The 288,358-nt window shown below is 38.2% G+C and overlaps 1 protein-coding gene across 1 annotated transcript; it reads left to right on the top strand.

The window, feature by feature from the left end:
* The first annotated feature begins 69,604 nt into the window (after positions 1–69,604).
* On the top strand, positions 69,605–265,965 carry Brinp1 (BMP/retinoic acid inducible neural specific 1). Its single transcript, XM_051163228.1, has 8 exons — positions 69,605–70,017; positions 123,024–123,291; positions 185,696–185,886; positions 196,514–196,683; positions 199,451–199,556; positions 224,615–224,851; positions 230,386–230,608; positions 264,766–265,965. The coding sequence occupies exons 2-8, from the start codon at positions 123,074–123,076 to the stop codon at positions 265,901–265,903; spliced, it is 2,283 nt and encodes a 760-aa protein (XP_051019185.1). The 5' UTR covers positions 69,605–70,017; positions 123,024–123,073; the 3' UTR covers positions 265,904–265,965.
* Positions 265,966–288,358: the final 22,393 nt, after the last annotated feature.

Below are 288,358 nucleotides of genomic sequence, written 5' to 3'. Positions count from 1 at the left end.
GATAGTTTGATTTCTTCCTTTCTAATTTGTATCTGCTTGATAGCTTTTAGTTGTCTTATTGCTCTTGCTAGAATGTCAACTACTATATTGAATAGATACAAAGAGAGTGGACAGCCTTGTCTTGTCCCTAATTTTATTGGAATTGCTTTAAATGTCTTTTCATTTTATTTGATGTTGACTATTAACTTGCTATATATTGGCTTTATTATGTTTAGGTATGGTCCTTGTATCTCTGTTCTCTCCCAGACTTTTATCAGGAAAAGGCATTGAATTTTGTCATAGACTTTTCAACATCTAATGAGATAATCATGTAAGTTTTTTTTCTTTCAGTTTCTTTATATATGGTGGATTACTTTGATGGATTTTTGCATGTTGAAACATCCCTGCATCCTTAGGATGAAGCCTATTAGCAGCAGCTCAAAACTGATGCTGAGACCCACAGCCAAACATTGGATGGGGAACATGGAATCTTGTGGAAGAGTTGGGGGAATGATAGAGGTACCTGAAGGAGACTAAAACTCCACAAGAAGACCAACAGTGTCAACTCACCTAGGCCCATGAGGGCTCAGAGAGACTGAATCATCAACCTAAATGTGTGCATGGACTGAACCCTTCTACTTATGGAGCTTATGGACAGCTCAGTCTTCATGTGGGTGCCTTAGCAACTGAATAGGGGTTGTCCCGATCATGAACTCTGTTGCCTACTCTTGAATCCCTTTCCCCTAGCTGAAAAGTCCTTCCTTGCCCCAGTAGAAGAGACTTAACTTAGTCCTGATAAGGGTTGGGGGTCGGGGGTGGAGGAAGCTGGGGGCTCTCTTCTCTGAGAAGAAGGGGAGGGAGTATGGAGGAATAGAGTGGGAGGGTGGGAAGGGGATGAGAAGAAGGAAGGGCCTGTGATTGGGTTGTAAAATGAATCAATAAATGACATAAAACAAAACTAATAAATTGAAGCTCCAACATAGTCAATCAAACTGTCCTTGGTCACATAGCTCCAGAATGGTGGATGTTTTTAAAGCTTATCTAGTTGTTTTAAGTAGATAATTTTACTACCATAGATAAATATTGGAAAGAACAGCAGATTTGGAGAGAAAATAGTTAGGAAAAAGATCTGCCATTTATTTTTCCATTCTGTGCATAGCTTTTTCAAGCCTCCTTTTTTGATGTGTTCTTTACAAATGTCTCATTTCTTTGTCTTATTGTTTATAAAAGTTCAAGAACTAAATAGTCTTCTTTTGAAGATATTTAATGGTTTCTATTTGTCAAGGGTGAAAAACCATAGAGCAACAATTCTTATGTGTGAAAAGACCTCCCATCTATAAGATTTTACCCATATGCATTCATTAGACTGAATAGTAACTCTCTTCCAAGCACAAATCATGGTAGGTGTTCTAAAATACTTACCCTGCTGAGAACTGCTTTAATGAACAAATGTACAAATCTGGAAAGAACAGGCTTCTTTCCTCTACATCAATTAGCATTTTATTAAATGTGATGAATCCCATTTGCTGCAAAACTACAGTTCTTAAATGACTTTCCTTTGGATATAGTGTTGTACTCTCACATTCAGAAGCAGAACATAAAATTGGGTGCACTGTCATTACCACAACCTCAGCCATTATGTTTATGATGATGAATATGAGATTATTATTATTTTATTATATTCAGCAAATGAATTTTCTTTCTTTCCCTAGAGTTTGCATGAGCATTTCTCATTTGTTTTTTAACATTCTGTTGTGTTTTGACACTTTTCTGAAGAATTGGGTTAAGAGTAAAAAGGGGATGTGAAAGAGGACATCCCAAGGCTACTGATCTTGAACATACTCAGGCTTGATGGTAGTTGACTGGCCCCAGGCTACAGTACAGCCACAGTTTTGTCTCTCTCTTCTCTGCACTCAAGGCCACCATTGATTAGACAGACTGCTTTACAGCTGTAACCTTGGATAGGCAGTTGGAGAAATTGATTGCACTCAATTTCAAGCAGACTGAAACACATCTAATAGTCTCCCAGTCCTATGAATGAGTGCCTTAATTTTCTCTCTTAATTACTCCAATAAGTAGTCCATCTGCATATCCAGCCAAAGAAAGAATGAGAGAGAGAGAGAGAGAGAGAGAGAGAGAGAGAGAGAGAGAGAGAGAGAGAAAAGAAGAAGAAGAAGAAGAAGAAGAAGAAGGAGGAGGAGGAGGAGGAGGAGGAGGAGGAGGAGGAGAGGGAGAGGCTTTCCCCAGCACTAGATATTTTTTAATGTGTGCTGTGAAACTGGGCCACAATTGATCATTATTCATTTAGTATATGAATTGTTTAAATTTTTGATTAGATAATCAAGAATCAAGTTGAGTTCAGGACTCAGTTCGGCCAACAAATTTTGTAGATTTTGCTGTTATTTTATATAAGTGGAAATTAGTTTCAAATCTGTAAATGAGAAAATTGCTAAGGCAGTCATAATAAGTATAAATGTTTGTAAATGCAAATACAGCTATCATCTCTGTGCCAGCCCAGTGAGGACAGAGATGGCAATGTCTGCTCCCATTTATTGAGTATTTAAGACACAAAGGTGAATGATAAACATGCTGAAAAGATCACTTCCTTTCTGGTTTTAAAATAACACCTTGTGATAACATAGAAAGCTGTTCACTCTCTTTCAGGTAAGTGGGCATCAAACTGTAGAAATGTAGGGCAATGATCCAATTGTATTAATGATTAAATTCAAGTTTCTCTCAGATCAAGAGACCTTTTTAATGTTGTCTGATAAAATACCTAGCAAACTGTTAATATAAAAATACTTTGGTTTCATACATCCTTGTGGCTCTGTATGTATATAGTAGTTATATAAATAAAATTCTCTTGGCCTGAAAACTGTAGTTAAAATGTCTCAGTTCTATTGCTTTCTCAGAAAACAAAGAAGCTCTCTTCTCTCAGTGTTGGTATGTTGGTGCATTTGCTTTTAAAGCAAGCTGAAAGTTTGAAATGATATCATCCTTACTGAAGCTTCAAACTTCATACAGTGATAGATTCCTGTGATGTCAACAGCAGGTCTTTTGCACTGAAGTTCCATGGAGAGCTTGTTCATAACTGTCTTCAGCACTGCACAACCTGTCCTAGGGCAAAGCCTCAAGATACATTTTAACAATGGTCTTTAGTAATTCATGGAAACACTGACATTGAGAGCCAATATGTTCTCATTCAAATACTCATTCACAAATACACTCTCTATTCAGTACTCAAGGGTCACTTGGGGTCAGATACTTCAATCCTTGTTGGTAAATCCCGGTTGTTCCATGTCAATATGCTACACCCATATTTCATTGCTGCTCATTGGTTATAGGTGAGCCTGATTCTGGCTAGTCTTAACTACGGGTTTTAGAAAAGTTCCTACATTTTCTAAAAGAGAAGTTTATAGGAAATTGGTTGTATACTTGATTTTTTTCCCTGATATTTTGGAAAGAAACATGTGTGATTCTTGGTGGGACTGCAATGCTTTGGCACTGCAAGGTGACATAGGTGAAGCCAATATGGTGAGGGTGGCAGATAAGAAAAAATATAAATACCCTATGTCTGTGTCTGTGTAAGTCAGCTCATAGTCAGTCACTCAGCCAATCATGAGGTCAACTGGTGCTGTTCTAATTGTATGAATAATAAATAGCCTTTGGGTTAAGCCACTATTAGTCAAGATCTCCAATTGAAGTAAAAAACATCTTAAGCCATTCCATACCCCATCTTGCCTTTAAGCATTTGTTCTCTTCAAAATCAATGCAGCAAAGTCATGCTGAAGCTTTATCAACTCAGCAAGTGGCCTATCATGTGAAAGAGCTAGATGAAGAGAAATTAAAGTGGCCATTTGACTCTGCTGTCAAATATGAGATGTCATAACTAATCTTTGGCAGATTCTAGACTGCAGTAAATAAGTGGTATGATTCTCCAATCTAAATTGATACTATTGATCAAGGCTATGAAACCATGGCTCACAGGACAAATCTGGCCACCTGCCTGCTTTTGTAAAAGTTATTGGAACACAGCAACACTTGCTCATTGATACGATGTGTACACCTGCTTTTATGCTACCACAGTGGAGTTGAATACCTGTCACACACAAGAAATTGTGCAAAGAGCCTAAAGCATTTCACAAACTCTACTAATCTTTGATATACATGATGCAATTCTTAAATGAAGAGAAAATGTTGTTTTATATACCATGAGAGGGAACACATAGCCTTATTGATAAAAAAAAAATACTTATGAATCAAACTTTCATTCAAACTGGAGAGTAGAGCATACCCATAGAGAAGTAAAAAGGAAGCTACTGTGGGCAGAACCAGTACTGACTCAGTTGAAAAAGCCTTGAACCTGATTTATCCTTTGGATACTGTTCCAGCTTGAGCATGAAGTGGTTCCCTAAAGGCTCTTATTGAAATCTTGGCTCCAGCATCCAATCATTGAGATGCTACTGGTTCAGAAGGGCACTGACTTAATGACCATATTAATACATTAGATAAAATAGTAGTTGAATGGAAATTTGTTGAAGTGGTGGAAATTCAGACTTGAGCTGAGTGAAGTAAGTGGTTTGTGTGGAGCATGAATTATCCCTGCTCCTCTTCCTCCTTCTCCTCCCCCTCCTGTTTTTTCTTCTTGACTCTCCTTCCTAACTACCTTTATGTAAATAGTTTTGTTCTGACAAACTCTGCATACCTCTATCCTTTATGTTTTAATGACCAGGAAACAATGAAGTCCAGTGACCACAGACTTGGAACCATTAGGCCAAATATTTTCTCCTATCATTGATTTTCTTAGCTGTTTGTTACAATGGTGAATGAATGCCTATGTTGGGAAGTTATGAAAGTGAAGACCTCAGAAAAGAATTCTAGCTACCTAACATAGACATAGGCCAAACTATAGAGGGCTTGAGCACTGTTAAGAGGGAAGCTGAATCAATTTCTGAGACTTTAAAGAGAAAGATTGCTCAAACTGAGCAGTATGGTCTCTGGCCTGAGGAACCATAATAGGGGCAGAAATAAAGGGGCACATAAATCACCTCAATTCTGATGGACTACAGTTTCCAGACTTCTTTCTTTAGCTTGCTCTTAATGTGTTTAATAAATTCAGTCTGGCATATAGAGTGTTGTTGAGAGATTATCAATTTGCTAAGGGGTACCCATATTTCTGTGTAGTGTGATATAAAATATTTCATCCTCTTCCCCACTTTTCTTTAGGATATGAGTCACCAGACAATCTTCTCTATGGAAGGATTATTTAGTTACCCAAGAAAGTGTCTTGTTTTAAGTAAGAAGACATTAAATAAACACCAGTCCTTATACTTTAAATTAGAACCTATGGACAATACAATTATCTGTATGTAAAGGTAGGCTTGTATTTTGGGTGGAAAGCTGAGGGCTTGTTTTATGTCTTGTAAAAAAATACAAGGTATATTAGCAAAAGCACATAAAGGGGTGCCACTGACATTTAGAAATACATACAAAAGTTGCTTCCAAAATTATTAATATCTTTAAATATGAAGCACCGTGATCATTAGTGAATAAAGCTATATATTGATATGTTTGCAGTTTGAGTTGTCCATATTCCCAAATTAGCTTTTACTGCTATATGGGGATAATTAATGAATGCTTTTTTTTTTCAGATTTTGGAAGATGTTTGCAAAAAAAAGGGGCCCATTTTACTCTATGTATTTCAACACAGAAATTCTTGTAACAGACAGTAGATTCAGCAGCCTCTTCTAAAGCTGTTCTTTGTCAGAGATAATATAGTGATATCATTTTCTGGAATTTTTTTTTTACCATATTCAAGCTTGCTAAAGTGAAGAGGTAACCATGCAACATACAGATACAGAAATGTAGATGGTATAAGGCCAGATGTGTAGCCACTGAGACTTGGATGCTCACAGCATCATTTTCTGGAGAATAGTTCAAATATTTAGGAGATAAACACAGGTTACTTCACATGTTACTCTTGTGAAAGATAACATAGTAAGCAGGCCATTTTATATAGTGTGCCAGCAGTAACCATCTCAGAGAGAGGGACATACCGGTGTCCAGATATTTCTGCTGTAAGAGCCAGTAAGACAAAAGTGGCGAATAGGATGGAAATTATTGCCCTACAAACAAAAGTAATTTTTTTAAATGCTGTAATGGATTCAGAAAACATATTTAGGTTTTATATTTGGCTGAAGAAGTTGTGTAAAATATTTTTAATTCATTTTTATTTATTAGTTAGTGGTCTTCAAATTAGACTCATCAACATAAGTGCAATACATGAGTTATCTCAAGTAATCAAAGCCACAAAAGCAAAGTAAAAAACAGAAGATTCTAGGCTCTGGAACAAATATAGAATTACTTATCTCTGGACATAATCAAATGTTGTATACATTTCCCTAAAGAAATGTGAGCAAAAGTCTATATACTTTAGATATGGCACCAATGACATGCAAAACAAAAAATAAACTAACAACAAAACAAAACAAAACAGTTTTTGCCTACTCAGCTTGGTGAAGAAATTAATTTCTTTGGATTTCTTACAGGAACATGGCCAGTGAAATAGCACAGGAGTTGGGGGTAAACCCTAATAATTGCAGCATCAAAAAGTCCTAGTGCAGCATACATGCTGTCCTTCCAGAAGCTGCATAGGCATAGTTATTCTTTTTTTTTTTTTTTATGTACATCAATTGTTTACATCCCCCCTTTTTTTAACCTGATTTGATACATTCAGAGACTAGGTGCAATAGGAGTGAAATAATGTACATCTCGAGATGCTATAATATGGCACATATTAAGAAATATGATCTTAAAGGATCCATGTGGACAATGCAGCTGCTTTTACTTCAAGGCATTTATAGCTATGTCAAACCCAGTTTCAGGAAAATGGAACAAATTAGTTATTTATAACATCAAAATTGTCATCAACAATAATGTATTACCCAGATAGATTTTATGAATATAGATCTTACGTTAAGTATTCGTGCTACAGTATTTTTTGGTTCTTTGTTGAGTCATTTGGTTATTTGACAAATTCATGTCCCCCAGTTTGCCCTATCTTCCTACTTCTCCCTAATTAAACCTTTTCACCCTCATTACTCCTCCTCTATACTTTCATATTATCCACATTCAATTACTATCCATGTCCTGTGTGACACTCCCCAAAGGCTTTTCCAGTTTCCTGATTTTATAGATATTTAATGTTGGACATGAACTAGACTTATTTTAATACTACTTATTTTATGTAAAAGAGTATTTGTCTAAACATATATATGTATAACACATGTGTGCAGTGACTACAGAGACCAGAAGAGGAGGTTGGAGCTCCTAGAGCTGGAGTCATGGATGGTTCTGAGCTTTGCTGTTGGTACTTGGGGCTTTTGTAAGAGCTGAGACTGCTCTCAACAGCAGAGCCATCTCTCATGTGTCAAAATGAGCTATTTGAAGGGAGAATACCATAGTATTTAACAGTTTTTTTTAAACATAAATTTCACATCAAGTTCTTGATACAATAGAAACTTAAATTATGTTAGGTGAATGAGGTATTAGGCTTAACAGATATTAGTTTTGCTCTTATACTTTTTGAGATAGATACAGCATGCTTATACTCATTACTCTATATTTTTCTATATCTATCTACTTCTTTCTATTGAAAATTTGCACCTGGCCAAACCATTCATCTTTGAATTTGTAATATGTGTTATGGTGGTTTGAATAGGTTTGGCCCCATCGATTTCTGTGTCTGAATGCTTGGTCACAGGGAGTGGCACTATGAGAAAATGTGGCCTTATTGAGGAGGTGTGGCTTAGGTAGAGGAAATATGTCACTGTAGAGGTATGGCTTTGAGGTCTTAAATGCTCAAGTTACACCCAAGTTAAACACATCCCATCTCCTTCTGGCTGCCTTCAGATCAAGGTGTAGAAATCTTTTCCCTTTCATCACCATGTATGATGCCAGCAAGCTGCTTTGTTTCACATGATGATGATAATGGACTAAACATCTGAAACTGTAAGCCAGCTCCAATTAAGTGTTAGTCTTATAAGAATAGTGAAAGCATAACCCAGCCATACCACTCCTGAGCATATAACTGAAAGACACTCCACGATACAACAATGACATTTGTTCAACTATGTTCATAGCAGCTTTATTCCTAATAGCCAGAAACTGTAAACAACCTTGATGTAGCTCAGTCAAAGAATGGCTAAAGAAACTGCGGTACATTTACACAATGGAATATTCAGCTATTAAAAAAAATAAAAGGAAATCTTGAAATTTGCAGAGAAATGGATGGAACTAGAAATGATCATCCTGAGTGAGGTAACCCAGACTCAGAAAGACATGCATGGTATAAGTGAGTATTAGCCCAACATAGATGTCCTCTGAGATTCTCCACCTGGCAGGGAAATGAGACAGATGCTGGGACATGAATGCTGAGAGTCCTATGGAAGAGTAGTCAGGTGAAAGGTGCCAGAAGGTTCAGAATCCCCACAAGGAGAACATCAAAGCTAATAGACTTGGACACAGGAGTTTCTGCAAAAATGTTTGCACCAACTAAGCACAATGTATGAAGTGAACCTAAACTCTCCTGTTCAGATATAGCCAATGGACAGCTCATTCTCCACTGTTGTGGGGGAAACACAGACTATCTCTGACACGAACTCTGGCACCCCCAGTTTGATCACTTCCCCTTGGTGAGGAAGCACTGCAAGCATGCAGAGGAAGGGGAAGCAGGCTATCTGGATGAGACCTGATAGGCTGTGGTCATATGATGGGGGAGGAGGGCCCCTTCTGTCAGAGGTCTAGGGAGAGGAATAGGGCAGAAGAGGGAGGGAGGGAATGAGAAGACACAAATGAAGGGATAAAAATTTAGAAGTAATATGAATAAATTATGATAAATTCAAAACAATTTATGGAAAAAACGATTTGCCTTGATCATGGTGTCTCATCTCAGCAATGAAAATCTTAACTAAGGCATATGTTATGTGAAATAATCTACAGAAAGATAATAAATGATCTGAAAGCAACAGGAGTAATGTGTCTCACATATATTCATTGACCAAAAACAGTATAGACACAGAAGAATATCTAACATATGGTTCATTTGTGATAAATATGAGAACAATAATAACAACGTTCCCTTCATTTTATTAGTGACATCTCATTGGTGCAACGAAATATCATAAGCAGTTTAACAAAGAAATGGTTTGCTTTACAGTTCTGAATAATTCAGGCAGTCATGGCAGGGACTGAGCAGTGACTGGAGCAGAATGTAGCTACTCACACTGCAATCAAAGTCAGGAAGTAGAGACCAATCAGTGCTCTACTGTTTGGGCTCAATTTATTTTCTCTATTTTTGTTCAGTCTAAGAACTCAGCCCACACAATGGTATCACTTTCTTGGAGTTGATTCTCCCTTCTTCAATAGACCTGTCTCTAAAGTGTCTGTTGGCCATACTGTTTATCAGAGCAACATAAATCAAATTAGAACCAGCACCATGCTGCTTTTATTGTTATGGCTCTGATGTATAATTTGATGTTACATCAGATGATCACTCCATACCTTTGCTTCTCAGTATTGCTCTGGATATCCAGGTCTGTTTGTGCTTCCATATGAATCTTAAGGTGTTCTTATGCTAGTCTCTTTCTAGATTTCAATTCAAAGATAAATTTCATTTTTAAAAATTATCAAATAAAACATTTTCAATAATAAAAGGCCTATAATCTCAGACCTTAGAAAGTAGAACAGGAGAATTAGCACAATTTTCAGTTATCTTGGTCCACATAATAAGTTACAGGCCAGATAGTTCTGGAGGCTATCTCTGTCTCTGTCTGTCTCTTTGTCTCTGTCTCTGTCTCTGTCTCTGTCTCTGTCTCTGTCTCTCTCTCTCTCTCTCTCTCTCTCTCTCTCTCTCTCTCTCTCTCTCTCTCTCTCTCTCTGTCTCTTTGTTTCTCTCTCTCATACACACGCACACACACTCACACACACACACACACACTCACACACACAAAGTTAAAGAAAAGTTTGGATATACTATGGCCATTTCACAGGTATTCAGACTAGCTGTGGTGATGTACACAAGACCTGCACAGAATAAAACCAATTAATGATTCCAACATGGAAGCTCAAGGAGCTTTGGAGCCTTCATCATTAGCTGAAGAGTGATTGGCAGTTGATAGATGCACAGCGAGAAAGACCATTTTCTTTGGGTAATGGTCATTGGTCATTTCTTCATGCCTCAGTCAGTGGCTCCACACCTGGACAGTATGGGCAGAAATGGTTAGAGTCAGTGAGTTAAATAAGTCAACGAATAAGTAAATAAATAGACGAAGTAAAGGAAGAATGAAATGTAGAGAGAGAGATGAGAGGGGAACAGAGGGAGCTCAGATGATTAGGAGTGGGTATGATCAAGACAAGGCAACTAATGAGAAATTCAGTTTGTGCATTTACTTTATTGTAGCAATTGCAGATTTTAACTGTCTGAGCTTTGAATACCTCATCGATAGAGACAGAACACTGCTTTTAACCTTGCATGGTCACCATATCAGTTTGAAAGTTATGGCTTCTTTTAATATACTTTCCACTTGATTAAAAGCCTTATGTTTCTTAGGATGTCCAGGCTGACAGTGATGGTCATCCTAATCTCAGTTGCATGAAAAGATGTACTCCTTGTATTCTGAGGTTCACCAGACTGGGCAATGAATGCAGGTGAGGGTGAGCACTCATGTAGGACTAGGAAAGAAACAAAGCTCTAGAAGCACTTTGAGGAAGAGAGTTCAGTAAGAAAACTCAAGAAGACTAGAGGCTAAATTTTATTTTTCAGGTGTAAGTTTCTGGAGATTTTGTTTGAACAGAGAAATTGCACGGAGCTAAGATGCAGCCAGAAGTTGCTCCTGGAAGGCATAGTGATGACCCTGCCTTTTAAGAAGTGTTTTAGATTGTGTTGCTCTTCTTTCTACTATAGGCAGTGCTGATGACTTCGATAGCTGTTATTTTAGTGCACCTGTTACACAACACCACATATTTAAAACTGTTATCTTATCTAATCCTTACTCAAAGCACCATGAGAATCCTTGTCATTTATCAGGGTTTTCCTAAGTACTAGGCACTCCTCCAAGCCTTTCACACATATTAATGTATTTAATACTTGTAACAGCCTTGTGAGATAGGAGCTATTGTTATCTCTGGTTTATAAATGAGGAAATTGCAGCAAAGAGAGATTAAATTACTTATCTGAGGCCATACTGCTATCAAGTAATGGAGCTGGGATTCAAACCCTGGCAGCTTGGCTCTGGAGTTCATTCTCAAAGCCATTACATTATATCAACATGCTGGATTTATCATGCCCATATTCATTAGAACTGAGACCATGCTCAAATCTCTTGCTCAATGTCACTTGTTCTTTTTTTTTTTTCTTTCCTTTTTTTTTTTTTTTTTTTTTTATTACATTGTGACCAGGCTTATCTTCTTCATTACAATCCTATCTATTAAGGAAATAGTATGCAGTCATGGCTCATAACAAATGTTACATCACACAAATGTCTTAAGGCAAAAAAGAAGAGCATCAATAGCATTTATTTGCTGAACACATATACAACAAGAAGTGTTTATGGTACATGTGTGTATGCATTAGCTTGAAGTGTGCATCTATGTGCAGTACATGTTCTCACATGTTGCACCCATGTGTGGAGGGAGAAGTTGGCAGTAACTGTCCTTCCTTCCTTGCTTCCTTGCTTCCATGCTTCCTTCCTTCCTTCCTTCCTTCCATTTTCTTTTTCTTTCTTTCTTTCTTTCTTTCTTTTTTCTTTCTTTCTCTGTCTCTGTCTCTATCTGTGTCTTTCTTTTATTCTCTGTCTCTCTTTCATTTTTTTTCTTTATTTCCTTCTTTCTTTCTGTTGTGGAGGAGTCTGTGGTTGAACCTGGAGCTCACTGATTCCTTTAGAAAAGATATGCAGTTTGCCTCAGGAATTTGTGTTGTTTTGGCTTACCAAGCACTGGAAAAGTGGGCCATCATACCGACGGAGCTCTGAAGTGGGTATTAGAAATCTGAATTGTGGTTCTCATGCTTGCATGGCAAACTCTTTACCTGCTCAGCCATCTCTCTGCCCTGGGAAGTTGTATTTTCCATTTTTAATTCATATGTCACAAGTGAGGGTACTGAGCACTATTGAAACTGCACAATTACTGAGAAACCCAAAATGAGGTTTTAGGCAGTCCATGGTGATAACATGCATCACTCCACTCAATTACTTCTCAACCATAATGGGTAAATTTAGAATTTGATCTCTCTTCTTCTCCACTCCCATCTCCAGTGAGTTCTACACTTATTGGTGTCTTGGGGGGATTTTAAAAGCATTCCAATTTTTAATGTCTATAATGAAACCTTGGCAAACTTTTTAAATGCAAGCCTCAGCAGCAAATTCCTTCCAATGTTAGCAAGCAAGCCTCAGGCCCCAGAAGAGCAGGTATTTGTCTGACCCAAGTGTCACCTGCATGTGATATATTTTATTAGCCTCCAGAAGAAGTGTAGTCTGGCCTGTCCTTGCTCCTAGATGCAGCCTTCCATAGTTGGTGGGGGAGTGGAGGTACTGAGGGCCTGTCTGTGAAGACTCTACACTTGGTCTGCTCTCTAGGAGCATAACAAAGGCTTGGGAAACCTACAGCACATGCTCATTAATGCAAGAGGTGTCATTAGTTCTGAAGTAGCTCTCAGGCCAAAACTTAGTAGAAGCAACTTCCATGATAGTAGCCAATGAAAGAAGTACAGAGATCCCACTTCATAAATACCTCTTCTTCCAGCCCAGTCTGAAGGTATAAAGTCTTTAATCATTCAACCAAGTCTGGGGTACAGCTCATTTTATCATCATGATAGAAGAGGCAGAAAGGCAGAAGAGGTAGAAGATTTTAATTTGAGATACTAGAATACACACAGAAGAAATACCCACATGTATTATCTATCATCTACCTACCTATCTTGATTCTTTGTTCTAGCTATGTATATATTTATGTATGTATGCATGTAAGTGTGTCTGAATATATATATATATATGAATATATATATATATATATATATATATATATATAGTGTGTGTGTGTGTGTGTGTGTGTGTGTGTGTGTGTGTGTGTGTGTGTGTGTCTGTTTGTCTGTGTTTGGCTGGCCTGCTGACTACAGACATTGTTATTACTTCATATTCAGTAAAACCTCCATCTTAAGGAAAGTCTTCAATTAAATGTATAAGGCCCATATTATAGAATATAATCTTTTAAATCATCTCATTATATACATTAATTGTATGTAAAAATGCATTCATATAAACAACTGTGCTAGTAGTTATTTTGTTAATTGTTTCAGAAAAGACAAGAAATTGAAGGAGCAAGTATTTTGAGGAAAACAATGCAGAAGACATTATATTGTGTACTAGGTAATTGCAAAAATGCCTTTTGGTGTGATCATTCTTCACCATTAGGCCTGTCTTCTCTCCTTTTCTTCCCTGGAGCCTTCCTGTGCTCCAAAGTTTATCTGCTTACGGTGCTGAGCAACAAAAATCTAGACAGATCCTGAGAGAAATGTTGCTCATTAGCACCCATCAGATGCATTCTCTCAGCTTAACTATCATAATAGCAAACTCTTAAATCACTTTAAAGGCACTGGAAGATAAAACACAGTAACAGTCCTTGATATCCTGTGTTTAGCACAGCATACATGCCTGCTGTGTGCAGAGCAACACTTTGCATAAAGACCCAATGGGAACTAAATCCAGCCACCACCCTCAAATAACTTAGTTACAAAGGGGCATACATTGTAACTTATGATATATGTGTTTTAAGAAGTGGAGTTGGTGTCAATCAAGATGACACATGAGTAAATTGCTCATCATTAAGGCAGACAAGTAGAGTCCACATACTGGACCAAGAGACTTGACTCCTATAAGTTCTATGTCTTCTAACCTCCGTACATGCACACACATGGGTGAGCACACACACACCAGCTTGCACACACACACACACACACACACACACACACACACACACACACACACACACACACACACAGTGTTTATCTTAAAGGATGGATTTTACCGGGACTTTCTTTGTTGCCTTCACAAAACTTATATCTGAAGGCACTCCAGGGATTTGCTGTGTGTACCAAAAATTCTGATCTGCAGGAGACTGCCAAGCTCATTTTGTGGCCTTTGTTACCTCTTAGAGCCTTGGAATCCCAACCTGCTAAGTTTGCCAGCTAGTTCCTATTCTTCAGACTGACAGAGATGCTGATTATAAGCTGGAAATGTCTGTGCACTTGTGTATTTGGGAGCAGGGCCTGTTGGACCTAGAGGAATTTATAGCAGCTTAAGATCACCCCTCAAGTCATCTAAATTTTGCCATCAGAGATGGCAAAGCTGACACAGTCTGATGACAGAGACATCGACCTTATGCCATCAGCACCCTGTTCCTGTTGTCTGTGGTGCGTGTCAGCTGCTCAGATTGTTCAGTGTGAAATTTAATTTGAGTTTCTGGGTGAGGAGGGAGGAGGGCATGAAAAATATGACACTGGTTAATTTCATGTTTTACAGACCCAACAACACCAAACATACATTTCTTGGTGAAAACAACCTGCAGGCCATTGCATGCAATGATATGTGGTCCATGGGGAAAATGAGGAGAGAAAGGGGAGAAAAACATAACGAATATATCATTTTCTGAAATCAAATAAACGCAGAAGCTTCTATTTTAATGGGCTAGATTGACAGGCAGTGAGAAGAAGGCCAAAGAAGGTTTCCTTTAACTCTTTCAACATAGTCACACATGACTGCAAATATTCTTTAGCCTGTTATCAAAAAATTCTCATTCTACCCCCATATATCTCTTCCCATGTTCATAGCTGGCAGTATTATACACTTACTTCAGATTTCTTTTTGTTTCCCTCTAGATTACAGTATAAAATCCAACCCCTTATTTAAAAAAAAAAAAAGCCTCTATATAATGTGAGACTGTACTAGGCACAGTTCTCTGGTGGAGCAAAAATTATATAACGTATACATATTGCAAAAGGTTTTTAATAGGATAACATTGTTAATGTAGGCTAGGTAGTCCAACAACGGCTACCTGCTATGATGGGCTTAGACCTGGTAATCAGTGGTCAGGAGGGCTGAATATTTCAGACTTTTAATCTGGATGTATAGGCATAGAATATTTCTGAAGCTTTGTTCATCTTCAGCCCACCTTGGCACTCAAAGAAAATGGAGTTGTATGTGAGTAAAATATGCCAGTAGTGGCATCACAACAGCAAAGACTGGCATATTTACTAGCAAGATTCAAGGCCAGGCAAGTGTCATTTCTTTTTCCCAGACCTTTTAATATCTGGACCACAATAAGTTGCTGCTACAAATGTGTTCTCATCTCTATTAATTTTCAGTATAATGCCTTCAAAGACATGCCCAAAGCCCCTTCACTTAGTCTATTTCCAATCAAGCTGACAAGCAAGGCTTACTATTATGTACAGACCCCATATCCATAACCAACACTGTATGTTTCAGTCAGTTATAAGCTCCTGTCAATATAATCTTTACCAACCACATCAATCTACCAGATTAATAATAACCTCCCACATTAATCTCCATTTTAATCCTATTACCATTGTATACTGTATAACCTCAATCTGAAATGTTCACTGCTTATATTCTAAATAGGTGTTCCCTACGTGATATGCTATTTTGAGAGTCACCAAAACCCTCCTGAGTTGGGCATAGCTGACTGAAGTATGTCAGAAAGGTCAGGTCTTTTAAAATTAAAGCCAAAACTCTGTGGCTGGACTTTCTTCATGTTTCCATATATGCTAAAATGTGAACAAACTGCCACCTATTCCCTCTGCTATGCTTCTCAGACTCTAGTGGAATAAAATCCCTGATGCTGTAAGTCAAATAAAACTTCCTTCCCAGAATTTATTTCTCTCTGTTATTGATGTCATCACGAAGAAATAAAAGTAGGTAATACAAACATGAAGAAGTTCTTCCTGCCTAGACTTCCTCCACTTTGGATCTGCCCTAAATTTCTGGCGCTGGCATTTTGATATACTGAACTCTATCTTTATGTGTTTCTTCTGCAGACCTTGTCCAGTTTTAACTCTTCTCATATTTTCCACTATCATAATAAACATTCAGTTGTATATTGATATAAAGTGTGAAACAAAATGCATGAGACATAGACTACATTTGAATAGCTTATGCTTTTTATAAATCAACTTAGCTCAGGAATGTCTTCTATGGAATCTTTCTTAATTATTACATGTAGTCTGATGGTATAATTTCACACTGAATGCATATCAGCTTCTGTAGTCACTATGTCCTGTATTATTTCTAAAAGTTTTTAAAAAAACAAAACTGCATGGTACTAGCATAGAAATACGCTGGTTGATCAATGGAATTGAATTGACCCAGGAGGAAACCCACACACTTGATTTTTGAAAAAAGAAGCCAAATACATACAATGGGAAAAAGATAGCATCTTCAAGAAATGGTGCTGGTCTAAATAGATGTATACATCTAGAAAAATACAAATAGATCCATATTTATCACCCTACACAAAACTAAAGTCCAAGTGGATTAAAGTCCTCAACATAAAACCAGACACACTAAATTTGTTTGAAAAAAAATTGGGAAAGAGCCTTGAACTCATTGGCACAGGAGACAACTTCCTGGACAGAACACCAACATCCTAGGCTCTAAGATAAACAATTAATAAATCAGACCTCAGGAAACTGAAAAGCTTCTGTGAGGCAGAGAACACTGTCAAGAGAACAAAATGACAGTTGACAGGTTGGGAAAAGATCTTCACCAACCATACATATGACAAAGTGTTAATATCCAAGATATATCAAGAACTCAAGAAACTAAACACCACTAAACTAAATAACCCAATTAAAAAATAGAGTAGAGAGTTAAACAGAGAATTCTCAACAAAGGAATATCGAATGGCTGTGAAACACTTAAAGAAATCCTCAATGTCCTTAGTCATCAAAGAAATACAAATCAAAATGACTCTGAGATTCCATCTTAACACCCACTAGAATGGTTAAGATAAAAAACTCAAGTGTCAGCAGCAGCTGCCAAGTATGTGGAGAAAGGAGAACACTCCTCCATTGCTAGTGTGAGTGTAATCTTGTACAACCACTTTGGAAATCAATATCACACTTTCTCAGAAAACTGGAAATAGCTCTACCTCAATACCCAGCTATACTATTCCTGGGCCTATATTCAAAAGATGTTCCACCATACAACAATGACATTTGCTCAACTATGTTCATAGCAGCTTCATTCATAATAGCCAGAATCTGGAAACAACCTAGATGTCCCTCAACTGAAGAATGCATATGGAAACTGTGGTACATTTACACAATAGAGTACTACTCAGCTATTAAAAGCAAAGAAAATTTCAAATTTGCAGGCAAGTGGATAGAACTAGAAATGATCATCCTGAGTGAGGTAAGGAAACCCAGAAAGACAAGCATGGTATATACCCACTTATAAGTGAATATTAGCCCAACATAAATATCCTCTGAGAGACTCCACCAAGTGGAAGATCAAGACAGATGCTGGTAGACTCTGTGTGGAACACTGAGAGTGGTATGGAAAATGGAGTGGTGGAAGGACCCAGAGGGTTCAGAATCCCCTGAAGGAGAGCATCAAGCAGGTTGATCTGGACCCAGGGGGATCTGCACAAACTGTTACCTCAACAAAGGAGAGTGCATTCAGCAAATCTAGACTCACTATCTTGGTCTAGCCAATGGATAGCTTGCTCTCCATGGTTGTAGGGAGAGCAGAGACTGCCTCTGGCATGAACTCTGATACCCTGAATTGATTTTATCACTTTTTCCTGGTGAGAAGGCCCAGTAGCCTGCTGAGGAAAAGAAAGAGAGGTATCTGGATGAGCCCTTAGAGGCTGTAACCATGTGGTGGGGGAGGAGGTGCCCTCTGCCAGAAGTCTAGAGGACAGGAACAGGGCAGAAGAGGGAGGAAGGATGGTAATGGGAAGATACAAGCAGGAGATAACATTCCGAATGAAATCTGAATAAATTATAGTAAATTAAAATTTAAAAATAATAAAAATAAATAAATTTAATAAAAATGTGTATGTGTGCCCTTTCTTCCAAGATTAGATTTCATTTATAATGACATACTTTGTGCTTGGTCATATTGGTATTTTCAATTCTCATCCCAAATTCCAAAATGAAATTCTTGGATGTGTGGCAGAATAAATCATTTTTTTGCATACACAGACCACTATTCAGAACCTACATCAAAACCTATCTTTCTTCGGTGTCTTTTGTGGGTCCACTAGCAGAGCAAAATGCATTCTGCAGATAGTCGTGAGGATGCAGGCATGATAGTGAAGTGTCCCTAAGAAGCTCATATCAACTCGAGGAGCCTGCTTTTACTTGAATGTTGGAGAAGGTGTTAATTTCTGTCATGAATGAGGCAGACAGGGTTGGTGATGCCTGGGTCAGTGAAAGAACAACAATGGCAAGGATTATGCCAAGGTTCTATGAAGTAGCTGCAATTTTGGGAAGAGAGGACTGGCTTGGACAGAGCAGATATTCAAATGGTTATTCTGCAGGAAGGAAGACATGATTAGAGATCGACCCAGAAAGGATTCAAATAATCAACTCTTAGTGGTGTAACGGTATGGCTATCTGCATGTCTCCTCAGTTATCTGAGTTTTCATGTACTCATCTCTAGGTTGAAGAAATGAGCTTGGGAATACCAGCTGTGCAGGAAGTAGATATATTTATGCTCTTCCAATTGACTGATACATTGTGAGTAAATGAAGATATATATCTGTATTATGTGTGTATTTCTTTTTTTATTTTTTTATTAATTTATTCTTGTTACATTTCAATGGTTATCCCATCCCTTGTATCCTACAATTCTTCCCTCCCTCCCATTTTCCCATTATTGCCCTTCCCTATGACTGTGACTGAGAGGGATTACCTCCCCCTGTATATGCTCATAGGGTATCAAGTCTCTTCTTGGTAACCTGCTGTCCTTCCTCTGAGTGCCACCAGGTCTCCCCCTCCAGGGGACATGGTCAAATGTGAGGCAACAGAGTAAATGAGAAAGTCATATCTCACTCTCCACTCAACTGTGAAGAATGTTCTGCCCATTGGCTAGATCTAGGTAGGGGATTAAAGTTTACCACCTGTATTGTCCTTGGCTGGTGCCTTAGTTTGAGCGGGACCTCTGGGCCCAAATCTGCCTTTCATAATGTTCTACTTGCAGGTTTCTATGACCCTCTGGATCTTTCTACTTTGCTATTCTCCCTTGCTTCTCTCATCTAGAGTCCCAATAGGATGTCCTCCCTTCTGTCCCAGTTTCCTGGCTTTTGTGGGACATACTCCTTGGGCTAGTATGCAGATATAAGTGAGTATATACCATTTGAGTCTTTCTGCTTCTGGGTTAACTCACTCATTATGATCATTTCTAGCTCAATCCATTTATCCACAAATTTCGGGAATTCCTTCTTTTTAATAGCTGAGTAGTATTCCATAGTGTATATGTACCGCAGTTTCTTTATCCATTCTTCTACTGAAGGACACTTAGGCTGTTTCCATGTTCTGGCTATTATGAATAAGGCTGCTATGAACATGGTTGAGCAAATTTTCTTGTTGTGTGCTGGAGCATCTTCTGGGTATATTCCAAAGAGTGGAATGGCAGGGTCCTGAGGAAGCCCTATTCCCAGTTTTTTGAGATAGCACCAGATAGATTTCCAAAGTGGCTGTACTAGTTTGCATTCCCACCAGCAATGAAGGAGTGTTCCTCTCTCCCCACATCCTCGCCAGCATGTGGTATTGCTTGAATTTTTGATCTTAGCCATTCTGATGGGTGTAAGATGGAATCTCAGAGTTGTTTTGATTTGCATTTCTCTGATGACTACAGAGATTGAGCATTTCTTTCAGTGTTTCTCAGCCATTTGATATTCCTCTGTTGAGAATTCTCTGTTTAGTTCCAAGCCCCATTTCTCAATTGGGTTATTTGGTTTGGTGGTGTTTAATTTCTTGAGTTCTTTATATATCTTGGGTATTAGACCTTTGTCAGATGTAGGTTGGAGAAGATCTTTTCCCAGTCTGTAGGTTGTCGCTTTGTTCTCTTGACAGTGTCTCCTGCCTTACAGAAGCTTCTCAGCCTCATGAGGTCCCATTTATTACTGATTGACATTAAGGCCTGGTCTGTTGGTGTTCTGTTCAGGAAGTTGTCTCCTGTGCCAATATGTTCCAGGCTCTTACCCACTTTTTCTTCTTAGTGACTTAGTGTCTATGGTTTTATGTTTAGGTCTTTTATCCACTTGGATTTGAGTTTTGTGCAAGGTGACAAATATGGGTCCAGTTGCATTTTTTTACACATAGACCTCCAGTTAGACCAGCACCATTTGTTAAAGATGCTATCCTTTTTCCATTGAATGGATTTGGCCTCTTTGTCAAAAATCAAGTGACCATATGTGTGTGGATTCATATAGGGGTCTTCAATTTGATTCCACTGATTCACCAGCCTGTTGCTGTGCCAGTACCATGCTGTTTTAATTACTATTGCTTTATAGTACAGTTTGAGATCAGGTATGGAGATTCCTCTGGAGCACCTTTTATTGTACAAGATTGTATTAGCTATTCTGGGTTTTTTTTTTTCATATGAAGTTCAGAATTGAACTTTCAATGTCTTTAAAAAATTGTGTAGGTATTTTGATAGGGATTGCACTGAATCTGTAGATTGCTTTTGGTAGGATGGTCATTTTTACTATGTTAATTCTCCTGATCCATGAGCAAGGAAGATCATTCCATCTTCTCATGTCATCTTCAATCTCTTTCTTCAGAGTTTTGAATTTTTTTTTCAAACAATCCTTCACTTGCTTAGTTAGAGTAACTCCTAAATATTTTATATTGCTTGTGGCTAATGTGAAAGGTGTGGTTTTCTTAATTTCTTCCTCTGCAAGCTTGTCATTTGTGTATAGAAAGGCTACAGACTTTTTTGAGTTTAATTTTGTATCCAGCCAATTTGCTGAAGGTGTTTATCAGCTTTAGGAGGTCTCTGGTGGAATTTTGAGGGTCACTTATGTACACTATCATATCATCTGCAAATAGAGATAATTTGACTTCCTCCTTTCCCATTTGGATACCCTTGATCTCCTTTTGTTGTCTTATTGCTCTGGCTAGAACTTCGAGTACTATATTCAAGAGATATGGAGAGAGTGGGCAGCCTTGCCTTGTTCCCGATTTGAGAGGAATTTCCTTGAGTATCTCACCATTTACTTTGATTTTGGCTATTGGCTTGCTGTATATAGCCTTATTATGTTGAGGAAAGTGCCTTGTATCCCCGATCTCTCTAAAACTTTAAACATGAATGGGTGTTGAATTTTATCAAATGCTTTCTCTGCATCCAAGGAGATGATCATGTGGTTTTTTATTTTCAGTTTGTTTATATGGTGGATTACATTGATGGATTTCCATATATTAAACCATCCATGCATGCCTGGAATGAAGCCTACTTGGTCATGAGGAATGATATCTTTGATGTGCTCCTGTATTCATTTTGCAAGTATTTTATTTAGTATTTTTGCATCTAAGTTCATAAGAGAAATTGGTCTGAAATTCTCTTTCTTTGTTGAGTCTTTGTGAGGTTTAGGTATCAATGAGACTATGGCCTCATAGAATGAATTTGGCAATTTTCCATCCATTTCTATCTTTTGGAGTAGCTTGAAGAGTATCGGTATTAGCTCGCCCTTGAAGGTCTGGTAGAATTCTGCACTGTGAAACCATCTGGCCCTGGGCTTTTTTTTGGTTGGGAGACCATCGATGATTGCTTCTATTTCTGTAGGGGAAATGGGACTATTTAGCTTGTTTAGCTGTTCTTCATTCAACTTTGGCAAGTGAAATTGATCAAGAAAATAGTCCATTTCCGTTAGATTTTCAAATTTTGTGGCGTATATGCCTTCAAAGTAGGATCTTATGATTCTTTGAATTTCTTCAGGATCTGTTGTTATGTCTCTCTTTTCATTTCTGATTTTGTTGATTTCAATACTGTCTCTCTGACTTTTAGTTAGTTTGGCTAAGGGTCTGTCTATCTTGTTGATTTTCTCGAAGAACCAGCTCTTGGTTTTTGTGATTCTTTGGACTGCTTTCTTAGGTTCTAATTTGTTCATTTCAGCCCTGAGTTTGGTTATTTCCAGACGTCTGCTCCTCTTGGGTGTTTCTGCTTCTTTTTTTCCTAGGGCTTCCAGTTGTGTCGTTAAGATGCTTATGTGCGATGTTTCCAATTTCTTTTTAACGACACTTTGTGCTATGAATTTTCCTCTTAGCACTGCTTTGAATGTATCCCACTAATTTGGGTACATTGTTCCTTCATTTTCATTGAATTTCAGAAACTCCTTGATTTCTTTCTTTATTTCTTCCCTGACCCAGGTGTCATTTAGCAGAGAGTTGTTTAGTTTCCACATATGTGTAGGCTTTTTGTTATTTCTGTTGTTGTTGAAATGCAGCCTAAGAGCATCGTGATTTGATAGGATACAAGGTATTATTTCAATCCTCTTGTATCTATTGAGGCTTGCTTTGTGACCTACAACGTGATCCATTTTGGAGAAGGTTCCATGGGGTGCAGAGAAGAAGGTATATTCCTTCTTGTTTGGGTGAAAGGTTCTATAGATATCTGTTAGATCCATTTGACCCATGGCATTGGTTAATGATGTTATTTCTTGGCTTAGTTTCTGTTTCAATGACTTATCCTTCAGTGAGAGTGGGGTGCTGAAGTCTCCCACTACTATTGTGTAGGGATCGATGTGTGGTTTAAGCTTTTTTAGCAGATCTTCTACAAACGTGGGTGCCCTTGTATTGGGAGCATAGATGTTCAGAATTGTGATATCATCTTGGTTGACTTTACCTTTGATGAGTATGAAGTGTCCTTCCTCATCCCTTTACTTAGTTTTGGTAGAAAGTCTATTTTGTTCAATATTAAAATGGCTATGCCTCCTTGCTTCTTGTGACCATTGCTTAGAATATTTTTTCCAAACTTTTACCCTGAAGTAATGCCTATCGTTTTGGGTGAGATGTGTTTCTTGAATGTAGAAGAATGTTGGGTTTTGTTTATGCACCCATTCAGTTACTCTGTGTCTTTTTATTGGAGAATTGAGGCCACTGATGTTGAGAGATATTAATGACCAGTGACTGTTAAGAGTCTTAATTTTGATGTTGTTTCCAGTCGAGCGTTTGTGTAGTTGTGTTTTTGCCATGGGATAGTTATCTATTTCCTGAGTAGTTTTGGTTGTAGCTTGACCCTTTGGGATGGAGTTTTCCTTCTAGTATCTTCTGTAAAGCTGGATTTGTGGATAGGTACTGTTTGAATTTGTTTTTGTCATGGAATAATTTGTTTTCTCCATCAATGATTATTGATAGTTTTGCTGGGTAAAGTAGTCTGGCCTGGCATCTGTGGTGTCTTAGGGTTTGCAGGATCTCTGTCCAGGCCCCTCGGGTTTTATGGTCTCTGCTGAGAATCAGGTGTAATTCTGATAGGTTTGCCATTAAATGTTATTTGGCCCTTTTCCCTTGCAGCTTTTAATATTTTTTCTTTGTTCTGCATGTTTTGTGTTTTGATTATTATGTGGCAGGCAGTTTTTCTTTTCTGGTCAATTCTATTTGGTGTTCTGTAGGCCTCTTGTATGTTTGTAGGCATTTCTTTCTTTAGATTGGGGAAATTTTCTTCTATGATTTTGTTGAGAATAGTTTCTGGGCCCTGGAGTCTGATATCTTCTCTTTCTTCAATGCCTATTATCCTCAGATTTCTTCTTTTCATGGTGTCCTTAATGTCTTTGATGTTTTGTGTCAGGAGTTTTCCAGATTTGGCATTTTCTTTAATGGTTGCTTCAAGATCTGTCATTGTATCTTCTAGACCTGAGATTCGTTCTTCCATCTCTTGGATTCTCTTAGAAAAGCTCACCTTGCTCACCTTCTTCTTTGAGGTCTCACATTCTCATTTTTCTTCTGTCTGTGTGTTTATCATTGAATCCATTTTCATTTTCAGATCTTGAACTGATTTTTTTTATTTCTTTCATCTGATTGTTTGTATATTCCAGAGTTTCTTCCATTGCCTCTTTATAGGTCTTCAGAGGTGGAACCGTTTTATTTATTTCTTTCATTTGGTTGTTTGCATTTTCCTGCAAATTTTCCAGTTCCACTCTATGTGCTTCTTTTATGTCTCTCACCTGTTTGTCTGCGTCTTCCTGCATTTGATTACGAATTTTCTTTGTTTCCTCCATTATCATCCTCATTACTAAGGATTTGAGGTCATTTTCTTGTATTTCCATTGTATTTGAGTTCTCTGGGTTGTTTTCTTTGGGATAGCTGGAAACTGGAGAAGCCTTGTTGTTATGGGGTTTTTTGCGTATGCTTTGTTTTTGTTGGGTAGCTTCCAGAGTTGCATGGAGGGAGTCTGATGATAGATTCACTTGTTTTCTCACAGTTTCCCTAGGCTGGAAGCTCTCATGATTTGTTGGACCCTAGAGTCCACTCAGGTAGGGGGTTGTCACGAGAGACCACTCGAGGACCACAATGTTGATGCAAAAGCACAAGGTTTATTGCTGATGCACATCAGGGGGCCTCAGCATTCACTCAGGAGGGAGGCACACCAAGTCACTGTTACAGACTGCTCTTAAAGGCTAAAACCGCAAAGGTTAGGAGGGGCTGCGGGCATTAGGATTGGCTCTGGTGGTCGCTAAGGGTGCTTGTCTAAATGTTATTGGCTATTGCAGGGGTCGTTGGTCTTGGGGGCTATTCTTGGCAGGGAGGGGTGTTGGGGAGTTTCCAGAGAATTTCCAGATGGTACTTTCCTGAAAATTGTTTACCTTGGTTGAAATGGTTTATCTCGGTTGGCCACTTTGATCTCAGAAACTGAAACTGGCCTTCAATTCTTTCTAGGTCGCTTTCCCAAGCTTGTCTGGGTCACGTTCCCAGGCTTAATCTGAGAGAGAGAGAGAGCCTTACAGCTTCACTGGTGTGGATGGTAGGAAGTTAGCCCTGTCGTTTTGGACTCTCACAACCAATGATTCTCAGCTCCCCTGTGCTGTTGGTCCTGCAATCGTTATGGGTCTCTGAATGAGCGTTGGGTCAGGCCAAGGTATCCACAGCCTTCTGTGTCCCCTGCCAAATACAGCCAGGGACAATGGGCCGAGCTCAGCTAGATTCTCAGGGCCTGAACCGTCTGCTGAGCACATCTAGGGATTCTGGGCCCAAATGCACACAGGGTCCAGCCAGAATTTTTGGGCTGGGACTGTGCACCAAGCTCAGCTAGGGGCTTTTGGCCAAAGTGCATGCTGTGGTCAGTTATTGACTCAGGGACTGAACTTTCCGCAAAGCTCAGCCAGGAATTATGGATTCAAACTGCACACTGTGTCCAACCAGAGTCTGAGAGCCAGGACTGTGCCAAAAGCTCAGCTAGAGTCTCTGGGCCCAATCTGTCTGCCAAGCACAGTTAGGGACTCTGGCCCCAAACTGCATGCCGAGCTCCACCCGAGTCTCCAGGGCGGAATTGTGCACCAAGCTCAACCAGGGAATCTAGACTCACACTGCGTGCTGAGTTCAGACCGGGACTCTGGGCCTAATCTGCATGGATAGTCCAGGCAAAGTCTTAGGGCTGCTGAGCCTGTGCGCACAGCTCAGCTAGAGTCTCTGGACCCAATCTGCCCGGCAAGTCCAGCTAGGCCCTCTGGGCTGAATCTGCGTGCTGACCTCAGCCTGCATCAGCGCTCCAGAACTGCCTGCCGAGCTGAGCTAGTGTCTCGGGCAGAACTGCTTGCCTAGCCGAGCCAGTGCCTGTGGTGCAGCTCAGTGCTCTTCCCCACTTGCCTCACAGCAGGAGAGCTGCGACTGCACTGAGGTAGGGCCTCCAGTGGAACCGAGGGCTCCACCCAGACTGAGTCACAGCAAGAGAGCTGTGGCTGCACTGAGCTAGTGCCTTGGGCAGAATTGCTTGCTGAACTGAGCCAGCATCTCCATGGCACTGTGCACTGAGCTGAACCGGGGACTCTGGGGCCGAACTGTCCGCCGAGTCCAGTCTCGGTCCCAAGGCACCACGGGACCCAAGTCCTGCCCGGAGTCCCCTCTCCCGCAGCAACTCCCACTAGCCACCACACCAATCACCTCCACCAGAAAACTCTGAGCTACAAACCTCAGCCACTGCCGCTGCTGATGCTGGTGCCGCCGCTGTTGCTGCTGCCTCTGCCACTGCTGCTCCGATCCAAGAAAATCCGCGCTCCTCCCATGTGCAGGGGCACGCAGGTCCTCCTCACCCTGGTCCCTCCGAACCGTGGAGCACTCCCGCTGCTGTGGTGTTGGGACGTCGGTGTTCCTGGCTCAGAAATCTGTGAAATTCCCTGAATTGTTCACTGGAGCCTCCAAACACGGTCCACACTGCTTGCCGCCATCTTGGATCCCATTATGTGTGTATTTCTATCTCTTACTTTTCCCCATCTTCCTTGCCAAGCTGTTTTTTCCCACCTTTCCTGACCCATTTTTACAGCTCATCCTGGATTTCTTTCCTAATGCTTCATCCTTAAATGTCAGACCAGCTCATCCTAATTGTTCACCAAGATCTTTGCCTTTTGTCTCACAGTAAATAGGCATACAGGCAATTTTTAAGTATTTAATTTGATATATCTTTTTCCTGACACACTTAAAAATGTCAACATATAATAAATTTTAACTATAGACATTAAGTAATGACTATAGATAAGTTTAGTTGGCACAACTTGGCTATACTTTAACTAGATAGACAAACCAGGGAAATCCTCAAATGTTTCACAGAACAGAATGACACTCCCTGTAACAAAATATTATCATGCCTAGTTAGCAATGTTGTCACATGTTCCAGTCTTTGCCACGATTTGTGAGTTTTATATGGGAACTATTCAATAATCTCAACTATAATCTTCTACTCATCATCAGACAACAAACACATAAGCAATACTTAATAAATATTTGTGGATCAAATGTATGTACACACATATGCACACATGCACACACATACACACACACATCTTTGGAACAGTTGTATACACAAATACAGGTCATCTGTGCTCCTGCATGCTTTGCCTATACTTTCATCTATAAGGTCTTCCACATTAAGACTATAATTCTCAATTATAAAACCACACTTTTTTTGGCATTCAGTTCATACCACATAATACATACATCCTCACTTTCCTCAACAAATAAATTTTACCAGTTTCCACTTGGGCCCATTCTCCTCTAAAACCCCCATCACATATATTTTCACCTTCTCAAAGAACTGGAGCCTTCACCTGCTCATTGTTTCATCAAACACAAAGGCCTGGTGCAGAGCCTTTGCCTATTATCTCAGGTAAAACATTCTTGAGCCAACAGACCTCCAGATACATATGCAGTAGTACAGAAGATGATCTGAGGAGGATGCATAGGCTCTCTACGAAACTTGCTGATAAGGCATAGGACCATGAAATCTATGCCACTCGACCTAGATCTAAAGCCAGATATCAAACAGAGGCTTCTTGTAACTCCTTTAAAAGAAAAAAGCAAACAACATTCTTCCCACCCCCTCCACACATACTCATACACAACACACACACACACACACACACACACACACACACACTCATACACACACACACGCAAATCGTTACAAATTTCTCTTTTAAAAGATGAAGTCAAGCTGTAGGTAATTTTAATCAACACCGTGCTAGTGTGGGCTGAGTGTAAAATAGGATATTAATGCTTTTATCTCTGCTGGGGACACAGATGACTTTGCTACTGATTCTATTCAAAGTAAAGTCGCACCCCAGGTGTGTTCCCATAGCATTTCCGCATTAAACACTGGCGAGACCAGATCTAACATCTTTTATTATCTTGGAAAAGCTGCATACACCATGTAGTGGGGCCATAATAAAAAGATCCAATACCCCATTAGCACAGCTAAATATTTGACTTCTAAAATCAAGTGGAAAATGAAACTTGGCACCTAGAGTGGAGCTGGTGAGCAGCAGGGTTGTCTGCGACTGGACTGTGCTTCTTTGCTGCTGCGTTGAACTTCAATGGGAGTTGTGCAATGTAGACATAATTCAATCCTACTTGCTGGGAGGGAGCTGAAACCTGGAAAAGTGAGGTGGTGGCTTGTCTAGATGCCTGGCTCTTAAATTCATACAGCTTGACTCCTCAACAGATGTGGTCCATTAGTGCCGGACATAGATAGTAGCCTTTACTCCATGTTGATTCCTTCATCTGCCTCCATACAGCACTAGGTTGAGAATGTTCTAAACAGAAAATTTGATTTCAGATTTACGATGGAGAAGGCTATCTTCCTGTTTTCCTTTTTTTCCCTTCTTGCCCTTTGCCATCTTAGCTCCGCCCCCCCTCCACATGAATGAGGAACTCTGGGTGCCTGTTTTACGTCAGATACTTGTGATGAAAAGAAGGTATCTCTAACACAGGTGATGGCCATGTGATCATGAACCATCATATCCATCTGAATAATAATCTTAATGTGTTTTAATAATAGAATAAAAGGGAGGAACTGAAAATTTCAAGAATCTTGAAGTGGGGTAGGGGTAAAAGAGAGGTGAGTATAGAAATGACCCTACAAATGTCATCAGAACTGGATTTCTGGTCATGAGCAAACAGAGAGGGTAAAGCAGAGGATGTGTTTCTCTAGAAGATAAAACAACACAAACAGGAAATAGAAGAATGCCTTTCCATTCACTGAAAGTGTTTCAATATTATCAGAGAATACTGGTAGTGAATTGATAAAATTGTTGAGGCCAAATATTAGAGTCTAGTTAGTGACTGTGGGGAAATGTAAGACATCCCAAACTCCACTGTGTAAGCGTATGAACTTTCTCTTATTAAGATACTTGTTCTCATTCAATAAATCTGAAATGGAGCCTAAGTTTTTCCCAGTTGTAAAAAACTGAATGTGATGGACTAGAATAGGACTGCAAACCACATCTGAGTGATAGGATTTAGATCTATGCTGTCCAGTTTTGTAGTTATTAGCTAGTTGTGAATGTTAAATAATTAGAATGTGTGTGGCTCAGTCTGAAACAGAGAGTATGAAATATGCAACCCATCCTGCCTTTCTAGGTTAAAAAGTAATCTGCATGATCATATTGGCAATATCTAATTATCCTATGCTAAAACAACTGTATCCATATATTTGATTAAAAACAGTAGACATCATCAAGATACAATTGCACTGTTTTATGTGTCCCGTGGTCACAGAAAAAGTGAATCACGTATTGACTATATATTATCATGGAACATCCTATCCATCTGAAGCACACTCCAGCCTATTTAAATCACAATGGAAAACTCAGCAACAGAGGAATTCAAGGGACAGAAGAGAAAAGGGGGTCTGAGAAGAATTGGGACAGGGTATAAAAAGGACACTAAAAATTAATATTATGCTTGATTTCACCCACTTTTCACATTTTAAACTGGGGAATAAAAACCTTAGAATTATTTATACTGTTGTTTATTATCTTTCTACCAGGCTGTACTACTCTGGACCTAGTCTCCCTTCCATGGTTCATTTGATCACTGCTCTTTTAGTCCTGTAGACCACTTTACCCTGGCTTTCCCATCTCACAATATCCTTCTGGCTACTAACATATCTTCACCTAGCTCATCGTAAAGGGCTGGTTCACCCACAGCAGAGGTTGCTAACCTTGGAATTATCAGAGAAGCTGGGGAACAACTCACAATTAGCTCTAATCTGAATACTGGACCTCCAGTAGCCTTTATGTGTATTCAATGCACTACAAAGGAATTTAGGCTTAATCTAATGCTTCTTTTGCAAATAGTTAAACTAAAGATCAGAGACAGGATACTCAGTTCAGGTAACGAAATAATCAAGGTTTCCTGAATCCCCATAGATCCTCACTCTCTCCTTTGCACCTTGTGGAATACCACTCATGTATTTCTCCTTCAAGTGCATTTGTATTGGAATCACACTCCAGGAGACAAAGTATATGTGTGGGCAGCCTGGAGAAATAGAAAGGGACCTCCTTCTAGAAAAATGCCCTGACAAGTATAGAAAGATCAATGTTGATGATAAATGAAAAGTGCTAAAATAAAAATGGTTGAAAAGATTGTCACTAAGCCTTATCAAACAGAGGGCTAGCATTCAAAATATATAAAGAACAAAAGAAATTAAATACCAACAAGCCAAATAACCCAATTAAAACATGGGGTACAGAGTTAAACAGAGAATTCTCAACAGAGCAATGTCAAATGACCAAAAACACTTTAAAATGCTCAACATCCTTAGTCATCAGGGAAATGCAAATCAAAATGACTCTAAGATTCCATCATAAACCAGTCAGAATGGCTAAGATCAAAAATTCAAGTGACATAAGTGAGTATATACCACTTGAGTCTCTCTGCTTCTGGGTTAACTCACTCATTATGATCATTTCTAGCTCAATCCATTTGTCCACAAATTTCGGGTATTCCTTGTTTTTAATAGCTGAGTAGTATTCCATAGTGTATATGTACCACAGTTTCTTTATCCATTCTTCTACTGAGGGACATTTAGACTGTTTCCATGTTCTGGCTATTATGAATAAGGCTGCTATGAACATGGTTGAGCAAATTTTCTTGTTGTGTGCTGGAGCATCTTCTGGGTATATTCTAAGGAGTGGAATAGCTGGGTCTTGAGGAAGCCCTATTTGGGCACAGGGGTTCCACTCAAACTAAGACACCAGCCAAGAACAATACAGGCAGTGAACTTTAAACCCCTACCCAGATCTAGCCAATGGACAGGGCATTCTTCACAGTTGAGTGGAGAGTGGGGTCTGACTTTCACATGTACTCTGGTGCCTCATATTTGACCATGTGCCCTAGAGGGGGAGACCTGGTAGCACTCAGAGGAAGGATAGCAGGTTACCAAGAAGAGACTTGATACCCTATGAGCATATACAGGGGGAGGAAATACCCCTCAGAAACAGTCATAGGGGAGAAGAATAAGGGGAAAATGGGAGTGAGGGAAGAATGGGAGGATACAAGGGATGGGATAACCATTGAGATGTAACAAGAATAAATTAATTTAAAAATTAAAAAAAAATCAAGTGACAGCACATGTTGATGAGGTTGTGGAGAAAGGAGAACACTCCACCATTTCTGGTGGGAGTGCAAACTTGTACATTTACTTTGTAAATCAATCTGGTGCTTTCTCAGAAAAATTGAAATAGCTCTATCTCAAGAGCTAGCTATACCACTCCAGGGAATATATACTAAAGGAATCCCTAGACCCTCAGATCTTTCCTTCTTAGAACTCCTTACAACAGAATTAGCAGGTAGACATCTGGTTTATTAGAGCCCAACTTTGGCTACAATGCAAACTCAGGCTAGATTTTTGTAAACTGAGTCAGAATACCCCTTGCCTTCCTCCTGTGATCTCCAAAGGATTATTCTACTGGTATTCCCCCTATGGAATTTCAAGAGATCCAAGAAGCTTTGGTGACACATCAGAAACTCTCACCTTTGAAGAAGTATCCTTTACTCTTCCTTGTAAACCTTTCTGTTAAATTGGAAGCAAAATGTTTATAGAATTCTCCACTATTCTAAATTTCCCTAACTACCCTTCTAGATGGGAAGACAGATTTATAAAAATGCTACTTTATCGCCTTTAATAAATTAGAAAATGTTTTCAAACTGTTGTTAGATGTATCAGTGTTACAGGATTCCAGACTTAGAAAAACCCCCAGGAGTCATGGTGTTTAATTTCTCTCTTATACAGATGAGAATGACTTAAAAATACAACTCTTGACTCAAATTAGATAATCCATAGTTCATTTTTAAATCAATATGAGTGAGCATGGCCTCAAAATACAGGTTTAGGTTATGACAAATTTCATATTCCAACTCTATATTGAAGTTTCATAGCAACAGAAAAAGTATAACAGATCTTCAAATTTTAAAAATGCATTGGTGGAAGCATGTTAGAAAGGGCAAGGAACATGTATGATGTGGACCTTGACTCCCCTCTGCTCAAATGTAGTAGCATAGTGTCCTTGTGGGTCCCACATGTAGAGAGTAGGGACCACTCCAGACCTGCAATCTGGCCGTCAAACTTAAATCACTTCCCCCTGGTAGGATGGCCTTGCCAGACTACAGAGGAAGAGGTTACAGGTAGTACAGATGAGACTTGATAGGTTGAGGTCAGATGTTAGGGGAGGAGTCCTTTCTGAGGACTAAGGGAGGGAGTGAGAGGGGGTGAGAGAAGGAGGGAGATACAATCAAGATGTGAGGTATTTAAACAGCAGAATAAACAGGTAGCTTATATTGCTAATCCCACTATATGGGAATAGCTCTGAGACTGGCTGAGACATCAATGCCTATGCATAGACAATGCTTCTTGTTGCTACAGAACCCCTATGGATTACTATTAGATGCCATTCTTCATATGGCACTAATGAGGATATACAGATGTATTTTGTTTTCTGCTCATACAAAGAACAGAAAACCAGCCTTAATTGTTATGTGAATAAGGCACACTTTATGCACTTATAATTTTAGGGCTGTATAATGCTTGTAAGAAATTATATGCTTTCAGAACAAAAGAACTGAACACTGACATTAGATCAGACCTGACAGGATTCATTCCTCTCAGCATGCTGGACATTGACATCCTGTATCATTCATATTCCATCACCAAGTGCTCCAGTTGCTGTTTCTCATCAGAACAAGGCAGCTCCCAGGACACTTTCAAAGAAAGCTTCTAATCCCAATTGGTCCAGCATTTCAGACTGTCCCACACAGGACTCTAATTAAGCCTGGAATTTCTCAACATTTAGAAACACAAATGTGATTCATAGCTTTTAAAACCATTTCCCCAATTTTATTTGGGCCCCTAAAAAGGTATTATTTGTCCCAAATCAGCTGGAAGAAACCTTAAGAGAACTATGCCCCATTTCCTTTAAGGGAGTTTGGTAGGTTTTTGGTTCCTTTCTTGGCCTATAGAAGGTAGTTATCAATGGGAGTTGCTTACAAGTTACTATTGGTCTTATTTAGAGAGAAACATGGTTGGATTCAGAGACATCTCTCATTTCTTTTATCTTAAAGTCTAAGGTTTGGAGATAGGGGTTGAAAAGAAAGAAGGGGGAATATAGAAATATATACGGAAGATAGAACAGAAAGTAGATTAGTGAATCTACTCCTCAATTTAATGCCTCATTTGTCACTCACAAGGTTATTTTTAATTCACTGGTACAGAATTTTGTACATAGATGAAAAATAAGTTTAATTTTAGATACAGTGGAATAGAATTCAAATGTAAGATTATTCATATATACATAATACCAGCTTTACTTCCAATACTTTGAAATTACTATTTCAGGCTGTTTAGGATAAGTGAGTTATACTAGTTATTTGTTAGTTGATCAAATCATGGTCATATCAATTGCTAGTCGATTTTTATCACAAGAATATACATCTTAGGTGCAACAGATATATATGATTCTATAGAAAGATAAGGTAAAAAAGTTAGATAAGGTCTTCAAAAACCTCAGAGACATACAGAATCTGACATTTAAAAATATTTTTATTATTTTATTCATTGACAATGAGATACGTTAAAACTTGGTAACACCCAGCCTAACTCAAAGAGGATGATGAGCATCAAAAAACCTTCATATGGAGATGGCTTCCAATGTGGCAAACAAGCCACTGGCAAAATGTTCTCATTTCTACCACAGACAGAATTCTACCTAAAACAGCACAATCTTGGATGCAGGCCAAACTCTGCCAAGACTGGCTAAGCAAGTGTTCAATAGTTCCTGCCTCAAAATTATGTTTGTCAGATATATTGGGCCAGAAGGCTGAAGATGATGCTCCAATGTTATAGAGAATTTTGCATCTCTATTCTTGTAGCAAACAGTCTCTGTCATCTTCTCATTTGGAAAACTGTTAACCTGCACTCCCTGTATATTCAGGTAGTTAATTTTATTCCTTCTCAAGTCTCTGATGGGGTTGAAGACAAAGTAGTTCAGTTTTACAATGAAGCTTACTTGTTTAGGGGTTTAAAATGTGTTTAGGGCTAGATAGATGTTTTAAGTTGATAATAACAAGATGTGGTGGTGATTGATTTATATTCAGAATTTTAGACACACCAAGATAAGAAAGATGTTTTCTTCAAGGCTTCAAATACAAATAGCCAAAACATTAAGAATGTAACATTAATATAATTCCTGATTGTTTCATGGTTCTTCTTGCTATAGGTAGCTTATTGTATATATGTGTAATAATATAAATGTATATGTAAAATATAAAAACATATTTAACAAAAAAAATTTAAAAAGAAAGGGCAGTTTACAGCACAGCAGAGAACATCAGTCACAGGCTGTACATGGTATGTGATGGCATTCACAGCTTTTGGTATGGTAGAGGCTTGAAAACTGTTATTGTGCCCCAAAAGATTTTACATGATAGGCAAAATGACATTGAGTTAGACACAAGTGGGGAATGAAGGGAAATTAAGGGGAATAAAGATATGCCAAGGTAATTTGTATCTGCAACATTCCAAAATGTCTACAATTGTTAAGTTCCAGTCAATAAATCACTTTTAGTAGCATGTTCAACATGGCTACTTTCTGTGAGCTTGATCTTATAGGGGTGAGCTTGGCCTCAAATTGGGTTGGCTTGCTCAAATGCTATAAAGATGGCCAGTGGTTTAGAGAAACAAGTAGTTTGTGGTCTACCCTCAGATAGCATCAAGTTAACATAAGTCCCCACCTTAGAGAATGTTAGACTTCAAGATTTCCAACCAGCCTTACATAGCAAGATGCAGAAAGCACTAGTCTCCACAGAGGGCTTAACATCAATATGAATGCATGAATATAATTTGACTGAGTTCCAATACTTCTTCCTTATCTGTCTAAATGGGTTGCCATCTTTTTTCTGCTTTTTTTTTTTTCACTGCTGTATTTTCTAGGACATTTATTTAATAAAAAAAAATCATAAAGTTATAGAGATGCCTTCAGCAGTTTAGAGCACTTGTTAGTCCAGGGTTTGATTCTCAGCACTTTCATGAGGAGCTTCATAACTACGTCTAGCCTCAGCTCGAGGAGATCTAACTCCCTCTTCCCAACATTTCAGACATCGCACACTGCATGCATGTGGTAAATGTACCAACAAGCAAGCCCATACACATACATGTAAATAAAAATGCATAAATCATGTTTGTAGCCTAATCTTGGTACATTTATTCTAGGCATCCTTTTATTTGAATAGGCATTTACAGTATTTTATAAAAGTAACACACTCAGTTATGAAATGTCTTAGGTTTTTAAATATTTTATTTTAGCAGGTGGGATGGTGGGATGGTATTTTCCAGCAGACATTTGTAATTTTAAAGCTGCTTTAGTAGCTGTGTTAACCTAATAAAAAAAATATGTGACCCTACATGCAATATTTATATTTTCCTTAAATGGATATATCTGAAAGTTTGTTTCAATTTCCAATCAATAGAAAACACCATTGAGATATTTTGTTCTATTTTCACACTAGGCTTTTGCTATCTGGTGTGCATTTTATACTTATAGATGTGTATAGTTCAGAGTACATCTATTACAGTGTAGCAGAGTCTCAGTCTCAATGCCTGGGGCAACTATATGAGACAGTTCAGCTCCAAACCTAAATATGTACTGAACTTAGGAGCAGCTAAAAATGTAAGTGGGCTATGTAAAATGGATTGGCTAAATAGCCTGCCTCATAGATTACCTAATGTCACCCTATATCAGCAAGCAAAACAAGCTGGAGAGCTAGCTACAATGACCTCTTCCCTAGTATGCCATTTTGTTATCTCACTATGAGTCCAGAAAGTAAGCACAAAGCCCACCCAGTTAATAGGCTTAGCCTGGCATTGAACATGGGTCCTACAAGACTTAACAACCCCCCTAGCACACATGTATCTAGAGAGTGTGTGCCAAAGGAAAAGTCACTTTGATAATTGGCATAAGCAGTGTAGAGGTTCAGGGCTTCTGCTTCCTGCCCCAGGCTCTTCACACCAAACCCTGCTGTCATGCAAATTGATTTATTTTCAAGATCTAGAATAGTGTAACGGTTGCATCAGGGACATGCTGGTGGGGTGCAGATGCTGAAGCACTGATTACTATTTAAATTTCTATGTGAGTAGGTGTCCAGTGGGCACAGTTGGAACTCATTGTGTTGGGATCTGAATTTGCCTGCAGTAGGGATGCTGGCTGCCATTTACACAACAGAGGGCAGGCACCTGCTACTTGCTTTCTTTTAAACAAATATATGTTTGAGGATGTGCCTGAGCCTCACAGTGTTCCAAACTTTCCTTATAAGCAACCCATGTCATAGCTCAGAAATTGTGTCTCTGAAGTCTCTTCTTGTTTTCTTTTTGTGTGTCTATATTCTCCTCATTCTCACACTCAATCAAGAGAAACACTTAGAAGTACATTTAATTAGAGTATCTTTCCTATGCCTCCTGGTGTGTCTAAGAACTCCTCTTCCTCTAGATGGGGTAGAGCCAAGTTCTAACCTTCCACCTGTACTTGCTGCTTTTTCCTAGCTCACAGAAAGACTGTGTAAGAGGAAAGACGAATCTTAGAATCATATAAATACAAAATCTGAGCTGAGAATGACTTTTTACTTTCTTTTACTACATGTACCTTCTTCTTCTTCTTCTTCTTCTTCTTCTTCTTCTTCTTCTTCTTCTTCTTTTTCTTCTTCTTCTTTTTCTTCTTCCTCTTCTTCTTCTCCTCCTTATTCTCCTCCTGTTCCTCCTCTACTTTCTCCTCCTTCTTCCTCCTTGTCCTCCTCCCCCTCCTTTTTTCTTCTTCTTCCTTTGAATCTCTCTCTCTCTCTCTATCTATCTATTTATCTATCTATCTATCTATCTATCTATCTATCTATCTATCTATCTATCTGTGTGTGTGCATGGTTTGCATGTAATAGCCAGGGAACTTGCAGGAGTCAGTTCTCTCCTTCTACCCTCCACTCAGGTATTGAACTCAGATAGTCATTGGTGGCAAACACCCTAGCATTTAAACACCTCTCAGGATTTGAGTTTGGCCTTTTTACACCCTCTAAAGCTGGGCTTTCTTCTTACCCTTCTCCATTTGTGATGCTTCTCCAACTGAAGATTTTACATAGAATTAGTAAATTAGGTCTGTTAACCAAATACCGATGAAAAGTGATAAAGAAATATATTCAGAAATAATTCCTTGGTATGGATAGAATACTACTTGTTTAAAACAAAACCAAGTTGGCACATTAATAAGAAGAATATGGTTATGCATTTTATTTCGAAAAGACTTAGATATTGGCTATGCATTTGAAATCAGAGGACATAAAGCATCCTCAAAGTTTTCACAGTGGATTGATATTTTAATTTTATAGTCATGATGCCAACAATGGCATTTTGCATAAGTACATAGCACAGAGAAGCAGACCTATATCTCAGGCCATTTCAGAAATTCTTAGAAATTCTGTCCCACTCCTATGCCACAATTCACTTACTGCTACTTATGAAATTCAAGTTGGCAATTCAATGTTTTTTTAGTATCAAACATCCTAACACAATCCAATCCAAAGACAAACCCATATGATACTTGCCTGCGAAAGAATGACAGTATAGAAATACTAAAAGTATTCATTTTTCCATTAATCAAACCATTTTCTTTCTGTAAGAGCAGAAAACTTTGTATGTCAGTATAAACAGCAATTCATGCCATATAGTAGTCTCAAATCTGAGCCGAGATGTTCCAGGCAGTGCTCATTGGCACTGAGTAGTGTGACAGCATGCACCATGTAAAGAGCACATGCTGTGTGTTCAGAGCCAAGGCTGCAATGCAGTCACGAGATGTACCAAAGGCTAATGATGAAGAACTACCTCAGATTAATGGCACTTGATTTTGAATGAATTTTTTGCATTACACATTCAGAAATCTTTAATCATTGCCAGATTGTTCACAGTCCCCATGTTCACTTAGATGACCCATAGCTTAAGAAGCTGTGCTCTCAAAGAGTTTCCCAGACTCTAGATATGTTTTCACAATCTTTTCCTTAGCTGTTACATCAGTAATGTCTTATTTTGTTTAAGTCTTCCTGCTTTCTAAATTTAAATATGTTAAATTTTACATAAAGCAACAATAATCTTGAAAATGAGCATATGTGTATTGTTTATTTTGTTTTGTTATAATTATAATACAGTGATTATAAATAGATGTATGCATGACACAGTCACTATGTACCTGCTAAAACTGAGTGTGCTACTTCTGGCAACATATGCATTCAATTAAAAACCTTTCACCATCATTATGTAGGCGCTGCTGCAATGGAGACAGGGAGAAAGAGGTTTTCTCCCAAGTGGGGTTAACAGATTATATGGCAAAACTATATGGTTTCTGGTCAGAGTTGCTGTTTTAAGACAAAACTCACATTCTTTCTAACTGCTTCAGACAATAGTATATGCTCCATAAGATCAAATTAGAGATAGGAAAGAGTTCCACCTATGTGCTTTGGACTCTACTACTTTATGCAAAGGTTGTATTTTATCCTCTCTAGCCTACTTCCGTTCAGAAAATGGTGGGGATATATGCCCTATACCTGAAGGAACATTTACTTTTTCTATTTTCTTTTTTGGGGGGTTGTTTGCTTGTTTGTTTTGCTTTTTTGTTTAAATCATTTTATTTATGTTGGTTTCAGAGCATAAATCTCTAACCTACCATTTAGATTTTGTTCACTATAAAATGGTCATGTTAGTCATTAATGCTAAATTCTAATTTGTAAATGTTTACTTATTTATTTATGTATGGCAGTGGCATGGGTAGGTGGTATATGTGTTTTGTGTATATAAGAAAATGTGTAGCCATGTTTGTGTATGCAAAGAGGAGAGAAGTGCACAGGGCCATGCAAATAGTAAATGGCAAGAGTGGTCCATTAACTTAGGGGTGTCAATTTCGCGAACATACTTCTGCTCAGAATTCTTAATGAACTTTCCAACTTTTCCTAGTGTTTAAGGTAGTTAAGTATGAAGACAAGCTTATGAAATCTATTTTTTATAAATATGAATTTTATCACATACATGATATTATGTGTTAATAGTTGCAGAGCATTCTTTTTTTACATCAAGGCAAAAGGAGATGAGTTTATGTGCAAAATATTGTACTAATTTACTCCACGTAGGTTTATTTAGAAGGCTCATTTTAGCATCTAACATCAGATGTCTGATTTGTTAAAACTCTTTCTCTTCCTCTGGTAACTATATTTTGTCTCTGGGATTCAGCAGGTAGAACTTTACCCACACAGAGGACTGACTGTAGTATTCAGTCTTTGATGGGTTGATGTGGTTGATTTCTATGCTGGGTTTCATGCTCCTTCTGCCTCCTCTCATCCTCTCCCTCTCAGGCTTCAGTTTGTGTGGGAGGATCGGTCCCCTCCCCAATTTCTCCTTCTTTGACTATTTTCTGAGTTAAAGGTGCATACAATAATAACATCTTGCTTTCTGAAACTCTTTTAACCTGATCCAACTCTGTGTTCCACGAACACAGGGCATTTCAAACTTTATGCAAATAAAGTGCACAGGTTACACCTTTAGACAACATGAAAAGTCAGACATAAGGGGCCCTTGAAGCACATTGATTCACTTACAATATATCTGTTCCTACAAATTGCTGTTTTTCAGATAATCAAAGCACTCTCATATTTTAAGAAACTCATATCTCTACTCCTTCTATTCATGGCTAAGGGTCCTCATTCTTTTTAAAAACTCTGCAAAGACTATATACCTGACAAAGAATAAGAGGTAATTAAACTATCATCTTGTGTAATGCTCAGTTTAAATAACATACCGTTTTTTAAAATCTGAAAACATGTCTGTTTCTTATTCCCACTATGCACCATATAACACACACTTTAGCCACCAGTGCTGTCTGCCTTTAATAGTGTTTGAATATTTGGATGGGGCAACCTCCTTTCATCTCTAGACTTCTTATGATCTTCTATGAGCCTAATGCTGTTGGTTCCTTCTAATCTCTCAGATTCCAGCTCAAATAGCATCTTCTCAACCACTTTGTTTTATAGATCTACTATTTTTTTTATCACATTTTTCCTGCATTGTGGCTGCTTTCATATGCCTTTACTATGTGCCATTCATTACTTTTATATGGTTTGCTTGCTTAATAAGTTACTTTCTTTCTTCCTCCATGAGAATTTTAGCCATTGCATAGAACATTTAAGGTACCTGTAGAAGACAATTGTCCACAAATACACAGCCCTTTGCATAAAAGAAGCTTTGGGGATTTTCTCAGTGATCTTTGTTGCTATGAGTATCTGTGTTTAGGATCAAATAATTTTTTTCATGACCCATGCTAGAAGTAAGCAGCTTAGAGGATAGAGTCAATCTATGCTCATGGATGGATGACTAGCTCATTGTTAGACAATATCGTTGCTCAGCTGGTCAGATAGATAAGAGACTATGGCTAGGATATTTTGAATCACCAACTTTTACACTCAGCTTTACGATTTTGTTTTACTCATTGTTTACTTCCTAAAACCATCTTTTACAGTTTTGTTAGTTATTGCCATTTTCTTTTAACTCTAGATGTGATATAAAGAAAATATGGGCTGAAAACAAATCAAAATTAATTCCATTAATATACCTTCATCCTAAATCAAAAGTTAAGCTTGGTTTCTTGGTATAAGCAATGACCTTGTCCTAAATCAAAGCAGCACCAACTCAAGAGGAAGATAGGATGTGAAAATGTGTCACTATTTAATGCCAGAACATCCAAAATGTTTCCATACACAATGTTTCATCCGCCTTACAAGGTGATAGATCAGAATCTATCAATAGCATGATTCACATGAAAATTGTCAGATAGTCAAAGAAAGACCTGTTTCAACTTGAGAATGAGTTGCAAAATACATTTTGCAACTTGGGTTTCTTCTCAAGAGTTTAAACTATTGGTAATAAGTGTATAGGCAACACCCAGGAAAGATTCTGAAGCTCTAACAGACATTTTTCACAGAAGGGTCACTAATGGATTAATAATGTCTATCAGGAATATGGCAGTATATATGCTATATATTGACAATGACAAAGCCCCAAAGTATTAGCCATCTTTGTAACCAGAATTTTGAAATAATAAGATAATTGGATTTTATTTCTTCCTCTTCCAGTAATACGTAAGTTCTCATAAAGGTCTTCAGAAATCTCATCTAAAATCAGGGTATGGGAATCAATGATTGGTGAGGTGTGACACTCCTGAGATAGCATGCGATGTTCTACGTAGGTTATAATGGCCATCACGTTAGAACAAACATGCTCTTGTATAATAATACGTCCTGATACGTCAGTGTACAACACCTCCTCTTATTCATTTGAAATTTCCCATTTTCTAAATAAGATATTGCTTATATAACTAATACATAATGCCCTACTTAAATGCCAATATTGAGTGATTTATGTAAAATGAGAGACATACCAGTGTTTATTCTAACACATATTGGAAAACAGTCAGTGTCTTATTTCTGCATGATAACAGCAGGTAACCTTCAAAGTGTACTCTGTACAGTAAGTATATGCTTATCATCGTCATGTGAAAATTAGCAAATAAGAGGACCAAATGCGAGGGACAGAGACCCAAAGACACTTTGATTCATGAAATTATAATTATTGTTCCCCTCTGCTACTACAAAATAAAAGAAATGCATGACAGAGAATTAGCATATACAGATATGAAACTTATCACCACACATACATAGATCACGATAGCAGAAATTATGTCCACCTTGTCAAGCACTGTGTCACCATTGCTTTAAAGAATGTCTGGGACTAATTACCAAATAGTGTCTGAATATGTGAGTATGCAAATAAAGGTGAGCAACAAGTACAAAAAGAATCCCAACGAATCCCTTAAACATGAAATAAACTAGTATTAGTTAGTAGTGTAAATCACATATTCTACATTGGAAAATATATCCATATTCATTTAAAAGACTTATTTCTAATTATGTTTGTAGGTATTCACATGGATATGTGAATTCAGAAGCCTGCAGAGGCCTGACAAGAATGTGGCTAGAGTGTCAGATGGTTGTGAGATGCCCCATGTGGGTACTGGGATTGGAAACTGGATCCCTTGCAAGAGCTGCATGGATACTGAAATAATGAATGGACTTTCTAGACCCCTACATATACATTTTTTTATTAATTTATTCTTGTTACATCTCAATGTTTATCCCATCCCTTGGATCCTCCCATTCTTCCCTCGTTCCCATTTTCCCATTATTCCCCTCCTCTATGACTGTTCCTGAGGGGGATTACCTCCCCCTGTATATGCTCATAGGGTATCAAGTCTCATCTTGGTAACCTGCTGTCCTTCCTCTGAATGCCACCAGGTCTCCCCCTCCAGGGGACATGGACAGAGGGGAGGACATCCTATTGGGACTTTAAATGAGAGAAGCAAGGGAGAATAGCAAAGCAGAAGGATCCAGAGGGTCCTAGAAACCTACAAGTAGAACATTATAATAGGCAGATTTGGGCCCAGGGGTCCCGTTCAAACTAAGGCACCAGCCAAGGACAATACATGTGGTAAACTTTAAACCCCTACTCAGATCTAGCCAATGGGTAGAACATTCTCCACAGTTGAGTGGAGAGTGGGATATGACTTTCTACACATACATTTTAAAACTTACCTTTATTGAAGTACATTACATAAAGTAATGACTTATTCAAAGTATGTAATTTAAACAAGAATTTTGAGAGATGTATGTACACACATACATTTGGCATAGTTGTGTTTCTTCTGGGGTCTCCCGTTGATAGAACTAAGTGGTAGTTGTTTTTCCATGTCTACTTTTGAAGCATAAAACAGTAATTCCATGAAAATCTGTAGTTTGTTTCAGACATCTTATTCTATAGGTTTGAATGTCTTCCAATTGGGTAGCATAAATTCTCTAACATGTTCTATTTTAAATTAGCATTAGTTGCTATGGGTTGTTTTTATTTTCATACGTATTTTACAATTGAAATTTGATGTCTGCAAAAAATGCTTGCATCTTATGATTCATGAAAATGATACACATCTTTATTTATCCACATCTATAAAAACTTCTTTCTGCAAAATGTTCTAGATCTAGGCACAAAGATATTGCTATTTTAAAATAAATTGACTCCAAATGCCTTATGCTCTATTGCTTGTTTTTATTTTGTCTTTATTTAAAGTATTTTTTCCCATACAAAATACCATGATTATAGGTTCCTCTCACTTCATTCCTTCCAATTCTTCCCAGCTCCCCTCCCCCTTGGATCTATCCCCTTTTTGTCTGTCATTAGAGAAGAGCAGACTTTTAAGAGATAACAACCAAACACATCAAAAGAAAAAGCAATATGATAAAGTCCAAATGAAATCATATCAAACTGAACATGGCAACCCAACAGGAAGAAAACTGTCTCAAGAGCAGTTATTAGAGTCAGAGATGCACTCATTCTCACAGCCAGATGTCCTAAAGATACTAATATATATGCAGAGGACCTTATGCAGACCCAGATCAGCCCTGTGCTTGCTCCTTCAGTCTGTGAGCTCATATGAACTTTGCTTAGTCGATTCAGAGGGCCTTGTTTTTTCCAGTTCCCACCATTCCCTCTGACCCCTGACACCATTCCCAATCTGTCCTCCTCCTCTTCCATGGAATTCCCTGAGGTCTAAGGAGAAGAATTTGATGAATAATTTTCAGCTATAATCTCTCTCCATGGAATGTTTGGCGGTGGGTACCTATCTCTTCTTATCTGCTGCTGGAGGATGCTTCTGTGATTATGATTAAATAAGGCACTGAGCTATGAGTATAGCAGAATATCATTAGTAGTCATTTTATTTTTACTTGTCAGATGTAGGGTTGGTCAAGATCTTCTCCCAGTCCTTTTCTTCTGTTGACTGGTTTTTTTGTTTTGTTTTGTTTTGTTTTGTTTTTGCCTTACAGAAGCTTTTCATTTTCATGAGGTCCCATTAATTAATTCATGATTTTAGAGCACTTCTGCTTCACTCAAGTAATTATGTTTTATTCCATCTCAAGTCTCTGATGAGGTTGAAGACCAGATAATTTAGTCTTACAATTAAGCTTAGGTGGTTAGGGGTTAAGATGTTTTTACATCTAGATAGATATTTTAAGTTAATAGGGATTAGATATGGTAGATATTGGTTTTCATTCAGAATTTTACACTCAACAAGATAAGAATGATGGTTATGTCAAGATTGCCAAATATAAGTAGCCAAATCACTATGAATGTTATATTTACATAATTCCTAATTATTTCATTGTTCTTCCTGCTGTATGTAGTTTATTTTATTTGTGTGTAGTAATATTATATATATATGTTAAAAAGAAATATAAAAAAAAATTAGATGAGAAGTGTTTGGTTTTACCCTAGATCTCTGAGCTATATAGTCTCTGGTTCTTGGCTCTGCAAATAGTATCAGGTATTGGTTTTATTTCCTTCAATAGACCATAAGTAAAATCAGAAATTGGTTGGCTACTCACAGAAGTTATGGGCCACCATTGCTATAACATATCCTGCAGTCAGGAGAGATTGTACATCAGAGGTTTTGTGGAAGAGTTGGTGTATAGAGTTATCTTTTGGTAGCCTGCAGAATACCTTCCCATACTAAAGACTCTAGAACATAGGGTTAAAGGATATTTGGAGGCATCATCTGGACTTCTCCATGTTCAATGAGATATGTGGTTGTTGTTCTCTGCAAGCCAATAGCCAACGTAAACTTAAATAAAGAAAAAAATTAAAAGAATTCCACTAAAATCTAGGACAATACATGGCTTCCCACTGTCTTCATATCTCTTCAATATACTATTTGAAGTTCTAGCTAGAGCAATAAGACAACTGAAGGGCATCAGGAAAATCCAAATTGTAAAGGAAGTAGTCATAGTATTGCTATTCACAGATGATATGATAGTATACATAATGACCCCGAAAATTCTACCAGAGGACTCTACAGCTATTTGTTCATTTTTATTCTAGTTTTTATGTAGAACTTAAAACATAGACTGAGACTTTTATTCTTTTTATTGTAAGGACATATTGCCATATATTTTCTCTGAGGACTTGTTTGCCTCCATTCTACATTTTTTAATGTGTCTTAATACTCATTTACTTGAAAATGATTGTGAATTCTTCAGTTGTTTACAACTGCATTGTAATTTTCCATGAACTTGGGACATCATAAGGGGAAGTTTATAAAATAAAGCAGGATCCCACTCAAACTATGGCACCAGCCAAGGACAATACAGGCTGCAAACTTCAAACCCCTACCCAGATCTAGCCAATGGGCAGGACATTCTCCACAGTTGAGTGGAGAGTGGGGTCTGACTTTCACACGTACTCTGGTGCCTCATATTTGACCATGTCCCCTGGAGGGGGAGACTTGGTGGCACTCAGAGGAAGGACAGCAGGTTACCAAGAAGAGACTTGATACCCTAGGAGCATATAAAGGGGGAGGAAGTCCCCCTCAGGCGCAGTCATAGGGGAGGGGAATAAGGGAGAAATGGGAGGGAGGAAAGAATGGGAGGATATAAGGGATGGGATAAACTTTGAGATGTAATAAGAATAAATTAATAAAAAAAACTCTAACAAAAAATAAAATAAAATAAAGCAGAGAAGAAGGTAAACAACAGGAAGGGACAAAGCGCCATGGTAATTTTCTTTTTCCATTTAATATTCCTCATTCTATAACTTATTTTGATGTTGTTTAATAATTCCAAATATTTGAGAATTTTAAAGTCTATTCCACTTTCTGGTTTCTCTTGCTTGTGTTTCCATCAGAGAATATGCAATTATGTTTTTTTTTCTTGGACAGTCTAAGAATATTTTTAACACCTCATTTTTTCTTGGTGATGGTCTATATTCTATTTTTACCCTGTATTCCTAAACTGTCAATTAGGTCAAGGCTGTTCATAATATTTTTTGATTCTTCAATTTTTCTTTATTTTTAGTTTTTAATTAATTAATTTTTATTTTTAATTTGTTCTCTTTACATCCCAATTGTAGATTCCTCCATCATTGCCTCCTAGTCCAACCTTTTCTCTCTCATCCCCTTTCTTTCTCCCCTAGTCCTCAGAAAGAGGGAGCCTTCCTTTTCTATCATCTTACCTCAGCCTTCAAGTATCATCTGGACTGTGTGTATCCTCTTCCTCTTCCTTGGTGGACTGGCAAAGCTGCCCCGCCATGGGGTAGTCATCAATGAGTTCATGTCAGAAGTAGCCCCTACTCTCCATACAAAGTGCCTGCCATTCTACTAAATGTGAGTAGAGTATCTAGGTCTTTACTATGCATGACCCTCAGTTGGGTTGGTGCAATTGTCCATACAGCATCCCCTCCCCCAATCTGAATTGTTGATTCCATTGTGGATTCTTGTGGAGCGCCTGTCCCTTCCAGGCCCTTCTATCCCCCAACTATTCCATAAGACTCCATGTGATGCTCAGAAATGGGGAGCTCTCCTCCACTATCAGCTTACCCCAGCCTATCAAGTCTCACCTGGACTGCTTGTGTCCTCTCCCACAGTGGCCTGGCAAGACTGCCCCATCATGGGGTAGTGATCAATGAATGGGCACCAGTCATTGTCAGAAGTATCCCCTACTCCGCATATTTCGGGAGTTTTTCTGTGAGTCTCAGCAACTGCTTCCATCCTCTGCTGGATGGCGTCTTTCAGAGAGCATCTATAGTAGCCTCTTATCCTGTTCCTTCTCTTCAGCTGCTTCTGGTATCTATTCTGTTGCCCTTCTGAATAAGAATTAAATATTCTCCCTATGGTCCTCCTGCTTATTTATCTTTGTGTATTGTATTGTGATTGTTTCAACAATTACTAAATGAAGATAAATTTCAACTATATATTTATATATTTTAGTTTGCCATATGTAATTAAAATAGAACCATGAATAACTGGTTTATTTTCAAATTTTTATATCCTTTTATACCACATTTCATATTGGGATTTTTTTTTTTTTTTGATACAGAGTTTCTCTGTGTAGCCTTGGCCATCCTGGACTCACTTTGTAGATCAGGCTGGCCTCGAACTCACAGCGATCCTTCTGCCTCTACCTCCCGAGTGCTGGGATTAAAGGCGTGCGCCACCACGCCCAGCTCATATTGGGATTTTATACACATTATCTATTTACTTCTGTCCCAGAGTGCACTCAAGTCTATTTAACATTTTTCTTATCTATCTATCTATCTATCTATCTATCTATCTATCTATCTATCATCTCATCTATTTATATGTTTGTTTATTTATTATTTTATCAGATGTAGTCTTTCTAGTTCAGGTTGGTTTTTACTTGCTACATAGATGAGGCTGGCATTGAGCTCCTGATCCTCCTGCCTACACCTTCGTGGAGCTGGGGTGACAAGGGCTTATGCCATCATGCCTGCCTTTTTCTTGTTTCTTGTTGGTTTATTTTCCTTTTCTGATTCACTTTAGAATCTTCTGCTTAGTATGCCCCATATTATTAGACGTTTCTTTGACAGTGATTAACACTGTTTTCATTTAATATAGTTTGCTTTCATGTTTGAAACTCTCCTTTACATCTTCTTAAATTTCTAGTTTCTACTTTTGCTTCTTTTATTTTCCTTTGGGGCATGAACATGTTAAGTGTATTTCCAACAGTAATTTTAACTCCTTTGTATTCAAATTTCATTTTCAATTAAATACATCTCATTCCATTAACTTACTTTTCTTCCAATTGTAATCATAGTTTCTGGCTAATTTACATAACTGATAATTACAAAATATATTGTATGCAATACTAATTACATAAGGACATTTTCATACAAGTATATATTGTAAGTAACTTTTTATTAGGTGTTAGATATTATGATTTTGTTGTTTTGCTTGATTATTTCTGGAAAGATCTCTTGGAGCCTAGGCAGCCCTAAAACTTATTATGTAGCTAAGGCTGTTCTTAAACTCCTGATTCTCCTGGTTCCACCTTCCTTTTCATATAATACAGGTGTGTAACAGAAAATGCTCCTTTTTATCAGTGGATACTGAATATTCTATGTCACATATATGAATTTTTCAGATGTCTCCCTTTGTTCTGCCACACACTGTCAATCTTAAAATTTAGTTTGTTTTGAGACTTGTTTTAAAATAAATTATTATGACTGGTACAGAGAAGTATTTTTAGAGACCAATTTAATACACTCTTACAGCAATACTATTCTCAGTATTTGGCCTATTGCCTTAGAGATTAGTTTGTAATATCAGATATCGTCCCTGGTCCTGTAAGACCAAAAATTACAACTTACTCCTTATCAGAACTCTTTCTTTTGTCCTAGTTAATATAATCACAACAGACACAGTCATAGTCACTACACAGGATATAAATTACATGCAGATATCCAGAGATTGCCCTCTGTGTGTCCCTTTCTTTCTGGTTCTGATCTTTGAGAACAACAGCCATCTTGGCTTTCATAAACTACAGTCTTCTTTTGCTTCATTGTGTGAATGTTCCACGAGTCCCCGTTTTGTTCCCCACCTTGTTTCACATGGTGTAAATAAATTCTAGCAGAAGCCATGTGTAGGCATAGTGCTGACCACACAATTCTAGAACCTGTTGTTTAAAATCTTGTCTCCAATGTTTATTTTGTTCATGTTTCTAGTTATAAAAAACTAACTCCTGTCACCATAAATCTTTCTTGTGTGGATGAAAGAGTCATAAATGTATATTTTAAAAGGTATAACATCATATCAGTTTCCTTGAATATTTTTTAAATCCACTTAATGTGAAATGTTCCCTAGAATATTAATTGTTATTCAACTCTACCTGCTTTGGGCTAGCATGGAGATGATTTCATTTCTAAAACCAAATGCCACTGATATTTGTACAATTGAAAACTTTTAAAAAAGCAAATTGTCATTGCTGGATTCATTATATAGAATTAGTAAAAAATAAATCATAGATTCCTTACCAGATGCATTCTTTGAGCTTAGTCTTAAGATCTAGAACAGAGACAAAACATACACTTAACCACCAACACTGGTACTGCTATCTACTTGTCTTCGTCTATGTTCTACGTAGAATATAGACATGTACCTTTCATGTAAAAATAGGGAGATACTATTTGAATTATAACTTTCAATTCTATACCTACCAGTGACCCAGTCAGGATCCAATGGATAGTTATAATCCAATGTTCATACAGAGTGCCTTCATTGCACAAAATCTGTCTCAAAAGAAAATCAAAATCTCTGGGTTGTGGTGGTGCACACTTTAGTCCCAGAACTGGGAAAAGAGGCAGGAGGATCTCTCTGAGATTGAGGCCAGCGTGGTTTATAGAGTGAGTACCAGGACAGCCAAGGCTACACAGAGAAACCCTGTCTCAAAAACCAAAGTTATGAATCTGGGAAGGGAAACAGTGTGTATCTTTGGAGGTAAGTAATAGGGATGGAAGGGAGATAAAATGACACAGAAGAGAGTAATCAAAAAGCATTATACTTTCAATTATGAGTTATCAAAGAAGAATAAAATATGCAAAATTGAGATAATCCCATTTTAGAACTTATTATATTAAGGCTCAACATGATATGGAAATTAATTTCATGTAATATAACTCAGAAAACCTTATGAATCTTTTTAAAACTACAGTTTTGCTGGAATCATGCCAGTATATTCCTGACAATAAAATACCCTAAGTAAGCATGTACTGTATACACACAATATATCTATTCGTAAATGGATTATTAACACTATACAGTGTGATTCAGTGTTCTTGTATGGAAAAATGGACTCCAAAAAATAAGCAAAATATATAGAAGTAGAATTATAACACATTCATCTCAAAACTCATATTATTATCTTTCAATTTCTAGTAGAAGAGTTTGCCTTCCTTTGCGCCTACGTCTTTTAAAAATTAAATCAAGTAAAACAAGGAAAGAATTTATTGAGTTATGTATGGCAACATGGTAACATTCAAGGTTATTATTCACATTTTATAAATAGGTAAACTGAGTCTTATGTAGCTCAAAGGAAACTATAATTCCATATAGTGTAAGTAGAAGACAGTTTTACTTAATTTTTAACTAAAATATAATCATAGCAATCCTCCCATTCCTTTCATACCAGTTTTTAAAACTTATTTATTTAATTAATTTTTTCAGATTACAACTCAATTGTTATCACATAACTTGTATCCCCCCGTTTCTCCCTCCCTCCTACTTTCATCCTATACCCCTCCCCTAGGTCTAAGACCGAGGGGAAACTCCTCCCCCATTATATGGTCAGAGGCTATCAAGTCTCATCTTGGTAGCCTGCTTATTCTTTCTTTGAGTGCCACCAGGCCAGTTATACAGTCTGTTTTCCCCTTTGCTCTCTCTCAAATTCTTGACTGCTTCTGTTATTGTTACATACATACCTATAAACACATAAATATATAAATACAACCCGCTGAACACATATATGTTGCTTCTATGTGCATGATTTCAGAGCTGGTCACTTGCTATTGAATAATCCAACTAGAAGACTCAGCCTTGGGGGAGACTAATTCTCAAGCTTTCCTCATGCTTTAGTTGCTCATGGTTCTTCATCTATGGCTGGGACCCTGTAAAATTTACCCATTACACGTTAGCATGTACGTTGTGTATACTGGTACAGGAGTCTTCCTTGTTTGGGCAGCCATATTGTTGTATCATAGCTATACATGATACTAATTACTATATATGATACTAATATATCATTAGTATAGGACACAATGTCACAACAAATTTCCTAGTCTTCTGATGTTATATTTTTTCCACACCCTCTTTCATGATGTTTCCTGAGTTTGGGGCACAATACTAATGCCATATCTATTATGGTCATGCTTCCAAAGATCAGCTGCTTTATGAATTATTACTGATAGGGGTTTTCTGTAATTATATCCATATTTTGCAAGGATAATATTTTGACAAAAGTGAGAGATACGCTTGTCTGTGCATATAAAAGTAAATGTTTAGAATACAAATTGAAACTATGTTCAGTAAATTGAAGGTAGTGGTTGTCTTCTAAGATGCATGTCCTCCCTAGCCCCTGCCTGCTCTTTGGGTAGGTTTCCAGTATCAGGCCTGTTGTGTAAGCTGTACGTCCAACTTTACAGCTGTTGCTTACCACCAAGAAGTGGGCATATCTTAATGTTTAGTGAGTTCAAAGCTCCTCATTATGTGTACAGACACTTTCTTGTTCATCAGATGTTCCATCGTTTCAAGAATGGTTTGCTATGTCTTAAGTACATGGACAATATATTCAAGAGGCTAACTAACTCACTAACTCAATAATCCTTATGATACTATTAAAACCTTAGTTTTCCAACAAATTGTAGAAATATGATATTTAATTATGGTTATCTGATGATGATAAAGAGCCACACTAGAATGTAGACAAGATGGCACTTCTCTCCATGTGTCTAGACCATTTGGTTCCCATTCTTTTTTCTCATTTTGGGTATGGGAACAAGGGAAATTAGTGGGGACTAACTTCTCAGTTGTAACCAGTGAAGTGAAGTGAGGCTTTTGAAGAAAAGCAGAGTTAAAGGAATAGTGTAGACATGGAATAGAAAGTCTGGGCAGCATTGGAAAATAGAGAAGTCTGTGGGAGAAATTTCAAACTCCTGCTGGTCTCCTCTGAGTAATCATATGAACAGACATTGAAAGACTGGACTAGATTTAGTCCCTGACCTGGAGGTGTAGGTCTCCAATTTCTATTATCAACTCAGCCAGGAAGCTGCTCCCCCTGGAGCCATACTTAGCCAAGTTGCTATCTCTATCCACCCTGCCTGGTTTATAAACACGATACACACATGGAGTACACAGACTCAGCTTGCTCCTCCCAAAGGGCAAACTATTTTTGTACTCATCAACCAGAGTGCAAAGGCCATAAATGGTTGTAGTAAATAAAATAACAATATTAAATCCTGTTTGCAGTCTGCAAGTGATGGGTAAAAGGAGATAGGAAGTGGAGATGCAGAATCAGAAAGGCAGATCTTTAGCCCACTGGCTATAGTAAAGTGAATACATTTTCAGAATTTGTGCTTTGCTGTAGGAAAAAAAACATGAGCTTGACAGTGGAAAGACTTGTATCTTTACTTCACAATCTCATATTTCTTGGGGTTTGATTTCTTAGCACACCTCAACCTCAGATTTACTACTCTCAGTCACACGACATTTCAAATGGACATGCAGTTATCAAAACCAGTACGTATTCCTTCGTACTAATTAGTAAATGTAAACACAACCATTCTCAAATAGCATTCATCTTTTGCCTCCTTTTTATTTTTCATGGTTTTCACTAATAGAATCTTCTTTCTCCACTGTCTTCATCTACACTGAAACTATTTTCAGGTCTTTGAAATAACCAGAAGCAATGTTAGCAGAGAGTGGATAAAATGGGTAAAATTAATTATAATGACATTTTAAATGTTACTTATCAAAAATGCCATCATTTCAACCTCCTGTAACCAACATGCAGTTATAATAGACACATTTCATTTCTTTTCCACACTCTTTCCTAATGATCTAGTGCCGAGTTTACACTTTTGGTATATCTCAGTTTAGAAAAGCCATGTCTCTGTTTTGCAGTTTCCAGCTTTAGCCAGCTGCTGCCTTTTCCATTTTCTTCTTTTACCTGGACCCTTTCCTGTTGCCACTGGACAGCAGTGACCCCAAAATGACTTAGGGATATCCCAATAATATCAGTATAGTTTTAAAGTTTTAGTAAGTTTGACTAACTTTCCTGATATTACAGATTTAAACATGAAATTGAAAATGGAATGCAATGCAATGTAGAACATGACCTTCAAAGAACATTTTAGTCCTAGTTCAGTGTCTCATTGGTAATTTTAAACACGTGCTCTGTTGTTCAGTTAAACATACAAACACACACCCTGGGAAGAACGTGGACCAGAACAAATTAGAACCCTTGTGCCCTTCACTTTCCCTCAACAATGTTCACAAGTTAGGATGTGATCAGAGTTGGAGGAGTTCTGTTTGTGCAGCATGAATGCAGATGTGTCTAAGAGTAAAAGACCCCTGCTCAGTCTACCATAACCTGAACTTGGCAGGCTCACTGAGGCATGGAGGATTATGCAGTTTAAATTGGATGAGAATAGTGATGGCTGTTTAAAAAACTAACATCAACAGCAATAAAATTCAAAACCAAAAATAAAATAAATAGTATTTAACATCAAATCTTTGCCTAAACCGAGGATCTCCTAGACTCAAACAGCCTGAAATGAACCTGCTAATCATGACATTTTTTTGTAGTTATTCAAATGTGGACAGGTGGCCTTCACTTTCTAAAAGCACAGAAACCTTAAGAAAACCTGTTTTCTTCAGTTGCCTTTAAAATAGATTGCAGATCCAGGATCACTTAGGCAGGCCATGGAGGCCTAAGACACCTTTAAGGAGACAGATGTTTTCAGGCACAGTCAAATAGGACCAAATAGGAACCACCCATCAGAGGCATAGTTGTTTGCAAAGGAGAAATGCAGTGCCTATTCCATGAGAGACCTGGAAGGCAGCAGAGTATCCCCTGGCTCTCCAGGAGCACATTCAACCAGCTTTGAGCTTATGATGAATGGCATGTCCATGTTGGCTTGAAAATCATGAATGCTACAAGCCTTGAGAATGGCTTGTAAAAGAACCATCTGCCTTTTTCCAGATCACAGGCTACAATTTGTAAGATAGTCAGAGGAGCAAGGAACCATCTCTGATTCTAGCTCATTGCTGAAGGAACTTCCCAGTAAGTCTTATCTACAGAATACTAATGAGGAATAGAGTCCATTTCCCAGAGAACTGTTTAATACTCATGACAAAAGCTTTGAGAAGCAGGTGGACATATGTTGGTCCACCCACAGTGTTTCTCAGAGATTTGAGGAACCAGCTAGAGCTGGATCATTGGCGTCATTTTCTTGATCTCAGGTGAATTTCAGCCTATAGGTCATTTTAAGAGATGTTACTGAAAAAATTAAATTTGACTCTTTTCTCATAATGTAAAATGATATTTTTTCACATAATAGAGAAATATGTCTCATCTTTGGACTAGTTGTAACAATCCAGGTTAATAGGTCAAGCTGGGAACATATTCTTGTCAGTACCTATATGATAAAATGTCCTAATACCTTTGTACAACAAAATAAATCAACAAGAAAGAAGATTTGATGGGGTATTGATGAATACAGTTGCATTATTTCTTTTCACTAATTCATTAAACAGACATACTTTGGCTATACTGTACACCAAAGATGCTCTTGGTGGTGAGTTTTATACTGACTCCACCAGGAAGACTTGGGCATTATCTCAACTTTCTTGACAATGAGATAAAATGTATATGCTTTAAGCTGTATACTGCAATGATGTTTGTGTCAGAAACTGTGCCAAGCTATAATGTATTTAGTTCTTGCTTGATTTTCTCAGTTAGAAATTGTTGGACCAATTTTTATGCAAACCAAGTGAGAATCATGGAGGTGCAGCAATCTGGGCCAATGGAACTAGCAACAGAGACAGGATTCCAACCCATGTACATCTGGATAGAAAGGTAATGTTCTTTCTATGGGAGTATATTCATAACCATACAGAACTGTTTGTTACCTTATGACATTTTAGTATTGGTGTAGTTAATTTTATTTATTAACTTTAGATATACCCATGGAAGACTAGAAACATTAAGATCATTCTTACCACGTAAATTATGGAAATCCAAAAATAACCAGCTAGCATAGAAAATAGATCATTCAGTCCTCTTATCCCCAGTGTGTTTGAGTGAGGCTTTAGCCAGGATTCTGTTGCTATAGAGCTGAGAGACCTGGGCAGCAGTGTTTGTACTGCACCTGGTCCTGGACCTGGAGCTCCAGGTTGGATGTGATACAGCAGGCAGCTGAGCTGCAGTTACCTTCTGCATTAATGCCAGAAGTCTGGAACTTACCAAGTGGCTGAAATGGAATGTGTTTATATAATATCTTTATTCAATCTTCTTGTGACTGAGGCACAGAGGGTTAAATAACAGTTTTGGGTTCTGTGTTAGACTTGTCTAGAGAAAAATATCTAAATATGTAAGTAAAATGGTAAGTATAAATAAATGATCGGTGATTCATAGACAGATTAGGTAAGTAGATAGATAATAAGGAGTTGTTTTATGTAAGTATAGTGGCTGACAAGGCTCAATATTCTACAAGACCTTTTAATTCTAGGCTGGAGATGCAACCCTTGAGAAATGATAGTTTAGGGCCAGTCTAAGTCCAGAAGATGAAAGAAAAAAAGAGATCTGCTGTTCCAGTTTAAGACTAAAAGAAATAAATACATAACTTCTCATTAGAAGTAAAGATAAGCATGCAGAAAGAAGTCTTTCTTACAGAGAGAGAGTAGAGGTAAGAGGGTCACCCCTGTGCTCCATGAAAGTTTTCCATGGCTTAGGTGTTTCCTTAACATGAGAGGACATGCTGATTTATTTAGTTTTAGTGATTTGAGCATTAATCTCAGCAAAGCTGACAACACTGAAATATTTAAAATGATATTATCAGATTAAATGTGTGTAAACCACGCTCATGTCCTTCCATAATATAAATCCTAAGGGGGCTACACTATTGAATGAGTAGAATAACCACAAGAAAGGTATAGACTACTGAGCTCAATTCTCACAGTCTTTCTTTTCATATACTGATCTCATATGCCTTTCAACATACTGATTAGAAATAGTCATCAGTGTGCATTAAAAAACCCACTATATTCAAGATACTAATAGAAATGAAAGAATAGGCAAATAGCACATTTAGTCCATTTTATAAATCTTGGATTGATGTTTTCAATATATACATATGTCCTAATTATGTTCTGTAGTGTACTTGAGCCAGAGGGGAAAAGTCAACTAAAAATAGCATTTTAAAAATTCCTCTTCCTATTCATATTCACTTTATCCTGTTCGTTCTGGTGTTTGTTAGTCTGGACATGTATAGCTAAAGAATAAAATCAACTTTCACCGTCTATTGCAATGTATAATAAATCACTAAGATAGTCAAGATTTACTATGACCATTTTGTAATAAAATGTGTAACATTCAGCCGTATCTAAAAACTTTTCTGATAAAATATTTTGGAACCTACTGTTATTTTTTTGTTAGTTACAGTTTCAAAGTGCCTTCTGATTTCTCATGTTTGCAACCACAGATAATTGCTGCCTGTGCATGACAGGTACTTCTTAATGAAGCAGGTGGTCATCAATGGTGAAATCCACAAATAGCCAAAGTGTAGAGCATAACTGATGATGAGGTGTTTGGCTCTACCTGGAACATCAGCAACACACCCTTCCAGATTTAGGAGACAACAGGAAGAGGAGACAGATATAGTACAATAGTTGAGGACAGGAAGATAGATATGCAGCAAAAAAGACATGTTCCAGGTAGGACAGGACTGTTGCACTCTTCAACTCATTGCATCTGTGGAGCTGTGGATATCTGCATGTGGCTTCCACAGGAGTGGGCCCATCAAGATTTCATCATGGATGAGGGATGGGCTTTTCTTCAGTAGGACTTTTAGCAAGTAAGGTTACTTAGGAGAGGTGTGTCGTTTTCTTCAGTCTGTACTTTTCTTAAATCTGTGCTTTAACTTACAGATTCTCCTTGCTTTACTGAATAAGTCCCCACCTATGTGGGGCGAGGACCAGACGTGAAAGTAAGAGGGGAACTCATTAAGAAAAAAATGTGCCAGTAGAAGAGTGAGGTAGATGAAGGAGAAGAATGAGAATTGAGAATGCTAAATTTTATTCCATAAATATATGAAACTATCAAATAACTTTTAAAATTGAAAGCAAAATACAATAAATTTCTTGGAATTAAAAAACAACTCTAAATAAACTATAAGAAGATAATATGTATATATTGATTCAGATGTACCATTTCTAACAAATTGACAATAATAACCTAAATATATGTAAAATTGACCATTTTAAGCTTTATAACATTTTAGGTGATAAAAGAACATATTTAAAATTATTTAGTAGCTTTACAGCTTGCTGAAATATGATTCATGGGAACGTTTGTTTAGGGTAAAAGGATATGATGATGTAGACCTTCGCTGCTTCCATAGCCTTTATCTCTTCACATTTATGGAAATATGAAGATATGGAAATTTTCTCAGGGTAAAGTGTCTATTTCTCTTTAACCCACCTGGTTGTTCTCTAGGCTGGTAGCATCCATGGACCATGTCAGGTATTCATGGGTGGAAATACAATTCTATCACAAGCAATTTAAGCAATTTAACAAAATCTTAAGTTATTTGTTAGAAGTGATTAATACTAACATTTAAGCTATTGATAGACAAAGTCCATCCTGAGATTCAGGTCAACTGAAGGAGAGAGTGAATTGAGCAAAGCAAGGTAGATCCTGGTGACACAGATTAAATCCTGAAGGACAACTGTCTAATTTTCAGATAAATTAACCAATAAATTTCCTCCTTTTCCACATTCTCCTCTTCCTTCTCTTCTTCATCATACCATTGCCATAATTATGTACTCTTCATCTTCATCTCTCTTTTCCTTCTCTTATTTCTACTCTTTCTTCTTCATGTACATTTGCTTTTTATTTTAACATATTAAATTATTTAATTTACAAGCTATGTAATACTAATGGAATGTGATAATTTTGATTAAGCATCCCCTCTAAAAATCTGAAATTCTTATAGCCCTTTGGAATTTGTAATGATTCTGCAAGAAAACTGGGTAGAGATGTGAATAGCACAGTAGCTTATGATGGTCTGTGTATTTAACAGTTTTATTATTAGCAAGGTCTATTATAAGCAGAACTTTTAGCAGAGACAAGTAAAGAATAGATTCATTAACCCTGACTTAGTTTATCCTGTCATTATTAAATAAAACAGACATTAACTTCTTAATTTTTTCTAGGGATATCTGTCCCAAGTAAAATCTTCAGTGCCCTCATATTGCTGAAAATGATTTTGATATTCTCACCTCTATATTAGGTACATAAATATTGCATTTTACACGATTGATGCAGGGATTCAGGCTCTGTAAACAATTTTTTGTCCTGCTATTTGTAACAAAATAGAGAATGACACAAACATTTGATCACTTGACTGTTGTAATAGAAAGGTAAAGATATGCTTAATTCATAAGGTACATACTTTTTTCTATTTGATTATGCCATTGGCCAAACATGCTTTTATCTCTAAAATCTACAGAGGACCTTTGCCTGTCTCAGGGAGAGAACATAGAGATTGCCTCTAGGTTTTGCCTCCTGTGCCAGATGTATTTGATTCAAGGCTGTAGCTTTAAGACTGTGCTAAGAAGTGTTGGGAGAGATTGTTGCAGGAGAGAATGCCACAATCCATTGGCAATGGCTGCCTCAGATGATAGATGCACAAGAAACAGGAAGAGATTTTGAAAAATCTATGAATGTATGATGCACAAAATATCCCGAAGATTAACCAATTGAACTGAAGTTAATTTCAGGAGGAGCTTATTATAAAGTGTTTAAAAGTTTAGGCTTAAGTTGTTTCACACTTAAGAAATTATTTTAACGTCTAAAAAGATGTTTTTTAAGTTGATAAATACAAGATAAGATGGAGAGTGATTTAGGAACAAAATTTCAGACTCACCTAGATACGATAGATAGTATCTTCTTCAATGTTGCCAAATACAAATGAACTAAACATTTTGAATGTAACTTTTACATTTGACTTTCCTGATTTTTCATAACTCTTCTTACTGTATGTAGTTTATTATAATTAAATAAAGTCCATATGCATTTGGGGGAAATGTCTAATGCAACAAGCCAATCATCTTTTCTCTAAACAGTGAGCCTGCAACTGGAAAGCAAACTTTCTGTGCCAAAAAAGAGTCCTCTCTGCACTTAAATAGAAGATATTTCCTTGACACCTTATTACAAACTACGTTGGACTGCACAATGGTGCAGAGCACAGAACATAATAAGTAGGAACAAAGATTACAACATTAGGTTCAAGCTGCAATTAAGCTCTTCCTAGCCATGCATTATTAAGCAAATTATTTTACCTTTCAGGGTTTTTTTAAATGGTAACTTTGATAATCTGTTATTCACAAAGTTTTGAATGTCAGTTCAGTTAATAAAATTAATTAAATAAAGGAATATTTGTGAAGCACTTAGAAAATTCTTTGAACGTTATAGTCATGGAGCAAATGGCAAAGAAAGGTTACAAGAAACCACAGCAGTTCTAGTACTGTGTTTCTGCCTAACCCTTAAATTACTACTAGTGACTAAGTCAGAATTTCAGATATGGAGTTCTAGTATAGAGGCACCACATGTGACTGGAGATATTTTCATCATTCAAAAGAAAAAAAAATGAAAGTCTCCACTATTCTGCCCCAGTGCTACAAAAGCATTTACCTATTTTTGGTAGGCAATAAGGTCAAATCATTAGGGCTTGAGAACAAAGGATCTGAATTTGAACCTTAGTTTGATTCTTACTAAAGCTTTTCTCATTGGCAATGATGATTATAGCACTTAGTTGGTATTTTTGTGGCAAGTACATGAACTATCACATGAATGTCTTTCAGATTAATCATGTTTCTATGTGAGTACACAGTAAATGTTGCTATTAATAGTTACATACTTCCTATTGGGCACAAAATTACTGTGAGCACAAGTCTCACTGATGCATGGTATCCATATTTCAAACTTCACACATAAGAGTTATCTTAAGTCATTATTGAACCAATCTTACTGGGATAAACATCACTTCTGAATGAAACTGTAGTTACAGGATATCAAGTTTAGAGAAGAGTTTCAGAACATGAATTCTGAAATAATGATTGGATCTCAACTTCCCGTTTATAAGAAGTTTCACTGGGTTAGAATTATACCTGAAATGTTTCTGGTAAGGATTATTGTATGCCTTCCTGGGAAATGGTGATATTAGGTTTTTACTCAAATCTATTTGATTCATAAGTCTGCTTCTCATACCCATTATGCTCAATGACTTGAGAATAATTAGTGTTTATTTACACCTCAGAACAAATAATGTCACTGGATTGGAACACCTTTTTTACTGTGAGTAATATGTGTGAGAAAAAAGAAACATTTTTATACACATCTCACATCTTCAACTATTATTTTTATGCAGATAGATTAACTTCATTTTTATTTTACATTTATTCTTCTCTCATACAATATACCCTGACTGTTCCCCTCCCTCCACTCCTTCCAGTCCCAACCCCTCTCCCCACAGATCCATTGCTCCTCTGTTTCCCTTTCAGAAAATATCAGGCCCCCTAATGATACTAACAGAAGAGAACAGAAAAAATATGCAAGAAGACTAGGCATAAACCCCCATATTAAGGCTGGATGAGGCACCCAGTAGGTGCACAATGGCTCAAGAGCAAGAAAAAGTGTCATAGATACCCTCACTCCTACTGTTAGAAGTCCCACAAAATGTCCAAGCCAAACAATGACAACATGTGTTCAGAGGACCTAATAAACACTCATGCAGCCTCTGTGATTGCAGCTTCAATCTCTGTGAGCCTCTATGAGCCCTGCTTAGTTGATTCTTTTTTTTTTCTTTTTTTTATTATTAATTTATTCAAATTACATCTCAGTTGTTAGCCCATCCCTTGTATCCTCCCATTCCTCCCTCCCTCCTGCTTCCCCCCCCCCCATTCCCTTCCCCTATGTCTGTGACTGAGGGGGAACTCCTCCCCCTGTATATGCTCATAGGGTATCGAGTCTCTTCTTAATGACCTATTATCCTTCCTCTGTTGATTCTGTGGGCCAAGTTCTCCTGGGATCCTTGGCCTCCCTGGCTCCTATAATGCTTTCTCCCCCTTCAGAAGGGTACCCTGAGTTCTGTCTAATAGCTGGTTGTGAGTCTCTGTATCTGCTCCCATAAGCTGCCAGAGGTAGCCTACTTAACAATGACTGGATAATTCATGATGTATGAGTAGAACAGAAGATAATATGGTCATTTTTGTCAGTCATGCTTTATTCTACCCTAAGTCTTTTGAACCTAGGCTCTGGTTCCTGGCCATCCAGGCAGTGTAAGTCATGGGCTCCCTTTTGTGGCATGGGACTCAAATTAAATCAGTCAGTTCTGAGCCACCATTGCTCCAGCATATCTTGGAAACTGAATAAGTTGTGGGTCAACAGGTTTGTGGCTGGGTTGGTGTCCCAATCCAACAAATTAGCACCTTGCTTTGTTTTGGAAGATGAGGCGATAAAGCTCTTCATATAATCTATTAGAAGGAGCCATTGCTAGGGTCACCCTCAAAGATACCAGGAACTTCCTACTAAACCAGTTATCCACATCTAAATGTCCCCGCATTCCAGTCATCTCTTCCTGTACACTGTACCTCCACTACCCATCCTCACTCAACTTATTAACTATACATAAAAGGCAGGGAATTGTAGAAGGAAATCATTGAAAAAAAAATAGCTCTACAAGGAGAATGGAATCAGTAGTGCAATTTTACTTCTGATGTCTATGTAGCCTGAGAAACATTTATCAATGGATATGAGATGGGCTTTCAAGAACTGAGGAAGGCCACTGTAGGAACATTCAGATGGTTTAGCACTAAAGGTAACATGGTCCTGCAGTGTCAGAACTGACAAGCAGCACTATAGAGATGATTTGATCCTGATCCTTTATTTATAGATTGTATAAATTTTCTGTTGCTTCTCACAAAGTTAGTGAGGTATAGAGTACATATGAATTGCTCTTTTTTTTTTTTTTTTTTTTTTGTATATCAGATGTTCAAAGAGGAATGACTAGATTCTTCACTTGTGGTACCATTAACTTAACACTAAGAAGTCAGAGCTATTATCATGCGGGGTTACTCTTCTCCCCCTTTTTTACTGGTTATTGATGGAATTTCTTTCTTTTTGGTGTAGAAATATTTCCAATTCCCTGCTCACTGTCAGCTAGGGAAACATGGCAAGATCTAGTTGCCACTTATTGTTCTCTGAAGCCTTCAAAGACAATTAAAAATCTAGATGGCTGCTATTAGTTTCTTACAAATTAACTGGAGTCAATCACTCAAGCCTCTTTTTCCCCAAACATCCTGAGAAAATGTTTTATTTTAAAACTCCATGCTTTAGTTCATCCACCCAGGATGACATTCTTCTCATCATACAAATAGCAATTACATTACTGGTGTCTTCATTACATGTAAAGATTCCATCCATACCGAGAGGAGTATGGTATATAAGTTTAGGTGTTCCTAGAAGTCATTGTAGTATTCTGCCTACACAAAGGTTGAGAACACAGAGTCAAGAAGGACTTGTCTTGTATGGAACAGAGTTTAGCAGAAGTGGAATCCTATTGGTGCTTATTCATTTGGCTCATAGTTCATTTCTTTACTAGTTGAAGTACTACTTCTAGTCTCTCTAATGATTTACCTAATGCTGATTTATCATGCTCTACTAGAATATAATTGGTAGTAAGCTATAAAAATTCAAACAAAATCAACAGCAAATAAAACATTATGACTTTGGAAACTTCTGGATCATTACACCTTCCTACATTTCCAATCAAATTCTTTGTGTGGTGGCAAAGATGGTCTTGATTCTAATCATGCCTATTATCATTATTTGATTTTATTAATTTTAATTGGATTTACTAATGCTTATTTGTATTTATTTGTGTGTGGGTGTGGGTGGGTGTGGATGAGTGTGGGTGTGCACAACTGTAGCATAGCACATACATATGTGGAGGTTAGAGGACAACTTTCAGAAGCCAGTTCTCTATTTCCAGTGTGTGAGTCCTGAGAACCTACTTAACCTTTTGGCTGATGTTCTTATTTCATTTTAGAAAACTATTACATAAATTTTTGATGAAATAATCTAGAACTCATTGGTTACATGGATCTGTTCCAAGGCCCTTTTTGAATCAATCACAGTCATGAGCCATGGATGGTTGGCTTGCTCATATGCATTGGAATCATGGTAACACATCTAGAAATATATAAGGTAGAAATACAGGGCCCTTTTCGAAAAAGAAGAAATGGCCTTGAGGCAGGTAAAAACTAAAAATATCCTATATTGAGCTCCCCCTGGTGGATCCCGAGAAAGAGAGAGAGAGAGAGAGAGAGAGAGAGAGAGAGAGAGAGAGAGAGAGAGAGAGAGAGAGAGAGAAGAAAAAGGTTGAGATAGATTAAAATACAGGAACATGGGATTTAAGTGAGAGCCAGTGAGTGAACAGGAAAGGGTTTCTCATTACAATGTTCTGAAAATCATCCACAGGATTTAACCTGATGTTTCCAGCCCTGTAAAGTGTGACTACCTGCTATATCCACCTCCTCTTTGGATTACTACAGAAAAGTAAGGTTGCAGGAAGCAGAGAATAAACAGTGTGAGATTTTCAAAAGCCCTATGCCTGCTGAATTACCAATACAATTGAAATGATAAAACAGGTTACATTAGGGCTATCCTCTGAGTCTATATCAACAGGATGGTACTTTCTTGCTTCTTTCTGTTTAGAACATGGTGTTACCAGGGCAAAGGGCTTGGCATGCTACAGGTTAAGCGATACATAAGGCTAGTAGGATGGGATGGAGAGAGAAGAGAAATGATGGGGGTGAGTCATATGCAGCAAAACCAGAATGCATAGACTCATGCCCCCTAACATTCATTATTATATATTGAGAGCCTGACAGGACACCAACCAATACAGGTATAAATTCTCCTCCGGGAATCATACATATCAACAAAGCCTTAGAATATGAGTGTGCAATTTCTGATATTTGGAGCACTGCAAAGAAGATTGACATATGCAAATACCCATAATTAAAAGCAAGGAGTATTGTAGAATTAGAAGAGACAGTATATACACATAAGAACTCATGGATTGGAGCAGTCTTCTGTTTGTTGAATCAATATGTACTAAGTCCCTTACATGTAAAAGAACAAGTATTATCATGACCTCATGCTAGGCTTCTGTAGTCTAGTGCTCCAAGTTTAGTTTGAATTCTGCTTCCGTTATATAATTCTGACCAATTTTTATTAAATTTTCCTCACTTGAATATGGGAGTGATGACCATCACAGAAATAGCCACATCCTAGACTGAGATTAAGAGTTAAATTAATTAATCTTTCCGAAGGTCAGTGAGCAGTTATTTGGTGCTTTGAGTGTGTTGAGTCTTTATATGCTCAGCTCTCATTATGAATCTATTTTTGTGCCATTGAGTTCAGTTTAGGAAATATACATTAGGTGAATAATGTCATTGATAATTGTTTAATTACAGTAATGATGAAGGATACATTAAGGGCTGTAAGAGAGCTGATATCCTCTCTCTGGGGACATGAAAATGATATTTACAATAATACTTGAAAGGTGAGAAGGATCTGAATGGAGAAGAAATCTCAGACGAAAGCCAAGAGTCAATCAGAAACTAGGTAAATTATAGGCCCCGAAAAGGACCAGGGTGCTTGGAGCTGAGAGGTTAGTACATCATCTTGGAAAGAGAGAAAGTTGAGACAGATCTTGTGTAGTCTTGCACACTGCATGTTAAAACTTTCTTTAGCTTAGTTGGAACAGCAGATAAGATGATATGTAAACTACATTGTTAAGGAGAGGTTACATGCTATTGTGGCACCATAGCAGTACGCGGAGCAAAAGCAGCGGCTCTGAAGGAAGCAGCCGAATCATTATGTATAGACAGAGTCTCAGAATTACCCATCAATGTGTAGTTCACTTCTGTGATCTGAGGCGAAACAGGGTAACACTTAGGCATAAGATGAATGCAAACAATACAGAGGCCAGGTAATAGAAGATATTGATGTCTGAGTTTAATAGTTCTGACTTTGGTGTGCAGCTCAAAGATTAACAGGCTTTGCATAAGTACAATAATGGGAAGAAGTTTCCTTTTACACATACTGTTGCCAGGTTTAGAGGAGATGAGGATCAGAAGGGGAGGAAATGAGGAAAAAAGAGAAACAGAGTGCGCATTACATAGCAACTTTGTTCATTGAGCAGATGCTCATTTAAGCAGGTGAGCAACAGCCAAAGCTTGAAAGCTTCTGACTTATATAGATGAATATATATTAGTTTATTAAAAAATGTTAATTATTTATATATTGATAAATATTTTATGATACATTTATGTTATAATATTAATACATATTAATACCCAGGCTGGCAAGATAGCACAGTTGCCAAAATGCTTGCCTAGAAAGAATGAGGGCAATGGTTCAGATTCCTAAAAACGATGTAAAGGCCTAGTGAATGTGGTACCCTACCTGCAAATCTAGGGCTCAAAAGTGGATGCATCAGATCCCAAAACCAAGGTGGCTAGAAATAGTAGGTGTATCAGTGAGCTCTGGGTTTGTCTGAGCCACCTACCTCAGAAACATAGGTGGAGAGTGATGGGAGCTGTCTTGTGATATCAACTTCAGAGTTTCCACAAGCCTATACGCATATACAGATGAACCACAACTTATATGCAGGATTCCAAATATATGACCACAGACACAGATGCACATACATCCTGAAACATACAGATGCATATATTTGATGATATAATTCTAAATATCTGAGTTCAATCCCCTGGACCCATTTGTTGAAAGGAGAGAAAGTGGTGAGATGATCCTAAATATCTGAGTTGAATCCCATGGACCCATATGTTGAAAGGAGAGGAACTGGTGAGGTAATCCTAAATATCTGAGTTCAATCTCATGGACCCATGTGTTGAAAAGAGAGAAACCGTCTTCTTATGTGTGCGCGCGCAAGAGAGAGAGAGAGAGAGAGAGAGAGAGAGAGAGAGAGAGAGAGAGAGAGAGAGAGAGAGGAGAGAGGTATACCTCTTACACACAAAACTAAGTAAATGCACATGAAGCTAATAAATATTAGTGTCTGCTCTTTCAACTGATTTTCTAGACTTAATAAAAGCAGCTCTTTCTGTTTTACATTAGATATGCAACACACTAGACCTGATATAGAAGCAAATGTTTCCCTCTGAGCTTTTCTACAATTTCCTAAGTGTTCTAAAGATCCCATCCCCATTCTTTGATACACTGATTATTTGGCCAAGTTTGTCCCTGCAGAGGACTTCAGACTACTAGGAGGCAGAAATATCATGGTCACTCAGCTTTAGGTCTTTCATATGACCTCATGTTCATAGGCCCTTCCAACAGATGTGAGCCCACTTTGAACTCAGAGCACCCCAGATTAAGGGATTTTTAACTCCTCTGAGGCTCGACAGACATAGAAGACTTAAGCTTTTGAGGCAGCAGCAGGTGGCTCAAAGTCCTGCACAAACAGGAGAAGATCTTGTCTTTATTTAAGGTGATGGAAACAGGGCCTTCATTTTATCCTGAAAATTTATCAGGATCTCTTAGAATTTTTAGACTCAAAAGGATTTTTTGCTTCATTGTTTCCCTATTATTTTTTCTTTTCACTTTCTTCAACTCAAATTTCAGTGAGGCAAACTCTAACAAGTAAGGTCAGGTAAGAGACCAGAGAGGGCACAAGAAGAGCCTGTCCCTGGACAGATGTTAGTGAAAGAGATTACCAAAGAGGAATTTAGAAAAATATTATGAAAAGTTCAGGATATTTTCATAGACACTTTTCCTCTGTGCAACACACAGTCTGTAGCAACTGTGACTCTCTTAAAATTAGCTGAGACTTACAATCATTATCCAGTCCATCACAATGGGAAAGAGATGATGTATAATTCCATTTCCTGAGTAAATGTCCTTGATCAAGGTCTTTTTATACAAATCATCTCAAAGCCTACAGGTAGTAAGTTTTCACTCAAGTCCACCTTCATTTGTTGGAAACTCCTCCCCCATGCAAGCTTGTTGTAAATTCAGTGGAAACAGCAAGCAGCTGCTCACCAACACCCACCTCATAGAAAGAACAAGACATTTCTCACATATCTCAAGCTTCCTTAAATGTTCTTTCTTTGGCAAAGAAAAAAAAAAAAAGAAGTATATTTTTGGCCTCTAAACCTTTTCCCACCAGTGTGTATTTCTGCATAAATGTGATCCATATGGTTCTGATTGCTTTCTCCATAAGTCATTAGGAATACTTTGCACTAGGAACTTTCCTGATGACCAAGGAGTCTTTGGAGACAGTTTTAAATGGCCCTCTCAGACTTGTCTCATAGAAACAGGGCAGCTAAACAGAGCCAAATGCAAATGAGCCAGGACCTTGAAAAATTCAGGTTTTATCCAAAATTCAGAACCAATAAGGTTCTGGTGAGACTTAAAATTTCCCTGCAAAGTCTTCACAACCTCTTCCAAGGACAGCTGCTACTGAATCCTGTATTGGCACATATCAGGTAAGAATCTCAGTTATCTGGCTTTTGTGTTTATGTAGGGTAGGATGCTACATTAAATTCCAAGCTCTTCCTGCCACCCCAGCATTTTCCCATTATTTCCTGACAACATAATACATATTTTAGAATTGGACATATGTGTGGAATTCCTAAGCTTATCAAGGTGTGGTGACGTGCATCTAGGTATGATATTCATATGTCAAGGGGCTTTGTCTCCTGATGTATAAGAATGTGATCATATCATTATATCATCCAGCTTTCCTTCCTTCCCTTCTTCCCTCCTCCCCCATCCTTTATTTATTTATTTATTTTTTCAGTGTCTTGTGTATCTCGGGCTGGCCTAAATCTCATTACAGAATGACATTTTATGTTATTAAGTGCCTTATTTGTAAGCCATTTTGACCACATCCTACCATGAAAGACTAACTATTAAGAACGAGATAGGAAGAGGAACAAGTCTTCTGTCTTGTTCTTCATCTGACTAGGTTGTTTCAGACTGATTCTGGACTGCATCACCAGCTGTTGTTGGTATTTTTCAAGGAGGCAGCTCCCAGCTGGGGGTGACAGAGCAAAACAAGGACGTGACAAATAACTAGGAAGCAATGTGTTATAGATGGAAAGAGAAGGCTAGAAAAAGGAAGGAAGGAAAGAATAGGAGACAGCAACTGTGACTTCATGTTAATACAAATGGGGGAAGAAGACGTGTGGTGAATTTATTTCTTCATAACTGCAATCTTTTCAGGAACCTCTGACCAGGATCTCAATCAGACCTTAAGGCAAGGGAAGAACAAAATTGTTGCCTAAGAAAAGGAGACGTTTTGATCAGTTTGAAAGAGAAACCGCCCATCTGGTCAGTGGCCTGAGAGCTGTCCGTGGTACTGACCTACTCTCATTTAGATGCCAGTGGAAAGGCAGCGGAGGCAGGTCATGGGTTACGCAGCAGCTTTCTTCTCTCCTAGATTCAGTACCATTCTCTATGTCTCTGCCCACCCACCGGCATTTCTTTCTGTTTGCCAATTACACCAATTTTTCTTAAGCTACTAGTCTGTTATTTAATGATTTTTCTTTTATTTTGCTTCAAAACTCCTCTTATTCAGTCACTGTTTTCTAGATTCTTCTACGATTTTCTACTAACTGCGTTTCTCTCTTGACACTTTTTGGGTAATAGGAACATTAATATCGGTAGGAAAAACAGCTGTGGATAATATGCAGGATCCATTAGCTACATAGACCTTATACATAATATAATATACATTAGTTATTTTATTCACTTTCAGTTCCACAACAATCCTATTAGAGGGTTAGTTACAATCCTCTTAGTAAACAGGTGAGAAAGTGGAGGGTAAGGTAACTTGGACAAGATCACACACAGCCAGGATTCCAGATGCCACCTAGCACGTTCACTTTTTACTGAATATGGATTCCTTTATATTCTTCAATATTTTCCTTATGGCTTCCCTGCCTCTCCCTCTGGTACCTTCAACCAAGCTTTCCATCCTGGCCATATCTTTAAGTACCAGGAATCTGCACTTCTGGTGTGATTTAAGCTTCTAGTAAAGTAAAGCAAAATATCCCGAAGCATACCTTGTGAAGGTTTAGACCCTGCAAGGGCCTTCTGTTTAGCTTCAGGGAGAGGCCCTGCCTGCACCTCAGGATGAAAGCGGAGTTTACGCTATCTGTATTATCTGTATTTTTGTCTTAGTCTAGGTACCCTGGTCTTTTCCCTGTCTCTAGTGGTCCCTGGAGAACTTTCAGTTCTCTTCGTCTTCCCACTCTGAAATCCTTCCCACGTGAGGAAGCGCATGCTTAATTCTGGGAGGTTAAGTGGGCTCTCGCCTACACAGAAAAACAATTTTCAGTAGTCACAGGGAAACACAGATACACAACGGAACTCAGATGTGCGTCACCTCAGACGAAACCCACACTCAAGTATGTACACGCAGTCACGTCAAGCACCAGCATAATCAGAAATACCCAGCCGCTCACGCACCACTCAGCTACAGACCGGTTTCAGCTAGAATCACGATTCGGGAATTGCGCACACATGGTCCCTTTGGGTTCTTTTATACAGAGACTCGCCGCGCCGTCCCCAGACCCCTGAGACTTCCCTTGAGGCTCATCCTTGGCCCACTCAGTCTGCCCCTCCCACCAAGAGGCCCCACTTCTTTTCCTTCTCTTCCTCCTCCGCCTAAAGCTGTACAAAATACTCCTAGGAATCTACCCCGGCGCTCGGCTCCTCCCTCCCCGCCTCTCGGCAGCCTCTCCCCCATTCATTTTCCTCCTTTGCCGGCGAAGTCCCTCCCACTGCCTAGCCCAGCCTCCGCTGCTCCCCGCCCGGAGACCGCGGCGTACTCGGACTTCCCACTCCATTCGCCAGCCGCCTTGCTCCGAGTGCCCACGGCTGGGAACTGATCTGCCGCGGGGGGGCTGGAGGTGGAGGAGAAGAGCGCAGGCAAAGGAGAGGGCCAGAGAGCCAGAAAGCCCGAGGCAGAGGGAGTAGTGGCCGCCTTCCGGAGCCAGGATTCATGCCTGTCCTCGGGACCAGCCAAGGGGACTTTACGGCTGAGTATGAGCCAGGCTGCTAGGAGCCAGGTACCCCTACGCCCGCAGTCCCCGCGCCGTCCCCGGTATGCGAGCTGGACGCAGGGCTCTTCCAAGTTCCCACCGAGCCGAATAAAAAGCGTCCTCCTGCTGCTCTCCGCCAAAGACGGACATTGACTCCAGGTAAGGAGACTCCTAGAGCAGCTCCCGACAGCCCCACTGCCCTTGGAACCCGCCCCGGACCGCAGTCGGGGCGCCCCCGCCCGCGCATCCCCTCCCCCTTCCAGCACCCTGGTCCGGTGTTATTTCGCCACCAAGTCCTCCTCTGTTCTGGAGACTGGGGTCCGTGTAGATTGGACTTGAAGGGTTAAATGCGGGTTTTAGTAAGTGGCGTATGTGTCCCCGCGCGCTCCCGACGTGTGTACCATGGTAGGAACTTGATGTGGTGCTAGTCTGTGTTTGCCTGTGCGGCATCGTTTGTTTGCATTTGATGTGTGTGTATGTGTGTGTGTGTGTATGTGTATGTGTGTGTATGTGTGTGTGTGTGTGTGTGTGTGTGCCCTATAACCTACTTTCAGGGCGATGTGTGTGAGTGTATGTTTGTACCTATGGTGTTCGCATGTGTGCGCGTCTATGTATTTTTAATTAGGTCTCTTCAGATTACAGGGAATGGAATGGAGTTCTTACTACCATATCACGTAGCCACCGGGAAGCCCGCTGTGTGTACTTCCTCTTAGGGCTCTGGGCTTTGGTTTGGGAGAGATGATAGGAATATAGACGGTGCCTTGTTTAGCCCAGTGTTGGTACCTTTGAAGGAAAAATTCGTCCAGAACATGGGGTAGTGGTGCACACTTAGACCTATCCTTTAAAATGAAAGAACCCTGTCCAAAACCGGAGACAAGTGAGATGCTGTCCCTTTAAATTCCACACTGGGCAGAATCCAGGATTCTGATGGGAATTTGGAGAAGCTGGGTATGGAGTGAGGAAAAAAAATGAGGAAGTCAGGGATCTCCTTATCTACTGCATGGTAAATATGGGGTGGAGAGATGACCATATCTTGCTGTTGCAATCACAGCACACCCCCCCTCATTTTGAGGAGGTGGTCTGTGCAAGTTTGCCTGGATCATCCTAGGGGAAAGGAGTAAGCTTCTTCTGGGCATGTTGCTCCTCCACTGCAGTCACACAGGAACCATTGAAAATATCCTTTGGGGCAGCCCTGAGTGAGACTGATAGGGTACTCTCTTAGGAAGCATTCTTTTTGCTTTCTCCATCTCAGGCAAGCTCTGGAAGCTCCAGAAACTATTCTAAAAACCTTGCTTTCTTATGGCCCCAGGAAGTTAGGAAGATACTGGGAGAAAGGGGAGAGATTAATATGTTTTGGGGAGGGGGTGGTGGGAGGTCTATATGAGTGTGTTTAAGGACCAACGGAGACCTACAGCTTGTGAGCAACTGTGGGTGGGGAACCCATGATAGAATGTGGTGGTAGTTGACTTAAACTGCTGATTTGCACCTCACATTTTATGCTTGACTCTACAATACTGCCAAGGGCAGCGGGCCCTGAGGAGTCTCTCAGGGAGGTAATGTGAGTTAGGGGTCTCCTTATTATTTCTTCGACCTTTTAGGAGCTTGTGTAGGTAAATACTTTGGCCACCCTGCCCAGGTACAGTTGGGCTTTGGTTCTGAAGCCAGCCATTGATTTGATTCCCGGCTGCCTTTTAAAGGCTTTCCCTACTCAGCAAAAATGCTGAGTTTTACTGCTGTTAGCATGGCTTCCAGACTAGGCAGCTGTTACTTTCTCAAGGTAAATGGCAGCCATTCTGATTGTAAGCAGTGAAGCCAGAAGAGGAGGCCACGGTGGTGGGATACAATGTCTCTAAGGGATCCTTGGAAAGGCCTCCTGGGAGGAAAAATAGAAATATACTTGTTTAAAAAGCTGTTTATATGTACGTCTGTATCTTCTGAGGAGAGATTAAAGCAAAGGCATGTTTGCATGAACCTGCCCTGGCTGGTGGGTGACTATTCTACCTGCAAGCACTTGCACACATACCATTCTTTGGCTACAGGCTGATTTCTCAGGATGAAGCCTTCAGGAGGGCATGGCCATCGAGACTTTACGAAACTCAGGTTAGAGCACAGCTTCCTATTGTAGTTTGGGGAGGGGGTTTGGAAATAGAGGAAGAAGTCTGATGTTGGAAAAAGCTCTCATTATCTCTTTTCCAATGTATGAATGATCAGAACCAGAAGGCATATTAAAGAACAAGGCGGCAAGATTCTGCCTCAGAGAGAAGGTGACAGTTTCTCAGTATTCATTAACATATTGGTAGCTTGAACCAGCGCCTGAACCTAGCTTGTCTTTCAGCCAGATCTATGTCTTTTTTTACTCCATTATCCCATTCAGGAGCTCACAACACTTCCTATCCCTACCCACCCACCATACTCCTCATCAAGATAAATGCTTGTCATCCCTTCGGGTACTTCTTGTTTCAAAGATGTGTTCCAGACCTTCTTCATATGGACTCATGACCTGAGAGAGAAGGTACATAATGTCTCAGTCATTATTCTTGCTTCACAAAAACATTTAAATACAGGTACAGACACATATACACACAAGAGGTGAAAGAGAGAGAGAGAGAGACAGACAGACAGACAGACAGACAGACAGACAGACAGAGACAGAGAGAAGCAGATGCAGAGGCAGAGAATGTATATTCTGTTTTCAATGTCATCAGATAATTAAATGTACATGGGAACCCAAGGATATATGATTTTTATATAAAACTATATAGAACGTTTCTTGAACCCTTTAGGAGGAAAGTTTCATTTTCTGGAGAGCAAAGTGTGCACTTAGCCATCCATGCAAATACTGTTAAAAATTATTTACATTAGTTAAACTCTCACTTCTGTACATTTGTGGTATGGACACAAAGCATACACAGGAATATGCATGCATCCATACACAGGTGTATTTATACAGGACCAGAAGCCCTCCCTTCCTGATACATTCCCCCAAATAAGACTCTTAACCTCCATAGGAAATTGAGCTACCCTGTGTAAATGCATGGCTTGTAGGTGGGATGGGACTCACAAGCTCAGGGAAAGGAAAATATAAAGCCCTCTGAATCACAGGACCTTCAGAACTTGAAAGCAGGTTCACTAAAAATAGGTATGTTTCCAGGCTTTTATATTTTTCTTTTGGGAGTTCAGGGAAGAACTGAGAAATATGGGGAATTTTAGGCCTATCTGCAATAAAGCCATTAACAACCTCACAAACATTGTCTTTTCTGGAACTGGATAGCACTTTAGCTCCCAGAAGGGGGAGCTGTGACTCCATTTCAGCCAAGAAGAAACAGCATGGTTACTCCAAATCAGCTCTGGGGCCTCCTGCTGAGTTGAGAAGGCCCAGTGCAGGCTGCAGGGAACATATCTGTAGCCGCATAGGTGGGGACTGTAAAAATGTTCTCTTCTGTTCAAGTGGGACATCTCATTCTTGGTGCTTTCGGGAGAGTTTATGCTATTGATCAAATAGCTCTTTTTCTCTGGACCTGTCTTTGCCCCTAAATGGCCCTACAAAGTATGAGGAAATATTTTCTGATTTGCATGTGCTCTTTCATTTTGTTTCCTTAGGGGAAATCATTGGAACACATCACCAAAGTAGGTCCTTAAAGTTACCCATATCATCCTTTTCTCCTGTATCATTTAACTTAAAACCAAAAGTTTAACAAATAAGTTAGTCAACTCATGGTAACAGTATCAACAACAACAGGAAGCAGAGGACGAGTTATCAAATATAATTTTTCAACCAAATTCCCCTCTCATTGTTTTTTATTTTATGGTTTCATATGAAAGATATCATACTTTCCTCTATCGCACAAGCCGTACTTGCATTTTCGCATCTAGCTCAGAGAATCCCTCTAAGAAGTCTTCCCAAAGCCTTGTTCCAGAACCTCTCTTTTGTCTTAATTTTGATATAATTTTGTTGGAAACCATATTTCTTTAGTTTTCACTTCTATTAGCTCTGTTTTTTAGCCACAAAGGATTAGGTCTTTCTTGATCACATCAACATGTGCTCTTAATAGGAACATTTCTCTTTTTCATCCCTGGGGTTTGGCTCACTTTAGTTGTTTATCAATTTTTGCATTGGCATGCCATATCCAGTGTCAACAGAATCTATCAGTCTCCCCACATGCACCCCAGCCACACAACTGGTTGTTGTTTACACAAAGCAAAACCATTATGTCTTCAAAAATCACACCACTTAGATCAGCAACTCAGGGATACCAGTGACAATACAGACAGAGGTAGTTATATCCAATTTGACAGTGCCCCTTTCTGTGTGCCAGGATCTTTAGTTTTAATCTCCTTTCTCAGGCAGTGAGGTAGCCACACTCCCTATTTGGAAGACAGTGAAGCTCATTTTGTCAGCTCCTCTGAAGGAAGAGGGCAAGGATTTGAACTTTTCTTGAGCATTTCCACTCTTCTACTACACAAGCAGTACCACCGACTGCTGTTGAGACCTGCCTGTTCAATGGATGCCACAAACAGCTGAAGCATACTGTCAGCTCTTTTGGAGCAGATGCTACGAAGCTGTTGTGGAATTCCTGGATTTTTAATAAAAACAAAGTGTTTTCTTTGATGATTTCTGAAGAAACCTCTGAAAGTTTTTCAATAATCAAACCTCTCTCCATAGTCAGGGATCAAATCTGCTTTGGTAACACAGGCAACATGTTTCTTGTGGTCTCTGTTTTAATACTAATAGTGTGTTCATTACCACATAATGGAGCCTGGGTTAAATCTGGAGAGATTTGTGGATGTTTTCTTATTTTGACTGTAAATTTTCCAGTTATCTACAAGTCTCATAAATTGAACTAATATGATTATTTTCTAGACATAAATTATTTACAGACAATGTAAGTATAACCATTGAAAATATTCTCCTCGCATCGAAGAACAAGATTCCTGTTATATTTATTTGAAAAATCTGCATCATACTGCACAGTAGATTATGATCATTCTCTAGACTCTCTCACCTTCAGGGTGTGAGAAGGATGTGTTGTGCCTTAAAATCAAAAGAAAAAAGTTGTTTATTTTAAGTAACAGTAGATGTTAATGCAGTGACAGATGTTGCCCTAGAATACTGCTGTCAAATAGAACGTTTGAGAATAAGAAAATTGTTCTCTGTGCTAGCCAATATGGTAGCCACTTGCTCAAATATGCCAGGGGATACTGGAGATGTGAGCTTTTGATTATCTTTGATATTTATTTGCTTTTCATTTTGATTTACACATCTGTATGTGGATGGTGGCTGTTGAAATGGACAGTTCAGGTTTAGACATCAGGAATGGTTTATGAACATGGTCCTGCTTTCACTGGGGTTCACATATGGAGGAAGAGATGAGTAAGCAAATAGAAAACCACAGTAATTCAATCAAACATTAAATGTCATACGAGTCATTAAGGAACCTATGCTAGAAGGGTAGGTGGGCGATATAACTTAAGACGAATTAGTCATGAAAAGCCATTTCTGAAGAAATAATACTAGTGTGATATCTTAAATAAGTAAGAGAAATTGAGTTATTATGCAGGGGATGGTTAAGAAGCCTAAGGATGCACAAACACCAAGTGTGGATGAAGTTTTAAACAAGGAGGAATGTGACATAAGATAAAACAAGAGAGACAGACATGGCCCACTTCAGAAAGGGCTTGTACAAGGGATTGGGAGGTTTTAACATCTGTATTGACACATCTTTAGTGGGATAGTAGGAGGTCTGAGAACAGAAGGCATTCTGGGAATTGACAGGAGGTCATTATTAGATACTCTCTGTTATGCTTTCATTATTCATTTCAATGTGTCCTGCTCATCTTCATTTTCAGTCCTGCTAGGGGTATCACATTCTAGGAATCATTAGGCTTAAAATCCAAGAGTAAATGGACAGAAAAGGTGGAAGAGAATGAAAATGTGGGCAGCAGGTAATTGAAAACTGAGAGTAAGAGTATATATTCTGGCTGCAGTTTCAATCTGTGAAGGTTTATCATATTATTTGCAAAAGAATTTGAACAATGTTGTTGAGTGGATATACAAGTGAATGCTGATAAATGCAGGCCATCTAATAGAAAAGATATGCAAATTCCCATACATTCATAATAGGATTACAGTTGCCATTTCAAAATCTTACAGACTTTAGGGAAAGGGGAAAGCTAAAGGAAGAGACAACAGTAAAGACAGTGATGAGGATAAACATCAACTGTAAGATCTTGGTGATCAGCGAGTATATCTTTTTATTTCATATCAACTTAACTTCAAAATTCCAAAAGATACTAGTACGGAGACATAAGGCTCTTGATTCTAATTCTGGCTCCTCTCAGTGCCTATAAAGACTCCTTAAGAGTCTATCTTTCTCTGTCTGGGTTTATCTTCTGTAAATTTAGAAGTACCATGCTGTGGCTTAAGTCACTGAAGAGATATTCTTGTGTGTATGGATATGCAGTATGAGAAAGTTCTTATAAAAGCAGAGAGAGACCTGTGCACAGAGGCCGTACTTCATCATAAGAGTTAGCTGTCCTCTCAGAGATGAACACATCTAAAGGAAGTCATATCTCACAGCACTGATTGTGATTCAAGACAGGCTGGCTGAGTGGGATAGATTCTGAACCTGTTGCCACTGGTGCAACTCTTAATAGCAAAGTGATTAAGTGTTAACATGAAAACCACTATCCTCCTGGAACACACAGCAGCCCAAAACGGGTTTCTACAAATCCATAGACAGTCCTTGCTACTGAGGGGGCAAAGAAGACAATTAAGAAAATAATGAGGCCAAGGAAAAGTGAAATTAATTTTTTTCATATGAGAGTGAGGGGGGCTTTGTCTCCCCAGGGAACTCTCATTTGGAGATTGCAAATGGCCTTAAGGAGAATTGCCTGAAGACTGTGCATGAGAAAGTGAACAGTGGTCAATTCCTATCATTGCCTGCTACCACCACACAGGAAGAGGGAATCTGATGAAGGCACACAATCTATCAGTCTTAACAAATTCTGCTCTCACAGGGTGCAGAGCTGTATAGAGGCATGTTGGCAACACCTTGGGAATAGCTAAGTAACTGTATTCCCCCAGGTGTGGGAGGTAGATCCATAAGGCAATTAGCAAAAGTAAGATACAGTCATTTTTGTGTAAACTGTAAAGGTTGGAACAGCAGGGCTCTGAGTAAATGGCCCATCTGAACAGCTAGAACTCTTTTTAAGGGTTAACCCAATACAGACCCCAAAGGCTTTCTGAGATATAATTTATCTAGCCTTTTAGAGGCCCAGAAAATGAGCCGGTGAGGAAGAACAGTTTCTGTGGGTAATGTGGAATAGCTGGGTTACAGATTACATGTTGATTTAGTTGGAAGAAGGTTACATACATATCCAGGGGATGGCTGATTTTAGAGGACACACCCTATGAAAGGATAAGATTTCAAGCTGCTATTCTAAGAATTAACTATCTGAAAAAAATGGATGAAATGCTTGACATTTGTAGGAATCCCTGGAGTATGCAGAAGCCCCATGAAAAACCAGGAAGAGCATTCTCAGAATGGAGACCATAGCTTTGAGCACATATGTTGCTGTTTATATGGTACTGGGTAATCTAAATTTCTCACAGAATTGATGAGTTCTGAGTTTATAGGCACATTGTAGGGGAAGGACCTACAAGGAGCCTTGCTAGTACTGTAAAAACAATTACACAGGCACAGCAGCCATTTCAAAAGAGAAATTCAGCATTTTGATATGTGTAGGCGTGTACAGAAAAGATTGAAAAATAGATTACCTGGGAAGGGCTAGTAATGTAGTTCTGCTGCTGGGACACATTTTGGGGACAGGACTTTTTCAGAGGAAGTGGTCCTCATCAAGTGCCATTTCCAGAGATGGCAAAGGCTGGGGAGGCCTGAGAGGGTTATAAAGAATTTTGTTCTAAGTACATATCAACAGAACAGCATCTTTCAAAGTCCGGTGAAGCCTTACAAATGATTTTTGAAAACATTAGCAAGCCAGCCACATTTTTGTTCTTTTTCTGTTCTCTTTCTTGTAATGGAAAAATACATTTACTCAGAGTTCAGGGTCTTCACCCACAATATTATATGACCACTCTTGAACTGAGGTCATGTGTGTGTCAAACTTGTTTGTTTATTGTTCGTTGTACTATAATGGATATGCAGTAGATTCTTTTTTGCATATTGTCTACAAGCACATAGTATGTAGAAAAATCTCCTATTCTGTACATGGGAAAACCAAGGTGTGTAACAATAATGTTTCCTGTTGAAGACCATATTCTAAATCAATTGTTGTGGTATCTGACTTGAAAGCAGAGAGGTTGAAAGCTTGAGGGCTGGATTCTGAATACTTGCACTACCACCTACTAACTCTCTCATCTTAGCAGTGGTACCTAACATCCCCATGTCAGTTTCCCCATCCATAAAATAGAGCACTAGCAACTATATATAGAAGTAAGATGGGAATTTAATGATTTGATTTGTTTTTTTCAAACGGTACCTAGCATATTCTCACAAACACATAGGATTAACCCGTTTTGCTTTTCCCTGATGTATCAGACTGAACATTATCTGCATTGCCAGGTTTGTTTTCAAACTGGAAGATTCATACACAAAAAGAGATTACTTTAAGGTTTAAGGCATGACCTTATAAAGGAATGCTTGAGATCATTTTTAAAAACCAGCCTCCTCCCTGCATCTCCGGGTGCAGCAGCGAGACAGCAGTGGTTATAGGAGAGACTGAGAAAGTAGGAAAAAGGCTCAAACGCATTCAGAATTACTAAGGCAGAATTTTTATTTCTCTGTGTTGCTATGGGTCAGAAAGCAGATGTAGAGAGGTCATTGACCATAAGAGCTGAAAGCCATCTTTTGGATAAGCCTGTTTAATTTTCTCTCCTTTTTCTTTTGTCTTATTTTATATATAGAACTATTATTCTCTTTAAGGTAAAATAGAACCGATTTGGCTGAGGAACACTGAACCCCTGCAACTTCTCCTTCTGTACCAGTCTACCTTCATTTTCTAATACATAAGGCCAGTATTTCTGCCAGACTTACCTGAAAACATGGATGTTCTGTGGACTCTGTTTATATTTGTCTTCATGATTCCCTTTTACATATAAGTGGCATTTATTTTTATCAACTTCCTGAATACCTTGATATATTTTTAAATTACATTTAACCTTTATTGTGATACTCTAAATGTAAAATTATTCTCTCTAGTTTTCCAATGAGGACACTCTGTCTTCAAAATGATAATTCATTATAAAATATGCAATAAGTGACAATATTAAACCTCAAGCCCTTGTCTACCATGGCACACTAAATATATTATTTTCTGAATTGTTCTTCCTTCTTGCATTAGCCTCAGGCATTCTTCAGCTAGTAGCAGCTTTTAGTCTGCCCCAAGTGGAACTTGATGGCTACTTATAGTGGGGTTTGATGACTGCTACATGAGTTCTATTGTCTTGGGTTAGGTCAGTCATTGCAAATCATCCACCATTATGCCATGAGACTTTGCCCTTAGTTCTGATCTTTCACATGTCTAAAGTAAGAAGCAATCCATCGTATTTTCTCCAGGAGCAGTTATAAATGGGACTGCTGGAAGGAGCTTCCTAAATCCTTGCTAACAATCTGCATTTTACTTCCGTCCCTTCTTTATCTGTCAGGATCATGAATATTTTCCACTCTTCCAGTGCGTTCTGGCTGCCAATTTCATAGCCTCTTAAAATAGTAATTTAACTTCACAATGCCTCTGTAGGAAACCTTAGCTTAGCCTATTTATTTGCACCCTAATCGCAGGAGTTCAAATGCTTCTGAAACCAAGGCCAGCAGTCATAGAAAAAGCTACTTTCTAACTCTGAGCCAGAGCTAAGTGCCAAAGTCTTTCTTTTAATGGAAATGGTATCTCCAAACCCACCTGTTATCTCAGTGATCTCACTGTCACTGTTAAAGCAAGAAACTGTAGAGTGAAGATGGCATAACTTCAACAGCCAGATGTTGCAAGATACTGTACCTCTCTCTAGGCCTCTGCGCCTGTATCTCTTCTTGATTTCATTAAACACACACACACACACATACACACACACACACACGCAAACACACACGTACTCAGGAGAATGGGTGCTTGGCACAGCTGGGAACAAGTAGAAAGTAGAACTGTAGATATATTGAAAAATGCTCAAGTAGAGTTGCCCCTCCAGGATTCTAGCCTGTGAGCTCAGTCATAACTGTAGGATCACCTGCTATTGGAAAGTAAACTTAGGGAGAACTTTAAAATGGAGAGTATGTGTGGGTACAATTGTATTTAAAAATAAAAATATCCTCTTTTTATTTAAAGCAAAAAGTGGGGGTAAATTGAGAGGAGGAAAAGGAGCCATAAGGATGGATGTGGAGTGGAGGAGTAGAAACAAGAACAAAAAGATTAGTGGAAACAAACATAATGATGTGTTTGTATGAAAATGCCAAAATTACATTCTACCACTGCTCCACCACTAGTAAGAAGGGTTTTTGTTGCTATTAGCACATCTCAACAACATGCTACAAGAGAGATGAGATAAAGTTAAGTAAAACTAAGTAAAAGATGTAATGTAACAATTTTGCTCCTTGAAAATAAATAAATCTAATAATACTAACAACAACAACAAGAAGATTTTAAGAAGAGCAAAAGCTACAAGATATCACGTAGGATTATCAAATGTTTTTGTTGTTGATAATGGTGATGATGTTGTCAATTGTTTTAGCAGTAAATGCCATCCAGGCAAGCAGTGCAGGAAAACACAGATTAATTTGTAGTATTAGAAATGCACATGCGACGTATATGTGGCTTGTGTGTGATTCGTTTTAAAATTAAAGAATAGAGCTGGCAAAGTGGGTCATGTGTCAGAGTATATGGTTTGCAAATGTGTGGATGGAGGTCATATGGCCAGAGCCCATGCTAATGCCAGATGGACATGGCCATAGCCTGCGATTCCAGGGCTCTGGCTAGCTCTGTCAACAGGTCTGAGTTAGCCGAGACCTTCTTCAGTGACAAAGGTAGAGAGTAATTGAGAAACATTTCAGGCAGCATCACCTGGGTTTCATGTGTACACACACAAGTGTACCTGTACACATGAGAGAAAAATAAACAATACAAGGAGAACTTCTCATTGTACACTTCATTCTACCAGATGTTGTTCTAAGAGCTGTGAAAACAGCTGTGAACACTACTGATTGAGACCCCAAACCAATCTTGGAACTTATTCTCTATCTAATTGAGGGAAAATATGTAATATAAATAACCAAGCAAAAAATATAGTGTGTGTCAGATGGTGACAAGCATAATAGAAAACAGAAAAATAGAACATGATGAGAGAAGGCAGGTGGGTGGCACAGATGGCATGGTGGGATAGGGTATGCTAATATGACATGGTGGGATAGGGTGTGCTAATATGGCATGATGGGATAGGGTATGCTAATATGACATGGTGGGATAGGGTGTGCTAATACGGCATGATGGGATAGGGTGTGCTAATATGGCATGATGGGATAGGGTGTGCTAATATGGCATGGTGGGATAGGGTGTGCTAATATGGCATGGTGGGATAGGGTGTGCTAATATGGCATGGTGGGATAGGGTGTGCTAATATGGCATGGTGGGATAGGGTGTGCTAATATGGCATGGTGGGATAGGGTATGCTAATATGACATGGTGGGATAGGGTGTGCTAATATGGCATGGTGGGATAGGGTGTGCTAATATGGCATGGTGGGATAGGGTGTGCTAATATGGCATGGTGGGATAGGGTGTGCTAATATGGCATGGTGGGATAGGGTGTTGCTATATGGCATGGTGGGATAGGGTGTGCTAATATGGCATGGGGGATAGGGTGTGCTAATATGGCATGGTGGGATAGGGTATGCTAATATGACATGGTGGGATAGGGTGTGCTTAATATGGCATGGTGGGATAGGGTGTGCTAATATGGCATGGTGGATAGGTGTTGCTAATATGGCATGATGGGGATAGGGTGTGCTATACGGCATGATGGGATAGGGTGTGCTAATACGGCATGGTGGGATAGGGTGTGCTAATACGGCCATGGTGGGATAGGGTGTGCTATACGGCATGATGGGATAGGGTGTGCTAATATGGCATGATGGGATAGGGTGTGCTAATACGGCATGGTGGGATAGGGTGTGCTAATACGGCATGGTGGGATAGGGTGTGCTAATACGGCATGGTGGGATAGGGTGTGCTAATACGGCATGATGGGATAGGGTGTGCTAATATGGCATGATGGGATAGGGTGTGCTAATATGGCATGATGGGATAGGGTGTGCTAATATGGCATGATGGGATAGGGTGTGCTAATACGGCATGGTGGGATAGGGTGTGCTAATATGGCATGATGGGATAGGGTGTGCTAATATGGCATGGTGGGATAGGGTGTGCTAATATGGCATGGTGGGATAGGGTGTGCTAATATGGCATGGTGGGATAGGGTGTGCTAATATGGCATGGTGGGATAGGGTGTGCTAATACGGCATGGTGGGATAGGGTGTGCTAATATGGCATGATGGGATAGGGTGTGCTAATATGGCATGGTGGGATAGGGTGTGCTAATATGGCATGGTGGGATAGGGTGTGCTAATATGAATGGGATAGGGTGTGCTAATATGGCATGGTGGGATAGGGTGTGCTAATATGGCATGGTGGGATAGGGTGTGCTAATACGGCATGGTGGGATAGGGTGTGCTAATTCGTGTACATAAGACAGGGAAATGCCCACAGAGATGTTGAGTTTTAAAAGAGGTCTGGATCCAGAAGACAACCTGGCACATACATATGCTGGGTAGCATTCTTCAGGTGGATGACGGCGTAAAATTCCAGAAGTGAGGCCATGCTCTAGAAGGATCTTCTGAGGTGGGATCCTGTGTAAAGAGGTTAGAGTGAATAGGGTAGATGTAGCAACAGAACGTGAGGAGGAAGTTCATTAGTCTGAGAGCAAGAGCTCAATCTTAACACACCCTGAAAGTATCCCAGTTTTACAAAAGAAGTATAAATGCTTATAATTGGATAAAGGGACCCCTTTCCACATAAGGGGTCAGTTAGCTGTGCACAGTAAATGTGAAATGAAATAAAACAAAGCATAGAATGGACTTCATAGACTCTAATCATGGTTTTTGAGAAGCATCTTTATATACCAGGAGATGAAAATATAGGAAATATCACCTTTATAATGGGCTAGCAAGAAGGACCTTTCATGAGGTTTTGATGTGAGGGTGAATATCACATACAGAAAGCACTTGGGAATATGTCTTATACACGGCAAGTGCTCCATAAACAGCACTTAAGGTATCTTTCTATATTGACTTACTTTTATAGTGAGTGATTGAAGAAGCATCAGAAACAACATATCATAGAATACATGACTGTTGAATAAGATGTACATATGGAGTGGTGGCCATCTTTGAATAATGGATTGATTATAAATGAATTCCATTCATTTTTTATGCTTACCCAATATTTCCTAATATTCTGTAGTGTATGTGCCTTACATGGGTAGTCAATGCTTTAAGTAGCAGGATGAATGGATTAATGAGCAATCTGTGTTAGGTAAAAAAAAGATGAAGTACAAAAGGATTCATGAATGTATGTAGTCTACATTTCTAAGCCATTCTAAATCAAATTTAAAGATACAACTTCCTTTTTTACTTACCCTTGGCTTGAGTAGTACTGTTCCTAATACACTGATGATTGTCCAAGTGATTTGTAATTTTTAATGAAAAAAGAGTGGCTATCAGCCCCTAAAGCAAAGTACCACCTTGAGATTAAATGAAACCAATTCTTGTAGAGAGGACATTTTGTGAGTCATGGTTTGAGAAGCCTCGTAGTCTCAAAAAACTTTTCTCTATTTGTTTTGAATTTTGGGTATATTACACACACCTTCAACCTCCATTTTCTCACTTACGGAGTGAAGGCTTGAGGTTCATTGGACCACACTGAAGTTAGTATATAGGCAGGAAGGAGGTGAAAAAATGGAGCTGCCTTTGAGACTATCCCAGTTTTCCATCTTCCACTTGCATCCAAACTTGGCTTTCATCTCTGCTTTGCTTTATTATACTTCTATAAGATTTAAATAAGAAGATCCAAGGCTTTAACAATGACTTAAAAGCATTGCTTTAAATTTTTATTGCCATTTAAGCTATTGTATTGTGCTCTTTGCAAGCCAAACATGCCTTAGACACATCTCAGAGGGTTTCTTGGGAAGAAAAGATGAATATAAAACTGTGCCTTCACCACCTTTGTCATCGGAATGTATGCCACACATTTTATATTAGCAGATGAAATGATAGCAAGTCAGTGTGTTCCATATTTAAGATAAGCTCAGCTGGAAATAAATTGTTTGCCTATAAAACCTCAGGTCTAAAGGTGTGCCCACTATTAGTTTTCCAGAAAGGGTAAAGGTAGGGGTTGTCCTTAAGGTGGATATGGAAAAAGAAAACCAGGTTCCTGGAAGTAGATCACAGAACATAGAATATTAACACTAAGCTAAGATTTTTAAAACAACACATTAGAAGCCATTCCCTTCTAAACAACACATATCTGCTCCTCTCTTTTGACAGGTAAAGAAATCAAAGGCTGAGCTGATAGTTCAATGTGCAAAGTGAATCTCCTATAATTATAAGGATCCAGCTTCAAATCCACTAAAATATTGGAAAGCTGGACAGGGTAGCATGCTTCTGTACTATGAAGTTCTTATAGCATGGGAAGAAGCAGACTGCTATCCTTAAGAGACTTGATACCATATGAGCATATACAGGGGGAGGAGGTCCCCCTCAATCACTGTCATTTGGGAGGGGAGTAGAGGGAAAGCAGGAGGGAGGGAGGACTGGAAAGATACAAGGGATGGGATAACAATTGAGATGTAATATGAATAAATTACTAAAATAAAAAAAATTGAAAAAAAGGGAAGAAGCAGAGGGAGACTGTTTTCAAAGCTCACCAATATATAGCAGCAATTAACAAGAGACTGATGAAAGAAAGGAAGGAGAAGACTAGCAATTTATATTGTCCTCTGATTTCCAATGTGTCATGACACGCACACACCTGAATTCACAGCACACATTCATTTACACAGAATGCACGCATGCACATGCACATCAAACACACACACATACATACATACACACACAGACACATATGCACATGCATGCCCGCCCACTCACTCACACACACACACACACACACACACACACACACACAAACACACACACACGCGCACACACACACACACACACAATACAATTTAGCTTCCCACAATAGGGACTGCATTGACAAAGGTCACCTTCTTAGCTTAAACTCCAAGCTTAGAACACCAGTTCACTGTGTCAGTTCTAAATCATTCTTGCATAACATTCTCATATCCTTTTCCATTACTGTTTTGTTTTGTTTGGGGTTTTGAAAACTCTGAGAACAATGCATTGAATGCTACAATAAATTTGAGTGAAGCGTTATATAAAATGTAAAACTATTTTAAAGATTCATTTGTGTCGACAATATTTAATTATTTTTAATTCAAGTGTTCTCAAAATTATTTGACCTTCCAATTTCAACCTTCTCAATTTCTTTAGTTGAATTATTGGTACCCTGTATGACATAGAAGAAACTGTAAATAGTTGAAAATCTATTGTCTATAGAAAGATTGTATATTATGTTTATGATAAATTTGTGTATAGGTAATTTAGATAATCTATATCATTTTGAAATTTATGACCATAATAAGATAACTATCATAAGTGAATGAAGAAGTTTCCTTTATTTAATGTAAGCTTCATTTCTCTTTCCTTCTTTCCTTTTTGTTATTAACTTAATATTCTGCTTGTTTTTTTCCCCCTTTCCGTGTCTCTTCTGAAACATGTTTCTTGAGGATCTACTTCATGTCTTATTCTGATACATCCTTCATGAATAGAGCTGTTTTTCTGATCTGAAAACATTGAACATCTGAGAACAGAGAGATGTACAGCCTGAGATTATGCAGAGTAACTGCTTCTAAAGCTGGAGAATAACTCCAGATAATGAGGAGTAGAGAAGACACATATCCCTCTGGCCTTTGGGATGCAGATCCAGCTGGATGAAAGGAGGGGCTTTTCCAGATGGAAAGTAGGAACAAAAGTATTTCAGTGTGTCCAGAGAACAAGCTAGAAGCTGACGCTAGGGAGTTAATGCAAGGGTAGGCTGCTTAAAGGTTCAGGATTTAGAGCAACTGATTTCTTTTCATACAGTTTTGGCTGACTACTAAGAGACTTGTTGACTTGATTAGATCTACAATGGATAATGTCATGGAGGAAGAAGGGGAAAGATAGAAAACTCTTTCATAGGCATTGTGAAGATCATAACTGTGGTAGAGCTACTGTAACTGTACTGTTCTGTACTGTAGTGTACTGTAAAACACATCTAGAATAGGGCAGTGCCAGAGAAGTGAATGGACTTGAGGAATACTGTTGGCAGGAAAGGCAAGTGAGGGGTTAAAAATGGCTTCTTTTAAGGTTGTGTCAGATCAGGGCCTCCTCTCTCTAAACACCACTTTCAGAAACAGCAGGGTCTCAATTATCTCAATGTGGGCTGTGAAGTTCTAAAAAAAAGTTCTCAAAACAAAATTAAGTTTAATTTGCTTTAATTGAAAAATAAACACATGCCATGTACAGCCCTAACAGCAGGAGGATAAAAAGGCTAGAAAATGAAATGAACTGTTGAGTATGGAAGGCCAATATTGGATATCATAAAATGGTAATTGGTATTGACTGAGAAAATGTATTTAGAGTTATACTGAGGAGTAGAAAGCAGTGTCGTCATGTCTGACTTTTGGATTTCTTAATGTTTTGTCGAGTTGATATTTTTGTTGTTTCTGAGACAGTGATGGTAACTACAGAATTTGGAAAGCTCGGAAGTTGGTGTCAACAGTTTTAGGGTCACCATTTTTTCTATCGCTTTAAGGGATTTTGATAAATCGTAATTATTCTCAGCTTCATTATCTCCATAATGAGAGAAAATATTGTATTTCTGAGGGGACTGCGTAACTAATATACGTTCGGATTCAAAGAGGTGATATGATAGGACACAGAGAAGGGGAAAAATATGAAGAATGTTGGAAGAAGGCATTGGCAATGAAGAAAAAGAAGCCTGCTACAGTTAGGCCACCTGCCTCAGTCCATCAGGAGCATTCTGTTCAGGCATTCAGGGTTTGTGCTAGATGCTGTGATAAACAACTGGATCAGTTTGCACAGCATCTGTACTCTAGCAGTAAATATTCTCAATCTTTGGACCATAAAATAAAATTGACAACAAAGATGAGCACAGAGGGGTTCTATAAGAGACAAGTGGCATGCTCTTAGAACTCTTGTTTGGTACTGGGTATTTTTCCGTTTTGTGGCTTCTCTGTCCTTCCCACTTGGTAGAGCTACTTTGGCTACTTTTAGGTCCCCTGTGCCTCAGAGTATGGCCATGGCAAGTTCATTCTCATCAGGAGATTTGAGCTTCAAATTGTAAGCTATAAATGTCAGATTCTTGTAATATTGACATCTGAGAACCATAGTTGTAGAATTTTAGAAGCTATCAAAACTTTAAATCAGAGAATCTTAGGAAAATAAAAACTTAGAGTCAGAATATATAGACTCATAGAAAAGAATATTTGTGGAGTTTAAAAATCCAATCTTAGTACTATCAAATATTGATGGTCCTAGGATTATGAGTTTTTTAGGAGAAGGTGGCATCTGTAATTGTTTTGTTTACCTTCTTTCTCAACCTATGAAAAAGTATGAACATAGCAATGTAGACTTATAAGTATTCTTAAATAAATATGCATATGGAGTGCAAACACGGGAGATGAAGCACTCATAACACTTATGGTAAACATATTGACTAAAGGACACCCCTGGTGGTGACACATGCATCTTCTGGATTCCCTCCCATTTCCTGACAGGATAATGGTTGGCTTTATTGACACCTAAGACAAATACTTACCTTGAGCAAGACAGATATTGAAGCACAATAGGATAAAGATCTTTACTCACTGACCAGCTCTGCCAGTGAACATTTCTCTAAATATGCATTGTCTTAGGACAATACAAGATTCAGGTAGAGCAATATGTTGCCTGATGCCCTGTGATTTTGATGCTGTTTCCGAGGCAGTATTTTGCATATCTGGTGACTTCGACATTTATTCCAGTTTTCATCCCCAGCTCTCCCTCTCTTGTACACATGATAAACTACTGTTGATCTGCGCTCTGCCTTATTCTATCTGTGAAACACTGGCTCAGACAATCAAGACTTGTTTTCATCCTGGTATCTGTTTCATATGTGACATTTATTTCCTCCAGAATATATGTTCTAACACAGGTCTTCATATTCAGTGGTCTGTTTTGACATGTAGAGGAAGAACTTAATTTGAAGAAGTGTATAGAGTGAGTCAAGCTTTGTTTTGAACTACAGGAGCTGTGTGTTTCTGTGGATGGTGGTGGTGGTGATGGTGGTAATGGAGTGCATTTGTGTGTGTGTGTGTGTGTGTGTGTGCATGTTGTGGTATGTGTGTATGCTGTATATGTGGTATACTCGTGTGTGTGTATACGTGTGTGTTTCTGGTGTAAGTGTAGTCTACATAGTGTGTACACTATGAACACTATATGGTGTCTGCATAGGGGAGAAAAATGTGTATTTGGTATATGTGTGCATGTATGGTGTATGTCATATGTGTATACTATGTGTGGTATGGGTGAGGGTGGTATGTGTATTATGTATTATGTGTAACGTGTAGTGGTATGTGTGGGGGGTGTTTGTGTGTGCTGTGGTATGTACGGTATATGATATGTAGTAATATGGAGTTTAAATTTCTCAGGGTTCTTCTTTGAGGTGTGTGTAATTTGTATGTGTATATCCAAATATGTATGACTCACATAAATAGTGAGCTTAGCTCTTTCAAATGTGTGTGTGTGCCATTTGTGCTTGAATGTACTTATGGATTCCTAAATGCATTCATATGTGAATAAACTTGTGTGGAAATGAATGTTCTCAGCAAGAGGTAAGACATTTAAGTGTTTACATGGTTCTTGATATTCATTTGTTAAGCAGCTCTAATATTTCTAACAATGAAGAAGTGCTTAAATGAGTATTGCTATATTTTTATTTGTAACTATTAAGTACAAATCACATTTTTATTATAGTGGTATTTAAAATATATTTTTTAGAAATGACCTATCTAGGGATGATAGAGAATATAGAATTAATGTTTTTGAGTGTGCTGGTGTATGCCTATATTTGTATTTATGTGTGCCTAGATGTGTACAGTATGTTTGTGTGTGTGTGTGTGTGTGTGTGTGTGTGTGTGTGTGTGTGAATGAGTTCATGTACATGGGTCAATCAGTACTTTCTAATATGCACTTCTGTTTTTGTGTATGGATATGTATTAATACATTTGTGTTACATATATATTGCACAGTTTAAACATTAACCATGTTGAAAAGCAACTGTTTGTGGTTATACCTGTTGACTAAGGGAGAGTGGATTCTGTGAGTTATATAAGAAAATCACACAGGAGACAAAGGATGACAGTTTAATATAAATTTGACTGTATTGCTGACATAACTGTGTGCTTTGCAGGGGTTCTATCCAACAAATTATTTTCTCCCGACAACTATTTTTCAGTTTATTATACACCATACTGACTGGATCAGATAATCTTGAGCTGGGTTTTGACTTAAGCATTTAGTGAATTTCCCTTAAACAGTTCAGAAACAAATCAGAAAGTAGCTGTGACCAGAGACCCTCATGGGCTTCATGCAGAACAGTGGTTTACAGTTCCACAATGCTGTGAGTCCTCAGTTATGAGACAGGCTGTATCCTAGCATCCAGTATTCTCTGTCCTTGGTCAGGTCTCCAAGTCATTTCAATAGCACTTCATGTGTTTCTATTAGGTACAGTGAAAATTGCATATCTTGATATGATCATAGACAAAAATAGAACCAAGCACAGAAAAAAAAAGTGAATGCAAGCAGGTATACACGAAACAGAAGACAGAGAGAAAGTGGCAGGGGGTGATTCAGGCTTAAGTGAATAATTTGAAGTTCCATGGGTTCAAGCATCCAGACATTTCTGTCAGTGAGGTTTCCCTCCCTTCATTTCTTTTCCTGTTTCCTATTCTGGGGTTTTTCCCTGCCTAAGGCCTGAACCCACATAAATCTTATACTGTCTGACATCTAGCCAAGACACATAAATATTCTGCATTCATTGCACTAAAGCTTGGAGGGGCTGAAATAAAACTTTTAAATTCTCCTTCACTTTTAATTAAGAGAGAGAGAGAGAGAGAGAGAGAGAGAGAGAGAGAGAGAGAGAGAGAGAGAGAGAGATTTAGGCCAACCTTGGGTTTCCATATCTATTTAAACGAGGCTGCTTTTAACCATTGCTGCATTTTTATTGTTGCAAATGTGATGTGTGATCCATCTTCCTTGTAATGCTTCTCAGTTTCTGCTCCATCTGTTGAAGAGAAAACATTTGCAGAAATCTCTCGGCTTTTCTCCAAGGGCTGAAGCCTCACTTGTAGCATGAAATGCTGGGCAGGAAGTAGAGCTAGACATCGGTGAAGTAGGAAAATTGATAAAAATCTGTTTCTGCTTTCTTTTTGAGTATCTTTCCCCCGGCTAACAGTGTCTGGCATATTCAGCCATTGCTGCTATGGTCCCAGTTTGTGACTGCAAGTTACTGGGCACTGCTGTGTTGCTTCCTCCCACTTTGTCTTCCAAATGGAGTCATTAGTTCTGTTCTCGTAATTGCCTGTTCTTTATCGTTTAAAGATTCTAAGATTGAGGTTTTCTGTTCTTTTCTTGTGTGTGTGTGTGTGTGTGTGTGTGTGTGTGTGTGTGTGTGTGGTGTGTTATGCCTAACATGCTTCTGTGAGTGTGTACTCATATGCATATCAGTGCTCATGCATATATGTGCAAATGGCAGTCACAGGTCAATATGTGTGTCTTTCTCCATCTCTTACCTTTTGAGACAGGTGGCTTGGATTGGTTCAGCTAGATCCACATGCCTCTGTTCTAAGAAGGTGCTCCCTGGAAGAATACAGTGTGCTTGAGTACACAGTTTCCATGTGGGTTCTGGGGATGCAAGATCAGGTCCTCATGCTTGCACCATAAGTGTTCCCTAAGTGGGCCACATTATTAGTCCTTCTCATTCCTTTCTTAACAAAGCAACTATGCTTTGATGTGGGAGAAGCATTGGAAGACCTATGCTTACACCGTGATTTGGCATGCTTTAATTTGACAAATCTCTCATGCTTTCTGAGCTTGAATTTCCTGTGAAAATCCCAGGAGGCTGTGAGGCTCAAATGGTTTAAACTAAGTACAAATGCTTTGCAAGTTGTGAGATGCTGCACTTAAACTACATGTAGCCAGACATCCCGTTCATTTTTCATTTTGGTTTTTTGTTTGTTTATTACTGAATTATTGGCTACATAAACACTATGCACCATATCCTGCTTTGAGATACCATATCAAATAAATCAATCAAATTCATCCTTTCCAAAAGCCCACATGCATGACAGCATGGTTTTTTATATGGAGTCATGGGTAAGTTTCCATTTTCTCTTCCTTTGTGACCTGGGGGTGGTTTGATCTTAAGCTTGAGTATTCAAGAAGAAACCATTCTCAAAGTCCCAATACTAACAATGCTTAGCATGTCTCCAAAGCTATGATATTAAGCATACTGTTACCAGTGGTTACAATAGATATGTTTTTTGGTATTTAAGTAAAATGATTGAAATTCTTTATCCACATAAGAAACTAACACATTGTTTTTAGTAGTTGTATTCAGAATTGCTGAACCTTGGAGGAAAAAAATCCTCCTTAGGAGGTGAATGGATACATAATATGTGGCATATCCAGGTAGTAGAATATTATTCAGACCTAAAAAGAAAGGAGCTATTATGACAATGGAAAGATATGAGGAAAAGTCAGTGCATATCACTAGTGATTAATTTGGAAAGGCTAAGTACCATGTGATTACAATTATACCATATTCTAAAAAGGCATATTAGTGGAAATAACATTGCAGTGAATGTTAGGGATTCAGAGGGTGGTAATGTATGGAACACAGAGTTTATAGAATGAAATTATTGTGTATGATATTGTAATGTGAGACTCTTGTTGTAATGTATTTGTTGAACCCATTAAATGGGCATCACTGAAACTTAACCTAATAAATATGTGTCATTGTCAGTTCATCAATTGACACAGAAGTGTTCACTATGAGTTTGGATATGGGTCAGGGTAGCCTATGCACCTATATGTTTGTGGACAGATCGGGGATAATGTATGTATAACCCTATACCTTTCTTTTAATTTTTGGTATGAATCTGAAACTAATCTTTAAACAGAAGAGAAATACTGCAGTATTCTTGTCGAAGGGATTAGGATGTAATAGGAGCATTCTAGAAGAAGGCGTAACTTGGGGGGAAAGGCTGAGGGGTAAAATAGGCTTAAACTTGCTGAAAATATCTTCAGAGACCCTAGAAAGCACACAAAGAGATGCCGATAAGTGGTGGAGAGTGACACATGGGGTTATAATGATGGAGTGAAGTGAGAACTGATCCTAGTTCTCAATTTGAGGTGGGAGGCAGCCATTGATCAGGGCGGGATCCAGGAAGGAACCCAATAATAACAACAGTTGCCTTTTATCTCGCAGTTTCTGCTTGCCAGACCCTGTCATCAGTTTCCTTTCACTACCCATTGCACACACACAAAGACACTGTGAAAAAGAACAAATTGACAAGGAAATGGGCACTAAAGAAAGCTCACATTATTTTCCCACATGGATTGTGCCTCTAAAGGCTTAAGCCAATGTCACATTCAACTGGTTACCATCCCCTTGCAATCAGTTTTGCATTGTAGGAATGTCTCCTTATCTCTGGGAAGACGTTGAGCAAGGGACATATTATGTCTACTCTGTAGTGTAAGGCAATACTGTAGAACACCAAGAAAGGAACGCTCTGGTGGTGGGCTTCCAAGCATAATTCTCAAACTTTCTAAGGAAGTATTTGAGGTCAATGGAGCTTCTAAAAAGTGCATCTTTTGTGCGACTTCCTGCTTCATCTGGAAAGGAAATGAGTGTCTGTGAGGATGCTGGGCTCCAGGGCTTCTATTAATTAACATCTTCACATTTAGCTTATTGGTTCAGTACAGATTCCTAACATTCCCGGAAAATATCATGGAAGCTGCCTTCTTTGGCAATTTACTGGAGACAGAGCCCTAAAGTGAAAAGGCCATAAAACATCTCATAACCTTTATTTTTCTTCTATAATTAGATTTTTATAGCATTCTAAATTCCTTGAAGCAAAAGCCCTAGTCCCTCAAACTCTGAGATCTAAAAGGTCTTTTGAGTTTTTCCCTCCTCTTTCTCAGTCGTTGAATGCCAATGTTGATACTACTTCCTTCAGTCTCTTTGTGGTTCTGCAATGTGGCATTTAGATGTTTCCTTCATGTGTGCACATTTCTTTAACATCTCCTTGGGCCAATGCTTATAAACTGCTCGTATAGGAATTAGTAGAAACTTTTTCGTCTGGCAATTTTACTTTCCTACTACATATTGATGTTGGAAACCCATGATATCTTACAAAATACTGGTAATTTTGTTTTTAAATCAGATGGCAGTTTCTGAAACAGGAAAATAAGCATAATTTTGTGTTTGTCAAAGTATTTATTTTTCATGATTGACTGTGTTTTATAACATAGAGGGCTAAAAGTCACAGAAGGCCTCATTTTATTTGTTTGGCTAGAGGATATATGCTATCCTCTATATTACCTAGGGGAGTGTTTTGTCCACAGTTAGTCATAGTAACATGTGTGATAGGTGGGTGAATATAGACTTATTTTTTCTATGTTCAGGACTATTTGATGCACTTCAGCCTGGTAGGAGCTTCTGGTCAAAGTATCAGAATTTTGTAAGCTTTGTTCTTACATGCCCGGATTCTGCAACCAGTAAGTGTTGTTGTGAATCATATACCCATTCTCAGTAGCTGTGTATCCTTAAGCAGGATACTTAGTGGTAGAGTACTTTGTTGAAGTGATTTTTATAAAAGAGTTTGTTTCTCTTAGCTTATTTCTTAACCCTGCTATCACACAAATAATTGAGACTCGTTTATAATACAAGGCTTCACAGCACAATCTGAGCAGTTTAAACCTGCTCTTAACCCTTTATGGAATGTTGTCTTACTCCCAGCAAACATCCCAGCAATACTTGCACTTTGTAGCTTTCCTCAGCTCCAGTTACATCCTCCTCTTCCTTGGACCTCTCTTCCTGGTCCACTCCTCTGGCTCTCCCGCCCCCCTCCCTCCTCTCCCATCCCCAACTCCTCCTCCCCTGGCTGGCAGGAATTCCAGCCCTATTCTCTCCTCTGCTCATTGATTGGCTGTAAGCTGCTTTATTGACATAACAGGAGGACAGTTGGGGAGCAGAGTTTACACAGCATTTGGACAGGAAATCAGAATTTAAACTACACAATAGCCTTACACCTATAATAAATTACTTACCTTACCTGCAGGAAGAGTAACAAAACTCACTAGAATTGTAACAATTACGTGAGTTGGTCAAGGCAGAAATTTTAAAGTAATGCTCAGCCCATAGAGCATCTCAGTAGATCTTAACTCTTGTCACTAATGCACAAATCAGAAAAAAAAAGAATTTAGAGTACTACTTTACCTGTATTAGAAAGCCTGGCTTCAAGTTACTCCTACAAGTTCCCTGACAAAGAAATTTTTAAAGATGAATCAAAGATGAACCACTCTGTTGAGGAGAGTACACTGGGTAGTCAATGAGATGAATTTACATCTGGAACAGATTTGGGACCATCTACATTTCTCCTTTTAAAGAGTTATTGAAGAGTCATGGGTAAGATCATTTATTTCATTTTGGATGAGGAATACCAACATTATTAAAGTTGATCGAGGCATTCTTTTCAATAAAGATACCAGAAATAGAATTTCTCCTTTCCTCAGGAATTCATTGCTGTGAAGACCTTCTTACCACAGAAGAAATGACGAGAAGATCCAAATAGAGTTGAAAATGAAATTAAGAAAGCTAAGTTGTTAGAATGTTGTTGCTTGGAGTTTGGGAATCCTCATCAAAGATGCTTAAGCTTGGATCAATCTGGAAAGGGTATGGAGACTATGTGAGTGGGATCAGATATGAATGTGCCTGTGAATATGCAATGAGACAGGGGTTGCCTCACAGGATTTCGCTTATTGCAATAGATTAGGCTGTCATTTGGCTACTACCTGCATTCAAGATGTTGAATGGATTCAGCTGATATTCTGAAGTTTTCAGCAATGCCTTTATCTTCATGCAGAGAAGAAATATCTGCTGCACGTTAGTGTTGTGAAAAGAAGCTGAGGCTGTAGTTTTGTTTCTCTTTTTTATATTTGAGAAAATTTTTATGAAAGCAAAACCACACTTGACAACACACACACACACACACACACACACACACACACACATGAGAGAGAGGGGGAAGAGAAAGCACACATAAGAAATGATTTTGATGAAATAAATATAGTTTCACGAATGCATGACGGTCATAACATTTGAAGTTGAATATGTAATCTTGGAAGTTATAAGGTGGAGTGGAGGTGAGACTTACAACTTTGGCAAAGGATATCAGAATAGTATTTCAATATAGGATCTTGGAATCCATCTGTTCATTTGTTCACCTATTCATGAAGATGCATAGATAAGCTTTAATTTGTGCTGGAAGCTGAAGTAAAAATATGAAATATTCTGGAAGACTGACTTGTTGACGTAAATTGTATACTTAGCATAGGCTTTGTATTGGACATTAAAATACAAACATGATAGCATGACTTTTAATGACCTTACTGGCAGGAGAAAGATTAATACGAAATAGAGAGTATGATATAAGATATCACGTGTATGAATGTGTGTTGTGTATTTATCTGGCACTTGCTACACACAAAACATTGTACCAAAACATCCCATACGTACTCTTTTAATTCTTTCTGCTACCCTCCACTTTCAGAAAATTATAGAGTTTAATCCCAAACTTAAATGTAAAAAATATATTAAGAAGTTTTAAACAAGTTACATAGGAAACAAGAAGGTTCTCAATAGAATGAGAAACAAAGAGATATCACTTGACTGTTGCCTCCTTTCTTTTCACTTCCTTCCTTCTGTGTCATCTTTCCACATGCCTGGATGCTCTGGACAGAAGGCAAGGAACTCAGCAAAGTCACTAAAACTGATTAAGATGAATACTGTAGCTGTATTAGAATAATAGGAGGGCACACTGTGGAAGTGAGTTACAGATTGTGAGAGACTAAAACGCTCTGAATAGGTGATTTGGGGACAGCGAAGGATGTGGGGGCATCTTTGGCTTCTTTTATTAGACAGCGTCAGTAAGGTAACAGCATTTTAAATTTTAGTATCTGTCAAAGATCACTTCTGAGGCACTGACTGGGGAAAGAATGATTCACTGACTTAGTTAGGAAACACCTTACAGGAATGGGAATGAAGAAGGAAGGAATAGACATTAAATGTTGATAGATGGACTCTCCGATGCAAGAACACCTTTGAGATGACTGACATTCAGGGTACTGGTGTTTTGCATGAGGAGCCAACACATTGGAAAAACAAGAATCATAAAGCTAAATGTACATGTAGCATTGTGGTAAGTGTGAGTGACTGACAGAAATGCCTGTTGGCAGGTGCAGTTGAGCAGATGCTAAGTTCAAGGCTTATGACTTGAAGAATGTGACCCATATAGCCATCTTTCTTTCTCTGATGTGTTTTTAATTGGATGTTCTTCTTAAATTCACCCTCCACTGACTCCATATCTCATTCCCTGGAGGCAGTGCTGAGCAATCTGTTTATATCTGCACTTAATACAGCTGTGGGCTCCTCTTCCATCACACCTGGCATGCTCCATTTTGGACAACTACACAACTGCCAAAGCACCAGTATACTGAATGAACTGGAGAAAACTGGGTTTAATATTGTGTCTTTAGTTGGTCCAGTACTTCGAGCAGACCCCCCTGGGCCCAGATCTTCTAGCCTTGATGGTCTTCTTGTAGGTTTCTAGGACCCTCTGAATCCTTCTATTTCCCTGTTACCCCATACCTCTGTCACTTGGAATTCCACTAGGAAACCCCAGTATCCATCCTAATATCCTGCTAAGTGAAGACTTTCAGGTGACATCCATATTGGGCTAAAGTCCTATGATAAGTGAGTATGCATGCAGTAAACCTAGAACCCCAATTCAGATATAGCCAATGGACAACACATTCTCCACAGTTGTATGGAGAGTAGGCACTGACTCTGACATGAACTCTGGTGCCCTCTATTTGACCATTTCCCCTGGGTGGGGAGGCCTGGTGGCGCTCAGAGGAAGGGTAAGCAGGCTACTAGGATGAAACCTGATAGGCTATGATCATATGGTGGGGGAGTAGGTCCCCTTCTGTCACAGACTTAGGGGAGGGGAATAAGGTGAAAGAGGGAGGGAGAGGGAAATGGGAAGATAAAAGTGAGGAGATAACAATTGAGATGCAATCTGAATAAATTATTTTAAAAAATACTGCACTCTACTAATAGTGAAAGCATTTACTGTATGCTTTTTATCTTGAGTCTACTGTACTAGATGTTCTACAAGCCTGAGTTGATTTTGATCCAAAACCAGCATAGCCAAAATATTTTAGTAATATCTATTTTATAGTGATTTAAACTTAGGTAAAGAAAAGAAAAAAAGTAATTCGCCAGGATTGAACAATTGTTAATGGCAATTTAAGAATTTCCCTTCTTTGCTGTGTGGGTTGGGGATTGAACTCTGGGCTTTGTGCCTAGTAAAGACACTCTCTACCACTGAGCTAAACATCTGTACTGATGTGTACAGTTCAGATTTGCAGCTATCTCTGTAAGAGTCTTGTATTTATCCTGTCTAGTGTACTGCTTTCTTGATGCTGTGTATGGATTCCCCAGCACAAGTATAGGTAGGATTCAGCTGTGGCCGTGTTTTTTATAGTAGTTTTATCTCAGAATCAGTCATGAAAGTAGTATCTAGTGCCATCACCTATTGTGTTTATTTTGTTCACAATCACTCGTTGTGTAGGCAGTCTAACTGTTCCCCTGTTTGAAGGTGTCCCATAGGCTGACTGGATGGATTAACTTCAGTTCTAGCTTCTGGCCATGAAGCAATTTTCACATTTTTTGTTCTGTGGAGACAAAAATACAGATATGGACAGGTGATGTAATAAATAGTTCAAAGGGTAGTTGAGGTGTGTGGATGAGTTTGGGTTCTATCTATTTGTAAGGTGAAACTGTAGGTTTTTGTCTATAGAACAGAATCAATGCATACAGATAAATGTCTTTGAAATTTTAGCCTATCAGATATTGTTTAAGTATTTTCTAGTATATTTTTCTTTAATCTGTAATACTACATATTTTAAATCCAGCTATTTATTTTGTAAATGCAGACATTAAAATGGTAAACATTATACCATCATCAAAAATTTTAAAAAGTAGATAATGATTATATGAATAAACACAATGAGAACAAAATCACTGTGCAATCTTATAGTTTTTGTGATAGCTTACATATGCAGCAGCATTCTTGATTATCCAAGTTATCTCTCAATGTGTTACTACATAGGTAACATTTAGTCAACTAGAACAGTGCAGGCCCATAATCTCAAGATTTGGAAGGTTGAGGCAACTGTATAAGCATGTAGGCTGTCTCAGAGATGGAGGAGGGAAGACAGCCAGCCACACAGCCACACAGCCACACAGCCACACACACAGCCACACAGCCACACAGCCACACAGCCACACAGAGAGAGGAGGGATAAGAGGGAGAGAGACAAAAACAGACATAGACTGAGAGACAGACAGCAACAGAGACCAAGAGACAGAGAAAGTCAGAGAAACAGAGAAAGAAAGAGACAGAGACAGAAACATGGAAGTACAGAGAGATGAAAAAAAAGTAAAAATGAATATTTGTAAGTGATAGGACAAAAATACCACCCTCACAGTTATTCTTCTTTGCCACTGTAATCAAATTTAGAACAGAATTGGAAGAGAATTCTTTTGCATTGTATGAGTTAAAGGATAAGGATGTGTGTGTGTGTGTGTGTGTGTGTGTGTGTGTGTGTGTGTATGTGTGTGCAAGAACCTGATTGAGTAGCTCTCCTACTGTGAAATGCTGAATGGGAAGTCTCAGTTTCTCTGTTGTTTAACAATTGAGAATTTCAGCATACTTAAAGCACCAGTTGGAGGGAAGAAGACTGGGCTGTATTACAGTGAACAGAATGAGTCCAGAAGAACATACATCAACAGGCAAGGGAAGTAAAGTCATCACTTTGTTCTCATCTTAAGACATCTATAAATCAGGGAGGCATCTGAGACCACTGAATGCCGAGAGGTATAAAACAGAAAGCTTCTTTTTTTCTTTTTCCCAGAACCAACATTTCAACTTTTCTTGACTCAACCTTTCCATATTATTCACTTTACCTTTGGTGTCCACTAAATTCTTACCCTGTTCCTGGTTGTTTCCTATTTAAACTATTATCACTTTTAAAGCTTTATTCAATGAGCTACTGCTTTTCAATTATTGCCTGGGTGGAATGAACATGAATTGACTTCACTCTCATCATTGGCTGTGCAACTAGTACATTTGTGTTAGTTATCTCGACATGTATGAATTAATCAAGCGTCAGTTCCTCCTTTCACACATCAGGAAGGGTAAGGACAGTCCTAGTTACCCAGTAAGTCTCACAGCTTCTGAGACCTATAGAATGTGACTGTCCCCAAATCTTGGACTTTCCTTGTACTTCTGTGATATGTCTATCCTGATAAAAAGGTGGTTCTTAGGTCATGGAGTCAGTAGTTCCTGGGTACTTCCCTGCATCCTGGGGCTGGGGCACACTATCACATCTCTCAGATCAGCCTTTCTTTGTTCAGTAGTTGGAGTCCCATGCTAATGAGACCCTGCTCATGGATTTTAGCCCCTTGGGGGCCAATTAACTTCACTTTATTTCAGCTGCCAGGAACCTCCGAACTAAATCCAGATCAATTAGTTCATCCCAGGTGCCTGGTTACATCTATTCCTTCACTTGCTTTAACTATTCTTTGTTCCATTTTTATTTTAATTGTCCTGATTTATATCTTATTTAACTTTATAATATCACTTTAACTGTGTCTTGGGGGTAGACTGGGTATGAATTCTAAGAAAATAACTAAACTCACATTAGGGTTCATTTCTGGATGAGAAGAATAGCTCCAGAGTCCTCAATGCCCAGATGCTGAGGTGGCTTCTAAGTCAGCAGCTTCGCAAACTATCGGGAAATAAGGCCATGTGGTTAGAAGAGAGAATAAGAATGAGAAAGGCTGGCCAGAGGAGCCATGTCCACATGGAACAAGAGTATGCAAAAGAACTCAAGAGGGAAATTGAAATCAGTTAGGACTCTGGTAGTGCTCAACATATAACCCTAGAGGAGCAAATGAGATATATTGAGAGTAGTAAGATAGCTTTGGACTCAAATATTTTATCTTAAATAAGTGAGTTTTGATGGTGAATGAGTCATTCTATGTGTTTGATTTCTTGTCCCCCAAATGAGGGAAATAATTCCCATAGAAAACACGAAAGACAATAGCTACCAGTGCCTGGGATTTGCTTGGTGACATCTGTTGGCATGTTTCTCAACTTGCTCTGTTGCTATGATAAAATACCCTGACAAAAAGAATATTTTAGCTCCCAGTTGAAGGTCCAAGAAAGTCGCTACAGTCAAAAGCAGGAGTGGATGCTCCCTTGTCAGCTCACTTTCTCTGTTTAGATAAATCAAGGTCCAGGTTAGAGAATGGTGCTTCCTTTAATGAGTGGTTCTTCACACTGCAACCAGTGTAATCAACATAATCCTTTATAGCAGTGATTCTAAATCTATGGAGCATGACTCATTTTGAAGTTTCATATCAGATATATTGCATATCAGGTGTTTGCAGAACATTCATAGCTGTAGGAAAATTGCAGTTATGAAATAGCAACAGAACTTTTTTTTTTTTAATGGCTGGGGATCACCATAACATGAAAAACTTTATTAAAGAGTCAAAGCATTAGCAATGTTGAGAACCACATGTAGAGTCTACAGGCTACTCAGAAGTGTTTTTCCTAGGTGATTCTAGATTCTATCAAGTTGAGAGTAAACACTAACTAGCATGCATCCATTCATCCATTCACATATTCTAAAAATCTGTTTGGGGCTCATGTTTGGTTCTAGACACTGTTCCAAGAACTAAGGCTACTTGGACAATTCTACTGTAAGACTCTTTTCATGAGTTATGGAAAGACAGCTTATGTTTTAAAGACAGAGATGAACTCATTGAGATAAACTTACTAAAAGCTTACAATAAAGAATCAAATAAGCCTGGCATGGTGACACAGGCCTGTATTTCCAGCACTTAAGGAGGCAGAGTCAGGTGGATCTCTGTGAGATCATGGCTAGCCTGGTCTACAAAGCAAGCCCAGGACAGCCAAGGCCATACAGAGAAACCCTGCCAAATATAAATAAATAAATACATACATACATACATAAATACATAAATAAATAAATGGAAATGTGATATGACTGAGGCAATTTTAAGATCTATAACATTAAAAAGCTCATTAACGTCTAACTTCATCTCCCACAAACTGCCTCACAGGGCCACATATGTCCATCTTATTTTTGCAAATAAAGTTTTATTTGGACACAGTGATGTTAATTTATCCACTTATTGTCAAGAGATACTTTCTGCTCTTCTGATAGAGCTCAGTAATTGGGATATGATAGTGTAGCCCAAAAATTCTAAGATATTGACTTATTTTATAGAAAGAATGTTTTCCCTTTGATGTAGAAGAAAACAAATATTAGGAAGTGCTGTTGAAATGAACATGGGCACTAAATTATGCTTTATCTTTCTCCTTCATATAAAGTTTCATTGTTTCTTTATTTCTTCTAATTTCTTCTTTCTTATACTCTGATATACCCTTCTGTTTATCTCTCCATCTTTCACCTTATTTCTAGGATTCTGAGGTGAAATTCTAGTTCAGCGGTCTTTATTTTGGAAGACATTGAATCATAGGAATGGAATTGGCTCCTAAAATAATGTGCCTAGTGAGTAGATTTGAAGAGATAGCTATGTCTTGGTTGATTTTCTCTCCTTGTGTATTTATTTTACTGTGTTCCCAATGTATTGATAGAGCATAGAACAAGACAAGAGGCACACAAACGTAGAAAAGACATTTAGTAATGTTGTTGGCACATAATAAATGGCCAGGAAAGCTTAGATGAGTATGGAGAGAGTCATTTTAGTTGCAAAAGGATAAAAAGGTAATACCTATAATTAAATACCAGAACTAATAGAAACCTTAGAATTCAACATATTGGGGGCTTAAGCAGTGGCTTAGTGGTTAGGAGAATGTACTAGTCTAACATAGGACATTGGTTGCCTTCTCAGCACACATCACAGGAAACTCACAATCTTCCTGGTTCCAGTGGCTTCAACATGCTTTGGCCTGCATCAGCACTCAAATATGTGTGGTACACACAAATCAACAAAGGCACACGCATGTATACACATAAATAAGTTATACATTCAGAACAAGTTTAGGTGTGACATGCATGTTCAGATCAATTAGTAAGAAAGTAAAACACTGTGCACTTATGGACAATGTAAGTCTTCCCATGTGATGAAACTGGATGCCTGAAGTCATATGATCAGATTTGGGTAGAATCTAAAAGAAGAGTCACGGAACTGTCTAGGTCTAACTAAGGGAAGATCTTGGTTTTTTAATGAAAATATGAAGACTTTATCCTGGAAGCCCGAGGTCATACATAGATGCTCTGGTTGATGTATAGGTCACTTGATTTTGATCCACATCAGAGAAATCAGGGAGAGATGATTTTTCCACACTTAAACATTGAGAGATTTCCTATAACAATGTATACTTTCTCCTGGCTTCTTCTGCCATGACAGGGTACTGGGTAGCTTAGTGGTCTTATTCCACAGGGAAGCAGTCTGCTGTTCTTAAAGACTTGGGCATGTGTTGCCATTTGTTGGCAGACTACTTTGGTAACCTGTACTCTCAGGCACTTCATTCTTTAAGGTGGTCTGCCTCTATTCTCTGGTTGCTTTAGTTTATTTATTATGCAGAAGGAATGATGCAAACAAAAAAAGCTGTCATTAGTGGAATGATGAAAATGCCATGTTTGAGACTGATTATTTGCTCATCAAACATTTATTGAGCACTGTTTTCTGCAGTGGTTTATTTGGGAAGAACAGACTGAGTTCTATAGGTGAATTGGAAGCCTGGTTTATTCTGACGAGATGATAAAAATCAGCATTAAAACGGAACTAATATCATAGAGTAGACGTTGCTTGCTTTTACCCTTCCATCCTTTAAGCCCTTCTTTTAGAGTAAATGCTGTACCTTCCATTTACATAGAGCTAGGGACTTCTTTTTAGACTTTCACCTTGTTTCTTTTTTAATATACACATGTTTTTGCATTCTTGCATTACAATTTCGTCTTTTTTCTTTCTCTGTCTAATGATGCATACCACCTGATTTCCATTCTCTTGAATATTAATGCAGAGTTCTGAACCTGAAGGGTGTGTGTGTTTCTTCACAGAAGTGCAGAAAGCCAATCAAGAAAAGCCAGGCTGGCTTGGAGAGCTGCCTTGGCAAATCAATACAACTGCCCTGTCTCCATCTCTGCATTTGATTGTAGCATTTTTGGGTTTATCTGTTCCCAGCTCCCATTCTTGCCTTTCATTCCAACTCTTGCAACCCACTCTCTCTCTCTCTCTCTCTGATATTTCTTCAGTGCAGTTCCCAGGGGTCTAAATGTCTCTTTCCCTCAGTCCCTCACAGACTTTCCCATATGCTTCCTTTTAGAATAACGAGACTCCAAATTTGGCATGTTGATTTCACTGGAAATCATCCTTATGCTAAAACAAAGCAAAACAAATAAACAGGAAAAAACTTACCTGAAAAAAAAAACAAAAACAAAAAAAAAACAGTGTCAGCAGGAACTAAAGAGAATACTTAGAACAGTAAAAATGATATTCCAGAGCAGCCATAAAGACATCATCTATACTTCTGAATTCCTGCCCTTAACTAGTAGTGGGGCAGTGAGTAAACCATGGTTTCCCTTTTCAGAAAATGAAACAGCTAGATTAGACTTGCTTTAGGGCCCATAAAACGTGGAATATCCTAACCATGGGGAGGAAACATGACCCTGACATGTTCTATAACTCTTCTCCGTCTATGCCTGACATGTATATGTGAAGACATTCAAGACACAAATGAGAAATCCAAGATAATTTTACTTCTCTATGTCAGCTTTCACAAGAACTGACCACCTTCACTTGGCAGCAAGGCACACTCAAGTGAAATGCTAGAGACCACACAAAATCATGGTAGCTTGGGAGGAAAACCCTTTCCCTTCTCTTTGCATCAACATCATGATAAACATCAAATAATCAGCATTAAGTTCAATATTTCCTGAAGACAGATGGCCTTGGACCATTTCTCTCCTGAGGAGGATAAGAACAACTATATAGAAAGCAGATTAGAGGTTTAAGGAATCTGTCATCTCCAAGGTAGAATGCCTAGGACATGAGAAGTGCCTTAGTCTACTTGAACTCAAAGAGATCTGCCTATCTCTGCCTTCTGAGTGCTGGGTTAAAAGGTGTGTGCCACGCAGCAACAGTTCAAGTTTTGTTTTTTGTTTTTTGTTTTTGTTTTTGGAGACAAGTGTGTAGCCTTGGCTATCCCTTGACTATCCTGGAACTCGATCTGTAGACCAGGCTGGCTTAGAATTTATCAGTTCAAGATCTTAAGGCACTTTAGAAAAGATGGGAAAGAAGATGGGGACAGTTTAATCTTTGGAGTCCCTGCGAGATCTTGGGCTCCATCTGGGCTGGGGTTTAAGAGTTTGTGTGCTGGCCCCAGGAGAGTTGTCTGACAGTGGTCTTGAGAGGTGCCTTGTTTGCTGTGGTTCTTGTCTTAACGCTTTCTGGGCTGTCCTGAGCTCAGACCTTTGCGACAGGCCTCTGGGGCATCTATCTTCTCAATGGAGCGCAGCTGCATCTTCTTCGTCTTCTTGAGCTTTGCGGCATTTTATATCACTTGGACAATCTCAGCCTTGCGTTCAATCTCTAGGCGCAATCTCGGGTTCTTAGCCTGGGGCTTTCTTCTCCTGCTAGCAAGCACCTCTGTTTCTCCTCCTCCAGGTGCTGTGCGAAGACCTTGGTCAGCTTCACCCTCTGTTCCTTCTTCTTCATCTTCCACTGCCAGGAGATACTCAGGCGCTTGTTCAAAGTCATCTTTAAGAGCCTCTTCTTTGAGTGGTCTTTCCACACAAGGCCGTATTTGGGCTTCCCTTTTAGGATTACAGGAAGCTCCTCCTTTAATTTCTTGGGTGCCAGGTCGTGGGGAGAAGATATAACTTGCTTCTTTTTGTCTAGGCCTCCTGCCCCCATCTCCCCAGCTGGAGGTAGGTGCCTGGGATGTCAGTTCCTGTGCTGGCTGAGAGGGCTCGGGACCTGGTGCTTGCTGGCCCAGGCAAGGCTCAGAAAGCCTTACCTAAGTTAGCCATTTCCAGAAGCCATTTTGAGCCAGTTTGCACAATTTTCACAAATTTTCTGGATCTTTTATGAAAAGGTTTAGCTGGTACCTTTTCTCTTCTCCTTGGCCTGGCCTTTTCTGCTAGTCTCAGAGAAGAGAACAATGTAATCTTTCTCTCTGCTCTTCAGCAGTGCATGGTCACCCCATCACTCACTCTAACAGACCCTGCTGAGTACCCACAGTATATCTGGAAGCCATTTTCTGTTTGGAAGTCAGTGGCAGTCAGCCAACATTTCAGTAATATTTGCTTTCTTAAGGCTTAGACAAATCAAATTCATTCAGTTCCCCAGACTTGATGTCTTTTGTCTGGCACTGTGTACTCTCTTCCAAGCCAAGATTGAGCTCATTTGTGTGGCCTTCACTTGTGTGAGTGTGTCTGTGTGTATGTGTGTGTGCACACGTGTGTGAACACTTTTTCTCTGTCTGAAATGCAAAGTGCAAAGTTTTTCTCATTCTTCCATCAGAAAAACATAGCATGAGTCAAAGTTAAGCTTGAAAAACAGTTAAGCACAACAAAATAATAACAACAAATCGCCTAAGATGATCTTTCTGGTCAGACTATAACTGTCCTGGCAGGAATGAAGTTATTATAAGGAGAAACATTATGTCTTTCCATTTCTTTGCCAGATTTTTGAGACATTGGACCCCAAGAAATTATAATTCTTTAGGAATCATGGAAGGAGAAGCTAGCATCTTATTATCATCCAAGAGGAACTTATTTGTACAAATTTCACAAAATTGTCTCCAGTAAAAATGTGTCACACAGGTCTGCTTATTTTCTATTTAAACCTAAACCTCATTCAAACGCCAAGAAATGGGCTTGGGGGATCAGTAGACCTCTGTCTTACTCTTGCCTGTGCTCATCTGCTTAGTTCATCTCTTTAGGACCAGCGGCTTATTAGGACTTCTGGTCCCAGACTCTGGCCTTACCTACTCTAGGAACGAGACAACAGCAAACACAAGTCTAATACTTCCAATGGTAGGTGGAACAGAGCTAGAATGTAAGCATCCTAACTCCAGTTAGTTCTGTGTTCACTACACCTTGCTCTGGTTTATCTCCCACAAATGACACTGCTTAAGACGTCATCTCATTATTACTGACATGGAAGGATCTAGGAAGAACAAAATAGAATGTCTGGGTAATCTCAGGAAATTCTCAGGAATTCAGTTTCCCTATTGTGTTACCAGTGATGTGTTGCTGTGGGGATACATGAGGTAATGTGCCTCCTGGTCCAAAGGTGCTGGCTTTACACTCACTCCTGCTGTTCTCTGTTATTAGCCTTTTTCCTTGAGAAGGACCTTTCAATATTTCAAAGTTGTATTGATTCTATAATGAGCATTTGGGACATCCTGGAAAGGAAGCAGGTATGTTATTTTGAGGGTAAAAGATCTCTTTGAGGAGGGCAACCATTCATCTAACTCCCTCCTGGGTGGCAGGCCCAGCAGGGAAGCAGCCATGTCCTTAGCCTGCATTTAGGACTATCTCCATCAGGGAGAGTGAGGGCTAGAAATAAACCAGGCCTCTTTTTCAGAGTTTCACAAAATGGATCCTTTGGGTCAAAGGCCTCTTAATCTGCAAAACACAAACTGTTTTCTTGACTTGAGGCCTCAGCAGACTTCCTAGGCTTGAAGGGGCTTTGGTATGAAAAATGGATTATGTTTTGAAGATTAAGGATCCTTTCATGCAAAAATATGCATTTCCCCCTTACCTTGAGCTCCCAATGAAACACCTTGTTCCTTTCTGGCTTAAACCCTCAAGCTTCATTTCTTATGCACAGACGGATTATTCCCAGCTCCATATTCACGGCCTATGGCTAGGGACAACCTCAGAAAATGCCTAGCTGCCCCTCCTTTACAACCAGCCTTCTCTCCTCCTCCAAATATGTCCCAATTTGTTATTATTAAAATAAAAGCGTATGGAAGTATTAAGATATTTTAAAGTCCTGGTGAAATTTTCTGATAAAATCTGGAGGGAATGTGCATTTGGTTCTTTCATGCTGTTTGAACTTAAAGGAACGCCAGCATCTGAGTTGACTGAGCATCAGTCTCCAGCTTTGACTCTAACATTGGTGAGATTACTACTCTTGTCACTAGGTGCTCTTTTAAAAAAAATCTTGCTTCAGTATGTTTTTAAATTGTTGCTTGTTTGTTTATTCGGTTGTTTGTCTTAATTAGCTTTATTATGTAGGCTAGGCTGTCTTTTAATTGCCTGTTAGTATGTTGAATTGCAAACCAAAAAATTATAGTAGCATGAGGAAGATAGGCAGGTGGTGAGAGTTCACTCTTTCAAGCAAAATAGAATGAACAGTTTATTTAGTATATGACAAGTGTGTAGCAGGCTGGACAACAAGCACAGCTCATCATAAAGCTTGGGCAAAGAGAGAAGACACGTTCTGTCTTTTCATGGCTGCAAAACTACTGGACAAAGTGCTTGATGTTAGGCAGGGATGGTGGCTGAAGCCATTAAAGCAACCTAGCAGACTGGAGTGATGGCTTAGTAGTTAAGGGCACTTGCTACTCCTCCAGAGGATATGATTTTGGTTCCCAGAACCACAATATGTCGCAGCTCACAACTGCTTGGAGCACCAGCTTCAAAAGACTCAATGGCTTCCCTGGGTTTCTGTGGGAACCTATACCTATAAGCACACACACACACACACACACACACACACACACACACACACACACACACACAGAGAGAGAGAGAGAGCGAGCGAGAGAGAGAGACAGACAGACAGAGAAATAGAGACAGAGAGAGAGAAAGAGACAGAGACAGAGACAGAGAGACAGAGACAGAGAGACAGACAGAGACAGAGACACAGAGACAGAGACAGAGAGAGATAAGAAAATAATTCTTAAATACAAGTGACCTAGCACAAACCATCTCATCATAGAGAAAACCTGAAATAAACCTTTGGAAATATATTGGCACAGCTGATGTAATTCATTGTGTCCTGAGTTTGTTCTACCATCATCATTAATATGGTATGGACTCTAATATAATGTCAAGCTTGCTGAAATACAGAACTGAAGTCCCTGAATTCTGGGACTTATATACTCTGAAAGGTTCTTTCTCATAAGAGTGTGGCTTTGTGCCAGGTGTTTTTTTTTTTTTTTTTTTTTTTTTTTTGTTATTTGTGCTTTACTCATTTGGTTTACTGAATATTAGGAATAGAGTAAACATAAGATAGTATTTAGAGATATCACTCATTGAGAAACTCTGTTTTTATATTGAATGTTTTGTTTCTAACACTATTATCTGAGTAGTACCTGTTACCCTCCTCAGCATCCTTTCTGCTTGCTTGCTTTTCTGTACACACCTCTGTAGGAAGGATGCTACTCTTTTTAATTCATTATTCTAACCATGACAACATCTAATTATCTGGTTTGTACATAGTAGGTGAATTTTTGTGATAGAGTAATTTTGCTCACACTGTCCAATGATCTGGAGATTCTCTGTCTCTGTCTCTGTCTCTGTCTCTGTCTCTGTCTCTGTCTCTGTCTCTGTCTCTCTCTCTCTCTCTCTCTCTCTCTCTCTCTCTCTCTCTCTCTCTCTCTCTCTCTCTCTCTCTCTCTCTCTCTCTCTCTCTGTCTCTCTCTCTCTGTCTCTGTCTCTCTCTCTCTCTCTCTGTCTCTCTCTGTCTCTCTCTCTCTCTCTCTCTCTCTCTCTCTCTGTGGGTGTGTGTGTGTGTGTTTTCTTATCTGTCAAATCCCACTTAAACAACCAAATTAAATGTCAGTTCCCAAAGGGTGCTTCTTTTTTAAAAGTCATTCTCTAATTCACTATTTCTGAGTTAAGTTCTCCCCTTCCTTTGCCTCAACAATGCATTGAATTGTTTTATCTAGTAAAACTCAATCCATTGAACTGGAATTTGAGTTTTACCATTTTCTCTCAGTATAGATTCCTAAAGCCATAAACATTTTCATCTTTCTCTTTAGTTACTTAGTGCCTTTGGTATTCTACTACAATCTTACATACCACAAGCCTCATATGGCTTTTTCAAGCTGTAGTTTTCTTTTCTCTCTCATACACTTACTTTTCTCTTTAAATTATAGCTGTCTTATGAACATAAGATCCACAAATTTTCATGAGAAGAAATATCTTCTATTGTCACTTGGATCTCATCACTGGTAGGCATTGTCAAGAATTTTGGCAGCCTCTCTTTGGCTGTTTTCTCCCTGGACAAGTCTTCACACTTGTTTATATCTATTTGCTTTTCTCCCATTGATGCCTGAATGTCTGCTTTATCTTGGGTTTCTCCTAGCTACTGAAAACTATTAACCATGTTTGTATCCTGTAGTACATTAGGAACATCTAGCCTTTGTGTGGCACAACTCTGTAGTTATTAAAGCTTGAGAAGGTATACTTCCTTCACATCTCTGCTTCTCCTTGAGTTCAAGAAATCTTAGCCTACTTCATTGGATTCTTCCCTTCCCCATCCTACCATAATGTGAGCATCGTGTGTTGTTTGCTTTCTTCACTTTTGAGTCACAGGTGTTCACTGATGTTCTAATCCATGCCAAAAGTGGTACCCACTGCCAGAGCACAGGGACTATCACTTTCCAACTCTAACTCTGGCTTCTTTCTCCATCGGGATGAGAAGATCCCATTGTCTATCGGAAATTCTCAGTTGAATGTTCCCCAGACATTTGCCATTGATTCTATTTCATTTACCTTAACAGTTTGTTGTCATGTATGACACTGTCCTTGACTTTACTCAGCAAATCAGGCTTAGGAGTCATGCCTGACAGCTTTTCTTCACCTCCCCTACTCATCCACAGAATGTTGCTATTTTTTCCAGCACCCATATTTTGTATTAATTCATTCAGATTATAACTTAATTGTTATCCCATCATTTGTATCCTCCCATTCCTCCCTCCCTCCCACTTTCACCCTATTTCCCTCCCCTAGCTCTATGACTGAGGGGGACCTCCTCCCCCCCTTTATGATCATAAGCTATCAAGTCTCATCTTGGTAGCCTGCTTATTCCTTCTTTGCGTGCCACCAGGCCTCCCCACCAAGGAGAAGTGGTCAAATATAGGGCACCAGAGTTCATGGGGATTCTGCCCAGACTATTGTACTAACCAAGGACAATACAAGTAGTAAACATCAAATGAACCTCTACTCTGATCTAACCAATGGACAGGACATTCTCCATAGTTATATGGAGAGTGGGGACTGACTCTGATAATATTGCTGTTTTCTTCTTTCCAGTCGTCTTTCAAATATATGACAGCGTGTTCATGCCACATGTAACCTATCTTATTATATTTCTTTCTCACTGCTTATCTTAAATCTTTCCAGTACCCCTTACAGTTAGACCCAGAAAAATAAAACATTAACAGGATTCTTCTGTTTGAAAACTGTCAGGGGTTCCATGTGATCTCATGGGGATGATCTTTGCTCTTGACTTGTACATTTAATTCACTCAATAAAAATTGATTAGCTTCTACCACATGCTTGGTTGCAGGTAGTGGATATACACAGAAGGATATAAAAGAATGTCTGGTTTCAGCTTCCACTACAGTGAAGACATGAAGTAGTAGACAAGGAGCAGCAGTTGGCTCTTGCTTCACTGCCTGGAGTTCTTCTGTTTAATCTTCCTTTTAAAGTAATCCCTTTCGGGTATATTCCAAGGAGTGGAATAGCTGGGTCTTGAGGAAGCCCTATTCCCATTTTTCTGAGATAGCACCAGATAGATTTCCCAAAGTGGCTGTACTAGTTTGCATTCCCACCAGCAATGAAAGAGTGTTCCTCTCTTCCCACATCCTCGCCAGCATGTGGTGTCGCTTGAATTTTTGATTTTAGCCATTCTGATGGGTGTAAGATGGAATCTCAGACACACAACAAGAAAATTTGCTCAACCATGTTCATAACAGCTTTATTCATAATAGCCAGAACATGGAAACAGCCTAAGTGTCCCTCAGTAGAAGAGTGGATAAAGAAACTGTGGTACATATACACTATGGAATACTACTCAGCTATTAAAAACAAGGAATTCCTGAAATTTGTGGATAAATGGATTGAGCTAGAAATGATCATAATGAGTGAGTTAACCCAGAAGCAGAAAGAATCAAATGGTATATACTCACTTATATCTGCATACTAGCCCAAGGGGCATGTCCCATGAAAGCCTTCACTTACCAGGAAACTGGGACAGAGGGGAAGGCATCCTATTGGGACTCTAAATGAGAGACGCATGGGAGAATAGCAAAATAAAAGGATACAGAGGGTCCTAGAAATCTACAAGTAGAATAATATGATAGGCAGATTTGGGTCCAGGGGTCCCGCTCAAACTAAGGCACCAGCCAAGGACAATACAGGAGGTAAACTTTAAACCCCTTTCCAGATCTAGCCAATGGTCAGAATATTCTCCACAGTTGAGTGGAGAGTGTGATATGACTTTCTCACGTACTCTGGTGCCTCACATTTGACCATGTCCCCTGGAGGGGGAGACCTGGTGGCACTCAGAGGAAGGACAGCAAGTAGCCAAGAAGAGACTTGATACCCTATGAGAATATATAGGGGGAGGTAATCCCCCTCAGGAACAGTCATAGGGGAGGGGAATAATGGGAAAATGGGGGGGGGTGAAATGGGAGGATACAAGGGATGGGATAAACATTGAGATGTAACAAGAATAAATTAATAATTAAAAAAATAATAAAGTAATCCCTTTCTTTTATTATTTTTCATGTACTTCTTTCCTGGGCAGGAAGCATCCTCAGAGATGGGACCAGATGTTCTACACACATACGTGATCATTCTGTCTTTGCTTTGAATGGTCTATTCCATGTGTTTCTTTTCCAGAAATTTCCTGTCTCTGTTTGAGCTTCTGTCCCAGGCAGGCTGTAAGAGCCTATTCACATAGCATGGACTCAATAGATTTTTGTTGCATTTCAAAAAATAAGCACAGAAAAACTATGAAATGTCTATTACACTCCTCTTTTGAAGGATCTGCTGAGACTGCTGATAACCTGGGGGGAAAGTTCACATTTCTAAATGTGGCTGAAATGAAATATTCATGAAAGAAATGATACCATATTCAAATTATGTTTCTATTGTTAATTTCAAATGTAATACTTATGATCACAAGATTTCTACATACTTTACATAAATCACACAATTCTTCTACATACTTCAGTTTTTAATATGAAGTTCTGTGGTCTTTTCTAGAATCAACATCGCCAGGGATTTTACGATGCAAGTTGGTTTCTTGGCCTGTATTTTCTCCACTAATATCTTCACAGCACATTTGTGACAATTTGTGGTCACCAAAGTGAGTGGGGGGTACTGCTAAAAATGGCTGGTTTTTTTATAGATTATTATATTAAAGCCTTGTGCCATAGAACAATAGGCTTAAGATTCATTTATATTCTAACAGTTTTGTAAAATGTAACAGTTTTAGAACATGTTATATTGTGAAAGAAAGAAAGGAAGGAAGGAAGGAAGAAAGAAAGAAAGAAAGAAGGAAAGAAATAAATAAAGAAAACTGCATTGTAAAGGAGCTTGGGTTTTGGAGTCTGTAGAATAGATATGCTAAATATCTCACTGATAGGTTTGTTCTGTAGATTGTATAGTATGGGTAATAAGAAAGGTTTTGACATTGTATCTACCAGTAGCAGGTGCTCAGTGGTCTTTCCTTTGCTCTCACTCACATATTTTAAAATACATAAAGCCTTCATCGTCAATGGTAAAAGTGAGAGGTGGGGATGGATAGAGCAAGGGGAGGTAACAATATAAGCAAAAACACTGACTGTACAGGTTTTTATGTTTCATTCCTGCCACTGAGGTGAGAATTGAGTGGCATGGTGTTTACCTCTATTTAGATGGATACACTCTATTGACCTCCAGTGCTTAGGCTAGGAAGGTAGAGATTCATAAATGATTATTACAGACATATTCCAAAAAGATAAGTGGACTTGAAGAGGTCACTTTTCAGAGGAAAAGTGCTGTAGGATCTCTCTGAGCTTAGTGAGATGATAAGAAGGGGCTTTATTGACAAAGGAAGAAAGTGAATATGAAAGAATGTATGCTGATGAGTTGTAGAGATGGTGGTTGAAAGTTAAGAGCTTCTCAAAGACATGGTGTAGGAGATTGTGTGCATCATTGGGACACATAATACTAAATTAAGTTTAGTGTGGAATATTTTAAGTTTGAGAGAACTGAGATATTCTAGGAAAGTTGATTATGGGCTTAACAATTACAATCCAAATTCTACAAAGTATAATGATTAGCCTTCATATCATTGGTTTCTAAATACCTTTGTGGCTCAACCATTAAAACCCAAGACTCTCAATGATAAAAATAAAAATATACTTATATATATGCTTCATTAGCTCAATTGTCAGTTTCTTAGTGTTCAACAACCACTTAAGTGGAGATAAGCACTCATAATGTAAATGTAAATCTACACTTTTTCTTGTTTTCATGCATATCTTGAGTAGTTCTGAAAAACTCTGGGAAAACATTATTGGGTAATACTATTTTGAGGTACTTTTGTAGTGTGGCTGGCCCTCTGTAGTCTTCTGCCATTTTCTTGCTCACATTGCCTCAAATTGTTCCAATTATTAATCCACAGTTGTTGTGGTAGAGGAGGAGGGTCATTTTTAAGCCACATGCCCATTGCTTTGGTGACAACTGGATAATATAACTACCAGCTATGTATTACTCAGACCCAATAAATACCAACGCTCACAGTAGTCTTTATGTGCAGAAGGCCCTTAGGCTCAGCATGCTCTCAGGATTGTGTTCATCACTCCTGTGCTTCTGGTAGCTTATGCCTGTCTGATATTTGAAGTGAAGTTTGGAAATAGGTTATAAACATATGTAACAGAGATTCCAGTAGTTTTTCTTTCCCTGTATGTCCTGATTAGCAAATTGTAATTGGAGTTAATTGGGCTTTTACACTGAAGTGGGCTCTGAGTTGTGTTTTAAATGAAATCTTTACTTTGGTTAAATATGATACATAGGGTAAGATTGCAAAACAAACAAATCGGTGCAATGATTGACTCTCACTATTTAACCTGTTTTGAGATAAAATTTCTTCTGATAGTTTGATAAAAGTGCAGACAATATTATATATCTTAAGGTTACTTTAAAAACAATTCTTGTGCTGGTGACATGGATCATAGAGTAAGGGTGCATGCTTCAATTCCTGATGGCCTTATTTTGCTCTTTGGATTCTCCATAGTGAGTGGAGAAAACTCATTCCTGCATGCTGTCCTCTGATATTTACTTGCGTGTATGGATCATTAAACACACACACACACACCATATATATATTTATATAATGTACACATGACATATATAATATATAATATTTATATAATACATAATATAAACAATACTATATATTTTAAAACATTTCAGTTCACTTCTATTTCATATGTGATCTTTGTTCAGATATTAACCTTGAAACAATATTGGAATGCTGGCATGTTTATGAGAGTGGTGGAACCTTTTTCAGCTTTTATGCTTAGCTTGCGGATCTAAGGTCCTGGGAACTTTAAGGTTACCACATGGGGTCTTTGGTTCTTGTGTTACAAACTGAAAGACTGAAATTCCTCGATCAGGCATGTTGAGTTTTCGAAAGAATTATCTTAGTATATGGAATTTAAAAGAAAAGGAGAAACCACTTGCCTTATACTGCAGGACAAGTCCTAGGGAGTAGGACACAGTTCAGCTTTAGTCAGAGGTCCTTTTAAAGGATTTTTGGCAGAAACTGTGGCGAGGTATGGTGGCAGGTGGAGGGAAAACTGCTTAGTGCAGTTGTCTGAACCAGGTCTCCAGTGCCTCCTCTCAGCTTTAGCATGTACACGTGTACACGTGCACAGTCTTTAGGAACAGGACATTAGGTTCCCGGACAGCAAACAGGAACCAAGATTCCAACGCTGATGGTCTCAGGCAAGGACATTCTTGGAATTATCTTTCTCGGCAAGTTTCTGTCTCATTATAATTTAGAATACTACCACAGAATGATAAATCATTTTATTACAGCTAGAGATTTCACTGTCCAGAGTCTCTTTCACTGTGCCTTTTCTTCCTTGCTAAACTTGATGTCTGACTTCAGGATATCCTTGAGACATGGACTCTGGTAAAGAATGGAGAAATAAGAAAAGTGGGAAGCTCTTCCATGCCTTGACCTTTTTGATATCATGATTTTGGTACTCTAAACTCTTGGCTAACATTGTTGCTATGGTACAGGCTAGCTTGGTCCTTGAAATTCTTATTCCTACACTTCTTAAGTCCTGAGATCATAGAGATGTGTCCCCATGCCCTGTGGTATGAACCTACCCTTAGCAACATTTTTGAAATATCTGAGCGTCTTTGCTTCCACCTGTTTCTCTGGCTACTGATTCTTTTGATGTGGGAAAATATATTTCTTCTCAGCTGCATTGTTGCGCCTTGTTGTTAGACCCTGGGTAAATGGCAGGGCCATCCTATTTTCCTTTTACTGGTACCCCTTCTCCCTCTGAGGTTGGATGCCTGGTAACCTCAACTGACTTGCTCTCACATGTGGCCTGTCTCTAATTCAGAGGAAAGAGGGGGCTGCACATTCCTTTTACCCATGACTTAGACAGACATTTCCCAGCTCTTCTGCTCCTTTCAACTCCTCTTTTTAGGTTTTTTTTTTAAAGAATTCTCTGGCATGAGATAGGCAGCACTCTACCATGTTCCCCTAAGCTGCAGGGCACATTTAGCATGCTGTTTGAGTGTTCCTGTGGAAGCTGGAGGTGCAGGCTTTCTATCCCCTTTTCACCCCCTGAAGAGTTTAGGGAGTGGGTGGGACAGCTCTGCACTGTCAGTTTCCATGCAAATCTAACTCCTAGTCTTAAAGATGTTTTATGATGTTAATGTAGGTGAGAGGTTAAGAATTCCTCAAAGTGCAGTTTGGCTGCTTGTTTGGTAAATCTTATATGGTGACCAAAGACCTCTATGGCTGTATGATTCAGCTAAAAATCAAAGCTGAAAGAGCTACGGTTAAACCATCCTATTAAGTTTCCATCGGTACCCTGAGAGATGCAGAAAAGGAAGACTCAGGGGAGTTAATTAACATAGCCATGTTCCTTCAGCTTTTCAGGTCTGCATGTCAATGAGACAATTTGGCTCAAGATGTAAAAGCCTTGTTGAGACCACCAGAAAGGCTCACTTGGAGCCAGAAGAAGTTGTGTGTTACCTTCAGATGTAATTATTTACCCAGGTGCTCAGGGAATCTTGAATCAGGAATAGGGGCATTCCTTTCTGCCCTCTGGTCCAGTGTGTGACTTTTCGAATCCATGTATAGACTCCATAGGATTATCTTGGAAGTGGCTGCTGGGGACCATTTGTTATCTTTTTCTTTTCTGTGTGTGGCTTTGATGTTAATAATTTGGAGTACAATATTTAGAATATAATGTGGGTGCTGAACTTGATTCATATCATGATAATGCACATATATGACCAGCTCAATTCAGCCATGGACATCAAATCAACTTCTGGCTTCAGCCTGTGCTAGCTCTCTTGGTCAACACAGCATGGGCACCTGCAACTCCTTGCAAGTTATGAGGATCAAGGGGAGCCCTTGGCCCACAACTAGCCCTGAATTGTTAGCCTGTGAATCCCACTGGCAAGAATTCCCTTTGTGAGTGATTTAGAAGATCAACTATTCTCAAATTCATTTTAGAAGATGCTGAGGGCTGGCTCTATGATGGATGACTCAGCAGTCATGATCCTGGAGCATAGGGCTTTCTGTTTGTAAAATATATGTTGATGCTAGAAGTAGGATGCCTGTAGACAGTGGCTTCACTGAGGTATGAGTCTTAGTGAAGGGAATTCCTCAGTATGCATAGAAATGAGGAGATGTGCATGCTGCCTTCTGATGCAAAGACACATAGCACAAGGCCTCACTGTAGTCTCACAGTGAGGAAGAAAGATAGGGTGGAGGTCACGTGTCTAGTTTTAAAGTTCTTAGCAGAAATAAATTTTAAATTGTTGTAAAAGAAATTCACTCTAATAATTTCCCTTGAATCTAATACATGCAACGTAATATTTTGGCTTGTCACCATTATTAGTCTTCAGTGAGGCCTAGTATTTTACACAGCCTCATTCCCACAAGCTGTCCAACTGCTATACATGTCTATCTCATATCGGTAGCACATCTGCAGTGAGACTAGTCACATTTGATGATTAATAACCAGCCACATGTGACTTGCTCTAAACTAGATCATGCAGTCTTTCCTACTGATTGTGGTATTTGCCAGTTTTGCAGTAGTGGTTCAATTATGTAACCATTCCTTTCCTGAATTTTCTCTGTCTTCTCTCCTTTTCACACTAGCAAGATCATAAAAGCAAATAAAAAAGGTCCTGTCATATGACTAGTGCTTATACAATGCATGTTGCTTTTCTCAAAATGACTTTCACAGCAAATAAACCACACAGAGATGCAAAGGCTGGATTCAAGAAACAGGGAATCTGAGAAAGGCAAGTACATAGTAAATGGTAAATAACTGTCAGCCAACTGACCTTATGTTATCTGAAATGCTCATAAGAGCTAGTGTTAAGCAGCTAGTCCCAGCATTTGTCCTGATCCTTCACTGGGAGGAGTATCTCAGAGAACATCTATGTTGGGCAAATATCCATTTATAACTGAGTATATACCATGCATGTCTTTCTGGGTCTGGGTTACCTCACTGAGGATGATCATTTCTAGTTCCACCCGTTTGCCTGCAAATTTCAATATTTTCTTGTTTAAAAGCTGAGTAGTATTCCATTGTGTAAATGGACTACAGTTTCTTTATCCATTCTTTGGTTTTGGAACATCTAGGTTGCTTCCAGATTCTGGCTATTATGGAAAAAGATGCTATGAACATAGTTAAGTGAATGTCCTTATTGTATGGTAGAGCATCTTTTGGATATATGCCCATGAGTGGTGTAGCTGGGTCCTGAGGTAGCACTATTCCCAATTTTCCGAGAAAGTGATAGATTTAATTTCCAAAGTGGTTGTACAAGATTGCACTCCCACTAGCAATGAAGGAGTGTTTCCCTTTCTCCACATTCTCACCAGTATGTGATGCCTCTCGAGTTTTTGATCTTAGCCATTCTGATAGGTGTAAGAGGGATCTCAGACTTGTTTTGAATTGCATTTCCCTGATGATTAGGGACACTGAACATTTCTTTAAGTGTTTCTCAGCCATTCGATATTCCTTTGTTGAGAATTCTGTTTACCTCTGTACCCCATTTTTAATTGAGTTATTTGGTTTGGTGGGTGTTTAATTTCTTGAGTTCTTTATATATTTTGGATATTAGTTCTTTGTTGGATGTAGGATTGGTGAAGATCTTTTTCCAATCTATAGGCTTTTGTTTTGCTCTGTTGACAGTGTCCTTTGCCTTACAGTTTCTGAGGTCCTATTTATTAATAGTTGATCTTAGAGCCTGAATAATTGGTGGGAAGAATAGGGCAATGAAAGGACCAAGAGTGTTCAGGAGCCCCACAAGGAGACCATCAAGGCCTGCAGGTCTGGACCCAGGGAGGCCTGCACAAACTGTTGCACCAACCAAGGACAATGCATGTAATAACCTAGAGCCCCTATTCAGATCTAGCCAATGGACAGCTCATTCTCCACGGTTGTGGGGACAATGGGGTCTACCTCTGATATGAACACTGGTGTCTCCAATTTAACCACTTCCCCTTTCTTGGTAGGGAGGACCAGTGGCACACAGAGGAAGGGGAAGAGGCTATTCAGATGAGACCTGATAGGCTGTAGTCATATTGTGGGGGAAGAAATCCACTTCTGTCAGAGATCTATGGGAGGGGAATAGGGTAGAAGAGAGAGCTAGGGTGGAAATGGGAAGATATGGGTGAAGGGAAAACAATTAAGATGTAATGTGAATAAATTATAATAAATGAAAATTAAAAAAGTGTTAGTGTTAACAATCTTTGCATAAATTGAATAAGACAATCATAATATTTCATACAACAACCTGTAAGAAATTGAAGTGCTAATCTTTGTTCTACTAGACCTCACTTTTTTTGAAACCTTCATTTTTACTTGTAGTGCATTGTGGATCATTTTCATGTTCTCATTTAATTGTGTGTTTGTTTGCTGTGTGTATGGCATGTATGTGTAGATATGTTCTTGAGTGCATGTGTATGTGGACTTGTGTGTCTTACTTTAGCCATCTTCTTAACATGATTTCTCACTGAATCTGGAAGTTCACTAATTTTCTAGGTTGGCTGACTACCAGGCAACAAGATCTTCCTGTTTCTGCCTCCTAAAGCTGAGCTGAGCTTATAGACACACAAGACTACACTAGATATTATAATTATTATTATTATTATTATTGTTGTTGTTGTTGTTGTTGTTGTTGTTGTTATTTTATTTTTATTATTATTATAATCACTACTACTAACTACTACTATAACTACTATTAATAACTACTACTACTGTTACTACTACTACAGGGCTGGCTGCTGGGAGCCAGAATGCAGATTTTCTTACTTGTATAAGAACATGAATATGGCTCATTAATAGATGCTTACCCAGCTTCTTCTCCTTGGTTTTACACTAGGGATTTGGCCCAAGGTTTAAAGCATACTAGGTAAGCATTTAACCACTGAGACGTAGTCTCAGGCCCTATTGTGATCTTCTAAGTCAACAGAGATACATTCTGACCTCACAGCTTCCTCTAATGTAGATAATCACAGACATTCAAAACTAAAAAGCTCAGATAGAGGCATATAGATGCATTACCCAAACAAGACAATGGCAGAAAGCAAAACGACTTACCAGAAACCGAAAGACAGGCATCACCGTATGTTGCTGTGATTATTGTAAAATACAGTGAAAGGGAGTCTTGTTTTGGAACCACTGATATCTCTTCGTACCCTGTCCTTGTAAGGGGCGGCTCAGAATATGTTGAGATGTTTTTCAACAACTCTGGCCTCTATCAATAAGATGTCAATAAGAACATTCTTTTAATTGTGGCCATCAAAGATTTCCCTAGGGAGTAAATGGCACGTACTTGTGAAGCACTGGGTTAGAGCAGTCAAATTTTAGCTATTACCAGGATTTCAGGCTGACCCCTCTCCGTGTGTGTGTGTGTGTGTGTGTGTGTGTGTGTGTGAGAGAGAGAGAGAGAGAGAGAGAGAGAGAGAGAGAGAGAGAGAGAGAGAGAGAGAGAGAGAGAAAGTGCACACAGGTGTATGCCCATGTGTGTGGACATATGAATGCATGCATGTGTGCACGCAGACACACACACACACAGTGACAGTGTTAGATATATAACCTTTTGCAAGCTGCAATGCTCTGCATCCTGTTTCCTCACAGTAACAGTTAAACATTCCCCCCTGCCCCAGGCTCCCATTTGCACCCACTCACAGCAGACGCTTTGTAGAAGTCGGTATGGGTAGCACAGTGTGATTCCAGCATGTTGTAGTTCACTCCATGGATCTCGGGACAACCACTCCCACCCCCTACTTGCCACTCTGGTGGGATCTGGCAGACAGTCTTGGCAGCTGTGGCTGATACAGTTCTGTACTCACCATGTAGAGCTTTGTTTAGGCTCTGAACAAAACTTCAGGCTGCAGCTTTTTCCAGCTCACACTCTGCACATATGCCTCCCTCCCTTGCCCTGACAGCTGGGGCTTGCAACGACAGGCAGATTTTTTTGTGTGTGTGGCATCTCATGATAAAATAGTGTAATTGAGCAATAAATGAAAATACTCAATTGTGCAGACATCCTTCTCTCTTTGATTTCTTCTTTCTAGCATTACTGGCTTTCCACATTCAACTGGGAGACTAGCCAAATAAGGTGTACTTAATCATGTGTATAGGTTTTACACTTCACGCAATGTTTGTGCCCTCATCATATTTTAAAATGGTATCCATAAAAGTCAAAGTTCACAGTCACATGGCTAGGAAAAAAACTGCTTTCTAAAGCCTTCTTTCTAAAGGCTTACAGCCCAATGAACAAGACAGCCATAAAACAAAAAAATATAATGCAAGACAATCATATCTGACATAGAGTTTTAGAAAATAAGCCAATCAAATGGACTGGACAAAACAGAAGAACAGCTTTTTAAAGACATAAAAAAAATACAGATAAAGTATGTGACCTCAGATGACTTCCAAGACTATGTGTAGGGCTTCATTCAGACATACGAATAAAGTACAGTGTCCAAGAAGAGTATGAAGTTGACAATAACAAGTCATTCGTTCTGATAAATGACATACCACTGAACACTTATTAAGACCTGACAATATTAATATCATTATCATCATGACAATTCTGCTTATCATTCATGCCACCCACTGACCACTTGTTCTGTCCTGGGTGTTGAGAGAGTGCTGCGTCCTTAATTGTGTGATTCAGTCACCATGATGGTGCTACTCCATGTATCCCCATTAAATAGATGAGGAAAAGAAACAAAATAACTTTCATGAAAAAATTCTGTTTATAGGTTATGTAACTTATAGATGTATTACCTTTCCAATGTGGAATATGGCAAACTTATTTAGAAAAAATGGTGGGACAAGAAAATATTTGTTAGGCTAGCATCCTGACAAAGTAGTATGACAAAGTTAAAGTTTTAAATTTTTTGAAATCTGGATGTTTCCTGTGATTTGCTTCAGGAAAAAAAAAATATGATCATGTAAAGTCTCTCTTGAACTTAAAATTTTGTCCAATAGAGTGTCACTGGGCTGTAACGTTGCCCAACTAAAGAGGTTGGCAAGACTTGCATACCTCCCAAACCCTTGACTATTAGTGTACTCTTCAAAAGTTTAGGATATTCTGAAGTTTATAGGAGCCAATAAATGAATAGTCTGTTCAAACGCTTCCTTAAGTGTCCAGAACATTCCACTGAGCTTTGTGGACGCTATCCTGTTGTAAGAGTTCTCAGTCTTCAAGGTATCCTGCCTGAATAGGCAGGAGCTGGAGCATCATAAGACAGTGTGCATATTATTGACTAAAGAAAAACAAAACAAGTGCTACGTGTGTTCTTCCTATGGTATAATAGAAAAGAAAGGGGCTCTTGCTCATCAAGTCTCAGTAATAAAGAGAGAGAGGTTTTTGTTTAAGGCAGAACATGGGACAGAGTTCTGTCACATAACCCTACATGGATGTATTGAACGCTGTTTCTGCATTAATTTGTTTAATTCACTCTTAAAATACATATACCTGGACATTTTTTATGCACGAATTATTGAAATATGAGCCCTTAGACATGTCCTTAGTTTTCATGTGAGGATCCTATGCGCCATAGCCTATGCAGTTTGTATACCTTCACATTGCATGCGCAAGCAAGAGTAAAGCAAGGCAAGACCATGTGCTCTGTTCAGTACAGATCCTCTGCTTTTGACAAGGCAGCAATGCTTTTATGAGCATTAAAGCATTCTACAGATGAAGATATGTTAATCTCTTCTTTTTTTTTCTTTCTACTGTCTTTCTCTACCCCTTCTTCTTCTCCTTCTTGTCTCCTTGATTCTATTTTCTACAGGACTCCACAGAATGGAGCAAGAATGAGAGGAAAAAGGCCGGCAGAAAAGCATGAACTGGAGGTTTGTTGAGCTCCTCTACTTCCTGTTTGTATGGGGCCCTATCTCAGTGCAGCCCTCCCACCAGGAGCCAGCTGGGACAGACCAACATGTCTCCAAGGAATTTGATTGGCTTATTTCAGACAGGGGGCCTTTCCACCACTCCAGGAGCTACCTATCCTTTGTGGAAAGACACCGTCAAGGATTTACAACCAGATATAAAATATACAGGTAAGATTTACGCTGAGGGTCTTTGCTTTTCATTCGTGTTGTGTTTAGGGAAGACTGTGCGCTGTTACCATTTTCCTGGCTGTGTTGAAGCTTCTAGGTCAAATACTGTGACCTTGCTATAGGTTATTAGTTGAATTTATTAAACATTTCCTAAAACATTAATGTGATGAGTTCAAATAACCAGTATTAATTGAAGACTTAGTGGGCTAGTGATGATATTTATAAGTGTCTCAATTAATTTTTCTGTTCCTTTGATGTGGATTTTGTTTGTTTGCTGTAGTCTAAACCAGGTTAAGTCTGGCACCCAAAAATAATTCCTACAGTGGTAGAACTTGTACTTAATCCCTATTTTACCAATATTAATAAACATAACACTCCTCATTTTTCCAAATACTACTAATGAATCTAGCTTTATCACCATACTCATGAATTTTGGGGAAAAGTAGAGACATTCAGTGAAGAACGTCTTCTTAAGCAAGTCTCTAAACTGAATACTAACTTACTGTAATTACTCAACCAAAAGGGACCATGGTCTCTATAGGAGGGACCTTCTGAGGTTTCAGTAAATGAGTCTACATTATACATGCATGGTAGAAAGGTTAATAGGAGAAAACTACTTTGATTATGTGCATATCATGGTAGTCATACAAAATAGAAAACTTGAGGAAGGGACAGATAACTTACGTTTGTGCAACATCTTGAGTTATAGGGAGTAATCAGGAGCGGAAATGAGTGGGAAATTGACTGGTACAGACAAAATGTAACAGTGATAGAAACTGCCTCTCAGAGCATCCGACTAGAACAATAGGCAATAGCTTGTGACAGAATCTCTCTGGGCTACTGTCTCCTGTCCTGTAAGCTACTTTTACTTGGTGTTGAGATTTTTTGGGAAGTGGATTCACAACAATTGGGCTGCTTTTGAGAGACTCTATTTACAGACATGTAAGTCAACTTCAGAGATAATTCTACTTGGTGCTTTGGAGCAGGAGGGGGATAAGAGATAGGAAGGCAGGAGAGCATGACACAGATATTTGTTTACTTTAATTCAATACACTCAAGATAATTAAGTGTCATCCCTTGAAGTATTGTTTTGCGATCCTCGACCACCAGAGATACTTTCTTCATGTACTTTTCTAAGTTTCTATATTCTACTTAACTATTATATCTTTGGCATATCTACAAAATGCTAGATTTGCTCCTCATTAATTATGGATCATTTTCAATTAGAAGACATTCCTCTATTTCTTTAGTAATTGGAATATAAAACTAATTTGAATTATACAAGTCCTTATATAAATAATTGGAACCTCTTTTAGTATTATATATTCATGTGTGTGTTCACTCACATGCATACACATGTGAAACATAAAATTATGTCATGGATGTTCAGGTTTACATTTGTTATATGATTGTTATCATAAACACAAAATGAGTACTGTCTTTGAGAATAAGAAGCACAGAAACCACTCTACAACTTTTGTCTTAATGTCCAGAGAGAAAACACCATTACAATTCGAATTTCTGAATCAATCAGAATAAGAAAGTAAGATATCACGGTAGGAGAATGTTGGCCTGCATTTAGACCTTAGGCCTTCCAAATGATACGGAAAGTAGCCAAGCCATTTTCTGATTCTCTTTACTGGAGATGAGTGATGTGTGAATTCTCACCCAATTGAAAATGCTTATTATGTGAAAGTTGTGCACTAATGTCTCGTGGTCTTATAACAGTTCTGTCTATGTTCATGGGTGGACTTTCTATGGACTGTGAAGAATAAAAAACAATCATTGAACTGAAAAGGAAATGTGTCTCCGAGCATTACAAAAAATGAAGCATACAAAGAAAAATGATAATAAAGTGGATCAACGGGTGTGGTGTCTCACACCAGTAATCCCTGCACTCTGGAGGCAGAGGCAGACAGATTCTGTGAGTTCGAGGACAGCCTGGCCTACAGAGTGAGCCCAGGACAGCCAGGGCTACACAGAGAATTCAAGTCTCAAAAACCTAAAAATTAAAAAAATAAAACAAAAATAAGGACTGTTTAAAAAAAAAAGTGGATCAAATAAGGAAATGGAGTACAAATATAAAAAACATATTGGCATTTCTACTGTTAAAAGAAAAGTATCAGAATTCTAACATAATGATTGATTCAAAATGTGTCCTCTTGGGAGAACTATTGTCAATTTACTTGAGAACAATATTTAACTGCTTCACTTCAAATTTGGAGTCTTAAAACCATTTCTAGCAGAATACAGCTATTTCTGTTTGTGATTACACATAAGCCAAGGATTATGCATATGTGTTGGCTGCTGGAGAGGATGTGCCAATCTCTGAAATGCTTGATCCAAGATAATTTGGAGATTTAGGGTGTTGAAGATGGGGCATGGCATAAGTCCTTGAGATTCAAGTATCTCATTCTATCTCTGTTTTATCAAATAAAAACATATTTGTTTTGAGTATAACACCTTTCATTTGAGCCTCTCAAGGACACATTTAAAGTAAGGGGTGTTTGTCTATTTTTTTTTTTTTTTTTATTTAAAAGAGTTTAAAGAGTGACTTGAATAAAGTCATATAGCTCAGAAAATCTGGAAAATGGGATTGAAGCCAAGAATGATTATTACTCTATAACCACACCCATAAATGTGCTTATAATTGCTGATAACCGATTGAAGTAACTATGGGAACCCCTTTAGTCTGGAGAGAGAGCTAAAATGTCTGACCATACGAGATTCTCTGTCCAGCACTTAAATAAAGAGTAGGCTTGCATCTGCTTTAATATTTGTTTTTACATGGGGTCTATGTTGGAATGGTATCCAATTTTGAAACCAATATTTAAGTAGTTCAGTGAGCTGGTTTTCAAGATTGTTTTTAAAACCTATTTTTATTTATTCTTCTCTCATTTAGTATATCTCAAGTGCAATTTCTACACTCTCCAATCCTCCCAGCCCCTGGCGACTGCACCTTCCCTTTTCTCCCTTCAGAAAAGAGCAGAGTGCCCAGGGATATGAACCAAACATGACATAACAAGTTACAGTAAGACAATGCACAAACCCTCATATCAAGGCTGGATGAGGCAACCAAGTAGTAAGAAAAAGACTCCTAACCATGGTAGTTTGGGGTGTCCATAAGATTCTTATAGCTCTAAAATAAAATGTGAGATTTAAGTAAGGTTAAATGATTAATTAAACAATGGAATTCCACCCAAAAGCCAAGCCCTTGGTTATCTAGATATTCTGTGTATTCTTTATTTAATCCTGAAATGATTATTAAGCAACAGTTATAGATCCAGCACTGTGTTTATAGAAGATGATACAATAATGATCAAAACGAACACTGCCATTCCTCTCAGAGGAGAGAGTGACACTAATTAGCCATGTATGTAAGCACTTATGTTAAGTTCTGCAAAGGAAAACATCCAGAATTGATATACGTAGAAAGTCATAAAAGTCTGTGTCCATTGAATTGGCTTTTGGAGTAATCTGTGCCTGAAACACATGCAAATGGATATACAGAGCCGTATGCTCATCCAGTTGCAGGTCAGAGCAGGTACGAACAAGCTCTTGCTCAATGGGGCTGCTGTCAGTTGATTCCTTTTCCTTCCTATGTGACACTTCGCTAAAATACCAAATCCCACTTTAATCTGCATGTCTTGCTTGCTGCGTGGTAACACAGATTCTGAAGTCTGATACTGCTTCCTAAAAGAGTCATTCTAAAAGACTGCCAAAGTATAATGCTAGAGAGCTTTTCTGAAATGAGACCTCTGTCTCAATCATTTCCCTCCTCCCCACAGTCCAGGTAACTACCAAGGGTGAATTGGAAGCTACAAAATAAAAAGAGAGAGTCATCTTCCTTACCTATGCAAGTTAAAGCCCTCTTCTTCTTACCTGTGTACATATCCTGTCTATGGTGAGGACTCACCCCCAGTTGCAGTGTCAGCACTGATCAAATCTCTGCAGAAGCTCCTTCCTCTGTGGTTGCACAAGCAAAGCCATTACAGGTGTGCATGTTGTCATTTAAGATTGTGTGATATGTACTCTGCCACTTCAGACAGTATGAAGGTTGAGCTTGAAGGGTTGAGGGAAGGGAAGTACAAGACGCTAACAGAGGTGTTTTTTGTCACTCGATTTAGCTAAAGTTCAGTGGTAGAAACTTCTAATTCAGAGAACCTTGAAATTGTTCAGCTCTCTTGCTTTAATTATGCACTCTTTGATGAAGTAATAGAAACTATGAGGCACTTTCGACATATAACCAATGGGTGGTAGTCTCCAAGGCCTTTTCCATCTTGAAATTCCATATCTTGTGATGTTTTGTCATCTTAATACTATAGTAAGTTCCTGTAGGAGAGAACCTGGGTTTAGAGTCTGGCAACTCAAAATGTATTCTATTTGGAGTATCTGGTAAATATTTGGTATTAGTAGCTCCAAACTTGGAGATGACCAAAAGCAAGCAATAAAGGAGAGCATCCATGTCAGGCACCAACTCTTTCAGTGAGCCTTAGAATAAACACAAACAATAGAAGAGAAGAAAGAATAAGTAAAAACTCATCACAGCAAGGGTAGGAATGCCTATCATTGCTCTAACTTCTCCTTTGAAGAAACAAAGAATTGTCCCTGCTTTAACAATGTAGTCAAGTGCAGAATATTTGAAAATGCTTTGTAAAATTTAAATTGTTTCTACAAATTATAAAATAATTCAAATAGCATATTTAAGTTCAGGTAAAGTACACAACTGTGGTCGTTGTCAATTGCTCACACCTATCCTCTGAGGGAAATTCTGTTATGGTCCCATATTTTGACTGATCTCATCACACTGCCTGGGGGCCTCCAAGCTAGGATCTAAACCAAGTTTCTTACACTTTACAACATGAACTCTGAATTTGGTCTGGTGTCTGTCCTGGCTGCTTATTTGCTTGGCTTCTTGCCTAACAATGAGGGACTCCCTTTGACTATGAACAATCTACACTTTCCGAGGTTTACTTTTCTCATTTATAACCATTTTAGTTTTACAGTCAAGCTTAGTTGTTTAGGGGTTAAGATGTTTTTAGGGCTAGATAGATGTTTTAAGTTCATAATGTGAGATATCATAGATACTGATTTACATTCAGAGTTTTAGATGCACCAAGATGGGCAAATGTTTTCTTCAAGGTTGCCAAATACAAATAATCAAAACACTAAGAATGTAACATTTATATAATTCCTGATTGTTTCATGGTTCTTCTTGCTGTAGGTAGATTATTGTATATATGTGTAATAATAGAAATATATCTGTAAAAATACTGAAGTGGTATTAAATTTCTGGTATAGTTGTGGCAAAAAAATAGGATTGAAAATAAAGTACTAGGAATTTTATAGAGGAAAGTTTAGAAAACATTGAGTCTTTTCCTCTGTTCTAATGTTTCTAAGAGAGTTGAGTATTTTTTTAAAGGATGTGTGTGTGTGTGTGTGTGTGTGTGTGTGTGTGTGTGTGTGTGTGTGTATTATATTTTCTGTTACCTGTTTATCCACTTGGAAATCATTAGTAATTGCTTTAAATTCAGGCATTGTTTCAAATTAACTTTTTTCTTATTTAGGGGTGGAGATGTAAGGTCCCATGGCCTCAAATTCACTGTGTGATGGAGGCTGGCCTTAAACTCCTGATCTTTTGGCTTCAACCAAAACATGTTAATTTCATGTTCAGTGAAATTACAAAACCATGTACAGTGTGGGTTTGGTAGGAGAATTATGGTACAATTGTGCACTTTGAGTCTACAGAAGCATGTCAGAGGAAGGACAGTGGTAAATAAGGTCACTGTGCTACAGAGCTGGTTTTTGTATAGAGTAGCTTTCCATGAAGGTTTCAATGGAAGTGGTTTGTGGCTTATGCTGATCCTGTCTTTGAGCTCAGTGCATGCAACTGAAAGTTGAATATAAATCAAACATTGCTAGACTAAATTTAATTGTTTAGCTATCTTCCATGTCTGTTTCAGAATTGTGTGAATCTATGCTCTAAAGTGTGGTCCTGATGTTCTTTCATGTCTTTCACACAAAATATTTATAATAGGTTTTATGCTAAAGCTCATTGAGTAAATGGATGGGAATGGTGTTGTTTGGTTGATTCTAAATATAAATGAGAAATGGTTCCAACCCAGCACTCACTCACTGTTGTACAATGTTGATCCAAATATGGAAGAGGCGATGAATGAGGGAGTCCGCAATGTACTAGGTGGAAGACATCATTCCTGTCCTCAGAAAATTTAATAAATGAATCTAAGAGGGAAGCCAACCACTGTTCTATGCAGGATACTGAAGACTGTGGCTGAACATGAAAGACGTTGCTGGCCTTAGATTCTATCTGCAGTCTTGACATCTAAATATAAATATAGGATAGAACTATCCACTGATATTTCTATCAGTGTGATGATTTTCAGTCCATGTGGTTTTCAAAATTATTTTCTGGAAAAATAATTACATAATGCTTTAAGTAACAATAATAATTATGATGTATTATATCAATGAGAAAGTTACTAAAATGTTTACATTGCTATTTTCAGTGTCTAGCATTGTATTGTGCCACTACCAACATGACTGCCACTGGTCTTCACAATAATCTATTGCAATTTCTATTACTATTATCTGCATTTATACAATTTATAAAAGGTAAAAGTTAATTGATGTCAGAGCAGATTGCATTACAGAAAGTCTGATGCAATGGACTGCATTATTATTATGCTGTGCTGCCTCCCAGGTGACGTCAGTATATAAGTGATGAGGAAACCTAAACACACGGCTCCTTACTGAATGGCTTTTATTACTTTTGTTAATGCTAGACTATTTTATGATATTTGGCCAAATCTCCCTGACCATATCTCCTTCTAATGAGGAAGATGGCTTAAAAAGTGCCTCAGATCACTTGGATTCTAAGTGAGTGGTGCTGTTCTGGGTTCCATTCGTGTACTTCAGATCTGGGTTTGGAAGCCCCACCACCATGTGTACATTTGTTTTGAATATTTTCATCTGAATCTGATCTTTAATCGCCAGGAATGAAATCAGAAATTTTCAATTTTTTCTAAGGTTTATTTTGATTATTAATTTATTTTTCATTTTAGTCTAAACATCAGTTTGTAAAAGTTGAAAAAAAAACTTGTATTTCTGGAAAAAAAAGAAAACTAAAAGATGTTTAAATTAATATTAGAATAAACGTTGTTAGCTTTGGTCCTTCAGGTGTTTGGGTTGGGGTGATTTAAATGTAGGCCTCATTGCAGAGGTTAGATTCCAAAGTGTTTTACTTCAGAGGCAAATGGAATAGGGATTTTCCATGCACTGCTCAGACATGGGTGTATACTTTATGGCAGGCACTCAGAAATGCAGGTAAATCATTTTGTGCATTGACTTACAGAAGGATTTAAGGAAAACTATAATCCACTTCAGGTATTCTTTATTCTGGGTATTCCGGTAGGTGCTGATCTGACTGTGGTATTCTTGGCAAGTAGAATATATATGACCTGTGTCTGAAAAAAACACAAAACTAAACTAAATAACAACAAATAAGGCATAACTCAGACCAATGGGTTTCTTTCTTTGTTAGAGAATGTTCAGTTGGGTGAAAAGAAAAAGGAAGAAGAATTTATATGTGACAATATTTACTGTTCATATCACCAATTTCAGGTTTATCTGCTGGAGATGATAATCTCCACTCTGTCCCCATTCCTCACTTGATCCAAATTTCCTTTGGTTTCCATAAATGGAAGGGAGTAGGGAACGATAACCAGCAACTTTCTTTTGGGTCATGACAATTTGAAGATAATCTGCAGTGCACTGTTGATTATTCAAAATTGATCTTTCAATTCTAAGAATGATGGTTTTATTGCCACCAAACTGGTACCTGTGCAGTATTTCCTCTTTGCTCTTATGTCATTACTGGACCATCCTCTATGAGTTGCAACCACTAAAATCTCTGCAGAACAATTGCCCAGCTTTGATCAGGAGCAGTGTCTAAAAATGGATTGCCCATTCTTTTGAAGGGGAAGCCTGTTACATGGTCTTTAAGCTGACACCTAACTAGTTACTGCTTTGGCTAGGGAAATCAGGAGAAGACATCAAGTTGAACTCTTAGGATGTTAGACTCTGCCCTACATCCTGGGGCAAAAATGATGGGGGTTCTATTCTCTGGTCCTCCTTTAGATAACTCATTCACTTTAAAACTACTTGGTTAAGTCCTGCTGACCTAACCTTGTATTGTTTCGTGGGGATGGGAGCAGATATCTTTTATCCACAACTGCAAGGAGTCCATGGTATCTTTGAGAAAAAAATGATTATCAGTACCACGTGGAAGCCCCCTCTCTGAGCTAAGCTTATTTGGGGAAGACTATCTTCTTTAGCATTGGTATGTCAAAGACAGGAAGGATAGGAAGAAAACAACAGTTTGGGAAGACTTTTTACAAAAAGGGTAATGTGCCCAATCTTCAAGGAGATTTTGGCTATCTTGGGAAGCCAGAGAAAGAAGCTTCTGTGGAAGATGAAACACTGCCTAGGAAGGAGACAAGACAAAGCCTGTGACTAAATTCTCATAGACTATATGCACATGTTTTTCAGTGGTACTGATGGTAAGACTCAGGCCTTATGGCAAAAAATGGAAGAAAATTGATATTCCTAATTTATTTCAACCGTCCTTCAATTTACAGTTTACTTGAGACACATTAGATAACTACTTCTAGTAGTATCTTATAAGTTTTTTACCTTGACTCATGTATTAACAGATATTCTTTGTTGATTTTTAATATTTTTAGTTAGTGGCATAGATAAATTATGCATTTTAAATGAGCAGCCACAAAAATTCACTTATTAATTACACATGATACATTTTCATATGTTTTATATTAGCCACTCAAATATAATTTACCCTTTTCTGAATCATTTGTAAGATATTTGTGCCTACAAAAAATTGTTTCTTCTTTATGCTAATGGAAGAAAGACCTTGCTATTTGGAAAACACTGGCTTCGAGGATGCATTGTGTAAAATATTGTGTAATATATATGTTTGGGCCATGAGTTTCCAATGAATTCTGTGTTGTAATGTTAGAACATATGCTACACTTGCTAGAAGACCTGGAACAGAAGTGGTTTTGACCAAAGGGAGGGATTAGCACAAGTCAAAAACTTTTAAAACAGATATTATGTGTTTGTGCCATCTGCCTGCATGTATTTATGTGTACCTTGTGGGTACTTATCAACAGATTTGAGCCACCATATGACTGATGGCAACTGAAAACACATTTTAAACAAGGAGGTACGTTCATCTTTCCAGCCTCCAATTTTATGACTTACTGCACTGGGTTGACAGAGAGAATCATTATTGTTCAAACTCCTGAACATAATCTATTATCAGTACTTAATGTGGCATCTACATTGAGCCCTACCCCACCCCCAGCCAAAGGCTCAGTGAACTATGTGGAATAGGGGGAAGAGAGAATGTAAATATTACCCAAATGTGGTAGCACACACCTTTAATCCCAACACTCATGGAAGCGAAGGTAGACAGATCGCTCTGAGTTTGTGGCCAGGCTTGACTATAAAGTGAATCCTGGAAAGCCAAGGCTACACAGAGAAACACTTTCTCAATAAACAAACCAACCAACAGAGGATGGAGAGTGCTTTAATATGTTGTTCTCTGGATATGGTATTGCTTTTGCCCATAGGAACTCATAGCAGTGCTGGTGTTATATATGCAAAAAACTGCCTGAGTCAAGCCTGTTGAAAGTTCCAGCATGCATTAGAGAGTGTCTCATGAGGCTCTATAACTATCTTTCTGAGGAGCTACTGACAGATGAAGTGTTCCTGGAGAGACCAAGTCAGCTGTATGGAGGGTATGGACACTCATGGTTTCCTCAATCCCTAGTGGATGATATAAAATGCACATACATATGGAAAGCAATAACTGAACTCAGTACGTTAAAAAATTATTTTAAAAAACAATAGAAAAAATGGAGGCCTGAAGCATGACAATGATGTAAACAGTGGCATACTTGGAGCATTACTCTGGCTACTGAGTGAGAGATAGAGAGGGGAAAAAGAAGAAACTATAGCAGTAGTTGGAGGAAGGAAAAGGAAGACTTTTATCAAGGAAGACCTATCCCATCAACTTCAGGTTCCACTTGCGACCTCAGCTTCTGCCTTCCCTCTTAGCAGGGTTCCTCTTGTGCTATGTCTGAACAGTGTCCCCAGTTTTATGTTCATTGGGTGTGGTTCATTCTTTTTGCAGAGTTCTGTATTTGCTGGATACCTTTGTGTTTAATGAATGGAATCAGGAGGCTTAGGATTCCACCTGTAGACTAATTCTTTACCTCTGAAGATCTTCCTTCTGGGCACAAGAATTAGTCTGGGTCTCATTAACTGTGGATTCTCAGAATAATTTTGAATTCTACCCTTTATATCTACCCAAGTCTTCCTAATTCCCTTGGATGGAAATTTCTAGATTGAAGTCAGTATGTAAGCATATGTAAATCATAAATGGTCAATGGAACTTAACAAGTGCCTACATGAGGCTAGTCTTAATATGAACCATAATTCTGCATTTATCCCTATGAAATCTATAATATATAGCTTATATTCTTTGAGACCTTCATCAAAAAGTAATAATCCCAAGGCTTGGGGAGCATTACAAAGAAAATATATGATAACATGATGCATGCACTTGGAGACTGCTAGCTAAAACCAATAGCTTAGGCACAAAGCCTTGAGTTTCTGCAACAGGGACTCGTTTAGAAGTATCTCACTGAAAATACCAGAACATGGCTGGCTCATGCATTATGAAGTATAAATAGTTTCTGTAGGTAAATTGTGTACCTTTCTTAGACAAAGAGGACACTTCTAGCAAATGGAGAAGAAGGCGAAGGAGGAGATGAAGAAGGAAGAAGACGAAAAAGATCCAAAGAGACAGAAATATGCCCTGAGGCCCCATATGATAAAAAAATCAAAGGCCAATAAAATAAGAGGGTATCTTTAGGATATCTGCCTGTATACATCAGTTCAATATATATTATTCATGCCATGATTTACAATCTTCTAATTAATTAGTTGGTGCAGGTGACTTGTAGCAATCTGTGACATCTCATCTTCCAGTTCTTGCTTCAGGGTGCTTGGTAGGTTATCTTTGATGTGTAGTGCTCTGGAGACATTATGCCTCTAGGGATAGTTTCCCACCTGTGCATTTTCACAGCAATCAGCATCATCTCAAGATGAACTGGTGTGTGTGTGTGTATGTGTGTGTGTGTGTGTGTGTGTGTGTGTGTGTGTGTGGAGAGAGGTACCTCTGCTTAATGCAATTGCAGGTTTATTTTTCAAAGAGGGTCAGAAAGTTGCAGCTTCTTTCTCTGAGAGCTTGTGACAGACCTCTATTCTTCTAGTGTGACAGCCATTTTATTTCATATTGATGGGGGAGTGTGCTTTGAATTAGAAGACAGGAACTGAATACAAATGACAGGAGAGACTCAGTGTTGAAGGATAGTTTGTGATTGCCTTACTATATGAAAAGAAGGAAATGTCTGTACTTTCATTAAGTTCATACTATCTGCAGATACTATGCTAGCCTTTAATGACGCTAAATCAGTAGTGGCCCATCAAGGGCATTAAAGGACAGCTGGGAAGAGCCAAGAAATAGCCAAACTGACCTATGGTCTGAGGAGTGCTCAGAATATGGCAAGAGTAAAGAAAAGGCTCTAAGATCAGTTCTGAAAGATCAAGTATAACTTGTGTGTGTGTGTGTGTGTGTGTGTGTGTGTATGCATAGGTATGTATGTGTGTTTGTTTATGTGCACACACACATGTGATTGCATATGTTTGAAGCCGTCTCAAATAAGGTTAGTTCCATACTCTTCCAGTAATTTAGTCTGTGCTGACACACAGAAAACATTGTTAGCATGCAGCAGTTAGTAAGTACCAGTCAGGTCACGAAGCCCCATGAACTTTATATAAAATTCTTTGAACCTTATCCTAAGGCAAAAGCACCCATGATTCTTTACCATATTTCAAGTTCTTAATGCTTCAGTGAACTTTTGGTGTGTTTGCTCTAGGCCAAAGAAAGACTAATAACGATGTTTATTAAGGGAATAGAACAACACAACTTAATGAAGTATTTATGTCCTAAAATGCTTATTGGCCATTTGAAGAAAAAATAATACATACAAAAAAGGAGGAATACTATTCTCATCTAATTCTCAAATTAGCTCTGCTACCTACCACACTTCTCACACTTTGGCTTCAGATACTATATTCCTTATTTCACGTTTTCCATTCTCTTTATGCCATGATTTGTAAATTCTAAAATTGCCCAAGGTAAAGCTTCACAAAGATATTCCATCTTTGATAGCAAAGCTATGTGTGTCCTGATGTCAAAAGTATGAACAACCTGAAAGTAAGACTTTTTATGTGGCCCAATAAAGGTGAATTGTCACTCATTTCCTTGAAACAGTTGGCATACCCTGCTGTTCTCTGGGTCCATCTTAGTGAAAAATTTGCAGACAGGATATGCTAACTAATGTGGCTCAAGCTCTAGCTGTTTCTTCGTTCACCTTCACCTTTTTTATAATAACGACACTGGATTGATGGAAGAAAGCAAGGAGAATTTACAAAATACTTTTGTATGCTTTGGAAAATAGAAAAAAGTCCCTTGTGATTAAGTAGAAGATAAGGATTCTTGAGATATTTTTAGAATATATTATTTTGAACTGTTATAACATGATAAGGAGTTTCCAGGACCATAAAGGGGCTCCTTATGCAATTCAGTCATATTTTCTCAATGCTTATAATTTATATAACAAAAATATCATGTCAAGCTAAATGATTGCATTCACTATATAGGTATAGTTCTATGTTGCTTTTTCCTTTGTGTGGACATGTAACTAAAACCACAATCAAATTTTAGGACAGTTTTATCAGCAAACAGATGCTTTGTGTAAATCTTTCAGTCAGACTTCTCTCTTTCATCAATTATACTTCTAAATTCTGCCAGAACTGTGGGATTTCCATATGTATGGTGTTGTCATTTAGAGAATTTTACATAGATATGATCATCACCTGAGATACTTTAAGGAATCAGAAGGTTCAGCATTTGGCGAGTGCTTGAATGTGGAAGCTGGGGGCAAAAACTCAACACCTAAGGGGAATGTCAAAACTGTACGTTCAGCAATGAATCACTAGTTTTCAGATGAATAGGAAACAGGTGAACATTTTTGACTTGCTGAACTGAGTATGTGGTGGTGTTTTTCATCACGATGGAGAACCAAGGAATGCATTTTTTGAGGTTGTATATATTTGAACATGATGAGTCAGCGTTGAAAATAGTTGAATTTGTATCATTTGGACTATCAAAACAGAAACATGGTAGTCAGTTGTAGAAATGGTTTGAATTCTTAACACAAAGCTGGATAACATATTACAATATTTATGGCTATCAGGCTATGAGTGACAGCTGCTGAATATATGTTCATTCATGAAAAAAGCCTGTTTAATATGAGCAAAGAAAAACATTGAAAATTTGAGTGCTGGCTAAGTGTTCGGAAGAAGAATCATAGACATTCTGTTCTGTAGAGATTAAAATAAATATATACTTGGAGGAGGTTGCAGGAGCAACCCAATCACCATGAGTTCTGATATACCATACCAAGTATGAACTGAAGACAAGCTTAGAGATAAAAACATCTTCCTTTTGGCAGGAGCTTTTTAAATAAAATCTTGGGGACAGATGCTAGATTGCAGTGGGCTGAGACCTATGAAAGATGGGGACATTTGATTTTATACTTTAAAGAAGTACAGCCAAGAATGGCGTAGATATGTGAGAGAAGTAGAGACCTTTCATTTTGTTCTGTTGCTGTGGAGGAGGGACAGGGCACTTAGAGGTGAGACTGAGTTTGTGGTTCAGGGTGGGGTTAGTTTTGAAAAATCAATTCCTGAGCATGCAAGAGAAAGAAGAGGAAGACAGGTAGGAGTCAAGAGAGGTATGTCTTTCGATTAAGAAGGGAGAAAGAGAGAGAGGGAGGGAGAAGAAGAGAGAAAGAGAGAGAGAGAGAGAGAGAGAGAGAGAGAGAGAGAGAGAGAGAGAGAGAGAGAGAGAGAGAGGAGAGAGGAGATTTCCATGGTGATGATTTAGGGAACCTCTAATAGCTTCAGTACTCTTCGTGATTAAAAAAAAAAATCAATCATAGTTAGAGCCAGAAAATGCACAGTTTGGAGAAATTTGGAGTTGTTTACCTGTAGACTGGGGGAAGCTTCTTAGTGAGGAGGTACAAAAATACAGATTTCATGAAATAAGGCTTTGGTAAGGTTGGCAACCAGCTTATATAATAAAGACTATAGACTGTGAGGTTTAGACTCTCCTCTCCAGAGTAACTGAAAAGACTTAATAAGAATATGGGTGATGGGAATTTTGGTTTCGACAAGAGGTTGGTTCACCAACAGGTGAGATGGAAAGATAATTAGGTTAGAGAATTGAGAATACTGATCAAAAATTGGAACCACTGTATTATCCAGAAATCTTATAACTGAGTATATCTGTAGAGACAATGTGAAATTAGTATAGCAAAATGATATCTATAATCCTGCATCCATTGTAGCATTGCTTATCATAGCCAGATATAGAATTCACTTGTGTCCAGAAGTATACAAATGGAAATATACATGCATGTAATTTCTAAAAAAAATTAATACTCTTATTTGTGGACACATAGATGAATGACATTCCATTCAGTGAAAAAAAAATACATGAAGTACAAATTCCACACATTCTTATTTGTATATGGAACCCAAGACTGTCATACTGTTAAAATTAAAGAATAGTTGAGTGGAGAGTGGGGTATGACTTTCACATGAACTCTGGTGCCTCATATTTGACCATGTCCCCTGGATGGGGAGACCTGGTGGCACTCAGAGGAAGGATAGCAGGTTACCAAGAAGAGACTTGATACCCTATGAGAGTATTCAGGGGGAGGAAATCCCCCTCAGGAACAGTCATAGGGGAGGGGAATAAGGGGAAAATGGGAGGGAGGTAAGAATGGGAGGATACAAGGGATGGGATAACCATTGAGATGTAACAAGAATAAATTAATAAAAAATTTAAAAAAAATTAAAGGAGTGGGTGAGGAGGATGTGAGTGTTGTAAGACTCTTTGTCAAGGACAGAAAATTTCATTTTGGTAAGAGAAATGAATTCCCAAATCTGCTATTATGTATTATGTCTTTACTTAACACTATTGTAGTTATGCTTAAAAATCGTATAAAAGGTAAATGTATGCATTCCTACAACAAAATAAGTATATTACACTATGTACATGCTAATTACTTTGACTTAGTCATTCAAAAATATGTGTCAAATCATGAGGCTGTATGTAGTTTTTATCAATAAGTATCATTGTATATTCAGTTAGATGAATTTTAAAATAATATTGGTAAAAATAAACATATGACTAGACTCTTGGATGTAAGTCAGATTAAGAGAGGTGAAGCCAGTAGACACTTACTGATGTGAATGAAGGTCACAGGCATAGAGTTCTTAGAGAGAAAGCAGGTGTTGTGATAATTAAGCCAGAAATTAGAATGTTTTGATATGTGTCAGAATTAAAAGGCTTTTGGAGATGACATGTTCTAGATTAACTAAGAAAGGAACTAGGGAGCTGCCCGAGGGTGGTAGTGAAGGTCGTTGAGTTAGAGTAGATCAGGGATTTGTGTTCTGGGGAAATTTGGTTCAAGGCATGGGGCATGAATACATGAATTGGGGTTAAGTCATAAGTTAAAAGGTGTCTTAAGTTGATTGTATAATATGAAGGGATACTGCAAAAATTGTGTCTTACTCTGTTTTTTTTTTTTCTGTTATTGTCAAGTATTTATATTTTAATACTTTATGCAGGAAGTAGGTTTATTTTGCTTATCATTTTAGAAGTCTGAGAACTTTGTGCCAACATCAAATTGGTTCTGGTGAGGTCTTCTCAGTGTGGTGGGAGGCATCCTGGTAGGAATACCTTGAAGTGAAAGATTGCTTTCACCTGCAGTTACTTGAAGAAACAGCTAAAACATCTGAACTTGTATTCTACTTTCTTGATATATAATCTCTTCCAGGAGACCAGAATTCATCCCTCTCTATGATAGAGCCATTATGAATTCAGTATTCCCCTTTAGGTCTTACCTGATATAGCTTTCACTCTCTAAACACTCTCTACCCCACTTCAGAAGGGAATAGGTTGTCTAGGTCCCAGTGCCTGATGCTTTGAGGGTACCAATGGTATTCAACAACAACAGTTACTGAGTATAAACAAAAGTGACCATAAGAAGACACAGGGACAATTTGACCTGTAGAAGATTCATATTTGAGGTGATATTAATATTTTCAGCTTGAAATGAATCCTTTAGTCACTCTTTCTTAAAGGGAATTTATCATCTTTACATTTGCCGAGGAATCATAGTCTGATACTGTAACGAGAAAGTGAAACTAAATATGCTTAACAATTCCTATGCCTTTGTGTAAATATTGACCTTATTGTTGTGTGCTGGCAATGGGAGATTGATACTGCATTCTTTTCACTGCAGTGATGCAAGATAGTGCACTGGTACCTAATAATAGCACTCAGAATATCATTTTAGGATAACAAAATGAACAGCAGCTATAATATTGGTGATGGCCCATTAGATATCTAGTCTTTCAGATGTCCAGAATAAATGCACTAGAACAGTTGACCCCAGACAAATTGACCAATGAAAGGATTACCTGTGCTTCAGTATAATGATTTCCATAGTCTTCTGCTTTGCGAAAGACATGGCAACACCCAGGCCCGTGCATACTTGCCAGCAAAAGTAAACTGGACATTGTGCTGCTCTTTGTATGTAAGGCATAGAGCTCTGACTACAGTCAGCTGCAGCAAAGCAAGATCTTAAACAATTTCTATTGGTTTTTAAAAAAAAAAAAAAAAACTGCAGGTGACCAAACCCACTGGAATATTGGTATTTTTATAAGAGGAAGTGAAACCCCAGTGCCGTGTAACTCTCTGAAGTTTAATGTTGCAAGTGAGACAAAAACAAACAGAGGAGCAGGGGGAACAAAGCCATTTGGAATGCTTTAGTTGAGGAAGGAATCAATGAATAAATCACAAGAAGACAGCAGCTAATAAACAGAGATGATGAGACGCTGATATGATGGGGCAATAACCTGATATTAGTAGGTAAAGTGTGTGCAGACCTTGCACAGCTTGAGGTAACTGCTACCTCCAACCTCATTTTACACATGAGGAATTTGAAATTCAGAAACTTAATTGGCTGATGGTCACACAGCTAAGAGTTCATATAACTGGAACCTAGGGAGTCCTTTTTGAAAGTCTGAAAGGAATGTTGGGGAATGTTGGAAGAGCAGCCTGTCAAGGAAGAGGTGTTAGTCTTGGCTGGTCAACCTTGATATTCATCACCTGTCACCTCAGTGGTTACTACATGATCCTTGGTTTCAGTTTATGGAACACTAGAAATTAGGGTAAGACAATCACTAAAACCTAGTACCTACTGTACATTCTTAGCACTTTTCTCAAAGACTGATTACATATATATATATATATATATATATATATATATATATATATATATATATATATATCTGTACTTATATAAAACATTATGTTGTCTTAATTACTATGGCTTTGTAATTTGCTTTCGAGTCAGTAAATCTGATGCCTCCAAACTTGCTATTCGTTCTTAATATTAATTTGACAATTTCAGACATTTGCAGTTCTATAAGTGTTTCGGTTCTATTTTTCCTGTTTCTGTAATTTGGCTTGATAGAAAAGTGCATTTAATTTGTATGCCACTTTGATCAATGTGATAAATTTAAAAATATAAAACTTTTCAATAAATGAGCATAGGTTGTCTTTTTCTATACCACTATCTTTTTAAACTAGTTTCTTTCTCCCATTTTTATATATTTTAATGCCAGTATTTCACTTCATTGCTTGAATTTATTTCTCAGTTTTTATTCATTTTCTTGCTATTATAATGGAATAGTTTTCCTTAATTTAATTTTGGGCAATTTATTCTTCGTGTATAGAAATATAGGTTGCTTTTAAATGTTGACCTTGTATATTCCAAATTTATTAAATTCATTGATATATTGTAAAGTAATTTGTTGTGTCTTCTCAGTTTTCTAGATATATGGTATCATCTGCAAACACAGATAATTTTTATTCCTCTAACTTTGTAACTTTAAATTTTTTTCAAGTAGTATATTGAACGGAAGGAGAAAGAATTGAATCCTTATTTTTACAGATTTTTGGAGTAACAACCTCTCATTTTTCACTTTAAATATCATAGAGTGCCCCTCCTTCATTTTTTCCCTCTTCCACTTGCAATTCTTCTTCCTCATATGCAAATATGCCAACTGTACATAATGTCTTAAAGTTCAGAATACATGTTCTAAACGTGGGAGGTAATGATAACACATTTTGTGGATGAGGAAACCAAGGAGCTATGTCAAGCAACTTGCTTGTTATAAATTCTGTGTTAAGTGATATTGCATGACCTACTACCTAAGGCTTCTCACTTGGCATTATATACTGATTTAACTCTTAGATACGTGGTTTTCTGTTACTGAACTCTTTCATATGGCTGGAACTCAGTTCAGGTAGATGAATGCTGCCTCTTGGATTACTTTTCAAAGAAAAATTTTGGAAAACAACTATTACACACATGAGTAAAGATAACGAAGGATATTCAGATTTCAGAAAAAAACCACATAGATTTTCCTCTTCCATAATTCCTGGATTAGAGCATAATCATGGAAGATGTCTTTCTCAACATTTATTTTCTTCTGAGTATTTTCATGACATACCATAGTACAGTGATGAGGTTTCACTTTCAATTTACTGGTTATTTATACCATACTGGAGATTTTTCTAAAAACACATCACAGTTTTGGATGTTTTGAGTCAGAATGGAAACTCAGTAGAGCAATGTATTTGAATTTGCTTTAATCTCCATTACCCACTTAAAGTCAAAATTGTTCTCTGTCTCTGTCTCTCTCCACTCTTCCACACTCTCTCTGCCTCTCTCTCTTCTCCCCTCCTTTTTTTTTTTTTTTTTTTTTTTGTGTGTGTGTGTGTGTGTGTTAATGTTGGGGAGATTCAACAGATAATTGTAAATAAACAATTAAGTCAGTAAATACATAGCTATGTTTTAGGAAATATCTTGTTAGTGAGTTATTAATTCCTTTTTCTATGTTTTTGGTCTTAGTTAAGTTTTTGACTCTTTATACAATCATCATCATAACAGAAGAATCAAAGAAAAGATGAAGGAATAATGAAAAAAGAAGAGAGGATGGAAGAAAGGTGTGAGCGATAAAAAGAACAAGGGGAAAAGCAAGGCCTCATATAAGCTCCCTTGCTTCATTGAGTATATTCCAATATTGCAACTTTTGGCCATAAAATTTTGATGTATCTACTTCTGATATAGAACAGAGACATCAGTTATTGAAAGAAGACACCATTACTTCATTTTAATTCAGGAAATTGAATGTTTTCCTCATTAGCAGTTATATAAAAGGTAGAATTTAAGGAAAATATATACTAGGAACAATGTTTATCTATCTTCATTTCAATAATTTATTTGCCCTTTTATAATGCAAGCATCCAAGCACTGTCTTGTGCCAAGCATTCTGCTGGCTACCATGGATATGAACAGTAACATCACCTCCTAGCTGAAGAAGTTAATGGCATAGTGTTAATGACAAACAAGTAACTAGATATAAAATAGTGTTTTATAAGTATATAGTGTTTTAAAAGGATATACTGCTAATGCCATTACATTTTTCTTTCTTCTCTGAAAATGTCTTATGTTTAATAGTTTTTAAGCAGGTCATCCAGTCTATCACCTATCTGTCTGGCTATCTATCTATGTATCTATGTATCTATCTATCTATCTATCTATCTATCTATCTATCTATCCATCCATCATGTATTAATCTATTTTACATCCTGACTGCAGTTTCCTCTCCTTCCTCTCTTCCCAGTCCCCACTCCAGTGCCTTCCCAGCCCATCCACTCCTCCATTTTTCTTTATATAAGTGTCACCCTGCATAGATATCAACCAGGCAGGGCATACCATGTTGCAGAAAAAGTAGCCACCTTCCCTCCTATTAAAGTTAGACAAGGTAACCAAGTAGAAGGAATTGTTGTCAACATCAAGCAATTGAGTCAGAGCCAGTTCCTGCTCTCTCTGTTAGGAGTATCTCAAAACATCCAAGGTACATATGTTCAAAAACAAGTGCAAAAGGCCTAAGTCAGGCCCAGGCAAGCTTTCTGGTTGGCAGTTCATTCTGTATGACCCTTTATGGGCTCAGGTTAGTTGATTCTGTGGATTTTCTTGTGGTGTCTTGACCTCTCTGGCTCCTACAATCCTTTCTGTCCCTCCCCCCAGAATATTTTCTAGACAGGAAAAATTGTATCTAGAAGGTTTTGTGGATGGATTGGTGTCACAGTCTCTCCACTGGAAGTCTTGCCTGTTTATAAGAGATGGTTAGTTCAGGCACTGTATTCACCATTCCTGGGAGTCTTAACTAGGTTCAAGCTCACAAGTTTCTGGCAATTTTTATTGCTCTAGGTTTCTAACTCATCCCAAAGATGCCCAACTTCCAGTAGTCTCTCCCAGTGCTCTCTCCCTCCATCCTCCCAACATCCAATCCTTCTTGTTCCTATCCTTACTCCCTACCCTCTCATGTCCCTTTTCCACTCCCTGTCTCAGCCATGTCTCCCTTTCTCCCCTTCTCAGTGACATTCATATATTTCCCCCTTGATCCCTCCTTGTTGTTTAGCTTCTTTGTGTCTGTGGATTATAGTATGCTTATACTTTGCCTTATGGCTAATATCTACTTATAAGTGATATTAATAGCAACATTACCTTCCTGCTGAAGGAGCTAATGGCATTGTGTTAATGACATATAAGTAAACAGCTATAAAACAATGCTTTAAAAGTATGCTAAAAGCATATATCACTAATGCCATTATATTTTTTTTTTCTGCTCTGAAAATGTCTTGCATTAAAATAAAATCTTTAAGCAGATCTTGAGAAACATTCCATATAAAAAACAGGAGATACTATAATACTTTGTGAAATAGAATTGGCTAAGTCCAAGCCACTATGTTCTCATCTCTACCATGACATAAAAGAAAAGAGTATTTCCTAAGAGCCTTTTCTGTCCTTACATACTTTGGCACCATAGATCCCCTCCTTTCTAAAAAGAACTCACAAAATTAATGCTCTATTTGACTGACGTACTTGGACGTTAGGAATAAAGTATTTTCTGTACTAAGATTCCTTTTGGGAAATTACGAGACTGATGTATCATTAAACACAGCCAGCTCTCTTTTCCTTAGCACAGATTTCTCTTTGTCTCTTGCAGATGGAGGATGGTAGAGAGAAGGTCACGGATGTACCTATTATGCACTTCTCTTTCATCCTACTCTATAATTGTCTCCCATTTTTGGATTCTTTTCTTTGGTTGAGCACCACCCACCTATATCTGTGAGACAAGGCCAAGTAAAAGACACCCTTGGATGTCTCGGCTTCTTCCCTATCCTCCTGCCATTATCAGGATGACTTTGAGCACTACTCAGGGACTTGCTTTTAAAGCATAACAAGAAAAATTATCTATTGGCATTAGAATAGTACATAGTAGTCATTGAAAGCTTTTAAACATTACACAGAAAACGAATGGGGTCAAAGACTGTTTTTTTTTTCCCCCTTGGGATTTTTATTCTGGAAAGATATTGCTGGTATTTGTGAAAGTTTTAGTAGGAAGACTATAATAGCTAGATTTATCAAAAGGCATAATATTTGATATGACTGAGTGGGACTGTTACCTTCTTACCAACAAAGGAATTCTAATTTGGATGGTCTAAGAAGGCAGAATGTATGAATAAGTCAGACATTGGCTTCAGGAACTTTTTAGTGTTGACAACTCTAGGCTTTATCTAGGTATCCATATACATTTGCTTAGTAGGTCCACTGTATAAAAAGAATTCTAATACATCATGTTATGTGAAACTACAACGAGCCTTGGGGCTGCTTCATTCCTGAGAATGAATTTATATAATTTGTGCACATAGATAAAGAGCTTTACTAATACCTATATATGATCTGCTGTGTAAATGGGAACTCGTACCTCAATCCAGGGGGTACACTGTCCATAGGTAGTTCATCTAAATAATATGCATGAGGCTCTTCTTTTCCAGATATTCATCAAATATTTCTCTTTCCTTCATTCTTCCTACAAAACCACACCAACCTTCATCCTTCTAGCATCAATGATATCCTAGAACTTCTTAAATTTCTAACTCTAGCTATCATATCTCCTTCCAGACTTTCAATTCTTGAAAGTCACTGCCAAGTGTACAATATCATCAGATATTTTTTAAAAATCTCAAATTCCCATTTTCTCGGTTCTCTGGTTTCAATAATGATAGAGTCATTATTGGCTAAAGGCCTAAGTCTACGGATGATCAACATTCTAGAATCATTTCTCCTTCTTAAAAAAAAACAGTATAATATAAATTTCTAGTAAAATCTAGTCTTTGTGGAATGGTGGCATATTTTAGCTATGTGTTTACTCCTGTTCACTGTTTTGTACACCACTCTGACCTTATAAAGTTGGGTATTTCCTCTGTTGCTTCTCTTGTGGACACCTTCACATTAAAAAGAAAAGAGATATAATTCTTAATTTTTGTGAAATTTACCTATATATATATATATATATATATATATGTGCTTATTTCTTTTTTTTTATTAATTTATTCTTGTTACATCTCAATGGTTATCCCATCCCTTGTATCCTCCCATTCTTCCCTCCCTCCCATTTTCCCCTTATTCCCCTCTCCTATGACTGTTCCTGAGGGGGATTTCCTCCCCCTGTATATGTGGCACTCAGAGGAAGGACAGCAAGTTACCAAGAAGAGACTTGATACCCTGTGCTTGTTTCTTGATTTCCTTATTTGCCTGGTTCTTCTCAGCAAAGTCTCTCCTTGAACTTAATATATAATATATATATATATATATATATATATATATCAGGCATGTAGTACCACATCTATCTATGTTCTTATAAAATGAATCAAGTACTGAATAGATGGCTCAGTCAGTGCAATATTTGTCATACATTTGGAAGGAATGCAGTTCTTTATTAAACATACATATAAAATACATGGCATGGTGGCATATGTCTGTGACCCCAGTGGTAGGAAACAGAGTAAGAGATGTGCAGAGCCAGGAACAATACTTAAAGATTACCTAAACCAGCTGAGCCAATGAACTCCAGGTCTAACGGTTGACTCTGTCTATAGAACTAAGGTAACAAGTACTCAAGGAACATTTCTAATATCAACCTCTGGCCTCCATATGAGTAAGTACACACACTAACCTTTATCCGTGCATAGACCAACATTAACATGAACATAGATTACATTAACAGCTATAAAGAAGAAGGAGGAGAAGGAGAGGAAAAAGAAGACAAGAAGGAAGAGAAGGAGGAGGGTTAGGAGGAAGAGCAGAAGGAAGAAGAGGAGGAGGAGGCAGAGGAGGAGGAGGAGGAGGAGGAGGAGGAGGAGGAGAAGAAGAAGAAGAAGAAGAAGAAGAAGAAGAAGAAGAAGAAGAAGAAGAAGAAGAAGAAGGACGAAATCTAGTTTTATAATTATCAGATTGCTAACTGATCCCTTGCCTCTCTTGCTTTTACCAAAAGTTTCAAGGTCATTTATTAAAGATCATCTTTGGTGAATCAAGAAGAAGGGGAGAAATATAGAATAACCTGTTCCTATGAAGAATCTGTAAGATTCATGCTTACGAGAGACAATATAGTATAGTCTACTTTTCTCATGTGGCAACCCTTTAATCCAGTGTCTCATGTTGTGGTGACTCCCATCCAAAAAAGTATTCTGTGGTTACTTCATAACTGTAATTTTTCTACTAGTATGAATCATAGTATAAATATCTGATATACAGAACATATGGTATACAACCCCAAGGGGGGTCATGACCCACAGGTTGAGAATCACTGGAAGGACTCATAGACATTTTCAGATTTGCAACTTTAAGGTGATGGGGTTATGTGATCTTTTAAAAATGGAGACAGCAGCCTCTCCAGTTATGTCAGTAGTTTGTTGATCAATAGGTTCTTTCTCCTAGTGTATCTTAGTATTCCAGTCATTTTCTCATTATTGAGTTTCTTTCCAGAGATAAGGCATACCATTACCCAGCATATACTTGACACGTTCTAATACATTTCCCAACACTTTTTCTCTAAGATACCTTTGTTTCCCCTTTGAATATAGCATGCAGAGTAGATACTCAGTGATTATTCATTAGCTTGGTATTTCCTAAATAATGTTATTTTCTTTTCTGTACTGTGATTTATAATAATCTTTCCCTCCCTTTAGTATCAGAAAATTCCCCTACATTTTGAGGCCAAAACCCATGTTCAAATTAACTTGCTTTCTCTTTAGTGCCCAGTATTTTAATTTGTCTATCATATTATGCATTTGTGCCTATTGATATGGCGATGAGTGTCCTCTTTTACATACCCATGCTCTCAGAGTCACATACTGATGGCATAGTTTCAAATGAGTTCTGAATGAGTGAAAGAAAGCTGTTGTGAGTTGGAAGAGATTTATCCTTCTTAAATAAATTGTTTTTGTTGAGATAAAAATAAAGAAAGGTGATGGAAAGAAGACCTTACATATCAAAACTCAGACACTTAGCAACTATAGTCTTTTCTCCTGTTGCAATATAGCACCTAAACCTTGACCCAGGAGTGGTGGAAAATTGATATTAACAAAACATTTCATATTTTAAATAAAACCCAAATATCTGCATTGTTCCTCTGAAATAATTTAGTTTTCAATAAGACAAAATCTCACTGTTATCTCTCCAACTCATGGGGGCCAAGAATAACATATCTCTGGGTCAAGGTGTTACTTGGAAAAAGCTCCTTCACTTCTCTGAACTGCATACATTTCTCTGGTTACACAGACTACACTGAGAAAAACTAAGATCAACCTTAAAGCTTCTGTTTTCGAAAGAGTAAAAGTAAAAAAAAAAAAATGTGAACCATCTTTGAGTAAGATAAGAGAGTTTTATCATACAATGATATATTTAGGGTGTTCTTCAAAAATTGTTCCTAGGAAACAGGTCTCTCATAAGTCAGAAGCTACTCAAACAGGGGAGTTAAAGCACCCTATGAATTATTTAAAACTGAAGTATGCTGCAGCCCTAAACAGGGTCCCCAAAGAGGAGAAATAGATAAGATTAACAAGGATTTCTTTCTTCCTTTCTTTTCTCTCTCCTCTTATCTCAAATATATTTGTGTATTTGATTCCTCAAGGAGAAATCTCTATGGATTTGGTGATTTTTGTGAAGAAAAAAAAAATGTCTAAGTTGATGCCTTTGGTGTTAAGTATTCCATAGCATCTTACACTCTGGAAAAGTGCTTAAAGTCTGTCTAGCACCCTTTCTCCTCAGCAACAGAAGGCAGGGGGCCTAAGTGAGTTGATGCTAATCATGGATCAATGTTAAAGAGCTCTTTGTCCAATAAGTAATCCCTTATTACCCCTAAGATACAAGGTCTCCTATAGCAGGTCTTCCTTTCAAAACTCCAAACAATACTAATTTTATACTTAAAATTTGAGTCTTATCATTCTCCACAGTTGAGTGGAGAGTAGGGTATGACTTTCATACGTACTCTGGTGCCTCATATTTGATCATGTCCCCTGGAGGGGGAGAGCTGGTGGCACTCAGAGGAAGGATAGCAGGCTACCAAGAAGAGACTTGATACCCTATGAGCATATAAAGGGGGAGGAAGTCCCCCTCAGGCAGTCATAGGGGAGGGGAGTAAGGGGAAAATGGGAGGGAGAGAAGAATGGGGGGATACAAGGGATGGGATAACCATTGAGATGTAACAAGAATAAATTAATAAAATAAATAAATAAATAAATAAATTTGAGTCTTGCATTATCAGTTATCATTTGTAGTAGCTACATTGAAATTTTACATACATTTATTGAAGTTTTAATTTATTGTAAGGGTATGCTAAAACCGGGAGGAAATAGTAAATAGGAATAGGCAGCCATCTTTTTGCCCAGACATAGTTCTGATTCTACTTAAACTCATATTTAACTAGCATAAGCTGTATTCTATAGTTAAGAATGAATCAACAGTGAATGTCTACTAATAATCAACTAAAAATCATCAGGTAAAATTGAATATCTTCTTAAGATCCACAAACTGCTCTTGAGTCCCCAGAAAAAGCATTGAGGATTCCAGAAAACTTTTTGAATAATCAGATGAAAGTGGAAGGGAGGGAGGAAGAGAAAGAAGATAAACACAAGAGGGGTAAGAAAGGTGAAGAAAAGAGAGGAGAAGAGAAGAGAAAGAAGGAAGAAGAGGAGGAGGAGGAGGTTGCGGTTGTTTTAGTTGTTGTGCTGGAAAAAGTCTTAGAGCTCAGAAGGCTAAACTGGACTTTTTTCTCAATGACACTAATCCCTCAAGTTAAAATATTTACCACCACATGAATCAGTAGATAAAGATACTATCTAGAGTTAGAAAGATCATAAGTGAAACTGTATTTTTACAAGTTCCTAATATATGTGGGCCTTGGAACTGTCATGTAACTGATTCTACTGATTCTTATCTATACATTGAGACACTCATATCTAATTTACCCATAGATGAGATTCCTCTGTGTTTTTTACTTTCCCTTCAGTCCCCTTCCCATACTTGGACCATTCCCACATGTCATATCCATTCTGCATCAGCCCCAGGAGAGCCAAAAGTTTTTGGTTTAATTCCTTCTAAGTACTGATTTCAAAGATTTTCTTGAACTCTTATTTTTTTTCTTCATGCCTTTAGGAACTTGATTAATATGCAAAAGAGTGGCTGCCCACTCCACACTACAGAAGGAGGCCAGGGGCATGCAGAAGTCCTTGGGAATCTTGCAATACATTTCTCAATGGTAGGAAAAAAAATGAATCTGCTTTGCCTATTTCAAACATTGTCATAAATTCACATAAAGATTCTCTCTTTCTTCCCCAGCCAGAGGACAGGCACATTTCAGTAGGCAATTAATCTTGGATGATCTACATTAAATATTTATCTGCTAAAATGAGCCCAGTATTGTAGTGGTATTTTTCATTATAGGACTTTATCATTTCCAGAGATATTTCCATGTGCTGTCTCCCTTGTATATATTAAACCCAAATTTCCTGTGGAATGACACATCTTTCGTGGTGGTGACCTTTTCTCTTTATAACAAGTTACTGATATGTTGGAATTTGCAGTATAATAAACAGATTTATTGAAGAGTAAAAGGAGTGATCTGGTATTTGCTTCACTAATCAAACCCCTGGGTATCATGCTAGGAAATGTGAAAATGGTCACTATATTTCTGCATCCTAGATCTAGGGGGCAAGTGATTGAGGTCAGCCCATGAAAAGCCCAAAGCAAAGGGTAGGGATGAGAGTGGCTTTAATCATGCCATTATAATTTCTTTGCTTCTGAATCTGAGCTAGTCTATTTATTTCAACAAGTTTAAAGCTCACATTCCCCAAGAAATAACAAGTATGATTATCTCCATTTTCAAAAGAGGTTCTGGGAGCTTCATTGACAATCTTTGTTAATCTTTAGTAGAGACCAGAGCTGGAATTAGAACTCTGATCCGACAAAGGGCAGAAAGCTAAGCTCAAGATTGTTGCTTGTATTCTACTGGCTCCATCAGGGAGCAGTGAGCAATGCAGTCTCACTGGCTTCTGCTTCTTCAGAATTTGATATCTAATCAGACCACTGGGTAGTGTGCAATTTATTCTATGTGAAAGTCTTCCTGACTTGAAGCATTGTCACTATAAAACAAGAAAATTTCTAAGGAGGAAGGACCATTAAAGAGAAGTAAGGACGTGCATAGAAAGAAATAAAACAGGAGGAAAAGACAGAGGCTGTAAAGGAGAGGGATGTCTTTAGAGTCAATAAAACATTTTAATCAGTTATGATCCAATGAAAGACATAGATTATGGCTCATTCAGCCTCTGGTAAACTTGGGCTCTTGAATTTCTCTGAGTGATTCTAAAATTCACCACAAGATGCAGTTTTGAGCACCCAAAGCTTAAGGAGTAGCCTAGGAAGAACAAAGGAGAGATGGTAGTATCATATGTCTTTAGGATACTTGATTAGGAAATATGACACTCTGAAAGTATTATTTAATGTTGTGTTCCTTTACTTCTACTACCCAACTTCTTTTAGTCACAGGAGAAAGCTGTTTTCTGAGGAAGTGGCAGGAACTTTGGAAATCTCTTGTTTCAAGACTTCCCAAACTTTAGCCTTCCTTAAGATCATTTATAGGTGTGCTCAAACAGCTCATGGAGACCCTTCCACCATGGTTCTGAACCACCAGGATTTGGAACTGTCTAAGGATTCTATGTATCTAGCCAGCTCTCAGGTGATGAGTCTACTAATGTCACTGGCTCAGGTACTTGCATGACATGGTTTCATTAACCTGTCTGTTACACAGAAATACACAAAAAAGCTCAGAGAGCAAAATGATTCACTTACAGCTACAGAACTCTGTATAAGGAGAATTAACATTCAAGCACATAGAGCTCTTCTTTATGCATGGAATTGCACCATTGCTCATTCAACTTTTATTATCCATTTATATCGTGTGTGTGTGTGTGTGTGTGTGTGTATGTGTGTTTCAAGCACGTACGCATGCACACATATACACATTGTAGGCCAAAGATCTATATTTTTCACTGGTATCTTCCTTAATTGCTCATCACCTTATAATTCTAAAATAGAATCTCTCACTAAGCCTTCAGCAGGAGCTAATTAGTCCAGCTACACTGGCTGGCTAGCAACCCTGACTCTACTATCTCTGCCTCTTTGGAGCTGAGATTGTAGGTGAGCTTATTCCTGGATGTTGCAGGATCCAACTCAGGTTTTTAATGACTGAGCTATCTCCTCCTCTATTGCCCATTTATACCTCTGAGAAGGCAGAAGAGAATTCTAAGAGGAGACAATGACTAAGGGTGATGATTTAGGCCACTGTGACTAATATCACATCACACAGGAAAGAACCTTCCTTTTAAGGGGCAGAGAGGAGTTGTCATGTTTGTGGTGCCCATAGAAACGTGCAACCTTGAACAAAAATCCCTCACTATTCTCTCTCCTCTGGCATCAGCTATTATCCTCTCTGTTTCACGACACATAAAACAAAACAAAACAAAAACAATATTTCCAGGCAAATTTAAGGTTAGTGTTTTGAAAAATAAGAGAACAGCATTCTTGTTCCCCAGGTCCCCATCAGAATTCCTTTCTCTTTCTTTTAAAGGTTTTAGCTTCTTGCATTGCTGCATGTTGAATTTTTAAAAAGGCTCTTCTACAACAATAACTCTGGAGATGGGCTTATTTTTTCTATTGTTTCCCTTGTTCCGTTTCTTTTGTTCCTCATTTTCCTGCTTTTTCCTGTTTATTTTTTCCTTTCATATCCCTGACTTTCTGTCTCTATCCTTCCTATCCTGCAGCCTATCTTTCAAGACATAGTTAGGGATCTCAGCAAAAAGATACCATCAATCTAAATCCATTTCCTTGTTTGCAGGATGAAAAAGCAAGTTTCAGAGAGCTGACTTCGCATTGTTAGATTTCAGAGAACAGACACACTAGACCCTTTCTGTTACTCAATTGCAGGGTCAAGGCTACCAAACCCAGTACCTTTTCTCTGTTCCAATATGCTTCTCAGCTATTCTCCATTTCAAGACTACTCTGAAGTTCACATATACCTCAGTAGTGAGATCCCACAGTGATTCTTATGCAAGATATGAGACACTGCGATAAAGGACTCTGTCAAAATTACTTAAAACTGTGAAAAGCGTGAAGCTCATACATTTAGACTTTGCTAATGGAAATATAAATCTCTGTTTTTGAAATTTTAAGATGTCTAGGAGATATGGTTCTATAATTCCTCTTCAAGAATCATCTCTGAGAAATGCAGTTTGTGCAGAGGTGCACTTAACAACAGTATTTATTATGACAGTGTTTGTTCCAGCCAAGGACAGGAAATAGAAACAACCTGGTATCTATCAAGAATGTATTTTTCAAAGAAACTGTGGTAGATCTTATAATATGACAAAAATACTAAAAAGAATGAAAATGATCTGTGTGTGCAAAATTGTAAAAAAAAAAAAAAATCCCATCAAAGGGAAAATTAAGGCAAATTGCAGACTCCCACATAACTCACGCAGGCATCTGTTATGTCCAGGCTTCGGCTTGATGACATTTATTTGTTGATATGCATAAATGCTAGACTCATAACAGCAAAGACAAAATACAAGATTACAGAACTGTGAGTGATTTTGTGACCTTTCATAGCCTTGTCAATTTTGAGGGAGCCTCACTTAGCTGTAGAGAATACTGTTCTAACGAACCTCACTTCTCTCTTTGTTCTCTCTACCATAGCTCCCTCACCCCTCATGACTCTTTGTCTAAGGGAATTTTAAATGCTTATTCCCATGCAGAAAGGTCCACAGATGAAGAAGATCAGTTTCCTGGTAGCTCTACCACAAAGGCAAGCTGATTGATGATAGCCTGCAAACAGGTCCAACTTTCTGTCCCAGATGACAAATGGAGAGCTCTTAAAAAGAGAATAAAATATTCTATATGCGAAAGAAGAATCTCTTCCAGGCCAGGCATGAAAAGCAATGAGCAATGAGAGTCATGCGCATTCTTGACCCATTGGCAGCTGGTCCCATTCCTGTACTCAAAGGACCAATTTTGGTGATGTGATCTGAACTCCTGGGTTTAGCCCTTAGGGTCTCTCCAATCAACCCTGGGCCACACTTATCCCCATCATCTGCATTTCCTCACCTCCCTGCTGGAGGCATTGAGAAATATCTATATTTCTTATGTGCCTTCGACACACTGAACCTCTATGGTTTCACACACAAAGGTATATGTGTAGATATGGATACAAGTATAAATATGAAATGTAAAGCAAGGCATGGGTATGTGGGTAGGGTTGGTATGGAAAAGAAAAGGGGAAAATGCTAGATGATAAATGAAGTAGTGAGATCCCTGGCTCAGTGAGGCCTACTAAATAATTACTGCTAAGTCTCAGTTGAACTTAATTCAACAGAACTTAAACATAGTAGGCATTCTATTTGTGCTCACATTATCTGAAGCCACTGCACTTTTTCTCTTTTTTGCATATGCTGCCTTCCATTTATGCTGTAGCATAATATCCTGAATTTGCAAAAATACAAAATGGCAAACACCTTAGCCTCAGAAGACTTTGTCGAGATTTGCTGGCTATTTTATTTATGTTGAATATTTAACTTTGGGGGAGGGGTTTCATTTAAATATGGTAAGTAATGCTGCTGTGATATTCTTTGTGCAGATAGTATTTTTCCCCCCTTTGGAATTATTTTTTTAGTATAGATTCCCAGGAGAAAGATTATTAGGTCAAAGCATATGAACATTCTTATAAGCTTCATTAAGTCTGACCCCACTAATTCTGAGTTTGTGGTGATTTGGGAGAGAACTGAGCCTTCTCTTTGAAAGGAAAATCACTAACTAACAAACTGGCTTAAACACATTTTCTAGGGTGCCATTGGTATTTCATGAGAATATTTTGAGCAATTTTGGTATGTGTCTTTTCCTTTTGTATGGAATTGATATGCTAATTATAATTTATTACCATCAATTCATTAGCACAGGCCTTCAATGATAACACTTTAACTAATTTCTACCTTCTTCTACACAATTAATGTGAATGGGGCTTTGGCTACCTCTAAATGCTTCCTCACTGGTTTTATTTGAGACATACATATTAAGCACCTTTTATTTGCTGGGCATTGTGCATGATGAAGAAGACACAGAAGTGTGTAAAACATAGCCTCTTTTTTGAAGGCAATCCATTCTCGTTGGGGAGCCCTGCATTCAAACAGATGCAGCATGATTGATAAAGAAGACTGATGAGTGGCAGGATAAGCTGGCAGCCCCTCTGAGGGAACCCACACATAAACAAGTACCAGGTCAGAATTCCCATGGTTAATCACAGAGGTGAGACGAATTTCAAAGAGGGAGAGACCTTGATAACCAACTACAGAGTATAGATAGGGACACATTTTCAGCTCTGATACTCATCAGATGGTGTTTATTTTTACGTGTTAAATGACTCAACCTTTTCATTAATTCAGACCAAATTTCTCACATAGCGTAAATGCATACAGCTTTATTTCTCTTTTCTGTGATAAACACTAGTGTATATCTAAAGAGATTGGAAATCTCTGATTGGCCCAGTTACATATTTGCTGTGAGCACTGAGGAGTTTGGTTATATTTCTGAATCTTATTTTTCTCATAAATAAAATGTAAGTGAACGATTGTACCTAAATATTTATTTGGAATATGATGCAAATAAAATTCAATATATAGAAAATGACAAGTTATATTTTAAGAGGATACAAGATTAATGAAATTGACTTATTTACTCAGTTATTAAAGGACCTCTCTCTCCATCTCTCAGATATGCATCATCTATCTCTGTATTTTAAGCTTCCCATTAGAGCAATACCACAAATATAATCTGTAGAACATAAAAATGGTTCTTAATAAATGCTATATGATGCCAGAAAACACACGTGCCAGACAGAACCAGCAAACAATTAGTCAACAAAGCAGCAGTCCCTCTGACTGCTGTGAAATGGTTCATTGCTCTGAAAGCTAAAGGCTCTAACTACAATTGGAGTAGTACTTCAGAAGGACAGTGAGAGAGTGTGGGAGTGACAAGAGATCCATGAGAAACTGAGGACTCAGGGAAGCCACTAGTTCTGGAAGAGACATGAACAGTCATCTAGCATAAAGTATTAGCTGTGAAAATAACAGGAGGAACAGGAACAAGACTGATATATCTCGGCCAGGCACTGGGAAGAAAAATAGTGGGCACAGGACCTGATTCTATACAGATGAGTCATAAAGGAGGCGAGCTACTTGAAAATTATTTATGCAAGGGTAAGGGATCTCTCCTTTCAAGTGTATCAAATGCTGAGATGTGGTTGCACTCTTCTTTAATATCAGAATTGTAGAGGTAGAAGCAGGCAGACCTCTGAGATTGAGGGGAGCCTGTTTTATAAAGCAAGTTTGAGGACTACCAGGCCTACACAGAGAAACCCTGGCACAAAAGACAAAACAAACAACAGACAAACAAGCAAAAATAAAATTAAGTGATCTGGGCATGGTGGCAAATACATGTAACCCCAGCACTCAAAAAGGCAGCCAAATATCTGTGATGGAAGCATTGAGGAATATTGGACAGTCTACTTTAATTTCCATGCATGAGGCATCACTTAAAGCCCTGGTTTGATATGCTTTGTTTGCTTGTTTTTAATTTTTTATGATAGAGTTTCTCTGTGTAGCTTTGGCTGTCCTGGACTTGCTTTGTAGACCAGGCTGGCATCTAACTCACAGAGTTCTGCCTATCTCTGCCTCCCTGATTGCTGGGACTCCAGGTGTGTTCCACCATGCCCAGCTGAAATTAATTTCTTTCTTTCTTTCTTTCTTTCTTTCTTTCTTTCTTTCTTTCTTTCTTTCTTCTAATGAAAGTTATGACATTTTTGTGTTAGTTCAAGACACAGTACATCATCCTGTGATCCCCCAGGCAGTCTTTCCTTCAGTCTTCACCTGTATTGGTCTGCACTACTCAATCAGGACTTAAAAGTGACTAGGACATTTGGCTCTAGATTTGCCTTCACAGGCCCTTCCCTAAAAACCAGTCGTGTCCTTTGTTTAAGAGAACAAAGCGACAGCCTACAGACTGGGAAAAAATCTTCACCAACCCTACATCTGACAAAGGTCTAATATCCAAAATATATAAAGAACTCAAGAAATTAAACACCACCAAACCGAATAACCCAATTGAGAAATGGGGCTTGGAACTAAACAGAAAATTCTCAACAGAGGAATATCAAATGGCTGAGAAACACTTAAAGAAATGCTCAACCTCCTTAGTCATCAGGGAAATGCAAATCAAAACAACTCTGAGATTCCATCTTACACCCATCAGAATGGCTAAGATCAAAAATTCAAGCGACACCACATGCTGGCGAGGATGTGGGGAGAGAGGAACACTCCTTCATTGCTGGTGGGAATGCAAACTAGTACAGCCACTTTGGAAATCTATCTGGTGCTATCTCAGAAAAATGGGAATAGGGCTTCCTCAAGACCCAGCTATTCCACTCCTTGGAATATACCCAGAAGATGCTCCAGCACACAACAAGAAAATTTGCTCAACCATGTTCATAGCAGCCTTATTCATAATAGCCAGAACATGGAAACAGCCTAAGTGTCCCTCAGTAGAAGAGTGGATAAAGAAACTGTGGTACATATACACTATGGAATACTACTCAGCTATTAAAAACAAGGAATTCCCGAAATTTGTGGATAAATGGATTGAGCTAGAAATGATCATAATGAGTGAGTTAACCCAGAAGCAGAAAGAATCAAATGGTATATACTCACTTATATCTGCATACTAGCCCAAGGGGCATGTCCCACGAAAGCCTTCACTTACCAGAAAACTGGGACAGAGGGGAGGGCATCCTATTGGGACTCTAAATGAGAGATGCATGGGAGAACAGCAAAATAAAAGGATCCAGAGGGTCCTAGAAATCTACAAGTAGAACAATATGATAGGCAGATTTGGGCCCAGGGGTCCCGCTCAAACTAAGGCACCAGCCAAGGACAATACAGGAGGTAAACTTTAAACCCCTTCCCAGATCTAGCCAATGGTCAGAATATTCTCCACAGTTGAGTGGAGAGTGTGATATGACTTTCTCACGTACTCTGGTGCCTCACATTTGACCATGTCCCCTGGAGGGGGAGACCTGGTGGCACTCAGAGGAAGGACAGCAAGTAGCCAAGAAGAGACTTGATACCCTATGAGAATATATAGGGGGAGGTAATCCCCCTCAGGAACAGTCATAGGGGAGGGGAATAATGGGAAAATGGGGGGGGGGGAGGAATGGGAGGATACAAGGGATGGGATAAACATTGAGATGTAACAAGAATAAATTAATAAAAAAAAAAAAAAAGAAAGACAAAAAAAAAAATAAATAAAGTTAGGTGGTAATTTTTCCATAGAGGCTTTTTGTGTTCTCCCTTTGTTATATTAGTTTGATTTAATCACATTTGACCACTTTTCCTCTTATCACTTTTTCTTTTGTGGTTATAGCAAATAAATAAATAAATAATAAATAAATAAATTCACTAGATTAAAGTCAAAAAAAATATTTGATTACAATGTTTGACAATTATTGACATATCTTCCCTTCTATGAAAAGGTTTGATTGTTAGTGCTTGCCAGTTCTCCATAGTGTAAATATTCCAACCATCAAGTTTCCAGATTGGTATCTTCAAATGTTGATTTAGGAAGAGATGGTTTTCGGTCAAAATTGGGAGCACATTCTCACCTTCCTTCATGAAGCTTTCAGCCTACCCAGGTGATTAGAAAAGTTGATGTGTTGGAAGACAGGGGGAGTAAAGAAAAGACATTGGATATAATTCAGAATACAATTCAAGTGTCCTTCAATAGCAAGTGCACAGGCAGTGATCCATACATGTCCCATGCTACTGTAAGAGAAATGAACTACAGATAAGTACAACAAAGTGCATGGATATTAAAAGGATTGCCCAAGTGAAAAAAAAAAAGCCAGAATCAAAAGGCTAGAAACTTTGTAATTCTACTTTTAGAATCTTTAAAAAAGTAGAGCTATGGAAATGGGAGGGGCAATAGTGTACTTTTTCAAGACTGGGTGCAGGAAGAAAGTTTGATTACAAAGGTAGATTGTGAAAAGATAAAACTCTACTTTGATGGTAGTTAGTATAGTATTAACTCAATGGTTCAAAACTCAGGGCAGTACACGAAAAGTTCAATCCTCATATATTATTAATAACAATAATGATAGTTATAAGGGAACACAGAAAGAGAAAACAAATTAAGAAGCCAAAGGGAGTTTATTTTTTCACTGTTGTTTTGGAAGGAGATAAAGCACTGTTTGTATCATGTACAATGGGAAACCTTTACCCTGGTAATATTGACTCTCAGCATCTTCTTTGGAGAAGAATGACAAGCAACTGTGAGGTGAGGTATGCACTAAGGCTCCATGTGGGTGGAAAATGACAATGAAAATAGTTAATGTATCAATATGATACATTCCACTGATAATGTAGAATGCTGTAGTAATTATAAAAGTAAAATATAAATTTCTATTGACTGAAAAGCCTAATAAAATATTTTACTAAAGAACAACATTTTATGTTAATACATACAGTAGTATTTCTCATATATATTTAGTCAGTGCATACACAGAATAGTATTGAGTACTTTAGAAAGATACGGTGATACACATGCAATCACAAGAAGAAAAGTTAAGAACATTTCACCATGACTATCTATAATTAAGACTTTAAAAATGTATTCACATATTGCTTGGATAATTAAACATAAATGACTGTCATTAGGAAATATTATGATGAAAAGTTATGGCCCTTCTTTTAGATGTATTTAGGAAAGAACCCAATTAAGATGACTGTTACAGATATTTCCGGAAAATGAATTGTGCAGTAAAGATGTTTTGTCTGGATGCCATCAGGGGAGAAGCATAAAAAAGAAGGAAAGCAGAGGGAGTAGAGAAGAAAGATACATGATAAATAATTGAAGAGGACAAGGGACAAAGAAAATGAAGTGAATGAGAGGCGTGTGCCGGGGATGAAGGGATGAGGAATGAAAGAAACTCAGATATCAGAGATGGGAAAATGATCAGAAAGCATGACAATGAATATGGCTGTGAAAGAATCTCCTCAGGGAACAAGACATCTGAGATCCCCCTCCCCAATAAACAAGATTGGTGTTTCAAATGCTTTAATGTTGTACCACACAGAATCCATCTTTAATGGAAGAAACGAGAGAAATGTAGTAGTTATATTATAGTCTCAAAGATAAAAAGAAAATATTGTCCAGAAGCTCATAGATCATGATGTGGGGTGAAAGCCAGTGACAGCAGCACTACCTGTTTGACTGGGTCTGGCTCTTTCTCATGTTGCATGGTACCAAACATTCATTACATTGTAGTGTGCCTAACCTATGGCATGTCCATTTCAGGACAGTCTTGGACATTCTATTATATTGGTTCAAGAAACCTTGTGACCTCTGCATAATTTAAAGAAACTCTTCAGACTATACTACACGTATATTCCTCACAGTCTTAACAGGTCTTCACGAATGTACCACACCAATCACCTTTTTATGAGTATAATGAGCTATCTTACATGAGCTACATATAAAACATAAGAAATTTACTTAGCACACAGTTGTGGAAAGTCAATGTCCAGTGACTTTTGGTGAGGTTGCCCATGGAAGTATATCATGGGAAGAGCTGATGTTGGGGTCAACAACCTCATGAGATCAGGAGTAAAAGCAAAGCAGACAAACAAGGGCACCCTTATTTCCTTGCTAGTAACTCTATAGCAAGATTTATTTAAGGGGCCACATAGGACGCACTCTATGTCTCTGCTGACCTCAGAACCTCTCACTAATCACCACACCCAGTTTTCCATTTTCTAAGTAGAGCCACCAATGGAAGTAAATCTTTAATCACAGTGAACCATAGCAAAGAGCAGCCATTGTGTACCAATCAGAGTTAGAGGGCACAAAGATAAACAGAGACGTTAGATCCTTGAAGATTATCCTATTACCTGGTTCTGTTGCAGGTTAGGGATATGTGCAGAACTCAAAGAAGGAGGAGATTGTGAGGGTTTTAAGGATAATCTGCCATTAACTACATTGTCACTGCATGGGTCTTACAGGGTCCTTATGACTTGAAGGTAGACTTTTTTTGTGCCTAATAAATCTGTTAGAAAATACAACCATTTTTACTAGGTAAATGTAACCTTTACCACTCATCAGGACATATAATATTATAAGTGAGGTGGCCCATGTCTATAGTCAGAAAGAATTTATTCAAATCCAAGATCTGATTTTCCTTCTAGTTGGCCTTGGTGAAGTCATTGTCCCCTCTAAGAGTCAATTTCTTTATTAATGAATAGAAATATGATTTGAACAATAAAGTTATTGTAGCTATTAAATCATATAATCATATAACATATATAACTGTATATTAAGACACATGCATATTTATACATATATTGCATGTCTATAATATATTTATATTGTGTGTCAATTAGATATTAAATATATGTGAATACTCATTTATACACATATACTTGTTTTTTCTTTTTATTTATTTATTTAATATTTTATTAATTTATTCATATTACATCTAAATTGTTAGCCCATCCCTTGCATCCTCCCATTCCTCCTTCCCTCCCGCTTTCCCCCTACTCCCTTCCCCTATGCCTGTGACTGAGAGAGACCTCCTCCTCCTGTATATGCTCATAGGGTATCAAGTCTCTTCTTGGTAGCCTGCTATCCTTCCTCTGAGTGCCACCAGGCCTCCCCATCAAGGAGACGAATTTATTTATTTATTTTATTTGCATTGATTTTTGCTTGCATGTATGTCTGTGAGAGGGTATCAGATCCTCTGGAACTGGAGTTACAGACAATTAAGACTGCCATGTGGGTGCTGGGAATTGAACTCAGGACCTCTGGAAGAGCAGCCTGTGCTCTTAACCTCTGAGCCATCTCTCCAGCCCTGTATACATATACTTGTACACAGAGAAAGGTGGGGGAAGGGAGAAAACCTCCAAGTTAAGCTCTTCATTCATTCTCTGTAGGTTAACATTAATCCTTGATGTTTAATGATTTTCCACAAAAAAATTGCTCATATCTTAGAGTCCTATTTTCCTAATTTGATCACTTCCTTTTGGCAGGGAGGCCCTGTGTGCACAAAGAAGAAGGGGAAACTGGCTATCCAGATGAGACCAGATAGGCTGTGGTCAGAATGTGGGGGAGGAGGTCTCCCCATGTCACAGGTCTAAGGGAGTGAAATAGGGCAGAAGTGGAAGGGAGGTTAGAAACAGGAATACACATGTGAGGGCATAACAACTGTGACGTAAGATAAATAAATTACAATCACAATTTTTAAAAGAATGGTATGTCAAGTATTCTGTGGATGTTTGATTTGTTCTCTCCCTATGAGCAGGTGGAGATGGTACAATCCTTCCTATGTTATAGAACACTCGTGAAGAGCAAGCTGGAGGGAATCCATCTATGCTCTCTTTCTAATGTAGGCAGCTGATGCTCAGTCCAGTGAAATATTGCCAGACCTACTGGCAGAAACACATGACTCTCAGAAGTTGTCTGGGACCCCACACAATATACCTCTCAGCTACTGGGCTTCCACCATTTACCTCTGATTACTCCTCCTTTTGTTTTCTTTACTGTAGTTTGTTGTTCTCCCATTTTTCTTTTATTTCATGTTCCATGGCTTAATTACTCTGGGCCAGAAGAGGGCAGCTGTGTTTTCTATCACCTATATTCCTTTGATAGTCTCTGTTTCTCTGGAAAATACCTGTCATTTAGCAAGCACAGTTGGTCTGTGGTAGGAAACAGGGAGGCCAAAGGTTTCCATGGCTGGGAAACCTGGGGAATGACTCAGATTAACAGCCTGTGTGTGACTCAGTGGGGTCAGTTTGCTACTTGAGTTTATTTTATTCTCTGACTTTTAGCTCTGACTTTTAGCCGGCTACAGTCTGCACTTCAGCCTCAGCATATTGCGTTTTCTTTTCTTGTTGTCCTTACTTTTGATCATCAGCTTCAGCTCTTTACCAGGTTATGAGAATAAAGCATGTAGGTTTGATTTGTCTTGGGGACACTTACAACTCAGTAGAAAAATAAGTTATGAGCTAATTAGAAAGAAATGCTAAGGGAAAGGTCGGCAGCTCACTGGACACCCTTGGATCAATAACAGAATGCCACTGAGCCTATTACTTCACCTTGATTTGAACAACTCTTCAGCATTCATTTCTGACAGTTGAGTGAGATAATACTGAAATATGTGAAAACTATGGGTATGCAACAACTAATATGTACAAATGAGAAGAGATCATCACAAGAGCTAATTTAGGCTGAAGAGATAGTATGAACATTGGAAATCTGGCAGGCTTCCTGGAAGATGTACTGGTCTTTGTCTGTCATTTTCACCCCTACAATGCCATCATTCTAGCCTTGCACACAGTACTCCCTCCTACCAGATTTCCTTTCTCTCCTATCTTTGCTGGCTGAAACTCTCAATACCATCAATACCCAGCAAACTTCTGCTTTTTGTTATATCAGTCCTCTCATTCAGATTGAGCGCCATGGTTTGCAGCAATTGATTTTCAATCAATGAGTGGGGGCAAATAACTAGGAAAAGCAATATATGAAAAATCCAAATTCTCTGTTTTCTAGTTAAAAACAAATAAGCACAAAGAGCCATGCTATATATTAAAAAGGAGTTTAAGAAATAGTATTTAGAACCATGTCTGTGGTCCCTGCTGCTGCTGGAAACAAGATGGAATTCTGTGATCCATGCTGTAACCAGCTGTTATGGTTAAGAAACTTTCTTTTGCAGTGCCATCAGTGACTGAAGGCTCATGATTGACAATGAGAAACATTGAAGGCTTCTGTGACAGCCTCCTCTACCCCCAAAGAAAACAAAACTAACAAAACAAAACAAAACCACAATAAACAGTCCATACAGGAAGCTACTGAAAAGAGTTGTAAAGTTGTGGCAAATGTCCTGAAGGTAGCTCTTCATATTTGATGGCTTCTGGCAGTTATCTTTATGGGGATACCCACTGGGAGTTAGACCATGCTTCAATGAGTATATATGCAAATCAAATTGAACTTGGTGTATTTCTCTTTTTCTTTTTTTAGACAGGGCATATGGGTAAGAGGGTGGATCTGGAAGAATAAGAAGTGAGTGTGATCTGGGTTCATTGTGCTAAATTCCCAAATAATAAATAGGAGTATTGTATTGGTGGGAAAATAAAATAAAGAAAACGAGTTTCTGTTTTAGATGGGGGAACTGAGGCCCAGTAGGTTACACAGCTTGTCAAAAGTGCCCAAAACATTTTGGAGACAGACTCAGAAAGATAGTGAGAGGCTCATTCTGTTTCCCAGTGTCACCTGGTTTTATCTCCTTATTTCAGAAGATCTATGTCATTCTCTTTTTTTATGCAAAATCTGAGAGTATATAAAGCTGGTGTTAAGAAGTCTGCAGGGCCAGAAGTTTCTGCTGCTAGCATATTTCAGCATAGCCACCTTTACAAAGAAGTCAGAAATTCTGTGTGGACTTTTATCTCAGAGTCCAAAGAACCGCTTCTCAAAGGCAGAACTGCTATACAGCTGGAGAGCTTCAATTGTTTTAAATGTGTGTCAGTGAGCAACAGCATATAAGCAGATCAGCCTGAGTTTTCATGTGGGCAGTGAAGGGAGCTAGTAAGACATCAGTTAGGACAACCATTTCCATGGTGTGATTATGGTTGGGAAGATCTTCCTGTCAGCTTGGTCACCTGAGAAGCTGAGGTTTATTTTGCTTCAGCAAGACACAGCATGGGGACAAAGCCTCTGAAGCCAAGCTCAGTAGACATGAGTTCCAGCTACTCTTCCCAATTCCTTTCTAAATATTAAAAATTAAAAAATGTGAGCATGAAGAACAAATAAACAAAGAAATCAGCAATCATGTTTATTGTTTATTTATATTTTTACATTGTTTGTTTGTCTGAACACGTGCTCACGCTTTTACACATATGTGCAGATCAGACAATAACTTGTATTAATAAGTCTTTTTCTTTTATCACCTGTGTTCTGTGGAATGAACTCAGATCATCCAGATTGTAGTTCTTAGCTTCTGATCCAGCTCCCCAACTTAAGAGTTTTATTCTTTTTAACATCTCTCAGTCTCCTTCCCAGTAGGAATTCCTCCCATGTTTTTTCTTATTTCACACTTTATAAAACCTGTATTCTACTGTTCCTCTCTCAAATCCCCCACCTTGTCTCCCTGCCTATGGTCCCTTTATGCTTTCCTGGTTTCCATGGTTACTTCGTGTTATGTACTAACATCTGAGTATGTATGCATTACACTCAGATGCTCTAGCCCTTAATACATTCTTTACCTACTGACCTTATCTGATTTTCTTTCTATTCACTCTTAACTCTGAAAAAGTGGAAAAAAGTGAGTTGTAGACATCATGGCGTTACCCTTAAAATGTTATACCATGCTTTTATATGGAATGAAGGCATGTATAACCCAATAAACAGGTTGACATTAATAAAACATTGTAACAAAAATAATATATATATATACATAAACATACATCAAGAATTATATTATTAACCCCCTCAGTGAATAGATGTTGTACAATGTAATCTTACTGTCATTCCAAAGACTTTCATTTTTACTTTTCCTTTCCTTACACAAAGGCCATCATTCCAGCACTTACTCTTACCATTTCTACACAGCCTCCACCTCATACCAGCTTCAATGGCTTTTTAATGTTTCTTGTTCCTTTTTATACATCTCTTTCTGTCTCACCCCCAGGCAAATCTTTTTGCCTTAAAAATGCTCCTTTTCCTCCTGTGCCCTTGGCAAACTGCCTTATCAGGTATCATCTTAAATCTTACTTCCCCTAGGATGCTTTTAATAAAATCCTTAAGTTAGGTCAAATGCTATAGCTATCCATGTTAGTATCCAATTACTGTTACCACTAAGGCTTCTAATCATATTACATTAGAACTAATACTCTACAGTTACATTAGTCATATAGATACATGTGTATGTGTGTATGTGTGTGTGTTTAGTTTTCATGACATACTGTTGTGAACACTCTGTGAATATCCTATACTCATTCTCCACCTACCCTATCAATCCCAGGGTCCACTACAGTTCCTGATATATAATAATTATACTACATTAGTTAGAGAAATGCATCTGCAGTCAAATTGCTTTAAAACTAAAAGGAGGCATTACCATTACTTGCGCAAACCTTCTCTTCTGAAAAATCCAGATTTCTTCCCCACTGCCCCGTAGGCATCTCTACATGGAGAAATACTAAATGTCTCTGATTATATCTTGCATTCTGTCAACTGTCACTCCAATTGCAAGCCAGGTCCATCACACATGGAGTTTTCTCCATATCAGAAAGCTGAAGGTCCATTTCTGGATACTGTTCAATTCTAAACCCTACTTCTCTTCCTTGATCCCATTTTTTTCCTCAATCTCACAGATAATACTGTAGGATATCATCATCTTACTAATGCCAACCCATAATCCCACAAACTCTTATTTCCTCTCCAGTTACTCTTCACTTTTTTCAAGCCCTGTCTCTCTTCTGAATTGGGACGGTTTCTCATAGCCTCATCATTTCCTCCTTTGCCTTGTACTCTCCTTCCTAAACAGGGTGGTCTTGGTAAAACTCATTCCAGATCATGTGACACATTTCGCTAAATTTCTTGCAATCACTCCTCCCTCGTTTTATTATAAAAAACAATTCTTCTCAAATGGTCAGTAGTGTTCCACTCTCTTGATGCCTGTTCTTATCTGATATTATGTTATTACTGATTACACCCTAACCTCAGCCACAACTATTTAGCCATTGTATTACAACGTCAGATATTTGCAAAGCTGTGGCTAAAACATTTGAGAGAATAGTTTTTTTTAAGAAGATGCGTTATTTTAAGATTTTGTTTCAGAAAGTTTCATGCATAGTCACATGGCTCAGGAAGAACATGGCCATAGAAGCATAAGGAGTCCTATTGCCCACATAGTGAGCAGGAAGCAGTGAAAAAGGCCATAGAAAAAGAGAAGACATCTGGTTGTAAAAAGATTTCCATGACTAGCCCTAGAAGATTTATCTTTCCTAACTAGGTTCCTCCTCCCATCTTTCCATTACCTTCCAATAATTGAATGTTTCAGGGAGGGGATCAATCAACTAATCAGGAAAAAGCCATCATGATCTAGTCCTTTCTGGAAACACTCTCAGAGACACACTCAGAGAGATGCTTCCTTTAACTCATAGGCATTTCTCAATCTTATCAAATTGAAAATCAGGATTAACTAACCTTCAAATCAGGTCTCCTGATGTTCCTTCTGCTTAGAAAGCTCTTTTGCTAGATATCTAAATTGCTCACTCTCTGACTTCCCCCAAGTGGATGATGGCACTAATTTCTGGTTTAACAGCTTTTTCTACAAGCACATGGAATCTATCTTATTCTGTTTATCTTTTGACTGCTCTGATATTTATCACTTTCTAAATTACTTGCTTAAAACCCTTATTGCTTTAGAAAAATGTTTCATGAGGAAATACCTGTAAATATTTTTTCATTCATCTATCTCTAGTGCTAATACTAGTGTGTAGTACTTAATAAATTTTTCCTGAATGAATATAGACATGAAAACTTTAATAAAGATTAGTAGTTGTTTTGAGCTCTGAAGGATATAAGTAGTATTACAAACTCACTGGATCTCTGTGCATCTTTGTCTATTTTCAGATGGGAAAAGGCAACTGTGTTGAAGAAAGGCTAAGGGAAGTACAGCAGAGAATACTGTTGAGAAGTAAATATTGGTTAGTCCATACTCATCTTTAGTTGAGGTTCAGTTGTGGCTGTTGCTTATCCTCTGCCTCATGCATGGTTTTTCACTGAGATAGGTTTCTCATTATCCTTAAGAGTCTTCTCTTTACAGTCTCTAGATTTGGAACAACTGGGTTTTTAATCCTTGGGCTTCTGTCTGTGCCTGTGTTTTTTCTCCTTTTATCACTTTGCCTTGTAGAATCTGTCTACCTTTCCTTTTCATATTCTGCAGCCTAGATAAGTCCTCCAAACTTTAGATCTACTGCCCAGCAATGAAATAACCTCTACATACTTGTCAAGTCAAATTCTCCATTTCTGAGGTATTTGTACAAGTATACTCCTCCAGTCCTTCTATTTGTTTTAACAGGGTTAATTATTGTACCATGTATTTGAGCTTTCAACTCAAGAATCATGCATTACTCTCCCTTTTGGATCTACCTCATGAAATCTTGTGGATTCCACATAGCAAAGACATTTCCAATGTATGCACATAGCATCTTGATCTAGACTATTTTAGCTTACTCTCAGACAACAACACAACGGTGTTTTTCCTGGCATTCCTGCTTTTGATTCTGCCTTCATCTCTTCTCTTTACAACAGTCAGAATGATTTCTCTGCAACACAACCCAGTTCTTGTTAATTTTTTCAGACCTCCAATGTGGGTTTTCATTTCATTGTTTAAGGGGCTTGGAACTAAACAGAAAATTCTCAACAGAGGAATATCAAATGGCTGAAAAACACTTAAAGAAATGCTCAACCTCCTTAGTCATCAGGGAAATGCAAATCAAAACAACTCTGAGATTCCATCTTACATCCATCAGAATGGCTAAGATCAAAAATTCAAGCAACACCACATGCTGGCGAGGATGTGGGGAGACAGGAACACTTCTTCATTGCTGGTGGGAATGTAAACTAGTACAGCCACTTTGGAATCTATCTAGTACTATCTCAGAAAACTGGGAATGGGGCTTCCGCAAGACTCAGCTATTCCACTCCTTGGAATATACCTAGAAGATGCTCCAGCACACAACAAGAAAATTTGCTCAACCATGTTCATAGCAGCCTTATTCATAATAGCTAGATCATGGAAACAGCCTAAGTGTCCCTCAGTAGAAGAATGGATAAAGAAACTGTTGAAATGCATTTTTATACTTGATTAAGATTAATAACAAAACAGAAACAACTAAAGTACCATATAACTCCAGAGTGAGGAAAAACTAGAAGGCAAAACCAAGCTGGCCATGTGAGCATCCTCCTTGGAGTTTGGCGGTGCATTTGACAGAATGACTTGACACTAAAGGTTTAATAAATTATAAAGCAAAAGTTAAAACTGATTAAATTGTTATCTTGTAACTATTGTAATGAACTAGCAAATAGAAACAGCACACAGATACATTAAGGTAGCTATTCAAACAAGCACTTGCCCAGTTTCAAATTTTATACATCTTAGCAAATGTCTATATGTTTAGAGTGACCACTCTGAATCCATAAAGCTTTGCATAGTGTCCCACACGTTCACTGTGACTTACATACTTATTCTCCAAAAGAAAAAGAAGAAATTATGAGTAACTTAAAATAAAAAAATAATTAGCTTTATGTCTTGATTTATGATGAATCCCTTTGCTTGGATTCTGTATTCTTCAATGAATGTCACCCTATTTTGGCCTTCTTTCTAAATGCCATACTGTACTCACACTGACAACTGATAGATAATACATCTGTATTATCTGTAGAGAACTTTGCTGTGACTGTAATAAGAATAAGGTAACAGAAGAAAGAGCTGGCCACTTGAAGTTTACTTCTCAATATGAGGAGTCTTCATTCCAAATGAAGACAGTTTTCTAATTATTTCTTAGTGGGATTAATGACTACTTCCCAGCAAGTTGTTGAATGTGCCATGAGCCAAGCTATGTTTGGGGGAGATGATTTTGGCAACGTCGTATAAGGTTGTCAAGGAGGAAGCAGGGGGCCAGGTGGGTAGCATTTGTGCTTCTGTGTGACTTGGCTAAGGACTTGCTCTGTTTAATCTCATAAGGCACCTTCCCTGGACATATTAGACATGCTTGCTGATTGGGAGTGGGAAAAATGAAAGCACTAAGGTGTTAAGGATTAATTTCAAAGTTCCCCACTTCTGAAGATTTAATTGGCACCCCTGCCTGCATATGAAATAGGGTGATGTAATAAATAGAAACAGGAAGTCACAGAAGATTTAAGCAATTTGGAAACAGAATCTTGAGTAACATGCCAGGCACCAGGGGCACAGTGTTGGCAGTGAAACCATATGAATGTGGAGAGTGCCTGGGTACCTGGGCCACTCCATGCTGGGAAGGAGAGAAGATCCATTTCTAAGCCCATTGGCACTATCTTTGTTTATTTAAGGATTGCTTATTGGGTATTTTATAAACCTCAGGCAAAGGAGAAAACAAAACAAAACAATACAAAACAAAACAAAAAGTTACTGTCCCGAATCCTCAAATTTACTCTGTAGTGTGTTGACTTTATTGTCATCCCAGGGTAAACAATATGTTATGTTTTGGGGGTCTGGAAGAACAGGAGCTGGCTATAGTAATTGAGAAACTGTCCTGTGGGAATGACCTGCAGAAAGAGAAGCAGAATGGAAGGCAAGACTGAGGTGTGATGTTTGTCCAGAGCAGAGGAATCCTTGGAGGTTATACCCATTTTATCTTGATACAAAAGTCACCAGGGAGCTTGTTAGAAAGGCTGATGCTGAGACTGAGCCACCAAGTTTCAAGTGACTTCTTATTTCTGTATGTTAATATTTGTTTTTAGTGCAGTCTGTTGAGGAGGGTGTCCTGGGGACCTTACTTCATAAGATCATGAAGGGAACCTGAGTCAAATAGCTCACAGATCGTGCTCCTTTGCCCATAGTATAGGGTGGTGAAGAGAGAGACGGGGTTCTCTAGCTATTTCCATTCACAACAAAGATCTCCTTGTAGTCCCTTGACCTGTTCGGTTGGTTGGTTTTCCACAGAAAAATTCAAGTTGGTTTTCTATACTCAGTCCCACAGCCCTAACATCAGATTAGAAAGGAAAAGTTGACAGATATCTCTAATTCAATGATTTGGAAGGATAGATTGCCTTCACAAAAGTTTCAAGGCCATAATAAAGTTCACCTGGCCATTTTTACAAATGAAATAAAATCTATCAAGGAATCATACCTCATTCCAACTTAAAGATGCTGTGAGAGCAAGTAGTCAGTTTGCACTGTCTTTGCCCACAATGCAGAGCTAGATACCTTACGTCATATTGCAGCTTTTAAGGAGGCCAAAAATATTGGCACCTTTGCATAAATAATAAGAAATGTATAATAGCTTATGAAGCATTCATTTGAATCCATGGATTTGATATTCATTACCAGCAATTCTCTTGCTAGACAAAATCCTGACACAGTACAGACAAGAGTTGGTTGGTATCTGACGACTGAATTTCTTCTGTAAAATGAGACTCATTATGATAAGCAGCTTCTGTGATACTGGTGCTTAGTAACACAAAGTGCCTAGCCCATGCCAGCTGGATCAAGTGACTAATATATATTTTTGTATATAAATCTTTAAAAACAAGCATTGCTATACTGAAAATTAAGTGTGTGGGGGGGGAAGAGACAGAGACACACATGATACAGAATGTATTTGTTCAAGTAATGTGAGAGATAGAAGCAAATAGAGGCCGTGAGACAAAAACAGAGAAAAGCTGAGCATTATTTTCTAAAAAGCATACTCCATGTGAGCTTGCTGACAATGACTTTTCTAGGATGTAGCCAAATATTAGCATAAATAATTTGTTACTAGTATCTTAAAATAGCATTCAAGCAAAGAAGAAAAATTAAACAGGGAAAGCATTTTTGTATGTTTTGGGAGAAAGGATGGTGTAAAATTCAGACTTCTTGTAATTTTATGATGGTATCTTATAACATGTTTTAGAATATCACCTCACTGCCAGAGATAAAAAAAGATTAGGAGTTAATTCCTTCTGAACTGTGATCTACCATCTTTTCATATGTGAAACTAAGACATATTAAAGGTCATAACAACTATGAGTTCCCCACTGGCATGTCTCACCTCCTCCTGAGCATTCACAAAACAGTTCTTAATATTATATATACAATTCCCCTAGCCCCTGAAATTGACTGTATCTCCTCAATAAAGGCAGGCCCACTGAAATGTCTTTCTGACCACCTTCGGGATTATGAATCCTACCCGTAAGTGTATATGTCAATCATCCTTGCAAATTCTGCTTCAGCAAATTTTAAGACAGCAACCTGGTTCTTACCAAGCAGCCTATTCTTTTACTTATTCATTAATTAATTTTTATTTACTTTACATTTTGATGAGAACTTTTCCTCCTTCTCCTCCTCCCAGTCCTTCACTCTCTCCTCCCTTCCCTTTATGTTCCCTCCCTTACTCCTCGGAAAAAGGGAGACCTCCAATGTATATCAACCTGTCTTACCATATCAAGTTGTAGTAGGACTTAGTGAATCTTCTATTGAGGCTCAACACAGCTGTCTAGTTAGGGAAAAGAAATCTAAAGGCATTCAACAGAATCAGAGAAAGCCCCTGCTTCTCCTGTTAGAGGTCTCACTAGAGGGCCAAGTCCAAGCAAAATATTCTACTTTCTCCAATCTGACAGACACACCTCCCTATCTTGATCAGCCTTTGCTGTTCTGCTGTTATTGCTGGCCATTATTTTTCCAGACCTTGGAGCCATATTCTTGTGAAGTACAACTCATGAGATCCCACTAGATAGGGAAATTAGTAATGTCTCTCTTCTTGATGTCGTGTTCAGGCAATCACATAAGTATAAGGATGCTTTAGATGCTCACCTGGTGGGGCTCCACCCTCACTGTTTATTTAATATCAGATGCTTTACTTGATCATCAAATCATGAAGTCCACCACAGGGGTGGTTTTATTTTCTCGTATCATGGGTGTTACCTGGGTGTTTTTGTCATGGGTGTTTTATACACTTTAGTGTGCATTTGACTGACCTTTTTTCTGGCTTTAAAATAGCTCCAATATAATTTTAGCACTTGAGAGGCTAAGGATTATGAGTTTAACAAATTTGGGCTGCATAGTGAAATTTGTCTCAAAATAACAAATGAGATACAAGCAAAACAATGGAAAAAAACATAAAATTGCTTCAATATGGTTATATATAATGAAACATCTTTGTTTTCTTGTTTTTTGTACTCCCATAGTTTTTAAACATTTTTAGAGACAAAGGATTTGTTTGGCCAAAAAATTAAAAGCAAAAATCAAAGAAATTCATAGTGTACCGATCTCTTGCTTAATTTATAATCCTCCAACATGGTGTCTTTTGTTATTTCTTTAAAATAAATAATTTAACTTGGCAAGTCAAGGACTTAAATCAGTGTCATCTGATTATTTTTATAATACACAAAGAGTAAATATTTCAGATAGGAAGGCTTTTTGTTTTTTATATGATTGTTCATCTCTCTATGTTACTCAACATAAATGGAAATATAGACCTAAACAAAACTTGGAATTGATTTCCAAAAAAGAAAAAATATTTGCATAACAAGCCATGCAACAAATATGATCTGTGGTTTATAATTTCAACTGACCAATTAAAAGGCTTTTAAGAACTTTGTTTATATTTAGGTTGAGGAAAGTATGTTTTTAGATTCCTTATTTCCCAGTAAAGGGACAGAAACATACTGGATATCTGTAGAATGAGTTGAAGAAAAATATATTTCTCAGCTAGTTTAAAGCAGAAAGATGGAAGGATTCCACTTAAAAAGACAAGAGAGAGAGAAAAATAGGTGAAGATCTGGATGAGGAGGCAGCTATAATATGGCAGAAAACACATTTCAGTCCTCAAACACTTTCCTATAGAAGATGTTGGTAATTAAGTGCAGCAGTATATGCTGTGAGAACAGTTTGTTTTTCACTTAAGAAAATGGACTGTAAGAGAGAAAAATGAAGAAAGACCTGTGTGGTTATTTTTGGACCAGGTTTTCTGCTAAAAGTTGAGTATCTCTATGAAAAATTCCTGCCTCAGAGTCTTCATATTTCCATCTCCAGATTGATGGCAATGATGAAGACATTCTCTGTGGTTCCTCAGAGCTCTCAAATTTTGTGATCTGAAAGAGAAAATTCATATAATTGCACTGTTTAATGGGATTTGTGATAATTGGAAAATAATTGCTGCTCCAAACTTTTATTAATCTATATTTAGTTATGAGTCATGCTTTCACAATAGATGCTTTGGAAATCAGTGGAGAGACAAATCGAGTAAACAGAATTTTAAATATTTTATTTATATGCAGTTTGTACAAATCCCTGGAGCCCATAGGCATATTAAGATCATTTAAAATATCCATTAAAAGTTATGTGTTATGCGACAAACTCCTCTTTTAGAGCTCCTTGCCAAAGGATAAAAAGCTAACATTTATTGAGTAGCTACTACTGCCAGATTAATTGGATTCATTATGTCTAATATTTCCAGCAATGCTGCAAGGTAAGTCCTGATATTTCTACTGCACTGATGAAGAAACTATGAGATGGGGAGGGAAGTACCCACAATTTCTTAGCTAATGAACAGCTTCATGCTGTGTCTCCAGGTACATTTGTCTAGCTGTAACGTCTGTGCCTATTCTACTGTGTCATAATACCTTTGAAGGAAGCCCTTTATATGTCCTATGTTCAGATATACAAGACGGTGAGCATCTGCTCTTTGTGTGCATGTGTTCATATGTGTGTGTGTATGTGTGTATGTGTGAAATGCATGTGTTTATGTTAATATGTGCTTATAAGTGTGGGTGTTAGTGCATACATATGGGTGTAAGTTTAAAAGCCAAGTATCATTTCTGGGTGACTTCCTCAACCACTTTCCATTTTATATTTTTGAGTGACAGTCTCTGCTTGAACCTTGAGCTTAACATTTTTTTTTAGTCTTCTCCAAATCTGGGATTAATTCCTTATGCATTTCATTTGGCTTTTCACATGGATATGTTGGGCTAGAACTTAGGTCATCATATACAAGTACTTTACTAGTGTAACCATCTGTTTTATTCTGTCTGCTTGTTTTGGTACCCTCTATTTGACCTGTGGAGTATAGTCTGATGTCCTTGTAACACATTTGAGAAAGTCCATTCTTTCCTCCCTCAGTATGTTACGTTCAGCAGAGGAACTATCAAGACAGTCAGAGCATCTAAATTTCCATCTGTATTCTGGCACAGATTTGCCAAGCAAACCTTCAGATAACTGAGACCCAGTTTCTTCCACTATGATGATATTGGCAATGTTTCTATCTTCCAAGTTATTGGATAGATAACATAAATGGTAACAGAGATTTGTAAGGAACTCGGTGCTCTACAGAACCCACAAATCTCAGTAATAGAAGGAAGCAGAATTTTTAGAGTGGTACATGCTGAATTTGAAATCAGAAGTCTCTGTTCTGTCCTCATGTCTCCCCTCATACCACTGAAAGTGCTGTAACATTGAGTAAACCCCTTCTTTTTCTGAGCTTAGATTTTTCTCCATAGTGAAACGATTCCATTATTTTGTGGTGTTTTATAAAAGCATTCCCACCCTCATGTTTGGATTCTCCATGGCAAAATAGTATGTGAGTGAGCAAGAGTTCAGAGGCTCTCAGCAAATGCCAGTTGCTCAGTAGGAAACAAAGCAAGTGGGTCTCAAGCTGTCTTCCCCAATATTAATTCCCATCACCCTATGTATCCTGTGTTCGCTAACTATACTGCATGAAGAATCTCACTTGTGTTTCTGGGAGTGGTGCATTCAGAAGAAAGTTGTTTTATTCCCTATGAACTCTTCGTAGTTCTGTTCCTTTGCTTCTTTAGTTTTTTCTCAAGGAGGAAATGAGCTCCAGTCCAGTGTGTGTTGCCTGGATTAGACATTTTTATTTCTCCAAACTTTGTTTCTTCCTGGTCTTTAAGATCTGCTCTGGGAATGCTACAAGAATAAAATTATAGTTTGGGCTAATGAGATGGCTCAGCAGCTTGAGGCACTTACTACCAAGCCTGAAGACCTGAGTTCCATACTTGAGTCCACAGAGTGGTAGGAGAGAACCAACTCCTGCAAGCTGTCCTATGACCTCTGTATCTATGTTGTGGCACACATGGACATGCCCATTAAATTTTTACAATATTACTTAAATACACTTTGAAAAAAAAGACATGCAAATTCTAAGCAGAGATGATTTTATTTTTTAAACGTAAGTCCTTACCTCTAATGGAAACAGTACTATTCATAATCACATTTTTAGAGATGGTTCTTTCTTTTTATTTGTCTTTTTCCTTGCTTTTCTCCTTTTGCCCTTTCAGAGCCAGAATGTTCGGAAGATTCACTTGGATGCCATGGCTCCTCAACGGCCCTCCCACACACATTCTGGGGCATGAATGCAGGCAGGGGATTTGGCACCGTCATCCTTGCTCGTTAAAATGCATCATTTCTACTTCACATGTGCCCTTGGGTTCACCTTTTCTGGAGCTGGCTGGGGATCTGTGGGAGAGAATGGGAACAGCAGGCAAGAGAAATGCCCTCACTTTTCTTCTCAGTGCAATGATTTTGTCTCCTTACCCTCCTCCTCTGTGATTCCCCTTGTTCATTGCTGGGATAATTTGCTGCTAACAATATCTGAAGCAGCCTCCGAGAGTTCTCCATCACACTGAGACCCGAAGCTTCATTTTATTCCATTTCCAAGTGATTAGTTAATGCAACCAAAAGTCAGACATTCAGGAATAAACAAATCCATACTCCCAGCAACTCCAATCAATCATATTTCCAACAAACATCTATTAGATGTAAAGTGTCTATAAAACATTCTAAGATGCTTCTTTGGATGAATTCAAATCCATAGAGAAGTGTGTACTTACATTGACCCTCAAACAGTTACTTTACTGAGTATTGCTTGTAAATAGACAACAAGTTGCCAAGAGCCAGGCAGAGTTTCCTGAGGGTTTGTTTGGAAGACTTCAGTCAGAATCTACTGCCTTTGTCTTCCTAGAAAACCATGCCGATGCTTGTGACTTATCATGAACCCAGACTCTACAGTTCTCAGAAGATGTTCCAGAATAGCTACCTTGTTAGTGCCATTGATTACATTCCTCTTGGCTGTGACTTTATTTTGCCTTTTGAATGTAAGCTTGTTCAAAGATGTTGGTAGTCCACACTCCTCACATGTTCAGGACTGTATATATTCACTGTGATGTGATCATAGCCTCAACTTCTTTTTCTATTCATCATTTTTTATAATTTGTTCTATAGTTTGAGCTATTATTATTAGTTATATGTGTACACATAGGGTATATCCCATATGTGTGTCGAGGGAGTCATGCTTGAACACCCACCCATGTATTGAGGTCAGAGAAGGATATCAGGCATCCTATTCTACCCTATTCTATCACTCTTTGCCTTATTCTCTTAAGACAAGGTTTCTTACTGAACATGGGTTTCCCAGTTCAGCTGGAAAAACTAGTCAGAAAGTCTCAGCAATCATTCTATGCCTGCCCTGTACAGTGTTGGAGTGTTAGTGTTGTGTGTGGTGTGCTATGATATAGTGGAGTGTGGTATGTGTGTGTATGCGTGTGTGTCTGCCTGTCTGTGTGTCTGTGAGTGTCTATGTGTCTTTGTGTGTCTCTGTGTAGGTGCATATACCATAAAGGTCAAACTCAGTTCATCATTACACACTTATTAGTCTTCCTGCCCCTTTCTCTACATTTAAAATTATAAAAAATGCATTTAAAAATACCTCTGAATTATATCTACTGCATTATTAGATACAATAGACTAACAAGGCACGAAGCCTTCTGTATAGAAAGCAGATCAACTCTTCGTCTATTTGTAGGTTAGAGTAGTTTCAATAACTTAGAAAACCAATGTGAATATGGGTTTCATGTCCAAGAGAGACAGACCTGTTTCCCATCTCATTTCCCAGACAAAGAAATGTAACATTATTTATTATGAAAATAAAAATAAATAATACCTGCAGATGCCCACTATCTTTTTATAGTCTATTTCAATTTACAAGATATCCTTCAGTGTTACTTTACTGAGTTCCTTGGGGTGTTGTTGTTGTTGTTGTTGTTGTTTTAAAAAGATTTATTTAGTTTTATTTTATGTGTTTGTTTTGCCTGTATTTATGTCTGTGCATTGTGTGTTAGCCTGGAGAACCTAGAAGACAGAATGGGCCACAAAATTCCATGGCACTGGAGTTTTAAGTAGTTGTGAGCCTCCATGTGAGTGTTGGAGACTGAACACAGATAGATCTTCTACATGAACAGCAGAAGTGGCCTTAACCTCTGACCCATCTCTCCAGCTGCCTAATTCAATTTTTATGGGACAATTTATGGAATCATATGGTTTTAATAGTCATTGTATATATTAGGAAATAGACCTGAGGAAAATACTTTTATAGTTAAGAGTTACAGTTTTTAAAATATTTCACAATTATAAAATCTTACCTTTTCCCAAAGTTCTGTCTATGGGTAACTTTATGATGAAAATTACAATTTGTTCTTTCTTTTCACCCACCATCTACCCATAACCCCTCAACTTCCTTTTGGAGCCTCTTATATAATCACAACAGTAATGGTGATGTTGAAATAACTTTACATTAGCATTTAATTGAAGTCTGGCTGCACTGGGATCTATGCTACCAGATTTAGAGCAGGCTGAAATGCATCCCTTTGAGATACCATTAACATTTCTAGAGAGTTAGGTGACATAGTCAGGTTGCAAAATCCAGCATTTTTACCCGCAGCACCTAGGCTGAAGGAGACAAGGATGCTGATGATTTTACTCAATCACGTTTATGTATCAACTGAAGGCATAGCTGTGTGGGAGGGGAAACATCTCTGTTAAGTGCAAGGCCTGATCCCAGCTTGTCTTAGAATCATTTCTTCCACTTAAGTGTAACATGCGTTCAAAACATTATTGAGTTTGTGTGTGTGTGTGTGTGTGTGTGTGTGTGTGTGTGTGTGTACAGTAGCAGAGAGTTATTTTAAAAGATGAAAATTTTTCTGTAAAGGCAATATTTAGTCTAAAAAGAAAGCTTTGGTATTACAGCTCCTTTCTGCCTCTCCTTAAATCCTGCACCTGAGGCTCCATTCTTCCTCCATGCCCTGTCCTTGTCATCATTCACTCTTCTGCTTTCAGACTTCCTGGTGGGATGGGTCTTGCAGTAGACACCTCATACCTTCCATCGAAGAGCCTTTTTTAAATCTCAGTCTAATTGGCTCACCTACCCTGCTGGGATGCTTAATTGGGCATGAGCATATTCTGCAGATCCTATGTCATGGTAGGTTCTTCCTTTTCCTCCAGGGATATTTGCTTGCTCTATGGGCTCAGAAGAAAAGATTTATTTTATGCTGCACTCAATTCACTGAGCACTTACATGAAATTGTTCCTGATCCAGCAGAGCACATAGGCAACATTTCTTCCTTGCTTCATTTCACCTTATTTGTTCTCAGGTGGCATGGTACATGGTAAGTCACCTGCACCTGAAGTCAGAAGCCCCAGGCTTTGATTAAGTCCCTCTAGCCTTTTGCTCTCTCTCTCTTCTTGGGTTTATAACTTAAGCTACTTGACAGTCCATTTTCCAATCCATGAATTGGGCAAATTGAATTTGATATCTTCTATAAATGGGATCAAAATGAAGCATTCAAAAGAAAGATTTAAACTATCCATACACATAACCTGGCCTGCCACTTACTTTCTGTAAATATTATTTTATTAGAAGACAGGCATACTTAGAAGTTTACATATTATCTTTGTCTGCTCCAAAGCACAGGAATGGAATTAAGTGGTTGTCTAATATGCTTAATGAATTTAAAGTCTGGTCCTCTCCAGAAATATTCTGTAATTCCTTTCCTTCAAACATGATCAGATTGAATTGGTTCAAAATATTTTCTTAGCTTTTTGTATGTCTTAGAATTTATAATGAGAACTATAATAGAGCTCAGGGGTAGGGTTTTTACTTAGCCTGTGTACAGTCCTTTAAAAAAAACAGAATATTTTAATATCTGTAATCTTCCAATCCTAAATGTTGTTCTTTGCTTTTGTCTAATCACCTTCTCACATTACCTTTTGTCATCTCTGCCTTCATCTTTGATGTTCCACTGCAAGGGGCAAACCCACTCCTACCTCAGTTTCTTTGCACTCACTGTTCTTTTGTGGAAGATCATTCTTCCACCCCCAGATGGCTTTGTGGTTTTTCCTCTCATTTTCATCTTTTAGTTTTTCAATCTGAAAGGCTTATTCCTGCCACAACATAGAATTTTCAAACACACCATTCTCTTCCTTTCCCTATTTGTCTGAACATTTGTCTCTCCTTTTTGCTTGCTTCTTTGCGATGTATCTGTTCTCACAAGAATATAAGCTGCCTTAAAGCAAGTCTTTGTAAAAATCAATTTTGCTTGCTTCTTAATCTTAAGGGCTGGAATAATAGCAGACACTAAAGTTGTGGGCATATAACTTGTTTATTTCAGCTGCATATATAAGAACAGATGTAGTGGCATGGAATCTATTTACTGGAGTTCATTATGGTAAAAAGTATAAAATTTTAGGATCCTGTTATTGTCACAGTTTTTGGCTAAGGCATCCCTATAATTGCTACAGAATAGCATATACCATTTTCAGGGTACTATTAGTCTTGATCATTGGTCTATAGGGTCATAGTATCTCACCTAAGGCAGTTGGTGTCAACTTTGATGACTAGAGTTCAACCCCCAGGGCCCATATACTAAAAGGAAAGGACGCACTCCCACACTTTGTCTTGGATGGCTCTCTCTCTCTCTCTCTCTCTCTCTCTCTCTCTCTCTCTCTCTCTCTCTCACACACACACACACACACACACACACACAATTAATAAATAAAATGTATTTTTAAAAAATAACAACGTCTATGGGTTAGGAAGCTTGGATCAGGGCTAAAGTGTTTGCCTTAAAAGTATGAAGACCTATGTTCACATCTTCAGTAGACAATTAAGAAGGGTGTGTGTTGGTTTGCATATGTTGCCCCAATACTGGTGGCAGGGAAGAGGTGAGTGTATTTCCAGAGTGTGCTAACCAACTAATCTAGGTAGATCAGTCAGCTATAGATTCAGTGAGAGGAACTGAGTGAAAACTAAAGTAAACAGTGACTGAAAAACACAGCTGACAGTACCTTCTAGCCTCGATACTCACAACACACACACACACGCAACACATAAATATAGAACATATCTTGTAGGCTAAAATTTACAACCATTAAAAACTGTTTAACAATTTGATACACAGAGAGAGAGAGAGAGAGAGAGAGAGAGAGAGAGAGAGAGAGAGACAGACAGACAGACAGACAGACAGACAGACAGACAGACAGACAGACAGACAGACAGAGGTGCAGAGAGAGAAGAGACAGACATAGAGAGGAGAGAGGGGGAGTTCTGATAGTAACTGCACGGACTAACTGGGGAGCAAATGTTTCCCCGGCCTGCTTTGGGATGGCTCAAGCCTCATGAAGGACCCAGAGATAGACATTAAAATAGCAATTCCACAGAATTTTTGTGATAATATTGTTGATATCTACCTGCCTTTGCTTCTTTACATTTATATGCACACATATTCATTTTTATTTCTGTATATTTCTTCTCAATGTCTTCCATTTTCGTAAAAGCAACTTATGCTATCTAAAATTCCCTCCTCCATCATTTTCTGGCCAAATCTTATTGTTTTCAAATGTCAGTTTGCGCAACTCTTGGCCGTCCTTCATTCCTACTGCCCCTATCAATAGATTATGCCAGGGACATTTTCCTTTGGAACCTTTTATTAAAACTATGACTAGAACGGCAGAGCATAGTTTGTAAACTTTCCTCAGCAACCAGCCACTTGAGGACCAGGAGTGCTGTCCATGATGCTGAGCCGGCATGAAACTAGTTGCTGACTCCTTTTGCTCCTTCATTCCTTTCTAGACTAATCCTTTATTAATTCTAATTGTGTGTGTGTGTGTGTGTGTGTGTGTGTGTGTGTGTGTGTGTGTATGAGTGTATACATGAGGGCTGATAACCATGGAGGCCAGAGGCATCAGGTTCCCCAAAAGTTGTGGTTACAGGCCATTGTAAGCTGCCAATAGGTAAAAGGAATCAAACTCTGGTCCCTGCAAGGGCAGTAAGTTCTCTTGACAGCAGAACCATCCCTCCAGTCCCATATCAAAGCATCATACATGAGCCTGAAATATGGGTTGGTTTCTATGTGGATTTGCTTCTTACAAGCTTTATATTTACTTCATGAGAGATTAACTGGGAACTGGATGTTAGCTTCTTTCCTGATTTGTACAAAAGCAACACCTATGATGGGCCCTGGATGTATACCTAGTGATGTATACCTAGTCTCAACAAATAAATTATTCATGGCTTTGTTGTTCTATGAGGGTGGTGTTACTCCTTTGTGTTTATGTTGGTTCATTCTCTTTATATTCTCTCCATATTTACATTAAAACTGAGATTAAGGAGTCAATGTATTTATATTACCAACTTGCTATAACAAACTATCTAAGTTACCCTCAGCAAGATAACTTAACATCGGTGTATACATATATTTTAATTTTGAGGCATATAGGAAATGCCGCCCACAGAAGTAAGTTCTACAGAAATATGCACACATGGAACAACATATGGCTGGATTCTGAAATACATGTTTGTATGTAATATATTTATTGTATATATGTATGTATGTATATATATATATATATATATATATATATATATATATATATATATATATATATATATATTAGTTTAAAGCATAAGCTACTGAAGAAAGATACTTTTGGCAGACATATTTGGTGGCTTACCTCATCTTATTAACCATCAATGGTTGAGTAGTAGAGCTTTTGGTAATTCAGTGACATAAACCAACACTATTATCTCACTTTTGGTTAGTAAACTGCATGAGTATCTCATGATATTTTAGTCATCCTCTAGCCAAACCGGTAAAGATCAGTCTCCCAGTTCACTCCATGACCAACATTAAGACTCAATGTCTTGTTTTTGTCATGGAATAGCAAAGTAGAAGGATCCAGAGGGTCCTAGAAACCTACAAGTAGAACATTATAATAGGCAGATTTGGGCCCAGGGGTCCCGCTCAAACTAAGGCACCAGCCAAGGACAATACAGGAGGTAAACTTTAAGCCCCTACCCAGATCTAGCCAACGGTCAGAACATTCTCCACAGTTGAGTGGAGAGTGTGATATGACTTTCTCACGTACTCTGGTGCCTTACATTTGACCATGTCCCCTGGAGGGGGAGACCTGGTGGCACTCAGAGGAAGGACAGCAAGTAGCCAAGAAGAGACTTGATACCCTATGAGCATATACAGGGGGAGGTAATCCCCCTCATCTTGTTTCTTCATGCCACAAATCCCCATTCTCCTAACCTTCTCCTCTGGCATTCCTATACTAAATTCCTAACTGTTATAATCACTGACTCTGTTGCAATCCTCTTGTCCATAGTGATGATATTTTGAACCATGATCAACACCACATACATACTTCAAAACTAAAGTACTCACATACCTTCTTAGAAGTGTTCTTCAAAGACATGGAATACTCTTATTATTCCTTATACATCCCATGCAACTTGATTTCCAGCAATCTGAAAATGCTATGCCTTCCATGATGCACTAGATTCCTCAGGACGGGCACTGTGGTATGATCATAGATGTCTTTTATATTTTTATTGATTGTATTTAACTTAGTTGCATACCTTTTATAATGTTTCTTGTTGTCTTAATATTTGAACTGTTTTCAGGATCATGGATAGTTACTCCTTATGCAGATGGAGATCATAGCTGCTAAGGTTCACAGCTGTATTCTGATGTCAAAATTTTTTTGAGATTTCTGTGAACCAAGGACACATAGAATCACTGACTTACTGGAGCCTATTCCAGCATGATTCTAATGATTTTCTCCATTCCCTTACCCTGTGGCCTTGTCTTCATCTATCTCACCTATCCGCTAAGAGAAGAAAAAAGGAGAGAGGGAGAGAGAGAGAGGGAGGAGAGAGAGAGAGAGAGAGAGAGAGAGAGAGAGAGAGAGAGAGGAGAGAGAGAGAGAGAGAGAGAGAGAGAGAGAGAGAGAGAGAGAGAGAGAGAGAGAGAGAGAGAGAGAGAGAGTTTTCATTAAATTTTGGTTCTCAAAAAAATTTTTGGTTCTCATCATTTTTCTGGGCTGACCTTTACGCCTCCCTTGCCTGTTGTATTTATCTGAAGGGATTATTGGTAGGAATAGAGTTTTATTAGAGCAAAACCAACCTGAACAAAGTCCTATTAAGCCTCTGTTTCTTGTGGTAGTTTGTGTCTCTCAAGTTCATTCCCAATTCACCTTTAATAATTTACATGTATATATGTTGTGGGAAGTTTAAAGTTATAAAGCAGTGTTTCACATTACATTAATGTACTGTGATTTCCGATGTCATTTTCACATCATCTTTTATAGAATCCTCATACCAGCTGTAGGAAATAAATACTTTCATTGAATTTTACATATAATAACTGATGTACAACCTTTGTAAAATGTTGTATCACAGAATTTATTATAGGTTTAACAATCCTTGCAGCCTTGACTTCAGTTCTTCTCTGCTCCTAGCACCTGTACATTAAGTGAAGAGTGTTTTCATGTTTCCTCTATATGTTTTCCAGAGACTTACTTTGTTACATCAAAGTAGTGTGAATTCTATGAATTCCCATTAAATCATAGTATTAATGTGAGTTATGAATCCAAAATTTACTTGATGAAATGTCTTGAGTCTCAGGCAGCTTTGTGCCCAGGTCCTGTCCATTGTTTGTTTCTCTTCCTGCCTCTCTCCCTGTCTCTCTCCCTGTCTCTCTCCCTGCCTCTCTCCCTGTCTCTCTCCCTGCCTCTCTCCCTGTCTCTCTCCCTGCCTCTCTCCCTGCCTCTCTCCATGTCTCTCTCCCTGCCTCTCTCCCTGCCTATCTCCCTGTCTCTCTTCCTCCTTCCTTTTCATATTTCCATCCATTTGCTCCTTCGTTCCTTTTCCAGGTTTATATTAAATCATTCCATGTAAAACATCACTGAGCTTATTATAATGTGAGTTAGGTACTAAATGAGAAGTTTCTGTGTAGTGCATTCACAAACTAGTGAGAGTGACTGGCAAGCAGGGAGAGGGAAGTGTAGATCTATCTCCTACAAAAGGAATCAGAAATGAATAGTAATCTACTCTGACAGGGCTGGTGGGATAATTAGAAAAAATGAGACTATTACCTTTGTGGTTTTGTGTTATCACCTGTTACTCATAGTTATTCATTCATTTACAACCTAGTAAAAGTGACCCCTGACTTTTGTATTCACGATGTTTAGCAAGAAACTCCAGGGTGTGGTTCTGATTATATATTCTTATGATGACAGTCCTTCTAAATTAATACTTATAAACTATGGGTGGTAGAAAATTCTATACAATAGTGTCACAGAACAAATAAAAGCTGTTGTGGACCTGAGGGCACAGTTGTCATCTCAGTACATGTGAGGCTGAGCCATGAGCTCAATACCAACCATGGCTATAAGGTTAATTACAGCCAAGCTTGGCTACACTGTGAGATATTTTATATATATATATATATATATATATATATATATATATATATATATATGTGTGTGTGTGTGTGTGTGTGTGTGTGTGTGTGTGTGTGTGTGTGTGTGTGATAAAATTCAAAGCAACTGTAGTCACTCTCTCATCAAGGAGAAGTGCCTATATGTGAGATGAATGGATGATCATTGGCTTGTGGCTACAAATGGAAGCTGAGGAATATTGTTCATCTCTCCTTCCCAGGGAGTTTGCCCGTTGGAAGGTGAGGAACACAGCCATAGAAAGGAGAGATCTGGCCCGTCATCCATTGCCTCTCATGCCGGAGTTTCAAAGGAGCATCCGTCTGCTTGGCAGGAGACCCACCACTCAACAGTTCATTGACACCATCATCAAAAAGTACGGCACCCACTTGCTCATCTCTGCTACACTGGGAGGTAGGTCAGCAGCTACAGGGCCATGCTTCCATCATTTTTTGCATTGGATGGCAGGAGAATGGGATGCTCTGGGACACACATTAGTCTCTGCCCAATGATATAGCTCTCAGAAGCATATATTTCCATAGAAGCCAAGTTTCTTAGCCGCTGTGATCCTGTCAGAAGACATGATCCACACATTTACATAATCTCTAATTTTGGAGTATTAGCTCCTGTGGAAATATAAGTTAGCCTTCTAATAAAATGTTTCTTATGAATGTTTTATGAGATTATGGTCAACATTCTTCTGGAATGACATCTCATCTCAGAAAAATATAATGTCCAGTGATTTTATGGAATTTCTTTTGTTTAAATAAACATTAAGGGATGGTATTTGAGGTCAGCAGGATATAACTGGACAATCATATGCATCTTATATATATATGGGCTTGGAATAGGTTAACAGGAAAGTAGGCCAATTACTTTGCTCTACTCAGTCTTACCCATATTCCCTTCTAGGGCAATTCATCTCTGAGAGAATGAGTAAAGGGAGTAGAATGAAACCAATGAAAAGACAATGAGAATGTTGGGAAATCAAGCAAACTGGGGCATTTAGGTTATGTGTCCTGCCTGAATGAATTGTTTTATATCCCTTAACCACCAAGGTGTTCTTTTTTTTTTTTTTTTTTTTTTTTTTTTTCCTATTTTCTTCATGAACAGTCCACTGTACTCTCTGAAAAATTTTGTGCTTCATTGCCTGTATAAGCTTAATGAGATGCAGTTAGTTACGGACCATGCCAGGAAAAATAAGTAAATCTGCTGTGGGACAGACTGAAGTGTCTTTGAAACAATCACACTAACCTTAGTGAAGCAGTGTTACTTTAATTCAACAGGGAGTGGTCTGAGGAAGGCAAGTGACAATGCTTTTCAGGCTGACTATACACTACTTATGAACATGTACACATTCATATGTGCAGGGGCACATACATGAGAGTGCATATGTATGTTTGGAGACTAAAATTTCTCTTGGTAAACCTGACGCTTACTGATTTGGATAAACTGGTTGGCTAACAAATTCACAGGAACTCTTCTGCCTTGACCTCTACAGCACTCCTCAGGATTATAGGCATATGTTGTCATGTTCACCTATTTTCATAGGTTCTGAGAATCCAAGCTCAAGTCCTGCTAGCACAGCAAGCAGTTTATTTACTGAGCCATGTCCTCGGATACTTTATATGCATTTTGATAAATTCATTCACAGGATCATTTTAGCCACTAATTAATGAGGATTGCTGCAATGTAGTCATTTTATATGGTCTATACTTCTCAAAACTATAAGATAAAGCATAATACTTATTTCTATTTTACAATTAAGAGAGTCTGGAATGACAGCTAATCAATGATCCAGCTAAGTTAAAAATTTAAGGATTTATGGTCACAAAACCTTCATTATTTTTAAAACTGTGTATCAATTTTCTCTATTCAATTTGGTGACTAATCAAATTACCTATCCACCCCCAAGAAGCTATTGATGACAATTTATTTATGTATCTTGTTAAGCAGATAGTAAATTAAATAGGGGTATAAATTATAGTTGACTGTAAAGCAAAAATGAGGTGATTTCTTCACAGCATGGTATCCACCTATACCCTTTCATTTGCATGAATCTAAACTCCATTTTCTCTTTAAAAAATAGTTGTTGCTCTATTCAGTTCTTCCATTAAAAGCTGTTCTTTGGTCTGAGCCCCTGGAAATTCCAACAAAAGACTTTTCTCTCTCTGTGAAATATATTTTTAATTTCTTCAAGACAAGGCAGTAAATTATTCACAGAGCCTTGTTCTGCTCCTGTTTTTACAACACAATGCCTTAAAATATGCAAAGCATTGAATTGAAATCTGGTGTTGGACAGCAGTCCCTGAATGTTCACTCAGGCCTCATTGTGGAGGGACAGGCAACTAAGAGAAAGCAATTTATCACTGATGAAATACTGTGTGTTAGAAACTCTGTGATGCCATTCAAGTATCATCATTTGACTCATTCATTCATTCTTTTTATTTTATTTTATTAAATTATTCTTATTACATCTCAATAGTTATCCCATCCCTTGTAGCCTCCCATTCCTCCCTCCCTCCCATTTTCCCCTTACTCCCCTCCCCTATGACTGTGACTGAGGGGGACTTCCTCCTCCTTTATATGCTCATAGGGTATCCAGTATCTTCTTGGTAACCTGCTGTCCTTCCTCTGAGTGCCACCAGGTCTCCCCATCCAGGGGACATGGTCAAATATGAGGCACCAGAGTATGTGTGAAAGTCATACTTTGATGTATAGAAAATTATTTCCTAATGGCCTCCTAGTGCACTGGGAGGGAAGAGATTAGGAAAAGGATAGGATATAATATGGCATCACCTGCTTTCTAATTCTGCCACATACTTTTCATCATCTTAGTGTCATTTCTGCAAATATTCAGTTCTCTGTGCCTTGGTTTCTTTGTTTGTTTCTACTCATATTAACAGTTCTAGCCTAATATATATTGTGAGGAATTTTTTAAATGTTGTATTAAAAGTCCTTAGCAAACACTGGCACATGGTAAAGGGGAAGAAAATGCTGAGCACACTTTCACTTGACAAATTATTGTTATTGTTGTCACTGTCATCACTGTTATTACTTAATGGAGCTAAAGGACTCAGGGAATCCATGACTGAAGCCATATCTTGTCACTCACTAGAAGAGTGGGAGGTATTCAGAAACTTACTTTCCTGTCAGGATATCAGTTTCCCAATCTCTACAAAAAGAAGTGTAGAAAATCTTATTTATTATAGAATTTTTTTTCTCTGTAGGAACACTGTATTTACAGAGAAGAAATGCATTGATAATCCTTTTGAGGTGTCAAGTAAGTTCCTAAGGGCATAATTAAATAACAAAAGATGAGCCTTGAACTGTCATGTACAGGACAAAAAGTGCATTTGCTCAGTTCTTTAGGGAAATGAAATAGGAAGGACAGGGAGTAGGAAGCACACACAGGAGCTGGGGAAGGGACCAACAACTTAGCCATTTCCACAGCTCTTTAAATTTTTATGAAAACCATTAAATTCACAAAAACACTTGATGTGAATGCTCTGTTGGAAAGTAGTTTAAAGTCAAAATCTGTCTAAAATTACATGTAGTAATTTTCCTTAGTCCCCCTATAACTCATGTTTTGGGCTAAAGAAAGCATTTTGTAGACTAGATATCCTGATTACACTTGTATTCATATTTGGAGTATGTACATACCTCTTTTTTAAATTTTTTTATTAATTTATTCTTCTCACATCTCAATGGTTATCCCATCCTTTGTATCCTCCCATTCCTCCCTCCCTGCCATTTTCCCCTTATTCCCCTCCCCTATGACTGTTCCTGAGGGGGATTTCCTCCACCTGTATATGCTCATAGGGTATCAAGTCTTTTCTTGGTAACCTGCTATCCTTCCTCTCAGTGCCACCAGGTCTCCCCCTCCAGGGGACATGGTCAAATATGAGGCACCAGAGTTCATGTGAAAGTCATACCGCACTCTCCACTCAGCTGTGGAGAATATTCTGTCCATTGGCTAGATCTGGGTAGGGGTTTAAAGTTTACTGCCTGTATTGTCCTTGGCTGGTGCCTTAGTTTGAGTGGGACCCCTGGGCCCAAATCCGCCTATCATCATATTCTACTTGTAGGTTTATAGGACCCTCTGGATCCTTCTATTTTGCCATTCTCCCATGCTTCTCTCATCTAGAGTCCCAATAGGATGCCCTCCCTTCTGTCCCAGTTTTCTGGTAAGTGAAGGCTTTCGTGGGACATGCCCCTTCGGCTAGTATGCAGATATAAGTGAGTATATACCATTTGAGTCTTTCTGCTTCTGGGTTAACTCACTCATTATATCATTTCTAGCTCAATCCATTTGTCCACAAATTTTGAGAATTCCTTGTTTTTAATAGCTGAGTAGTATTCTATAGTGTATATGTACCACAGTTTCTTTATCCATTCTTCTACTGAGGGACACTTAGGCTGTTTCCATGTTCTGGCGATTATGAATAAGGCTGCTATGAACATAATTGAGCAAATATTCTTGTTGTGTGCTGGAGCATCTTCTGGGTATATTCCAAGGAGTGGAATAGCTGGGCCTTGAGGAAGCCCTATTCCCATTTTTCTGAGATAGCACCAGATAGATTTCCAAAGGGGCTATACTAGTTTGCATTCCCACCAGCAATGAAGGAGTGCTCCTCTCTCTCCACATTCTCGCCAGTATGTGGTGTCGCTTGAATTGAATCCACACACATAAGGTCACTTGATTTTTGACAAAGAAGCCAAATCCATTCAATGGAAAAAAGGTAGCATCTTCAACAAATGGTGCTGGTCTAACTGGAGGTCTATGTGTAAAAAAATGCAACTGGACCTATATTTGTCACCTTGCACAAAACTCAAATCCAAGTGGATCAAAGACCTCAACATAAAATCAGAGACACTAAGTCAGTTAGAAGAAAAAGTGGGGAAGAGTCTAGAACACATTGGCACAGGAGACAACTTCCTGAACAGAACACCAACAGCCCAGCCCTTAAGGTCAACAATTAATAAATGGGACCTCATGAGGCTGAGAAGCTTCTGTAAGGCAGGAGATACTGTCAAGAGATCAAAGCGACAACTTACAGACTGGGAAAAGATCTTCACCAACCCTACATCTGACAAAGGTCTGATATCCAAAAATATAAAGAACTCAAGAAATTAAACACCACTAAACTTAATAACCCAATTGAGAAATGGGGCTTGGAGCTAAACAGAGAATTCTCAACAGAGGAATATCAAATGGCTGAGAAACACTTAAAGAAATGCTCAACCTCCTTAGTCATCAGGGTAATGCAAATCAAAACAACTCTGAGATTCCATCTTACACCCATCAGAATGGCTAAGATCAAAAATTCAAGTGTACCTACCTCTTTAAGAGGCACACACAGATTTCTCCCAAAACTTGTCTATGAGTGAATATATATACATATACATATGCTTATATGTGAGCTTTTAAATATATGGAAATATATGTACTTCATTCAAACTTTTTATGTATGCTTATGTGGGTTCATGGTCCTTGTCCATTAATGTGTTCTTGTGCGTGTACTTGGTATTCTCTGCATTGCATATCTGAAAACATTCTTTTTGCTGAGAGGAAGGATAATATTAAAATCATAAGGCTTTCAAAGAAAGGATGAGCAATGTTACAAAAGCCCTAAGGCCAGGCACCTTTGGCCGTTCCCCTAGAGCAGTGAAAGGACCAGCTTCCAGCTCTCTCCATCCTTGGTGCTCTTGAGTCTTCCTTAGTTTCCTCTGAGGAAAAGTGCTTCAGAGAGTTAGGCAAAGATGCTGGAGAAATAGAAGACTGAGCAAAGGCCTGTGTCGGGTGAAGAGGCAATTTGCTGAAATGCCCAAGTGGGATTGCTGCTCCAAACAGCACATTCTCTTAATATACACAAAATTAAATCTTAATAATGCAGCAAGAAGTCCATTAACCCCTCTTGATCTAAGGCTTGCTTCTGCCAGTTCTCAGTCCACAGGGAACCGGCTTGTTTCACCTTCTGTTCTATAGGCCCCTAAGATAGCCAGAGCTGACATGGGGAATATTTATTTCCACTAACTCGGGGCCTTAACTCCTAGTATTCACTTACTATTCACTTCTCTACCAATCTATCGATGCATCCATTTATCCAATCATCTGTCCACACATCCATCCTCTGCCGATCCATTTACCTGTCAAAAGATAACTGAACATCTGCTCTTTGCTGGACCCTAGGAGAAGCATTCAGAACGTCAGAAAGATGAATGGAGTGATTCACATTTACTTTCCCTTCCACCTACTGTCCCTGAATCTCAAAGTGCAATTGGATGTAAAGTCATCACTAAGCTAGAATTCTGTAGGCTCAAAAAGAATAGATGCGTTTCCTACTATCCAAAGGGGAAGGGGTGTTGATGAGAAGATGCACATAAGCATCTTGCTACGAATTCTGTCATGTTTAGGAATATAGAACCTCATGATGCACTTGGATCACCTTCATCTGGGAGATTTCAATCGATTTGCACAGGTACTAGGTCAGTCAATAATTACTGTAGAGTTGGGGTGCTTCTATATTCATTTATTCATGTATAGTCTTATCGTTATTTGCTAAGTACACAATCCATGCTCACATTGTGCTAAGTAGGAATGACAAGAAACTTTTAGAAAAGCCCCAACCTCACAGTATTTCTGCTGTAGTAGAGGGGACCGAATATTAGCTCAAAAATCCATAAAGAATGGGATAAGTACTGTGTTATGGAAATAAAGGGAGTTGTGGGCATACATGGAAAGTTTTATCAACCCAGATGTAGTATGGAGTGGTATATAGCAAGACAGATTCCAAGAGATAATATTACCAAAAAAAAAAAAAAAAAAACAAAAACAAAAACAAAAAGAAAAAAAAGAAAAAAAAGAAAAAAAAGGAGGAATAGGTAAATATACACACCAGAAAAGTAGAGTGAAGTAAAATAGATTCAATTACAGGGCAGAACAGTTAATGGTGAGAAAAAGACAGTTACATTGTGCAGAGCATAGTTGTTGGCAGTGAGGTAAAGAGGGTTCATTTTGTAGAACAGTGATGTCAATCCTGAGATAAGGTGGGGCATGCTTTACTTGATGAGTATATGCACAACTCGAGAGGCCAGGGTCTCAGGGTTTGTGGTCCATGTCATCTACATAGGTGGTGCATGCTGGTCTGCATGCCTACTGCACTCCTATTTGCATGTCCCTCTGCCTTGTTGATTCATCTGAAATGTGGAAGTGACCTTAGGATGCTGTTTCCTGCAACCATCTCTGGATAATAGAAACAGAATGTAATCTCAAGTGTCAGCCCTATAAACCATTTTAAATTCTCTAGAGGTATTAACTAGTTCAGGTATGACTAGCATAACTCCCAGGTCTGTGTTTTCTAACTACTACTCACCAACTAATTCACCTGTTATTTTCACTTTTTTATCTCTCTCTCTCTCTCTCTCTCTCTCTCTCTCTCTCTCTCTCTCTCTCTCTCTCTCTCTCTCTCTCTCTCTCCCATTTCTTGAAATCTCTTCTCCCTTATTATTTTTTTTTCTTTCATCCTTCCTTTTTTATAACTAAAAACATCTTTTAGGGAGTTAGTAGCTCCGGATTAAATTCAAGTTTTGATGCTAATCACATACTTATCACTGGTCTACAGCCCAGCTCTATCCTAATCAAGAGCTACACTGAACCCAGCACATTTTTCAAGACTACTTTTTAGAAAAGAAATAAAAAAGACAGAATTCTGAGTCTAGATAAGCTGGGGTCAGATGATAAGGGAGGGGTGCACCCCTTTCTGAGAACTAGGGGAGGGGGCATGAGAAGGGGAGGGTGGGACCAGGAGGGGGCCTAAATCTAAATGAAAAGTGAATAAATTAAAAATAATAATATTTTTAAAGGAGGAATTAAATTTAATATACATTTTACTTAATGTAACTTATATACAATAGTATCATGTCAACATGGTGGCAATAAGACAACTAGTAACTAGAAGCGCAGAAGTCATAAGTTTTTATACTAAATCTTTTCCAGAGTATAGCTCAGTGTTCTGCTTATTTGTCATTTTGACAACTGCCAAACTCCTCAAACAGGGACGGGAACTGAGTTCTATGTACAATCCAGCGGGAACTGAAGGCAAAGGATTCCTTCTCTTGTGTTGGTGGGGTTCCATTAGAGGTGATCTCTAAGCAAGTCTATGGGATGTACTTGAGTATGCAAGGGAGGTACAGGGCTGGCAAGAAGAACTGGCATTAGAACTGGCCTAGAAATCTGGGTAAGATTTCAGAAGTCAAATATTTAGGAGAAGGATAGGGCAAAGTCTTCCTGAAAGTAAATGGCTTTTCTTTGTTCAATTCAGAAATTCATCAGTATTCTAAAAAACATTCCAATTGTTCTAGATATCAGATTTTATGTCTCAGAATGTACTGTGAAGTTTTGTTCTCTAAGTTTTTTATTTTATTCATTATATGTAGTGGTAAATACTATTAAATGAGTAGCCTGCAATTATCAAATCATTGTCATTAAAACTAATACAATGCTTACTATAGGCCCTGCAGGATCCAATTATTTTCTATAATAGATGTCATCTCATGACAACCCCAGGAAGCAAGTACAGCTTGTGTCACTATTTTTTTCCATGTCAATATTGTGTGTGTGTGTGTTTGCCTGTGTGTGTGTGTATTATAATTTATTCACATTACATCCCAATTGTTATCCCCTAGCTCTTTCTTCCTGTTCCCACTCTCCCTCCCTCTTCTGCCGTACTCTACTCTCCCAGACCTCTGAGATGTGGGGTCCTATCAGGTCTCATCTGTATACCCTGCATCCCCTTCTTGATCTGAATCATGAGCGTGATTCCTAGTTCCAGTCAAGGCAGGCTAGTTCTAGGGTCTCAGCCTATACTGACTACTACTAATGAACTAACTCACTTTTGATAATTTTATTTTGTTTTTTAAATTCTGCAATTTTGATATACCTATACATGAGTGAAATATTATCCTATGTATGCCTATTTCTACCCCAGTCTTTCCTGTGTCCTGCCCAACTTCTCTTTCACTTTTATCTTTGTTTGGTTTGCATTTTTTCTAGTTTGTTTCTTGGCTTCTTTGTTTTAAGACAAGGTCTTGCTATGTGGCCCTGGCTAGCCTGGAGATCACTATACAGTACAGTCTGCCTTCAAACTCACCACGGTCAACTTACCTCTGCCTTCTGAGTCCTGGAATTAAAGGTGTGCCCAGCCACATCTGACTTATACCTCTCTTTTATTCTGCTTTCTTTTTTTCTTTTTTCTTTTCCCAATCTCCCATCCTGCCTTCCTTCTTCATACCCTGTGTCCCTCTCATCTTCCTTGTCTCATCTTTTTTATTTCTCTTTGTGGTAGCTGGGACTGAATTTAGTGTTTGCTTTGTACATTCTTAGAGCAGGGTCTACCATTGAACTAAAGTCACAGTCTAATGCTATTTGATACTCAAGTGGTAAAATGAACTAGAGAGACTTCTCAATACCTTTCACATATTTACGAATTTGTTATTCTTGATAATCCCAAGAGGACAGATGAGGTTTCTGTTGTTGTTCTTTGTTGCTGTTTTCTTGAGTACTGCTGATATTGCTAATGACTAAAGTGAGAGGAGATAAATTCCATCCAGTTCTCCACAAATTTCTGGATTTCCTTGTTTTTTTATAGCTGAGTAGTATTCCATAGTGTAAATGTACCACAATTTCTTTATCCATTCTTCAACTGAGGGACATTTAGGCTGTTTCCAGGTTCTGGCTATTATGAATAAGGCTTCTACGAACATGGTTGACCATATATCCCTGTTGAGTGGTGGAACATTTTCAGGGTACATTAGGCAATGGGCAGGACATTCTCCACAGTTATGTGGAGAGCAGGGACTAACTCTGGCATGAACTCTGGTTCCCCTTATTTAATGACCTCCCCTTTGTGGGGAGCCCTGATGGCACTCAAAGAAAGAATAGGCAGGCTACCAAAATGAGACTTGATAGCCTGTGACCATAAAGTGTGGAGCAGATCCCTCTAGGGCATGGACCCAGGGGAGGGGAATAGGATGGAGGTGGGAGGGAGGGAGAAATGGGAGGATACAAGTGATGGGATAACAATCGAGTTGTAATCTGAATAAATTAATTTTTAAAAAAGAAGATAAATTAAGAAATGTGGTCATTCTGTCAGCAGATAATGGAAGCAGGAGTGTGGCAGCCATGACTACATATTGGCCACATTTAGAGCTTTTCACAATCTTCCCAAAAAATAACTTATTAAGCATACCCAATACCATTATAGCTTAGTTCAGTTAAGAATCTACATATAAATTTCCAGGAAAACTCATGGAAGAAAATATAAAATATTATAATCATATTTATGTCTCTGTAAGATATATTTCATCCATACCTTAATTCCTCTACCTATTCACCAATCACCTAAAAAGTATCCTGGCCTCTCTCCACACATCCACCTAAGCATTTATCTATCTTCTCACTCCTCTTTCTTATACCTATCTTTCTTCACTCTATATATCCATAACCTGTCATTTGTCTGTCTAAAAAGGGTGGTTAGAGGAGAAATAAAAGGTGGATGTGAGGAAAAGTAAGAATGAAATTGAGTTGAGGAAACAGAAGAAAAAAGAACAAGGGCAAAACATCTGTTCCAAATCATAACCTTTCTTAGTAGCGAATGACCTTTTTTTCATTTTTGTATTTGTTTAGGCATTTTACAGCCTGATCTCAGCCCCCTCCCTCCTCCCTTCGCTGTCCCTCCCTCATACTCCCCTCTCGGTCCCTATTCCATCTTTTCCTTCTCAGAGAGGTAAGATAATGCTCTTGAGATGTACGTACATTTACTTGGAGACAGACTTTAATGTCTAAGTATTATTCAATAACCATTTCTATAATGGGATCTACAGGAACTTCTGGATTTAATCTTTTACCCTGTGCCCTTGATTTTCTAGGTATGGCGATGTTTAGGCAGGTTGGTTGTGTTCAGCACCCAAGCTGTGGAAACCCTCTTCCCCCATTGAAATTGGAGCAAGCTTTCTTATCTTTTTTTCCTTTCCCATGCAGGAGAGGAGGCTTTGACCATGTACATGGACAAAAGTCGCCTTGACCGGAAGTCAGGGAATGCCACTCAAAGTGTTGAAGCTTTACACCAGCTTGCATCATCCTACTTTGTCGACCGTGATGGCACCATGAGAAGGCTCCATGAGATCCAGATATCAACTGGGGCAATCAAGGTACAGCTTGAGGGTGCATTTAAATTCTCAATAAAAATAACCATGATACAGACATTCTAAGAGCAAATAACAAACTTATGTCTTCATACTAGTGAACCTCATTCTTTTATTATAAATCACTCTGATGAATAGTGTCAAATGACCTCTAATATAATGAATATCTTCATGAAGGTGGCCTTATTTATTATTATGGCTATGGTCATTGTAGAATTATCCACAACCATATTGGTCTATGTTAAATAGCTGCTTCTGTGGATAAATATCCATTTACAAATGAACAGACAGGTGCTATGCTTATTTGAGACAATAGAATTGTCTCTGTCTTAACTCACCTTTAGGACGGAGCCTTTAGTCACATGTGATTATTGAACACTTTATGTCTACCAAGGAAGTACATTTTGAGCTGATTCAATTTTAACTAATTCAAAGTCAAGCAGATATGCTGCATATACTAGCACTGAACTCTCTCTCAAGTCAGTGACTTAGAGAACAGGAAATTTAAGATTCCATTTCCAGCACAGTGAGTTAGAGATGACCTCCATAAAGAAAGTGTGGGAGGATATTCTTACAATAAAGGATTAATTTGGAGGAGCATATTTTTCCTTGTCCTAAATTTTCTAAAACTAGATTATGCCTGCATTCTGCTTCTGAGTTTTCACTCTAATTTCTGAATAAAATATAGATCCTGGCTCATATTAAGAATTCCTAAGACATCTCTAGGTAAATGGGACAGAAGAGAAGGTCAAGGTAGACTCAGGCAGCTTGGATCAGAAATTGATCACTAGAAGATCCTGTGAGGGATGGACAACATGACTCAGGAGGAAGGTAGTAAGGAAGAAATAAATCAGGGGACAGACAAAGCAGCTTATCCAAGAAGAATCACCTATTTTGGGGGGATTATGTTATTAAGGAACTTGGCACTGGGAGATCTTTATGAAGCCATCAGTTGGAGAGCTGCAATGGGCTGGTGTTCATTACTACCAAATGGTTCTCTTTCCCCAAATGGGGTGTAGAATTGAGATACTGAAGCCCTGTCAGGAGATGATGATCCTCTTCTGTGCATTCTGGACTGTGCAGTCCACCACTTTAGGCGGGGGGGGGTATCTCAAACAAATTCCACAGAGGCTTCTCAGTGATCCATTCTTGCACTGGCCCTGGCGATGGTTTTATTGTTATTGTTTTTGGTTTCATTTTTGTTTTTTTCTTTTCTTGCAGCTATCTCACATTACCAGCAGAACTTGCCCCTCGTTGAAGTTTGTTGAAAGCCAGCCTCTGACGCAGTTAGAGTAGCTACAGTGAAATAATTTAGTAGTCTTAATTCTTACTCACCAAGAAGTATGCTGTTATTCAGCAAATAAAGGAGGGAATTCTTTATAAAAATAAAAATAAAAATCGTTCAGCTGGTGACCTGAGTTTGATCTCTCCTACCCACATGAAATTGGAAGGAAAGAACAAACTCTACATAGTTGCTCTCTCTGGTGTGTGTGTGTGTGTGTGTGTGTGTGTGTGTGTGTGTGTGTGTGTGTATGCCAGATGCATGGTCTCCCTTCTATCACATGCACCTATGTACAGGTGTACATATACACTAATGATGATAGTGATGATGACAGCAAATTTAAAAATATACTCACTTTACCTCTTCTTTTAACTAAAATATTCACTTTACATCCTAGTCATAGCCTTATCCCTCTTAGCCTCTCAGTCCCAGCTTCCCTCTTTCTTCCCCTCCCCCTCTTCTACTCTGCAGATAAAGGAAAGCCTCTTTTCCCATCCACTCCATCTTATCATATCATATCTGGAGTGAGTGTGTCCTCCTCCCCTGTGGTCCCTCAAGGCAGTCACACTAAGGGGAAGGGATATATCTCTTTATATAGGAGCACTGTTAACTTTACATAGAACGTGAACTGGAGGTTGAGGAAGGGAAAAATACCAGCCTAGGATTACATGGGTGGAAAATGACAGAGAAGCCATGTGTTGGCTTTCCCACAAGTTGATTCTTCTCTCAGTGGGGGCTGTACTTTTACAGTTGAACACAAACTTTAGCACAGCTCCAAAGAATGGCTAGTAAATGAATGAAGGGGCCTTTATATACTAAACCATTTTAATTCCAGTTATTTTTAAATAGCTGTTCCTTTTGTAACCACCTTGAATCTTGTAATACAAAGTCACATTTTTTTTATCCCTGCTGTGGCACTGATTGTAGTTATTGTTGAAACTTCTTCCAAAAATGGAGACAATGCATTGTATTTGTCTGATAACAGTGCCTTCGTACTCATTGCAATTTATAGAGGCATGTTGTAATCAGCTGGCCATTTTTGAACACTCCCTATTCCAGGCACTTATAGTCATCACATGTGTCCCACAGCATCCCTGGAAGACATTGGCAGCTTGAGCTTGCTGACACTTAGAAGAGCTATGTGCCTTCCTTATGTCACACAGCAAATAAGTGGCCCAACTTAGAACTGATGCTAGTTTTCCTGGTTCTGAAACCTGGGCTTTACAATTATATCATTGTTCTTCAATGTATCCATTCATATAAGACTTAGCATAACTTTGTTAAGAGAATGCTGGTTATAGATAGTGGACATTGTTGTTTAAGGATGTACATTTGGTCATATGTACTCTCCTGCCTATTTAACCAGAGCCACATACTGGTATAAGACAGAAAAGGCATTCAGGAGACATCTAAGGTGTGGAATCACTCTTTTGGGTCTGCTAGAGACCAGAATGCCTGTCTTACACTTTTCTTACTTCATGTCCACTCTAGGTCACAGAGACACGCACTGGGCCTCTGGGCTGTAACAGCTATGACAATCTGGACTCTGTGAGTTCTGTCCTTCTGCAAAGCACGGAGAGCAAACTGCACCTTCAAGGTAAGAAACTAATTCAAAATAGGGCAGTACCAGAGGATAATTGTTACAGAGGGTGATAATTGTTCCGGAGAGAACTAGTAAGACTGATGTACATGGCAAACAGAGAAGAAGGAGAAGCCAAAAAAACCAATGAAATTTAGAAATATGGCCATTAGCAAGATATGATGTGATATACAAGAATTTTAACATATACAGAACATTGAATCTATGGTTATTAACAGTTTTCAGATACAAAAGTATGAACATGTGAGCTTTATCTCATTGTTTTGATAAAAATGTATGAGCAGTATTATTTATAGATGGCTGAGGCCCCTGACTTACTATATATTAAAGTTTCATATCTTATCATCTGAGTTTCTTATTGATTTGATTTCTAGTGTGTTTTGGAGTATGATGTCTTACTCCCCCCCCCCCCAAAAAAAGAATATTTTGTAGAATACAATTCTCTGTAATTTCTTTATTGCCTCATTGTCTGTAGTTTAAAATAAAAAAGACACTACTTTATGCAGAGTTAATAATCAACCATGCTCAATACTGGCTGAAATATAGAAAGACATATTTGGATGTGACCTTTACCTTTAATATTGTGACCATCACAGGGATGGATTTTTTGTAAATGTTTCTGTTCATTCATTCAGTTCATGTCAAATTTAAAAGAATAAATTTAGCATTTTTAAAATTTATATCACAGAGAGGAAAGGAGGCTTATGAGGTTTATATATGTGTGGGGGGTATTACAGTACAGATGATGTTATAATGTACACAGTATTTCTTTTACTTTTTTATATTATAATATATCATTACATCTTTTCGTTAAGGGTTTTTAAATCTACATAACAATCTCAATTTTCTACATGTGCAATGTATGTGAGCTATGTTACATCTGTGGGACATAATAGCAAAATATTATACATAAAGAATTTTCTAGAATAAAAGAAACTGATCTAGCATTAATTAAACACTGAAAAAAATTTATTCAATGTGATTGGTCTTAAAAATGTAAAAGAAGAAAATTAATTCTGTAAGGAAATGCTGAAATGTCAAAAGAGGTTACTTTCTGAGAGTGAAGTTACATACTATTTTAAGCTTCTAGATGCCTTTTCAACTTTCCTTCAATAATCACATACTAATTTTAAAGTCAGAAAAATGGTATGCTTTGACTTTGCAAAGACAAAAATCATGACCTTCTCAAAAAGTATATGATAAAGATGACTTTTACTGTCAGTGGGAATAACTTAGATTGAGACTGGCAGGCATAGGGTTTAGAAGAGCCTAACAAGACTTCAGTGTTCTAGTTCCTTGACAGTTCTGTGATTCAGGTACTTGTCAAAGACCACAATTGGAAAACAGTATAACCAGGCCTTAATAGTGTCACTGGGAATCCTCAGTGACTGTCTCCTAGAGAAACTCAGGCCAATATAATTGTTTTGTGTTTCAACACAATCTCTCTCACACACACACAAACAAACCCCCCCACACACATCTCATATACTAAGAAAAATTAAATTACTCCTATTAATAGACAAAATAGTACATAGATATTATGAATTAATTTTTAAAAAACAAAAAGGTACAGCCCATATGCCTTGAATTTACTAGAATCTTGAGCATCTTCAGCAGGTTCATGTGAAAACTGCAGCAAGTCTTTGGAATTATACTCAAGATTTCAATCCAAGAAGTTGGATACCAATGTGTGTTTTCTCACTTGCTGTACATGCTGAGGGTACACAAATCTGTAAATTATAATTGTGATAAACTTAGTAACATATATCAGATGTAACTACCAGTGACAATTATGAAGTTTTAAGACACTTGGAGTCTAATTTACCACTAATCCAGTAAAGCTTAAGGTTCAAAGATTTGTCACCTTCTGTCCTCACAGTTTCATGTTCAAATCATGTATTCATTTTCATTGTGGATTTTAAATTTATTCTCTCTCAAAAGCATTTCTGTGTAAGACCCTTCCCTCTGAGTATGAGACGTCTATGGGTACCATTACTAGAAATATGGTCATCACACAGGGAGTTGACAGCCCTGTGCTCCTCTGAATTTGTCAGAGCTGAACTGAAAGATTGGGCCCATATTCAAGTATCTCACATTACAAATAATGGTGAGAAACTAGAGTGTCTAGATAAATGTCTCCAGTAAAAGGAAAGATTTACTTGAAGCACAAAGGATTTTCTTAAATATACCTGAAACACTGACTTACAGAAAAGAATTATCTTCACTAATATGGGCAAAGTGGGCCAGGATCAATTTAGTAGGAAGGGGATAATAATATCCTAGATTTATTTCGGTTTAAAATAAACCTTTTTTTTTTTCTGGTTCCAATGAATTAAACTAGGACTTCAGCCCTGTGACACACATGCTGTATCACTGAGCAAGACACTAAATGCCAAAATGGCATACTCAAGGCACATTCTTACTCAAATATGGGATAAGCATCTTGCTGATGCACTGGTTTCCAGTTTACTAAGTGCTACAAGATGTGTTTGGCAGAAATTCTATACAGATAGATTATTTAAGTGTGATTTAATTGAGTTTTGACAAGAGTAGTTTTATTTTTTACTAATTTTTAAATTTTAATTTTAATTATTCTACCTCTGGATCACAATTTCTCTTCCCCTCTTTCTTCCCAGTCCCTTCATCCCACCTCTTATCTCTACCCCTACTTTTTCTTTTCCACCGCCATGGATGTCAACCAGCCATGGCATATCAAGTTCCAGTACAACTAGGCACTTCTTCTCACACTGAATCTAGGCAAGGCAGTTCAGTAGGGTAAAAGGTTCCCAAAGGCAGGCAACAGGATCATAAACAGCCTTTGTTTCCACTGTTAGATGTCCCATAAGAAGATCAAGTTACACACTGTAACACATATGCAGAGGGCATTGGTCAGGCACATCCAGGCTCTCTGGTTGGTGTTTTACTTTCTGTGAGCACCTATAGGCTCAGGTTAGTTGATTCTGTGAGGTTTCTTGTGCTGTCTTTGTACTCTCTGGCTTCTAAAATTCTTCATGCCCCCTCTTCAGGATTCCCAACCTCAGCCTAATATTTGGATGTTGGGTCTCTGCATCTTTTCCCCTCAGTTGCTGTGTGAAGTCTCTATGATGATAATTGGGCTAGACACCAATCTATGAGTACAGAAGTATATCTCTAGGAATTATTTCATTGACTTTTTTTTTCTCATTTGTGTTTGGTTCTGTCATGGGTCTCTGGGTTATCCAGCCTTTGGTTCCTGACCATCTTGACAGATTCATGGATTCAATTCCTCTCTTTCCATGTTTGTCAATCTGAGCCAGTCAAAGTTGTCCACCCTCACAATTTCTAAGCCACCTTTACCCCCAATATATCTTGTAAGCAGGATACACTGTAAGTTGAAGGTGCCTCGGTTGGTGTCCCAATCCTTCTACTGGAAGTCTTGCCTAGACATAGAGTATTTTTAACTAAGTCTTTTCTAAAGGCTGATATTGACTTTTATGAACATGATGAATCTTCACATGTTTACTGAAACTATGGCTCAAATACAAAACTAGACTACAATCTTCTGTATACACTTCTATCTCTATATGTTTTATGATAACTATGACATACCTAGGCAGTATGACCTGAACAACTCTAACATAGAGATACAGATATATATATATATATATATATATATGCATAATTATGTATGTGTGCATGTATGGATGTGTATATACATTTAAAATCCATTTCATTAATAAGTTAAGCAAAGTAATAGAATGAAGGTTAAAATTAACACAGCAGTTACTTAAGGAAACATGCATTTTTCAGAGAGGTCGAAAACAGCAAGAAATGTAGTAGATTTTATCAGCGAAGTTTGTGGGAGTTTTGTAGAGGATTATTCCCCTGAGAAATATACACACTATGAGACCTAAAAAATTAGTGGGAAGGCAGGAGCATATATGCAGAGGTGAACAGAGGAGTCTTTATAATGTAGCATACATGGAAATTAAAGTATTACAAGATTAGAGCAGAAAGCTCAGTGGTGAGAAAAACAATGTTTCAAAGTCTATGCAGCTTCTAGTGTGCACTAATGCAATAAACAAAAATTTAAGAAAAGTAGACATCCTGGAAAAATTCTCAAAGTTGTATTAAGTGAAAAGGACTATATTTTGAAATGTTATTCTTTCTCTGTGTAGACATAATAAACAATATGAAATTTGTGTCAGGTGGGGACATTGAGGTTAGAGAAAGAGATAGAGAAATAGACCAATTGGAGAGCTACTTAGCAGACATTATGACCCAAGCTCAGTAAAAAAAAGAGGGAGGCATGGAGGCATTTAAATAATTGCCTTATGGGATGTGAGGATGCTATAGTGAAGATGGACAGACAAACATCTATGATTCAAGGCAATGTGTAATGTGTACAGGAATAGGAAGAGTGAAAGTAGAACATAGGACTTTGGGGATTCAAAGAAAAGGATAGTTAATATTGTCTGTCAAGGTGAAAGAGTGATATCAAAAGACATCAAAGGAAATCAAAGAAACTTCTTAAAAATAAGACAGAAGGCTATACTTGACTTTAATAGACAGTCATGCAATAGTCTGGTAATACTCAGCATAAATAGAAAGAATGAACATTGAACACATTAAAGTTAAACTGCTTTTATAAAATGTATGGTTCATAGAATGTAAATGTTACTAATGCAATGGGTTACAAATTCTCATATAAAATATATGAGGAACTTCTATATGATATTTAAAAAGAAAGTTAGCCTAACAAAAAAGTACATGGATAAAGCACAGGTACAAGTACATTACCAATAAGAATCTCTAGATGAGAAACACCTGAAAAGATGTTCAACTTACCAGGAGATGCAGATGAAAACCACCATCTATAATACCAGAGGATAACAATCCATGCTACTAATAAAAAACAAAACAACAACAACCCTGAGTACCATGAAATGAGAAATGAAGGCATGGGAGCTTATGCACATTGCCAAGGGGTGCATAAATTAGTTAAAACCGTTTTTCAAAACCCTTGATAATATGTACTGAAAATTGCATGTATCCTTTGGCTGTGGCCCAAAAATATCAACATCTAGAGATATGCCAACAGAAATGTATCCAAGTTCACAGAAACTCATCAGTGCTCCTAGGAAATTCATTCAAAATAACAAAAATAAAGGAAACTCTTAAAATGTATGTCCATCCGCAAGAAAATAAATATATTCACAACACAGATCCCCATGCACGATGAAAAAGAGCATATTACTGCTTCATGCAACAGTATCAGAAAGTCTCACAAATCTAACACTAAAAGGAAAATAAGCCAAGCACAAAATGTATGTATGCTATGTAACTCCTATACTGCTCTAAATTTCTAAAACAAAGAAAAAAGGTTTTTACAAATCCAAGAGAGTGTAGAAACATTAGGGAAGACAAATGGGACAATGACAAACAAGAGAATAAATGAAGTTCTTTGTGCATTAGTAATGCTATGTAACATGGACTAGCTAGTTGCACGTGAGTGTGATTGTTTTGAAAATCCACGTAGCTAAGTACACATTATTTTTATGTTTGCATTTTACATATACATTATGCATCCATTCAATATTTATTTAAGAGTACATTCAATCTTGACACTTCTGCATAGAGGAATTGTAAATGAAGTGGAGGTACAAAGGATAGTTCAGCCCAGCTGGAAACGGATCATATGGACTAAGGGTAGATGAGACAGTATGAACAGTAGTTATCATGTATTCAGTAATTTCTCTTGTGTCATGGACAGTACCAATCTACTCGTGTCAGAATTATGTTTGCTTCCTGATATTTATTTTGAATTACTATTTTGATTTGTTTTGTTATTTGGGGGATTTTAGGACTCACACGGTTTTTCTGAAGATAGAAATAATATCCTTATTTTACAGGTGAAAAACTGAATTTTGTTGAGATTGTTCAAGAAGGATTTGAGTTGTAATTTTTATGTAGTCTTCCCAACCTCGCAGGTCTTCCTAAAAATAATGTAATTGTATATTCTTCTGTCTGTCTCCTCATTTTTTAAACGTGGTGGTGGGAGAGGCGACATGATGCTGCATAAGTTGACTTAGGAAAACTAAAGCTGAAATGGACACTTTAAAGCTCTGTCACACCATGTGGTATGACGTAATAGCTTCACTATCAGGGTAGAAGGAGACTGGGATTCAAGGAAAAGAGAGGGTTGGATCCAGAGATTAAATATGAGTGAAAAGATGACGAAAAAAATCAAAGGCTATTAGCAACTATAACACCAACAACTAAACTACTAGTAATAACAGCGATTGTATAACGATAACTTCTTATTTTGTGATTCTTTCTTCAAGAAGCCCATCACATGTTTTGCCAACGTAGCCGTGTAACTTACTATTGTTACCATCCTGTGAAGTACAAAGATAAAAGCATTCTGCCTCAGTAGCTCAATGATGTAGAAATGGATGGATAGAGAATAATTTTTTGAAACATATAGATGGCGTCAAATTTTACCTATTCAGAAATTCATGCATTGCTTTAGCAGTTTTAATTGAGCGTCTACTACATGTCAAATACAGTTTTGGGAACTGGAGAGAAAACAGTGAGAGAGTTCTCTTTTATTTTGGAGCTGAAGATCAATAGTGAGTAGCAGACAATAGCACAGGAACCAAGAATGTCTTTTCTTCACAGTCAAAGAGTAGAAGGGAACAGCTTTTGCAGAATGTACATCATAGAAAAAATTTAGTTTGAATTTCATCTGGATAAACATGAAAGCCACTGAACTTCAGGTTTGTAGTATAAATGGCTCACAATGTCTTTTGAATAGAAAAGACTTTTCAAAATGAGAGCTTGTACATGGAGAGTGGCTGGGAGGCTGGGTTATCTATCTATCACCGTGTGAGAAGATAGTTCTATGGTAGTCCATGAAGGCAATGAGGAGTTTGGGAATTTATGGAAATATTTTAAAATACTGTGTTGACAATATTTGGAAATGAGCTAGAAAAAACTTGTGAAAGATAAGAGGAACAAAATTGACCCCAAATTTTAGAAGAAACATTTGTATTGGGATTGACAACTTTTGACGTGTCAACTTTATAGGAGGTACACTTTTTGATGGGCTTGAGGAATTTAATTTGAACCTAAAGGTGATATATTTTCTAAATAAAAAATTCAGATGGGCCGTGAGAATTTAGAATATCTGAGACAAAAGCTAAGGCATAAATCAACAACATAGAAAGACTATCAAATTAAACAAGGTTACCTTTTGAGAAAGTGTAAAAAAAAAGAGTACTATCATTGTGACAGAATTTAACATAGACAGGTTTAAACAGTTAGATTATGATGATGAATAAGGAGATAAAGGAGAACAGGAAGCAAAAACACAAGAAAAAGTATGGACTCGGTGTGATCATTCAGTCAAAAAAAAGGCTTGCTTTGTAACAACAAAGGATATGAGTTTGATTCCATGAATCTATAAATGTAAAAAAATTATGGATCTTGTGCCACAAACTTGTAATTTCTGTTCTGGGAGATGGATGCAAGAGTAAACGTGAGCCACAATTGGCCAGTTGACCTAGATTATTAGGCAAGTTCCATGAGATTCAGAGACCCTATTAGAAAAAAAAAATGTATCTACTGGGTGGCAACCTCCACACCACTTATATGTACATTATGTGCAAACGAGCACACAACCATTAACACACATGAGAAAGAGGGAGGATGGAGAGGAGAGAGAGAGAGAGAGAGAGAGAGAGAGAGAGAGAGAGAGAGAGAGAGAGAGACCTAAGTAACAGCTATTCGGCAAGGCAAGAATCTGAGAGCTTAATATTACCGAAGCCAGGTAATGAATGTTTTTGACAGATGGTGCAGGTGGTGACTGCAGAAGATTGAAGTACTGAGCAGACAGATACCCAGAGCACAATGGCCAGGCAGTTTAGCTGAAGTAGTAAATTCCAACTTAAATAAGAGGACCTCACCTACAAATACAATAATAAGATGTTGATGGGATTAAGGAACACATCCCACCTAACTTCATATTCTGACCTGTACAAACAAACACACACACATACACACACACACACACACACACACACACACACACACACACACACACACAATATGTATTTTAAAAAACATGGACAATGGTGAAATGTATAAAATGATGCTGATATAAAACTGAGGAGGACAGGATGGAGCAGCAATGAAGTGTAGGTGATCTTTCGAAGAAATGTTTCCTATCTCTTACAGAGTGAGGTTCTGGGTATGATGACCTCACAGGTGAACTACTCAGGACGATTGCATTTAGCAATGCAGTTACCTAAGGACTGGGTCATCAAGGTTTATTTTCTTTATTTTTTACCTTTCTTAAATGAAGAATCAAAAAAAAAACTTTATTTGGCTGTGGAGATTATTCTCTAGACAGGGAAAGATTGATGCACTAGGCATTAGAAAGTGATTGCAGGATCAAGGTTGAGCATTCAAGAGTAACTGGCATTTCACATATTACTGGAGTCATCTAACACAGAGAGATGATATGGTCCACTCTGAATTGAGGAAAAGGAGAAAACGGGTTTTGGTGAGGGACAATTTGTAGGTGTGGGATGGGCAATATTTTGTTGGACTTCTTGATCAGTCTTCACAGGCTTAAGTTGTATGATTTCAGATTTTATTATCTCTGCAATTGGATTGCTGTTTATAACTGATGGTGTGTAAGTTTAATTGGCAAGGAAGTCTTTGCATAGGTGTACCAAAACAATGGTATGTTTTATGATGAATGACATTTTTTTTTTTTTTTTTTTTTTTTTGGTTTTTCGAGACAGAGTCTCTCTCTCTCTCTCTCTCTGTCTTGGCTGTCCTGGGCTAACTTTGTAGACCAGGCTGGCCTTGAACTCACAGTGATCCACCTGCCTCTGCCTCCCAAGTGCTGGGATTAAAGGTGTGCATCACCACCGCCCGGCTGATGTATGACATCTTATACACAATGCTATATTCTATTTTAAATACCTGTAAAAAGGAAGTGCAGTTATTAGCTTCTTCCATTTCTAATAGAGTAAGATGGGTGGGAGGGCAGTGAAGGTCACAGTATGGGAAGCTGGATCTTTGCAGTGATTACCAGACAACTCTTCTAGCTTCTGATAGTACTGGATGATCCATCCCATGGTAGATACCTGTGTGGTTTCTCAAGGATGAATCAAAAGCTGCTGCTTGTCCCTTTCAAGACCTTCAGAGCTTCTTTGGAAGTTCTTTCATAACCAATCTGTTACTAGTATGACTCCCTATTAAAGCCTACATTGCTCCTGTGTTAAAAACAATGTCTTTCTCCCATCTTAGGACAATCTGTAGGTCCTTCATAAATATTGCTCAAAAATATGTTATGGGTAAATTAATGAATAAAAGGATGACATAATGAACAGGCCAATTAATTTATAGATGTTCTGTTTTCTGTCACATTATGAAGAATTCAATCCAATGACTATTTACTGATGGTCTGTAGGATGCCAAAGCCATACTGCTTCAGATGGATAGAATGCTTTGTTTGTGTATGTGTGGGAGAGAAGGTATTCAGAAATAGTTTCTTACCATTATGTTCTGGTAGGCTATTTCAAAGATTAATGGGCTAGCTAACAATTTATGTGGAAGAATCCTAAAACCTGGCACTGGGGTTTTCTTTTAAAATTCTGACTTCAGAAGCAGCATTTTCTACCCTTGCACAGGTCTTCTGTTCAAAGTTTTACTTGCTTTTTATTTATATTTTTGATGAGCATACACAATAGTAATTTCATGTAACCTTTTTATAATCTGCATTTTTAATTCTTGCCCCCTGTGTCACCCCATTCAAACCTTTCCAAACCTAGAGTTCTCTTACCCCCTTTCACATTATAGAGGTTTTTCTAATAAATAGTATTCTTAAAGACATCCCACCTTTCCTCCTGGGCTACTCTGCAGTTGGATTCTGCTGGCTTTTCAGAGAAAGCCATCTTGCCATCTTGCTTATATAATTGAGACATTTTCCATTTCCCTTATAAAAAAGATTGTCTCAAGAAAAGGCTTGGACAGAGAAAAAACAAATGAACTTCATCATCATTTCTACCTTTGGTGTAGTAAGTGGCAGCAGATATGTTACTGCAGCCTTTGAACTTCTGTTCCTCATGTAATTCCTGTGATCATGTGTTAGTATGACCTATGCCTTTGCTTTATTTATCTTTGCACCATATATGGTTTATATGCTTGGCTGTTACCAAATAGTCATTAGAAATATGGTGAATAAACATGTATAAGTTAATTGAAATAGCCTCAACACATATTTATGTTGCATAAAATATTGAAAATACCACTGTTATATTTTCTTTTTTCTTTTTTTTTTTTTTTGGTCATTTTTTTTTATTTATTAATTTATTCTTGTTACATCTCAATGGTTATCCCATCCCTTGTATCTTCCCATTCTTCCCTCCCTCCCATTTTCCCCTTATTCCCCTCCCCTATGACTGTCCTGAGGGGGATTACCTCCCCCTGTATATGCTCATTAGGTATCAAGTCTCTTTTTGGTAACCTGCTGTCCTTCCTCTGAGTGCCACCAGGTCTCCCCTTCCAGGGGACATGGTCAATGTGAGGCACCAGAGTACGTGAGAAAGTCATATCCCACTCTCCACTCAACTGTGGAGAATGTTCTGACCATTGGCTAGATCTGGGTAGGGGTTTAAAATTTACCGCCTGTATTGTTCTTGGCTGGTGCCTTAGTTTGAGCGGGACCCCTGGGCCCAAATCTGCCTATCATAATGTTCTACTTGTAGGTTTCTAGGACCCTCTGGATCCTTCTATTTTGCTATTCTCCCATGCTTCTCTCATCTAGAGTCCCAATAGGATGTCCTCCCCTCTGTCCCAGTTTCCTGGTAAGTGAAGGCTTTCGTGGGACATGCCCCTTGGGCTAGTATGCAGATATAAGTGAGTATATACCATTTGAGTCTTTCTGCTTCTGGGTTAACTCACTCGTTATGATCATTTCTAGATCAATCAATTTATTCACAAATTTCAGGAATTCCTTGTTTTTAATAGCTGAATAGTATTCCGTACCACAGTTTCTTTATCCATTCTTCTACTGATGGACACTTAGACTGTTATATTTTCAAAATCATCTTTCAGTAACAAAGTTGGAAAAGAAATATTTTAAAATCAGGCTTAATTTTTGCAGTGCTGTTCCTTTATAGACATTGTTATTCTATGTGTGACCAGTTATCTGCTCTGCCAACTAATCACTAAGTATTGTTCTCCTTACTATAGAAATGAGGAAATAAAGAACATGAAACTGGAGAAACACAGAAATTAGTCCGTTACCTTTAATTTAGGCTTAGACAAATTTTTTTTGAACAAAGGTAAAAAAATGCCACATTCTGTGCCAAAATGTAATAAGAATGGCTTCTATCTCAGCTGATAATATTTTTCCCATTGGAAATCTCCAAGGCTCATATAGCTCTTGGGTCTATTGTCTTCCACGCTCTTACTAAGATGACCATTATTCTATGCTTACACCATTCAATGACTAAAACCCCAATGTCTTCTCTGTTCCTTCAACAAATTATGTGATCAAATCTGTCACAGTGATAGCCCACCCCCTGGTACCAACTTTTCTCTTAGTTACTTTTCTGTTGCCTTGATAAGACTCCATGGTCAAAACAACTTATAAAAAAAAGTATGACATTGTCTTCAATTTTCTGAAGGTTAGAGTCCATGATTGTGGATTAAAGGCACTGTGGCAAAACAGCTAAGAGTTCATGTCTTGATCTAATATGAGGAGGGCAAAAATCCCCTGGAAATGGCATGAGTCTTTTGGAAACTTAACTCCCACTGCCAGTGACATACATTCCCCCAAGAAGTCCATACCTCTTAATCCTTCTAAACAATGCCAGCAGTTGTGGACCAAGTATTTAAATATATGATCTTATAAGGAGCATTTTCACTCAAAGTTTCACTGGTTTCTTGTGGATCTAAATTTACTCTATTCATAGGTGGAATGCTGAATAATCAGAAAATTGTAGCATAGCATCAAGAGAAATGCCCTTGCACAAACGCCAGGGATGAGAAGGAGAAAATGATAGGACATGAGCAGCTCGTCCCTCCTCATAAAGACCCTCTTCTCTCAAATACAATCACCTATGTGCTCTTCTGAACTCAGGGAAGAACAAGGAGCTCTTGTTCCCTGTGTCTCCTCACAAGGAGTGACTGCTGGTCAGAATTGCTCTTGTCTGATCAACACCAGCCTAAGAAACAGTAGTCAGTGTATATGTTTCTGCCATCCTGAAACTGGGTAGCACACTCCATGGCAGTGCTTTTGTGACAAATGGGAGTGCTGACTATGGCCAAGCTGTTTGCATGCAAGTGTTGACTTTTCTTTCGATGCCATGGAACACCTTTTTTCACTCATTTTCAGAAGAAGGAGGGTTATTGGCAAAATTCAGGTTGAATCTATCAATCAAAAAGAAAATAGAATAGAGAGGCTCAGAAGACAAGAGTTGATGATCATAAGACACTTGTCTAGTGAATTAAAATTTTCAACCTGCCTGTATATTTTAATCTGCAAAATGGAAATGAGAACACATGTTGCTCATAGCATTTTTCTGCATTTAATTAGAAAATGTATACTTATCAACCAAAGGAGGTGATACAGTAACAACGATGACTATTGGTGGATAATTATTATATATAAAGTATTGATAATTTATTTATATCAAGGCATCATAAGATTTTCAACACAAATCCATTTTCTTCATTTAAAAATACAAACTTACAGAACTTCTGTAATTTGCAGGTGGCAGGGCAGGAAATTGAGCCCACGTCTACTCAAAGCAGCCTGAGATCTGTAACTTGACAGCATGTTTCCCAAACCGGGATGCAGAAATAAAGTACCATGATGTTTTTAAAAGCAATTATTTTTATGGGTTTTTTTGTTCCTGTGTTTAAAAACACTTAAAGCTATATTACTCTGTGTGGAGAGTTTGAACTTGCTGTAAAGTGGCCTGTCAACCTTTTTATGCACAAGTATAGCAGATTTCCTTAATGAGTCTCAAAACAATCTATGGCCAGAAGAACAATGCCCTCATAATTGGTGATTTTTCAACATCAGGTGTTCCAGGAATGTGGGACTGTAAAATCTGCTACCTGATTCTGTAAGGAACTCCAGACTCAGACTCAGGCAGGAAAGAGATGGGGATTCTGAGCAAGTGTACACTTACTGGAGTGAGAGTGCTGCTGGCAGGAAGAGTGTTAGGCAATTGGATGTCTGCTGTGGTCACATACGCCTGTTTCTTTCAAATAAACCTGTGGTCAATAATGTTGCATGAAAATCCTTATAGATGGGGTCTATGTGGCAATTTGGTAAATTTAACAACCAAGGTCCAATAGAATGCTTTTCAGTCTCATTGATTGAGCAGAAATCAAACATTAGGATAAACAAATCCTGAATAACTCAGCCCAAATGATTTCTTCTATTGACTGCATATAGATGCTGAACTTGTTTATTTTTAAAAATGATTAAGTCAATGCTTATCTATTACAACAATGTACCTTCTAAATAAGAAGCTCCAGCACAGTTCACACAACATTTTCTGATGTGCCTTTAGTATATTTCAGACACAACATATCTCTTATATGCACATATATCTCCAAACGTTCTATTTTTTCTAAGAATATTTTAAGTGTGTGTGTGTGTGTGTGTTTGTGTGTGTGTGTGTGAGAGAGAGAGAGAGAGAGAGAGAGAGAGAGAGAGAGAGAGAGAGAGAGAGAGAGAGAGAGAGAGAGAGAGAGAAATGGGGAGAGGCAAAGGGAGAGGGAGCCTGAGCCGGAGACTGAGAGGGAGAGAAAGATCCAAGCATGTTCAGGTGCTCAGGTAGGCCAATGGAAGATATTGGGTGTTCTGGAGTTACAGATGGTTGTAAGGTGCTGGGTGTGAGTGCTATGAAACAAACTGTTGTGGTTTGGAAAAGTAGCATGCACTCATAATGGATGAGTCAGTTTTCAAGCACCAAATTTACTTGTTCATTGTTTATTTCTGATCTACATAGCATTTAGTACATGTAGATGCTCAATAAATGTTAATAATTTAAGCTACTTGGAACTGCAAAGTTAGTGTTCTTTGAATCATATGTTCTTGTATGTGGCAAAATAAAAGCAACATAAAATTTAACATCATGGCAATTATTAAGATGTACAACCTAGTAGCATTAAGCATTTTCACAATGCTATGCAGTTATCATAATAGATTCCATAATATTTTCATGTCACAAACACAAATTGTATACCTAGTAAATAGTCATTCTTCTTCCTCTCTCTTAAACCCTGGAAGTTACTTTCTGTCTCTGGATTTTCTTATTCTGGATATTTCAAATAATTAGACTTTTAGAGTATGAAATTTTCAGTCACGCTAATTTCCCTCTACATGTTCATAACTTATTCATGTTAAGGTAAATAGCAATATTCTGTTTTCATGGCTGCATTAGTATCCCTGGCAAGGCCATGCCACATATTATGCCTGTTCATCAATTCACCTTTTCCTTTTGGCAATTGTACACGGAGCTGCTCTGAATTTTCTGAAGAAGTTTGGCTTGAGTGCTTGTGATGTACATGCAGAAGTGAAATTACTGGATCATGTGGTAATTAAGAGGAGAGAGGAATGGGGGGATACAAGTGATGGGATAACAATTTAGTTATAATCTGAATAAATTAATTAATAACAAGAAAAGACATTAACGAAGAGCAAATGAATCCATAATTGCCATGAGGGGGCATGTGCACATTTGTTACCTAGATTAGCTCCTGAATGGTCTCTAAAGAATAATCATATTTTCTGTGTAAATAAATTAATTCAAGACTGGAAAAAAAAGAAATTAAAGATTTGCTACAAAACCCAGTATTTTTTGTAAGAGATTACATGATTTATGTAGTGTTTCCTTGTTTTGAGAGAAAACTATATTCTTCTGCTCATCATGTGCTAGGAAGTGCTGGACCATGGGGAGGGTGTATGACCATCTGAAAGATATTGGCCTTAGCAGGATGAATTGCTCCAAGCAGTGTAGTACAAAAAGACATGGCACATGCCACATCTACAAAGATACTTGTCTTCACTCTTCTTTTCCTTTGTCTTATGAACATTATATTCCTGAGACAGACTATGTATGCCTACAGCATAAATTCAAAAGGAAGTCATCTGGAGGATAGCCAAAGTCTAGTCCACATGAAATATGAACAATAAATAGACTCTCATGGCCATAAGCTACTAGGATTTTAAAATTATTCATCACCACACAGTAATTTTAGAGCATACTGATATGAGATGAAATATCATAAACCACATTTACTTATTGTGGGTTGTCTCAGTGTCTCCAACTGTGGTAATGTGAGCTCTGATTTTCAGGAGATGGATTAGTACACAAACATTCTTGATTGTATTTAAGCTGAACACCTGTGAGGGATCCACATTAGTAATTTCACTTCTGTCCTAGATAACCTTTTCAAGCTCCTTTTAAACATGGGAGCTCTTCTTTTAGTATTTCACTGAAACACACACACATATACACACACACACACAAATACCTATGTATATATTTTCTTGTCATTGTACATAGATGAATTTCGTCCTAGCATCCATCATAAGGCTCTAGAGTTAGAGTTAGATACCATGTCTTATTCATGCTTCCCACTTTTGTCACCTACTACAACACTGGGTTTCATGTAGTAATGAATGAAAGGACATTATAGGGGAAAATTGAGGTTTGGCATTTTTTTTCATATCTTCCATTATCTAACACTGTGTTTGTTAAGTTCAAAAGAATAAAAAGAAATAAAAAGCACAATTATCCTCAAGAACCATAATTTTCAGAAATGAATCTAAAACAAAATGTGTACTGAAATGAGTGGTCCTTTAGTGCCATTGTTCTCTGAGGATGTTTTCAGCCTGGGTATTTTTTTTTAATACAGCCCTTTCTGAATACTTGCATTTATAACTACTGAGATGAAGTTAAATTATATTCAGATTTTAAGTTATAATTCTGAGGAGTAAGATACAGTTCTGCTTGTAAGTGCTGAAGCTGGAGTGTCAGGCCGAGCTCAGCACAGAACAGAAAGCCATGGTCTTCTGCAAAATATATCCTGTCTAAATGCACCTCCACTCAAACACATTTTCTTGATGCCAAGTAATGTGGTGTTAGATGACAGAGAAATGCTCAGGAAGAATGCCTCTCATGTTCAGAGATCTGTCAGAATAAGAACATGAACATAAGCACACATAGTAATAATGCAGTAAGTGTTTTTGGTAGAATTTTAGATAAGTACAGGTTATTTTTGGTTTCTTGCAGAAGGCACTCTGAGGCTGCCTGTGACCTCTGAAGAAAAGAACATCAAGCATGGCAAGGACAGGAACATGGCACCAGTTGAACACAAATTCTGCCTCTTAATGATACATTCCTTGCAACTTTATACAGTGTTATTTCATTTCATTTTTAGCCCCATTTGTGCATTATTTAGTTATAATCAAGTTGACTCTTAAGTGCAATTGTCCTATGAATATTGACCAATATATACAGTCATACACAGCCAAGATATAAAACAGTTCATTCCATTTTTATCCAGCCATACAAAGGAGGCCTTGATGAGGAAAGTAATGCTCAGGGAACTTAAGCCTCTTAGTTTCTTCAAGGTCATTTAATAAATAAAATCTGGATGCAAAAGCTGAAGGGAATATACCTTGATGTGTTCAAAGAACAGAGGGAGAATGCCTTGCAGGTTGTGGCAAAAAAGAAGCAATGGGTAAGAGAAGAACTTGGAGACATTGATTAATCCAAAATTCAAACATCATCACCTTTTAGGCACCACATTTGGCTTTTCATGGATTCTGTAAATAAGCCTCCATTTAAATGGAATAAATCTCTTCTTACTGCCTCAAGAGTATTTTCTGGTTGAAAATTTATAAAGTTGAATTAAAAATATACTGGCCTTTTGATTCCTGCTGATTTTGTTTAGATTATTTTTTTTTTTACAATGTTGAAATACTTGTTTAGAATTGTGTCTTCTCCAAATCTATTTTGTCACATGAATCATTTTGTATTTTTATTTATTCATCATTGATTATCTTCCTTACTAAAGATTAGTTCCCAAAGAACAAAGGCAGTGTGTCTTGCCCTTTTCCTATAGATCCTAGATTTCTTACTGGGACATAATCTATGATGCAATATGCATAATAAAAGAAGGAAAGCAAAGTAAAACCATTAAAGTTGGAACAATTCTCAATAGTTATCTCATGTAGTAGGCTGCAAACATTTTCTTTAGTGATTCAGACAGTAACTCTTTTAGACTTTGATACATGGCCTGCACTGCAGCAACTCACCTCTTCCATATGTGCTGTCTTCCAGTAGAACTTATTCATAAAAGTAAGCTGAGTATTGCTTGACCTAACCCTAACCCTATGTTAACTCCTGTATGTCAGTATGGGCTATCTGATATGGTGTCAGCAAACAGTTCCTTAATGTCAATGATTTACAAACGTGAGTAGTTGTTTCTTACTTTGTTTTAGATACACAGGGCTCATAGCTAAGTAAGTCCCATTTCCTCTGGTGCTTCTACGTGAAACACTGTTGTTCTCATGAAAAAAGAAAGTGATTCACATGTTGGTTCTTATTGTCTTATTTTGCGATTGACATATCACTTTGAACTTGAAAAATACATTTTATGTGAATATGTCTCAGTTCAGAGGCTGGAGTGTGTTATTATATTAAAAAGAGGGCTTTATAGGGAAGATAACATAGCCTGCTACATGCTATTTCATAACAGGGTATGCCACATGGAGTCTGAATCTTGTCGTTAGATTGAATATTCCCCATCATGCTTTCAAGGTTTCATTATTGGGTTTGGTTTGCTTTTCACCAATCATGAAAATCTGGTTGATTCTTCTAAACTCCTGACAGTAAAATAATTCTAATTTATTGCCCTATAATCTGCCTTTATTTTTCACCTAAGTATTGAAAGTCTATATTCACAAGATCCTGTAGCCCAGATGATGGTCATCACAAACATAAAATGTTACTCTTACCATGAGGTGGCATGTCCTCACTTTAACATTGAAGGAAGCAGAACCCACCCTTTTCTCCCCCAGGTAGCTGCCTTTCTTCATTTTCCAGAGTGTAAATGACCCATCACAGAGACAGGGATGAACTTCTGAATGAGATCATAGCCTTTTCGCCCTTTCTGCACAGTTTCACTTGGTGAATTATTGTCTTATTTTCATTCCACTCCAATGAGCTGTCAGCAATGGATACTGTAATTCACAGCAATAGAAACACAAACAGATGGGTAATTGACCTGCATGCCTTCATTACACTGGAGTTCAGCATGGCTGTGTAAGCCATAAAGTCCTTTATCTGCCAATATGAAATCCCCAGGCTTTCACAGGGAAGGGGATCAGGCTCATGAGTTGCAAAGGTGCTGTCCTTGTTGTTCATCCCAACTTGTGCATTTCAGATATGGACAGGATTTGACAGGCAGAACTTAGCAGGTAGAAGACAACATCTGGGATTCCTGTAGCGCTCAGAGATACACACAGGGGGCCACATTTTATTCAAGGACAGAACAGAAAAATATTTATATGCAACCAAAATAGAACCTATATTTTTCCCTCTTTCGCTCGGCACTGTTAGAGATCATGAATTTAATAGCAAGTGAAGTGGGTCAGAAAAGAGAAACGTCACTCAAAATTAGAGTGGCTCAGGTAATTATGATACAGAATAAAATAAAGCAAATGTAAGAAAAACCAACTCATGATGGTGCCTTAAACAAGACTTAGAATCACCCCAAGTATTTACACACTCAGATATGTTTGATCCATGTCTGCCTTATATGGTGTTATTTTCTGCTACACTTCTTTGTCAATTCAGATTATGCTCATGCTTTAAAATCCTTTTTAGAGCCTGGAAAAATGGCTCTGTAGTTAAGAATGCTTACTGTTCTTGCAAATGTTTATTGCTTATTGCTCTTGCAGAGAACCCATGTCTGATTCACAGCAACCACATTTGGATCTCACATTTGTCTGTAGCTCTTCTTACCACTATGGGCTCCTGCATGCATGAAGTGCATGTGCATGCATCCAGTCGCACATACATACAAACAAAAATAAATAAAATCATATTTTGAAAATACAATTTTTTACCCCACATTCATCAAGTCTTTCACAATTGCTATCTCTAATGTTACTGTCTTGTACCTTCATAATAGATCAATGAAATGCTCATTATTTGTTACTATCACTTAAATATTGCCAAGCACAATAGCACTGTAAAGTTTTAGTTACCTACCAAGGTTCTAAATTCTTTGTTATTGACTTTTGTGCTTTAGATTTAAATCTGCAAATTGCCTCTCTATTTCTTTAGAGAGGAGGAAGCATGTATCAAATGTATTAAAACTCTTTTTTTTTTTTTAATCCAACAATTCCACGTACACTACTTTTTTAGAGAAGAGGGTAGGGCTAAGAGTTCATATAAGAAATGTACAAATCAAATCTGGAATCAGAAATGACAATTGGACTATATTTGCTCTGTCTTTAGTGAAACTTCAGCTTCTGTTGAGCCTTCTATGCAGGAATTAGATGTCCTCTAGCCCCACCAAGCAAGGTCAACTGACTCAGGTTGACGATTGCTGAAACAATACCAACCCTGTTGTTGCTGTTTTTAGGGGATCTCAATCAGACTCCATGCACATTCTTGTGTTCTGTAAGTGCTCCTTAACCACTGAATTGCTACAACTCTGGGATCACTGCTTATTTTTTTCTATATCCTAAAATCCTAATTTGTGGGGACAAGGAGCTTTGCCACTGTTGCTTCAAGAGCTGTTTCGCCCCTAATGAGCTCAGATGTCTCATTTGTGCCACTCCTACTTTCAGTTTATGTCTAAGGTACAAGAATGATTTCTCTGCCAGGGAATTCTGAGGAAATAAACTATAAGGGAAAAATGAGTCTTAATCAAAAGGTAAGGTACGGAATAGCGTGGTTCTCAATTGGGGCCTGGGGCCTGTGAACATTCTAGGGCCTGTGAACATTCTATTTTCCCATTGTAGACAATTCTTCCTGTGGATTCCTTAAACCAAATGCCTGTCTTTCCACCATTACAGATTTTCTAAGGAGTTTCTTGTTTAGCTCTGACGGGTTCTAGCTTAGCTCTGGTACTTAGGATTTCCAAAAATGAAAGAAGATGTTCACTTAGGGCACACTTAGTTATGCCAGTGCTGTAGAAAGCTGTTTGTTGAAGTCTCAGCATTGTGAGGTCCAAAATCAAGATGCCATAAAATCTGGTCAGGATCAGATGTCTTCTTTTCAGAGAGATGCTTTGTTGCAAGGTGCCCATATGGCTTTTCCTTGATAAGTACACAGTGGGAGATGATTATATCATCATCTTGACCTTTTAAGCTTAACGTCCCAGAAAACCCATCTCCTAACAACAGTAACAGAAGTTGGGGATTCAACAAATAAATTTGTGGGAGACAAGAACACTCACATCATGAGTGTTGTGCTGTTCAGGCTTTTTTTTAAAAAACCTAACTAGTTAGTAGAGGAAAAAAACCAAAAATTTTATTTCAGAGAGGCTAGTACACTGCCAGGTTGCTCTTCACTGGGTCTATGGTAGAAAACTAGGTTTATACTTTAATAAGTCCTTTTTTTTACTAGCGAGGCAGAACTCTGACATATTTTAGAATGATCCAAATACTCAGATTTGAATCATGATTCTCTTAATTTACTTGTGAGGCTTTGGGCAGATCACTTACCTTTGCAATTTAGTATCCCCAAAGACTAATTGATCAACCTCCTTTTTGGTAGGATGAAGAAGATAACTGGTGAGTACAAGGAGCTTGAACTGGGCTTGGCTTAACTTGGAGATCTGTAGATGATACGTAGAACTATTTCTTCCACAATTTGCCTTTTAATTTGAGATATGAAAATCAAACAAATTAATGAGGCAATTTAAGTTAATACTTAATCCTAATAAGGCAAACAACAGAGGCATTTGAACTCCAATAGTGTGGGAAGGCTTATCTTTCGGGACAAGTGAGAGAGGCTGATATCCGAGGAAGGATCATTCTAAACAATGAACAGGATAAGAGCAAAGAGTGCAAGAGGAGCAAAGGTGACACACTGGAAGGGCCATGCTGCAGCAAAGGAATTGAGGCATCTTATCAAAGTCCCTGCAAAATACAAAACACATTGTGAGACATATGTAGATGATCAACTCCTGGATAGGTTAGGTACAACTGAAAAAAATAAGACCAGTATTGAGAAAGACAGGAAGCCTTCTGGGTATTTCCAGCTGCATGTGCATCACACACTCTCTGGATGGCACATCACAACATTGCCCTTCAAAACACAGCCAGATTTGGAAAAAAACTAATGAGATTGAAGGGAAAATATTCCATATGTTCTGTGTGGGCCAGGTGGTATTCAAATGTAACACTCCACTATTGCCTTTCTGGGCTTGTGAGGCAAAATTTACATGCTTGGCAATAAAAAGGCATCTCTCTCTCTCTTCTCTCTCTCTCTCTCTCTCTCTCTCTCTCTGTCTCTCTCTCTCTCTCTCTCGCTCTCTCTCTCTCGCTCTGTGTGTGTGTGTGTGTGTGTGTGTGTGTGTCTCTGTCTCTCTGTCTCTCTCTCCTTCCTTCTTCCCTATCTTTCTGTCTCTTTGTGTGTGTGTGTGTGTGTCTGTGTGTGTGTGTGTGTGTGTGTGTCTGTGTGTCTGTGTTGGAGAAGGGATGTTTTGGGAACCGTGGAAATAGAATATTCCACCCCATCCGGCAGCTGTATATCTTTCAAAAAGTGCTTCCACAGGCCAAATCCCCCTCCAAATTATTTATTACTCCCATTGAAACTAGCCGGACTTAGGCGCCAATCTAGGGGGTCAGCAATGGCTCTCTTTGTTGGACACAGGTCACTGAGAGACGACTCTGGCTGTGACTGCTGTGTGAACCTCCGCTGTGGTAGAAATGGTTGTGTAACTTTAAACAGTAATGACATTTTGCAGGAAAGTGCTTTTTAATTGCTATGTCTTCATTATTCTCTTTTGAAATTTGCCCAGGGGATTCTGCCTCTGAGACAGCTTGGTATGTTCTGAGTTTCCATTTTTAAAGAGCAGCCAGTGTTCTGTTTCAGCTGCTCTGAGAAAACCCCCAACCCTAAATTTTATCTGTTTTCAGTTGCATTAAATGAGGTAGGTAATATTGCCTTTTGTATCCTCGCCAAACGGAGAAATGATTTGATGCAATTTTCTAAAAATGCTCTCCCTGAATTCCTTTTGGGCTCAGACCAAGAATAGAACATCCTATCCCCTACAAAAAGGAGATATAAAGTGATGAGTTGTCTGAAAAAAAATAGGACTGAGAATATAGTCTGTAGAGTTCCTTTAAGCAACAGAAACATAACCCCAATCCATAGATACAGTTGCCTATAGGGATCAGCTAAAAATAAATTTTGCTTTGGAGGAGAAAATGGTGACACAAACGAAGTAACTCAATAATGCACCCTCTAAAGAACTGCAAGCTGGCTTTGGAAAGTGCTTTATAGGTGGCTAACGTTTCCCAGCCTTTGGTGTCTCTATCACCATATTCGTGCACAGAACCTTGTGACTGGTCACTTGATCTCATGCGTGGATGCTTTGCTCAGTGGTAAAGAGTTTATCCAATTTCACAGCAGACCACTGTCCAGCTTCACAGCTTTCTGAGGAAGCCTTCTGAACAATGTCACGTACGCTCTTCTAAACACGCTCTGCCTCATCAGGCAAAGTCTAATTCCACCTCTTGGGAGAACTGTGCAAATGATTAAAGATTCGCTTTGGAATGTACCTGTATCTAGTCTTCTTTTTATATGCTGAAGTTTGAATTGGAACTTTAGGAATTCCATCATCACTGTCATCTTCCTCAATTACGGTTTCTTCACATCAAAAATAGGAACAGGGCTCACAAGATGGTTCAGTAGGTTTGCTATTAGGATTGACAACCTGAATTCAATCCCAGGAGCCCACATGATGGGACAGAAAATCAACTACTGCAAGAAGTTGTTCTTGAACTTCCACACATATATTGTGGTATGAGTCTCATATATATAATTCAGGTGTGTGTGTGTGTGTGTGTGTGTGTGTGTGTGTGTGTGTGTGTGCATGTGTATGTGTTGCATGTGTACATGCCAGGAACTGTTCCACACATGTTATAGGCATCTTTCGTTTGTTCCTCTAGATCTGATGATGTAGCTATTGCCTTAGAGAAAGATGAGTGAATTTCTTGGGATGATTTTGACATAGAACCCAGTGGTAGCGATGACCAGATCTTCCTGTGGACTGTGGCCTCCTGCCATAGACATGCTGAATCTTACCCAGGTCTCTTTCTCATAATGCACTCAACAAATTCTACTGTGTTGCTTTCATATGAGAACCAGATTAAAGCAGAAAAGAAACTCATTTTATGTACAACAGTAATAGTCATAAACATTGTATATAATCTGAAAAAAAGACAAATATATAAAAATAACTGAAAATATAAAAGTAAAAGAAATGTCCTATGTATTCAGCAAATCTAGAGTGAGCAAGATTGAAGACTAATCCTGAAGTATCAAGGAGAAAGAAATAGTCTAAATAAGAATATAGTCCTGTTTTTTACAAAGTGAGAGATGAAACCATTGCTCCTATGTATGCTGGAGGCTAAAATTATTCGCATGCTAAGAAATGTGAAGGGAACTGTCTTGAATGTGAATTGTTTGTGCACATTTGCCCTTCTGCCCGGCTAAAATTTCTAGGTACCAGCTCGTTGCTCTGGCCCAGATAAACCCACTCCATCTTGCACTCTAAAGATTAAGATTCTTATTATTCAAATTTAGAAGATCATAAGATGTGCTCAAGGGTTCTCATTCTATACCCTTGGGTTAGCCACTATGCTTTAGTGAGCTATCATGCCTTCATTTTTAAAGCTAATAAGAGAAAATTAGTGTCTGTGATGCTCTTTTTCACTAATGTTTTATTTTTATAATACATGCCCTTAATCAATATTTTTCTTTAATTATATCATTCACATCCTTGAAAAACTACTAATATATAGTCAGTGATCCACATGGTAAACACAGGAACTGTACTCTGTAATAAATTCCTCCCTGCCTTTTGGCCTCAGCAGCTCTCTCAGTCAGTTTTTCTACAAACCATACCCCGACCCATCTACATTTGTTCCATGCGGTTGAACCTCTCAGACATACTAATTCTATCTTTGCTCATTTTGTTATACTTCTATCAGTAGTCACTTCTGTACTTTCCAACAAACCCAAATTCTCCCTCCTGTAGAAAGCTGTTCTTAATACCCAAGATAATTACTTGCTGGCTTACTGCTGCCTGACTTTTTCCTATGTCTGTTTCTGCTTTATACCTGTAAGCTGTGTTAAGATGACATGTGCCACATGTCTCTGATGATAGTATTTCAAATATGCTTTGTAAAATTTGTCTCTCAGGGGATGGAGGTATACACCATTAAACCTAGCACTTGTGAAGCAGAGGCAGACAGATTTCTGTGAGTCTGATTTCATGGCCAGTGTGCTCTACATAGTGAATTTGAGGACAGCCAGGGCTGTCTAGAGAGATTCTTCCTCAAAAATATAAAAAATAAAAATAAAATAAAATAATCTTTTTAGAACTAGTGGTGAGCTCAGGACATGTTCTTCATAAATAGAGCTCATAAATATTTCAAGAAAGGAAGATAAAATAAATGAAGGATATAAGAAAGATAAACACAAAGTTATCCATTCAATATGAGTTTTCTCCAGAAATATAACAAGTATACATTAAAGCTTCTCCAGTCTCATTACTAATATAACAGAGCACTGTTTAGATTTCCAAGAGGGCCAATGTCATGGCCTAAGACTTTGAATCATAAGTGAAGCAACTGAAGTCCGAACTGGCTGTTGCACATCTATACCTAAGTAGGTTCGAAAATACTTTTATTTCAGTGCACAGATCTCTTGTCACCTTTGGAGGCTGTTAATAAAACACCCTTTTATCCTTTCTGACTCTCTCTTCTTACTATTCCTAACCAGGTCTTCAGATAATTTTCCCACAGTATCTGCAAGAGAAGTTTGTTCAGTCAGCATTGAGCTACATCATGTGCAATGGCGAGGGAGAGTACGTGTGTCAGAACAGCCAGTGCCGCTGCCAGTGTGCTGAGGAGTACCCGCAGTGCAATTGCCCCATCACCGACATCCAGATCATGGAGTTCACACTGGCTAACATGGCCAAAGCCTGGACCGAAGCTTACAAAGACCTGGAGAATTCAGGTACAGAGACTGCTAGCATAAATGCCTATGGAGAAACCTATAAAATGACATCACCTGACTGCAGTTAACACTACTGTGAGGGGAAAGAGAATAAGGGCACTTGGTCATGTATGGAGGGCTCAGGATCAGGTGGAGTAGTAAGGCAATATTCTTATATGGTGTATCACCTGTGTTGCATTTATGACGACATAAGACTGAGAAGACACCTCTGTAGAGGGTAGAGTCAGTGGGTCTTGCATTTATCCCTGAGTCTCTATTTTCATGTGAATGTATGTATATATGTGAATTTATAAGTATGAATTAATGAATAAGCACACATAAGTGTATACATTGTGTCTATAGTGAGATGTAATAATATCAAAACTGAAAGTTACTTTTCTGATAATTTAGCTATTTCCTGCTTCAGAATAATGAGCTACAATAAAGAAATGTCAGTTATCCAAGGTCACTAGAGGGATAAAGTCTAAAGTCACATCTTTGCCTTCTTGAAGCTTTGGCTATTGTCAGAAATTAATTATATAACCATATAAGAGATATAAATGATTATGATATTTCAAGTGTCGATGCATAAGGATAAGGAACAACTAGCATAATGATGTAGAGATAGAGACAGTGTGACCAGCAAAGTCATGGGCAGCCATGTTGAAAAAAGTGTGAAAGACTCACTCTTCTTCTGTGCTTCAAGTAGGCAGTTCACAGGTTACCTGGGTGTGATGACTCCAGTGTAGATTAGGGAGTAGAAGCATAAATGTACAGAAAGGCTGACATACTTAGAAAGAGAATTGTCTCATTGTCTTAGAGAGTTGAATAGAAATGTGATTGAGATGATGTCTAGGGCCTTTGCTTGAAGATGCATATTAGATAACAGTATGGTTGTCGGTATCCTTTACCTTAGCTAGATTATCCAAGAACATTGGAAATCTAAGCAATACAGTCAGGTTTAGACAGGAAAAGTTTAGGAGTCCTTAAGAATTACAAGAAGCATCACCAAGAAAGGGTAAGCTTATAATGTGTGGTTTAACATCTGGTAAATGAGTAAGCTCATCAATGGAACATCATAGTTTGCAAAACAACTTTATATATCCTCCTATCTGTTACAGCTAAGTAAAATTAAGTGCAGTGTGTCTTTCCAGGGAGCAAGAAGGACACCAAGACTCAGAATCTTCACTGAGGTTACACTTTTTCAATGACAGCATTGGTAATGGAGTACCTGACTCCAAACCCAGTTCTCACAACAGTCTTTGCAGTTTATAAATTATATTCAACCCTGTAGTTCTAAGCACCTTCATCTGATAAATGAGAGGTCATCTTTGTGTTTTGAATATCTGAATGTATTTGAGTCTTCAGCCAAAAACCCGTTGATCAAACAAAATCTTACCTCAGAGCCACTGTGTAGCACAAACAAAAACAGAGTTTCACAGGAGGTAATGTGAAATGACTCATTGCCATGAACTCAAAGGCCCAGATTTGCCAGCATAAGCTTCGTCAAAGATTCTGCTCCTTCAGGGTCATGCAGCTTGTGTAAAGCTACTTATGATGCCTTATGAAGCTATATCCATTAATCTCTTTCAAATTTTTGGATCTATAAAGCAGAGAGGTCATGATATAAGGGTATTATGGTGATTGTTGGCATCAAACAACAAAAGAGATGTGACAGTTCCCCTTGTAAAGAAATGCTACTAATTACTAAAATTCTAAAGGAAATGCAGGCTGACTGCAGCAGTAATAAGGAACTCTAATTTCAAAAAGCAGCTACTGTGAGTGGGTGAGTAACAGGACAGAATATGAGATGTTGCAGAATAAGAAAATGAAATTGGTTTGCCTTGCTCTTTTTCCTTATAAGGTATATATGTGTGGTTCTCTTGCACATATTCCTCTGAAATACATTCTCACTTTAAGATTAATTCCTCTATTGAAATAACTATCTACATCATGAACTTGTGCTTTCTCTTTCTATTTGTTCTACCCCTTACCATTAACGCCTCTTCCCTGGGAGGGATAATAATGACTATGGCTTCTTTGATGGCTTAAGAGTATCCAAATTTGGATTAGATAACTGTTATACCAATTGACAGATGTATTAATGAGGGTCACACAATTCTTCAGTTGACAGTATAGTATTTAGATGCTTGTGTATTTGACTATCACAAAGTTACTAAATATCTGGTTCAAACCATTTTTTGTTAGGAAGTTGTGGTTACCCACACACACACACACACACACACACACACACACACACACTCAATATAACAAGCCTCAAGGTTGTCATCTGAATTGAGAGAAAGTGTAATACTTTAAGTGGTATGTATTCTGGAACAAGGCTAACATTTTAATTGTTCCACCTACTGGCCAATGGTCTTATGCAAGCTAGCTAACTCCTTTGTTTGCTACTTCTGTAGACTTGGCGTACTACAGATATGTAACTCATGGGTTTGTTGTGAAGATTACTGATGAGTTCTAGGTGCTTAGGATTAGGTTTAGTATCTGTTGAGAGCTATATAAATACTCCTTATACAAATAAATGCATGCATAGGCCTGAAATTTCCATGCATTTTCAATAGCATGAAATAAAATTCTTCAGCTGTAATTAAGATTTTAAGGCTTTTACCTGAAAGATGACCCACACTTTGTTTCATTTTTCCCAGTAGTTGGGAAATACACCAGGGAAAGATAGTGTGGCTGAGAAAGTGCCAGGGTAGATAAGAGCAGTTTAGGTTTTTCACTTAGGTCTTGAAGGTCTCTGACTGTGTTATCTTTAGTTTCCATAACATGCATGTGGATCAAGAAAGCTGAAGTAGTTTGTTTCTAAGGCTGGGTCAAACTGTAGCCTCAGATGGGGACTCTGGGCATCTCTTAAATTGTAGTTTCCCAGCACTGGAGAAGGGGTTACATAGCTGACGCCTAGAACTTCAAATAGCAGTTGGATCACGGGTGCAAACTTTTACTTCGTTCATTTTTCTGTCACACACACAGGCTAGATCAAAGTTGGGTACTATTATGCTTTTAACACCATTCTATCCCTACTAGAGTTCTGAATTTCAAAGGGAAAGAAGGCTCGTGGATTTGGTCACTTAGCAGGCAACAATATCTGACTAGAATTTATTATCACTGTTTTTTTCATGTTTCTTTTCAGTTACAATTCTACTAAAGTCATACAATACTGATTTACTATGTAGACTGGTTAAAAAGCTTTTTTAATTTTTAAACTGAGAATAGTAATTTGATTCAAAGGCACTGTTAAGTGTGACTACAAAGGGGATGTAGTATAGCCTGGCATTGCAATGCTCGGAGTTTGGAAAGACTTCTCTTTTTTTTTTTTAACACATTTTTATTGAAAAATAAAATAATTCATATTATATCTCATTTTCTATCCCATCCCATGCATCGTCCCATTCCTCCCTCCCTCCCACTTTCACCACAATCCCCCTTCCCTATGACTATGACTGAGGGGGACCTCCTCCCCCTGAATATGGTGGTAGGGTATCAAGTCTCTTCTTGGTAGTCCACTATCCTTCCTCCGAGTGCCATTGGGCCTCCCCCACAAAGGGACATGGCCAAATATGGGGCACCAGAGATCCTGTGAAAGTCAGTCCCCAGTCTCCACTTAACTGTGGAGAATGTTCTGTCCCTTGGCTAGATCTGGGTAGGGGTTTGATGATGACTGCACGTTTTGTCCTTGGTTGGTGCCTTTGATCAAGCAGAACCCCTGGGCTCAGATACACCCATCATAATGTTCCTCTTGTAGGTTTCTAGGACCCTCTGGATCCACCTACTTCCCTATCCCCTATATTTTTATCACCTAGAGTCTCAATAGGATGTTCTCATCTCTATCCCACTTTCCTGGTAGGTGCAGACTTTCATGGGACCTGCCCCTTGGGCTAGTGTCCAGTTATAAGTGAGTATATACCATTTGAGTCTCTCTGCTTCTGGGTTAGCTCACTCATTATGATCATTTCTAGTTCAATCCATTTGTCCACAAATTTCAGGAATTCCTTGTTTTTAATAACTGAGTAGTATTCCATAGTGTAAATGTACCACAGTTTCTTTATCCATTCTTCTACTGAGGGACACTTAGGCTGTTTCCATGTTCTGGCTATTATGAACAAGGGTGCTATGAACATGGTTGAGCAAATGTTCTTGTTGTGTGCTGGAGCATCTTCTGGGTATATTCCAAGGAGTGGAATAGCTGAGTCTTGAGGAAGCCCTATTCCCATTTTTCTGAGATAGCACCAGATAGATTTCCAAAGTGGCTGTACTAGTTTGCATTCCCACCAGCAATGAAAGAGTGTTCCTCTCTCCCCACATCCTCGCCAGCATATGTTGTCACTTGAATGTTTGATTTTAGCCATTCTGATGGGTGTAAGATGGAATCTCAGAGTTGTTTTGATTTGCATTTCTCTGATGACTAGAGATGTTGAGCATTTCTTTAAGTGTGTCTCGGCCATTTGATATTTCTCTGTTGAGAATTCTCTGTTTAATTCTGAGCCCCATTTCTCAATTGGGTTATTTGGTTTGATGGCATTTAATTTCTTGAGTTCTTTATAAAGTTTGGATATTAGACCTTTGTCAGATGCAGGGTTGGTGAAGATTATTTCCCAGTGGAAAGACTTCTCTTAAGCATAGATGCCTCCTACAGGTATCCTTCAATAGAAGCACAAGGTAAGCAGAACAGCAGACTTTGCAGTGTTATACTGGTCTCAGTCAAATGGCAGGGTCTTTTCTTGGCAGATGGAGCTAAGTATCAGAAAGAAATATAGGTCTAACCAAAAAACAATTATCATGCCCTTTCCTGAAGAAGATTACTTCTCCCACTCTCAGCATTCCTTAGTTGCTTCTAGCTCTTTGTGTAGGCTTGAGACCTAGTGGCCTCCATTTGCACATGTCTAGTGTTGTCTGAGTTCAGCTAATGTTTAGGCAGTCATTTCAGTTAGATTGTGTGGGTGTAGCTTCTGCCATTTCTAGGAGGCACAACCTCACTACAAACTCTCTGGTATTCTGGCTCTATGAGTCTGTGGTCACTGTTCCTCATTGTTCCTTTAGCCTTAGATGTGGGAGTGCTGGTGTACATGTATCCACTGTGACAGGGCTCCACAATTTTGTACTCTGTTTGGTTGTGGTATTCTGTAGTGTTCTTCTGTTGTGAGAACCAGTTTCCTTAATGATTCATAAGAACTACACTCATATATGAAGATTTAGAGCTAAGAGCCTCTGATGAGATAGAACATGTGACATTTGTCTTTCTGGGTCTGTGTTACTTCAATCAATATTATCTTCTTTAGTTCCATCCATTTGCCAGCAAATGGTATTTGTTTTTCTTTATAGCAGAATAATATTCTGTGGTGTATATGTATCGCATTTTCATTATTCCCTTTATCGGCTGAAGAACATTTAGGTTGCTTCCATTTCCAAGCTGTTATAAAGAGAGCAGAAAAAAAAAACTACAGGAAAAAGAAGGGAACTAAATTTTAAGAGAGGACTTTCAGATGGTAGCTGTCATGCTTACCCCTTTTCTCCTTGCTCTTGTCTCTTGTCAGATGAGTTTAAATCATTTATGAAGCGTCTCCCAAGCAACCACTTCCTGACCATTGGCAGCATCCACCAGCACTGGGGCAATGATTGGGACCTGCAGAGCCGTTACAAGCTCCTGCAGAGTGCCGCTGAGGCTCAGAGACAGAAGATCCAGCGCACTGCCCGCAAACTCTTTGGCCTCAGCGTGCGCTGCCGGCACAATCCCAACCACCAGCTGCCTAGAGAGAGGTATGTGCTCCTCCTGCTCCACCTCTACAATGACCCCACACCCAGTGCTCCACGTCACCTAGCACACTCTGCTATAGCAGAGGGATATGTGCTTCAGATAACATATTTAATACTCTTTAAGAAAGGCAGTCTATGATCGTGGCCAACAATACTCCTGACTGCATTTGGCGTTTGAAACGTTAAATTTTATATGTTTCCTAGATATACCATTGAACTTCTCTATCTATGGTTTGTCCGCCTACAGTTTAACTAACCTCACATTGAAATTATGCAAACAAAATTGTTGTTTCTTCTGCACGTGCTTAGATATATTTTAGTTTTCCCTAAACCACATGATTCAGGGAGTTATATTAAATGAAGAATTATAATCACCCTGGAGATTATCTGAAATACAGAGGAAGGCATACATGGCTAGTGTACAAATGCTAGCTTCACTTGATTTAAAATATTTTTACATCCCCTGATTTGGGCATCTGTGGGAAAATTACTGAAATCAAAGTTCTGAAAACAATGACAAAGGAAATTGGGCTATGAAGTTCAGTTTTGCCTTGTTTGTGCTGTTAGTGATCTGTCTGTGGGAGATATCCAATAGTGGTACCAGCAAATAAATGACACACTTTTTGGGTAACTTAAACATAAACTTAAAATGTAATATTTGTACAATTTTTAAAGTACCTGGTGAGGAAAATTGTGGGTTTCTTCTTAATTGTAAAGAAGCTGGCATTATTCACCAGTCAACTTCAGTAGTTGAGGGCATTTGGTCAAGGCCTAGAGTGTAATAGAAAAATGTAGTACTGACTGGTGACATTTTCTAGGAGAATCATAAATGACACTCCCCTAAGTGCATGATCCTATACAGAGATCCCATGCCTGCTTAGGCTCACCGTTGCTTCCTTTGCTTAGTCTGTTTCTAGCTTTGCCCAATCTTGTACCATTTGCTCTGATATCCAGTGGGAAATACAGGAATAAACAGAGTTTATCCTTTCATGAGATTTTTAGGGACATACAATGAAGAAACCAATTTCCAATCTTGGTTGAATTTTTTCAGGCAATTTATGATCTATCTGCAGCTAAGAAGTTTCTTTAGTAGTGTGTTCAGGTTTTCTATAAAGCTGTCATTGGAAAGCAATAAAGTGGGTTGAGGACAGGGTGAGAGAAATCCAGGTGGGCAACCTGTGTCAGGCTTGTTACCCTGATTCAACTAGAATAGTTCTGTTCTTATTCATTTCATATTAGAAGTAGGATCTTGTCTTTTATTTAATTCTGAGAATAGAAATCCACTTTTTAAACTAATAAAGCAAGTTTGGGGCTAGGGAGACAGCTTAGTGGTGCAGTGTTGCAGCTGTCTGTGGTGTTTTTCTTCCTGACCCCAACATCCAGGAATAATGACTCATGAGACTCATTAAATATTTTACAAACACCTAGGCCATATAGCTAGGCTCTTTTCTGACTAGCTCATAACTTAAAATAACCCATTTTACTAATCTATGTTTTTCTATGTGGCTGCTTACCTCTGTCGGGTACCATATATACATCTTCTTCATATCTTGCTGGCTGAATCTCCTATTCTTGCTTCTCTCTCCCAGAGCCATCTCTGACTACTGCATCTTGTGCCTAAGATATAGGGTATCAGATTTATGATTGACAGGTGCTATATCTACACAGTACACATGACATTCCTTCTACAGTTAAGAGTACTTTTTTGTCCAATCATGAGGACTAACATTCACATTTTTGTACCCACTAAGCAAGCAAAGCATCTGGCACACATATGTAACCTAAGCACTAATCAGGGTGGAGACAGCAATGCTGATACTTGCTGAGAATGTCTCCATATTCCTAGCTAAGGAACAGAAGACTGAGGTTAAGGGAGAGAATCCACCTCAAAGAAATAGGAAAAGAATGAGCGAGGCAGACACCCTCTTTTGGCCTTTGCTTATAGACACAGCTATATCCACTTTCAAGTACACATGCACAAGCGCGTGCGCGCACACACACACACACACACACACACACACAAATCTTGAAAACTCAAGTCAAATTTGTGTATCATGTTATGTGTTGGCCACATATTGCGTGTGTGTGTATATGTGTGTGTGTGTGTGTGTGTGTGTGTGTGTGTGTGTGTGTACCTAATCGTTTTCTGTTGTGCAGTCCAGAAAACTAAAATTGAGAGAGAAGAAGTCACACGTTCAAAGCTGCCATAGTAAAGAACTGGTTCTCAAACAGGGTTGACTTTGCCCCCAGAAATATGTGGGCATACAAAAGGGCATTTTTATTTACCACATAGAATGATATTATACAGGAAATCCTCTAAAAACAAAGAATTATCTAGCCCTATAAGCCAATGAGAATGAAATTATAAAGCAAAAGTCAAATTGGCATTTAAATCTATACATCTAAGTTTGCTCTCTGAAATGTGTGCTATGCTTGCACACAAGACAAGAATTTTAAAAATTTCATTCCTCATAATTCACACTGTGTATCCTGCTCTGAAATTTCTCCTCACATTTTTCTACACTGATAGCTAATGTTGCTTCCTCTGTGGAGTTTGTCCTGATGGCATACAAAATGGTCCTGACTCCAAGTTTTCCATTTATCTAAAACCACTTTTCTTAATGCACATGTCTCTCTTCCCCCATTATGACATGTATCCTTACATACTAGTGAGTGGTCATCTTTGTTGGCCCCAGACCTTCCAATTCTGAGGCCACTGCATTGTTTCTCTTTTGTAATAACCATTTTGAGAGTGAAATCGATTTTTTTCCTGTCAGTTGCTGACGTGTTCCTGTACTCTGAAACACAGACTTGGAAAAGCTCTGTTCACAAATTGACTTCCCTGTTGCATGCAGCAGATGCCCAAGCTGCCACCATAAGGGAGTCTCTGAAGTAGAACCACTTAGATTTATCAAGCCTGTGCCAGGTGACCAGCCTCAGGCACTGTTTGGAGGCTCATAAATGAATACAGTCCACAGTACTATGAAAGATGGCTCTTACAGCAGGAGTTTGGGAATGGTTCAGTTGGGAATCAGAAAATAAAATTTACCACAGGTAAGTATTTTGTAAATGTTACTTCAGCTAACTCTTATGAACTGGGTAACTTAAACAGCAGATAGCTATCTTCTTACAATATTAGTAGCTGGAAGTTTAAACACAGGCTCTGTCAGTGTTGTTGCTTCTGAAGACTCTATGGCTTGTCTCCTTCCTAGTGTCCTCACATGGACTTTCACCCAGGTCCACCTGTGTCCTCATCTCCTCTGCTTTAGAACCACACCCATGCTGCATGAGCACCCATCCCTAATGAGGTCATTTCCTCCTAAAAACTACTTCTGAATACATTTTGCCGTACTGGGAGTTCAGACTTCAACATGGTCCAGGCCATAACACTCTAAAGCAGTGGTTTTCAGCCTTCCTAATGCTGTGACCTTTAAAGACAGCACTTCTGTTGTAGTGACACCCTGCCATAAAATTATTTTGTTGCTACTTCATAACTGTAATGTTGTTTATGTTATAGATTGTAATGTAAACATCTAATATGTAGGATATCTGGTATGTGATTGCTGAAGGGGTCATGACCTAAAGGTTGAGATCCACTGCCCTAAACAGTTGTGCCACATTGTTAGACGAAGGAATAGAGAGTTCCAAGACTGACAAAACAGATGTAAATCTGAGGAAGAAGGCAGGATTTAACCATTACAAGACTACACACTACACATACATCTTTAAAATTGTTGTGTGTCACTTCAGAAATTCCAAGTCCAAGGTCACTGGGAAGCACATTAATTAAATGTGAAAAGAACTCTTCAGAGCATACCATCACTGGCACACACAGGCTGGGACAGAGACAAAGGGAAAGATGTCACAAGTGCATTACAATGGTAGAGGAAGGGGCAAAATTGTAAAATGTGGGCACTAGGCAGTCAGGGAGCCTGAACTTAAATGATTAGTGACTAGTAGAGAGGCTGTGTGATCTTGGATAAGTGACTTTGTGATTCCTATTTCAGTTGTCCCCAGCTGTGCCTAGAACTTAGGTTCTACTTGTGAAATTTGCCAGGTGTGGATAGCTAGAGAAAACAAACTGCTACTAGGACCTTACAGACAGCTCTGAGTATTGGCCTACCCTCCTTAAAATAGAAATGAACAAAGAAAGAGAGAGGGAGGGACGGAGGGAGGGAGGGAGGGAGGGAGGGAGAGAATGAATTTACCTTAATCCCAACATTTCTACCACTCTTTCTAGGAGAGTCAGTGGCAGGAATTTGCAAGTGGCAAGTCACTAAATTATGTTCTTATACAGAGGAAGGGATGGTGATACTGCTGAGGGTGGGAGCATGTAAAATGATCCTCTGAAGCCTTCCCAGGAGAGCTGAACTTCCTTGGCCTGGCTGTGGGCTGCTTTGTAACATCTGAATCAGAGGCTTTAATGAGCATTTCTCAGACTAGCAGGGCACCTCTCTGCCAAAGAGCAGTGTCAGACAGAGGTGATAGCAGTGAAAACCTTGAGCCACCTCTAGCGGAGCACATTTGTGTTTGCAAATGAACTGATTGCTCAGCTTCAATTTGTCTGCTTGTTGAACGCCATAGGAGCTGAGTGCTCTGAGCAGGTGCTGTTATTGCAACAGGTGCCACTGAGATTTTTAGTTGTCTCACAGAGGGGTGGCATTGAGGCAAGGTGGGCAAGGGGGAGATAACAGATTATTTACTGGTACACACATAGTTCACAGTCAGGTCTTTCTGCCATTTCCCAGACATCAAGCGTTATGTAAGTACATGCACCTCATTTGTGGCACTGTATAATGGTAATTGCTTTTAGCTTAAGTAGGAGGATGACTTTTTTTTTTAATTCAAAGACCTGGTGAAATATTTGACTCCAGTCAAAGGTAGATGGGAATTCACTTTTAATGTTCTATATGCCTGGAATTCTATTGTCGTACATAAATTGTTTTTGTTGTTGTTGTTGTTTTTTGTTTTGTTTTTTTTTTTGGTTTTTTTTTTTGTTTTGTTTTTGTTTTTTTTTACATCACAGCTTCATGAAATAGGTACTGTTACTATTCTCATTTTACAGATATAAACTCTGAGGCAAAGGAAGGCTGGGGATGTGCCAAATAATAGCCAATCATTGTTGATATTTCAAGTGAGTCATTTCCCTTTTAGTGGTATGTCATCTCTGGATATTTAGAACTTGATCAAAGTTTCTTACCAGGGTGTTATGCAGAAGAGTTTTCTTGGTTATATATTGGTGAAAAAACCCTACACTGAAGCTTAGTGTCTCAAAACAGTGCATTGTCACCTCTCATGAATGTATAGACCAACTTGGTACAGTTGGAGGGCTCTCAAATTGGCTGATGCCAGCGTCCTTGAGTAACTTTCCTCAATGAAACTCCAAAGTAGCTCTCTCAGAGCTGGCAATTGATGCTGGCTGTCAGCTGGAGGCTCAGCTGGGGCTGTCAACTAGAGTGCTTACCCATGTCCTCTACATGTCATTTGGCCTTCATATAACACAGAATCAGGGCCTTGAGAGAAGGACACCCTGAAAACAAAGGGAGTACTGAGATTTCTTCAAATTTAGCTTTGACAGTGAGAAAGTACCACTTCCATTTCATAATATTGTATGGAAAATTGTGAGGATCTTCTGGATGTGAGATAAGTCATAGAAAAGTTCTCTGTCATTTGACATACCCTACTTCAGTAGCAGGATATGGAAGAAGGACTTTTTTACTGGTAGGGTAGCATAAATTTGCCACAGCATCTCCACAACTTCAGACAAGATTTCAAATATGATGGGAGGAGCATCATAAATATTTACTTGAATTGTGCCCAGTGGTCATACTTATTTTTGGCATTTCCATACCCTTGTATACAACAAGCATGCCTAATTTGAAAGTCTGTCTAAGCTGAGAGAGTATTTTTTAGTTAGCAAATTTTATTCTTTCACAATTTCATACATGAACAGTATTTTGATTATCCATTCTTTTTTTTTTTTTTTTTTTTTTCCTTTTTGTCCATACCAACCCTTTCTACTTCCCATAGATCTCCTTTCCTGTTCCCTAGTTTTGGCTTTATTCAGTTTTCTACACAGACATCTATGTGATCCCAACTTTGGAACTTCCCACTGGAGCCTGGGGTCTCATAAGTAGATATATAGCTAGAAACCATGCTTCTTACTTCCTCTCCCCAAATATGTTGGTTGCCAATAGATCAGACATATGTGGTAGGGCTCCACGAGTTCCTTGCCCTTTTATAGCTGGCTGTCAGAAGGGACTGATTCCTGTGAACTCTGCAGTGTACACATCTCCTGTAATTCATGGTTGCCATGGTTCTCTATGCCTTGTTTAGATGATGTTATTTTACCCTCACCTTTTAATTTTACAGATTTATATTTTCTCTGTCCCTTTTTCATAAATGGTCCTTGCACCCTACAGGGGTGGTGTAAATTTCTTTTTAGGGCTGAACTTTCAGCAATTGTTTATTCTTAGCATCTTGTGCAACCATGGATCACTGCAAAAATATTTCTCTGTTTCAGGGTGAAAATACCTTTTGTCTGTGAGTATAAACATAGATATTTAGGGAGTGATTTGATGATATGACAAATTAGCTAAAATTCATCAAATGAGATGCAAAATCATGTGTTTTATACCAGGTTTGCAGTATTAGACATAGGTCTCTCTTATAGAGTCATTTCTCACATCACTAAGAAAGTAATTACATATTTTCTGGCGTATAAGATGACATTTTAACTAAAAATCTGTGCCAAAGTTAGGGGTCTTCAAATAGCCCAAGTCCGCTGCACAGGCTGTGTGCTAGAAAAGGGGTAGCCTTTTATGACAAGTATATTCCAAACTCTATATTTAAACTAGAAAAGTTGGGGGCTGTCTTATATGCCCAGTTATCTACACAGTAGGAATACCACCATTATATCAATAGACATATCTTTCCAAGATGATAGTTTTTATAGTTCAAAAAATTTACAACTGGGTTGTGGGATAATTACCTCAGCCTGCATAGCACAATGGAATTATGTACTCTAAAAGATTGTGACATTGAGTATAATTAGAGATCAAAGTAACTATACCAGATAGGGAAAATAAGATTAATAATAATGACAGCAATAACAACAATGATAGCAGGAACATCTAATTATTTAATGAGCAGGCAATAGTGTGGCAGATAACAGAATTTATAATGTGCACAGATTTTTGAATCAGACTGCTTACCAACTCATTGCTTGATAGTGATTCTGGCATGAGGAACTAACATTTTTTGCCTCAGGGTTTTTTATGTAAAATGAAGTGAATAATATTCCATACATCATAAGAGTATTTAGTGGATTATTGGTTTTTACTCACATTAAAGACTTAAGGTGACCTTGATAAGCAAAATTCTCAATACAAGATAACACTGACATTTTACCTATTAATTTCTTATAAGATTGTTAATACCCAATAATATTGAGGGCGGATAGTAATAACATAATATGTCTTGTATCTTACTCTCCTCCTTTCTCTAAGGAGAGATGCTATTGTTCCATTTTATGGACAAAAAGAACTGATGAACCAAGAGGCATAATTAATATATCTTAGATTACACCACAACTGAGCCAAAGGTTTAGAGTTACTTTGCTGGTTACCTACATTGACTGAGTAGAAAAGTTACTTGTGCAGATAAGGAATAGCCCATGTTATCTAAGAAATGTGCAGTGCAAAGAGAGATCTATGTTTTGGTTGGTATACCCTGTTTGCAATGTGGTGATATCAAGCCCGGTGTTGGATCACCATGGTTAGATTAGTGATGGACAAGGCTTAAGCTTTATACTTGTTGGTACTATGACTAAGACTCAAATAAGGACTGTGATGAGGGTCCTCGTGACTTTCTAATTGTGAAACTTTGAATCAATCTCTGACTCTCAATCAAGGACTGGGCAGAAACATTCTCTACAATGAGAAGAGCAATCACAGCTCAATTCATGCTACTGGAACAAATGTTTCCTGAGTAGGTACCATGCTTGTGGCTTTAGAAGTGCCATGATAAATAACTCCTATACCATCACCAGGTCCTGTCCAGGAGCAGGAGCAGACCAATTCTACACACAAACAAATGCTACTTCAACTTTCTTCATGTGTGAAGTTCCATCTGAAGTTCTTTGTTATTGTTTTGGTTTTGTTGGTTTTTTAAAAAATTCTTATCTCACATAATACATGCTGACTGAAGCCTCCCCCCTCAACCTTACACCTTCCCCTCACTCCCGGATGCATTCGTCCTTCCCTTGAAGAAGAGCAGGACTCCCATGGGCATCAACCAAACACTGCATAAAATCTACAATGAGACCAGGCACATACCATCACATCAATGCTAGACTAGGAAACCTAGTAGGAGAAAAAGTGTCCCACAAGCAGGCAAAGGTTCAGGGACAAGCCCTGCTCTCACTCTTAGGACCCCAACAAGAACAACAAGATACTCATCCATAACATATACACAGAGGACCTAGGTCAGCCCCATACAGTCTCCCTGATCTCTGCAAGTTTTCATGAGTCCCAATCAGTTGATGCTGTGGGCCATATTCTCCTCTTCTCGTGTGTCCCTGACCTCTCTGATTCCTCTGATCCTTCCTCTCCCTTCTCTGGAGAACTCTCTGGGCTCTGCCTAATGTTAAGCTGTGACACTTTATACCTATTCCCATCAGTTGCTGGATAAACTTTCTCTGGGCTCTTTGATGATGGATGACTCTGCTAGGCTCAGGTCCCAGCACACTCTGCAGTCAGGAACATCAGCAGGTCAAAAGTTTTCTTGCTGGCTTGGTTTTCAGGCCTCACGTCTCCCATTAATAGGAGTCTTTGCTAGAGTTACTCTCACAGAGTCCATGGAGTTTCTATTGCACTAGGCTTTCACCTCATCCGAAATACTCCAAGTTCCAGTGTTTCTCACAGTACTTACTCCCTTCCACCCCATCTTAGTCCCCCTGTTGCCAGTCCCACTCACGACCATTTCACATGCAAAGTCTACTCTATTTCCTCTTTGCTAGGAGATCCTTGTGTACCCTTTAAGCACTCCTTGTTACTTAGCCTCTCTAAGTCTGTGGACTTTTAACTTTACAGCCAATTTCTATTTATAAGTGGATACATACCATGCTTGCATTTCTGAGTTTGGGTTACCTCATTCAGGATAATTTTTTCAAGTTCCATCCATTTGCCACCAAATTTCAAAATGTCATTATTTTTAACAGATGAGTTATATTCCACTGTGTAAATGTACATTTTCTTTATCCATTCTTTGGTTGAACGTCATCTAGATTGTTTCCAATTCTGGTTATTATAAATAAAACTGCTTTGAGCAAAGTTGAGAAAGCACCCTTGTAGTTTAGTAGAGCATCTTTCGGGTATATGCCCTTGAGTGGTATAACTAGGTCTTAAGAGAGACTGATTTTCAATTTTCTGAGAAACCTCCGTATTGATTTCCAAAGTGGCTGTACAAGTTTGTACTGCCCTCCAGGAGTGGAGAAGTGATTTCCTTGTTCCACATCCTTGCCAGCATGAGCTGTCCCTTGTATTTTTGATCTCAGCCATTCTGACAGGTGTGAGATAGATTCTCAAAGTCGTTTTGATTTGCACTTTCTGATGGCTAAGGATGCTGAACATTTCTTTAAGTGTTTCTCGGCCATTTGAGATTCCTCTGTTGATAATTCTCTGTTTAGATTTATATCACATTTATAACAGGATTATCTAATTTTGTGAAGTCTAGTTTCTTTATACACACACACACACACACACACACACACACACACACACACACACATGCCCTCTGTCAGAGGTAGAGTTGGTGAAAATCTTTTACCATTCTGGCAGCTGCTATTTTGTCCTACTGTCAGTATCTTTTTGCTTACTGAAGCTATTCAGTTTCATGAGGTCCTATTTATATATTAATTGTTGATCTTAATGCTTGGGCTATTGGTGTGCTGTTCAGGAAATGGTTTCTTAAGAGCTCAAGATTCTTCCACACTTTCTTCTATCAGGTTCAGGCTAAGTAACAAATGTTTCCTGAGTGGATATCATGTTCATGGCTTTGGAATAACCACGATAAGTAACATCTGTACCAATATAAGGTCCAGTCCAGGAGCATAAACAGATTGACTCTATACACTGCCAAATGCCACTTGGAATTTCTTCATGTGTGGGATTCCATCTCCAGTTCTTGCTGTGCTGTGGTAGATATTTGTTAGTCTGTAGAAAAGCTGTTCCTATTTTCAGACCCCTGTGGGTCTGAATTGTAAATAAGAGGTCCATAGCAAAGTTTCATGTGACTTGTCTTATGCATAGCAAATTACTGCAATATGTAACTAAAAAAACAAACAAACAGGGTTTCAGTATGTAGAGGAGACCACATTAAACTGGATCTTTCAGCAATTATGCTTCGATCTCTTGAATACTAGCATTAGAAAATCAACCTCCACACCCAGCTCAATTCTTCGTTCTCTCATATTTAATATGGGAAAAATATTTGTGCTTATCTCAGAGGGTTGTTATTGTGCTAAATATAGGTTAGAACTTCTTTGTGGACTACTTTAAGAAACAGAACCCTGCAAGTAGTGTGGACTTGAATCTAAAATGATAAGGAAGAGAATAAGATTGGACCAAGAATCAATATATCATTGAATATATAGCACTTGCAATCATTCACCAGTGTCAGTCATTATTCTATCACCCCTGCTTCCTATAATCAACTTCATAGTCCTATGATGTAGCACTCAACTATCCCATTTTTATGAATGATGTTACTAAGGCACAGAGATGTTAATTTCCAGGTGATGATTTTTTTTTTTTTTTTTTTTTGGTCCAGTAGGTGACCAAGTCCACTTTTATAACACCCCTACTATTCTTTTTTTTTTTTTTAACACATTTTTATTGAAAAATAAAATAATTCATACTACATCTCGTTTTCTATCCCATCCTCTGCATCCTCCCATTCCTCCCTCCCTCCCGCTTTCACCCCATTCCCCTTCCCTATGACTGTGACTGAGGGGGACCTCCTCCCCCTGAATATGGTGCTAGGGTGTCAAGTCTCTTTTTGGTAGTCGGCTATCCTTCCTCTGAGTGCCATTGGGCTTCCCCATCAAGAGGACATGGCCAAATATGGGGCACCGGAGACCATGTGAAAGTTAGTCCCCAATCTCCACTTAACTGTGGAGAATGTTCTGTCCCTTGGCTAGATCTGGGTAGGGGTTTGATGATGACTGCACATATTGTCCTTGGTTGGTGCCTTAGGTCAAGCAGAACCCCTGGGCCCAGATCACCCATCATAGTGTTCTTCTTGTAGGTTTCTAGGACCCTCTGGATCCATCTATTTCCCTATCTCCTATATTTTTCTCATCTAGAGTCTCAATAGGATGTCCTCCCCTCTGTCCCACTTTCCTGGTAAGTGAAGACTTTCATGGGACCTGCCCTTGGGCTAGTGTACAGTTATAAGTGAGTATATACCATTTGAGTCTCTCTGCTTCTGGGTTAGCTCACTTATTATGGTCATTTCTAGTTCAATCCATTTGTCTACAAATTTTGGAAATTCCTTGTTTTTAATAGCTGAATAGTATTCTATAGTGTAAATGTACCACAGTTTCTTTATCCATTCTTCTACTGAGGGACACTTAGGCTGTTTCCATGTTCTGGCTATTATGAATAAGGCTGCTATGAATATGGTTGAGCATATGTCCCTGTTGTATGCTGGAGCATCTTCTGGGTATATTCCAAGGAGTGGAATAGCTGGGTCTTGAGGAAGCCCTATTTCCAGTTTTCTGAGATAGCACCAGATAGATTTCCAAAGTGGCTGCACTAGTTTGCATTCCCACCAGCAATGAAGGAGTGTTCCTCTTTCTCCACATCCTCGCCAGCATGTGTTGTCACTTGAATATTTGATTTTAGCCATTCTGATGCACACCCCTACTATTCTATCCAGTACTGAACAAGATACACAGAGACATTTATACATAATTTATTTTCAGTACTGCCTGTTATTGCAAGAGAGAGAGGGAAGAAGATGAAGAAATGAGGGGGGACAAGAATTGGGTGGCATAGGAAATAAGAATGAATGAATGAAGAGAGGGAGGGAAATTAATAACAAATCTGCATAGCAGCCGCACAGGAAATACTGTATTCTGTTGTCGTCTATGGAAAATTGTGAATGTTAACTGTCTTTTCTACCAGTACCATGCTAGTCTTTGGGAAGTAGTTAAAGATAAAAGAAATGCTCTCAAGATATTAGTTTCTATTCTTGGTGGGGTATGAAGGATAGTATTTTATAAATGATGTACCTGAGATCAAGTCATCACTTTCAAACATGGTATACAGATTGAGTAGGGAACAGATGTACCTCATTTTAAACTAGAACTGTGATGTTTTCTTTATGAGAATTCTAAATTAAACTCATTTGGGAAGATAAGGTGATTTTTCTTTTGGTAAAACAATTTGAAAACAATGAGGCTTAATTATCTCTGAGGTCCTTCCCAACTCCATGAGAAATAACACTGAGAGTAATCATTCTATTCAGAAATATTGGTAGAATGTCAGTAATTGAATCTGTGAGCAGAGCTGCTCTCAGATAATGCTAATTAGTTAAATATAATGAGTACCCTATAGTTCAAACTAAGATCTGCTTTTGCCTGAATGTAGAATGTGCTCCTAAGTGTCCCAGAATAAACTCTGATCACTTTTCAATTTGTATTCCTAGAAGCCATCAGAATTATTAGTTAAGAAGCAGTCTGATCCTATCTCCAATTGAGGCTTTTGACAAATACTTATTTTAAGAGAAGGAATAGAATTTTAAGGTGACCTACAGATCTGCCAAAAGCTGACATGTGCCATATATATATATATGTGTGTGTGTGTGTGTGTGTGTGTGTGTGTGTATACATATATATATATTTGATTTCTTCAATACATTTTATTTATTGTTTTTTTCCTTGACAGTCTCCAGTTATTTAACTCACTTAAATGGATGACAGCAGCCCTATCTCACAAGTAGCCTAGAGTCCTTCCTCCTCTCTGGATGGTACCTAAATTTTGCCTTCCTACTTCTAGCCTCTGCCTGTTCTTCAAATCTTAACTCAGGCAGTCCCTCTTAGTGATGCTATTAATTGTATCAAAAGTCTGTTATGGGTCCTGTTTCACATTGTTTTCTAGAGTTCTAACTTATTATGTCGGTGGTAAATTACAGTTTACCATTATACCATAATTTACTGACCAGTATACAAGACTGTCATCTACATACAAATATCTCCGTCAACATATGTCCTCACTTTATTCTGAGAACTTCTTAGCACAGAAGCTTTAACACAATAGGCACTCAGAAAATTTTTCAATAAGTCAATAAACCAATTATTGTTTTTCTCATAATGTGTCCGGATGGTGTCCTGACATTATCCTGACAAAACTAAATTTCATCACCATGCCAATTAGCTCCAGTTTTTAGAAATACATTGGATGTGTGTGGATTGTGTTTTCTTCCTAATTTGTGGTTGAGAGACTGAAGACCAAATAAATTAAGTAATTTGGTCAAAGTCACTAAAAGAATTTCTGAAGAACTCAAAGTTAAAATTAAGACCATTAGATTGATAGTTCACATAATGCAACAAAAATCAAAGCAGCTAGTGTAAATTGTCTTTAACCATTTTAGACCAAATCTTGGTAAATCTGTTACTATGGGAAAACTCCCTGAACCAAGTAAGAATAAGGGCAAAAAGAGAAGGAGAAAGATAAATGGAGGGGGAAAGGAAGAAAAGGTAAAAAAAAAGGGGGGATCATGAAGAAGAAGAAGGAATGAGGAGGAGAAAGAAGAAATTTTAACACACTCTAAGAGCTACAGACAGATATTTTTAGAGCTTATAAAGTTTAACAAAAATAAAGTGACATTCTTAGCAGGTACAAGTATCTGATGATGGTGTGACTTACGCCCTCTCATTACATGATTGTTAGGGATGATTATATTGTGAAATAAAGTAGAACAGTGGGAGATTATTCATTGAGGATATGCTGGACAATAATTTGCATTTCCCAGTGACTCTTGGTTACTGGTTTATTTTTACTTCTGAAATCCACATGGCCTTGACCTGGTGGTGCAGGCCATAGCCAAGCACAATATAATTATATGTTGTTGAAAATAAAAAGAAAATATCTTGGAGACATATGCTTCAGACTCTCCTCCTGATTCCTTAACTTCTGAACTCTTGCCAGCTTTTAACATATTTTTTATTCCATGTGTTTAATTTGTGCCTCTGGAAGGATTCTGGCTACCAGAAAAAGTATTACCACCTATCCCAATGACCATTTATATCCACACTGGTTTACACTCCTCTTTCTGTTTTTTTTTTTCTTTTTTTTTATTAATTTATTCTTGTTACATCTCAATGGTTATCCCATCCCTTGTGTCCTCCCATTCTTCCCTCCCTCCCCTTTTCCCCTTATTCCCCTCCCCTATGACTGTTCCTAAGGGGGATTTCCTCCACCTGTATATGCTCATAGGGTATCAAGTCTCTTCTTGGTAACTTGCTGTCCTTCCTCTGAGTACCACCAGGTCTCCCTCTCCAGGGCACGTGGTCAAATGTGAGGCATCAGAGTACGTGAGAAAGTCATATCCCACTCTCCACTCAACTGTGGAGAATGTTCTGACCTTTGGCTAGATCTGGGTAGGGGTTTAAAGTTTACCCGCCTGTATTGTCCTTGGCTGGTGCCTTAGTTTGAGCGGGACCCCTGGGCCCAAATCTGCCTATCATAATGTTCTACTTGTAGGTTTCTAGGACCCTCTGGATCCTTCTACTTTGCTATTTTCCCATGTTTCTCTCATCTAGAGTCCAATAGATGTCCTCCCCTCTGTCCCAGTTTCCTGGTAAGTGAAGGCTTTTGTGGGACATGCCCCTTGGGCTAGTGTGCAGATATAAGTGAGTATATACCATTTGAGTCTTTCTGCTTCTGGGTTAACTCACTCATTATGATCGTTTCTAGCTCAATCCATTTATCCACAAATTTCAGGAATTCCTTGTTTTTAATAGCTGAGTAGTATTCCATAGTGTATATGTACCACAATTTCTTTATCCATTCTTCTACTGAGGGACACTTAGGCTGTTTCCATGTTCTGGCTATTATTAATAAGGCTGCTATGAACATGGTTGAGCAAATTTTCTTGTTGTGTGCTGGAGCATCTTCTGGGTATATTCCAAGGAGTGGAATAGCTGGGTCTTGAGGAAGCCCTATTCCCATTTTTCTGAGATAGCACCAGATAGATTTCCAAAGTGGCTGTACTAGTTTGCATTCCCATCAGCAGTGAAAGAGTGTTCCTCTCTCCCCACATCCTCACCAGCATGTGGTGTCACTTGAATTTTTGATCTTAGCCATTCTGATGGGTGTAAGATGGAATCTCAGAGTTGTTTTGATTTGCATTTCCCTGATGACTAAGGAGGTTGAGAATTTCTTTAAGTGTGTCTCAGCCATTTGATATTCCTCTGTTGAGAATTCTCGGTTTAATTCTGAGCCCCATTTCTCATTTGGGTTATTTGGTTTGGTGGTGTTTAATTTCTTGAGTTCTTTATATATTTTGGATATTAGACCTTTGTCAGATATAGGGTTGGTGAAGATCTTTTCCCAGTCTGTAGGCTGTTGCTTTGTTCTCTTGACAGTGTCTCCTGCCTTACAGAAGCTTCTCAGCCTCATGAGGTCCCATTTATTAATTGTTGACACTAAGGCCTGGGCTGTTGGTGTTCTGTTCAGGAAGTTGTCTCCTGTGCCAATATGTTCCAGGCTCTTCCCCACTTTTTCTTCCTAGTGACTTAGTGTCTCTGGTTTTACGTTGACACTCCTCTTCTGAACCCTGTATTTCTGTGTTTCTGGATATAACCTCATGGATTCCAGTAGTGGGACACAGGGCTTTGGTTACTTGTATTTTCTTGAACTCAAGGTAGTTTCTAATTCATTAGAATGCCAGTCTAGGCCACATGTGAGGTGTGTGACTTTCAGAAATGTGTAAATCCACTTGAATCCTCTGCTTAATCATATGTAGTCTGGATAAAAAGAGGGAGCACACAGAGGCAGTGGCCCAGGCAAATTATATTACAACTATTTGTAAAATGTAAATAAAAGGCACAGATATGATATGAGCATTACCAAGAGCAGAGCAATAAACATTCCTAATGATGTGACATTTTACTACGGTTCCTCTTGTTGCAGTGAACCTCAACATGAACCTCAAATATGAAGTAGTATCATTACTACTTCATAACTGTCATTCTGCTACTATTACAAATTTTAATATAAATATTTGATATGCTGGATATCTGATATATGATCACCAAAGGGGCTAAGAACCACAGTTTGACAGCCATTACCAATGAACATGCGTGGAGAGAAAATTTCTTCTTCTGAGATGTGGGTATTTCTATTGTATGAGGTAAAATAGGAGTCTAGCAAGATATAATCCTATAATGAAGATGAGATAGCAGTTATGACTCTCAACCCTGCAGTTTCTCATACTTTCCAATATGTGACTATCATTTATTCTCCATGTAAACTTGACTCCGTGTTTAGATATCCAAACTTCAGTGTGTGGTGATGGATGTAAAACTATGGCCTTACCCTCAAAAGCCAACAATAGAGCATTTTATGTGGCATGTTTTAGCACATGAAAAGAAAGATAAAGAAAGTCTTCTAACCAGATCAAGATGTAGGTCGAAGGTTGTTAATAGGAAAAGCAGTAGAAAAGTAGAAGTAAAATTGAGTAAAATAGATGTATACATGCTATACATGTGTTCTACAATGTAATCGTGCTCCATGTAATGAACAATTATGTTCTAATTTTATAGTGTATAGTGCCAGGCTTTTGGAAATTAATCCAATTCCATTTTTAAGGGTGTTTGTGTATTCAGTATGACATTCTGCAAACTTCCTTGCATAAACTATGCTCACAATTATGGAGTATTTTTCATTTTAATTTATTCAGTTTAGATTTATAAGAAACAATCTAAATGAATGTTTTTAGAATTTTTATGAACTCTCCAAATCTTTCTCAGTCATTTTTTATTTAAATTAATGATCATTATTGTTACTAACTAGTCTATATCATGTTTTGCTGAGGAGTTCAAATGAGTTTTTCCACAGGGGATGAAAAGCCACTCAAATTTCATTGATTTATTTTATGACTATCTTTGTTACGTCATGAGAAAACTGATATAAGGAGATCCAAAATATTTCAGCCAAAGGAATTCTGAGTGATGGGGGTATCCTCTACCATCCTATCTGTTGGAAGCCAGAGGATCAATTTTCTGGGAGTGACTTGCATAAGGGTCATCTATCAGAACCTTTCCTACTAGAGTAGAAGCCCTTATTCTAAATTCTTCTTTTGTAGTATTTTAAGAATATTTTATTAATTATTTGAGAATTTTACATCTTGCATTCCCATTCCTCAATTCTCATATTGACACCTGCTTCATTCCCATCCAACTTTGTATAGTCGTTTCTCTTTAACCTGTGGAGTCCAACTTGTGTTGTCCTTATACTATTGGATGCGTCACGACCACATACTAGAACATGGTTGACCTACCAGGGATCACGCCATTAAAGAAAACTGAAATAAATGTGTGTGTGTGTGTGTGTGTGTGTGTGTGTGTGTGTGTGTGTGTATGTTGTATATGTTTCTATGTGTTTATGTTTTATGGTCTACATAAGAGCACAAGTGTGAATGTAGTGGCTACAGCAAGAGGTCACCTTAGGATGTCTTCTTCCATATCTCTTCATTTTATTTTCCCTGAAAAGGGTCTTTCTTTGAACCTGTTTCCCAGTGATTTGACTAGATTTGTTGTTCAGCAAGCATAAGGATCCCATGCCCCACCTCACATCCCTATAATTCCATATCCAGAATTGTAGGTATGCACTGCCACACCTGGATTTTTATGTTGGTTCTGGGATTCTGGGATAGTCCTAGTTCTAGCCTTTATAATTTCTCATTAAGCATTTTAGAGATTAAGCCATCTTGTTGCTCCTTAATTCTTACTTTCTAAGGAATACTTGGCCCATGGCCCTGGGTTTCAGTGTTCCATTGAATGCCTTTACAACTCCTTTCCTGCAATTCCTTCTAATATGATCACATTTGTAATTGTGTTCTTCATCCCAGGCTTCCCCCTTTTGACTCTAACTTCTGTGAGGGCAGAGACTTTAGTGTTTTGTTGCTGTTGTTTTGATTTTTGCTCAGTCGGTACATTCTTAGCAGCTGGTAGTATGCCTGCCACATGATAAAACGTCACTTACTGAACAGAAGGGAACTTTGAAGTGGGAGTTGAGAGCTGATAATGCTTTGAACTCTTAATGGCAGGATAGGTTTGATATTTAAGAAAACAGCATTTACTTATTTACATATGAAGAGTTAAGTTATTTTTTCTAGAAATGGGAAATTGGACATCAGGAAAATGGGGAAAAGTGAAATTAATTCAGCACATGGCTTTGAAAGCAGTTGTGTTCAATCCTAGTGAGTTATGAGCAGTGTGTTCTATGGTCCTAATTATTCTCCTCTGTAAAATGATATAATGGCAGTAATTTCTCCATGGGGCACTGTGAGGATAATTCAAGATTTGTAGGAGATATCAATAGCATACAAACAATGGTCAAATACTAGCACTTTTTGTAATTGCCCTTACTGTCACTAAGTTTGGATCTCTGTACTGGAAGGGACTTATATGTGGATTAAGTGCTGGTATGATGAGTTGTAATTTTATTGCTTTGATGGTAAGAAGAAATTGTGAGAGAAAAATGGAAAAATATTGCAATTTACTAGCATTCTCTGGAAGTCATTCTAAAGGCAACTTAAAAAAAAAATGCCTTGTGAGCATAAAGGATTTATATTCTATCCTTCTGTTGACATGCGTGTTAACACTGATGAGATTGCAATGAGAGACACGATCACCTGGAATGCTGTTTCATTATACATGGCTAGACCCAAACAAAGTATTTCTGATTGAGTAGATCTGGGATGTGTCATACATCCTAGATGATATGGATCTGGTTGCTTTTAAAGGAGCACAAATTTTTTATTAAAAACATTACTCACTCTTACACAAATAGTTCCACCTCAGTGTTTATACTTGGTACACAGCACACAAAAATGAATTTGACTAAGTGAAGTGAATTCTACAAGATGTTGTGAAAGAGAGAAACACTGGATGTAATGTCTATGATTCAGTGAGGTTATATACCATTGAATTAAAAAGAAAAAAACTAAACAGAGAAGTGGAAAATTTTAGGTATTTCCCAACACAATCAACCCAGACAAAAACAGTCCTCTAGCCTGTGTGTTGTCCTGGCTGTCAAAGTTGGATGATCTCTAGTCAGCAGAGATCATCATGATAGTCTTTCTGAAGCAGGAAAGCCCAAACTCTTCTGCCAACCAGTTGCAAATGCTTTGTATTCCTACAAGTGAAATACCCACCAAAAGGTAGCATAATTGTCAACTGGCTGCTGTCAACGTGACAGCAGGAAGGTACCCCATCTCTGGTATAATTTGGGAACTAATCTACCCCATTTGGTTTGGGAAACATTCCTAATCTTGAAAACTGAACTATTCCCAAGACAAAGCCCTCCACTACAGGTTATTTTCAAGTTTGCAAACGGCTTTGATAAGGATGGTTGTATCTACTCTGTATGCTGATTTTTAGGAAACAAGGTTTAGTCTCCCCTCTTATATTAAAAAATACAAAAAAGCAAAGTTTACTTCATTTTCTGACTTGCTTATGATTATGGCATATGACTGTTTCTCCTATTGCCTTCCAGCATAGGTCTAGTCCTCTGTATTTGCCCCAAAACCCATTTATATTCATTTTTATGATGAATATTCATTCATTTATTTTTCTTATCCAGACTTTCAATCAAGAGATTTTTAGTGAGTACCTGCTAAATTCCAGACATCACAGACTTTATACGAAGGAACTCTGCAGTAATGAAGAAGACATAGATGCCCTTACTTGGAGATAATTTGAAATCTAGCATATATAATGACATCTGAAGGGCTAAATGAACCCAAATTATAAAGCCATATTTTACTCCTGGAAGGAAACCTAAAAGTTCTCCTAATTCAATCCCATCATTTTATTAAAGGATTAAACAAAGTAGAATGGAAAGATGTCTTGAATATATTGAGTTAGTTTGTAATGGTATGTAATGAATCCCCACACATCTAGAGGTTAAAATGACAGACACACAATCTTACAGTTTTCATTGATTGGAGTCTGGTTGTGTTACAGTTAAAATTTTTGGGTTAAAAATCAAAGAATCTGCCAGAGAAGACCCTTATCTATTATCATCTATGGAGAAGAATGCACTTCTAAGTTTATTCATATTATTTGCAATTATAGAACCCAGACCATCATTCCCTTGTTTTTTGGCTAGGATTCACTTCCAGCTCATAGTTCTCACAGTCCAATACTTGTAAACTGTCCCATCCTCTTCAATGGCATGATACTATTTGTTTTTCATAGTTTCAGATGCTTCTGGCCTGGAAAGTATTTTCTCTTAATCAACACAAGTAATTAGAATAGATACACCCAGAAAAACTTCCCTATTTTTAAGTCATTTATACAAAGATCAGAATTACTGAGGTGGCAGCCTATCATGTTGACAATGGTAGGAGACTGGATCCTGAAAAACAAATAGGAACAAAGGAGTTATAATTAGAATTCTCCCTCATATAGGAGCATAGTTAGCTTACAACAAAAGATAGAAAAGAATTACAGAGTTTTCTTTGGGGCTCAACATATATATACTGTTAGAATATTTATTTTTCCATAAAAAATTGATCTACATTAAGGGCTTAAAATAAGAATTGCTGTCTAAACTTGTGGTCGATCTGTGAGTTAGAAATTCATTACTGGATGAAAGCAATTGTGCTCTACCTATACTAGACTTCAGTTACTCAATTGTTTTTTAATGTCTTTTTTAATTCATTCATTCATATTGCATCTCAATTGTTATCCCATTCCTTGTATCCTCCCATTCCTCCCTCCCTTCCATTTACCCCCTACTCCCCTCCCCTATGACTGTGACTTGTGGGGGACCTCCTCCCCCTGTTCATAGGGTATCAAGTCGCTTCTTGATAGCCTGCTATCCTTCCTCTGAGGGCCACCAGGTCTCCCCATCAAGGGGAGGTGGCCAAATATGGTGCACCCGAGTTCATATGAATGTCAATCCCCACTCTACACTCTACACTCAACTGTGGAGACTGTACTGTCAATTGGTTAGATCTGTTTGAAGTTTACTGCACGTATTGTCTTTGGCTGGTGCCATAGTTTGAGCAGAACCCCTGGACCCAAATCCACCCGTCATAATGTTCTTCTTATAGCTTTCTAGGATCCTCTGGATCCATCTATTTCCCCATTCTCCCATGCCTCTCTTCCCGAGAGTCCCAGTAGGATGTCCTCCCCTGAGTAACTGGGAGAGGCCCCCGCCCACACCAGTTAATCAATTGTTTGAAGCTAGTGGCTCGCTTGGCATAGAGATTCCAAGAAGGCACCAATGATACCTATGCAGAGATGATCAAAAGGCTGTCTTCCTTTAACCAACTGTTTATTTGGGGGGCCTCTTCATGTGGTCTTTGATCCAAATGGCTTGATTTTTCTGACCAGTATCTGAGCACCAAGAGGTATTTTTCCAATGGACAGGAGGTGGAATCTGTTGGCTGTTTCAGTTCCAGGTGCATAAACAAGATGCATCTATTCTGCCCTATTTTACTAATAAAAGCAGTGGTATGATCTGCTGAAATTCAAGAACATAGGCAGCCTCTTGTCTCTATAGGAAGGATATATATGGTATATACAATTGAACAAATATAAAAGAAAAGAATCACTGGACTCATAAAAAGGGGGCATAGAGTATTTGAACCCTATAAACTCCTGTCCTAATTGGGTGGAGGGCAGGGCTCCTAGTGCTATTTTCTGACTTCTAAAATTAGTGTCTGAAAGGCCAATGTCCATCATTCTTTTAAGAGTAAGAGGGTTTCCTTTTTTAATGCACAATAGCCTAGGTAAGAGTGAAGATTCCTTTTAAGGAAACTTAAAGAAAGATTAACAGTGTTATTTTGGGGAATGCGAAAATTCTGTCTCAAAGGGAAGATTTGGGTTATAGACTTTCAGGTACAATTTGTATACACTCAGGCAAATCACTTAATGTTTCTGTTCTCTGTTTCCAATCTATTTCACGGTCCAGACTTTGCCCAAGCATCATTTACATCCTTGGTTTTGATGTTCAGCTCTTATGTCTCAATCTAAGATCCTTTCAGAATAAATTGTTACCTTGATAGATTTTTACTTTAACCACACCTTTATCCTCCGTGTGTGTGTGTGTGTGTGTGTGTGTGTGTGTGTGTGTGTGTGTGTGTTGTGTTTGTGTGTGTGTGTTGAAGGTGATAGTTTGGGTGACAATGGCTTATTCTTAGTGTGTAGTAAACTGTCTTATTCAATAAGAAGCTCAAGTCCACGAATAAATTCACTATAGCCTGGGGCAGGTATCTGTCAGTCATTCGAGCCTAAGGATTTCTCCCCAACCATGTGGCAATGAGCTAGAAGTATTTTGGGCATTTCTTATCTATTTATGGAGCAAAAAATAATGACAATAATCCCAACACTCTGGTAACTCAAGGGAGAACAATTAGGATAAGTTGTGGATAGATGCATGCCTGAAGCTCATTCCCAACATTGTGCAGGCTTTATCACGGCCAAGACTGGCAGGGACATCTCCATTTCCACCAATGTTTGTTATTCTGCACATGTAGCAAATAGGGCAGCTGACTCACTTCCCTGATGTAAGACAAGAAAAGAAGTATCTCCAGTCTCTTTATACTGTTTTTATTTATTTTTTATTTTATTTATTTTTTTGTTTGTTTTCTTTTTTTCCTGAGGCTTGGAAGTTGCTTTTTATTTAGATTACAATCTAGAGGCTCCTGGGATTGAGTCAGAAATGGACCTGAGTTCTCACAATCCTTGTGGATAGGTATTTCTTTTATTTTGTTCTTACCCTTCCTTCATAAATATCTCCCAATGTTGCTCCCTGCGCTGAAACCTTACATACAGGCTGTACATGGGTGAGTTAAAGTCTCAGTGTTGTGACAAGTCCTAGTGACCATTAGAACATTTCTTATCTTTTTCTGTGCCTCAGTTTTTTTATAATGTTAAAATGGCATTTGTAACGCTACCTTTACCCAGCATAAGACAGAAAATAATGTGAAGATCAAAGTTAAGTATTACACAGACAAACAAAAGATCTGAAAATTTTGATGGTTATATAAACTTGCTGCAGATGGCAGTCTACTAAATGCTACTGTTCTGAATATTTTAAAAGTCATATTTTGCAAATGTCTTATAGAATTATTGTGTCCTTACCAAAAGTTCAAACCAAGTAAGTGTAAAATAAGATAAAGTTTTGACAACTAATTTTGTATATTTAAATATCAACAAGATCAAGAACTAAGGAGATGGTTCAAGGATTAAGAACACTTGCTGCGCCGGGCATGGTGGCGCACGCCGTTAATCCCAGCACTCCGGAGGCAGAGGCAACAGATCACTGTGAGTTCGAGGCCAGCCTGGTCTACAAAGCGAGTCCAGGACAGCCAAGGCTACACAGAGAAACCTTGTCTCAAAAACAAAACAAAACAAAACAAAACAAAAACAAAAAACAATTGCTGCTCTTCTCAAGGACATATGTTCAGTTCCAAATACTTAAATCAGATAACTCACATCCACCTCTATCTCCAGGAACAGGGGATGTGACACACACACACACTCGCACACACACAGAGGAATTTAAAATATTATTCTATATCAAGTAGCAAGACCTGCAATCATATATGTACAAGCAGCAATAAATAGACTGAGCATAGTGTGTGTGTCTGTGTGTGTGTGTGTGTGTGTGTGTGTGTGTGTGTGTGTGCCTATATGAGAAACAATATCAACTAAAAAAAGAGGCCATGATTTCCAGAGTGAGCAAGGTGTGGATGTATATGGTATATGAGAAGGATTTGAGGGAAGAAACGAAAGAAGGAAGATGATTTAATTATGTTTTAATTTTAAAATTAAAATATAAACACATGTTCATGTTTGTGTGTGTGTGTGTATGTGTACATATATACATATATATACACACATACCGGGCCCTATATATTTGTCTGTGTATCTATCTATACAAATATCTGTCTATTTCTATATAATCTGTATCTATATCAATCTATATGTACATTGGGTTCTATTGGAATTAAAATATTCCATGCATATCACTGCCCTTTCATGGTCACATTTACTATAGGCTAACTCAGTCTCTGTGCAAAAAATATTAAGTATCTAATTAGTAAATTCATTTGTAGATGTGCATGTATGCCTGATAAGGTGCACAAGTGAAGGTCAGAATACCACCTTCCACCATATGGGTTTGAGGGCTTGAACTCAGGTTGTGTAGCTTAGTGGCATGCACCTTTAACCTCTGAGCCATCACATTGGCCCAAATCTGCTGTTTAAAATTAGCACAAACTTTTCATCTGTGTTTTGCTACCTTTTTATTTTTCTTAGCAATTACCACTCATTGCTTTGTGTAGCTGCCGTTGGCTCATTCCCCAGGAGACTCCAGGCTGTGTGGAGACATCTGTTCTGGTGCTAATGGACTTTTGTATGGTCTCTAGGTTGGAGCTGCAAGGAACATTGCAGCAATCTTAATGCATGCCTCTTAGTATACCTGTGCTGTTTTGTTGTATACATACTAGAGGTGGAATTGCTAACACAATATGTTAATATGTTCATTTTCCCTAGTATGAGTCCTTTTCTTCTCTTTGCTTGAACTTATTTTTTTTCCCATCCTGCACAATGAAGTTGCATTCCCTTGGTTTTGTTATTGTTTTGTTTGTTTGTTTGTTTTGTTTTGGTCAATTCAAATTTTATCCATGCTGTTTGTCTGAAGTTGTATATCACTGAAATTTCAGTTTATATCATCTTAATGATAAACAAAAGTAGAATGTCACAAGATTATTAGCTTTTTAAATAACCATTTTGTAAAATGAACTGTCTGCTTCTATCATTTGCCTGTGTTCCATTTTTTCTTATGATTTGTTCTTATGGAGGTACTTTGGGTGCCATCTTAATCTATTAAAAATTCTATAAGATGTCCTAGGTTAGGTATCTCATAAGCAATTACGTCAATTTGTCTGTGGTCTGGAGACCTGGAGTTATAAACCAATAAATCCATACAAATGTCTGAGGAGGACTTTCTGGTCCTTGTAACTGTCTTCTCATAATAGCAGACTTGACACATCTCTGCCAGTCCCCATGAAGAACAATAGTAATTCCATGCATGAGAATGCATTCTTCTTTCTCATGGCATCATCATCTCTCAAAGCTCTCACTTCCCAAAATTATCTCTTTGAAAACCAAGATGTCAGTTGATGGATTTAGGAAACACAAATAATTTGAACATGGCTTGGATTATGAATGCAATGTTTTATTAGCTAGGTGTATATTAATTCATTTTTTTGTCTCTCATTTCAATGTTTTTGTTGGGTATTGTTTAATCTTAGAATATAATATTTCTGTGGTAAGTGCTTTATAGAAACATTTTTGTACTCTAATACCATGAATAATGTTTGAATTTTTTGTTCAATTATTTAGTTCTTGTTGCCTTTTACTTTTCACAGATCTTCCATCATTTGTTTATATTTGGTGGTGTAGAAGCAGCTGCTATCAAAATTTTACTGCTTAATATCAGTAGTTAACTGACCCACCAGCACTTGTTAAATTGTTCTCTCTTGCAGTTTTTCAATTTGTAATTACTGGTTTCAAAGAAACAGTTTAATGTGTGAACTCAAGGAGAACATGTTCATTGTTTTCATAATAGATCATGTGCACATACTATAAATTCGAAGCTTCTATGTATTCTCTTATCTGATCATCAAAATAACCTTGCAAAGAGCATGCTGTTACTCCATTCTGTGTGACAACAGCAACTTAGAAAGGACAAGTGATTAGTTCAAGGTTAAATAATGCACTCATTGAGATTCAATACCATTTTTTTCTTCATGGACTATAATACCCATGTCTAGTCTAGAGCTTCCTTGTGCTTTCATTCTAGTTGAGAGGTTCATTAGAACTGTGGAAACTAAAATGGTAGACTATAGTCATCTGGGGTGTTTTAGTAACATAGAATAATATTTTCACCTGGGACATTTACCCCTAATACCAATAATGGTTGATAGTTTTAACTTCCTTGCCCTGAAAACTCTCAGAAGCTTCACATATTCAAGACAACTCTTTTTTAAAATATATTTTATTAACTTATTCATATTACATCTCAATTGCTATCCCATCCCTTGTATTCTCCCAGTACTCCTTCCTCCCATTTTCCCCTTACTGCCCTCCCCTATGACTGTGACTGAGAGGGACCTGCTCCCCCTGTATATACTCATAGGGTATCAAGTCAGCTCTTAAGATAAAGTACAAGGTAAGTATTATGTTAATTTAGCATATAAGACGCTGAAAATCAGGAGTTGGAAAGGCGGCTCAGCTAGTAAAGTGCTTGCCTTGTAACCGTGAGTACCTGCGTTCTGTCACTAACACCCACATAGTAAAAGCTGGCATTAATTCATGCTTGTAGTACCAGCACTGGGGAAGCAGAGTGAGCATGGGAGCTCAGTGGCTGGTAAGCCTAGATTAAACAGTAAGCTTTGTATCTCAATGGGAAACCCTGTTGCAGAAAAAAGTTGGTGACTTCTGAGAAAATACTGGTTAGCCTATGGTTTTTATGTGCATTGATCCACATGTACATACACACACACACACACATCTCTCTCTCTCTCTCTCTCTCTCTCTCTCTCTCTCTCTCTCTCTCTCTCTCTCTCTCTCTCTGTGTCTCTTTCTCTCTCTCTCTCTGTCTCTCTGTCTCTGTCTCTCTCTGCCTCTCTCTGTGTCTCTGTCTCTGTCTCTGTCTCTCTCTGCCTCTCTCTGTGTCTCTGTCTCTGTCTCTGTCTCTCTCTCTCTCTCTCAAACATATTTGTGCCAGCACATGCACTAATGAAGAAAGAAAGGGAAGAAGATGATTGTCAAAGAGCTCAACTGACACGTTCAAGGTCAAATAGCCAAGGTCAAACAGTATTGGTGCAAAGTGCAGTTCTGACCTAACTTAGTACTACCCTGTGATTACCCAGAGCAGTGACCTCCATGACTGTTGTCTCACTTCAAGGTTGCAGCAGGCCACTAGGCTCTCCTTAGTCCCTTTTCTCTGCCATAGCATTTTGGTCTGGGGTTATTATTGTGCTGCTCATGTTCTGCCCAGGACGAAACACACGCTGACAGCATTCACGTGGGAGCACCTGCTGCTTTCAGTCCCTCCTGCATCTCTAAGAGGCTCTAGCCCCTTCCATCATCTGTCTTCAGTACTTCTATGCCCCAAAGCAAAACTCAGAATTTGAATATGCAGCTGATGTTGCCTGTCACCTCCTTCCAGACACAGAACAGTGTAATTGCAGAAATTGTTTCATAATCCTCCCCAATTAAGTTTCTGACAACCTAATTTAAAGGATCAGGTTGAATTTTCCCTTTGCAGCCAGCTCGCCTTCTTCCTCCTTGCACTCTCACTTCTGCCCTGTGTAAGCATACTCACTGCCTTAAGGCCACAGTTCTGAACTAGAAAATGTCCTCAGCAGGGCATGAGACCATAAACCTCCCTTTTGAGTCTTTACTTCCTCGTTTTCATATGCTACTCAGTGAGGATCTGACATCATGTGAAAAACTGAGGGCAAACAGCCTATTAAGACTACGGAAGGAAGGAACACAAATAGGGAAATGATTAGAAGGTAAATATGTATCCAGGCAAAATGATGAACAGACTGAGCAGGATGGCTAGTTATAACTGAGACTGGCACAGCCCTGAACCAGTGCTCCAGGCATCTGACACTATAGACATGTGCAGGTTTAAACAGCATCATTCTTTCAGGATATGCACAAATATGACCGTGCATATACACACAAACACACACAAACATATGTATGCTCACACATTCATATGTACAACATGTACACACACACACATGCTCAGTGTACAGAGAACACTACATAGCAGACACACAGGAGTAAGCATTTGTCTCCTAGTCTCTACCTGTCTTCTACACTGCAAACACACTGTGGAGCCATGCAAATTTACCTAGACACCCATTACAATGTCAAAGAAACATCTAGGAAGACACCCAGGCATAAATAAAAGAATAATTTGAAATTCCACTTCCTACTTTTTCCATTTTCTATCTGTATTTAAAATTACACTTTTATTAAACAAACAGGCCTTATGGGTTTATATATATATATATAGATACCCTCCCCACCACTCCCGACAACATCCTCTTGGCACTAGATTTGTATGATCCTCCCTAAAATGCCACAGGCCAAGCACCACATTCCCAGCTTAGGCAAAACCTCCAATTAAAATCAGCAGGGAGGTTGCTTGAATTAGGAATCCCAGTCAGGGCTCCCCAGCCTGATGGTTCAGAAAGGGAGATGTGAGCCTTTAAACAACGGATGGGAAGCCCTGGGTGGCAAAGCCTCTATCCTCCAAATGACAAGGGATTCATGCTGTGTCACTGGGGGACCTGTCAGTTTGCCAGAACATCCTGGCTGCGGCAAAGACAGGGCCTGCTAGGAAGCAGCTGAGGTGTCTCCAGGGTTCTGAGAGTGGTTTGTATCTAGTCTGGGGTTTGGAGGGCAAGCAACAAACATTATGATCATTGAGAGTGTGCTGAGATTATATTTAGAAATCTTGAACTCTGGCCACATCTGTGCTGTGTGGCCATGGATGAGTGACAAGCCTTCTCTGGCTTCAAAGTCCTTTTCAGTGACATGGAAATCAGAAGCAAATCCTATCTCATGTGGCTGATGTGAGGATGAAGCAACAACTGCTGTGTGCTAGGAGGCACTTCCCAGTATTTACTGTCCATCTCACCAACCAAGTGGCACTGAAATCAAGTTACAAATGTAGTGCAGTCGGCCTGATAGTTTAAACAGCTTTTCTTAAAAGTTCTCAGCTTTTGTGGTCCAACCTACTTTATCTGAAGCCACAGTGAGTGCTAATCAATCAAGCACCAGATTTTTCCAGCAGCTTCCTGCCCCCTTTACTCTTTATTCTCTCTCTTACCTCCTTCTCTCCCTCTAGCACTTTCTTCCACTCCCTTCATTCCAACTTCTATCAGAATGAATTAGATATCACATCCAACAGAAAAGATGCTGATTTGGCTGCAAATGGAAGATGACGATGCTGTGGCTGGATCCCCAGGGAGAGAGAAAAGTGTTTTAAAACATGGTTATAGTTGCCTCACAGAGACTGACTAACAGTGGGTCTGTGTGAGCATTGTGATGCCCTCCCATCCAGATCTGGCCTATTAAGCTCTTTCCCTGTCTCCAAAGTTGAGGCAGCTGTCACCAGCTAGCCTGTGAAATGGTATTTATAGATCACAGTCCCTCCTACCCCTCGTCCTCATCCTCTTCCCTGTGTATTCATCAGAGTCCTAATTATCTGTGAATGGAAAAGAGAGACTCAGGAAGGTTCAGAGGAAGCAAGGCATGTGATAATAGATTCTTACATACTCAAACTTTCTATATCTCCTCATTTGTTTCTCTACTTATGGCTACCCCTTCTTCCTTGTTATCTTCATTGTTTTAATATCATATTATGGTGTATAGCACAAAATATATCCATAGCAAATGGATAGAGATTGGTATTTGAAAGGTATTTTATTTCATTTCTCAAGTGCTCATCTTCTGTCACACCACAGTGGTGATATGTGACACTCAGGAGAAGCCTATTACCATCCATCCTACAGAGTAGTACATAATAGTGGTAAAATGTAGAATCCCTACACTCATTTAGGGTTCCATCAGTAAAGTAAAGAGTAAAGATGGAGAAGTATAGGAGATTGTTTTGATTAAGGCTGATTTCATTTTGGAAGTTGCTAGTATTTTTTTTAAATCAGTAAACACTCACACAGGAAATGAGATGAACTTATTTTACAGGTTTTAGTAATTTCAAATGAAGTATTGAAAACAACAGAATGCTCACTGACCTTGGGGACTAGGAATCACTGATAACCTCTCTCCCTCCCTCCCTCCCTCCCTCCCTCCCTCTCTCTCTCTCTCTCTCTCTCCCTCCCTCCCTCCCTCCCTCCCTCCCTCCCTCCCTCCCTCCCTCCCTCTCTCCCCTCTCCTCTCTCTCCTCTCTCCTCTCTCCTCCTCTCTCTCTCTCTCTCTCTCTCTCTCTCTCTCTCTCTCTCTCTCTCTCTCTCTCCTGCTCTTGTATAAAAGGAAGGGCATGGATCACTAGTCCATGTCCAAGCCTCTGGCCTCTCCACTGTCCAGTCTCTTAATCCTGTAACTCATGGTAATTGAACCTCTGCTGAAACTGTTTCTATCCTGCTCACTCTGGTTGTGACACATCACATTCTGCCCACTAGCTTCCATGTACCCTTCTGTCCATTATCTGCGACACGAAGTGCCTTTCTCCTCTTTGCCACTCCACCTTTCCCTTCTGTTTCCTCTTGCCTGGGCCTAGCACTCCTTAAACCCCTCCTTCACACCATTTCCCTTCTGTGTCCTCGTGCTGTACCATTAATGCCCCCTTTGATACAGCCCACAACCTCACGATTATTCCAAGCTCAGGAGACGCAGGTGCCATGCAGCCTGCTAATGTGTCTCAGAGGGCCTCTGTCCCCAATCCCTCCTGCCTGACAAGGCTGGAATCCTAATTCCCCAGTAGCCCCCTTGCTTGTAGCAGCATCACCAGGAACTTTCATCTTTTTATTTCCCCCACTGAGGATTCTGAGAGTGCCACCACAATGAAGCATTGATAGGAGGAGTGGGGGCTGTGGTCCAGACAAAGGGTCCCAAAGATGAGACACGAGAAAGGGGGCGCTCTACGGGGTTATAGAATGCCTTGCAGATGGGAACAGAAGAGCTCTAAATGGGGTACTGTGCTGTCACTTGGAGAGGGAGTGACAGGGGCAAGTGTGGGCCATTTGAAAGAGGCATTTTGAAATAACGCTCTTGTCAGATGTAACCACGCAATCGCAGCCGCGTGGATGGCCCCTGCAGCTCGCAAAAAATATCAGATGACTCATACACCAATATTCAGTCAATGTTCTGATTTGGGAGGTGGGAGCCACACAGCTCATTATGATTCTTGCTCCGTTTCCTGAAAGCTGGGCCTGCTGTTCTCCAGGCTGTAATAGGATTGGCCTCACGAAGCAGAGACCAGGGAGGCCTGAGGCTGTGTGGGTGGATGGTATGAAAAACTAATACTCCCATCCTGAGGGAAGAGGGAGAAGTTTGTTTTCTTTCTTTTTTTCTTTTTTCTTTTTTTCTTTCTGCTTTTTTTTCTTTCTGCTAATAATAAGTAAGGAAGAAAATATTAATATTCTTTGTTCATTCATTCAGCAAACATTTTATATTTATAGAGCTAACTAGGTGCTAGGGGAAGAAGGGCCCCCTCCTGCCTGCCACACCTGAGGAGCTGTAGGCGAAACTAGGACTTAGACAAACAATTCAAACATAATGCCTTAGGATATCATAGGGGAAAGGTCTCTCTCTCTCTCTCTCTCTCTCTCTCTCTCTCTCTCTCTCTCTCTCTCTCTCTCTCTCTCTCTCTCTCTCTCCCTCTGTGTGTGTGTGTGTGTGTGTGTGTGTGTGTGTGTGTGTGTGCGCGTGTGTGTTTCCACATCGGGGTTGTTCTATAGATTAAAAAAGAAGACAGTTTAGGAAGCTAATTATTCCACCTTTTTTTCTCAGCTGATAAGTAACTCCTTTAAAGCCTCAGCCAGCCAGGCAGCCATTTCAACAGTATCCATTTTCAAATGGCTACAACAAAATGGCTTCCTTTAGTCATCATAGCATTCCAGAGAGTGTCTCAGGACCTTCAAAGGAAGAGCTTATTCTTTGAGATATGAACACTGTGTTCTATTACATTCTTTTTTATAATTGCTGTATGCTAGACTTTTCTCAGCACTTTAAATATATCATCTCAGCAACCCTCGTGCCAGCCTCTTGAGAGAGACTTTACTATTTCCATTTTAGCAAAGAATACTAAGAATTCAAGAAATGAAATGACTCATTCCCAGTCCCAGGGTGTTTTTTCCCTCTGACTTCAGTTCAGTTCTGCTTTCACCAACAACATCAGTGTTCTTCACCTTAGACTGTCCTGCCTCCCCCATGACACTGGGAGTTTATGATTTCATGATTACAAATCAAAAGTAGAAACACTAGAACAGTTTGTTAACACATCCTGCCATAGGGTATGTGGTGCAAATAGGCTTCTGTTCTTAGCCTCATAGCCCTGGAAGATTATGAAATATGGGCTCCATCATCACCATTGCCAATGCCATCACTGCCCTGAATGTAGACTTAAAATATTAATATTAAAAAAAAAAGTTTAGCTGATATATAATGCCCACAGAAAAGTCAGTGTATCAAGGGAGGGATCTCACTTCTCAATGGGCATATGACTATAAATCCATCATTTCTCCTTGGCTTTTCTATGGCCACGCTTATAAAATAAACCTGACAATCCCTTTGCAGGGAAAGCAAGAGCTGAGTTTTATTGAGCTCTTAATGCTTACCAAATTTGAAGCTATAATTTGCAGAAAAAGTCATGTAATCCTTACAACAACCCTGTGTGGTAGAAGGACTGAGTGGAAAGGCTAAGGGAATGGTCCAATGTCACCTCCGTTTATGTAAAAAGAACCAGGATTTCATCCAATCGCTGGTGAAATTTGAATCTCAAATCATTGTCTGGATGTTGTTGGTAGGCCCAGCTGAGAAGCTGGGAGTAAAAATGACCTGTGCATGGTAGAAACTGCTAGACAGATATACAGCACTATTTGTAGCATGGAAGACAGCCAAGATGTGACTCCCACAGAAATGGGGAAAAATGAGAGGTCTCTTGGTTGACTGCCTTACATATTTTTATGTATTCTTCTGCTGCATCATATTGGTTTATGTATCTGTCTTCATCTAAATGTTTTAGTGTCTGGAATCTGGGTAAAGACACTAGTATTATTCACAGTGTGGAGAAGCAATGATGAGGGGCTCTAAATATACAATTTGCAATAGAAATGCCAGACTACTGAAAATTTAGAACTCTGGACAACTGAAGAACATGTACCTTGATTGTATGTTGTGAAAAGCCACCATGAGTATCATGCCAGATGATCCATATGGAAGCACTATGTGAATTTTAGAATATGATGCAATGAAACTTGATTTTTGTTGACAAGGTTTGGCATGCCAGAACTTCATCTACAAAAGATGTGGAGTGCATTGAATCCTCTGGTGTTGACATAAAAAAATAATAATAAGGCCACAAATCTTACCCATGGGTTTTTTTTTCATTGTTTGTTCTCATCCAGAAAGTGTATTTATATTTAAAGAGTCCTCATGATTTAGTCCCATCCAGAAAGAGTATTTGTGTTTAGACACTGTATTTCCTAAAACAAACATCTCAGTGACTACTGTAAAATGGAACGGATAAAGATTCTGGATGAACAACTCAATATTTAGTCTAGCCCCTTCAATTGAGAGAAGGTCACAAAGAGTGTTAGACATGTAAAGTAGAGAGTGATACAACCGCTTTAAGACATTATGCAGAGTGACAATGTATTTATTAATACATATTCATTCGATACTCTCTTATATTTGATCTGTTTATGCTTCTCTCTTTCTGTTTGTGTTCACATTTTGTGGGGTGTGACTGTAGCTGGCTTTAAATGCACATGCATGTATAAGCATATGGAAGTTAAGTATCAAACTTGATCATTGTTCTTCAGGATCCATCAAATTTGTTTTGCATTTCTCACAGGATCTTACGGTTCTCTGATTTGGCTAGGCTGGACAGCTAGTGAGTCTCAAGCATCATCCAGCCTCTGCCTTCCAAAACCTGAGATTATAAATTTTGGTCACTACTCCCAATGTTTTCCATGTGTATTTGGGATTAAACTTAGGTTCTCATACTTCCATGACAAGCATTCTACTACCTAAGCCATCATTTTAATGCTCCAAGTCTCCCACATGCATAGTCAGTTGTACGATATACCTCACAATCCTATCAATGGTAGCTAACATTCTCTACCTTCCTTCTTTTTCACAGGACAATTCAGCAGTGGCTAGCAAGGGTCCAGTCACTTCTCTACTGCAATGAGAATGGGTTCTGGGGAACCTTCCTGGAGAGCCAGAGGAGTTGCGTATGCCATGGTAGCACCACACTGTGCCAGCGCCCCATCCCATGCATCATAGGTGGGAACAACAGCTGTGCCATGTGCAGCCTGGCCAATATCTCACTATGTGGCTCCTGTAATAAGGGCTACAAGTTGTACAGAGGCCGCTGTGAACCACAGAATGTGGACTCTGAGCGGAGTGAGCAGTTCATCAGCTTTGAGACCGACCTGGACTTCCAGGACTTGGAACTGAAGTACCTATTGCAGAAGATGGACTCGCGCCTCTATGTCCACACTACCTTCATTAGCAATGAGATTCGCCTTGATACATTCTTTGACCCTCGGTGGCGCAAGCGCATGTCCCTCACTCTGAAGAGCAACAAGAACCGCATGGATTTTATCCACATGGTGATAGGCATGTCAATGCGTATCTGCCAGATGCGCAACAGCAGCCTGGACCCCATGTTCTTTGTCTATGTCAATCCTTTCAGTGGAAGCCATTCAGAAGGCTGGAACATGCCCTTTGGGGAATTTGGCTACCCACGTTGGGAGAAGATCCGTCTACAAAACAGCCAATGCTACAACTGGACTCTCTTGCTGGGCAATCGGTGGAAAACTTTTTTTGAGACTGTCCATATCTACCTACGTAGTCGGACTCGGCTACCTACCCTACGTAATGAGACTGGCCAGGGCCCCGTGGACCTGTCAGATCCCTCCAAGAGGCAATTCTACATCAAGATCTCTGATGTGCAGGTGTTCGGGTACAGCCTGCGGTTCAATGCTGACCTCCTTCGGAGTGCCGTGCAACAGGTGAATCAATCCTACACACAGGGTGGTCAGTTCTATTCCTCCTCATCTGTGATGCTACTCATGTTGGACATTCGGGACCGAATTAACCGTCTAGCCCCTCCTGTGGCCCCGGGAAAACCCCAGCTGGACTTGTTTTCCTGTATGCTGAAGCACCGCCTGAAGCTGACCAACAGTGAGATTATCAGGGTGAATCATGCCTTGGACCTCTACAACACTGAGATCCTCAAACAGTCTGACCAGATGACAGCCAAACTCTGCTAACCCGGGACCCTTTGCCATGGACTTTCCCTTCTGTTGTACAAATACAACAGAACAAAACAAAACAGAAGAACACACACACGCACACACAGATTTGTAAAATGTAATTAATATTCAAAGGAAAGGAAGGGAAAAATCTTCATTTGTTGGAAACTAAAGTGTTATAGCAACTGTATAAAACCGTGGGGCATGTCTGTTACTTCTAATATTCTGTGATGAAGAAAGATCTCAGACTTTTGTGGAGCTTTGACGTGATGGCTTCTTGGGCCTCGGGTGCTTCGTGGAGGTGGGGAGAAGGGAAGAGCATATGCAATGAATTGTAAAGACCTCTGCTGTGCAGGTGCTAAGATTAAACACTAAAAAAGAGAGAAATAGAATTATGTAATGTACCTCTGACACTGCCATTTTTCCTTGTGAGAGGAAATGGACGTAGATAAAGAAGATATTTCTTCGGTTAAGATTCCTTCCCTCTTTATGCTTAATTCTTTGTGCTTTTTTTTTTTTTTTGACGTTCTGATGGGGGATGGGGAAGGGGGCAAAGACCATGCAGTCTTACCCAAATGGCTTCTTTATATCTCAATAAAGTGAAGCTAATGGAAGTTGGCTAAAAGGTGGGTTTGGGAGAATACAAATGGACACAACTATAGAACAGTCAAATACCTTACATATTAGCTCCTCAAACTCCTTAGTGTAGAAATTGGGGGGGGGGCAGGAAGCAGCATGCTCATGAATACATCCCTAATAAGTACCCTAATAAGTTAGCCCTTGGCATCATACATTCTAAGCTCTCTGAACACTTTTGAGTTTTCTGCCTATATATATTTTTTAACCAAAGGGTAAAAGATATCTCTATCCAAGGTAGTGTTTGATAGTTTTTTGTTTTGTTTTGTTTTGTTTTGTTTTGGCTTGTGTAAAGAAAAACTGTTCACATACTTTCTCCAAAAAGAATTATACTATCATATTGTTCAGAAATATTTTCCTAATAAAGATAGTTTTAATTTGAGTATAACCAATGATCAAATAATAATAGTAAAGATATAAGTTTTAGTATTGTATTGGAGTATAAAAGGCTTCCCAAGTATTTTTTGATTACTGTTGGATTAACTTATAATACACATGAGCACAAGTGCACATGTGTCAAACCCCTGCCACACATATATGCACAGTAGAAGCTACCCGCTCTTATGAGGGAGTTGGGTTTAGTAGAATGAGAGACTCAAGAAGGCAGGCTCATCTCAGAGTACTTCTGCAGAAGATTTCGGCAGACTGCTTATTAGCTTAGGAGCTCAATATTTATTTCTGTCTTACTTGCAAGACATGTTTCTCTGCAATTGGGATACTCATTTATTCATTGAGAGTGAAATGCAGTATCGTGACAGTGTACAGCAGAAAATAGAGGTACTATGGTCTAAGTCATCACTGTTCACTGATTGCTTGCCTAGAAAGAAAATTTCTTAGAACCTATTTCCACTTTCCTTGAATGAGAAGAGAAGGAATAATTCCCATATCAGCTTATGCTATAAAAGCTATCTAATGATTAGATTTCACTCTACACTTTGCACGTTCCCCATCCCTGGCACACACTGGCTCTTCTATTATGTACATCTGTCTTTCATAAAATTTTTTTCTATAGGCTAAATGTCATGCCACCAGAATGCTATGCGAGTCCCAACTATAATTCTTTAAAGTGAAAAGGGAGGTATCCAGTGTACAAAAGGAGAATCTCTGCATTTTTTAAGTGAAGGTGAAGGGAGAAATCATTTTTCCTAAAGCACATTAAAATTTTCATTTTCTCATTTTTGGTATGAATTAGCATACAATTACATTATCTGTTGCCTACACCATGCTTGTATAGGTTTTCAGACCTCAGATTTTGAAAGAATCAGTCTTTATTTAGCTTGGAAATTCTTTATATAAGTAATCACATTGTAGAATATCTCAGAGCACATGTGGACCCAGGTATTCAACAAACAACTTTTAAGTATTTGGTAAACAAATAAAGAATATAAGAAATATTGTCTTAAAAATACGTTTTTGTGCTAAGAAGACAGGCATGGAAAACAATTTTATATATATGTAGAACAGTAAGATGAGCATCCTGATAGAATCCAGCAGACAGAAAAATGCCCCAAGGAAGATAAAACTCTGCTTGATAGTCAGGAGAAAAAAAAAGAGGCCCTCTAGATGGAATTGAAAATGATTAAATCTACACAAGTAGAAGGAAAATGATGACAAGAGAAAGGGTAAAAAAAAAAAAGACAAATATATAAATATAACTTTTTGAAACATTTAGGGAATAGCTATAATAACAAATTTTAAAAGTGTCACGGAAATCCTGTCTGGGAATGTTGATTCTTTAGGAGAGAGAAAAACAACCATCCACAATCACCATTACTTAAACACATTTTCAGACTGATTACTTTCAGATCATTTTCTATCGCCAACTTCCAAGAACTTCCCATAACTCCCAACTGAAATCCTCTTGCTAGGCTGTCTTCATCTTCGCAACAGTACTGCCTTACCCTCACCACAATGGCATTAGGACCTTCCATCTAAGGTTCTCATCAGTCTTCACCAAAGATATGTGTGGGAAAAGCCACTTTACTTTCACCTTGGAAACCCTGAGTCAGTCATTTCCTCTTGGAGATACATACAGTGCATAGTGTTGAAGGGTTATGGAAATATAGGATTTTCAAAAAGAAAAATTAAATCACTATGTATATATTCTAAGGTGAGAACAACATTCTTTGCATTGATGAAACACAAAAATACTGTAGAGCTTCATGTTCTCTTGCTTCAGTCTGCCTCTGAGCCTTTTGAACTAAAAATGCCCCCTCTAACTGTAAGGAGGAGAAACAGGAAGTCTTTGAGTGGGATTTTAATTCAATTAATTTCTTACCAATGTGATGTGGCAACTGAGGACCTACAGCCTCTGATTAATATGCTGATGCTAAGACACAAGAGTGAACAGAATGCCCATTTGGATATGGCTTGGCAGCAAAGCATGTCATCACCATGGAAACCACAGAAAGCCATTAATTAGGTATCAAATAAAATCATTGGAAAATTCTAGACTATGGTATATCTGCCCTCTTTAAAGCAGAGGGCAAGGAGAGGGTTGCACTAACAGTAAGGCTCTTTTTAGAGATTAAAAATCGTAGTTACCCAGAGAATACATCTTGCAATGTGGAAGAAATGTTGGTCTGTAAAACTAATGAACACAATAACAATGATACTTTGAGGTTATTCTGGTAGATGAATATAATTTCTGATATGTAGTTCCTTATTTGGTTGTCTAAACTGAAATAAAATTATCTTAATGATTAATAACTTATCCTATTCACTGTTCTCTGAAAAGAAAATGATTATGATAAAAATATGGATCCACTAGATGGTGATAAATGATCAAGAGAAGATATCACAGCACCAAAGGAGGAGGAGTAAGTAACTGTTAATGGAATAGATACAGAACATATCACTTGCCAATTAGTAAAGGAGAAAAGCAAAAAATTTTTAAAAGAAGAAAAGCAAGATAGCCAGTTACATAAACAGATAGCAACAAAGATTTTTTATGCCAAAAAAAAAAAAAAACAAAAAACGATAATTGCACAAAATTGATCTGTTGAAAAACAGAGTTTTGTCATATTTTAAATTATTGGTTAAAAATAAACATAAATAAGTTTGAAGATAAAATAATAAGTAAATGTTTGTAGGAAAACACCAGTAAAAGAAAGTAGATGTTGCATTGTTATGGCTGTCAAGAAAATTCAAGGAAATATATATTATTAGTATAAAGATAGTCACTTTAGTAAGGAGAATAGACAGACAACTAAACACATAAAAAAGAAGATGCTTAGTATTAAATGACTTTTTAAAAATCCTTCAAATTCAGCAACAAGAAGTTATGCAAAAAGGTATATCTTCAGTTTTCATCCCTGACTGTGAGCTTAGTGCCCTTTTGATTATCTCAAATGAAAGGACACCTAGGCTAATCACCTAACCAAACAAGAATCTGCCTTGTGGCATACCAACTAATGGTTTACCCAAATCAAAGACATGTGGTTTATATGCATACTTTACAATCTTCCCTGCCCTGCTTGCCACCACTATCATCATCATCATCATCATCATCATCATCATCAACAACAACAACAACAAAAACAACAATATTTTATTGAATGGAATTTTTGTAACTATGAAGCAGCCTAATTATTTTAGGGTGATAGTGATCTCAAGTTGAATGGAGGTGTATTTATTCCATATATATATGGAATATATATATATATATATATATATATATATATATATATATATATATACATACATACATACACACACACATATCAGGTACAAACTGATCAACCTAAAAAGCCTGGAAAAAAGTGTTATTCAAGGGACCTCTATCATAGTGTCACTTCTTGCAAACCATCACCAAAGGCTGCAGCTACAAGCACAATCATTCTTTACCCTATAGCACCTAATCTTCCAGCATACTAAGCCAAGGCTTAGTACACTATCCTGTCTTGTAAATTCTTCCCTACTCAATAAGCTTACAGATCAAGAAGGATGAAAGGATGAAATGGAATGGATACTAATCAAGCATAAGAAAGTCACAGCATTGCTGTTCTATAGACTTATCAGATAGTAAGTGCTGAAGAAAATACAAACTATTTAGGTAGGTACACATGTCTTTAGGAGAAGTAAAAGAGTTGCCTTTTTCTTAATAAAAATATTCCTTTACATACACTTTTGAGTAACATGTCCATGATACCTTAACAGTCTCTCTTGAGCATTTTGAAATGTTACAAAACTTGAGTCAGTATCTCTAAACAACTTTATGGTACACTATACTTTCCTTTTGACTTACTGAAGCACAGTTTGTTCTGACACAACATATCAAGTCCATGTAGTTTATGTGGCATAGTCTTGCCTTCTTTCATTGTTTACTAAAGTATGGACAGGTTGATAGCAACAATAATGTGATTATATTAATGAAAACCAACATATTATAGATCCAAATGTATTATATAAATTTGTGCTCTGAAAGCACCAACTAAATAGTGAGGTATTACATCAAAATTAATGAATTTGGGTAGAGAATAAGAAAAAAGTGATTTTATATTATGCCAGAGATAGATAGAGCCTAATTCACCAGCCCAGTAAATGGTAGGACATATCAGGGAAGGCTGTTAAAAATGCAAAAGAAAAACTTTCCCTTCATTCCTTGGAAGAAGCTAATGGATACCAGGTATTACAAGTTGAATTTCTCCCTGAGTTAATGTCTGATCTTCAAGGCCAAATTTCCTTACTTGGAGGATTTCTTCAAAACTCTTTTCCCCAGGAAACACAATCTATGTTACAACTAAGGCTCTCCAGTCTTGGTCACACTTCTAAATGGTATCATTCCTCTCAAAGAAAAAACTTGAGACAGGGCTTGAATGAAAGAATTGCTGATGCAAAAGCCTGAGTTTTGCTATTGTTACTGTGAAAGATGTCTGCCATTCCCGCAGTTCTTGGGCAGCAATAGAAAATTGGCTGGACTTTGTCACAACACCTGAGTATGTAAGGAAATTTTAATGTTCTTATAAATTGGAGGATGATTATAAACACTGCCAAGCATTGGTTATATATATGGTATTATCATACAGTAGATAATTATCAATTAAATTTAATGTCACCTGATATTATGTTAGTGCACAAAGGAGTCTGAACTTGGTCGTTTTACCCAGGTAAGAGATTTTCCTAAATTATCAAGAATTTGTGTTGTCTGATTTCCAAGTTAGTGATTTTACCAACTATTTGACAATGTTCCTAACGTGAGAAAATAACAGAAGTTTCAGAGCAGGAGCTAGAAGTGCTGACTTGGAGTTGAAAAGCAAGCCTGAAGCTTTCCTATTTATTAACAGTGGAACTTAAATGACCTATTTAGACTCTTTCTGATTTAATTTCTTTTGGAGAAGGAAGATTCTTAATAGGTCTCCTGTAATCTGGTTATTATGAGAATTAAACATTTTTAAGGAGTCTGAAAAGAACTGGCATGTAAGAAGCCTTATCAATTTGGTAAATATATGACAGAAAATACAATTTAGGTAGCAGTGCATACTAATGTAATAAAAGGTGTAATCAATTCAGCTCATTTTAAATACAAAGCAAAATAGTAAGAACTTTGTGAATGGTATATATGTATTAGGACATTTAAACATGTTCAATGCAATACTGAAACTGAGTAATTATCAAGCACAGAAATTTACTTTTCATCCATATGGATGTCAAGTCCATGATAAAGCATCAGTAGATTTGATGTCTGGTGCAAAGAGAGAATGTTCCTTCTAGATGGCACATCGTGCATGTCATCACATGTGATGGGAAAAAAGGAAATTCTTGTAAGCCTCTTTTATAAAACATTAATCACATCCATGATGATAGAATGCTTACAAATTAAACACTTCTCAATAGCCCCACATTAAATAATAGGATATAATATTTCTGTTTGTTAGGGGAGCATAGCATGATGCTAAATTCCATAGCAATATAAGAAGTTGAATCCTATGATCAACTTAGTCTTTTAAAGGTTCTTTGCCTGTCTCTACATATATAATGATATTTTCTAAAAACATGATTCAGGGCTATGTAAGACAACATTCGTTGCCTAAGTAATTTCAAATAAGATGTGCAACAATGCAATCTAAAGGAACTGACCAAACTCAGAAAGTCCCATGCACCACTTCTTTATAATAGAAACAATAAAACCCTCGATAAGCAAGAGTCAGGAAGTGTTAAATGCACTAACACCAAAATCATACAGCTTCTGCAGAAGAAAAGGGAGAACAGGCTGTCCAGGGCAGATTTTCCATCTTGAAGAGTCCTTTCTGGCTCAGATACCAGCTGTAGTCCTTGCTCCTTCTCCGGTGGCTCAGGAAGACTACTCCAGGAAGAGCTACTACATCTTTTGCAAAACACCACTGATGTGTCCATAGCTCTTCCCTGAGAAAGAGCAATACCAATACCAAGGCACTGAAATGTGGAGGTTCAGGTAAACTGAAGTCAGGAGATGAAAATTTTCATAACTTCTCAAAAGAGATGAAGTAAATGAAGAGTCTTTGATTATTTGGACAAATTCCCCTTTCAATATTATACATCAATCCAGCCTCAGACTGATCTGAGGCTACAGAACATTCATGCCAGACTCACCCTATATCCTCATAAGTGCCCAGTGTGCACCTATAGAATAAATGATGCAGAATCATTGGCTTCTCATCTGTGAGGATATTGCCATCATTCAACTCCCTACTGTCACACTGTTTGCTCTTACAATTTTCATCTCACAGTGCACAATGTCAGAGAGTTGTCATTTTGGTCATAACATGGAGACCCATTCTTTCTCCTCCAAAAGCATTGAACATGGATAGATCAAATGAAGACACTGTATTATAAGGAGGGTTTTGAGATACTTAGAACATTGTCACTTGACATATGAACACTTCTGAATGGAGAATGTAAAAACCACTGTTATCCCAATGAAAGTCTTACCACTTTGACTAATGACATAAATGTAATCTCTGGCTATCTTCTGACTCCATACATGTGCTTGATCAAACGTGGACATGCACATTTAGTACAAACAAAAATAGCAAATAAATAAAAATTAAATAACTTAAAATCACATAAAACTCATAGGGTCATTGTCAGTTAGCTAGGTCTCAAAAATGGGATTCTGTATACACTGAAAAAAAAGGGAAAAAATGGAACATAATTTTACTGAGTATTTATAATGTCTCAGATACTTGTTATGTATCTTATTTAATCATTATAAATCACTAAGAAAGTTATTATTATTCCCATCACACAAAGAAAGTAGAGCAACAAAAATAAGGTTGGTTCAATTTATTCAACTTAACATAAGTACTAAATGCTTAGGCATAATGGCTCTGAGGCCTGAAGGGTTCAATTCTTGCTGACATCTTTCTATACAGGATGATTATTGAAGACCACATGATTCCTGTGTCCTTCTGCATCCTCATCTGTCACTTGAGCATAATAACTTCTGCCTCCCCAAATTGTTATTAGATATTTCTGTGTTTAGAATTCCTTCCCACCTCTTGTAAGAGTGCTGCTGTCCCTTGGTACAGAGAACAGAACCTAACCTTCTTTATTCCTTTGACCTATTCATGGCCTAGTCATGACCTGAACTCATTTTGTAATAATTTCCCTTGTCATATACTTGGGCCATTTCCAATCCTTCCAACTAAAGCACTGAATGGAAGAGTTAGAGACAAGTATTTACCTCATACAAGTTAATAAGTGAGTGGTTACAATAAATGTATACTAAGTCCCAAACAAAGAGAAACTGCAATTAGAAGACATATTTTAAATAAAATAATAAAGATGGAATTATAAACAGGTGACTGAATTTATAAGCAAAGAAGCATTTAGTAACTGTTCCCAGTGTCCTCTCTCAACAAACTTGGTACAGCTTCACCCCATTTCCAGGCAAATAGGCATGTTGCTTAGCAACCCATCCAGGAACAGCAGAACAAGCTCATTGCTGGAGCATTAAGGGCTGCTACTGCAGTCCTGCAAGGACTGAACTTACACTTAAAGCTCCACCTCCAGCACAAGGGGCACCTGAAAATTGGAAGCATCTGGAAAAACAGTCGTCTGAGGGATAAGACTGAAGAGGAGGCAAAGAAGAAACAATCAAATCTAAATGAGTGGGAAAATAGAGTGATTTTTTTTTATTCCCTGCAAACACTGCAGAAACTTGATGTGCTCAGAGAATTTCCAAGCAAAGCACTTGGTGAGTCTGCTTTATTGAATTTTGACATGACAATTGAGGACAGCAGGACATAACCAGTTCTTAGTTCATGTGGGGAACTATTTTACAGCTTCAGGCACTTGATTACTACCTACAGGTTGAATCTCAAAAAAAAAAAAAAAAACTATCTGGAAAAAAAATACTGTCCTCAACAGAAATAAAAGATGTTGGACTTCAAATTCTATACTAATTCATTGATTCCACAGATACTTTTCAATGCTAGTATTTTATGGAGGACTTCAAGATCTTCAATTGTGATATATGTTAAGGAGAGGGAAGTATAAGATGCTACTGGATTATACAGAAAGTATGAATAATAAATGATAAGTCAAGTGTGTTTATGAGAAGAAGGAAACATTTATTAATCCTTGTAGAGGTTGTGCAATAGAGAGCAATAAAGAAAACAACAAACCCAAAGGTTGGGATACAGAGTTGTATCCATAGATGGTATGCTAAAGCATCTTGCAACTCCTATGAGGACTCTAGATCATCCCTAGAGAAACTAGAACAGTCAAGGCTACAGAGAGAAACCCTGTCTCGGAAAGAGAGAGAGAGAGAGAGAGAGAGAGAGAGAGAGAGAGAGAGAGAGAGAGAGAGAGAGAGAGAGAAACTTTAAGCTATCTTAGAATTTTAAAGACTCCAACATATAGTCAGTTATTAGATCCAGCCAGTCTCATTATTACTTTCTTTGTTGCTATGATCAAATTCAAGATAGAAAGCAACCCAATCAAAGACTGTTTTTTGTTTGTTTGTTTGTTTGTTTGTTTTTGTTTTGTGTTGTTTTTGGGTAGCGCTTGCCTTTATTTTTTTTTCTTTATCTTTTTTTAATTAATTCATTTGTATTACATCTCAATAGTTATCCCATACCCTGTATCCTCCCATTCCTCCCTCCCTCTGGCTTTCCCCCTACTCCCCTCCCCTATGACTGTGACTGAGGGGGACCTCCTTACCCTGTATATGCTCATAGGGTATCAAGTCCCTTCTTGGTAGCCTGCTATCCTTCCTCTGAGTGCCATCAGTCCTCATCCAGGGAACGTGGTCAAATATAGGGCACCAGAGTTCTTGTGAAAGTTAGTCCCCACTCTCCATTCAACTGTGCACAATGTCCTGTCCATTGGCTAGATCTAGGTAGGTGTTCGAAGTTTACTGCACTTATTGTCTTTGGCTGGTGCCAAAGTTTGAGCAGGAACTCTGGGCCCAGATCTGCCCATCATAATGTTGTCATTGTAGGTTTCTAGGACCCTCTGGATCCTTCAGTTCTCCTATTCTCCCATGCCTCTCTCACCTAGAATCCCAGTAGGCTGTCCTCCCCTCTGTCCCACTTTCCTGGTAAGTGAAGACTTTCATGGGACATGTCCCTTGGGCTAGTGTCCAGTTATAAGTGAGTATATACCATTTGAATCTTTCTGTTTCTGGGTTAACTCACTCTTTATGATAATTTCTAGTGCAAACCATTTGTCCACAAATTTCAGGAATTCCTTGTTTTTAATAGCTGAGTAGTATTCCATAGTGTAAATGTACCACAGTTTCTTTATCCATTCTTCTACTGAGGGACACTTAGACTGTTTCCATGTTCTGGCTATTATGAATAAGATTGGTATGAACATGCTTGAGCAAATGTTCTTCTTGTGTGCTGGAGCATCTTCTGGGTATATTCCGAGGAGTGGAATAGCTGGATCTTGAGGAAGCCTTATCCCCAGTTTTCTGAGATAGCACCAGATAGATTTCCAAAGTGGCTGCAGTAGTTTGCATTCCCACCAGCAATGAAGGAGTGTCTTCTTTCTCTACATCCTCGCCAACATGTGGTGTCCCTTGAGTTTTTGATCTTAGCCATTCTGATGGGTGTAAGATGGAATCTCAAAGTTGTTTTGATTTGCATTTCCCTGATGATTAAGGAGGTTGAGCATTTCTTTGTTTCTCTGCCATTTGATATTCCTCTGTTGAAAATTCTGTTTAGTTCTGAGCTCCATTTCTCAATTGGGTTATTTGGTTTGATGGTGTTTAATTTCTTGAGTTGTTTTTTTTTATATGTATATTTTGGATATTTGACCTTTGTCAGATGTAGAGTTGGTGAAAATCTTTTCCCAGTCTGTAGGCTGTTGATTGTTGTGTTGACAGTTTCTTGCCTTACAGAAGCTTCTCAACCTCATGAGCTTCCATTTATTAATTGTTGATCTTAAGGGCCGGGGTGTTGGTGTTCTGTTCAGGAAGTTGTCTCCTGTGCCAATGTGTTCTAGACTCTTCCCCACTTTTTCCTCTAACTGATTTAGTGTCTCTGGTTTTATGTTGAGGTCTTTGATACACTTGGACTTGAATATTGTGCATGGTGATAAATATGGGTCTAGTTGAATTTTTTTACGTGTAGACATCCAGGGAGACCAGCACCATTTGTTGAAGATGCTCTCCTTTTTCCATTGAATAGATTTGGCTTCTTTGTCAAAAATCAAGTGACCATATGTGTGTGGATTCACATCTGGGTCTTCAATTCGATTCCACTGATCAACCAGCCTGTTGCTGTGCCGGTACCATGTTGTTTTAATTACTATTGCTTTATAGCATAGCTTGAGATCAGGTATGGAGATTCCTCCAGAGGATCTTTTATTGTACTAGATTGTTTTAGCTATTCTGGGATTTTTATTTTTCCATATAAAGTTGAGAATTGAACTTTTAATGTCTTTTAAAATTTGTGTAGGCATTTTGATAGGGATTGCATTGAATCTCTAAATTGCTTTTGGTAAGATGGTCATTTTTACTATGTTAATTCTCCTGATCCATGAACAAGGAAGATCATTCCATCTTCTCATGTCATCTTCAATCTCTTTCTTCAGAGCTTTAAAATTTTCTTCAAACAAGTCTTTTACTTGCTTGCTTAGAGTAACTCCTAAATATTTTATATTGCTTGTGGCTAACGTGAAGAGTGTAGTTTTCCTAGTTTCTTCCTCTACATGATTGTCATTTGTATATAGGAAGGCTACTGACTTTTTTTGAGTTAATTTTGTATCCAGCCAATTTGCTGAAGGTGTTTATCAGCTATAGGTGTTCTCTGGTGGCATTTTGAGGGTCACTTATGTACACTATCATATCATCTGAAAATAGGGATAATTTGACATCCTCCTTTCCCATTTGAATACCCTTGATCTCCTTTTGTTGTTTTATTGCTCTGGCTAGAACTTCCAGTACCATATTGAAGAGATATGGAGAAAGTGGGCAGCCTTGCTTTGTTCCCGATTTTAGAGAGATTTCCTTCAGTATCTCACCATTTAACTTGATTTTGGCTACTGGCTTGCTGTATATAGCCTTTATTATGTTGAGGATAGTGCCTTGTATCCCCGATCTCTCTAAAACTTTAAACATGAATGGGTGTTGGATTTTATCAAATGCTTTCTCTGCATCTAAGGAGATGATAATTTTTTTTTCAGTTTGTTTATATGGTGGATTACATTGATGGATTTCTGTATATTAAACCATCCCTGCATGCCTGGAATGAAGCCTACTTGGTCATGATGAATGATATCTTTGATGTGTTCCTGTATTCGTTTTGCAAGTATTTTATTTTGTATTTTTGCATCTATGTTCATAAGAGAAATTGGTCTGAAATTCTCTTTCTTTGTTGGGTCTTTGTGAGGTTTAGGTATCAATATGACTATGGCCTCATAGAATGAATTTGGTAGTGTTCCATCCATTTCTGTCTTTTGGAGTAGCTTCAGTGTATTGGTATTAGCACATCCTGGAAGGGCTGGTGAATTCTGCACTGAAACCATCTGGCCCTGGTGTTTTTTTGAGTGTGAAGACTATCAATGATTGTTTCTATTTCCATAGGGGAAATGGGACTATTTAGCTTATTTATCTGTTCTTCACTCAATTTTGGCAAGTGAAATTGATCAAGAAAATCCTCCATTTCCCTTAGATTTTCAAATTTTGTGGCATATATGCCTTCGAAGTAGGATCTTATGATTCTTCATATTTCTTCAGTGTCTGTTGTTATGTCTCCCTTTTCATTTCTGATATTGTTGATTTGGATACTGTCTCTCTGCCTTTTAGTTAGGTTGGCTAATGGTTTGTTTATCTTGTTGATTTTCTCAAAGAACCAGCTCTTGGTTTTGTTGATTCTTTGGACTATTCTCTATGTTTCTAATTTATTAATTTCAGCCCTGAGTTTGATTATTTCCAGACATCTACTCCTCTTGGGTGTTTCTGCTTCTTTTTTTCCTAGGGCTCCCAGCTGTGTCGTTAAGTTGCTTATGTGGTATGTTTCCAATTTCTTTTTAAAGGCACTTAATTCTGTGAATTTTCCTGATAGCACTGCTTTCAATGTATCCCACAAATTTGGGTATGTTGTTCCTTCATTTTCATTGAATTTAAGGAAGTTCTTTATTTCTTTGTTTCTTTCCTGATCCAGGTCTCATTAAGAAGAGAGTTGTTTTGTTTTCATGTATGTGTAGGCTTTTTGTTATTTCTGTTGTTGTTGAATTACAGCCTAAGACCATGGTGATCTGATAGGATACAAGGTATTATTTCAATCTCTTTCATCTGTTGAGGCTTGCTTTGTGTCCTACTATGTGATCAATTTTGGAGAAGATTCCATGGGGTGCAGAGAATAAAATATATTCCTTTTTGTTTGGGTGAAAGTTTCTGTAGATATCTGTTCGATCCATTTGATTCATGGCTTTGGTTAATGGTGTTATTTCTCAGCTTAGTTTCTGTTTCAATGTCCTATCCTTCAGTGAGAGTGGGGTGTTGAAGTCTCCCACTATTATTGTGTGGGGACAATGCTCAGTTAGGGTCTCAGGGTCTGAACTACACACCGAGTCCATTTTGGGTCTCAGGGCACGAGCCGCAAGCTGAGTTGGGCTTGGGTCACGGGGCCCAAACCATGCACTGAGTTCAGCTAGTGTCGTGGGGCCCAAATCTTACACTGAGTCCCCTCTCCCACACCAATTCCCACTAGTCACCATGCCTATCACCTCTGCTGGAAGGTTCCCAGCAGCAAACCTCAGCCATCTCCACTTCAGCTCTTGTCCTAGAACCTCAACGCTCCTCCCATGTGCAGGGGTATGCAGGTTTTCTGTATTTTGGTCCTTTCAATCTGTGGAGTACTCTGCTGTAGTGGGGTGAGGAGCTTAGTGTTCCTGGGTAAGAATTCTGTGCAATTCCCTAAATCATTTACTGGAGCTTCTAAACACAGTCCAAGTTGCTCACTGCCGTGTTGGATCTCCAGGGTTGAGGATTTATGAGTACCTCCCATAACATGCTAGATTCTTGATTAGGTTGACTTTGTGCAATTCTTATGTAAACAACTTGAATGACTTTGATACTTCATCTACTACTGAACTTACAAGCTCATTAATCTTGTAGTGTCCAGAAGATTGTGGTTCACTTGAGTAATATACAATTTCTACTTCTCACAGTCTTTCTGTACCATGTTATATAATGGTTCATGAGCACAGAAGTTATGAATGATATAAATGCCCCATTTTTCACTGAATTGTTCCAGTCACCTATTCTCTGAATTTGGCTCAGTTGTCACTTTTTTTGCAACAATTGACACCCATATTTAAAAGAAACTTCTCTGATGAGGTCTGTAAGCACAAAAATACAGATTTAGGTAAATATTGGTAATTTGTCCATTAGTAGAAAAATAGTTATAGGTTTATACTTGAGGCCTGTATGCCCCCCAAACCATGTATTAGATTTGTAATATGATGTATATGTGTCCTCTTGTGACACAGGCTTAAATTCAATCACAAAGTTATTGGTTACCTTCATATGTTGTGCCATTATTGCATCATGGAAGTACCATACCAGGAAAGTGAATATTGTGGCCCACAGTGTTTATTGCTGGGAAAGACTGGGTGGCTTTTACCCACAGAAGCTTACATAGCATTCCTAGTATTTTTTTAAATGTAGGCTCATTTTAAGGCCCTTCCATAGTGGCCCACTTTCTCCACTGAGGCTCAAGTTCTTAAAAGTTGCACAACATTGTAAAATGATGCCATCATCTGAAGACCAACTAGGAAAACACATTGGCCCATGGGAAACCATTTAATATTCAAACCATCATGTACTCTATTCTTATAATCAACTGCTTGGATACCTGTTCTCATCTTTCAAACTCCTAGCTTTGTCTTTCATCACATTCTCCTGTACCTGAAGAGGACTGTTCATTGTTTTTTGTTTGATATCCATATTCTCTCTAATGTATAAAGTTTGTTGTTGTTATTACTGTTTTGTTTTGTTTTACAGGGCTGGCAGTGGAAACCAAGATTTCACATATAATCACACAAATTCTCTGCCTCTTATCTATGTCTCGGTGCTGAAATTCTGATCTTTATCTGGATGTCATTTCATATATATTTTCATGCCATTTCTTCTGACTTGCTTGTTAGAAACAGTCATTCACAGAGCTTGCCCTACCATCTTTTTCAATGTGCTACTGTGTCTGCCATTAATAACTGTTAGATCAAGTTATGTCACTATACCACCATTTACTTTTATTCTCCTAATACTAGGTAGATCCCATAGCTTTGTTATCTTGTTATAAACTGAATCAACTATGTTGCAAACAACTACCTCCCTTCAGATAATTTGTCCTCTTTCAAGCTCAGATATAATTATGTGAACTTTAGAAAGTCAGCTCATCTCTCTAAACCTAGCTTTATTATCCTATGTGAAAATATTATCACATACACTTAATCCTATATAACTTCTTATAAGAATTATAAAGAGAATATCTAAAATAGCACATTGTGTATAGTAGGACAAAAGTAAATTTTACTTGCTTTCTAATTGTCCTCTGAAAGTTTCTCAACTGCACAGATCTCTAGTTTTGCCCTTTACAATAATTTTCCAAGATTAGAAGATAAAAGGAGATTATGCATATAAAACACTAGGTATATGGTAAACACAAGATAATATTAATGAAACAACATGTACTGATGGAAGGATTAGCTGTATCTTATTTTCCTAAATGTAGGCTCATCACAAATAAACAAAGATAAGCATTTATTTTGGTGTTTCATTTCTGTGTATTTACATGCACCACTATTTTTGAATGTGTATTTGTAAAGTATGTACCCATGTGTGCATGTAGGTTTTCATATGTGTGGACTTTACATCTGTGCATTCATATGCACATAGATTCTGGAGGTAGATATCAGATGTCTTCTTTAATTAGCCTCTGCTTTATTTACCAAGGCAGAGTGTATCCCTCATGCTCTCCAGTTTGTCCATGTGAATTTCAATCTAGTTTTGGGAATCTGTGTCTATACCTCCCAAGCATAGGAATTACAGGTGATCTGCTATTTTTGTCTAACTCTTGTATGGGTTCTAGAGATCTGAACTTCGGTTCCCACATTTTCTTATATTTTTGGCTAATTCCAGATAAGTTTGATATAAACTAGAATCATCTGGGAAGAGAGAGACAACAACTACAAAAATGTCTACATAAAATTGGACTGATTTTTTTTCTCGATTCATGAGGTCAGACCATGACAATTGAGGATAGTGATAATATATCCTCCAATTAGTTGGAGAAAGTGTAAGGTCACTACAAAGATAAAGACTATATTTATTTCAGTCACAGCATCCATATAACCAGAATACCCCTGACATCATGACTATGCTCAGCAACCATCTGCTGAGTGCTTGATTGTTTTCTCCCTGTTATAAATGCACAGAGACCCTGAGTTGTAAGAAACTTATCTAAGTCCATAGAGTGTATAGACAACAGAGAAATGAAGGAAAACATTTGACTTCCATTTTAATCTTGAACTCAACACGTATGTAGACATTTTACCTCATTTCTCCAGATGTATCTCAAGAGGATTTCAGCATTCTGCCAATGCCACAGTGATCTAGTGTGACAAATCTTCATTGACTCTGCCCTGTGCAGAGGGAATTTGCCATCTTCCATGATCATCAGGCTGGCAATACCAATCTAGAATTGTGTTAATGACACTGAGCTAAATCTGTCACTAGGCAAGAAAGTCTGCACAGCATCAGAGATATGCTGCCAAGTAAAGGCATGATAGGAGAAGAAAATCTCTAATGAACTGATTAAAAGATAATTTTTAATTATTGAATGTGTACTTTCAGACATCTGATATGAGGTAAAATGAACAGAATTGTCTGAGAGTGTATGCAAAGCATGATTTCTGATGTGTTACGGATACTTATTTTCAGACTGTGGTACATCCCTCACTGTTGGCAACAGCAAGGCCTGACTTAGGCCTGCTACTCTTTCAAATATTCCTTCGTTTCATCGCTGAGCCTATTCAATAAATAAGTGAGAAGGTCACTGGTGACCAGGATGAAGAATGGGCCTCACCACTCAATCTCTTCTCCTATTCCCCATGAAGAAAACCCATTTCACTGTGCACCTCCCTCTGAGTCCTCAGTCCAAATGTCTAACTGTCTCAAAGACCATGAAAACAGGATGGGCATGATCATTTGCATTGCATAGAAGAAAAATCTGGCTCTCATAGTGCCTTTGTCCTTAGAACTTTTGAAAACAGGACATACAAAACTCTCTAAAAATCTCAAGTCCATGCTGTAGAAACCAGTCATTCACTTCATCTACTAAAGCATGTCCTCAAGTACCTACTATGGAGTTAGATTTTAGTTTAAATTACTTGATACTTCAGAACAAGAAGGAAAATTAAGTTTAAAAAAATGTTCAATATTTTGTCACTGAGCCAATGCTGAAGGAAGACCTGGGTTGCTCAATTCATGAACTATTCCAAGAAAAACTTTCTTCAGGACTGTCTTTTGCCTATCCCCTACAAGATAATCTCTGACATACTGGAATATTCTGCTTTGTAAAAATATTTTATATGTCCAGTCCCTTGGTCCTCAGTCTAGCAGTTTTACCAGATAGTTTCTGTTACTTGGTGTTATCTAAAATGAATATTTTTTTTTGTTCTGGAAAGCAACACTTAGTGTGACTGAATCTAATCAGGAAGCTACCCTGTGCCTCTGTGACTAGTTTTTCAAAAAAACAATACACCAGTATTAATGTGAGTGCTCCTTGGTGCAATCATTTCCTTGGTATAGACCAATAGTAGTTAGGAGCAATGAATGTGCTTTGAAGTTCCACAAAGTGATAATCCTTCGAAGTACGTGACTGGTCCCACATGGACTTTGACCTGTGGATCCTTTTCTCTCACACATTTTAATTTTCACCTTTTCCAGAAAACTCTCATGTTTTTGATGAGCATAGCACATTTTGAGTTTCTGCATTCATTCTAGTGAATTCTCAAGATTTAGAATGGTGATGGGATCCCTTGGCACAACAATCCATTTCTCTGTATCCTACACAGCCTGAGAATAAATACCCTGACAGAGCCACTGGGTTAATAGGAGACACTTATTTCCTGAAGTCATTTGTCTTCATAATACTCTTTTACTGGGTAGAGTGTCACTTCCATTTAAAATCATTTATACTGAAGAGTAGAAATCCAAATTTTGCCTATCATATGGACTATGGAGATGCCAGAGTATGTGTTTGAGGTATAAGTCATAATGCTGTCCATTATTTTTCTCCCTAGAAATGGATATACCCAACCAATAAGAGACAACCATGACATCTTGAGACTTCTGTTTCAGGGAGCTATCCTTCTATCTTTAAGTTATGACACATTAGAGAGAAGACTCGACTTGTACACTGATCTCTATATAGGAAGCTACCAAAGAGGAAGCGTGACCTGTACTCTCAACTACAACCATCAAAGCATGGGCTCCATTTTCTTATGAGGAATAAGTGAATAGAAAGAAAAATGTGTGGGGCAAGATTCTAATGGGTGCCTTTTTCTTCAGAGCCAGTGATCTGGAAGAAAGAAAATTGCTTGAAATTTGTAGGAAATAAGCATCACTACCAGCATGGGAACTCCCAGTGTTCCTGGACCCCAAGTATGCCCACTGACAACAGTCTACATTGACCTTATGGCAAACACAGCTTTTTTTGTTATTAACTTAATAAAAACTCAGGGTATTTGTAGTAGAAGATGCTGCAGTTGTTTAATATAAAATTAGATCCAAATAACCTTTATTGAATTTAATTAATAGCACATATTTAATGAAAACTATCTTTGCCCTTGCAGACCTCAGACTATTTCTCAAGGCCACGGTCTGATATTTAAGATAAGTATAAACCTCTAATTATTGTAAATTGTTCCACGTCAAATCAAAGCACATCCAAGTGTTCAGATCTGGCTCTGTTGACCATTTTTAACCCTATCTCAGTCCTGTCCACTATTGGAGATCCTACAAATAAAAAGCTATTCTGAAACTAGGAATTTATTCAATTTCATCATTCATTCATTCATTTATTCATTTGCTTGTTTAATAAACTTATGTAGCATATACTATTTGTTCTATATCTAAGGAACAGAACATATAAACTCTTGCCTCAAAGTGTTCATCCTCTGTTTTAAGAACTATAATATGCTGACAAAACAAGGGGCCAATGTCCCAGAATCAAAATGAAAAACATTTGCAACATACAGAGTATTGTTGAGGAACTGGTTCATTTGGTGGTTAACTAGCTCTCATCTGTAAATTATCAATTCTGGCTTTTTCATTTATATCACTTCATTTTCAATGTTCTTTTCCTAACCTTTTACCACATGTCACAATTAATTCCAACACCCATTCATGAACATGTGAACTCTTGCTTAAAACCATGAGAGATAAGATGTTCTGTGGAACACCATTTTTATGCATCCTAACCTCAAGGACATTCAGTTAAGGTCTACTTTGCAACCTTTCTTAACTCTTTCTTCTGCAAGGCTGTGTTAATGGAGCTCAAATTGAGCTTCTAGAGAAGGAGAGGCCATACTTCCTTGGATGATTCCATGTGATAAATTTGCAGACCTAAATGAAGACACAATCTACCCACCTTCTGGATTTAATGCAAAATTTAATTCCATAGTGTTGCATTACCAATTTCTTAAAGTGTGTTCAGAGCTGACACTGGGTTGACACACATTTTAATTGTTGCTCTCTTGTTCTCATTGCAAGGTGATTTATCAGGAAGAAAAGAATGGCTGAAAAAGCAAAATTAAATCCAGGCCAATCTTATTTATTCAGATTCCACTAATTCAGACCAGAAACAAACAAATTTTTTAGTTTTTCTAGGCATAAAAGAAAAGTCTAAGTAACTTAACTGTAGAAATAAGATTTGAAGGAGAGAAAAATGGTTCACTGGATTCAAACACAGTGTTCTCAAATACATTTAGGCATTCCAGAAGGGCCACTAACACATAAACAATTTATTGTAAATTTGTTCCTTGAGGCTAAAATCATGCCTATCATAAAATATTTGCCATATAACAAATGTATTTTATAATTTGTATTTAAAATATATGACAATGTTATTTTCTTTCATAGTGTTATATATAATAGTAACATACTGTGTCTACATATAAATACATATAGCTTTGCTTTAAAATACAGTGACAAAATCTTGATGTTGGAAAGTTGCTGTTGGTAAGATTAAAGATAAGTTTTATACTGTGGCAAATTTGCAAATATTGTCTACAATGAATTCTCATTCTTTTCAATCAACATAAAGTGTTCAAAAAAGGAACCATTAGTAGTTTTAAATGACTAGCATATATTTTTAACACAAATACTATATAGTATGTTTATTAAGTCATGTTCATCATCCCACATTTGCAAATGAAACAGACTTACTGACCGTTTGAAAAAATGACTTAAAACCCATCCAAATTAAACTTCTAATCTTCCTATTGGAACCATTGTACCCTAAATTCAATTTAGCATAATAGGTAATACTCCTTCTGGTTCAGGATATACATACTAAAGACTCTCTTCATATTATGATTGTATTCTTTTGGGATGTGTAGGACATGTTCATTTTTACCTCGTGGTATTTTTTTAAATGACTCCAAGGTGTTATGGTCAAACTGAGGCAGTTAACATAGTATTAGTAGACTATGTGGTTATTCAACCTTTCTCCACGTAGTCATAATGACAATTACATTATAATTAGTACAGATATCTTTGATAACTCATTTTTACCACGTAAAATCCTATGAATTTTAAATACAGAATTTATTTTTTAACTAAAAATCATTCACAGATTGATTTTCAAGGATATGAAGTTAAAGTTTTCATAGATGGTACTCTATAGAGGTAAATTTGAAACCCACGTTTAACCAACATGTTTCCACTTTGAACGCTATCTCATGTTGCCTACAGCAAAATCAAGAGACAGAGCATGTTCTGATTTCCTTCAATATCTGCACAGCTAGTGTGTTAACCCTACCGTGCCCTTATATTTTGCTGGTCATTCTTGAACTTCAGTGCTTTATTCTTGAGATAAACATGACAATTATTGGATCCTTATGATTCCCTGGACACTAGAACACTCATTTTGATTCAGAGAAATAGATCATTAAGAAGGAAAGGTGTGCTGAGAGTGGAAATGTTAAACTTCCAGACTCATTTCAGTTCCTAATTAAATGTGGGAGCTTCAGCTTTGTGTGTGCCTCTTCTAACCTTTACCTCCTGAAAAATAATGAAGCTATATGGCCCATGAGTGGAAAATGAGATAAAATCTTTTGTAATATATCAGAAATGTTTCTTTTTATCAACACAATGATTAATTTAAGCCACCTTTGTGCAGGCTCAATTTTCTTAGCAAATATATTTTATTACAAATGTATTAACTGAGAGTGCCTCACTTATAACCCAACCAACCTAAACAATAGGAAAAGAAGATTTAAGAATACAATAACAAAACCATAATGATATGAGTTCTGAGGAACAGTTCTCCTGGCATAATCAGCAGGATTTCTTCTGCTGGAACCTGGAGCAACCAGAACCTAGAGCCCTGAAGCCTTCCCTTGAGCGGTTCTCTCTAGGAGTGCCTTGAAGTGGAGCAATGAACAGCCAAAACTATCCCAAGTCTCCAAAGGTCCGGCCTCCTGTTTTAGGCTCACATTTATACATCCTTTCAGAATTTGTTCAAGGATATGTTTCAGCTGGTTAACAACCAATATCCCCCCACATGATGGTTCGACTTCTAAGGGGATAAAAATCACCTGCTTTCTCACAAGTCTTTTTTCTAATCCCCCACTTGTGATCTAAACAAATAACATGTTTATTTCTCCTTCACCTTTGTCTTCACAATTGTCCTCAAAGGTTCAATTTTACAAGTCAGAATTCTCAGAAATTGGTAGGGCAGATGGGTTGTAATTTTTATTAATATTAGTAGATCCTTGTGGAACTGAAGGGCACTTTTAAAAACAAGGACTTGAGCTGGAAAGATATGTCAGCAATTAATGCACTTGTTGCTTTTACAGAAGACCTGGGTTCTATACATATCCACTTTGTGGTTAAGAACCCTCTGTAGCTCCATGTGCAGAGGACCTGATGCCCACTTCTGCCTTTATAAGCATTGTAACTACACAGATAATGAATATGCAGCAGAATGTTCATACACATACTTAAAAGAAACCTAAAACTTAGTCCTTCAAATTTCTTATTCAAAACAAATATTTATCTAAATATTCAAACAGAAACAAACTGCAAACATACAGACAAATTTTTAAAAAATGCATAGTCTTGCTAGAGTTTATTCCATAGTCAGCTCAGCGTTTATTTCTTTTGCTTCCACTATC

This window comes from Acomys russatus, chromosome 2 (assembly GCF_903995435.1).
Source record: "Acomys russatus chromosome 2, mAcoRus1.1, whole genome shotgun sequence".
Lineage (NCBI taxonomy): Eukaryota > Metazoa > Chordata > Mammalia > Rodentia > Muridae > Acomys > Acomys russatus.
The sequence above is the reverse complement of the archived record's forward strand: the minus strand, read 5'-3'. Positions and strand labels throughout refer to the sequence as shown.

What these genes read in the sequence shown, in the direction of transcription:
- Brinp1 (XM_051163228.1), top strand. Translation starts at nt 123,074, where the DNA reads ATGAACTGGAGGTTTGTTGAGCTCCTCTACTTCCTGTTTGTATGGGGC. An exon ending in CAAAGACCTGGAGAATTCAG is followed by an intron (nt 224,852 to 230,385) that starts GTACAGAGACTG and finishes GTCTCTTGTCAG; the next exon opens with ATGAGTTTAAATCATTTATG. An exon ending in CACCAGCTGCCTAGAGAGAG is followed by an intron (nt 230,609 to 264,765) that starts GTATGTGCTCCT and finishes TCTTTTTCACAG; the next exon opens with GACAATTCAGCAGTGGCTAG.